Here is a 237286-nt window from a genome sequence, read left to right on the forward strand (position 1 = left end):
CTTTCAAAGCTTAGGCTAGTTTCCTCTCACATGTTGCCCCATGGGCTTGTTGCATATAGATCCCCACAAATTTAAAGGAGACATTTTCAACAGCTTGTAACTTGAAATATTTTTTGTCCCTTCTGTCTCTTCCCCTCTACCCTCCAGTCCATCTAAAAGGAATTTCTAAAGTTTTCAACAGAGGACAAAAGACAGAACCCAACTGGACAAGGGCCCCATCCCCACGGGCTCCTGCTTCTTTCTCAACAAAGACCATTGACGCACTGCAGATCTTGCCCCAGACCGGGCAGCAGCACCACAGACCACAGTCAGGTTTATAAAATCATGAGGGGCATGGATAGGATTATTAGACAAAGTCTTTTCGCTGGGGTGGGGAAATCAAGAACTAGAAGGCAAAGGTTTAGGGTGAGAGTAGAAAGATATAAAAGGGATCTAAGGGGCAACCTTTTCAGAGGGTGGTGCGTGTATCGAATGAGCTGCCAGAGGAAGTGGTGAAGGATGGTACAATTACAGCATTTAAGAGGCATTTGGATGGGTATATGAATAGGAAGGGTTTGGAGGGATATGGGCCGGGTGCTGGCAGGTGGGACTAGATGGGGTTGGGATGTCTGTTCAACATGGATGGGTTGAACCAAAGGGTCTGTTTCTGTGCTGTACATCTCTATGTCTCTATGTACTGCATACTCAGACAGCTCAAAAACATAACATTTGTAGGAGGAACCCAATCCCCACCCCCGCCTCCAACCTCCCTGCCCCCATCATAATTCCAAATTATATTACTGATTCTCTTTCACAATGAGAAATATAGCCTGCTTATGCTGATCCCTCTACTATGTACTTAGTTAACTCACTCTTCTGCTGTACCCTGCCTGGTCCTCTCATTTAGATTATATTAGATTCTCTACAGTGCGGAAACAGGCCCTTCGGCCCAACAAGTCCACACTTACCCTCCGAAGGGTAACCCATCCAGACCCATTCACCTACTCCCTACTAATGCATCTATCACTATGGGCTCAGTGAGTTTTGCCACACTATGGGAATGAAAACCCACATTTGAGAGAGAACAAAGTCCAGAACGGTATTCTGCAATCCTGCCAGGAAATGTGTTGCAGAGGTGAGGGCAGATGCCGCTGGATTAGTCCCTCCCTTGTATATCCACCTCCAGAGACCCCTCACTCCTATAGCCACTGAATACCCAAAGCCACTGCAGGAGTCACCAGTCTGGCATGATGCCAGAGACAGCTGTAACCAGCACAGCCTGATCCCAGTGATCCACACAGAATTCTACACATCATACTCGAGAAATCTTCCATGAACCACAAGAATCAAACCCCCACCAAGTCAGACTCCACCAAGATAGACACTGGAGTCAATAACACCTGCCCTCCTCTCTGAGGACTCAGAAACTTCATCTTCAGATTTAGATATATATAAAACATACAAACTCTAACAATTATACACTGAACATTACCATGCTGCTTTATTGTTGTTGTTTTTGTTGGCACTTGGGATCAGGCCAATCTTCAAGTGTTAAAATCGGATTTAATTGGAGCATAGTTTGGGAAGTAGTTTAAACAGAGTAAATAAGGAGAACCTGCTGTCAGAGACAGGAGAGTTGGAAAACAGGGAACACAGAGTTAAGATACAATAATTGACAAAAAATCAGGGAGAGCTTCAGAGATTATTTGAGGCATTAAATTGTTATGATCCAGAATGCATTACCTGGGAGTAGATTCAATTATAATAGAATCTCAACAGTGTGGAAGCAGGCAATTCAGCCCATCAAATCCGTACCACCCCTCTGAAGAACATCTCACTCAGACCCAGCCTCCAATCCTATCCCTGCAACACCCACACCTGCCAGGGCCAATCCACGAACCTGCCCATTTTTGGACTGTGGGAAGAAGCCAGAACAAATCCACACAGACACAGGGAGAATGTGGAAACTCCACACAGGAACCAGAGGCTGGAATCAAGCCCAGGTCCCTGTCGCTGTGGTACAGCAGCGCCACCATAATGTTTGTTGTTCATGATTCTGAAAGTTCTGTGAAGGTTAATATTTGATTTCATACCATGCTGCACACAATCACTACTATTTGGCAGTCTTTAAAAAACTTCAACCAATGTCCACTGCCCCTAGCAATCCTCCAAAGCATGGGGAATTCTCCATTACAGCTGCAAAATATGAGAACCCCTCGATGATCATTCTCGCTCTGAGAGGCAGTAGGACCTCCATTACAATGTGGGAACATTTTCCATTACAGTAATGATGTGCAGGGAATGTCATACTGCAGAATAAAAATATCTAAGGAAGGTAAAATATCTATTCACAAATAGAAAGTTAAGGCATTAGAAATAGTGTTAACAAGAAGACTGAATATCAGAGACCGGCCGCATGGAACATCAAAAATTGTCTTCTGCAGGGTGTCCAATTTAAAGGGTATAGCAACTTCTAAACTAGATAGAAAGACAGAATATGAATAAATAAGGACACTTCTGTTCATAATGATCAGCACAATCAAGACCGAAAATGATGGTATTGGGTTAAATGGAATATCAGTTAAATTCATTGATGTTTTGAAGGATAATTATTTCAGCCTCAGAACTAATAAAATTCTGGAAAGGACAATGTTCAATGGAAGAGTGCAGCATTCAGTTGAATCCTTAGGTAATTTCATGAATAATCTCTAAGGGCTAGAGTAGGGATGTAACAACGGGTGACTTAAAGTCAGGATTCATTAAAAATCAGATTATTGCAGGCATTGGGGAAGAATCTTTGTCAGATTTAGAACCATAGAACCATAGAAATGATACAACACAGAAGGGGCCATTCAGCCCATCTTGTCCATGCCTATCCAAAGACACCCAGGTGCCCTTTCTAATCTCATCTGCCTGCACAAGGACCGTAGTCCTGCAGTTATAGCACTTGAGGTGCAGATCCAGGTACTTTTTAAAAGAGTTTATGGTCTCTGCCTCCACAACCACCTCCAAATTCCAAACACCCACCACCCTCTGCGTAAATAAACTTTTTCCCCACATCCCCTTTAATCCTATTGGTACTTCACTTGAATCTATGACCCCTGGGTTTTGAACTCTCTAGGCAAACGTGAGTACTGCAGAGGCTGGAGATTAAAGTCAAGATTAGAGTGGTGCTGGAAAAGCACAGCAGGTCAGGCAGCATCCGAGGTGCAGGAAAATCGACGTTTTGGGCAGGAGCCCTTCATCAGGAATGAAGGGCTTTTGAACTTTCTGCTAAGGGAAACAGGTTCCTCCTGTCTAATCTATCTCTACCCCTCACAATGTTGTATCCATCAGTCATGTCACCCTTTCCTGTTCCAAGGAAAACAAGCCCAACCTCTCCAATCTCTCCTCAGAGCTACAATTCTCCAGCCCTGGCTACATTCTGCTAAATCTTCTCTGCACTCTCTCCAATTACATCCTTCCTGTAATGTGGTGACCAGAACTGCACACAATACTCCAATTGTGGCCTCACCAATGTATTCTCTGGTTTCATCATTATATCCCTAGTTTTGTATTGTACACCTCTACCAAAGGAGAGTATTCCATATGCCTTCTTTACAACCTTAGCTACCTGTACTGCTATCTTTAGGGATCTGTGCAGTTGCACAGCAAGATCTCAATTCATCAAACCCCTCTCAGAATATTCCCATTTATTGTGCATTCCCTTTTACTGTTTCACCTCCCTAAATACATTACATCATACTTCGCAGAGTTGAACTCCATCTGCCACTTCACTGCCCACCACCAAACACATCTATTATCATTATGGAGCTTACAGCTGTACTCTATATTATCCACTATCCACATTTATTGAGGTTCAAAAAAAGACCTAACTCTCGTGAAACACTTTTCAATAACAATTGAGCTGAAGCAAAGGAGGTCAACTCTAAAAGGAGGAGACAAGTCTTGACACAGGAGATCTACCATAGTTGTACTAATCTCTTAATTTACATCAGTATAAATAGCACATTAGGTAAGGCAATCCAATAGGTGGAAAAGATACCAGACACAAACATATTGTGGAGTAAAGACACCTGGCACATGCAAACAGTGCCCAGTTTTTATTGTAAGCAAGTTGGTCACTTTGGTGGGCTCAGTTGGCTGGATAGCTGCTTTCTTTGTGACTGGTGTGGTTTCAATTGGGGTTGAGTTGAAGCTTGTCTCTTTGTGGATAACTTGCCTTTTGGACAGGGTGTGTTGGACTGCCTTTGGATAAAGAACAGAAAAATAAATGTTGCAGGACTACGGGGAAAGAGTAGGATCAAAAAGGCAAATTTGTCAAAGAGGATAAATCACCAGCTGAACTGTCACTTTGGGAGTTGCGAAGACTCTCTGAGGTTTGAGATATCTGTTGCCACCTGCTGGAGGGAGTGTTAACAGCAGGCTTATCATTTTCTTTTCTATAGGATCTCCACATTCCCTTCTGAAGCTTCCTGAAGGGTGCTGTCTGGACCGCAGCTGTGAATGGAGGGTAGGTAGTTCCTTGCCTTTTGCCAATAGGCTGGGAGTAGGCGAAGGGGTGAATGAGGGTCACACATGGTGCAACTTCTCACTGATTTCTTTTCCCATCTTCCATTGGTTGACCAGCTCAGTTCTGTGCTTATGAATCCATGGACCAGGAACGTCAGCTCAGCACCTGGAGTCAGGCTATGTGTGAATGGGTAGCCAGAGTTAGAGATTGGTGGGTGTGAGTATGTTTGTCATTAGCTGGGAATGTAATTAAACAATCTTAAGGGGTTGGGAATCCCTCACACGGACAATGGCTACTTGGCTAAGGCAGCAGTGGGTGATTAGCTTCTGGTCACACTCCTCGAACAGGACTAGGGAAGGTAAGCAGAGGTGGAGATCAGGACCAGTCTGCAGGCCCCAGGAGAGGGGAACACATACCTTGTTAATCACTGGAACCTATGGCTTCAGAGGGATGTGGGATCGAACAGCGCTGCCCCTCTATCAATGGTCGCAAACTCGCACACAGTGGATGCTCTTGGACAAGGTTCTACCTGTTGAGATCCAATTCTCCTGGAGTGAGTGCCCAGAACCTGCAGCCATTGTTCTGACAATCAGGAAGTGTCCTGGGTAATGTCCACCGTTGGCTATGCACAGGAGCCGGCCACTGAGAAGGACAGAGGTAACATGGAAAATAAGAGCTGGGGTAGGCCATTTGGCCCTGCTAAGCCATTCATTCTGATCATGGCTGATCTATGCTGTCCCCTTGTTCTCCCTAAATAGTTTAGCCCTAAGAATTCATGGGCGGCACGGTGGCACAGTGGTTAGCACTGCTGCCTCACAGCGTCAGAGACCAGGGTTCATTTCCCACCTCAGGCGACTGACTGTGTGGAGTTTGCACGTTCTCCCCGTGTCTGCGTGGGTTTCCTCCGGGTGCTCCAGTTTCCTCCCACAGTCCAAAGATGTGCAGGTCAGGTGAATTGGCCATGCTAAATTGCCCGTAGTGTTAGGTAAGGGGTAGATGTAGATGTAGGAGTATGGGTGGGTTATGCTTCGGCGGGGTGGTGTGGACTTGTTGGGCCGAAGGGCCTGTTTCCACACTGTAAGTAATCTAATCTAATCTAATTCTTCTAACTCCTTCTTGAAAACATTCAATACTTTGGCTTGACCTCTCTCTGCGGCAGCTAATTCCAGAGGCTCAACACTCTCTTGGTGAAGAAATTTCACCGCAACTCGATCCTAAATAGTCTATACTGTATCCTTAAGCTGTGACCCTTGGTTCTGGGATCTCGGTCATCGGGTGCATCCTAGTTGTGTTTACCTTCCTGCGTCTAATCCTTTCAGACTGTTAAACTGTATCTAACCTATGATGTATCTGACATGGGAATGCCTAGTGACAATGAGTAGCTAAAATGGCCAAGTGTCCTATGTCCAACATTGGAATTCATCCAATGCTGAGGAGGCCAAGTGGTTTGTTACTTTGTTATCATTTGGTATTTCTTCTCAATTTACACTTCCTTTGTTACCTGACTATTATAGGCCCTCTTGTGGAGCAGTCATAGTATCCGTACCCCTAGACTGGGAGGCTTGGGTTCAAGTCCCACTTCCTCCAGAGGTGTGTAATAACATCTCTGAACAGATTGATTAATAAAATAGGTTAATAAAACATATTCCAGGAGGCAGTGGCAATGACCTCAGAACTCAGACCCTTGGTCCTAGCCATCCCAGTCATCAGGAACGTCCTTCCTATGCCTAGAGTTATAGAATCATACCAGTACGGAAATAGGCCTTTGGCCCAACTCATCCATCCTGAACCAAACTAGTCCCATTTACCTGCATTTGACCCATATCCCTCTAAACTGTATCTAAATGTCTTTTAAATGTTGTAATTGTACCCGGCTCTACCTCTTCCTCTGGCAGCTCATTCCATACACTCACCACCCTCTGTGTGAAAAAGTTAGCCCTCAGGTCCCTTTTAAATCTTTCCCGGCTCACCTTAAACCTATCCCCTCTAGTTTCAAACTCTCCCACCTTAGGGAGAAGACCTTATCTAGAATCATGGAATCATAGAATCCCTACAGTGTGGAAACAGGACCTCCAGCCCAACAAGTTCACACTGACTCTCCAAAGAGTTAACCCACCCAGGCCATTCTCCCCTATTATCCGATATTTACCCCTGACTAATGCACCTAACCTGCACATCCCTGAACACTACGGGCAATTTAGCATGGCCAATTCATCTAACCTGCACATCTTTGGACTATGGGAGGAAACCGGAGCACCCGGAGGAAAGCCCTCACAGACATGGGGAGAATGTGCAAACTTCACGCAGACAGTTGCCCAAGGCCGGAATCAAACCTGGGCCCCTGGTGCTGTGAGGCCGCAGTGCTAACCTCCATGCCCCTCATGACTTTATAACCCCAATAAGGTCACCCTGCAGCTTCATATGCTCCAGTGGAAAAAAAAACCCCTGCCTATCCAGCCTATTGTTTAGTCCTATTAGAATTTTATAGGTTTCTCCTAGATCTCCCCGCATTCTTCTAAACCCCAGAGAATATAATCCCAACCAATCCAGTCTCCCTTTGTGTGTCAGTCTAGCCATCCCAGGGATCAGTCTGGGAAACCTTTGTGGCACTTTGTCAGAACATCCTTCCTCAGTTCCTCAGGTAAGCAGATGCAAAACTGCACAGAATCCTTGAGGTGTTGAACACACTCAAGGCCCCAGTGTAGGGCCAGAAAAATTCATGATGAAAAATCACTGCTCTAACAGGGGAACAGCCACTCCTGCAATTCGAGGCTGCTTTGCTTCATTACTTTTTGCTGATTAAAAGAACCCACGGTTGTTGAAATAGTGAACAGTTTGAAAAGTGGGTCACTGGGGGAGTCTGATACGGGAAACTTTGAGCCTGGAGTCTTTTACCTGAAGCCAGGGCCAAGAAAGGGCTGAGGGTTTTTCTGAAGGCTGGGTCGAGGGCCAGGACTGGGAAAGAATTGTCTCTTGCTAGGTCTGGGAGACAGTGACTTTGCCCAGCATCGGGTCGGGGTGGTGCTGGAGAGAGAGAGAGAGAGAGAGAGAGAGAGAGAGAGAGAGAGAGAGAGAGAGAGAGAGAGAGAGAGAGAGAGAGAGAGAGAGAGAGAGAGCTTTTATAGCAATGACCACGATGACAATTTTAAAAATTAAGTTTGATATGCAGTTTAAAAGTGTAGTAACTACCTTTAAAAATCTTACAGCTTTTTAAAATTCACTTCTGGGACATGGGTGTCATTGCCCGGCCCTGCATTTTATTGCCCGTCTCTAGTTGCCTGTTGAGAAGGTAGTGGTGAGCTGCAGTCCGTGTGCTGTTGGTTGCCCCACAAAGCCATTATGAAGGGAATTCCAGGATTTTGACCCAGTGACACTGAAGGAACGGCGATATATTTCCAAGTCAGGATGCTGAGTGGCTTGGAGAGGCACTTGCAGGGGGTGGGTGTTCCCAAATATCTGTTGCTCATGTTCTAGATGGAACTGGCCGTGGGTTTGGAAAGTACTGTCTCAATAGCTTTTGTGAATTTCTGCAGTGCATCTTGTAGATAGTACACACTGCTGCTACTGAGCATTGGTGGTCGAGAGAATTGATGCTTCTGGATGTGGTGCCAATCAAGAGGGCTGCTTTGTCCTGGATGGTGTCAAGCTTTTTGAGCTGCTGGAGCTGCACCCATCCTTGACAAATGGGGGGTATTCCATCACACTGCTGAATTGTATCCTGTGGACAGGCACTGGGAGGTCAGGAGTTGAGTTACTTACTGCAGTATTCCTATACCCTGGCCTGCTCTTATAGCCATTGCATATTATGGCTAGTACAGTTGAGTTTCTGATCAATGTTAACCCCCAAGATGTTGATATGCTTTGTGCATGGATGGATACACATTAGATGTGACCTTAGCAGTCTATGGACAGTGATGGCTTTCTGTGTGCAGAAGTTCATGTTACTTATTTTGATAAAATATTCTGTTCCTAACTTGTGCCTCTTTTTTATGCCCACTTAAACACTGTGGTGTCTAAGAAATTAACACATTCCTTGTGTATTGTGGCTTTGAATTGAATGGAAGCTGGATAATTATTATGAATAATGCTGAATCATTCAAATTCTGCAATTGTCTGAGTCCAATCACCCCATACACCAACACAAATAACAAGGTAATGTTACAACATGACTGCATCCCCTCATAAAGGAGCTAGTGAGAATGAGAAGGAAGTTCCTGAAAATCAAAAGGTAGCCCTTCAGAAAATCTCAAGAGGAGCCCTTGGGGAAAAGAAATTGGCCTCTTTCTCACATCTACAATGTTTTCCTTTCATATTGTTTGCTTCATCCTAGGCTTTTGTAAGTGTTGTTGGTGTTAATTTAAAAGGAAAAAGTATTTTATCACTCAGTTGCAAAATGTTTATTTTGTTATCAAAGCCAACTTATTCAGAAATAGCACATTGTTGCAGGTGAATTGGTACTAATTTATTGTGTCTTTAATTTTGCATTTTTAAATATAGAAACAAAACCATGAGTCATGCAACAATAGGATATTGTTCTGAAGAAGGGTCACTGGAACTGAAACATTAACACTGATTTCTCTCTATAGATGTTGCCAGACCTGCTGAGCTTTTCCAGCAGTTTGTTTTTGTTCGTGAATAGAATATGACTTATTATTTTACAGTATTATCATTTGTATTTAGGATGTTGTTGCAGTGTTTGTCAGGTGGTTTGTGTCTTCTGGATGTTAAAGCTGTTCAGATATCCAAAGGACCAAGACATGTTGCAAAATACGAATGTCCAAATTGTGTATAATTATCTGATAGAACTATGGCTGTAAAGTGTGTCATACTGAAACTTCCAATTGACTTTCTAAATTAATGCATAGATTATGAAAACTAAGACCTACAGCTAAAGCTGCATGAAAAATGTTCAATCCCACTGGGGTTACTGTTCTCGGTTTGGGTATCTGATGGTTATGAAGGGGAGGGTTAAATTGCAGAGGAGAGTGGAATAACCCTGTGGGTTCTAGTTCGCCTGTACCATGTGAAGAACAGTGACTGGTCTTGCAAAATGATTTACAAAATACCATTCTTTCTTTTTTAAAAACATCTCAGCATTGAAATGTTTGCAAAACGTGGTGAAAATAATATCTCTTGTAATTAAAGTATTACATCATCCTGTAGCCTCGACATATCAGTTTACCAGGTTAAAACAATGACTGCAGATGCTGGAAACCAGATTCTGGATTAGTGGTGCTGGAAGAGCACAGCAGTTCAGGCAGCATCCAAGTAGCTTCGAAATCGACGTTTCGGGCAAAAGCCCTTCATCAGCAATCAGATATCAGTTTACCTTTTTCACTCATCCTCCGAAGAAACATCCCCTCTCTTTCTGAAGAGTGTTGACAATAGTAACCGTTTTTCATACTTGATATAATTCAGAGCTTCGCATTATTAGTGCTTGTTTTCTTGGAAAGTACAGTACACCTAATATGGAATGTGGTTGCCATCTGCCGGATTCTTCAAGAACTGCTGTTAACCTTCCACTTGAATGTTACATCGTTGTGGACTGGAGAGTTCTCATGATCACGCACTACACCCCCACCATGAATGACTCATCAAATCTCTCTGCTTAAATAGCAAGGGGGGAAGTGTAAAGGAAGGTCATCAGAGTTGAAGCACAGTTTTTGTTTTGACCAGACTCCGGGCTGAATTCCTGTGTTCTCAATGAGTTTAGTGTTCCAAATTTAAAGTTTTCAAAATAAGCAAAATAATTCCAAATAAAATTCTAACCGTCATTCTTTCCACATTTATACATTTAGTTTTGTTTTACTAAAGGTGACCAGATTGGTTTCTGAAACCAGAAAACTGACTTTAATCATTCAAGCTCCTGCTTTGTGCAGTACTTTTATAGATTTTAAGATTAGGATCATTTTCTTAGATGGAAACCAGATTCTTTTCAGGGTGACCTGGAGGAGGAGGAGGAGGAGAAAAATGTTTTGCATTACTCTCCAATTCTTATTGTTTTGTAAATTATTGAAAACAGTGAAATTCCCATATTAGGAGACAGAGAAGTTCAATGGAAATAAACATTGAAACCAAAAAGAGGACATTAGCCTGTTGAAAGATTTCTTAACTTTCTACCCAAAACTGATCAGGCACACTCCTAATTTTCCATTGTCAGGTTATTAGATTCTTTCTTAGGCCCTTAATAATCACCCCTTGGCGCTTAGTCTTTGCTGAATTTGAAAAGGTTTCTGCGTCGTCTTGAGGTGGTTACTACCTGGTAATACTTCATTTCCTCTTCACTCCAGGCAGTGTTTAGTTTGTATTGGGGCATCTGCATCAGTTACACCGTTGAAGTTAAAAATCACACAACACCAGAATTTGTGTCTCTGATGATCCTGCCCCACTATTTACCTGAAGGAGCAGTGCTCTGAAAGCTAGTACTTCCAAATAAACCTGTTGGACTATAACTTGGTGTTGTGCAATTTTTACTGTTGTCCACCCCAGTCCAACACCAGCACATCCACATCGCTGTTTAAGAAGAACATGTTCCCTTTATGATGGTAACAAATTTGCAAACGTGTGACAGCATGGGAGCATAAAATAAGTAGAATGGTAGTTAGTGCTAATGCTTCTTGCTCACCCGCCTCTGTTGGTATTTTACTGGTGTCCAGTTATCAGGTGCCCTGTACCCAATGCAGGAAAGCTCTTTGGCAGAATCCTTGTTTGAACACCCTCCCTCCTAGAATTATGACCACTCCTTTTGCCTGGGTCTGTCTGCAGGACTTACTTCTACATTCAGCCTTCTGCAAGGCTCCAGGTTGGGGCTGACTGTAGTCCCACTAGTTCCTGGTGTTCCCAGTACAACTGCTGAGATGAGAACCTCCAACTATCTAAATGGCCAGCCACTCTTGGAGGCATGACATGCTACAATAAGAGGAGTGTGAAAAACATAACCTTGGCCAAACAATCAGTTGACAATTGTGAAGTACGGCATCTCCCAGGATTCTAAGGTGTTACTGGATGCTTACCCCAACCCCTGAGTTTTCAGTGGGCAGGCCCTCTGCCTCCATGTAAAGTCCAGCTCATCGTATGTTTGTTCGTGTGTGTTTGTGGTGTCAATAGCACAAACCCCAAACTTTGTCAGAGAATTCCTACAGTGCAAATAAGAGGCTATTCTGTCCATCAAATTTGTATCAACACTTTGAAGAGCATCCCACCCAGACCCACCCCAGCCCATCTTCATAACCCTACATTTATAATGGCTAATCCACTTAGCCTACACACCCCAGGACACACAATTTACCATGGCCAATTCACCTAACCTACACATCTTTGGATTGTGGGAGGAAACATGAGCAGAGATGGGGAGAATGTGCAACACACACAGACAGTTGCCTGAGAATGGAATCGAACTTGGGTCCCTAACACAGAGGCAGCAATACTAATTACTGTGCCTTCTGAACAGTCTTGAGGGTTGCTGGACTGGAAACATTAACTTTGCTTTCTCTCCACAGATGCTGCCAGATCTCTTGAGTTTCTCCAGCAATTTGTTATTATTTCAAATCTTTAGCATCCACAATTATTTGTTTACTTTATTTTAAATTAAATAATGGATCTGGTAATCAGCTATTTAATGAAACTCAGATTGTTTTTCTCGTTGCTGTTTATGAAAATTTACTCAGTAGAAATTCGCAAACATCATTAGTCTATGTAATAGCGAGAGCAGTTCAAGAATTAGCTGCAATTGCTCTGAAAAGGTGTTGCTGGATACTAATGATGGAGGTGCCGGTGTTGGACTGGAATGGACAAAGTTAGAAATCACACAGCATAGATTATAGTCCAACAGGTTTACTTGGAGCTACTAGCTTTTATGGGCAGCATGGTGGCACAGTGGTTAGCACTGCTGCCTCACAGCGCCTGAGACCTGGGTTCAATTCCCGCCTCAGGCGACTGACTGTGTGGAGTTTGCACGTTCTCCCCGTGTCTGCGTGGGTTTCCTCCGGGTGCTCCGGTTTCCTCCCACAGTCCAAAGATGTGCAGGTCAGGTGAATTGGCCATGCTAAATTGCCCGTAGTGTTAGGTAAGGGGTAAATGTAGAGGTATGGGTGGGTGTGGACTTGTTGGGCTGAAGGGCCTGTTTCCACACTGTAATGTAATCTAATCTTTTAGAGTGCCGCTCCTTCTTCATCAGGTACTTCCAAATAAACCTGTAGAACTATAAACTGTTGTTGTGTGATTTTTAGCTGGATACCAAGAGGTTCTTCAGAATCAGATTTTTGTTCAGGTCAAATCCAATTGTGCAATAGACAGTAAAATAATGCGAGACAATAATTTATTTCATACAACATTACATTCAAAAGTACATATTGTAACACAAAAGGAAATGCAAAAATAAATAACGCATCACAAAGTTTAAGGTGCAGTACATGTACAACATAATATAGGTACCAAGTGAACGAGAGTTGCACACATTGATTCACTGCTGAGAGAGTTTATCATCCCAACCACAATTCAAAGGCAGTGCAAGCTTCAGATATATTTGTAACATTCGTGTTTTGGTTGAGGTTGGGGGAAGAAATGATCGCTAAGAAATTACACGGTGTGTACATCAGCGTACAAAATTCATCCCTTTCATACAAGTGCTCACATTTCCAATGCCCTCATCAAAATAGCAAACAAATATGATGCAATTTTATGTAAGGTTCATACAGCAATATTATACACTGTCATTCCCAGGCTTATCAAACAAACTTAGCATCTATTTCATTTAGGAAGCTAAGGCAAATTATGCCCTTTGGAAAATTATTGGTGCTGTGAACCATAGCTCTAGTTTCTCCCCTTGCCAAGTCCTGCAGTGCAGAACATTTGTCATTAAATGTAAACCATCATAACTATCATATGATTAATCTGCTATAAGGAGGGGTAATTATGAAATGGCTTAAAGAAAAAAGCTTTTATTAATAAAAATACTCCAATTCTAGTTCTAAAATACTCCCGACACGGGGAGGATGCTATTAGAGGATTTTGCCAAAAGTTTCATATATGTTTGAAAGAGAAGTCCTTAGTAATTTGTACTGACAAGTGCAGATTGTGTGAAACACAACTACTTCATCAGCATTTTTGAAAGTTATCAGAAAAAGTTTGATTGCATTGTCTCACACAGATAGCTGCAAAGTCCTGGAGTGAACTGTATCAGATAATTCATCTTTAAAGATGATAACAACAATTCTAAGTCCCTGTTGCTGAATGTTCAATATCTACTGGAGAAGCCAACTAGGATTGATTATAAATTTAGTGGCATGGTTTTCTTGACCACACCACCCTCTGCTCAACATTTTCCTCTTTCATCCCAAAGATGCTAATTAGGGTTGCCATTCCACAAGGCCAAACTGTCCATCACCACTCTGACCATGTAGTCATGTACAGGCCTTAATCAGTGGCAACTTCACTCACCCTCCTTATCCAGGACTCTGCAAAGTGGAGTTTATTGTCAGAAAGCATTAACCAATGCAACAGAATATGGGCTGGACTTCGAAACAGTTTCACCATTTGGAATGTAGTAAAGTGTAGAATTATGCCTCAGAGGCTTATTCCTTAATTTGAAATAAAAAGGCTCTTTTGAGGGAGAAAGCAAGTGCGTACATGTTCTAACTCTGCTTAGTTGACAGCCACAAGTTGAAAGAAATGCTTAATAACTTTAGAACAGTCAGCTGTTTGCAGCAGAACACAAACAGAATCCAATAAATAGAGCAGATTAACACTGACATTTTACAAGTTAAATATGTACAGTACCTACAACAGAATCTTACATGAAATTTAATCATAGAACACAATCATTGGTTCAACAAGGTTTAAAGCAGAAGCCAAGCATTTATATATTTCATAAGCTGTAAAGGTTTGAAGGTACAGGGTGAAATTTCTTAATGATAAGCAAGAAGACACTTGTGCTTTCCTCTTACCTTGACAACGTTTCTTACTAAGTGAAAGGTGCTATGTAATTCTAAGTTGTTGGGCTAACTGACTCACCAAATAAAACCATTCTCAGACATCACACGCCTCAAGGCTTCAGATTCCTACATTTTAAATTCTGGATTTGGTGAAGAAGAAATGAACTATTGTTCATTTAATAAAATAATTTACAGCCCATTGTGTGATGTATTTTGAGAGAAAGTTTTTTTTAAAAATAGTGACTTATATTTAGCATCTGAATATAAACCTGCTTATTAAGAGATGGGTATATTACATTAGAATTGGCCGTTCAAGTTTTCCAGTCTGTATCACCATTCAGCACCTCAATGGCATTTACCCACCTTTGCTCCATGACACTCGTCGCCTGACAAAACACTGTCTTAATATTGTCAGATATCAGCAGCCCAATATATTACAACTTTCAGATATTCTCCAAAGCTATATAGAAACTATTTCAGATATTGTCAATTTTAGAATTTCTTACTATATAATGTGGAATGTTTAATTATGGAGCATAAAATTCCAGGGGAAATAGAATGTAGGAGTCTGCATTTTACATCAAACTGCCTTCAAATCTAACTCCATCTTTGCCAGGTCACAAAACTCCTGGCCTCCTTCATTTCTTCTATTCAGTCTACAAATCACAGGCTCTCAAACTAACTTTGTATAAGTTAAAGGATTTTCATCTTTGCTCCTGTGCCTTTTGATTATGGTGATGTGCCTAATTTGACCACTTCACCAGTGAATTTCTCAATAAACAATCAGCAGCAATGGGATAAAAAAAAAAGTTTGAAAAGCACTTTTCAAAGACTGCTGCTTCTATATCTTTGGCTGAGCATCAGTTTGATTCTACTCCAGTCCTCACTGGAAAAGTTGATCAAGACAGACAAGTTTACACCCTCCCCTCATCCGAAACATTAACGTAGAACTCCCTACATAGAAAGTTGTTATACAAACCAGCACCTTTATCCAGTTTCTGCCTTCAGCTGAATTCTGCAAGAGGCCTGGGAAATTATCCTGATCTCCATAAATATGTATTCATAATAAATGTTCCTACTCGCAGGATGCAAATGAACAGCTACAAGGGTTCTCACAGTGTGCTACGACATGCAAGGAAATTAGTGCACTGTAATGCTTTAATTAATCAATGTTCCAAATTCAGAATATTATCAAACAACCTGCAGAAACAGGCGTCTATACTTAATTTCTAAAGCTGATTTTCTGCAGAAGTTATACTGGTAGGCTAACAAATTGCTTTTTAAGAAAGGAGACACGGGGAGAAAGAAAATTCTCCACACTTCAAAAGCCAGGTAGCAATGTAAGATAGGAGCTTTCTGTTTTTAAATATAGCCATGCCTGAGCAAGAAAGGGAACATTTAAGTAGATTGAAGAGGAGAAAAGAATACACATTCTCTGAGAGTGTGAATGCTGACAGATTGAAAAAAGTGCTTCGTTTACAGCAAGGAATTTATCACAATCACAACTAGCTGAGGTAGATTTTAGAGTCAGAGGCTAATTCAAGCTGAAAACACACTGCGTGTCTAAATGAGTGTGATAAAAAAATTATACCTGGCATTTAGTTTTGAGAAAATACAACAGATTTTATTTACTCTCCTCTCAAATGTATCAATATAAAAGTCACATGTCTATCATGTAGCCTCTCAAAGTCCTTGGCAAATTTGACCCGATTACTAAAAACTTAGATAATTCTCTCTGGGCAGGCTCTCAAAATTATTTTTCCAAATATTTTAAATGGCCATGTCACATCCATTCCACCCCCTGCATGGACGTAGCCTCTAACTTATTGTAAACGAAGACAATGAATGGTAAAAAAATTAGTACATGACATATGTCAGCCATGAAATCGAAAAGGCCTCACACTTGCATTACAGGGAACTGTGAGTCACTGAAACAGGTTATTTATATACCAGTTCAGAGCCTCCCCCCTTTTCCGTGATCTGTAATACTGAACATTAAAAAAACAAGATGCTCAATACAGAGAGAAAATCTTTTATATTATGTATGTCAATCTTTGATTTTCAAAATGTTTTAATTGAAAGACTAAATTACCAAGTATTAATTTTGGCACAGCGTCTTGCCCAAAGAATGAGCAGTGCAGAAAGGTGGGGACGTGAGACTTATTGCACATTCCAAATAAAACAGAACAAGCGGCAAGGGAAGGAAAAGAGACAATTTAGAGGAAAAGTGGGAAACTGCAATCCCTGGCCATTCTTTCTGTTGGTCATCTCAGACTGTAGCTTTGCACCAATCCTGCAGTTATTTGCAGTTTCATTCAAACTGATGATATAACAAATTACAAGACATGCACACTGTCTCTCATAACTGCACATTTTGTCAATGTTTTGCTGCAATCCATTTACCTTTAATGGTTTATGATTACTACAATGAGACACCAGATGGCAATTGATACCTGCATAGTAATTGGTGATAGTTTCTATTTGGTTGCTTGGTCCCAGTTTAATACTCTATTAGTATGCAGTTACCAATTGAGCCATGGTAGAGTGTGGGTCTCTCTGTGTGACGCTGAGAGTTAAGGAGAGAAAAATGATGCAAGGTTTTCTTCTCCTGTTCAGTATAAGAGGTTTCAAATTGTGTTGCAAGTAGACTGTCAATGCAATGGATTGCCATTTTTTATTAATGGGTGGATCAGAGAGTTCATCAAAGGAATGGTTTGCCTTTCTAGATCAGGAAAGTCCACACTATTCCTGATTTATGCTCAATGTGCTGATGGAGATCGGGATGCTGCATTCTCAGGTTAGGAACAGGTAGAAACATTGGCTGTCCCTGATCCCTCCTGTGACTAATGCAGCCATGAATGAATATCATGTCAAGGCAAGATTCGATCAGGCTGAGACAGTCCCTACACAACCCCAACACTAAATAATTGGCAACTTTTTAGGTTTCACATATGAATAATAGACAAGGAGAGGTACTCAACAGAGAGTCAGAATCTTTGAAACCATGTGAATAAAGAGATAGTGTCTTCAGGAATGAAGTAAAAGGGAGAACAAAATGGCAAGGAGAAAAGTATCTCAGAAAAGCAGAGATGAAAATATACACTACACACTTCTGATTCTTGCAGGTTCATTAACAATTTATCTGGCCTGGTAATCCAGGGCCTTCCTTTTGATTATTTTTTGATAACTGTAAAGTCTTTAAGTTAGGATTACATGGTATCCTGCCATTTTAACAGGTTGGACCACTGCAAAGCACTTCACATGAAGATGCAGCACTTCAATGCGACAGGAAGGAGATGACAAACCCCAGTGACAAGCAGTAAAATTAGGGTTGTCACGGGTGGCTGAGGTCTATAGCTTAGATTTACAACGGTGATCCAAACCATTGCAAAATATTACATGGACACAATTAACTGGGGGCTTGGAGAGAAATGACAGGCTAACATGGCCTTTGCTGGCTCTGAAATAGTTTGGTTACCTACAAACACAAAAGCTGATTGCACTCAATCCAGATTCTCTGATGGATGTACGAAGAGTGAATCAAGAAATGCCCTTGAGAAGAGAGATTGCAGATACTGTATGACACATGGAAATTATTTCCCAATATATTGGGAACATTCAGAATTACACAAACACACAGAACCATAGAACATCGAATCATTGGCAACATTCTTCATAAAATTAAAATATCAATAAATCTTATTTTGGTGTAAACATGCTAAAATAGTCCATAAGATTGGATTGATCTGAATTGAAGAGTATTCCAAATATACACCAGTCCATCCAAATCCAATCAATCAATCTGCAGAAGTTAAAAAACACTGTGAATTCACAAATGCAAAATCTGGGGGAAAATCCCCACTTATTCCCAGGTTAGTGTTTAAGATATACCCGTCTGTCAGTCTAAGGGTACAGGAATATAATGTGGATGGTGAAAGGGTTTTTTTTTGCCACAAATTTAATATTTAGGCACTCACTGAGTTTGGAAAATAAATAAGTGAATGAGGAAATTAAACAGACTCACAATGAAGAGTGGGCAGAGTCGGAAAGGAACGTAAAGGAAAATGTGATTTTATCCACCATGTTAAAGGATCTCTAAGATGTGACTGATGATTAGTGAACCTGGTTAGGGATAAAATTGCAACTTTTTTGGCAAATTCCTGGCCTCCATTTGCATTTTCAATTCAGTGCATGACATCCTCTGAAGTAGAGAAGATGTGGCCAACTCATTTTGCTGAACCATCATTTTTCTAATGTAGGGAAACTGGAGCTGGTGCAGGGGGAGAGGAGGTGGGAAGTTGGGGTAAAGGTTGGTGCTGGGTGGTGGAGGAAGATTCCCCACTCGAGCTTGCTAGGAGAAAGCTGAGTATCCGCATCTATTTCCTGCTGGCTTAGTTCTATCACTTGTTCTCTATCAACGTCTGCACCTTGTAGACCAGCTCACGTGCAATCCTCAGGATCTGCTGGGCGTCATGACGCTCTGCCATTTCTGAAGGAAAAATTAAGCATTAAACTTGTTTCCTCTTCAAGTATTTATATTAATCCATTTTGAAAAATACTATTGAGCATGCTTCCACCACTGGTTCAGAAAAAGCATTGCAAACCTAAACCATTCATTGCATAACAAAGTCCTTTCTCACATGCCATCTGGTTAGAACATAGAACTGCAGCACATGAAAGGGCCCTTTGGCCCACAATGTTGTCCCTTAAACACCCCTAATATGTCTGCCTCAACCCCTGGCTGGCACATTCCAGACTCCTACCTCTTTATAAAAATCTTGTGCCTCACATCTCCTTTGAACTTTTCCCCTCTCACCTTAAATGCATGCCCCCTAGTGTTAAGTTCCTCTGACTACCCGCTGAAATTTTGGCCATCAAGTCTTCTGTCATAGAAGATAGAACATAGAACAATACAGTGCAGAACAGGCCCTTCAGCCCTCAATGTTGCGTCAACTTGTGAACTATTCTCAGCTTGTCCCCCTACACTATCCCATCATCATCCATGTGCTTATCTAAGGATTGTTTAAATCCCCCTAATGTGGCTGAGTTAACTACATTGGGAGGTCGGGCATTCCACACCCTTACCACTCTCTGTGTAAATAACCTGCCTCTGGCATCTGTCTTAAATCTATCACCCCTCAATTTGTAGTTATGCCCCCTTGTACAAGCCGACATCAACATCCAAGGAAAAAGACTTTCATTGTCTACCCTATCTAATCCTCCGATCATCTTATATGTCTCTATCAAATCCCTTCCTTCTTTGCAATGATATCAGACTCAAGTGTCTCAGCCTTTCTTCATAAAACCTTCCCTCCAGACCAGGCAACGTCCTGGTAAATCTCCTCTGCACCTTTTCCAATGCTTCCACATCCTTCCTGTAATGGGGCAACCAGAACTGTACACAATATTCCAAGTAAGGTCGTCCTAGTGATTTGTATAGATGCAACATGATAATGTGGCTCTGGAATTCAATCCCTCTACCAATAAAACCTAACACACTATATGTCTTCTTAATAGCACTATCAACCTGGGTGGCAACTTTCAGGGATCTACGTACATGGACACCAAGATACCTCTGCACATCCAAACTACCAAGAATCTTTCCATTGACCCAGTATTCTGCATTCCTGTTATTTTTCCCCAAAGTGAATCACCTCACATTTATCTCCATTTGCCACCTCTCAGCCCAATTCTGCAGTTTATCCAAGTCCCCCTGCAACATTCTTCCTAACTGTCCATCACTCAACCAACTTTAGTGTCATCTGCAAATTCACTAACCCATCCACCTATATCTAAGTCATTTACAAAAATGACAAACAGCAGTGGTCCCAAAACAGATCCTTGTGGCCCATCACGAGTAACCCCACTCCAGGCTGAATATTTTCCATCACCCACCACTCGCTGCCTTCTTTCAGAAAGCCAGTTTTTAATCCAAACTGTTTTAGCAAAATCTCCCTGCTTTTATACCCCATCCCTTTACTCTATTTAAAACTGTTAAGTCTCATCCATGAAACTGCAATCTCTCATCCTTGGAACAAGCCTGTGTTTACAATGCATCATATCTAACTAGAGAGGAATGGCACATTTTGACTGAGGCTCATGAACAGGGGTAGTAAATGGTACGACACTGAACCCATGCCAAAAGAGAAGCTTCCAAATGTGATCCTCAATCTTCCTTGAATGAGTTGACTTTAGCCAGAGAAACAGTTAAACCAGTCTCATTGCCCCCCAGGCTGTTTTTGCCAAAATAAACATCTGCCAGACTCCCTTTCCCTGTTTACTATTTAGTGCTGAAAAATGAAAGATCAAAGTAGGTCTGAGACTAGCAGTGATGAGATCCCCATTGCTTGTGATCTGCTGAGAAAGTGGGATGAGACAGCAACTTTACTACTGTCGTCACCAGGACACTTTACTTTGGAATTTAACTTTTATTCATTTCCTCCCTAAGTCTTTCTGTGCTAATTACCTCTCCTGGCCCCAAGGACGTGAGAACAGTATAGCTTACCACCTGCCACTTCAAATTTGAGCCTATGACTCAGAGTAGCGACAGAAAAATTTGGGATTACCAGCCAGATGTTCAGATAAAGGGGAAGGAAAAACACCAGAAAACTTTCATGCATATCCTCTGAAAAAACAGTGAGAAAGTCATATGTACTTTTGAAAGTGCCTGAACTCACCATTGAAAAACTTTATAATGTCTGTGAAGTCCATGTTGTTATCACGTATGATTTCACGGTAAACCTCCACCAGAGCCAAGGCAATGAAAAGGACAAAGTGCTCTGAAGAGATAAATTTAGCTGCCCAGATAACCTCCCACACTGCAAAGACATCTTCATACAAGAGTTCTGTGCCAAAAGATAGTCATTTTAAGTGATATGCTTCATGACACACTTACTTTGAAGGTGACTTGATTATACACACAAGAAATAATGATAAATAACACATGAACAGCTTAATTAATAGACTCAACTAAAGATCTTATTTTTGACAGGAGGCTAGCTTCTTGCTGGGGCATTGGTTCAGCAGCTGCCACCCATTGGCTTGCACTTTGTTCAAGTCTTCACATGTATGTCAATTTTTGCATGTCTGCAGGAACTATAGTTGTAATCGTCCACACTCAAATCTTCTCATATAATCCAGCTAGGGCAGCAGCCAACTACACTCTTTCACTAGTTCAACACTGCCAAGACCACTTGTAGCATCCTTTGCTCACAGGGTCAGCTTGATAACAACAATGGTGGAGAAAGTTAGGTCTGCAGATACTGGCGATCAGAATTGAAAGGTGCGGTGTTGGAAAAGCACAGCAGAGGAGGCAGCATCCGAGGAGCAGGAGAATCTATGTTCCGGGCATAAGGCCTTCATCAGGCTTACGCCCGAAACGTCAATCCTACTGCACTTCGGATGTTGCCTGACCTGCTGTGCTTTTCCAGTGCTGCACTTTTCAACTTTGATGATATGGTATCAGGCTTGGCTCAGTGTTTTACACAGTTACCTCTGAGTCAGAAGATTTGAGCTCAATTCCCACTTCAGAGACCTGTAGGACGATACAGCACAGAAGAGGACATGCAGTCCAATCAATCATTGCAGATGGATACAGAATCTCAGAATTGCTTCCGCCAGCAGGAAACTACATGTCCCACTGTATCTGAGCAGCATCTCTCCAAATGAGGAATGTTGGTAAACACTAGGAGTGGAGGTGTGCTGCACAGTTTGAAGTGCAATCATCTGCCAATTCATTAAAACAAAACCTTGAATGGAAAACAAGGGAATTCTAATATTCACCCCTCACTCCGACCTGAAACAGATGGTCTGTCCATTTCTCTTACCACAGTTTATTGCAGCTTGCAGTGCATAAAAATCGCTGCTGCGTTATGACAGTGGCTACATTTTAGATTTACTTAGTGGTGTGAGAAGGTTTGAGGCTTTCAAAAGCATTTAAAAATACAGGTCAGTCTCTTTTTTTAAACTCAGCACAAGAGGAGGACAGAACTTAAGATCTTTGAGATCATTCAGTTGCACCGGGCCGTGAATTAACCAAAACGTTGACCAGAGCATAATCTAGCAACTGGAGATATTGCGAAAGGGTGATAAAGATGGGTGAGGATGGAATGGTTACTTGCTGGACAAAAAAAGACTTGCATTTATATAATGGCTGTGTGGGACCTACAGATGCCCTAATGTACTGAAAGCCGCTTTTTGAAGTGTAGCTATTGTTGTAATTTAGGCAATACAGTCACAAACGTGTGCAGAAACAACAAAGCAACAACATAATGACCATATAATCTGTTTCAGTATGGATTAAGAGATAAATATTGACCAGTGCATAACATCAAGGATATCTTTCAGTTGCCTTTCAGGTAAATGCAACATGAGCCATACTTTTTGGGTGGAGGTATTGAAGGGATATGTATTTTTTTAAAAATGTTGCTGAACAATCTGGGTGAAAATTAACATAGCAAGCCCTAAAGGTACAGATGACACTTGATAGATAATGCAGTTGTCATAGAAACAGTTGGAACCTAGCAACATTATGCTGAACTCCATTTCCAGGGCTTTCCTTTGCTAATAATGTGCTTCAGACTAGTCTTTTAGATAAAGTATGACAGCACACAGCATCCACAATGACAAAAGGCTACTTGGTAAATACAATCGAATCTTCTAACAGTCATTAAAGAATTAAGCTCCTCATTTTGAAAATAATTCAAACATTTATCATCTGTCAAGCAAAAGAGACATTTCTTTTTAGAAAAGGATGATTTAAGATGATTTATCCCCTATTTCTAGCTGACTTGAGAAGTATTATCCATTTCATTTTTATATTTTAAACTCCTATGCTCTAATTTAAAGAGAGAACTGCCTATGGGCGGCACGGTGGCACAGTGGTTAGCACTGCTGCCTCACAGCGCCAGAGAACCCGGGTTCAATTCCCGCCTCAGGCGACTGACTGTGTGGAGTTTGCACGTTCTCCCTGTGCCTGTGTGGGTTTCCTCCGGGTGCTCCGGTTTCCTCCCACAGTCCAAAGATGTGCAGGTCAGGTGAATTGGCCATGCTAAATTGCCCGTAGTGTTAGGTAAGGGGTAGATGTATGGGTGGGTTACGCTTCGGCGGGGCGGTGTGGACTTGTTGGGCCGAAGGGCCTGTTTCCACACTGTAAGTAATCTAATCTAATCTAATCTAATCTAATGTGAACTTTATATGCTGTAATAAAACACTCACAACCAGTGGGATGTAATTACAAATTTGCATAATCAATATGATCACAGGAATTTATAATAGTAAAGATTGACAAGAAATTAATTTGGATATAATGTCATTAAAATGTCAAAAGATGATCTCTATTTTTACTACCATGTAAAACATTCTAGAGTCATAGAGATGTACAGCATGGAAACAGACCCTTCGGTCCAACCCGTCCATGCCGACCAGATATCCCAACCCAATCTAGTCCCACCTGCCAGCACCCAGCCCATATCCCTCCAAACTCTTTCTATTCATATACCCATCCAGATGCCTCTAAAATGTTGCAATTGTACCAGCCTCTACCACATCCTCTGGCAGCTCATTCCATACACGTACCACCCTCTGGGGGAAAATGTTGCCCCTTAGGTCCCTTTTATATCTTTCCCCTCTCACTCTAAACCTATGACCTCTAGTTCTGGACTCCCCGACCCCAGGGAAAGACTTTGCCTATTTATCCTATCCATGCCCCTCAATTTTATAAACCTCTATAAGGTCACCCCTCAGCCTCCAATGCTCCAGGGAAAACAGCGCCAGCCTGTTCAGCCTCTCCCTGTAGCTCAGATCCTCCAACCCTGGCAACATTCTTGTAAATTTTTTCTGAACCTTTTCAAGTTTCACAACATCTTTCTGATAGGAAAGAGACCAGAATTGCAAGCAATATTCCAACAGTGGCCTAACCAATGTCCTGTACAGCCGCAACATGACCTCCCAACTCCTGTACTCTGCCCAATAAAGGAAAGCATATCAAACACCTCCTTCACAATCCATCTACCTGTGACTCCACTTTCAAGGAGCTATGAACCTGCACTCCAAGGTCTCTTTGTTCAGCAACACTCCCTAGGACCTTACCATTAAGTGTATAAGTCCTGCTAAGATTTGCTTTTCCAGAATGCAGCATCTTGCATTTATCTGAATTAAACTCCATCTGCCACTTCTTAGCCCATTGGCCCATCTGATCCAGATCCTTTTTTAAGCTGAGGTAATCCTCTTCACTGTCCACTACACCTCCAATTTTGGTGTCATCTGCAAACTTACTAACTGTACCTCTTATGCTTGCATCCATTTATGTAAATGACAAAAAGTAGAGGGCCCAGCACCGATCCTTGTGGCACTCCACTGGTCACAGGCCTCCAATCTGAAAAACAACCGTCCACCACCACCCTCTGTCTTCTACCTTTGAGCCAGTTCTGTATCCAAATGGCTAGTTCTCCCTGTATTCCATGAGATCTAACCTTGCTAATCAGTCTCCCATGGGGAACTTTGTCAAACGCCTTACTGAAGTCCATATAGATCACATTTACTGCTCTTCCCTCATCAATCTTCTTTGTTACTTCTTCAAAAAACTCAACCAAGCCTGTGAGACATGATTTCCCAAGCACAAAGCCATGTTGACTATCCCGAATCAGTCCTTGCCTTTCCAAATACATGTACATCCTGTCCCTCAGGATTCCCTCCAACAACTTGCCCACAACCGAGGTTAGGCTCACCGGTATATTGTTCCCTGGCTTGTCTTTACCGCCCTTCTTAAACAGTAGCACCATGTTGGCCAACCTCCAGTCTTCTGGCACCTCACCTGTGACTATTGATGATACAAATATCTCAGCAAGGGGCCCAGCAATCACTTCTCTAGCTTCCCACAGAGTTCTCGGGTCCACCTGATCAGGTCCAATTAGGTTCACGCTTGGCTATCATTATTAAAATTTGTCATTGTTCTACTTGGGATCAGTCATGCGCCACTCTTAATGCATCCTCTGCAGTGTTTAAACATACTTTGACATGGAAGAGATCATGTGTCTGACAAGTGTTTCTCACCGGTCAGTGTGAAAGTGGAACCATTGAAAGGATAACAAGCAACGACCCAGCTAAACCATCACTTCAGAGTTTCCCTTCAACCCACTACCATAACATCACTATGTTAACTTGCTTAACTCCATTGTCACTGGCCCCATGGAAGTGTACTCACAAGGAACGCAGAAGATAGCTCACTATTATCTTCTCAGGGCAACTAAGGACACACAATGCATATGACCTTATCAAGTCAACCAAATCCACACAGCAATATTTTCAATTAATTTGAAGTGGAGAAGTCTGCAGCATGATCTATGACAATCTCCTGGATGGTTGCAGTACACAGTATGAATTGCTACCTGTGGGAAGTGGGTAAACCAATATAATTGGATGGGGAAGAGAGACAAGGTCTTTTCCCTGGAGTGGAGAGTCCAGAACTAGAGGGCATAGGGTGAGAGGGGAAAAGATTTAAAAGGGATCTAAGGTGCAACTTTTTCACACAGAAGTTGGTGCGTGTATGGAATGAGCTGCCTGAGGGAGTGGAGGAGGCCGGTACAATTATAACATTTAAAAGGCATCTGGATGGGTATATGAATAGGAAGGGTTTAGAGGGATATGGGCAAAGTGCTGGCAAATGAGACTAGATTAATTTAGGATATCTGATTAGCGTGGATGAGTTGGACCTAAGGGTCTGTTTCCGTGCTGTACACCTCGATGACAATGTGATTATTAAACAATTCTGTGTAAAAGCACTGGAACTCTCATTCCCACCTCTTTTGAAATCCAGCAGGAACCAACGATAGCAGAAGTAGAAGTGGGTATAATCTCCATTCTGATGCATTAACTCAAAGAGCTCAGAATCCAAAATCTGAAAAAGGGTTTAAGATAGTATTATGGTTCAGTATGATGACCGGTATCAACTTTGTGTAACATGCATCAAATCCTATGTACTGATTGTAAAAATCAAGATATGGCAACTCAGTTGTTTTATGCCACAGTATTTCTATTAATGTCAACAGTTCCCTAACACAAAAGGATTTTGCAATGCTGCTTATAGAGAGCTGGGGGGAGTAGGTGAAGAGAGGTTCCATCAGCAACTACAATTTTGAAAATGAAAATCCCATTTTCTCAGCTGGCAGTTAATATTATCTTTAGCTATGAATCCACTAAACTTCTGTACAGGCCCCGTATACAACCTACCTAACACAGACAGATAGTCAAAGTCACAATCATGCTTTTTAAACAACAAATATGCACAGCTGCTTTTCTACACCATCTGACACATTGTACAACTTGTACACTTTCAAGCCTAACACTTCATGAGTAAAAGTTGGATTGAAATACAAAGAGAGGGGAACATTAGATGACTTCAAAAAGCAAAATAACTTGGATTATTTAAATCTTTAAAAAGCAAATAACTTACATTCAACTAAATTGACAGCAATAGGGATAGATAGAGTTTACAAAACCAGACAGATGGTTTCAACTGCTTCACCCATCTGGTATTTCCATTTACTGAAACCTTATTTATTGAAGGGAGCTATTGTCAATGTTGATTTTCACCCCTGCTTTGCTAATGGCATTGGCTCCATACCTCACCTAAATGGCCATTAGTCATATAGGTGCTTTCCCTTATTTTAAAAATGGCGAAGTGATTTTTTTGGAGCCCATTCCCAGTTGCCCTGACAAGTTGGCAGTGTGCCTACTAGAACCGCTGTAGTCCTTGTGGTGATGGTGTTAAGGAAAAAACTCCAGAATAACAATCCAGCCAAATGAAGGATGGTAAATGCCCATTTGAAGATGCTGTGTTACTTATGGGGGAGCCACAACCTGCTGCTTTTATCCTTCTCAGAATCAAGAGATGATATTGGAGTAAACTTGGTAAATTGCTGCAGTTTGGCCTGCAGGTTCTGTATCCTGCAACTTCAGTCCTCTTCTGGTGAATATTGAAATAAACTTGGACCACGGTTAATATTACAGCTGGGGGAGATTCTGTGCTGACTCAGCAAGCTGCATGTTACCACATACTAACAAATCCACCTGGCAGGATTGTTTGTCTTCAATTCCTTTCCTACCTCTGCCAGCTTGTTAGCTCTCCTGCCTCACAGTAATTCAGCCCTATAACCATATATATTAAATAACAGCAGAGATCGTGGACTAGAAACAACATATAGACTTCCAGCATTGCTAAGGGATATGGTTTTCCTAAGAACAGTTTATACAGGCTGGCACTTGAAGTTTGGGTCCTTCCTGATCTGAGAGATTAAACTGCTCAGTTGATAAACTACTAGAGGTGGTGATGTCTTACTTATTGATTAACATACCAGTTAATATTTTATCTAACTAAATAAGAGAACAACGAGCATTGGTGTTTGGGAAGGCACTATGAAAACTTTACTTAAAATTTCATTCATGGGATGCGGGTGTCATTGGCAACATCAGCATTTATTGCCCATCTATAATGCTCAAGAAAGTGGTGGTGAGTAGCCTTCTTTATACTTGAATGACTTGTTAGTCATTTAAAAGTCAACAACATTGCTATCAAATTGCAGGATTCATTCCTCAAATCGAATCTATGAAACAGATGGATTTTTATAACAATTTATTAGTTACATTGTAACTATTGCTGGCAGTGGTCCCTGTGTTTTACTTTTTATTTCAGGTTCATTAACTGACTTTAAATTCCCCAGCTGTCATAGTGGAATATTGGCACTCATATTTCATGTTGGTCTGCCCATTCATAAAAACATTGTTGACTCTAATCCTAGTGTCCCATTACCTGTATTAATGATCTCATGTTGGCAAAGTGAGTATCCATGGCACCACCATTTGGGAAGTTCTGATTCATTCTCTTCATTAGCTGAGTAAAGCAGCTGTATGCAATGGGCTCTAAACAAGAAGAAAAAAAGGACACAATAACACTCCTGTCAGAAGTTGGATGACTCTACTGTGACATACTTAATGGTCAGGGTTGTCCAAGTGCACCAATTTCAGCTCCAATCCATTCTTTTTTCAAGATACTGAAACTAAAATAGCTTTTGATGATTCAAGGTCCAGCATTATTTTGGATATTTCTGTATCAGTTAAAGAAAGAAGAAATATGCATTTATATAGCCACTTTCACAACTCAGGGTTTGGCCACCGATAAATTACTTTTGGAATGTAGCCATTTTTGTCATGACAGAAGTACAGCAGCCAATTTCTCCACAGCAAGGTCCCATGAGCATCACTGAGAAATATGGTTGGGCAACTTGATTGAGTGACGTTGGTTTCAGGATGAGTATTGGCTAATGCATCATATCTCCCCTGCTTTTCTTTGAACAGCACATTAATATTAATCAAGAATGCAGACACGGCCTCACAATTTGACATCTCAGCTCATAGTGGGTATCTCCTGTAGTGTAAGTCAAAAAGGGTGGTGCTGAAAAAGCACAAGTGGTCAGGCAGCCACTGAGGAGCAGGAGAGTCAATGTTTTGGGCATAAACCCTTCATCATGAATTTCCTGCAGTGCAGGAAACCCTTCAGTTTTGCACTAAAAGTATCAGTCTAAACCATATGCTCAAATTCTGTATAAATCATTTCCTAAAGTGATCAAACCTAACTCCAGAATATCTGTGCAACCTACATCTTAATTATCATCTCCAGATTAGTCATCCTTCACATGTAGTGCTGTGATACAAACTTTATCACAGCCATCTTTGTAAAGAATCACCAAGAGTTCAGAAATTAAAGCGTTCTGAGAGGTTCATTTTCTGTCTCTATTAATCTTTATAATCATCATTGCTGTCTTTTATAAGAGGTACAAGAGCTTAAATCTCTCTTCAAGGTACATATTTCCACCGAGACATGTACAATGATACCTTAAGATTGCGATATACAATTGTGGCATTTATTCAAGTGCAGTTGCTTATCCATTAAGTAGTGCTTACCACTGTCCAGAATCACCATTAATGGTGCCAAGAGATCACACATTCCCTGAACATAGCCCACATCCAAGTGTTCCCATACATAACTGTAAGGCAAAGAGAGAACAACAATCAGAAATGTGATAGAAGCAAAAAAAAAGAACATATTGAACATCTGTCCAACAGATAGTAGCGAAAACCATACCTGCACATTACAGTCTTCAGTCTTTCTAGGTTGATTGCAGTAAAATACCAGTAATTTCTATCACAACGTTGTACATCCTTATCAATCCGATGCCAATTTAATGATACAGCATCCATCAGTTCTGTCTAAGAGACAAGGAATATTCAAATTGTATTAGTAATTAGAGATAAGTGATTTGATAAATGTATCCTGAACTAAAACACTGAATTCTAATACACCATTCTCCACTGCCTTGGTATGTCACTCCTAATCACAGTTTAATCAGTTATGTTACCCATTTCTTTGGATTCAATGACAGTACTTCAACTGTGTCGTTTCAGTTGTGACTCTCCAGTAGATTGGCAGGTGAGCACTAGATGAGTAACCCAAAGCTCAGGAGTTCAAATCATGAAATACTTTGAAGGCACCAGAACAAAATAATCATAATAGCCAGCAGATTGTTATAAAAGCTCAGATGACTCACATTACCACCCTTCAGGGAATATGGCACTCATACCCAATCTAAATCCAGTCTCACTATGTGGTTTGCTGTTAATTTCCCTGAAGTGAGCCATGCAAGTCATTCATAAATACAGCTTTGCTTTCATTACAGGACCAAAGACAAAAAAAATTAATTGGTACCCTAGTAAATTGATTCAAATCATTGTAATTATTTAAAATTGTGGTAATCAAAGTGACTGAATCACTTCCTGTGGCACAACATAACCTCTGTTTCTTCAATGTTGTCACTTTGCTGGACAACTGGGCCAGTTAAATTTCCAAGAGTAGGTGGAATACATCAATATCTCAAAACAGTCCTAATGGCCTTGGAGAAATATGGATAATTTGCACATCAATCTTAAACTGAGGATCAAATCTCTGATCACACTTGAATAAGGAAGTAAAATGTGGCCCAACAAAAACAGAGACAATGTTAACTTTAACAGATTTAAGATGAGGAATCAAGCGACTTGAAGTAGTCAGAGTAAAACATGGAGGACGGCTGAATAAATGGCTTTGGTGCAAGGTTAAGAACGTAATGGTTCAGCTAATATGGAAAAGGATAATTTCTGATTAAAATCATCAATGAAATAATTAAGTCTTGACAAGAAGAAAATGAGAGGAGATTAGACTGAGTAGTCGACATAAGAATATAATAAATAGTAGCTGGAGTAAACATTTTCACTTTTCAAATCTGCTTTTGTTGTTCAGTAAGATTGTGGGAGATCTTCTATCTTAACCCCATTTTCCTGCATTAGCTGCACACCCCTTGATTTATCCAATAATTTCTCAATCTCTGCCTTAAATATACCCAATGATTGAGCATCGTCAATAGAGAATTGTAAAAATTCCTTTTGAAATATTTCTCCAAGGTAATCAAACATAACCCCAGAATATCTGCTCAGACAACACCTCCAATATCAACCCCAGACTGAATGTCTTTCACCCATGTAGTGCTGCAATAGATACTGACAGTTTATTATGTTCATCTTTGTAATGAATCACCAAGAGCTCATAAATCATTATTTTGTAATGTTTCATTGTCAGTCTATACTAATCTTTGAAGCCTTCAATCCTATTTGTTAAAGGATGTAAAAATACAGTTTTTGATTGAATAAATGACTCGTGGTCTCAGTCCTAAATTGCTGGCCTTTTACTGAGGTTGTGAACCCCAGCCAAATGAAAGCATCATCCCAGCATCTGTGAAGCCCCTTAAAAATTCTGTATATCTCAATGAGATCCAATATCATTCTTCCAAAATGTAGGGAATCCCTCTTCTCATAGGATAGTCTGTTCATCCCAGAAATGAATCGAGTGAACTTTTGTTATACTCTGCTGAAGGCAAGTAAAGCGTTCTTTTGGTGCGTAACAAATGTGACTCTATATTGTTGTAGTAAGGTGTCTACTCAAGCTCCAATCCATTTGTAATAATGGATAACACATCATTTGCTTGCCTAATTATTTGCTGCACAGTGGTCCTCACTTATAGTTGCATTTCTGAAAATCATGACTTTAAACGAATTACTGGCTCCTTGCAAATGTCAACATTTGGTTTCTATGTTTTCTATTTTTAAACAGCAAAACAAATTGCTTCATACTTTTCTGCATATTTCATCTGTAACGTTCTTTGAGTTCTCACTTAACCTGTCCCAATCACCTCTTCACTTATTGTCTCTTCAGAATAGAATCAAAGCCTACTGACCGTGTACGTTGTAGATGGGAAAGATGCGCTGTTTTCCTCGCTCATTATCAAGTCTAACTGAGTGCACAGCTGTTCCTCTGACAATGAGTCCTGAGTTTCAGCATTTTGCAGGTCACTTTTTCTTCTGGAATCAGATTCACTAATACTAGGTGCCTGTTCTTCGACCTTGTGTAAGTCAGTGTTATCTTCTTCCTCTAACACACCTTCTTCCATGCACAAACTTTGATCATCAGTACTTGAAAGGATTCGGGAATGTCCTGATGTGACAGAATAATTCCTTGATGAAGGCAGTCCAGAATCAGGAGAGTCAAACTCCATTGATGGTCTCTCTTCAACTGCTGCAGTTGGGGTGTCAATGTTTACTACTGTTGTCATTACATCATCCACCAATTTAAAGGCTTTCTCTCCCTGGTCCACTTCATCAACAGAAATGAAGACCTAAACAGGATATTAAAAGGAATGACATTGTAAAACTAAGTTTCCATGTGAATAATGAAGCGAAGCAGAGAAATCTCTCTAGGGGCAGAATGCCTTAAAATTAAAATCAAAAATGTATGTAAAACTCCCCACTGCCAATCTAGTTAGGGATACCATATGTACGAGGAGATTATTTTAAAAATATTATCTGCAGTTGGAGGAAGAACCTAAAATCAAAATTGCAACTTGCATTTTAGATAATGATGGTGGACTTGTGCATTTCCAACTTTTTGTTTACTTGTTAGATTTCAAGCATTTGCAGTATTTATTCTTTATATCATCTGGAACCAAGGAGGAAAATCCTTGCCACCAACTACAGTCCTCCTGCCATCAACTAAGCGATGTGCTTATAATTTCATCATTAACGGCATTCTAGCATATTGTCTGACTGATTCCATAAGGAATACATGATAAGGGATCAGCTCAGTCTCAGGCTTGTTGGGCTGAGAACAAGTCACTCCCAAAGTTGACTTTATTACATTTCCTTTCTTTCATCAGGGAGAACAGTCAGCTTTTGCATACTTGAGAAACACACTTTAGAATTGGAAATGTTATGAAATCAGAAATCATGGAAGGTTGTCAAATGCATAGTTTGAGGAAGGCTATGGAGAATGGGGAAGGGCCATGCATTGGAGAGGCACAAAGGGCTTCTGCCAGGATACTCAGGAAGGTCTGTGGAGGAAAGAGTGAACACATGCTATTCTGCTCTCCAACACTGCTTAATAGATTTTAGGCTTTTTATTCATTCTTGGCATGTGGGCATCGCTGGCAAACCCAGCATTTATTTGGTGCAGGAATATCTGCACTGCTGTTTCATGAGGCCTGGGTTCATGCCCCACCTGGTCCAGAGGTGTGCAATAATATCTCTGAATAGGCTGGTCAGAAAATATCTCCACACAGCTGTTAGGAAAGGGTTCTAGGATTTTGACCCAACTGATAGAAAAGGAATGGTGATTTAGCTCCAAGTCAAGATGACGTACAACTTGGAGGGAATTTGCAGGTGGTGCTGTTCATGTGTCAACTGCACATGGCCTTGTAGGGAGAAAGGATCACATGCTTGTAAAGTGCCTTGGTGAGTTGCTTCAAAGGCTGAGTACGAGAGAAAGCTAGTTAGTAATGTAAAACAGATAGTGAGAGTTCCTATAAGTATTCCAATAAGAAAAGAGTAACTAAGACCAGAGACAGAGACACAGTTCTCTGGAAGGACATTCAAATTAAAACAAACACTGCAGTTGCCAAAGATTTAAAATAAAAGCAGAAATTGCTGAAAAACCCAGCTGGTCTGGTAGCATCTGTGGATAGAGAAACAGATTTAATGCTTTGAGTTCAATATGACTTTTTATTTACACAAAGTGTTTGGAGAAATGGTCATGGAAAACAAATAAATCATGGAGCCTTTAAACAGTTTTGTTTTTGTTTGCCTTCATGGTAGAAGACTTAGAAAATGTCCCAAATGAAAAGGTGACCGTAAAGGATGAACTTAAAACAATCACCATCATCAGGGAAAAAGTGCTAGGAAAAATCTTGTACCTAAAGGCTGAAATGGCCCCAGGACAGGATGGTCTGCACCATAGGGTTGTAAAAAGAGTAGCAGCACCGGCACAAACTCAGGGCTACCCAATTAAATCAGTTTGTAGTGTCCTAACATCGAGCTGCACAATGAGCATTTATTAAGAAGTATGGTTATTGTTATACACTATCTTCCTCCTTTAGATTTATGGTTTTTATTTACGAATACTGAAATGTTGTGATTAAGTGATTGTCCACAAACATCTTACCATATCAACTTCTGATGTTCAAAATCTACCAATTTGCAGGCTTGTGCCAATACATAATCTAGGACTGCCAAACTGTCTTAAAATCCAACTGGTTTCATAATGCTCTCTGGGAGGAGAGAATGCCAATCCTGACGTGTCTGGCCTCCATTTAATTCTATCTTGCAGGACATGATTTAATTACTTCTGAAGCTATTAATTTGTCAAAATAATCATTACAAGGGAGGACAACTGCCACATTCTTATGGCAAATATGGGTGAAAAATAAACATGGCCTTTCCAGAGTCACCCACAAAACAAGACTGAAGAGCTCACTGATACCAATGGTTAACACAATCAACAAATGTGATACACAAAATACTTTACGTCATTGCTGATGCTGGAATCTTGATGAATCAGACGTTGCACATGACTATCTATGCTGCTACCCGATGAAAATTTGGCCAAGATTGCTGAATGAGTTTCCCGGTCTCTTCGCTTGACGACCAACTCACAGGCCTTCCACTCTGCCATTACACTTCTGTACTTGGCAGCGATATCTTCATCCACCTGTGGGACAAGCCCAGGAATCAATGCAATTAATCAGAGACTGAGATACATCTATGCACATATTCTGCTATTAGTGTTTTTGAAACAACCAACTGCTTTTAACAAAAGGTGGAGTTCTGGAGTTCTGTCTTCATCAATGACACTATCTTACAGCATCTCATAAGGATTGTTGGGACATGATGTACACATATCTTTAAGACTATGCATTTTAAAGTGCTGTCAATCATTATCTACCTCAACAGGAAATGATGCATTACTCCCATGCCTTGTTAGTTTGTCTGAAGCAGCAGTGATAGAGATATATTCTGCATGATTCCGATTGATCATTACTTATATACGGTTTAAATCTTCAACTAAGTAACTCATACTACGGTTTCACCAATCCTTATTTACAATTTATGTCTAAAAAAAGGATGTATTACCAATCATGTAGCTTAACATGCAATTTCCAAAAATCTTGAAAGGTCCATTTAAATTCTCTTTTCTAATGATCAACGACAGCTTCTTCAAGCACATTATCCATTTAGAGGGTTTTTAAAAAATTTAGGTGCGGGCAAAGCCTCTATTTCAGCCAATATAGCCTCATCAGTCTTGTGTACTCCTCACTAAAGCAATTTATTGTCACAGATTGCTACATTTCCACTGCCTTTTGGAACTTTATGTGGAATTACAATATTTGAGTAGCAAAGGAAATGTAAATTTACAGGAAATATCAAAAGATAAAGCAACAAACCACCTAACCTGTTCAGTATCGGAGGAATTCTAATGTTGGATACAGAACTCTTAGCTGAAAATGTGTTGCTGGAAAAGCACAGCAAGTCAGGCAGCACCCAAGGAACAGGAGAATCGACGTTTCGGGCATGAGCCCTTCTTCCTGAAGAAGGGCTCATGCCCGAAACGTCGATTCTCCTGCTCCTTGGATGCTGCCTGACCTGCTGTGCTTTTCCAGCAACACATTTTCAGCTCTGATCTCCAGCATCTGCAGTCCTCACTTTCTCCTAAAGAAATCTTAACCCATTTCAGCTACTCATTGTCAGCAAGCATTTCTAAGTCAGCTCCATCATAGATTAGTTACAGTGTATAGTCTGACAGGATTAGATACAAGAAGGTAAACACAAGAAGGCTATTCCCCAATGACCAGAATCCCAGAACCAGGGGTCACAGATTAAGGATATGGGCTTCTGATTTAGGATTATGATGAGGAGAACTTTCTTCACCAGAGAGTCGTGGACCTGTGGAATTCCCTGCCACAGAAAGCAACTGAGACCAAAACACAGAATGTTCCCAAAACAGAGTTAGACACACGTTTTTTAGGGGTAAAGAGATCAAAGAGTATGAGGAGAAAGTGGAAACAGGGTATTGAGATGGACAACCAGCCATGATCATATTGAATGACACAACAGTTTGGAAGGACTGAATGGCCTACTCCTGCTCCTATTTTCTATGGTTCTAATGTTTCTTTAAACTCAGTCTCCACTATGCTTTGATTTCCAACTATGAGAAGAGCAGCCCCTGGAACGGCACATGGTATTTTCAGCTTTTTGACTCATTCAAGTCCAATTGATTTATACAGTGAAGTGTTGATTACATACCTGGTCCATGTCCTGTTTACTCATACCAAACTTGTAGTGTCCCAGGAGGAAGGGCCAAACATCTTTCCTTATTTCATGCTGGACTCCTCCATAATAAACTAGTCTCAGCAGCTCCAATTTTTTGTAGTTCTAAGAATAAAAATATCAAACTGTGATTTTTCTATGACTTTATGATTCTATTTTTACTTTAATTATTAAAATTACTTGTAGTAGAATTTTTGTGGAACCATACATGTCTGGCTTTCAGATATATTTCTCGGTAAAGCCAAAATGTTAAGTCTCATTTTTTACAATTTCTTTTCTTTCTCTTACTTTCGATTGCCCTTTATTATGCTCAAATCTTTATGCCTGTGGTCAGCTCATTGTCTTAACTGTTTTCAAATGGCTATGCTACTTGGTTAAATAAGTCCACCTGCAACTAAGATGGCTACCAGGCAGAAACCACCTATGCTTATGAACAGCAATGTATATTCTTTCAGTGTTTACTAATTAAGTCATCTTCTAGTCCAGACAAGACACAAAAGGTTAGATCTCCAAGTTGGTGGTCTCAGACAGGCAAGCAGCTAAAACATTACAATTTGCTAGGATTGCTGAGTTGGGAAGGAAAGGAAAGTATAATGGTTCCGACTCTTGATCGCCAGCACAGCAACACCTACGGTCAATAGATGTATGTGAAAATTACATATGTGCAATATTGGGCTGTCTACTGCTTCCTTTTTCCCAGGTTCTTGTGTTGTAAGGAGATCAAAGATTACAGGGAGAAGACAGGAAAATGGAGTTGAGAAACATGTCAGCCATGATTGGCTGGAGCAGGCTTGATGGGCCAAATGGCCTAATTCTGCTTCTATATAACAGGATTGTTTTCAACCATAAGAGAAATAATCAGGACCAATTACCAAACAGTAGATGGCAAGCCAAGAAGGAGTGTGTCTTCAGAAGAGGAGAGAAGAATATTAAGGGGAGGAAAATAACTTCAAAAATGAAATATTCTTCTACTCATAATTGTTCTTCACAAAAAAAAATGTTCTGATTGTGTTTGGAAGTGGTGGTGATGGACCCTGAAGCACATGTCACATAGCCCACTGGCTATTTGGACTGGAACAACCATTTCTCCACACCTTACACAGGGAGCACCCTAGCCTCAGAGGAATAAACAGACTGTTTATGCTAATACATTCTTTACTCAACTCATTTGATCCTGCCATGCACATACTTCAAGAATGATAATTAATTAATTACAGATCAGAAGGAGGAATTCTGGTTAATTTGTTGCCTTCTCAGCTGTCCTACCTTCCTATCTTTCTCATACTTATTCCAAACTTCTCCAGTCAGTCCGCCTGTAGCTTCACATGGCTTGTCAGGAGGAATAATGGTATGATTCACAAGGGCTGATAGATGTGTACGGACTGTAGAGAGGTGTCGGCAGTAAGCAAGCCCTGGGTGCAGAATCACAAAAGTCTTAATGTTTATCTTCCTTAGAACAAAAGAACAGTAATGCACTATCACATTCACATAAAGGCATCCACCAGACCATACACACCTATAACTAAAGCAAGTGATAAAAAGCAGTAAGGGATAAACTCATAAACCATCAGAGCTTCAGCAATAACTTTTAGCATCTAAGCTTCTCAATTAAATTACAGAGTATTAGAGCAGAATTTACATATTAGCATTCATTGTTAGCCAAGTATAATTCTAGCTATACCATTTGGTTAATAACATCAACAGTGATGCTAATTAACCAGTCATAATGATATTAATGAATGCTACACAATCTATATTAGCTGATACATCATGCAAATTTGGATTTAAAATAACTTCTAAATATCTTACACTACCTTCCACAGCATCTGTCACTCACTACTGAATATTCTTACTGTGTACTTACATCCATAAAATGCCCTTGAAACAATTTGCCTCTTCATGTTCTCACAGAGCATCTTTAAGGGAGTCCTAAGATAGAAGAATCAAAATATTTGCAAGAGGATTTAATCTTGTGAGATCATTCCTATTTGTGCATTAACACCAGGGGCTGAAGATGTTTATTCTCCACATCCTAGACAGAAATTATAAGGGCTATCTAAGAGAAACGTTTCTTATCATATGCAAATTTTGTTGACATACAGCATATAGTCTATTGTTCTATCCACTATGCTGCCTTCTCTCCCACGCATATGTTAATTCATTCAAAAGCCAGTTGAAGTAGGAAACTGGACAGCAATCTTTTACATAGTGTATTTACAGAATGCAATGTTACAAATGTCTCCTTCTTCTTTAACCACTATTCAGTGTTTCAGAAATGTCTCTTTATAATTACTTTAATCAACCTGTTCAGAAATGTTCTGACACATATCTGGGACAGGTGTAACTTGAATCTGCACTTTCTGGCTCAGAGGTAGGGACTCTACCATTGTGTCACAAGAGCCCTGTTCCTTAAGCCCAGTTCCTCAACAACGCAATCAACATAGTACTAAGACTCTAGCTCAACATGGTCAATCTTCACTGATTCAGAAGTAAGCAGCATCCAGAAAAAGTATAATCAGAAGGCTGCACTCTTGGCCAATATTTGAGTATGTTGACAAAAATATTTGTCATAGTCAGATGCAACTATAATTAGACTAAAATCACAATGTCAATTTGTACTTCCTTTAAATAAAACAGTCAATCCAATAAATTTTGTGCCAGCAACAAGTCTAGTCGATGATTTGTTTGAATTACTGATCCACATTGGATCCACATAGGGGTGGTACAGTGGCTCAGTGGTTAGCACTGCAGCCTCACAGCACCAGGGACCTGGGTTCGATTCCTGCCTCAGGCGACTGTGTGGAGTTTGCACATTCTCCCAGTATCTGCATGGGTTTCCTCTGGGTGCTCCGGTTTCTCCCACATTCCAAAGATGTGCAGGTTAGGTGAATTGGCCATGCTAATTTACCAAGTACTCTTCAGAGGGTCGGTGTGGACTTGCTGGGCTGAAGGGCCTGTTTCCATACTGTAGGGATTCTAATCTAATCTAGACATTGAAAACCCTACTTCAGAGCAGCAAGTGGTGCTACTATTTACTTCAGTATCACTGGGCCAGAAAAAGACAGCAAAGCCAAGGTTGTTGAGTAGTAAACAACTCCCTTTTCATTGTATGAACTGACTACAAAGATAGACATTTTGCCTTTTCTTGTCCAGTAATTTCTATGTTCCTGCTCTCAATCATTTCCAGTGAATCATGCTAGAAAATGCACACATTTGAATATTAAGAGCGAGCAATGGATAGGACATGAGTCCTGAGGTCATGCTGCAGTTGTATAAGACTCTGGTGCGGCCGCATCTGGAATATTGTGTGCAGTTTTGGTCGCCATACTATAGGAAGGATGTGGAGGCACTGGAACGGGTGCAGAGGAAGTTTACCAGGATGTTGCCTGGTATGGTAGGAAAATCCTATGAGGAAAGGCTGAGGCACTTGGGGTTGTTTTCTTTGGAGAAAAGAAGGTTTAGGGGTGATTTGATAGAGGTGTACAAGATGATTAGGGGGTTAGATAGGGTTGACAGTGAGAACCTTTTTCCACGTATGGAGTCAGCTATTACAAGGGGGCATAGCTTTAAATTAAGGGGGGGTAGATATAGGACTGATGTTAGGGGTAGGTTCTTCACTCAGCGAGTCGTAGGATCATGGAATGCCCTGCCAGTAGCAGTAGTGGACTCTCCCTCTTTATGGGTATTTAAGCGGGCATTGGATAGGTATATGGAGGATAGTGGGTTAGTGTAGGTTAGGTGGGCTTTGATCGGCGCAACATCGAGGGCCGAAGGGCCTGTACTGCGCTGTATTGTTCTATGTTCTATGTTCTATGACTCAACATGGTTGGTTCATCTGCTGGTCAGCTGTGAAAAATGAACATCTGACAGAGGCAGAGATCTACTAGTACCCTCAATATTTTTCCTGATAGGAGTCGGGTTCTTCAGGAAAGCTTTGTAATTGCATCTCATCCAATTTTCCACTTCCCGAGCTCTTACGTCTATGTACCTGTTTCTAAGGTCTCGGATTGCATGACTCAATTCATAGCCAGAAAACAAATTGATTCCAAAGCTTCCACAGTCCTTTCCCAAAGATAAATAACCAGGAGTTATGGAATTACCTTCATTTGTTGTACAAGAACTCTGTCACCAATACAGATGATAGATTCTATCATGATGGAGCCTGAGAGCTCAAAGCAAGATCAAGACAACCAGGTACATTCAACAGAATAATCACAGAGGAACTCCCCCTGTGCCCTGGCCAACATTCTGCCATCAACCAAAAACATTAAAAAATCCATTGCTATTTGGGAAGATTGGTGGTGGATGCACTGGTCAACATCATGATAAGTCATTATAACTCAAAGTAATTAATTGGTTGCACATCCTTCTATTCTAACTTACTATCTATGAAAAATTTTCCTTATGTTCTAATAAGTCACATAGGTAATGCTGGAATTAAGGTTAATTTATTATTTTGCAAAACCCGTGCATGTAATTGAAAGTTGTTCCTCTCAGGAAAGCTCTAATGAAATATTGTCCTGTTTTCTTTACCTGTCATTTCCACAGCTACAACAGTTGGGTATGTCAAAGGGAGAACCACTGGTCGAGCAGGATAAACAAGAAGAACCTTGGCTACACAGATCTCCCAGTTGCCAAGGAAACTGATTTGTGCTGTATCCATGTATTTCCAACAATTCATTAGGATCTGAAAAAGAAAATAAAATTTGGCATGCATTTTAGAGGAACTTTCATTCCCCCACCCTCCCACCTCACTTCAAAAATAACGCAGAGTAACACTAGCTATTTTAGATCAAAAGTTACAGAACAACTTTGGTGATAAGGTTAATTGAAAAACTGTATTTTACAGTTGCACTTTAGTTTAAAAATAACTAATGAAGATAAAATTCTCTAAACAAGTAGTTTTAGTGTTTGGACGTGCAATCTCTCTCAATTTTGATGACTCTCTAAACCTTTCAATGTTATTAAAATCCAAATCTTTTGTGCTTTCCTTTAGAATTCTATGTTCAGGGACTAACTTCTTGCAGGAATCAAGAGATTTATTTCTGGAGTTTATCTTGGTATTATGCTTGGGCTCATTATGTAGGTTAGTGGGTACAATCATCTGAGGTGGCAGGAATCACAGCTGCGAACTGGAGACCCTACTTCCTCTTTCAGGGATGGCTCACTGAACGACAAAGTCTTACATAAGAAATCCACTTGTAAAATGAAGTTAGAGACCAAAAAAAAATTGCAGATGCTGGAAACCAAAGTAGACAGCCAGGAGGCTGGAAGAACACAACAAACCAGGCAACATCAGGAGATGTAGGAGTCAACGTTTCGGGTATAATCCTTCTTCAGGATCTGAAGGGTTATGCCGGAAATGTTGACTTCTCCACCTCCTGGTGCTGCCTGGCTTGCTGTGTTCTTCCAGCCTCATGCCAGTCTACATTAAAATGAAAGCACATGGGATTGTAGGTAGTGTATTGAGATAGATAGAAAATTGGATGGCAGAAAGGAAGCTAAGAATGGGAATAAATGGGACTTTCTTCAAATGTAGGCAGTGACTGGAGGGGTACCATAGGGATCAGTGCTAAGTTCCCAGTTATTCACAACGTATATTCATGATTTGGATGAGTGAACTAAACTTAATATCTCTAAATTTGCAGATGACACAAACTGGATGGGTGGACAAGCTGTGAGGAGGATGCTGAGATGCTTCATTGTGAATTCAACAAGTCCATCGAGTGGGTAGATACATGGCAGATGAAGTACAATAAAGTCATACCGCATGGAAACAGACCCTTTGGTCCAACCAGTCCATGCCAACTATGTTCCCAAACCAAACTAGTCCCACCTGCCTGCGCTTGGCCCATATCCCTCCAAACCTTTCCTATTCCTGTATTTATCCAAATGTCTGCATCCACCACTTTCTGTGTCAGTTCATTATACACACTAACCACTCTCTGTCTAAAATATTTGTCCCTCATGTCCTTTTTAAATCTTTCTACTCTCACCTTAAAAATATGCCATCTAGTTTTAAACTCCCCCAACCTAGGGAAAAACCCCTTGTCTTTCACCTTGTCTTCCCTCATGATTTTATAAACCTCAATAACGTCATCCCTCAACCTCTACACTCCAGTGAAAAAAGTCCCTTTCCAGTCTATTTTTTATATCTCAAACCCTCCATTTCTGACAACATCCTGGTAAATCTTTTCTAACACTCTTCAGTTTAATAATAACTACAGGGATGGCTCACTGAACGACAAAGTCTTACATAAGAAATCCACATGTAAAATGAAGTTAGAGACCAAAAAAAAACTGTAGATGCTGGAAACCAAAGTAGACAGCCAGGAGGCTGGAAGAACACAACAAACCAGGCAACATCAGGAGATGGAGGAGTCAACGTTTCGGGTATAATCCTTCTTCAGGATCTGAAGGAGGGTTATACCGGAAACGTTGACTTCTCCACCTCCTGATGCTGCCTGGCTTGCTGTGTTCTTCCAGCCTCCTGCTGGTCTACATTAAAATGAAAGCACATGGGATTGTAGGGCGAGTAGAACTACACACAGCATTCCAAAAGAGGCCCTCCAACATCTTGCACAATCTCAACATGACGTCCAAACTCCTATACTCAAAGGTCTGAGCAATGAAGGCAAGTGTGCTAAATATCTTCTTAACCACTCTATTGATCGATAATGCAAATTTCAAAGAATTACGTACCTGAACCCGTAGGTCTCTCTCTCTCTCTCCAAAACTATCCAGGGTTCTACCATCAACTGTATAAGTCTTGTCCTTGTTTGGATTTTCAAAAAAAACAATACCTCATATTTATCCAAATTAAACTCCATCTGCTACTTCTCAGCTCATTGACCCAATTGATCAAGATCTCTATAATCTTAGATAACCTTCTTCACTGTCCACTATACCACAAATTTTAGTGTCATCTGCAAACTTTAATAACCGTGCCTCTGAAATAAATGATTTGAATGAGAACATAGATGACAACCAAAACTGGACTCAGTACCAATCCCTGTAGAACAGCACTGCTCAGAGGCCTCCAGTCTGAAAAACAACCCTCCACTACCACCCACTGTCTCCTTCCATGAAGCCAATTTTGTATCCAATTAGCAAGCAAACCCTGAACTCCATGTGGTCTAACTTTATTAATTAGTCTACCATGTGGAACCTTGTCAAAGGCTTTATTAAAGTCCAAGTAAAAAATGTCTGCTGCTCTGCCATCAATCTTTTTGGTTACTTCAATAAAAAAGACTCAATCCAGTTTGTGAGACATGATTTTCCTACTAAGTGGATACAGGTGAGGTAATCCACATTGAGAGCAAAAGCAAGAAGGTGGATTATCTGAATGGTTACAAATTGAGAAAGGGGAATGTGCATTGAGACCTGGGTGTCCTCGTACACAAGTCGTTGAAAGTAAGCATGTGGTGCAACAGGCACTATGTTGGTCTTCATAGAGAGAAGATTCCAGTACAGGAACAGGGATGTCTTGATGCAACTTTACAGGGCTTGATGAAATGATACCTGGAAAATTGTGCAGTTTTGATCTTATTTGAGGAAGGGTGGATGTTCTAGCTATTCAGAGAGTGCAGGTCAGGATTACCAGACTGACTCCCGAAACAGCAGGACAGATGTACAAAAGAGGTTGAATCAGTTAGGGTTATATTCACCGGAGTTCTGAAGAATAAAGGGTATCTCATAGAAAGCTATGAAATTCTAACAGGACTAGACACAGTAGATGCAGGAAGGGTGTTCCTGATAACGGGGGAGTCCAGAACCAGGGGTAGCAATCTAATGACAGGGAGTAAGTCATTTAAGACTGAGATAAGGCGAGATTTCTTCCCACCAGAAGTTGGCAAGCCTGTAAAATTGTGTATCACAGAATGCAGCCAAGGACAAAACATTGTACGATTTCAAGAAAGAGTTGGATAAAGTACTTGGGGCTAAAGGGCCAAAGGATATGGGGAGAAGGCAGGAACAAGTTATGAAGTTAGATAGTCATCCATGATCATAATAAATGGTGGAGCAGGCTCAATGGGCCAAATGGACTGCTCCTGCTTTTATTTCCTATGTTCCTGTGTCACATACCAAGCATGCATTCATGAAGCTATGAGTGAGTCTTCTTCTCTGGAATCAAGACTCTGTAAATGGAAATCCTTTCCAACAATCTCTGTTGGCTGATTAGAGGCCAGCAGTTCTTGCGCTCAGCACTGTTACGGAGGTAGTCTTCATCGGTTACAAAACAGTTCTAGGATCACCGACGATCCAGTGAACAGATATAAAGAACGGCACAGTGGCTCAATGGTTAGCACTGCTGCCTAACAGTGCCAGGGACTCCGTTTAGATTCCATCCTCAGGCGACTGTCTGTGTGGAGTTTGCACATTTGCCCCATGTCTGTGTGGGTTTCCACCTGGTGCTCTGGTTTCCTCCCACAATCCAAAGATGTGAAGGTTAGGTGGATTAGCCATGCTCAATAGCCCATAGTGTCCAGGGATGTGCAGGCTAGGAGGATTAGCCATGGGAAATGCAGGGTTACAGGGATAGGGCAGGAGGGTGGGTTGATCTATAGAGGATTGGTGGGGACTCAATGGGCCTGTTTCCACACTAAGGATTTTATGATCCTAAATAAAATAAGGGGGTGGGGGGTGGGGCTGGGGGGTGGGGGGTAAGTTCTTACGTTGAGAGGTCATGGAGAAAGGAAGTTGGGAGGTTGCATTTCAGAAGAAATGACAACACTGTGCAGGTTAGTAGCTATTAGGAATGGTGCATGGTTACACACACACTGGCAGCTGGGTTAATCCTACAGGCAGCAGGCTTAAGCTTTAGTGGTTTGTAATTGGTCACCGAAAGACTCAATTGGTGACATGATAGAAGAGTTGACATGCCTTCCTGCCAAAACAATTCTGGTGAAGACAGGAAAGTAGTGAGGTTTGGGTATACCGCTACCCTGTCCTCATAAATTACCTTTCCCAATCCAAGTTTGCTATCTTTGGAAGCAGACAATTCCACCCAGTTTCTCAGTGAGGGGCTATTTGTATTAGTCCTTCTTTTTCGAATCCCGTTATGGTCCTCACGTGCCAGTCAGATTGCACCCTTCCTTGTGTCCCTTATCAGGTAAGGGGTGAGTTGTTCAGTTCACTCAGCATCACTTCTATAATCAGAGGATGAAGTGCGGGATCTTAATGAGGGATTTGTGCCAGATTTCTGCTCAACTAGAATTAAATCTGCAAGGTGCTCTATCTGGGAACTTGTTAGCTGCCCACAAAGAAATTGGAAGACAAGATTGTCAGATAACATGGAAGAAAAGGCTCAAGTTAGATTCTTGGTGTGCCAGTTTGTGAATCTTCACTCTAGCAGCATCTTTAGTGACAGAGTTAATCTCAGTGGTCCTAGTCTGAATTGGAGGAGACACTAAAATAAGACACAGTTTCTTCTAGCTCTGATTCTGGTCCAGTCACCATTGCCAGATACCATGCACACTGGAACTCTTCAGTGAGCAAGTCATTCCTCAAAGTCTTTCCACCACCTACAACGCACAAGTCAGGAGTACAATAGAAATAATCCCCACTTGTCTGGATGAGTGCAGCTCCAACAATACTCAAGGAGTTTGATACCATTCAGCACAAAGGAGTATTTACTGCAACTCCATGTAACATCTTAAGCACAGCTTCCCCTGGCACCATTGCAGAGTGGCAACAGTATGCATCATCTACAAGATGTGCTGCAGCAAATGGTCAAGACAATACTCCAAACCATGACCTCTACTATCTACGTGCATGAGAACATCATCATCTGCAATATCTCCATACACTATCCTGATTTGGAACCATCTCACCACACCTTCACTATCACTGGGTTAAATCTTGGAACTCCCTTCCTAATAGCACTGTGGGTGTACCTACATCAGATAGATTATTTGAAGAACAGACTCAGGGTATTAGGGATGGGCAACAAAATGCTGACGTCTACATCCCTTTGCCATAAAACAATAAGAAATTGTGTTGGGAAATTCTGGAGTTCAGTAGTGTTGCTTTTTCTCTCCCAGATGTGCTCCATTGTTTATGCTGAAAACATTGTTTGCATTGGAAGAACAGTATGATTGCACTGACGGCCAGCACCTTTTAGCATCTGTTCAAAGCATATAAAGTAAAAGCTGGCAAGCTTACACCTAGGTGGGGAAACATTTGTTATTCCAGGGGTGTGCTCAATAGTGATCAGGAGTGGGAATGATATCTGATTTTTCCCATACCTATCTGACAGAGACTAGAGCCTAGATAGCTTAACTAGCTAAAATCAATTAAATCACCCTGGAGCATTACAAATTGGTTGCCAGAACTCATTTGACAGAAGAGTTCATGTATAAGCTATAAGAGAAAGGGATTTCTTCTCTTTATGTCTGGATTCCCGATTTGAAAACAGCATATTATCTAGCCCCAGTAAATAAAACAAAATTCTGCTGCTTTTATACTTATTTAAACTCACTTTGTTTGATTCTGAAAATCCTGTGTATTTTCCATCACCTCCCACATGTAAATGTGGAAACTCAGCTCCTTAGCCTAGCCACAGAATTCCAAAGCCAAGTTTCTTGTGCACCTACAATTCTACGGCCAAGTTTTGTTTTTAATGGAATCAGGGTTTTTGGCTCTTGGATGCCAGTCTGAGGTAAACAAGCTCAAGCACAAAAGTAAACACAGCAAATACTGGAACCCCACACTTGGTTAGAGAACTTCTAAACAGGGAGGAAATTAGGACGAAATTTGACCTGAAACGTTAACCCTTGCCTTCCCCTAAATGCAGAAGCTGCCCAACTAGTGAATGTTTCCAGTACTTTTTTTGGTGTTATTCAGATTTACAGCATCTGCATTGCTTTGTGTTTTCTAGCATAAAATTGAGTCATCGATTGCAGCCCCTGCTTTAATTTAAATACTATATGTCACATCCATCATAATGACAGAACTTTACTAAGAGTCTATGGGCGTTCTGTTGGGAAGATGGAATTAGGAAAGCTGCCCACTCCTGATTGCTGTCTGGTCATCTCTGTTAGATGTGCAAGTGCAGCTATTGGACCAGGACAGGATCTGGACCAGCTGATGACCTCCATTGTTGAAAAGCTTGAAACTGTCAAATGTCTCAGGTTGCACATAGCTCTTGCACCAGCGATCTGGCTGCAAGTTTGGAAACGTGGCCCAGCATGAGTCAATATGTATAGGCAAAGGAGGAGTTGGAAAAATCTTTCAATAAATGAGATGACTAGTACCTTACAATCCAGACACTAGAAGACCATGAAAATATCAGAAATGGCTAAATTGCTGAAATTGTCATGAGACAGTGCACAGAGCTAAACTGCATATCGCAGAATTGCATTCTTTTTAAATTTGCAATATCTAAATGGGACTGGATGGAGTCAGAGCTTAAGAGCCTGTACTAATCACATTTCCGCAGGCATTTTACAGATGCAATTATTTATGATGCTGAAACCAAAAAGAAAAGGTTAAAAAAAATTATAGCAATGACGTGTTTTTGCTGCATTTTTAAAGCGTAAAGCTTTTAACCTGTTGTACATAGAACATGCGTTAGTGACACTAATTCAAAGCAGCTAGATTCATCATTGACATGAAGTAAAATTGGAGTCTTTCCATATTCTTGTCCAAAACATATACAGGACATAGAATTTTATGGTAATCAACTCCAATATGATTAAACTTGTATTGACAACATAACATCCATGGATTTTTAGTGAGAATTTCATCATGCATCGACAATATTGAGCGTACTTGACAAATAAAAACATACAGACCAGAATTTGAGTTAAAACGATCCCGTCACATTTACAATATATATTAAAAGTAAACAAACATCTTGGAGTGATTACAAGGGGATATTTTAATTTCAGGAGTTCAGAGGGCAGTTATAACATGCTTGTGGTCCACACTCACTGGGATGCCATCTGAACTCTTTATTAGATGACTGCCTTGGGACCACTCTTGAATATTTGCTGTTTTCCCCCCACATAAAAGGAGAGCACACAAGTGTAAAATTCCACGTGCAACCAGGTAACTAAATCTAGCAGCAAAGGATAAATAAACCATAAATTAAAGAGGGTTGAAACAAGCAGAATGGAAGGGAAGTGATCAATGCAACACCAGCTGTGATTACAAGAGCATCATACAACCACAGTCAAAACAACCAAAAACAGCACAGTCCCCTGTAGCAAGGCAATGCAGCCAGACTGGGTGCTCAGCAAATCAAATAAAAACTATAAATAATTTAAAAATAAAATCATAACTAAAAGAAATGCTCTTCACCTTAATTCTTCAGGAAGCAGTTGGCCGACGTATCATTTACTGCAGCTTTTCATTTGTTGAGTTACAAAAAATTTCAGTGTATATTGCATCAGAATTTAAAGGATTTTAATTTTTTTGTTTTTTTTTGTTTGTGGAAGGTGTCATAAGAACCTGGTGAAATCAGAACCTCACAGAACCTAAAGACAAAACTGAAACCCGATGAAAGGTTGCCTGATAAATTGAGAAACCAAAATTAATCGAAAAATCACTTGGTGAAGAATTACAGTGAACAGCATTAGTTATTGAGGACTTTTGTTTAGTGGCCACATGCACAGTTCAAGCATGTTGCAAAAAATTAAAAGCAACGGCGAGCAAATGGGAAACAACAGTGTTGTCATTACCTTCAAACCGTCAACAGTGTATCTAAGAATGTAGTGATCTTTCTTTAAGAGATTTGTAGCTCTTAGTACACCAGCACCTGTAAATGAGTTAGCCATTCCTTCCCTCTATCACCCACCTCCACCTTCCTCCTTCAAAACTATATCAGTGGAATACTGATAAAATAAAGTCACATTGTGCTGGTGCTTACGTAAAATTCATCTGTGTCCTATTTGAAAGAGGGTATTAAGAAATGTGGATTCATGCATGTGTTACACATATCGGGCATCAGTTCAGAAGAATTCAGCCCTTTGTTTTGTGCACAAATGAAGGTGTCTGAGGTCAATGTAGAATTTGTAAAGAAGGTTGTGGGGAAAGAAACACAGGAATATTAACAATTAAATTCACATCCATTTCTGAAACTATAACGGCTTAGAACATCCTAATGATTTAGTTACATTCAAACATAAGTGTGATTAAATGGCACTAGTGAGTGGTTAAAAAAAATGAGTACTGAATAATAAAACTAGACTGATTGAACGTTTTATAAGTTACTGACTGTAGAATATAGTTATGCTCTCTGGCTTTAAATTAGCATTTTTTAAAATATTGAAGTGTAATATTTCAGTCAACATCATGTGAAAATGAACTTCTTTCTTTTTCTTTGATGATTCGCTCCTCTCTCAAAGATATTGATCTCTTGGTTGGGTAGTAATTCGACAAAGTCAACCCCTGTTTGTTCTTTCACCCATTTGCAGCCTCAAGCACCTGAGGCTAGACACTGAACATGACTTCCAGGGAATCAACAGATCCTCCATGGTGCTGTCCTCACTATTCTGACCAAGCCTTTAGTCACTTGTCCTTATGCTGTCCCATGTAAAATTTGATCTGTTCACACTTCAGTGAAGGACCTTGGGACATTTCGACAAGGGAAAGATACTACAAAAATACAAGCTGTTGTCTGTAGTTCTATCAAAGGTCACTAGATAGCAATTAGGGAACAATTGTTCGACCCTTGAAGCAAATAATGCAGAAAGGCCAGGGGCAGGAACACTACAAATGCTCAGCTAACTCTGAACCATCAGAGCTTTTGATTTTCTTAGTCTATATATTTCTTCTGGTCAATGGTTAAACTCTGAATCATTAGTGGAGCCCATTAATCTACAGGGAAATGAAAATGAGCTTTAGGAGAAAAAAGTAAAAAAAAAGCAGTGTACTAAAGGCTCAAATGGATCAAAAGAATTTCAATAGTTTTAACATCGGTAATGCCAACACTGTTGAACCTTGAGATGAGACTCTGTACGGTGCACTGCATTATCTTGCATATCACTTCAAGTGTGATTAGGCCAAACTGCATAAAAACCTTTCATCATTTTAGGAGCTGTGAGGTTCCGTGAGCAGATCATAGAAATCATTTCATGTAGCCTATCCTCGTCTTCCTCATCATCCTCGACAGAGACCGATCGGCTGGCAGCTAAGTGGTGGTAGTTAATAGTTACTGCTCAAAGAAAAGATTGAAAGTGCTGATGAGGAGCATACCTTCACTGTACAGTTCACTTACACACTGCTCCCGACAGCTAAAAACAGGCCAAAAATTGTGCTGTAACTTTTACAACTCGCATTAATGCTGCATTGACCTGATTTAATTAATATATTCTTGCACCTTAAAATTTGTAATGCATTGCAGTTAGAAAATGCATTTCTATCCAATTTTGGCAACATATTTAGAAGGGATCAATCTCAACACACAAGTATGAACACATTCATAAGACATTTTCCTTCCCAAAGTAGAGCTTATAAAGATGAACTTGCACCTCAGTAAGACCACATTTAATATTCACACATCATTCCAAAATGTTGGTCTCACTCAAGGTAGCTTTACAACCGTCCTCAATGGCTGTTTTAAGCAAGCTAAAATAATTCCTCTGATTGACACATGGTAATTCTGACTGGAATGAAGCCTCTGTGAATATTACCAGCTTGGTTGTGATACCTTCCACAGTTGGATAACACACACAATCAAGTCTTACATCATAAGGCCGCAAAGTGGATGGAGGCGATTAGGTCTTGATTTTGGACATTTGTTGAGAAAAGTCTATCACCACAATAAAAGGAAGATTTGGAGAAACTATTATGGAACAAAAAAAAAAGTCTGGGATGGACCATATACAAATACACTCCCTTTCTTGAGCTAGAAATATGACTGCTCACTAAAAATTGCAAGAATTAGCTGTGGAAAGTTTTGCTTCATCATGTGTGGACCACAGGAGATGGGGTGGGGGAGATAATAAATGAGTATTTTGCATCAGTGTTTACTGTGAAGAAGGATAGAGTACATGGGGAAATAAATAGCGACATCTTGAAAAAATGTCCATATTACAGAGGTGGTGGTGCTGGATGTCTTAAAATGCATAAAGGTGGATAAATCCATAGGACCTGAGCAGGTGTACCCTAGAACTCTGTGGGAAAAGCTAAGGAAGTGTTTGCTGGGACCTTGCTGAGATATTTGTATCATCGATAGCCACAGGTGAGGTACCAACCAGGGAACTATAGATCGGTGAGCCTGACATCAGTGGTGGACAAGTTGTTGGAGGAAATCCTGAGGGACAGGATTTACATGTATCTGCATAGGCAATAACTGACTAGGGATAGTCAACATAACTTTGTGCATGGTAAATCATGTCTCATTAACTTGATTAAGTTTTTTTGAAGAAATAACAAAGAGGATTGATGAAGGTAAAGTAGAGGATGTGATCTAGATGGACTTCAGTAAGGCGTTCAAGATTTATCCATCTTTATGCATTTTAAGATGTCCAACACCATCTCCTCTGCAATGCGGAGATTTTTCAAGATGTCACTATTTATTTCCTCACATTCTCTATCCTTCACAGTAAACTCTGATGCAAAATACTCATTTAGTATCTCCATCTTCTGTGGTTCCACACATGGGTGGACTTTATCATAGGTGGTAGATTGGTTAGCAAGGTTAGATCACACAGAATAGCGGAAGAACTAGCTATTTGGATACAGAACTGTTTCAAAGATAGAAGACAGAGGGTGGTGGTGGAGGGTTGCTTTTCAGACTGGATGCCTGTGACCAGTGGTGTGCCATAAAGATCAGTGCTAGGTCCACTGCATTTCATCATTTATTTAAATGACGTGGATGTAAACATAGGAGATATGGTTAGTGAGTTTGCAGGTAACACCAAAATTGGAGGTGTAGTGGATATCGAAGGAGGTTACCTCAGAATACAAAGGGATCTTGATCAATGGGCCAAGGAGTAGCAGATGGAGTTCAAATTTTGATAAACATGAGGTGCTACATCTTGGAAAGGAAAGTCAGGCAGGACTTATACACTTATTGGTAAGGTCTAGGGGCGTGTGGCTAAACAAAAAGAGTCCTTCAAGCACAGGTTCATAGTTCCTTGAAAGTGGAGTCACAGGTAGATACGATAGTGAAGGAGGCATTTGGTATGCTTGTCTTTATTGGTCAATGCATTGAATACAGGAGATGGGAGGTCATGGTGCAGCTGTACAAGACATTAGTTTGGCTGCTGTTAGAACACTGCGTGCAATTCTGGTCTTCCTGCGAATGGGACTAGATTTATTTAGAATGCCTGGTCGGCATGAACGAGTTGGACCGAAGGGTCTGTTTCTGTGACTATTGATACAAGAAGAGTCAAAAATTGAGGTTTCTACCTTGCTTTTGCATATTAATTGTGCACCTGTCCAATTTTGCAAGAGGTACACAGATGGGAGCTTGGCTGACAGTGATGTAATTTAAAAGAAGTCATTTCACTTTTACTGGGAGGTGTAACTTGCAAGTGTTGCAATGTATCAAACATGAAGCCTAAAACAAGGAAGATCCATCTTAGGGTGGTATTTACAAGGGAATTTTATAAGGCTTCCATAATTCTCAGAAGTCATGGAGGAGGAGATCAGCATGGAAAATTAGACCAGTTTGAGCTAAGCTTTTAGCAACATTCAGATGGTCTTGTGGCACAATGGTAGTGCCGCTTCTTTTGGGCCAGAACATATCTGAATAGATGGATTTTAAAAATACACCATTGATCAGAGGTGACTGAGCAGGTGAATGCAAATTGTGTGGTATCTAGTATCTGGCTCCCACGCTTAACAAGCCAATGATATGATCATAGTGGTTAAAGCCAATCTACTGCTTATAACTCTGTCACTCTCTGCATAGCCCTACATCTCCTGAAAGCCCACCACTCTTACATTGTCCTTTCCTATTTCCCTTCTACTTGCAAGCATTGGAGTTACCTACTGCCCTTCAGTTACCTCCCTCATTTGGCCACACCCATTGTAAATTTCACACACCATCCTCACTATTTTTCTTTATAACAGGCATCTTCACAATCCTTCCAAGAGCAACAGAGTGAGATACAATCTTGCGTGTTGCAAGATCAGGCAATAAAGAGAAGATGCAATCAGGAGAAGGGTCGTTATCATTTCAAAGATTGCTACTGTTGGGAGTGACCATTAATGAGACAGTGTGTTCTACCCCAGTAAGCTAAGATGGTGAAGGATAGAAGAATAGAGCCTGAAGCCTAATCTTTATGCACTATGCTTTTCTTTAGATAAGCCCACAATACAAATGACCCTGACCCAATACAAATGGTTTCAGTCCAATTCTAGAATGATATTTTCAATTAACTTCTTCAGATACGTTTTTACACATCTCTGTAGCAGCTGGGAGTTGAACCCAGCTTCCTGATCCTGAGGTAGGGACGCTACCACTGCACCACTAGAACTCTCCTTGGTCTTGATATAGAGGCCTATCTGACTCTCCATAACCTCAAAGTTAAACACTCAACTAAGGTAGTGGGGAGAGAAAAAGCCACAGGCATTGCAACTGTCATAAGTGGAGAATACATTCTGTGGGTTTACCTTTTTTATCCCTTCTCATTGATTTCTCTCCTTCACATGTTCTATTTGGTACCCTTCAGATGTTATGTGCTGCCAGTCATGTACTTTTGTTTACTCTTTGGTGGTCACTCCTTTTTCTAGATTGACTATTCAAGTGGCAGTGTTGCCAGTGGAGAGGCACATACAGCACTCTTGTGGACAACAGATGCTTGCTTCCCCATTAAGCCTTAACTTTGATGCTTAATAGCTGACTCATGAATTCATCAATCAACCCATTTGCCTTGAAGAGGAATGAATCGGTGACTTGCTTGTTGCAGTTATTCCCTGCAAATTAAATGCATTGTTTCTGGGTTTAAGTCACTCTTTGACACCTCAAATGGCACCCCAAGCCACAAAAATGTAGTTTTGAGAGAGACCTGGTGCTTAACTACAGTTGATGCTCGATCAGTGACGTGCTGCTGGTGCAACCCCCTCTGATAAAAAGGAACCATCAGAAATAATGTCTATGATTTAGTTGGAAGCAAGGTGTTGTGATTCCATAAAGATACATGAGGTAAAGGGAGGTTGTATGTACACTTCCCTGCCCCATCTCATCCTTTGTCCTACCTCCTGGTTATCTCTTTAATCTGACTGATTGCTCATGCCTCAGTCACAATGGCAGACCAAGCATACCCATGTTGCAAGAGGAAGTTTGTGCTGAAGACCTGGGAAGATATTATACTCTTGTTTTCAAAACTAAACTAACGCAAAACTGAAGGTTGAGGGGTGAATTCCCCACTGTCAATGCTAACTCCTTGGGACCAAGATTAATCAAAGGAATCAACAGATTATTACTTTTCAAAATTTGAAACTTATGCTCTCAAGGTTTTCCACGGGAGTTAATTATCCCTACACAGGGTATATTAATTCCAAATAAACTATTGCAGGGCTAGTGAACTAGATCAGGGAGATAGGTTTCAGCAGGGTAGTTCTTTATTGATTAACACGATGGGCCAAATGGCCTCATTTTGTGTTACAAATTTTCCATGATTTCTATAACACTTACCTCAATACTCTCCATTGAAATGCTGAAACTTCTTTTAAAAGGAGACATTTAGAACCTTTTCAATCCATATTCTAGCTTCCATCTCTCCACTTCTTCTCAGGCCTTACAAAGGCACATTACATACATACTACAGCTTCTGCTCATCCCAAACAATAACTTAAAATCTAAAGAAGTGTAAGACGGCTTTAATTCTTCTTATGGTCAATAGTTTTGGCTGAACCTCCACCAAAACATGTACACAAGTGTAAAATCTATCAAAGAAATCACCCACTAATTCAGTCCAAATGAGATTTGTCTCCAATTGGTAAAATGGCCACAGGTTGCCTGCCTTGTGTCTACAAGATAGAAAATCCAACAAAATGCACAGTGCAAATGGCAAGTTAAAGCTGCCTGGGCACATGAACTCAACTGGCACAGTTCCTGGGAGATTTCACCTGGTTCTCTTTCTCATTCAAATTGAACACAAACTTGTTGGTGAGAGATCCCGTGTCCCTTACTGTCCAGTAATTCCAGATTAAGGCAACAATAAATCAGCAAATGAACGTCTACCAAAAGTCGGGAAATATCTGCACTTTAATGAACGAGGAATGTCAAGAACAGAGCAATAATATTAAACTTCAGAAATCATCTGAGAATCAGCAGATAACAGAACAGCAACAATGAACATAAACTCACCATAGTCATTCTTCTGTCCGGGATAAATTATTCTGAATACATAATCTGTAGCTATTTCTTCCTCCATCTGTTCTTCTGGGTCCATGGATTTGGCTCTGCTGTTTCTTTTCCGTAGTTTTGGAAATACCTTGCCCTTAGTGTTTGGGAATTTCAGCAGTTAGTTGTGTTGCTAACTACGAAGTTTGCCTAAGCATCACACTACTCATGAATCAGTTGAAAAGCAATAAGACAGACTTGTACTTATATACCCCCATTCACAACGCTGGGTGTTTCAAAAGTGTTTTATGGACAATTCAGGACTTTACAAAAGTGTGGTCACTCTTGTAATGGAGGAAACACAGCAGTCAATGTACTCTCAACTCTCCAGGACTGTTATGTGCAACACTCAGGCTCTGCCCACTATTTTAAATGAGAAATGATAGTTTAGAGAGATCTGGTGACATACTGTAACAAAGTCAAGAGGCCAATGAGAGCTTATATGTAAGACCCTAAGAAAAAGCAGAAGCAGGTAATTCAGCCAATTGAGTCAACTCTGCCATTCAATGTGATCATGATGATGTGATAATCCCAGAATCTATTTTCCTGTCTTCTCCACTGATTGACCATCTCAGCCTATTTAATGGCTCTATTAACTCCTTAGTGAAGAATTCCACAGATTCACTGCAGAGAGAAGAAATTACTCCTCATCTCTGTCTGAAATACGTGACACCCTTATTCCAAGATTATACCCTCTGGCCCTAGACTTCCAACAAGGTAAAACAATCTTGCTGCATCTACCATGCCAATTTTCCTAAGAATTCTTCATGTTTCAAATAAGGTCGCCTCTCATTTCTCTATATTCCAACTTACTCAAACTTTTTTGCATAAGATAGTGCCTCCATAACTGGTATCAGCCTAATGAACCTTCCCTGGACTGCCTCCAATGCCCAGTATATCTTCCGTTAGATAAGAGGCCCAAAACCATTCATAGTATTCCAGCTGTGGTCTGACTAGTGCTTATAGAGTCTTAGCAAAACCTCACTTTTTTTTAAATAAAGGACAGCATTCCATTTGCTTTCACTATTTAACCACTGAACTTGAATGCTTGATTTTTGGGATTCATGGACTAGGACTCCCAAATTCCTTTGTTCCATGCATTCGCTCTGCAGTTTTTCTCCATTTAAATAATATTCAGCTCCTCTATTCTTCCTGCCAAAGTGCAAACCTCATATTTCCCCATAGTATATTCCATCTGCCAAGTTAACGGGAACTTATCAAAATGAAACCAAATATCATTGCCAGGGAAAGTGATGCTCCCAGCCAGTGATCAGACTGTTGTCATACTCTTCTGAACTTGAAATCAATTAAATTAGAAAGGTTCTCCTAATATGTGTTTCAAAAGTCAGCCTAATTGGATATGGTACAGCACACCTCCATAGCCATTACATCTGAGATTTGAACTTGGATGTTACGGAAGATAGGTAGAGAAGCTTACAAGACCTTAATATGTTAGTTTTTACATTTGATCTGGTTGGTTTAATTAGAATTCATAATAATATAAAGAAATATTGTCCTGAGCACTCTCGAGTCCTTATGCAACCAATGGAAACCACACCATGAGCTTGTTGAATGGCAGAGGGAGGCTTGAGGGCTGAATGCTCCTATTTGTTTTGTTACAGGGTCAGGAGGGCATTATCTCCTCCGAACATGGTACTATATTTTAAATGTGTTCAGTTTCCTTTGGAATTTGGATTATTTAAATATTATACACCTTTAGGGGCTGTCAAATGGTTAACTGAGTTAACTTGATCTTTCAGATGTATGCCAATTGGAAGGCTTAAAGTCTTCCATGACCAGTGAGTACTCCAGGGACAGGAGTGCATAATCTTCCTCATGAATGATATTTTGATTTAACTATCATAAGATTCCTTGAACGATTTGATTTTTGTTAGGGAACCCCCTTCAGGGGTTATCATTGGTCAAGTTTGTTCAAGTAATTTGTTTTGGATTGGTTTGAAAGTGCTGGGACACTGGGTTAGTGTGTGTGATGCTGCACTCTGTGAATAAATCTGTCATCGAGGAAAGGATCTGTGTCTAGCTTCAGGCTTCAGTATTATTCACTTACCTTTCCTCGCTGTGACCAAAGAGGGGGATCAAGCTGCCCGCGTGGTAACAGCCCATTCTCAAGGCACGAGAGAAAGGCTAACAAGTGACCACCCTGGGGGAAGTGAAGTGGAGGTCTTTGGATTCCATCCTGACTGACCAACACGAGAGTTCCTCCACTGTCAGCTGAAAACAATGACAATTTTGCTTTCATAAGATAACCCACTTGTAACAATATGTATGCAGCAATCACTGAGAAATTAACCCTTTGGCCATTTGGGAGTACTACATCTTTGGATGATAAAGTTACCCCCATATACATCATTATAAGCCACTCATTGATTTGTAGATATAACATGCAACACATATACGAAGTTTAAACATAACTATTGCCCTGCCTAAAGTAATTTAGATTTAACGTTCCCTTGGAGTTTGTGTTACTACATGTTTTGTACCTATTTAACCAGATATTCACAAAAGTTGCAATTTTGTTAGTTTTTTTTATTCTGTCAAGGAATGTGGGAATCTCAGGGAAGGCCTGCATTTGCAGTCTATCCCTAACTACCCTGAAGTGAGTAGCTTGTTAAAGCATTTCAAAGAGAAGTTGAGAGTCAACAATATTAGTGGGTTAGGAGTCACATGGAGATCAGGGAAGGTCAGTGGATTTTTTTAAGTTCAGTTGCGGGATGTGGGCATCGCTGGCTGGGCCAGCGGTTATTGTCCATCCCTAGTTGCCATTGAGGTGGTGAGTTGCATTCCTTCATGTACTATGGAGGTTGACCCACAATGACATTAGGGAGGGAATTCCAGGATTTTGACCCAGCAACACTGAAGGAACAACAATAAATTACAAGACAGGATGGTGAATGACTTGGAGGGGAACTTGCTGGTGGTGGTGTTCCCATGTATCTGTTGCCCTTGTCCTTCTAGATGAAAGTGTTTGTGGGTCTGGAAGGTGCTGTTTGACGAGCTTTGGTGAATCTCTGCAATGTACCTTGTAGATAATATACACTGCTGCTACTGAGTGTTGGTGGTTGAGGGAGTGGATGCTTGTGGATGTAGTGCCAATCAAGTGGCTGCTTTGTCCTGGATGGTATCAAGCCTCTTTAGTGTTGTTGGATTTGCATCCATTCATGCAAGTGGGGGTATTCCATCGCACACCTGACTTGTGCCCTGTAGATAGGCTTTTGGGAGTCAGCAAGCAAGTTACTCACTTTGCATTTTTCGCCTCTGACCTGGTTTTATAGCCACTGTGTTTATGTGGTGAGTTCCTGGTCAATGGTAACTCCCAGGATGTTGATAGTGGGAGATTCAATAAGGGTAACAACATTGAATATCAAGGGGTAGTGGTTAGGTTGTCTCTTTTTGGAGATGGACATTGCTTGGCATTTGTGTGACATGCATGTTACTTGCCACTTGCCAGCCCAAGCCTGGATCTTGTCCAGATCTTGATGGATTTGAACATGGACTGCTGCAGTATCTGAGGAGTTGCAAATGGTGCTGAATTATCAGTGAACATCCCCACTCCTGACCTTACGATGGAGGGAAGGTCACAGATGAAGCAGCTGAAGATAGTTAAGCCTAGAACACTACCCTGAGGAACTCTTGCAGAAATATTCTGGAGCTGCAATGACTGACCTCCAACAACCATAACCATCATCTTCTGTGCCAGGTGTGGCTCCAACCAGAGGAGAGTTTACCCTATATACCCATTGATCCCAGTTTTTCTCAGGCTTCTTAATGTCACACTTGATATCAGATGTGGTCTTGACGTCAAGGGCTGTCACTCTCACCTCACCTCTGGAATTCAGCTCTTTTGTCTATGGTTCAACCAAGGCTTTAATGAGATCAGGAGCTGAGTAGTCCTGGCTGAACCCAAACTGATCACCACTGAGTAGGTGCCGCTGAATATCATGGCTGATTACACTTTCCATCACTTTACTGATGATCGTTTGTAGACAGATGGGACGGTAATTAGCCAGGTTGGATTTGTCTAGCTTTTTGTGTACAGGACATATCTGGGCAATTTTTCACTTTGTCAGGCAGATGCCAGTGCTATAATTGGCTAGGGGAGCATCAAGCTCTGGAGCACATGTCTTCAGTACTATTGCCAGCATGTTGTCAGGGCCCATTGTCTTGGCACTGTTTTTCAATTTACTCAACATAATATTGAGTTGACTGAAGACTGGTATTTGTGAAGCTGGGAACCACTAGAGGAAGCTGAGATAGATCATTCGCTCCACACTTCTGGCTGGAAATTGTTGTGAATGCTTTGGCCTCATCTTTTGCACTAAAGCACCAGGTTCTTCCACAATTGAGGATGGGGATATTTGTGAAGCCTCCTCCTCCACTGAGTTATTTAATTTATGACTGGATATGGTAGAACTGCACAGCTTAGATTTGTCTACCACTTTCCACTTATGTTGAGGGCATGCAAGTAGTCCTGTTTGGTAGCCTCACCAGGTTGATATCTCATTTTTAGGTATGCTAGTGCTGTTAATGGTATGTCCTCCTACATTCTTGACTGAACCCAAGGTTGATCCCTTGGCTTGATAGTAATGCTTGAGTAGGGGACATGCCAGGCCACGAGGTTGCACATTGAACTCAAATTCCACAGTACCTCATGAATGCCCGGTCTTAAGATACTAGATATGTTCGAAATTTGTCCCATTTAGTATTGTGATGTTGCCACACAACATGGAGGGTATACTCAAATGTGAAGGTAGGACTTCACCTCCACACTGACTGTGTGGTGGTCACTCTAGCTGGTGTTGTCATAGACAGATGTATCTGCAGTCGGTAGGTTGGTAAGGATGAGGTCAAATATCTTTTTCCCTCAGCACCAGCCACAGACCCAGCCCAACAGTTCAGTCCTTCAGGACCCAACCAGCCCAATCAGTAGTACTGCTGCCGAACCACTTTTGGTGGTGGACATTGAAATCCTCACCCAGATTGCATTTTTCCGCCCTTGCCACTCTCAGTGCTTCCTCCAAGTGTTGTTCTCCATGGAGGAGTACTGATTCATCAACCAAGGGAGGATCATTCATGGTAATTTGCAGGAGCTTTCCTTGCCCATGCTTAACCTGAAGCCATGAGACTTCATGGGGTCCGGAGTGAATGCTGAGCATTCTCAGGATACTCTTCGGAGAGTTGGTGTGGACTTGTTGGGCCAAATGGCCTACCTTCACACTGTAGGGATTCTAAGAAATATGAAATTCTTTGAATTCCCTCTTGACTGTCGACCATTGTGGTGTCTGCTGGGTCAGTCCTTCTGGTGGAATATATGCAGGGATGGTCATGGCAGCATCTAGGACATTGTAAGATGTGATTCAGTAAGTATGACTGTGCCAGGCTGTTGCTTGACTAGTCTGCGAGACAGCTCTCCCAGTTCTAGTGTTAGCCCCCAGATGTTAGTAAGGAGGACTTTGCAAGGACAGCAGAGCTGTTTCTGCTCTCTTTTCTAGTGCCAGGTCTGGTTTCATTACTTTGTTGAGACTTCATAGCGATTGATAACACCTAGGTGGGTTGCTAGGCCATTTCAGATGGCAGTTGAGAGTCAACCACATTGTTACGGATCTGGGGTCACATGTAGGCCACACTACATGGGGACAGCAGATTTCCTTCCCTGAAGGATATTAGTGAAAATTAGGATTTTCCTTTTCCGAAGAGAATTCGTGAAGCAGATAGAATTTTTACTGTTTTATTGTTATTCAGTTTTATTGATTGTTATCAACAATAATTGGTGATAGTTTCACAGTCACCAGTACTGAGACTAGCTTTCAATGCCAGAATTGTGTTTTTTTTATTATTGAATTTAAATTGCACAAGCTGCCATGAACATAAGAAATAGGAGCAGGAGTAGGCCATCTGGCCCATTGAGCCTGCTCCACCATTTAAAAAAATCATGGCTGATTTTTTCATGCTCTCAGTTCCATTTACCCACCCACTCACTGTAACCCTTAACTCCCTTCCTCTTCAAGAATCTATTTTTGCCTTAAGAACATTCAGTGAGGTAGCTTCACTGGGACTTCCAGATACACAACTCTTTGGGTGAAGAAGTTCCTCCTGAACTCAGTCCTCAATCTGCCCCCCCTTATTTTGAGGCTATGCCCCCTAATTCATTGTGGGATATGAACCCTTGTCCCCACAGCATTTAAGTCATATTTGCTGCTCACTCATGTAAGGGAATCATAGGTCACTAGCAATCAAAACATGTTTACATCCTGACTATTACAACATAGGCACTCAAGAAAAGACCATGCAAAAGAATAAAGTGAAAAAACACTTACGCTGTTGGTGGCAATGGATGCAGACTATCTGACTTAATGGTACAGTTAAGGCATAATCCCAATAGACACTGAAAATGAGCAAAAAAATTATTTTAACATTTTTGACACTTGGAACTTTATAGTTGCAACTATTATAGTTGCAAATATCAATTTCAGAATTCCTTTGTGATCAACTGAAGATTTTTCTTTAGTAATAACAATATTTTAATCATATAATCATGTAGCAAAGACATGCAACAGGAATTCCTTGGTGACTGGAACAGTGACTCAGCAAGATGAATGGGAAAATCCCAAAGAAAATTCTCAGGAATGGGAAAGCACCAAAAAGTTGTTTTAGTTGCTGTGACACTGGCTGTTGACATAAATTGACCAAGTTAAAAAAAAGCAAAATACCACAGATGTTGGAATTCTGAATAAAGAGAGATTTTCTGGAAACATAGGGAATAAACATCCTGCACAAAAATAAACATCCTGCACCTAAGAACCTTCAGGAAATGAAAAATGCATTTTACCTCTTTTCAAGCTCTGAATCTCCCAGAGTCCCATTCATAAGCTGGTTTGGGGTCCACTTCAGAGTTAAATGTTCTGCAGATTGATGAAGTGAGAGGTATCCTGGAATAGTCTCCACGTCCTCCTTCTGTTGAAGGAAACAGAAACATTGAGTTTACTGCTGCTTTACCAGGAAATGGTATTGCACACAAGGCAAGTATTTATTCCCCAAACCTGGGCTCCCTTTGAGCAAAGAACGGTGAGTTACCTTCTTGAAATGTTGCAATATGTCTGCTAGAAGAACGCCGCACTGCTATTAGTGAGGGAGATCTTGGAGCATGCATCGTTCAGGATTTCTACCCCTCCCATCATGCAAGCCAGCTAGCCCCTCTGAACAGATGCGACCAAACCAGTTAAGATGTTAGAGAAGCACTTGGTTGGCATCTGGTTCTGCTAGGACTTTGCTTTAGGTGGACATGCTGCCAGCAATCCTCCTTCTAGATATTTTCAAATCAACCTGTTCAGAGATGTAATTACACAGCTCTGGAGCAGGTGGGACTTGAACTCAAGTCTCTTGGCTCAAAGGTATAATTCTTCTTATAACACTCATCTAAGATACTTAGTATCATGAGTGGTTAATCCTTCACCACAAGTCTTCAGCAGAAGAGGCATACACTTGAGTAACAAGAAGTAGTTTATTACAAGCTAGTTATGATAGGAGGTTACATTGCTTTAAGACTGGTCAATTATATCATACTTTGCAAGAGAAACTGGCAACAGGTAAAGCTAAGTCCCCGTGTCTGTCAACAGTACTGACCAGACCAAAACAATTACTAGATAATTAGACAACTAGAACTAATCAGCTCCTCCCATAGACTGCCCTATATCTCTCATTGGCTGGAGATATACAAATATTTCAGAGTTAACCCTTACAGGCCAGCTGCCTTATACAACACATCTCCAGCAATTTTTTTAAGCTTTAGATTCAGATTACAAGCATGCATAATTGTTTTCTTATTTCCCCTTCTCCACAAATGTTGCCTGGCCCACAGTGTGTTTTCTTGCATTTTCTGTTGTCATTGTGAGCAGTGCTTCAGTTGGTGTCTGAGTCAGGCAGTTGTGGGTTCAAGTACCACTTCAGAACAGCATTCCGGAGGACATTTCGATACAGTACTGAGTGAATGCTGCATTGACAGGAGTGCTTTCCTTATGAAGAAGTGTTAAACCAAGGTTCCATCTTGTGGATATAAAAGATAGATGTTAATCTTTTGAAGAGGAGTTGGTGTTTACTTTCACTGGTATGCCCAGGCCATTATTCATCTTCCAAACAGCCCAACTAAAAACAGATTATTTGGTAATCATCTCATTGCTGTTTGTGGGTGCTTACAATGTGCAAAATGGCTGCTTCAGTTTCGATATTACAACAACAATTATACTTCAAAAGCACTTTATTTGTTGTAAAGCACTTTGGGTAATCTGAAGGTTATGAATGGTGCTACATAATTGCAAGCTGTGGGCTCTTGTTGCCCCCTGCCCCTGGACAAGGATGCCTGTGTTTAAGTCTCACCTGCTCCAGAGGTGTGAGACAACGCCATTGATTAAAAATGTCTCTCGACACAATAGAGAGGATCTTCCTTTCTGTTGTCCATTCTCAACCCAGCCACCAGATGGAGCAACACCCTGGTGGTGAGGCCATGGCAGAGGGAAGATTCCTGAGAATCAAACCTGAACATGACTGGATTCCAAAATAAAGGGCTAAAACTGGAAAAACATTCCCCCCTTGCCTGCGCCCACAATCCCCCTGCTGCTAAGCACAAAAACACCAAGGAAGAAAGAGATCTTAAAATTTAAACGAATTCTGCCAAATTAAAGAGATACATTCTCTGCTCATAGATTCAGATGTCATTTTGTAAACCAAACCAACATTTCATCTTGCCTCAGAATACTTCAAAGAAATGATTATCTACACTGTTGCACAGTTTAAAACCTCAACAATTCTTCCAAGCCTGCGCTAATATGTTCAAATAGACTACATTGAAACAAAGTTTCCTGGATAGCACTGGACAGCTTCAAAGAAAATTGCCCGAACTTCCCAAATACACCATACTGTATCATTATTTATTCATTGCTTTTGGATGACAATGTTAAGATTTTGATGCTGATCATTGTTAGTGCTAGTGAAGATGAAGAATATACAAAATAGAAACAGAAGTAGGATTCTACTCTTTTTATTCATTCATAGGATGCGGGCGATGTTAGCTGGGCCAGCAGTTATTACCCATTCCTAGTTACCCTTGAGAAGGTGGTACAGAGCTATCTTCATGAACACTGTACTCCATATAGAACATTAATGCATTAGGGAGGGAGTTCCAGGGTTTTGGCCCAGTGAAAGTGTTTCCAAGTTTTTTCCAAGTCAGGATGGTGAGCAGCTTGGAGGGGAATGTCCAGGTGTTCCCATGTACCTGCTGTCCTTGTCCTTCTAAATGATAGTGGTTGTGGATTTGGAAGTTGATGTTTAAGGAGCCTTGGGGAATTTCTGCAGTGCAGGTTATAGATGTACACACTGTTGCTGCTGTTTGCCGGTGTTGAATGGAGTGAACATTTGTGGATGTGGTGCTAATCAACTGTGCTTTGTGCTGGGTGGTTTGAAGCTTCTAAAGTGTTGTTTGTCCCCTTGAGACTGTTCCATCATTCAGTAAGATTATCGATTATTTCAAGGGTAGGCAAAGAAAGAAAGCTAATTCATTATCCAGTGACCTGCTGCAAAGTCCGTGCATGAGCATTACTCACAAGTTCCATTCACACCATCAAACACCACATTAGCTATAATCATCCAGGTTGTAAGATGGAACATGCATACCTGGACAAAATAACAGACTGTGGCTGTCTGACTGATGCCCCAGCAGAGAGTTAAGTGCTACAGGCAAAGAAAGGAGAAAAATTGTGAGGGTGTTGGAAAATGCATTGTTCCAAGCCAATTTAGCAAGTGGCTCTTGCTGATCGCACAAGTTAATGCATAAGCAGTGACTGAGTGCTGTTTACATCAAATCACTTGTTTCATTCTTTCTGATTGACTGGTAATCCTTGCTATCGATTGTGCCATAGCTTACTTCAGTGGGTTTTGATTTATTATAAATAAAAAAATGGCTGTCAGTGGAAAGCAAATTAAAATAGATCAGACTGTCAGGTCTCAAGACAATTTTGCTCAAAAAATACAGACAACTTATTGCTAAATTTTTTTTAAAGGTTTATTAAAATTCCAATTCATACTGCACTGACAAGACCATATTCTTTGCTTCCTGACAGAAGCTATTGCTGGCATAAACTGTCAGAGATCATTTACAGAACTCTGGTTAAAGTTTGCAAAACAGCCATAGATTATCCAAACTGAAGTTGTAATGACTGGGGTCCAAAGTTCTGTGTTTGGAACAGGAGCATACTCATTTCATTGGGAGGGTTTGAACTCAGCAGAATCCTCTGACAGTATCTGATCTAATCACTACGTTAGGGGAATTGTCTGAAGGGAAATGAATTCATGATGGCTAATGTATGTGCATAAAACTCCTTTTCTTGTTATTTTATGAAGGCATGGCAAGCAGACACATGCAAAAACAGGAAGTGCTAGAGCAAGGGAACAGGTCTGGCACATCGGTGGAGAGAAAGCAGAGTTTCAGGTCCAGTAACCCTTCTTCAGGACAGTAGCTAAGTGACAGTGCTGCTGAGGCAACAATCCAAAAGCAGAGTGTTTAAGCAGAGACAAAAAAAAAAGCTCTCCCAACAAACACCAGACAACACCAACTTCATCAGCAAAGATAATGTTGTCAAGCTAGTGGACCTGTGCCTCACCACCCAATTCACATTCAATAACAAGACCTACAAACAAACCAATGGAACACCCATGGGATCACCAATATCAGGGTTTCTTGCAGAAGCAGTTATGCAGAGACTCGAAAAAATAGCTCTCCCAACCATCTGACCCAAACTTTGGGTCTGCTATGTGGATGACACCTTCGTCATTACTAAACGAACCAAATTAGAGGAAACCTACAACAGCATCAATAATATCCTGACTGGGATAAAATTCACAAAAGAGGAGGAGAACAACAACAAACTGCCATTCCTAGATGTCACAGTAGAGCGAACACTCAATGGGGAACTTCAAACCCGCGATTATGGGAAAGCACCACACACGGACCAAATACTTAACTATAGAAGCAATCATCCCAGCACCCACAAATGAAACTGCATTAGGACATATTTCAATGAGCCACCACACACTGCAGCACTGAGGAAATACAAACAGCAGAAGAGAAATACCTGTACAGCGTATTCAAGAAGAACCCAATAAACACAGTCTGCCAATTCCTCAGCAACAAGCCCAAACAAGCAGACACAATGTGCTCAGAAACCCTAGCCACTTTATCCTACATCAAAGACATCTCTGAAATGACGTCCAGACTACTCAGACCTCTTGGCATCAATGTAACCCACAAACCTACCAACAAACTTAAACAGCAGCTAATGAACTTAAAAAGACCCTACACAAATAACAAGCAAAACAAATGTCCTTTACAAAATACCCTGCAAGAACTATAACAAACACTACATTGGGCAAACAGGCAGAAAATTAGCCACCATGATAAATGAACATCAACTAGCCACAAAAAGACATGACCCACTATCATTCGTATCCTTACATACAGACAAAGGAGGACACCACTTTGACTGGGACAAGCCAAACAGAGACATACACAAGAATTCCTTGAAGCATGGCTTTCTAACTGGAACTCGATCAATAAACACATTGATTTGGACCCCATCTTCCACCCTCTGAGAAAAAGAACTGAAAATGACATCATCCACCCAAAGAAACCTAAACACATAAATAGAAAGTGCTTCACCGGAGGCTCACCAATGTTACCTAGCATGGTGACGAAACGTCTGACAACACACCTTCCAGCTTAGCAAGCAAATGTACATTCAGAACCTTGATTTGAGCTATAAATCTTTTCAAAAATCGCTAACTAGAAATATTGACTATGGCAAAAGAGAGAAAGAGTTTTTTTATACTGCCTTTCACAAATACTTTCACAACTGTTTTCAAGAAGGAGTTAGAAATAGTTCTTGAAGTTAAAAGGATCAATGTGTATGGGGCAAAAGCAGGAAAAGGAAACGGAGTAGGAAAATTGATCATTTCGAAAGATGGAGCAGGCTCGGAGAGCAGAATGGCCTCTTCTTGGTCCTATTTTCTATGTTTCTACTGGTGGTCCAAAGCCACTTTACAGACAAGGCACTTTTGAAGCAAAGTTAGTGCAGACAAGACAGGCAATCGACACTCAACATCAGCCCACAGACAGCAAAGTGATAATGATTAAATAATCCGCTTTTATGGATGCCCAATAAGAGATAAATATTGGCCAGGACACCAGGCAGTGTGCACCTGCTCGTAATCATCCAAGAGGACAGGTAAGGCCTTGATTTAACATCTTCTCAAACAATGGCACCAGTGAGAGTGCTGCACTTCCATTAACATGGTGTTGGAGTGTCAACCTCAATCTCTTTGTGCTCAACCCTGAAGTGGGAGTGACACAGCACTCCTCCAAGTCAAAAGGGAAGTTACCAGCTGTACATAGCTGGCATATGATTACAAACTGCCATTAAAGACCTAGTTTACCAATGTCCTTTCATGCTGTCCTTACCTGTCGGGCCTGACTCCATTTCCACATGATACAGTGGATGAAACAGAATAAAAGTTTGTGCTGACGAAAAACTTGAGGAGGAAAGGAAAACAAAGGAAATCCATATTTTTTTGTAAACTCACTTGATATCTACTTGAAATTTCTGTTGCAATTTCCTGACCTTTTTTCAAATATTCTGTTTAAAAAAACCTCACTGTGGTCATGACAAGGTTTTGATATTAAGTCGTGTGAGCAGCACTATCCAGCTGTTTCTTTCACCCCACCACCAGGGATCACTATACATGACTTACTGGCTGGACCAGTACATTATTTTTTCCATACAGCAAATGTGTTCTGGAATTTTGATGTAATGACTCCACGTATTCTCGCGCTGAAGCTGCAAATTTATCTTCTGACATACTTCCGCTGGAGTGTCGCTTTCTTATCTGTAAAAGAAAGTTCACCTTATTAACAGCAGAACTAAACATGAACTGCTCCATTCATTCATCAATCCAAACTCTGTTATTTCATCCATATGGGGATTAGACATTTGTAAAGCTTGGCCCTGAGCATCAGCAAAGCCTATCGGGCTGAGAGGCTAATCTAAGTGGAGACTGATCCTTATCTGATGTCCACATGCATCAAATTCCTGTGGTAACTGCAATGGATTGAACGAATCAATAAAGATAAACTGTAAGACATGGAAAGAATAAGTAATAACACTGTCTAGAATAAACTATTAAAGGACAAGGACAAACCTATACAGGAATTGAAAGCAATTAGCTACATCTGGGAGTGGAGGCTACATAAACACAACTGTGTTGATAGCTGCCTGATAAACTGGATACTTATTGCCACAAGGATAACTGATTGCCTTGCAGAAGAATTTAAGGAGTTAATCACAGAAAAGTTGTGCCTTTGTACAGACACTTAAGGCCAAACGTAACAAGAAACAAAGAAGCTGCTTTTGGTAAGGAAGCCAGATCGACCTGCAGTAACTCTACAAAAGGACGCAAAATAAGTCATCCACATTGCACCTCAGAGACCAAAGGATGAAAATCTGAATAAGGATTGAACACAGAGCAAGTCAAGAGCAGAACAAGGTGGACTGAACCTTGGAGACTCGTCCCAGCAGCAAATTACTATTGGTTGAAGTCCTGGCCAGATTGCAACATTAATTAGGTAATAGCTAAGTTGGGTAGCAGGCTTATAATTGCTTACTTGAGGGTTGCTTCATGCAATAACGTTTGAATTATTGTTTCGGTACTTGATTGCCTCTGAGATTTCTTAAAGTAGCTGATTAAAGGTAACTGTGGTGAGTTTACCCAAAACAATACTAAGCCATTAATGGAGGACAAAGTAGATAACTATAAAGAGAACAGTACCCTCTTGCTTTGGATATTCAGAAGTACAGTTTATATTTGTTTTCCCTATCCTTTTGACTATCTTCATAGAATCCTAGAATCCATACAGAGTGGAAGCAGGCTATTCGGCCCTTCAGGGTCCACCAACCCTCCAAAGAACATTCAACCAGGCCCTCAAGCCCTACAGTATCCTCTTAATCCTGCATTTTCCATGGCTATTCTACCTAGACTGTACATACCAGGACACTATGGGAAATTCAGCATGGTCAATCCACCTAACCTGCACATCTTTGGATTGTGGGAGGAAACCAGAGCACCTGGAACAAACCCAGGCAGACACAGGGAGAATATGCAAACTCCACACAGACAGTCACCCAACAGTGAAATTAAACCTGGGTGCCTGGCGCTGTGAGGCAGCAGTGTTAACCACTGAACCACCATGCCGCCCTTGCGTATGTCTAGAAAATTCTTCAGCAGTTTTCAGTTACTCATTAAGGCTGTGATCCTCAGAATCGATCCTTCCAATATAGGTGGAATTGGCTTGCTCAACTGATACCCCTTGATCCACAGAGGGAAAGAAAAATCAGAAACAAAAAAAACCTACTGTAACTTGACTATGACTCTATGGACCTCTATCTCAAATAATTAGCAAAGTAATGCAGATTTCCAAGCCCATAATATTTTTTTGATTGAACTGGCTGTGGTCCCACTAATATAACAGGTTAATAGTTATACAGATTTCTGATTATATTGATTCTTACACCAAGTGCAGGACGTTTAGATGGAGAATCCTGGTGTCCATGGGCTCCATGAATACGATGTCTTTGCACCAGTTCATCTGCTGATGGATCAGTCCAGTAATGGTCAGCAGTTTTAAGTTTTGTGTACTCTAATGCACAGGGACCAACTGTAACACGAAGCAGAAAATTAAATGAATTTTCTTTTTCACTGAAGCAGAACAAGATCAAATTGTAATCAGAATGCAAATATAAATTGCACTACTATGAAGTATGGCATTTGACACGCTTGAGTAAGGCTTTAATTCTGTCTAAAGGAAATTATGCTTATCTCTGCATTTCTCAGACCTGCTCCAACCTAGTTTTGAGCCTCACTCAACACACATTACAAAACTTCCATTCACGCTCCTACAATACAAGCTGCAAGGTGTTGGGATATTGCAGGATTGGCACCGAGGGGGGCTTGGGATTAGTCATTGGTGACTGTTTTGGTTGACAAATAGCAAAGGAGAAAAAAAAGCTTAAAAAAGAAAATGTCTCCGATAGTGAAATAATATAAGTTATGCACACGACAGTGATTCACTAATTCGCAAGACCAATTAACAATGTACATCACATTCCCAGGCAAAGTGCCATTAGGTACACAGAGTTCAGCAGCAGGTCATCTCCTGTACAGTGATTGACTTGTATAAGTGACACCTATAGCTCACTCCCACCATTATGGTTCATACGCCACAAAACAAAAACTGCTGATACTCACTATCAGCAATCTGTTTGTTAAGTCATCATTTGGAAACTGGAAAATACTATCCATGTTCTGAATTAAGTCATATTGCACTTGGAACATTGACACTGTTTATCTCTCCCTAGTTGCTGCCCGCTGAATTTCTCGAGCACCTTCTGAATTTTATTCTGTTCCCTTTGGAGCATATGGGCTGTTAGCACAGATAGATTCATTTAAAACAGCTTACTTTTCAATGGTTGAGTGAGATTTTTCAGTAAGTGCACTGATTCATACATAACAGGAAGATTGAGGTTGGTCATTATAGAGTTATTGGTCTGAGCCAGGCAATTGTAAGGAAACTACAACTTACTTTCTCCTGTTTCAAGTTGTTTTGAAAACATCTACGAGTACCTTGACAATTCTTCTCTTGGGGTATTAAGCTTGTTGACCATCAATGACTGCGATGGGCACTTTCTACTGCAAGCTATTATATCAAGAACATGTACTCTGGCTAATTTCTTTTCCTTGCCTCTGCCACCTCTAGGATAGTGAAGTCAGTTGTAGCACTTAAACCACAAATCCCTACCACCAATCCCTAGGACAGTGAATCCAGTTGTAGCTTCTAAACAACTAATCCACACCCACAAAATCCTTGGAGAGTGCAGCAAATTGTAGCACTTAAACACTAACCCATACCCTCCCAAACCCTAGGACAGTGAAGCAAATTGTAGCTCCTAAGCACTAACCCATAGTCCCAAACCAGAAACCAGCTAAATTGTAACAAATCTTCCCATTCAGTATTGCTCAGTTACCACAGAGTGACAGAACTGCACCATTGGTTATTGAAGAAGCAACTGGTAGGAATTTTTAAATTACACATAGATTTCTTGCTTACAAAATAAAAACAACCACTCCCCCCACCCCGGTTTGCATGTTTGTTAATGATGAGAATATTAATTCAGAACCCTTACCCAGCAGAGAAGCTAGAATCGGTCCACAGACTGGATCAGACATTAGGGCTTGCTTTTCATAGTATTTGCTGAAAGGAATAAAATGATAAAGTATTTATATCTGAGAAATTCAAGCAGTGTTGCATACAAGAGAGAAAGGCCTAGAAATAAACTGGAGACCATGTCCAGTGGAACAGACATTGTGAGCATCTAATGATACCAATGGCAAGACCACAACAAATGGCATGGAACGAGCAAACTGCATGGACATGTAATTGTACCGGAGACAGTTCATTGGCTGCAGAAAGAAAACAGTTAAGCTAGTTGATTGGAACATTCAGTCAAGCAGCTCAGAATCAGGGCTGAAGAGTGCTCCCCTTGGCTCAATATTCAATTAAATAAAACTTTTTAAACTTATCTATAGTATCATGACCTTGTTGGGAAGTGAGGGGGGGGGGGGGCGGGAAGGAGCATATTTAAGAATAGCTGGTTTGACAACAGTCAACAAATTTTTCAAACTGTCCAATGAAACAGGCACGAGGATTCAATTAGTACATGTAACTGGCTCAATACCATCCTTAAGTAGGTCAATACTGGAGTGCCCTACCTAGTATATCATTTCTGACACAGGTTTTGTGGGCACTATCCAACAAAGGTAATGCAATAGACATTCTAAGCTAAAATGTTCAAAATCATAAGTAAATGAGGTGAAGAATAACAGCATAGATGGAAATGACTGGCTGGCCACACACTGAAATCCAAATCTCTGCATTATAAACTTTAATGGTTTACTGTATTGGGTCATGGCATCAAGGATGTAGGTTTGTGGTTTCAAATTCAACCCCAGATTCTTGTTCGTTGCTCAAAGTAAAGATACCCATGTTCATTACCTGAAGTGTTTGATAGGGTTCGAGTTGAAACACAGGTGATTTGTAGAGGCTGAACAAGTTCTACCTCAAGTAGGATATAAGACCACAGTTGATTGCATGATTTACTATCTTGAGACTCCCTCTCATTACATTCTCTCCCTCTGTCTCGAGGGTGCTTGCTTATGAGAGATGTGCAATGTTTTTCAGTTGGCCATTCTAGGTACAGCCAATCCTGCATGAGCTTCATCCAGGAATTGGAGTCAATATTAAAATTCTAAAGTTAAGTCTTTTGAGTTATTGTGGAGCTTCTTTTAATTTCCATGTCCCTCAGTTTCAAGCTCTCTTCAAGTTTCACTTTGGTTTTTGCTCTAGCAAGTGTCAGGCATGCTGACCACAATTCACTTGGGACAGTCTCAGTATGGTGTAGGTGCTTGGTGCACCAGCTCAGGTGAACACCTCAGTGGCTATCCTGTCACCTGATGTTCAGAAGCTTCCAGAAGTAGATTAATTCAAAATGATTCGGTTTGTTGGCAAGATGCTGGTATGCTGTTCAAACCTGACATATATACAGTAGAGGTAAAAACAATGACTGCAAATGCTGGAAACCAGATTCTGGATTAGTGGTGCTGGAAGAGCACAGCAATTCAGGCAGCATCCAAGTAGCTTCGAAATCGACGTTTCGGGCAAAAGCCCTTCATCAGGAAGCCCTTCACATTCCTGATGAAGGGCTTTTGCCCGAAACGTCGATTTCGAAGCTACTTGGATGCTGCCTGAACTGCTGTGCTCTTCCAGCATCACTAATCCAGAATATATACAGTAGAGTGGACAGAATTATGGCACTCAAATCAGTTTGGTAGGCAGATCCCCTCCTCTCCAACTCCCAAACCAACGTTAGAATTCTGAAGGCTACACTCATTTTGACAATTCTTCTATGTGTTGCATAAACAATGTAAGCAGCTTGAGCGAATCAGCTGCCAAGTATACTTATGCACGGTTTCCAGGTTCTGGTCATCAACTGGAAACTTGGGCTTCAGGCAGGACTCTCCTGGAACAACTGCTACATTATTTCCATTTTCTTTATGCTTCTTAAAATCAATGTTCTGCATGGATGAGACATCAGGTCCTGTCACATTTGCTTGTCCAGCTCTGAACCAGCAGATATGGACATTGGAAAACAGAAAATCACCAAGAATGTCTTTGGAGAAGTCATATTTTTCCTGGAACCCTCTTGGATTGGGCAGTAAAACTAGATTTGGATTTGAATGCCAGGATCCCCACCATCTAAGGCATTGATAAAAATAAACAAAAGCGTGTGAAGAGTGTTAAAGATCTTGGTCAGGTTAACAAACACCATTCACATCAGTGATCCTTCAGTCGTTTCTGAAACCACATTGATTCTGTGGCAGCTGATCCTGGCCAAGATGTTGGACTACATGGTTCAGAAGGATTCTGCTGAAAATTTCAGTGATGGATGGTAGTGATATTCTTCTGATTCTCACAAGATTAGACTAAGTGGAAGCATCTTTGTAGGATGGGCTCCTTGTTCCCAAATAGACAAAGTGGTCACTGAGTTTCTTAACTTGGCACTGATCTCCAGCCATTTTTTCCACATGCAATCCAGCTGTGTTGTGAAGAGGGAGAGACTAGGCACATTACTTGGGCAACTAATCCAAATTGCTTGATCCATCTTTCCAAGGCTGGTACCACCAGTATTGGTGAGTAACTGGAGCAGCTAGTTGGCTAGTCTAATGACCTGGGACACAGTGGGAAGGAGTCAACCCAAGATGGGCACAAAAGAAGCAAGAAAGATCAAAATGACTGCAGGTTATTAGCACATAATTTGGTCAGTCTCAACCTTCAGGCACAAAAGAAATCCTGTGCTGGATGATTGTGTATGGTGGCCTGACTGGGCTATCAATCTTTACAAACAGATCACACGGGATAAATGACCTTTCTTGCACCCTTATGGAAAAGGGAGAAATATTACAAAAGAAACCTGGTGGGATGAGATGGAGATGGTCAAATATATTTCTGCAAGAACTGTCTGGGAACTAGGCTAGAATTACATTGTTTTGAGAACAGATGGCAGGCTAACATGAAGTAGTGCAGAGGTCACCATCAAGGTCCCACCTTCTCAACCTCATCCCTTGCCTGAGCTGTGGTGACCCTCAGGTTAAACCAATCATCTCGCTCTATGAGAAGGCTGTTCTTTGATCCTCTGGAACCATAGCAACTTTATTTTTACTTCTTGTAGATAGATAAGTATTAATGGAAAAAAATGTATTTGACTCATCAAATCAGAATCACAAAAATACCAAATTTTTCTCTCAATTTATGCTTGTGTTCTCAAGAATTTTTGAGGGTGAAGCTGGGGGATGGGGAAGAATTAGGGTTCATGTCCAGCTCTATCCACATGCTGGCTTCCTGATCTTATTTGCGCTTTTGCAAGGAGGCATCAAGGTAAACACAAGGTTTTCCCAATGGGAGGCAGGGAATATCAACGCACATACAACTCATGCCACTCTTCAAATCCACCCCCAGGCTTACCACAGATGGTGAAAGGTGTGGAATACCCATCACAAAAACACAACACAAAATGAATAGGTTTTCACCTAACATGGGTAAAGAGGCCCAAAGCCGATCTACAAATACAAAAATCAATTCACACACTTATAAACAAAGAAACATTTTATCAATATTTCGGACCAATCCAGTTAACTTTTGGCAAGTTTACTTTTTAAAAACGTTTTACCTTCAGAAAATGCTTTTCTTTTAATTAAATCCAGTTCTTTTGTCTTTAACACTCTCAAAAATGCAATAATTTGGTGATGATTCAACATGGACGAATGTGGAACCTTGACTAGAGAATGAAAGGTTTCTCTGGATATTTGGAGATTCCACCTCCTATTTAGACTATATAGATTATGACTTCAGCCTATAAAAATAAGGATGGCACGCAGCATTGTGGATAGCACTGCTGCCTCACAGCGCCAGGGAGTGGGTCAATCCCAGCCTTGGGTGACCGTCTATGTGAAGCTTGGATGTTCTCCCGTATCTGCATGGGTTTGGTCTGGGTGCTCTAGTTTTCTTCCATAGTCCAAAGATGTGTAGGTTAGGTGAGTTAGCCATGGGGAAAATGTTGTTACGGGAACAGGATGGGACAGTGGGTCTGGTTGGAATGCTCTTCAGAGAGTTGGTGCAAATGATCCGGGAAGTAACATAACCTTGAAATTAATTGCTGACATCACAACCTACCCACTTCCAATACCCTCACAACCTTTTAGTCTGAAGCTAAATGCATGAAATGCATGGTTAATCAAAGCCAGTTAGCAATTTAATCTGATGGATCAGGAATATTGTGTTTGCAAAAATCAGTTAACACTTAATTAAACTTTAGCTGGCTGATGCAAAGAAAATCAATGCTCAATTCTCATGAAAATTTGTGAGACTAATCACAATTTCATTTGTATCTAATCAAATTTAATTATCAAATCTTATGTATAGTGAGGTTCAAAAAATATTCAAACAGTTTTAAAAGACTCAAAAGGTGAATAAATGCGACTGATGCACAGTTTTAAGGTGAAAATATTCCTGTGGCTGAATGGCCTCCTCCTGTTCCCAAACTAACACTGTTTCAGGGACAAGATTTTCTGCATCAGCTTCACTGTGATGGTTAGAACAATAGTCACTCTGAAATGAACAAATACGTTGAACACCTTGCTATGGACCAGGCCAGACTCACTCAAAACATTTCAAGAAAGTAGCCCACACCAGAACTTTGCTAGTTGTTTTAAGCAGGTATAAAGTGGACATTCTAGGAGAGATGCAGCTGGTCCAACCATTTAGGTTTAAACTAACTATAATTTATTTACAAGATCATCGAACAAAACACAAACAAATGAGAACAGAATATCAAATAACTCAACCTACCCAAAAACCCAACAGACTATCCCCACTTAATGATGCTGTTTCAAATACTTACAACAATCTCCATAAATACTTCCTTGGCACAAAAGGAAAAAATCAAACACAGGGTCTTACAGGAGAGAGAGAGAGAGAGAGAGAGAGAGAGAGCTAGCAGCATGGAACACCTCCTTCAAGGTAGCTGTTTCTTGGACCAGCAACCTTAAACTGAACTGACTGCTTTCAGTGTATAGTCAGACTGCTAAAACACCAACCAAACCAGAGAAAAGCTGAGCTGGGAGAACTAGCCACTCCCCTTTCATAGTACAATTTTTTTTTAAAAAAACTTGGAAGCATTTTGCCTGAGGCTATAATCAAATTGGCCCTAAAACCCATCCAAGCCAGACATTTTGGAATCGCTACTTTTACTACTGAAAAAAAAAGCCAAGGACAGCATAACCTTGTTAAAGGAGTAGCATCATCCCACCTGCCCCCTTTAAAAAAAAACCATCAAAATTTAAAGTCAGCATAATTTTAAAACCCCTTAATCTTAAACGGTTAGTACTCTATAACACACATGTACATTACATTGACTACAGTCATACAAACATGCACTGCTCTATTTCATTTCAATCTGTTTTACTGCTGCCACCAAATGCATCCATTTCTCTTTCAAGTCTTGACAATGCATCGACTATCATGTTTTCCTGTCCTGCTACACGTACACTTTCAAATTGAATGGCTGTAACTAGCTCCATCTAAAGAGTCTGGCATTTTTGCCCTTAAATTTCTCCACAAATGTCAATGGGTTATGATCAGTGTGAATGATTGTCTCAGATACATTACTGGTAACATAAAGCTCAAAGTCTCTGTCTCTACTATCAAATATTTCTGCTGATGAATGTTCAACTTCCCTGAGAAATACCCAGGTGGTCTTTCTATCTTCTCGTCATCTTCCTGTAAGAGCACAGCACTGACAGCCACATCACTCGCATCAATAGCCACCTTGAATGGCTTGGTGTAATTAGGTGTGGCTAATACCAGGGCAGTGGTTAACACACAGTTTTCAGGCTGTCAAATGCCTTCTGACAGTCCACTGAAACTTCTTGCCTTTTGTTAGCAATTCAGTGAGTGGAGCAGCCACACTGCTAAAATTTGGTATGAATTTTTGATAAAACCCATTCAATCGCAGGAATCATAGTACTGCTCTTTTTGTCGATGGTATGGGAAACTCCCCAGTTACCTTCATTTTTGCACGCTGTGGGGCCACTTGTCCATGTCCAATCAATCACATAGCCCACAATGGTGACTTGGGCTTTGGCAAATTCACTCTTAGCCAGGTTTATCATCAAGCCAGCCTTCCAAAGTCCATCAAACAAGTCTGATAAATGCTGCAAATGTTCCTTCCATGTGTGACGAAAAGTCACCAAGTCATCAATAGATACAACACAATTGGGTAATCCAGAGATGACCCATTGGCTGGCGCATTGTTCATGTCAAATGACATGACTTTAAACTGATACAGTCCATTCGGCATTACGAAAACAGAAATTCCCTTCACTCTTTGGGACAAAAGGTACCCTCTGAGCAAGTCCAACTTAGAAATATAAGTTGCCAGTCCCACTTTGCTAATGCAGTCTTCCAAACAAGGAATTGGATATGCATCAGTCTTGCATTATCTTGTAACTGCATTGACTTTGCGATAGTCCACACGTAACCATTGGGTATTGGTACCATTACTATGGGTGAGCTCCAGTCACTGTAACTTACTGATTATTACATATATGATTTGGATGCGAGCATAAGAGGTACAGTTAGTAAGTTTGCAGATGACACCGAAAGTGGACAGCGAAGAGGGTTACCTCAGATTTACAACAGAATTTGCACCAGATTGGCCAAAGGGCTAAGAAGTGGCAGATGGAGCTTAATTCAGATAAATGCAAGCTGCTGCATTTTGGAAAAGCAAATCTTAGCAGGATTTATACACTTAATGGTAAGGTCCTGGGGAGTGTTGCTGAACAAAGAGACCTTGGAGTGCAGATTCATAGCTCCTTGAAAGTGGAGTGACAGGTAGATAGGATAGTGAAGAAGGTGTTTGATATGCTTTCCTTTATTGGTCAGAGTATTGAGTACAGGAGTTGGGAGGTCATGTTGCGGCTGTATAGGACATTGGTTTGGTCACTGTTGGAATATTGCATGCAATTCTGGTCTCCTTCATAATAGAAAGAGGTTGTGAAACTTGAAAGGATTCAAAAAATATTTACAAGGATGTTGCCAGGGTTGGAGGACTTGAGCTACAGGGAGAGGCTGAACAGGATGGGGCTGTTTTCCCCTGAAGCTTCGGAGGCTGAGGGATGACCTAATAGAGGTTTACAAAATTATGAGGGGCATGGATAGGATAAATAGACAAAGTCTTTTCCCTGGGGTCAGGGAGTCCAGAACTAGAGGGCATAGGTTTAGGGTGAGAGGGGAAAGATATAAAAGACACCCAAGGGGCAACTTTTTCACGCAGAGGGTGGTACATGTATGGAATGAGCTGCCAGAGGATGTGGTGGAGGCTGGTACAATTGCAACATTTAAGAGGCATTTGGATGGGTATATGAATAGGAAGGGTTTGGAGGGATATGGGCCGGGTGCTGGCAGGTGAGTCTAGATTGGGTTGGGATATCTGGTCAGCATGGATAGGTTGGACTGAAGGGTCTGTTTCAATGCTGTACATCTCTATGACTCTATATCACCTTGAAGCATGCGTTCAATCTCCTTTTTGAATCTGTGCCAACTTTAGTGGGTTATGCCTATAAGGATGTTGCTTAATTGGAACAGCATCTCCTATATCTACAACATGGATAATTAGGTTAACACCTCCCAACTTATTTCCACATATCTCCTCATGTGATAGTAATAACTCCTTTAGATCATTTTGATTTTCCTCTGGAAGGTAACTTTATAATTTATCCCATTTTTTGGCAACTTCCTCATTGTCCAATTTAATTTGAGGAATGTCCAGTTCAGAATCCTATGAACTTAGTTCTTCACTCTGTGTTGTAACTAGTGATACATTCTCCTTTTGCTTTCTTTCCCTGTCAAACTACCTTTTGAGCATACTCACTTGACACAGATTTCTTTCTGTCTGGAGTCCTTATCAAATAGCTCACCTCACTCAATTTCTTTTCAACTTGATAAGGTCCACTAAACCTTGTTTTTAAAGATTCACCTCTCACTGGAACTAACACTAACATAAGCCCCGATAGCAAAATTGAGAGTTTTTGCTTTCTTGTTGCTTCCTATTTCATTGTATGCTGTGATACCTATAAATGCTACCTAGCCAACTCACTTGCTCTATTTAATTGTTTTTGAAAATGTGACACATAGTCTAAATACATGGTCTCTGAATTCTGACTCACCAATTTCTCCTTAATCAATTTCCTCTCACTTCATGGCCAAAAACTAATTCAAATGGACTGAATTTGGTTGATTCATTTGGTGCATCACTAATCACAAAAAGTACAAACTAATCACCTGGAATATCTTGACTATAAGCCCTCATCATGGTCTTTAACGTCTGATGTCACCTTTCTAGCACTCTCTGTGACTTGAACTGTTTTATTCCTAAACTGTCCATAACTTCCTTGAATAATTTTGATGTAAAGTTTGACCTTTGATCTGATTGTATCTCTGTGGGTAGTCCTTACCTAGTGAAACATTTGAGTAACTCCTCTACAATCCTTTGAGTTGTGATATTGTGTAATGGAACAATCTCTGGAAGTCTAGTGGACACATCCATCATTGTTAACAAATACTGATTCCCATTTTTTATTTTAGGTAGAGGTCCCATGCAATCAATTCAGACGTTTTGCAAAAGGTTCCTCAATTGCAGGAATAGGCATTAAAGGTGTGGGCTTTAGTATTGCCTGTGGTTTTCGAATTACTTGACACACACGTCAAGTGTAGATCACACGCTACTTGCAACATCTCCTTTTTATAACCCACTTCTGCCCATTTCTCATCTGCCTGATGATATGATGATCTCCATTTTCTCATTAAGACATCATTTTAAAAATAATAGCATTCAGGGATACATTCAGATTTTTTAAATGTGTTTTAAATTTTAATCTTTCTGCTGTAACTCAGTTAATTTATCTGAACTAAATATGTCTTGCTGTGTCATCTGAGAGTTCCTGGTTTGTGTCAACCATCTGATCAAACAGGGTCTCTGCTAATCCACTTCAACTTTCTTATCTGTACTCTTTGATCTCTCCTGTTTCAACTGGTGACTTTGTGACCTCATTACCACACAGTCAGGAAAAATCCCAGGACATGTGGCCTGCAATAGTTCATTTGTTGGAGTTTCCACTGGCCTTTCAACTACAGTCAGCAGCACACCTATCCGTGAACCAACTATATCATTAGCAAGGACAAATTGTATTCCTGGAGCTGAGAGTTTGTTCACTACTCCCACCATGACTTCTCCACTCTTCTCTGGACACTTTAACCTTGCTTTACATTACTGAGCACTTCTTGTCTCACCGTGAATTCCCGTTACTAATACTATTTCTACCAATAGTCCTTCAGAGGTGCATATCTCCTCATCTTTCAACATCACAGATTGAGAGGATCCCATATCTCATAATATTGTAACCGCTTTACCTGCTGCTCCTAGCCTATGTGAGTAATGTTTACCCTCACAGGTATATGGTTTAAAGAACCTCTGACCAGATTGGACATTCTGGTGCAGCTTTCTAGCCTCCACTGTACTTTCTATTACCACTCCAACAAAATTCACTGGCTTATCTTGTTTTCCTACATCTGGTTTCCCAATGCTTTTCCTAACCCACCAACACTGATTTCATGTGGCCTACTTTATTGCCATGAAAACACCAGAGCTTTTTAACTTCTCTCTGCCTTTCAAGGGTTTCCTTTTTACCCTGTGGTAAGTTATCCTTATGATCTTCACCAAGATGTACCTTTCCCTTTCCACTTGAGGATTCCTCTTTTCCCCCAATTCCTATACCTTATGGGATTGAAATTGACTTTGGAAGCTAAACTTAGATTTGTGGGCCAACTCATAGCCACCAGCCATTTCAGCTGCTAAGCTTGCCATCTTAATTCTTTGCCCTTCCACACGAGGTCTCACTAATTCAGGAAATGAATTTTTTTAACTCCTCCAAAATAATTGTCTCTAAGAGTGTCATAGGTTCGCCCTATTTTTAATGCCCTTATCTACCTATCAAAATTATTTTGTTTGATCTTTTCAAACTCAATGTAGGTTTGACCAGGGTCCCTTCTTAGATTCTGTAAGCTTCTGGCACAAGCTTGTAAGCACTTAAGATGGCTTTCTTCACCTCCTCATATGCCGCAGATACCTTCTCTGATAGTGATGTGAATACCTCATGAGCTAACAAGTATTGCTTGGATCAACAAAATCCACATGGTCACTAGCCACTTTTTTGAAATGAGCTGAAAAAGGCTTCCAAATCCATCTCAAATTTAGGCAATGCTTGAATATATTTAAACAGTTGCTCCCCAGGCTTTTGGCTACCATGGGTTTGCTCATCCTCACTGAGCTTACCTTCAGCCTTCACCTCCATAAATATAAGCTGAATTTGCAGTCTAAGTGTAAATTCTGAAGTTCAACCTCTTTTTCTTTCCCCTTTCCTCTCTTCTGTTTTTAATCATAATTCAAATTGTTTCATTTGTTGCCCTTTCTTTTGCCTCTAACTCAAGCTGCTTCATTTTCAACAGAGAGAGAGAGAAAGAGAACGAGAGAGAGAGAGAAAGAGAACGAGAGAGAGAGAGAGAACGAGAGAGAGAGAGAGAGAGAAAACGAGAGAGAGAGAGAGAAAACGAGAGAGAGAGAGAGAGAGAGAGAGAGAATGAGAGAGAGAGAGAGAGAGAGAGAGAGAGAGAACGAGAGAGAGAACGAGAGAGAACGAGAGAGAGAGAGAGAGAACACGAGAACGAACCCAAGGCAGCATCACCTTGTTAAAAGAGCAGCATCATCACAACCTGCACTTTTACTGCATGCTGCCCGTCGGAACCTTACCTGGAGTTATCAACAATGTATTGAACGATTTTATCCAAGACCTTCTCAAACAAGGCTGTGCGCACCCAGATGTGTTTGATAGCTTGAGGTGTAAGAATTGGGCTTTTGGATATTGATCCCTGCCTCTTTAGAGGCTCCTGTCCATTTGACTGGGTTTTCCTGCCAATACATATGCATGTGTAAGACTTTGAAAGGAATCATTCAGTATATTTACTAAAAACAAATTGCTCTGAGTATTACTACACATTTTGAATATATTACAATGTGTGGGGGGCTTAGGTACATATGTAGATCAGTCAAAACTGCATCCTATTTATGTGAAGCTAATCTTATACAATGATCTTGCTCTTGATAGGAGTACCTCATTTCAAATCTTATAGTTTGTCAACATTTGTCACTTATTTATTTAGCAAATGTACATTCCTGAAGCCAAGTGATAGTTTCATCCTCTATCCCTCCCACAACTCCCACACTCCCCACCCCCCCAACCACCACCACTCTTATTTGCTGTGATTAATGCGATTAGTCCACCACTTACTCTGTCGAGGGAACATTCCTCAGTAATGTAAAACATCGTATGCTGTAAGTGCATGAGGAATTTGTACTGATGGTCTCTGAGCTGGATGTTGGTTCTATCTATTTAACAAGGAGCACTCTCACCATGATAATTTAAAACCCACCATTTGATAAGTGCAGTTAGCCATAATGTTTCTACTCTGACACATTGACAGATTCAAACTCTTTTTATGGGGAAGTGAGTCCGACAAACCAGAAATACCTGGTGTACCCAATCCCCAATGTAAGTGATTAACCATTCTCAGTTGGGTTTGATTAACCATTCTCAGTTGGGTTAGAAGTAAGCAAGTTATAATTTGAGGTTTGTGGTTATGGTTGATGTAAGAAGAATTCCAAGGTATAACAGAACAATTAGAAAGGCTAATGGAATAATTGTCTTTACAATGCAAATTAGACTATAAAGGGGAGGAAATTTTCCTACAGCTTTACAACTATACATTGGTAATACTATGTATAGTCCAAGGCATTGTAACTCAAGAAATTGCATTGGCCTTGGCTGGAGTGTAGCACAAATTCACCAGAATGTTACCAGAGCTATAAGGAGTGGATTGAAGGGCAAGATTACAAAAACTGAGCTTGAAATGTTTGGAACGCAGAAAGCAAAAAGGGTGACTTAACTGGAGTTTTAAGATTTTGCAGTGAACTAATGGAAGACAAATGTTCCATTTGTGTGGGACCCTATAGGACATGGGAGATAACCTTCAAATTAGAGCTAAACCCTTCTAGAAAAAGATTAGGAAGATCAGCTTCATGTAAAGGGTGACAGAGGCATGGAACTTGCTCCCTAAAATTCAGTAAGTGCAAGCTCAATGAATAATTTTCAGTGTGCTATTAATAGGTTTTTGCTAGACAAGTGTATAAAAGGATATGAAACTAAAGCAGGTGGATGGAGTTAATAAACAGATCTCATTGAATGGTGGAACAGGCTTGAGGGGCTGAATGGTCTAGTCCTGTTCTTATGTTCTATTCCTTATTGCTGACAAGTGTTTCCTGATGGACATTGTATGTGTGGACTTCACATGCAAGCAGGGACAAGTCCTGCTGAGATGTTCTCCGTGGGGAGCGATGGACAGACAGTGGTTACTGTCTATGCTTACACAAAGATTCATGTGGAATTAATGAGTCATACTTTAACATTTTTGCTTTGATAAGAGCAAAAATTAAAACGCTTATTCCATCCAGCTATATTATGAGAATTATGCAATATACTGACCAATATCATAAAACTGAACAAAAATATTCCAGAACAACAATCTAATGTTTAATATTTAAAACTTAAACTGATTTAAATATGCTTGTTATTTGCAAAATTGGCATCATAACCTTTTAGCTATTAAGTCATAATTAGGTAACAAATGAATAAAGTGAGGGGTAGTATTTTTGTGCATATTGTGTAGGAATACTACAGTAAGATGGATAAAGCCAAGGCTACAATCAAAGTGACTGTGGTCAATGTTCATTCCAATTGGCAATGTTCTTTACAACACTGACCTGCATTACCTTTAGATGGTCTTTACTCATCGCACTGTAGCAATGTAAACCAATATAACATACTACATTCCTATTTCCCCCATCTGATTTATTCATGTTTGGATAATTCAATTCGTGAAAGTAAACTGGACTTTGACAAAATACCTTTCCTGCAGCCCCTCCTTGGAATCCAAACTGAGATGAATCTGAGTTTGCACTTAATCATACAGATCCACTTACTTGTTATCCACCTGTTGCAGTAATTCTTGAACTTTCTTGCACAGATCTCCCGCCACTTGATAGACCTTGCCAATCTTTGTAAAAAGTGCAGCTACTTTGTCACTCCGCAGAAAGCCAGCAGCTCGGCGCTTCAGCATGTAGAGCAGACAGGCCTCCACGACAGCTAGAAGAGAAAGAAAGGGAGCGGATGTAGTTCATCGAAACTTTTAAATTCATAATCAAATAGGTCACCTCAACTAGAAAGAGAAGAGTATTTTCTTTCTTTTGTTTGCCTTAAATTAACCATATTTCCAGAAACTTCCAGCTTACGGGAAATGCCCTGGAAGCCAGTCATTCTTTGAAGGTCTTTACTTCAATTCAACAAACCCAGGTCATTGTTACAGCATGTAAGGTCTCGCATAGTGTCGTTCCTGTGAGACAAATGGAACACCATTTCGTATGGACAATGTACCACATTAGTACATATATAGTTCTGCTGCAAAAACATAGTGGTGTTCTATAAAATCAAACTATTTGTTGGCGTGATGATAATGCAATTGCTCTTCAAACTGTGACCTATCTCTGGAGTTGGAATGGGGAGATATGTAATTATAGGATGCAAGAAGAAAGAGTGAGTGGAAATGTTCTGACTCATGCATCAATTTCCACTCCAAGTAACAAGCCATTTTCTTTCCTTTTCAAGCCTTTCACTGATTCTGACTTTTAAGTCTCTTGCCAGGTCAAGGAGAATCTGCTGTCAGTTGCCAACAGTCATGACCTTTAACCAGGATAAGCAGCCAAATCACATTGCCGCTTTCTAGTGATATCAAGCCAGGGAGTAAAATGCACTAAATCTTTCACTTGTAATTAAAATTGAATTGAAAGCAAAATAAATGAATGGGACATTCAAACAGAATTAAAGTATAAGCTGAAATCTCAAGCAAATTTTAAAAAGATAACTCATTACAATCATAATGGAGAAATTTGACATTTCACACACACAATAGTAGTTTACCGAGCCTTTAAGGGGTAATTACCAATAATTATGAATATAGTATACTACTGAAAACTCAGCCCACAGTTCATTAAATGCAGTCAAACTTTTTGAAGGTTTTTTGCAGTGATGCCTATTGCCTCAAAGAAACAGGTCTTTATTCTCTATGGGGAAAAGTAGGATCACCAGTAGCTCATGCAGGTGGTGACAGGTCTGGTAGCAAGGAGAGAGAAATAAAATTAATACTCTGAACCCAGTATAACTCTTCTTCAGAATGGAATGAGTCATATTGGAAATGAAGTGCTTATTCTATGACTCTTTATCAGATGCTATTGGACGTACTGAGCTTTTCCACCACTTTCTGTTTTTATTTCAAGTCCAATTTCTAGTTTAAAAAAAAGCAACAGAATTGCGGATGCAGTAAATCACAGACAAAGGTAGAGATTGCTGGAAAAGCTCAGCAGGTCTGGCAGCATCTGTGGAGAGGAATCAGAACTCAGTTCTGAGAAAGGATTGCTCGACCCGAAACATTAACTCTGATCTCTCTCCACAGTTGCTGTCAGACCTGCTGAGCTTTTCCAGCAGTCTTTACTTTTGACCAATTTCTAGTTTTGCTATCATTTACTCCTCGGGAATCTCACAATGGAAATTCAAGCATTCATTCAGAAAAGGTCCTACGTATGATCAAGGCATGGGTAATAAATATATTCTTCACAAATCTCTCCTTTTTCACAAATGGAAGGAAGGAATTAATTCTAGAGAATTTGCAAATAGAGCACTTTTAACTATTCTGCTCACTTGTTGAAGTGTTTCTCAATATCATTAAGAAATGTGGACTGTAGAAAACACTGTGCAATTATCTTAATGATACTACATTAAAAAAACATCTTCAAGCTTCCCTATGCTTTTCACACTCCAGAATGATTCTTTCTGGAAAAGCATTTAGAAACAGAGCCAAGTTCTTCATATTGTTTGATGTTCGGAATGTCAAAGGAGCAATTGAGATATGCTTGGTGTTTCCTTGATGCCAAGATCACGATGCTGTGTTATTTTATGAGGTATTGTTCTCAAAAAGTTTCATTGGAAAGATAATTATATTTAATATTAAAAGGACTCTGCTGATTTACCCATAATTTCCTCTGGGTACATGGAATATTGATCTGGTTCTTTGTGTGCAGTAATAGACATGAACAGCAACATTCTATTGCCTTGAATACTTCACAGTACAGTCCCAGAGGTTTGAAGGAGTGGCCAATTACTGGTGAATGGAGTCAATGTTATTTCAACACATGTCAGAAACATCTCTTTGTTTAGTCATTATAGAAAGGCTGGGGAGAGTGTTGGTGGTGAAGTGGTAGTGTGCATACCTTCTGTCCCACCTGCTCCAAAGGTATATGATAACATCTCTGAATATATTAATAGTAAATACATAAAGCGGGGGGGGAGGGGGGACATAAAACTTAGTACTCATGAAAGAAAAAAAAATTATAAGGATAACTTTTTTGGGATATCTTGAGATAACCATTAAAAGATATGCTTGTGGCTTCCTGGTATAGTTTCAAAAAGAAAATAATTTATTTACATGAATTAAATAACAGAATAAATCCTGGAAGTAAACTATTCAGCCCATCCAATCTACACCAGTTCTTCTGTACATTAACCCCATAGGTCCCATTGATCAACTCTTTCCTTGCATCCTAGCAAGTTTTCCTTCTGATATAAAACTCCCCCTTTGAAGACCATTGCTGAATTTATATTCACAGTTTATCAAATGTTGCATTCCAAATCCTAATTACTTACGTAAAATACGAGTTTCCTCATGTTACTTCTGTACCTCATGGTCAACCACTGGCTTAGTTGCTCTCTGCTTCCTCTCTTTCACACCATTATTAAATCTCCTCTTAGACTTCCCCATTTTAAAGCAAGTAACTCCAATTTCATCAATGTATCCACATGTCATCCTTCAAGTCTTTCCAGTAAACTTCTTTCATAACCTCTCCAAAGCCTTCCAGGATGGCTAATCTTGATGATACTAACATCCTGTCCAACATGTTCACTCAAAAACTGACTTATGAAGAGAGAATGGATGTCTTCCTGAAGGTGCATTGGTGTGGTGGGGGTGGGGGAGGGTAAAGTTGTTATGATATTGCTGGACTAGTAACCCAAATTTTGGTATTTCTAATCTTCAGAGATGTTATTTACATACCTCTAGAGCAGGTGGGACTTCAACCCATGTCTCCTGGCTCAGAGGTAGGGGCAGTACCATGACACCATAAGAGTCCCCAAAAGTCTAGACTAATAATTTGAGTTCAAATCATTACATTTGGTGAAATTTAAACACTAGTAAATAAAATCTAGATTGAAAGCTACTTTAATGATGACCCTCCCACCACCGTTATATTCTCATCCACCCTCTTCCATCGGGAAGATACAAAAGTTTGAAAACACACAATACCAACAGATTTAAGAACAGTTTCTTCCCTGCTGTTATCAAACTTATGAGTGGATCTCTCATATATTAGAGTTGATCTTACTCTGCATCTTCTCTGGAGCTGTAACACTAGATTCTGCATATTGTTCTATTACCCAGATGTACTTATGCAAGGTATGATCTGTCTGGTTGGCACGCAAAACAATACTTTTCACTGCATCTCAGTACATGTGACAATGATAAGCCAAATCAAATGAAACTATCAACTGTTGCAAAGATCTATCTTATATGTCCTTTCGGAAAGGAAATCTATCTTTACCTAATCCGATCTGAACATTATTTCAGACAACAACAATGTGGTTGACAAGTGTGCCCTCCGAAATGGCCTAGCAAGCTACTCGGTTCAAGGTAATTGGGAATGGGCAAAAAATTCTGGCTTCACCAGTAATGTCCACATCCCATGAAAAAAGAGAGATAAAAAAAGTGAATTCCCCATTTCATTTCAGAACACAAATATCAACATTAGAGGATTACACAGAACAGCGCAGTATGAGGTCCTTTGGCCTGTTGTGTCTGTGCCGATCATAATGCTGTGCTAAACTGATCCCATCTGCTTGCACATGTTCCATATCTGTTTATTCTCTGTTTGTTCATGTGCCTGTCTAAATGCCTCTTAAACTTTGCTATCATATCTGCTTCTACCACCTTCCCTAACAGTGCTTTCCAGGCACCTACTACCCTCTGTGTAAAAAAACTTTCCTCTAGAAATTTTCTCCACTCATCTTAAACTTATGCTCCCTAATATTTGACATTTCCACCCTGGGAAAGAGACTTAACTAGCCACCCTATCTATGTCTCTCATAATTTTACATACTTCTATCAGGTCAGCCCTCAGCCTCCGATGCTCTAGTGAGTACAAGATAATTATAGATAAAGGATAACGCTTGGCTGATGTCAATCCATCCATCCAGTAATATCCTTTTCCTAGTCTCACACCTGTATAATAAGATGATTCTGGATTTAATAATTTCACATCCTTAACCCACCATGTCAGATGCTATCACTCCAATAACACATTGTTTTTACAAATCTTTAGCATCTAAAACATTCCAATTGTACCCCCCAGAGTGCAGTTGCCACAGTTTTGATTCCCAATTCAGATCTCCATCTCTAGAGATCCAGTTTACAGCTCCTTCACAATGCTGCCTTTAATTTTTCAATTCTAAAAAAGAATTACCAGAAGCAGCCTGAAGAAAATTACAGAATTTTCTCCACTTGCCAGTATCATGGGAGGATCTCAATTTTGGGCAACTAGTGCTGAAAGGTACAAGTCTCCAGGTATAATTGAGTGAACACCAATCTCTTGCTCTGTGCTGAAGTGCTTCAACGGTTGGGTTTTACCAGCACTCTAGGAATGCCACGAGTTTAACGCATTGTTTCAAGCAAACAAACTGCACACATTCAAAGAAACAGACTGCACGTTTTAATTCTTCTCTCATTTACTCTATGTCTCGAGCTTAACGCTTACATTCAATGAAACAAAATGCTTTCGTACAATCTCTGGGAGGCCAAGGGAGGAAGTGACCATAAAACAGCAAGTGAAGGTTGGAGGTGGGTGGGCAGGGGCTGGAGTGGCTGCGGTCTTCCCATTACCATGACATTTTACCAGTGGCTCCTGCCGGTGAACCTTGGTGACCTCCTGTGGGTCACAATATGCCCAGAGAGGTCTCCAGGAGACCACAACCACATTCATGTCAAGGTATTCATCTTGCCTCATTAACACGCCCTCCCAAGGCCTGCCTGACTGGTAGCCCCAATGAGAATTACCTGCTCAAGAGGTCTATTCCCACGGCATTCTCTCTGATTGGTGCAGATACAGGTGTGGCCACCGTTCCCGCACGTAACTCAGCCTCTGGGCTTCTGGTGTTGACAAAACTCAGTGTAAATCCCAGTGTGTGACAAATGTAAATGATGCTTTTAGCAGTGCTAGACTTGAATCACAACATAAGCACAAAGTACAATTGTGCTTGAGAGACAAAAATGAAGCTATGACCTGCTTGCGGTTAGTAACACCCACAGTAGGAACAAATAAACTATTAGTTCTTGAGCTCCAACTTCATGGACATTACTGAAAAGAATCAATGCGTGTAATAACAGAACATTTTGTCACAGCATGTTGCACCACAGCCAAATTGTTTCCCCTATTTTTACTGACATATTCTAACACCACGAATTGTTTTACACAATAAGACATTGGCTGGTGGTCTGTTGTCTGACAATATTTAATGAATGGGAAATGGCCCATGGTATCAATATTGGCTTATAAGAAATAAATACAGTACAGCAGGAATAAGCCATAGGGCTTCATGAGCTTGCTTTGCAATTCAATTACATCATTATTGACCTGCACATGAACTCCACTTTTCCAATGCATCCTAGTTATTAGAACTTGGATAACCAGGTAGTGAATAATAGAACACCAGAGCCTAGCCTTAAGAAAAACCTGCAAGTTTTTATTTTCAGAGATACAGGGCATGCTTTTTCTCTCCTTCAATGTGATGAATCTGAGAAAGAATGGGGCAGGTTGGCCCATGAGACAAACTCACTCATTTCTAGCCAACTCGGTAATGAAGTACTGGCTGATAAACTCCATTGGGGAACCTCTTTGATTCGCTAGCAATTAAGGCCTTTAAGTAACCAATTATGGTCATGTAAGAGCCTTAACTCAACCATGTTCTCAATCACTTACCTTCCACTGTTCAGTCACGTGTGAAATCATTCTGTTTATAAACAGAGTGAGAAGAATCATAGAGTCATAGAGATGTACACCATGGAAACAGACCCTTCTGTCCAACCCGTCCATGCTGACCAGATATCCCAACCCAGAAGATAATTTCCTGTTTGGCATACCAAGATTACTTGCGTGTCACGTTTGGGAGGGGGGCTTCAACTGCCCCAGACTGAGGGCAATTGGAGGTTTGGGTGGCCTCTAAAAGCCTATTTCCTGCCCTTGCTTCTGACACCCCCCACTCAAGACCCTCATTCTGGGAAGAGAAGCTAAAAACTACTTATTGTCTTGAATCTTTGAGGTGTACAGCACAACCGGCAGACTTTAGGTCCCAGAAGCTAACAGTCTCCTGGCGACCCAGACTACCGGTGCTGACGTAAGATACCAGCCACACTTGCTTGACAATTCAATGGGATCATTGGGGCGCAATATGATGAGTTATCTCACCAGTACAGATGGTCTGTTTGTTCTTGTCTTACACACCAGGAGTTAGGAAAAAATACTTGGAACATTCCACTTGTACTTTGTACATTGTGTACCTCTGATCAAGAGCCTTCCTTCAGTCTGATCCTAACATGATCAGTGTTGAATTAATATCCACCACTTGAATACAATTAGCACTCAAATTAATAGTAATTAATAGTAATATCACCAAAGGAGCTCATCCCAGGAATTAATCTCGTAAATCTTTGTTGAATCTTCTCCGCGGCCAGTATATGCTGCCTTGGGTAAGAAGAAAACTCTGCTGAAGGTGTGAAAAGCTCTTTATAAATTGTCACAAGACAATATCACCCTTATACTCAAACCCTTGCAACAAAGGCCAACATGCCACGTGCCTTCCTAATTGCCAATCAGGCAAGCTCCAGGCTCATGGTGAGAGCGCGCTACTGAGGTGCATTGTCATAGGGAGCTCCACTGTTAGCTAAAAGTAGAAGCACCAAGACCTACCTTGAAGAGCCTGCTGGCTGGTGGTGTGTAGGTTTCACTGAAACGGTCTTCCCTAAAAGTGGCAGATGAACCCCTCCAACTTATGCAGGAAGCAGCCCTTAATTGAGCACTGAAGTAGCCTCAACTGAGCTCCCCAAAATGCCGATTTTCCTGCTCCTCAGATGCTGCCTGACCTGCTGTGCTTTTCCAGCACCACTCTAATCTTGACTCCAGGCAGACAACCAATCTGCTAGCTTTCCTGCTTCTCAGTCTACTGCTAACAAGGTAAGATATAGGGTTGTTACTCATTGCCCAGATCCTTCTTTAATTCACTCATTACCATCTTCAGTTGTCTAGATTTCCTAAAATTTGCAGTCTGTTGAAACCCAAACTTCCTTTCATTCATCAAATCTCATGTGATCTTTCCAAAGATTTTCATGATTCAATATTAAGTAAAATATGAAATGGTGATAATGAAAGTGATCTTGCTTTGAAACCATCCCAGATGTCATCCACTGAAGAGTCAGACATTAACTTAGGATGCTGAGATAATCACATATTTAATATTTAAAGAGTCAAATGAAAGAACCAAATGAATTCCTCTCAATCAAATATTCATTGTGTCATGCAGTGAAAGTGACAGATTACATGAAAAGTAATGAGTGGGTGAAATTGGCTGTGCGGAAACACAATTTTTAAAAATCACGACACCAGGGATCTAGGTTCGATTCCAGCCTTGGGTGACTGTCTGAGTGCAATGTGCACATTTTTGCATTCACTTCCTGATGCTCCGGTTTCCTCCCACAGTCCAAGACATGCAGGTTAGGTGATTTGGCAACAGTAAATTGCTCCATGAAGTCCAGGGATGTGTTGTCTAGGTAGGTTAGCCATGGTAAATGCAGAGTTATGTGAACAGGGTTAGGGGAACTGGGCCTGAGTGGGATACTCTTCGGAAGGTCGGTGCAGACTCGATGGGCCAAATGGCCTCTTTCTGCACTGTAGGGATTCTATGATTCTAACCTCTGCTGAGATTTTGCTTTTGCAAGTATGGAGTCTCACTCCTTTTGATTTCATTTTCTGTTGGAAATTTTATTTTTAAATTTATCTTTCCATCTCTCTTAATCACATCTTTCTTTCCCTGTTTTACTTTCTGTACTGAAACTTGCATTGTATTAAATATTCACATCCTACTTACCAAAACTAGATTCTTCAACTAGATCATTTGAAAAGACCTGCTCCCACGGGCCCCAGAGTTTACTTTGATTCAAGTTGAAAAGTGTGCTGCTGGAAAAGCACATCAAGTCAGGCAGCATCTAAGAAGCAGGTGAGTCAACGTTTCGGGCATAAGCCCTTCATCAGGAATGATGGGGTAGGTGGTGGTGGTGTTAGAGTTGGTTACACTGAATTGAGTAAAATCTATTTGCTTTCTAATTCTGGCTCCTCAGGTAGCCTAAAATTTTCTTCCCGCCATTGAGGCCCATGCCTTCAGGTGCAAAGTCCATACAGTCAGAAATTGTCTACGCTGAATGATTCCCTGATCAGAATCTCAATCATTATAGTATGCATTTGATGCTAGAATTATGTCAAGATGAGAATCTTATTGTCTATTAGAGAAAGTTCAAGCAATTCTTATTCATGAAGCAGACATTACTTTAGACTGGCAAGTTTCACAATAACTGCATGGTTGTACCACAAACGGCAAAAGGATGTATTCAATCAGCAGTGTCGTTTGTATTGAATGTACTCTTTCTTTGGGACCGTTCATGCATATGTAATTGGACTGCAGTGGCTCAAGAAAGCAGTTTACCACCACCTTGTCAAAGGCAACTAGGGATGGAGAATAAATACTGGCCCAGCCAGCAATGCTTACATCCTATGCCTGAATTTTAAAAAATTCAACAAGAAGCAAGTCTTTGATACACAGCGATATTACACGGGGTGGCACAGTGGCTCAGTGGTTAGCGCTGCTGCCTCACAGCACCAGGGTCTCAGGTTCAATACCAGCCTTGGGCAACTGTCTGTGTGGAGTTTGCACATTCTCCCCGTGTCTGTGTGGGTTTCCTCCGGGTGTTCTGGTTTCCTCCCACAGTCCAAAGTCGTGCAGGTCAGGTGAATTGGCCATGCTAAATTGCCCATAGTGTTGGGTGCATCGGTCGGAGGAAAGCGGGTCTGGGTGGGTTACTTTTCGGAGGGTCGGTGTGGACTGGTTGGGTCAGGGGGAGTGCCTATTTCCATGCTGCAGGGAATCTATCGCCAACCCTTGGTCTCTCTACTCCTTTAAGATGTGCCTTTGAAAACCTACCTCATCATCTATCTTAAAACTTCATGTGAGTCACCGTCAAATTTTGTTTGATAATCTCCTTTTGAAGCACTTGGGGACACTTTATCATGTTAAAGGTGCGACAGAAATGCAAATCCTTCTTTTCCTAAAACAATACTTCCTTGCCAAGAAAATCAACTGGATACCACAGGGTTAATTTCTGAACCATGTACTGCTCACTTCAAAAAAAAATCACATCAGGCAACAGAGTAAGAAATATTCCTCCCACCCCAGACAGGTTGGATGGAGCTCAATTTCAGAGAATTCACATGGCAGGAAACAAGGAACATGGAGCCAGCTATCTTTTTAAAACAAAATTTATGAGCTGCACCTTCCATTATCAGGAGAGTTGATTTGAAATAATCCCCTTGCTCCTTTTTGTAAATTCAAAACTGAACAATTCTCATTCTACCCTGCCTGTCACTTTGCCTGGAGCAACCTAATCAAAAGAACATGATCTAGGACTTTTGTCTGCTATTTATGGAAAATCAAATGAAGGATGACTTTAGATACCATTCATTCGATTAATGTCCCATTTCCACTGGCAGCAAATCTCCCAGTTATGTACTTAAAATCTGGTTGTGGATGCATCTTTAATCTTCATCAAATTGACTATGAAAATCACTTAGTGATTGGGATTAATTCATTCCAAGACAAGTGCATCCAGAATTTGAAGAACAACTTAGCGTTTACCAATAACTTTATCCAATCTGCCAGTGTAACAGCCACTGTCTCCTTTCCAATTCCTCACACTGTATCTCTGTGACTGTACCCACCTCATGCTCTACCACTCTCACTATTGCCTGCCTTCATAAGTGAACAATGCGAGGCAGGGATGCTGTGAGCATCCACATAGTGAGTGAGTGCTATGACAGTGAGAAGAGCCTGGAGATGCAGCCTGGTCCAGTCCAGGCACTGAATGCATGTCCCTGAGTGCACACTGTCCTTTTTTTTTATTTCAAAAATATACTTTATTCATAAAATGATTTGATGGTCTGTACATTGGATCATGCCATACATATGTCCACATTTACAAACACAGATTCGACTTTATCCTTGTCCTTTACAATCCTGTGCATTTTTCAATCTTGTACATATACATATATTTGGCTGAGGCATCAGCAGAGCCCAAAAAAAACGTCTGTATGGGCCCCCTGTTCTTCTTTACGCAGGCCGATCTTACACGGTGGTCTTTCCCCACCGCGCCTTGGCGGCAGCTGCCCCAAGCTTCAGCGCGTCCCTCAACACGTAGTCTTGGACCTTGGAATGTGCCAGTCTGCAGCACTCGGTCGGGGTCAACTCCTTCAGCTGGAAGATCAACAGGTTTCGGACCGCCCAGAGAGCGTCCTTCACCGAGTTGATGATCCTCCAGGCGCAGTTAACGTTCGTCTCGGTGTGAGTCCCGGGGAACAGGCCGTAGAGCACGGAGTCCCGCGTCACGGCGCAGCTCGGGACGAACCTCGACAAGCACCACTGCATTCCTCTCCAGACTTCCTCTGCGTAGGCACATTCCAGAAGGAGGTGTGTGACAGTCTCGTCCCCCCCGCAGCCACTTCGAGGGCAGCATGCGGTGCGGCAGAGAGTCCGGGCGTGCATAAAGGATCTCACGGGCAGAGCCCTTCTCACCACCAGCCAAGCCACGTCTTGGTGCTTGTTGAGCAAGGACAGTGCACACTGTCCTTGCTCCAACATAGTTGGCTTTGTAACACTGATGCATCCTGAGTTTCAAAGATGTGCCTTGAGGGCTCTGAGTGTCTAGCACTTTCTGGTTGGATGCCATTGTTCATGAGCATGAGGTGTGCATGGCTAGTGGCCGTGGAAAGTGCCAAGATGTTGGTGATTCATGTCCAGCGATGAGATGAAGTCGCCAGGTAGTCGCTCTGACTTCCATGTCAGGAATTCTTGATGTCTGACTCATTTGCATGTTCGAAGTAGGAGGAAGCTGGTATTAATGAGGCAAGTTGCAGCATTAATAAGGCAAAGTCACCATAGATTGACCAGACCATAGGGCTGTTCCCTCATTAAGGAAACTGGTGGTTGATCCTTAACTGCCCTCAGGACTATTAGCAATGGGCAATAAATGCTGGCCTCATCAGTGATGCCTTCATTCTGAGTATGAATTTTTAAAAAACTCTTGCTTTGTTTTGAGAGTAGCACACTCAACTGGTGCAATGTTATGAAAAAAATGTCATTTAGTTTTCTGTTCTGAATTATGTTACAGCTCATATTTCCACAGGGAAATAAAAAGATAAACTAAATCAGATCATAGGCAAAGAGAACTTGGGTCTCTTTCAGGTGTCTGTTGTTTCTCTGAATGAAATCTTACTCGGGCCTGAGTGTTATGGGCTATGGCAAGATCAATCGGAAAGTCCAATTCCATCTCAACATCGGGAGCATTTCATTCCAAGTTTTATGCTTTTCACAAGCGGTGCAGAGATTAATTTAAATTATGGGGTATAATTGCTTGTCACTTTGTTGATGGCCCTACTTGCTTCATTGAGCTTTTTACCTTACAACATGTACTAAACAACAGAGACATAGAGAAAACTTGGTACAGGAACCAGCATGGGTACCTGGTGGGTTTTACTCACTGCCTGGTGCAAAGGACCTCTATGTTTCATATGACCAAAGTGGAAGGGAACATTTTGCACGTGGGGATAGGCAAACAGCTCATGGAATGGATCAGGGTGTATCTCAGCGTGCTCATTAGCTTTCTTAGTGATCACTCACTTAGCACCTACTTCCATACTTACACCATTCATACCTAGCCATGCCACACAATTAGCAGGTCAGCAATCCTCAGCCAAGCGGATGGACATCTTGCTGTGTAGCAATGTGCTGCATCAAATACACAATAAACCACTAGAACATGGTGCCATAGGCAAACATACTACACATGCAGTAAGCAGACAGCCATGTCTCAAAGTCTTCAATGAGGAATAGACCCTTCAGGTGTTGGAGGTACCAGCAGGTCTGTTGTGTGGGGGCGGGGGGGAGCTGGCACAGCACGTCAAGGGCAGCCTGTGATACCAGTCTAAAGGATTGGCTATGGTCAGGCCTATAGTCAGGGTGATTAGAGTCAGGAGGTCTGTGCCTTTAGCCAGGGAGTGGGTCACAGTCCTGACCAAAGTCTCTGTCTCAGATTTGCTGCAGTGCTCCTGTGATGCTCAGTGCAAGCTGGAAGAACAGCATCTCATTTTCCATTTGGGAACCCTGCAGCTTTCTGGACTTACTATTTGGAGCGGGGGGGGGGGGGGGGGGGGTGGAGAGCAGGTGGGCCTTCACTGACATCTTAAGTGGAAGCTGAGGAGCGTCCACTGTCTCTATCACTTTGAAAAACAGCAGCACATTAGGAAAGAAATGGATGGGAGAACACTCAGAATGGACAGGGTTAGTAACTTGACCTGAAGGGGAGTGGGCTGCAGCACCCACCGATGTTAGAGCTTTGAAAGAACATTAAACATAGACCCATGCACCGTACAGGACACTGACCCATGGGTTCTCTCATCATGGCTATCACATTGCCCCTCTCTTTGTGTTGCATTGCCCTGCTACAGAAACTGTTAAACAACTCATTCATATCAAGGGGACAGCCTATGATACCAGTCGAGAGGATTGGCTATGGTCAGACATACAGTCAGGGTGATCTGAGTCACGGGGTCTGTGCCTCTGTAGCCAGGGAGTGGGTCACACTCCTGGCCAACATCTCTGTCTTAGGCTTGTTGCAGTGCTCCAGTGAAGCTCAGTACAAGCTGGAAGAACAGCAACTCATTTTCCATTCGACACAGAGGCCACAAAAGAATAGGGATATTTATGATGAGGGCCAGTAGCTGACATGTATGGGTGAACAGTGGTCTTTTAAAGACGATATGGACACAAAGAATGATTGTCTATCGGTGGACATCTGCTGAAGTGGTGAATTATTCTGGAATGTGGTAACGTGGGGCCAGAATCGAATGTGAAGAATGTAACAGGGACAGGGTGGGTCATTATTGTGGGAGTTTGGTGAGATAACTCAGACTTGGCCAGAAAATATAAAGATTCAGCCCTCTGCTCCAAACTGTATTGGCGCAAGAGAACGTTAGAAAGGCAGGAAGGACCAAGATTGTGGACTGACTTTAAAGCAGGAATGAGAATTCTAAATTGCCAGATTTGTGCCCACCACCAGTCCACTCTGCCTTCCATATTCTAATAAAGTAAATCTTTTCCACGTATATGAAATTGTTTCTAGTAGTCAGAAGCTTGCACACAGACAGAGGTGAGCTAAAGTACTCATGGCAATGGAATCATTAAAAATGCAGTTATAAATTCCAGTAAGTCAGGTAGCTCTGTATTAATTTCATAGCACTAGAACTCAGTGTATAACCAGCACTATAAAACACTGCAAAAAAGGCAACTGACTCATTTCAGAAGAATGCACAAAAAGGTCTTATTGTCTTTCAGGGATAAATGTGTCACGATTTGTTCCATCACTAATTACCCTTGAGAAAGTGGTAGTAAGCTGTCTCCTTGAACAGCTGGTGTGGTGTGGATATCCTTATGGTGCCATTCAGGAGGAAGTTCTAGGTTTTTGACCCAGTGAAGGTGATGCTCAAAGGGACCATGTGTCATCAGCATCTTATTATCCTGCAAGCCCTGTCTCAAAGCAACCCCACAAATTAGTCTTTTGTTTCTAAACTAAATACGCCAAAATATGGAAAATAGCAGTTACACAATGTTAACTTAATTCACAAAAAAAAGACTGCTAACAAATGATATTTCAATGCCAGGCTGACAGCTAGACAAAACCAATTGTAGTACGTGCCAAGGTACAGAATTAGTTTATGATGCTTTCATCAGAGATTCTGAATCTTGATCATATCGCTGGCAGTGGGTCAGACAAAATCTGGTACAGCCTTCAAGGCTATGAAAGATAAATTGTGAATGCCATCAGGGATCATCCAAAATTTCTTTTGATTAGCTCATTAGGGTTTTATGAAATTGAAACGCCGATCTTAATGAACAGCTCAGGGGGAGGAGGGAATCCTCACGGAAAGCTCAGTAAGAATACTAACCTCTTTACACTACTGGGTCTCATTTAGGAACATGGGTAATAGGAGCAGGACTAGGCCATTTGGCTCATTGAGCCTGTTCCACCATTCAACTAGATCACAGCTGATCTCTTACAGTACTTCAATGTTGTTCTCCTACACTATCCCCAAAACCAAGTGATATCTTTAATGTGTAGAAATCTATCAAGCTCTGTCTTAACAACACTCATTGGAATTTTCAACCCCAAAGGGTATGGAGATTCAGTTAAAGGATCACCACCCTCAGAGATCGTCCTCACATCAGTTCTAATGGGATTACCTTTTTTGAGATCATGTCGCCCAATTCAACATCCCCATACCAGGGGTAATATATCCCCCCTGCTGAGCCCTGTAAGAATTTATAATTATTCTATGAGATCACCTCTCATTCTTCCTAATGTTAGAGAATATAGGTCCAGTCTGTCCAATCTCTCTTATGACAATCCCACCATCCCACGATGAATTCAAGTCAACCTGCATTATGTCTCATTGATGTTACCCCATATCCTCTTTTAGGTGAGGGGACCAAACGGTGCTCAGTACCCCAGATGAAGAACTTTGTTCTGAAGCAATCATACAGGACTTGAAATGTTAACTCTTTCTCTCTCCATAGATCCTGCCAGACCTGCTGAGTTTCTCCAGCATTCCATTTGCTTCAGATTTACAGCATCCGCAGTATTTTATTTTTATTGCAAAATTTAATTCAATGCAACTTCTTTTCCAGGTATGCCCAACTTGAAGAAGTTCTGCACCTTTATCCCACATGATGTCTATTTTAATCTTTTGACTTGTGCACTGTGTTTTTCTCTCCACAGATGCTGTCAGATCTGCTGAGTTTCTCCAACATTCTCTGTGTATGTTCTCTGTTTTGAGATTCATTCCATTTGAAAGGTTAACATTCCCCATTATCTGTTGAATTTGTATGTTAACATTTTGTGCAGTATTACAACAACCCCCAAATCCTTTTGTACTGTATTTTTCTGCAGTCTTTCACTATTTAAATAATCTTCAGCACGTCTATTTTTCCTGCCAAAGTGCATACCTCACATTTTCCCACATTATATTCCATTTGCCAAGATTCTGTCCACTCACTCACCCTGTCTATATCCCTCTGTGTACTTGTGGTGTCATCCTCACCACTTACTTCCCCACCCTTTTTTTTGTGTCATCTGCAAACTTGGCCATAGTACATTCACATTCCCCAGTCAAGTCATTAAAAAGAAATTGTAAATTATGTTCCAGCACTGATTCCTATGACATACTACTAGTTACAGGCAGTCACCCTGATTATGCACTTCCTTAACTCCTTGTCATGTATTAGTTAGCCAATCCTAATTTACACCAACACACAATTTCCAACACCACGGGCTCTTACTTTATTAAGTAATCAAATATGTGGTACATTATCAAATTCCTTGTGGGAATCCAAACATATTATATCTACTTCTTGCTCTTTTTCTATCCTGCTAGATACCTCCTCAAACAATTGCAGTAAACCAGTCAGGAATGATTTCCCCTTCATGAAGCCATGCTGACTCTGTTTGATTACACAAAATATTTCTAAATAGGCTGCTATTACATCCTTTATAATAATCAAACATTTTCCCAATAACAAATATTAAGCTGACTGGCCTATATTTAACTAATTTTTGGTCTCCAAGAATGTTTTAATAGTAGCGTTACATTAATGGTTTTGCAATCATCTGGCACTTTGTAAGATTGCTACCAGTGCATACACTCTGTTGCCACTACTTTTAATAGTTTAGGATGCATTTCATCAGATCCTCAGGATTTATCAGTCTTTAGCCCCATGAGATTCCTATGCATCTTTTCTCTAATAATAATTATTGTATTTATTTCCCCTTCCCCTTTTGCCCATTGATTATGTTTGGAATGTTATTAGTGTCTTCTACTGTGAAGATTGATTCTGTCCACTCACTTACCCTGTCTATATCCCTCTGTGTACTCGTGGTGTCATCCTCACCACTTACTTCTCCACCCATTTTTTTTGTGTCATCTGCAATTCCTCTGCCATTTCCTTGTTCCATATTATTATTTCCCCAGCCTCATTCTCGAACGGGTTGGAACTTATTGTCTAACTGTTCAAATTCTTTCAGCAGAACTTCCATTCTAGACTGATCAACGTCAGAAGTACAAACGTGGATTATAACAATTGGATATCCCCCCCCCTCCTCTCCCACTCCTTCTCCAGCCCTGAGGTGTCCTCAACCCTGGCACCAGGCAGGCAGCATAGCCTTACAACTTCTACTCATGACCACAGAGAACAGTGTCTATCCCCTAATTATACAGTCTGACTACCGCCACGACATTCATATTTCCTGCCCTACTTGAATGCCTCCCTGTACCAATGATATGGTCAGTTAGCTCATCCTTCCTGCAGTCCCAACTCTCATCTGTACAGCTTGCAAGAACCTGGTAACTGTTGGAAAAATGCAGGGAATGAGGTCCTGGCTCCCCAGAGCTGCCTCACCTGTAGCCAAACCTTCCTGTTCCTGATCTCACTTATTCCCAGTCCAAATTTGAATGACCTCATCTGAGGTGCATGACTGCTCTCTGGAGCAAAAATACCCCTCCCTGATATGTTGTAATGTCTGCAGCCTGGGTAGGGGCGGGGGTGGGGGGTGCGATTTCAGCTCCTCAACTCAGATCTGAAATTCCTTGAACTGCAAGCACTTGTGTACGTGCTCCAAATCACCTTGCTGTCCAGCAGCTTCCACATACTGGAGCAGCAACATAACACGCATCCTGCCATCGCTATTGTATTTGATTTAATTCATAAATTAATTACTCTATTTCCTGCTGTTCACACTTTACTGTAATGATATTTTCTTATACTTAACCTGCTATTTTTGTTCCTACACAATTGTATTCTTTACTCAATGTTTATTTAATGAGTGCCATGCTGCCAGAAAGTAAAGATAAAATGAGAAGGAGGAAAGGGAAGGAAGAGACATGTTTCTTCAGAAATTTTCATGGCTTTAGGAAGTCCAAAGGTGCTGTTCAGCCAATGAAGTACTTTTAAAGTGCAGTAATCACTGTTGTCAAGTAATAACTCCAGCAGAGAATTTGTGAACAGCAAGTTCCTAGTTGAGTGATAAAATTTGGCCAGGACAATTGGTTCTCAAAACAGAACAGAGAAATTCTCCTATAGTGTCCAGGGATCCAAGAGGACCCATATGGTAACTACTGACCCAATTCCAACTCTGGAACAATGCTTGACCTCCAAACCTACCCCCAAAACCCCCACCTCGGTTTATTTGATAAACATTTTAAAGGTGCTCCATAAATGTTATTTTTGAATTTAGTGCTGCTTGGGAGAGGGGTTTTTCACAACAGATGCTGGCACTGGGATAGACAAGTCCATGCCTAGGGAGCCTCATGAATGCTTGCAGTGTATGAAGAAATACCTCAGGTGTTCTTGGTCCTCAAAGGTTCCATGGAAAAATAAAACCAAACTAAAATTGCATGTTCTGATTATACAAAATACCATAAAAATACAAGCACATAATTCCAAAGAAAAACTGCCTCAGCAAAGAGGGATTAAAATGAAGGATTCTCATCAGTTCACTTACACAAGCAGTTCAAATTTACCTTGGTGGAGGAGGAATAATATTATAATATTACCACTGTCAAGTTGTAATTGCAGCGTGACAAATTTACATAGGTAGTTTTATTATAGATACAGGCATGGGAATTTATAGCACAAAAACTGGATAGTATTGGTTTGCAAACACACAATCTTTTCACCAGATACTTCAGGCATATGTGACTGTTCCTGATCTTTTTCTATCAGGGAAGTCTCATATACTATATACACAGTTGACTTGTATGTGCTTCCCTGTAACAACAGGCAATTCTCATCTTTGTCAAACATTATTTGGTTTATAAAACAGAAATGTACTCAAACAGTTTATGCCTTCCAGGTATTTACACCTTGTATTGCTTTTTTTTTGCCAATGAGGTCATTAGAAGCACAGTGGCAAAGCTTTGAGTAGAAATTGTACTTCCAAGCACTAGAGATGTCACCACACACAAGGCTTCAAGTGAACAAACACTGCGATTGTGTGATAATGCTTTAAGATGTGTCACACTTTCGCTATATTGTCTTCAACACCAACCCCACCGCCCCGTGGCTGAACACTTCAACTCCCCTTCCCACTCCATCAAGGACATGCCGGTCCTGGGCCTCCTCCACCTGACGCCTGGAGGAGGAACTCCTCACATTCTGCCTTGGGACCCTGCAATCACACGGGATAAATGTGGATTTCAACAGCTTCCTCATTTGCTCTCCTCCCACATTATTCCAGTCCCAAGCCTCCACCTCAGCACCACCCTCCATCACCCCAACCCCGAGCTATCACCTTCTCCCTCACCTTCATCTAACTAATCGCTTTCTCAGCTACCTTTCCCCAAACCCATCCCCCATAAAACTCTCCTCCCCCGACCCACAAGCCTCATTCCTGATGAAGGGCTTATGCCAGAAATGTCAATTCTCCTGCTCCTCAAATGCTGCCTGACCTGCTGTGCTTTTCCAGCACCATATTCTTGACTCGGTTCTCCAGCATCTGCAGTCCTCACTCTCTCCTCTCTGATACAGCAACTTGTTCAGTCCTTAATTAATACATTCAAGATATTCATTGTAAGAATTTCCATTAGGATCATATTTACAGCCGCAGGAACAGCTGGGTTGAAATTGGTTCACACGAGCAGTGAAATGGGGTTATAGTGTTTATACTGCCCAATTCTTTTTCCATTTAAGTCCATTTATGTGCCAGGATTCAAAATAGGGTGGGGATTCCCATTGCAATTTCACAGAAATGTTGCCATTTATTCTTGAAATTAAAAATATTTAATTCTCACTGATTTTGAAATGCCTTAGTTTCATATTGAGGAATGTGGTTAGCACTGATGTCTCACGGTGCCAGGGATCTGAGTTCAATTCCACCTTTGGGCAAGTGTGGAGTTTGAACATTCTCCCCTCGTCTGCCTGAGTTTCCTCCCACAAAAGAACGATGTGCAGGTTAGGTGGATTGGCCGTGCTGAATTGCCCAGAGTGTCCAGGGATGTGCAGGCTTAGTGGGATAACCATGGGAAATGCAGGATTACAAGGATAGGATAGTGGAGGGGGTCCTTGTGGGATGCTCTTCAGAGGGTTAGTGTGGGCTTGATGGGTCAAATGGCCTGCTTCCACAGTGTAGGGATCCTGTTTTTCTATACAAATCTGTTCTGGTCCACTTCTTTTCTTATTTCCTCTTTTCCAAATGTTAATTGACATACCTATATTCACTCCTGGCTAAGCACATTTACACTTTTATTCTTGTATTCAAGTCCCTCTGTGGCCTTGTCCTCTCCTATCTACAGCATCTCCAGAGCCTTACAATCTTAAAAGATGGCTTATTTTGCCAATGTGAAACATTAATGCTGTATTTCTCTCCACAGATACTGCCAGGCCTGCTGAATTTCTCCAGCATTCTGTGTATTGGTTTCAGATATTCAGCATCCACAGAATACACTGTGCTTTTCTTCAAGTGTAACTAGGACTGAGTTGCTTTGGGTTTGAAGGTCAAATTGGCGGAGCTCAAGGGCAGCTTGTAGGTGTTTGGTACCCTTATTGGTAAAACATGTAGGAGTTGGGAGGTCATGTTGCGGCTGTACAGGACATTGGTTAGGCCACTTTTGGAATACTGCATTCAATTCTGGTCTCCCTGCTATAGGAAGGATGTTGTGAAACTTGAAAAAGTGCAGAAAAGATTTACAAGGGGGTTGCTGGGGTCGGAGAGTTTGAGTTATAGGGAGGGTCTGAATAAGTTAGGGCCATTTTCTCTGGAGCGAAGGCCAAGGGGTGACGTTATAGATGTTTATTAAATCATGAGAAGCATGGATATGGTGAATAGCCGAGGTCTTTTTTCCCAGGGTTGGGGATTCCAAACCTGGAGGGCACAGGTTTAAGGCGAGAGGGGAAAGATTTAAAGGGGACCTAAGCGGCAAATCTTTCACTCAGAGGGTGGTGTGTGTATGGAATGAACTGCCAGAGGAAGTGGTGGAGGCTAGTACAATTACAAAATATAAAAGGCATTTGGATGGGTGCATGATTAGGAAGGATTTAGAGGGGATATGGGCCAAATGCTGGCAAATGGGACTAGATTAATTTAGGATAGCTGATCGGCGTGGATGAGTTGGACCAAAGTTTTTGTTTCCATGCCGTACAACTCTGAGACACCTCGGCTGCATGTACAGTACATTCTTGCTTTAGTGTTCAAGATATTGTTCACTTTATTGCTGGTTTAACTGGTAACCTGTTCCACATTTCTCCCAATATGTTGCTTTCAAATCTACAATGTGTCAATTCAATGCCGTGTGGACCCATATGTAACTCAGTTCCATTGTGGACAACAACAGCTTTCTTGAGCTGGTTTAACACTGGTCTTCCCTGTCACCCATCGTCAGGTATGAGAGCTAGCTTGAGTTTTAATGATGTTTTCTGTGCTACCTTCAATGACCACAGGGCATCAAATTGCCTTACAGTCAATGACATGTTTTTGAAGTGTAGTCACTAGTGTAATGAGGGAAAATTGCAGCCAATTTGCGTACAGCAAGATCCCATACGCAGCAATGTGATCATCTATTTTTTTGATTGATTAAAGAATAAATGTTATCCAGGATATCTCCTCTACTGTTTTTTGAAATTGCAACAGGGTTTCTTTCAAGCAGACCCAAGAAAGCAGCATGGGGCCTCAGTTTAACATTATACCCAAAAGAATGTGCTCAAGTTTCAGGAGTTGAACCCATAGTCTTCTGTCTCAAGGATGAGGGAAACCCACTAAGCCACAAATAATATTTATCAAAAATGCTTTTGTACATTCAGACAAATATTGCTGGGCTACTCACACACACGTGCACAGTAGATTGTGAACCAATATAGGCTAGCTATCCTGAAGACCAGTATAAAAGACAAATATTGGACCATAAATTAAAACTGATCAGTTCAGTGGATGCTGAACTTCTAACATGAGGTTGAACTGGACTTCAGGAAAAGATAAGGCCTTCAGGAAGTTAAGAAAAAAACTGTGGGCTAGTGGGGAGGAGAGAGAGAGAGAGAGAGAGAGAGAGATGCAAATTAAATCTTATTTGGTTGACTATGACGACAACAAATATGAAGGTAGTTCTGTAAAGGAAAGCATACTTTTTGCAAAATAAAAAGTATTGTTAATGTTTAGAATTGTTGCTATGTAACAATATTTTAATAAGCTACTTTCATATTTTGCCAAAGGTTTTTAAAACCCATTAGAGTTATTTTAATCTCAAGTGCATAACAGTTTATTGAATCACTGACTTAAAACCAGAAGCTCATGCCGTAAACTGATTTTTAGAAGCGTTTCTACATCTAAACCTTGACAGCAACAGAATAAAAAGGAAAAGTAAGGACACTAATTTTTTGACTTAGTACTTAAGTCTTTCAAATCGCTAATGTTTATTTAGCTCATGATGCAAAGAAGCAGACGCATATTAGCATAGCCAAATGCTGTAAATCACTTAAAAAACAAAACTGCGAATGCTGAAGCTGAAAAAAAGGGAGATATTTCTGTTTTTGTTTAAAACACTTTTCAGCCAACAACGAGGATGCGGTAAGCACTGACAGGACAATTAAATTGCAAGCCATTTGCCCACTTCACTCCCAGGACGGGGTGGGGAGGATACATTTGAGCTCAATAACAGGTGTCTGGGACCCCATGTGTGTAGGGTCAGTGGCCCAGGCCAGAAACAGCACGAGGACCCAGGTTTTCGCTCCCTGGCTATGCCATGCTTACAAATAATCAATACACATCAGCAAATAATTAATTTGTGAAATCTTTTGATGTACAAGGTACAATTCTAAATATTTGATTTCAAAATTAAAATTTCCTTTTGAAAATTACGCCAATCCCTGGCCACAAGCATTATTCTATCTTTGACTGGAGACAGCCATTTTGCCACTTTCATGACCTTATTGGTCAGAAGCACGCCTTTATTGTGGTATAACAAGAATATATTCTAATTGCATAAAACACTGCAATATGTAACATGCTATGGAGACGCTCAGGGAGAATGGAATAACAAGTACTGGAGAGCTTTATTAAAAAAAGGATCAGCATTATTGTATGTATAATAGTGCGCAAATAGAAGTCTTTGCTGGAAGCCAAGCACTCTTAAGTAAGGCAGAGACATATTAAAAGTAAAGACAGTACAGTCTATGGCAGCACTCTGTCAACAATGCAGGAGAAATTCCCAATCCTTTCCAAGTCTCAAATCTCAAGGCAGCCTAACCTATAAGGGTGGATCAGTTAAAGGTTGCACCAGTAAAACTAGATCAAAAATTGTCAGATGATTCCAGACACTCATTTTCACAGATTTGGTTTGACTTAGTCCTTTGCAACTTATGCACCCAATCAGATATAGATTTTTAAAAAATGAAACCATTTTATAAGTTGCTAAGCATCATGGCACTAATGGGACAAGCGTGGCTGCCTGGCAGCTTTGGTTACAGCAACAGAGAGAGATTGCTTTAAAAGTAATGCATGTCTTATTTTTAAAGAGAGCGCTTACTATTTAGTGATTTACAATAATTTGCACTTTTGTTGCACCTTGGACACAGTAAAACATTGCGTGTTGCACCATTGTGGTGTTAGCAATCAGACATTGCCATTAAACTGCAAAAGATTATAAAACATACACAAAAACACTGAAGAGGATGCCATTAAGATTTACAATGATATAAGGATTGCAAGGCCACATCAATAAAGGAAAAGATGATTTCTAACAAATAGCAGTCTGATGGGTGATCAAGAGATCTTAAATATTATGGGAGATTTTCATAAAGGTAGGCACACAATGTATGCTTCCACTTATGGGAATAACAAGAGGCCAGAAACGTAGGTTAACCTCAAAGAAATCAAGTGAGAAATTCAGCGTTCAATCCCACAGCTGGTGAAGGATACAATTAAAACCTAATTTTTTTACAAACTTTTATCCATAGAAAAATAGAGTACAAAAATATATTGCCTAACCTATCAATGTTTCCTGTTAGTTATCCAATCCTCTATCCATGCTAAATGTTACCTCCTACACCATGTGCTCTCATTTTGTGCAGCAGCCTTTGATATGCGTCTTGTCAAAGCCTGTTGGAAATCCAAGTATCTCACATCTACAAGTTTCCCTTTATCCAAGTTGCTTATTCCTTCCTCAAATAATTCATATAATTTAGGCAAACATAATTTCCCTTCACAGAGATGTGCGAGTCTTCAAAGCCAAATTTGACTTGTTGATAACTGAAATTAAAAGTGGAGCACTTGTGGACCTTTGAGCAATATCACTGCACCATGCTCCATTTGCACAGAAAAATCCAGAATCATAGAAATGTTTCTCATAAGAACATTGGGGGAAAATCCTGAATACCATATAGTTAACAAAAATTAATTTAACTTCTTTTGAACAAACCATTGGCTATATCGGATCACATGACAGCCTCCCTGTGTTCTAAAACCACATTTTCAAACTCTGCATGACTTGTATGGAGAATTTTTTAAAAAATGCTCTGCAAGAACCCCCTTTTAGGAGACCCAGAATAGTGACAGTGTGGAACTTGTTATAGTTGGGTATAGTTCAGCTGAATAGTATTGATGCAATTTGAGAGAAGCTGCATAAGAGCGAAAAAGAAGGGAACAGAGGGTTATGCAAATTGAGTCAGATGAGAATGGATGGTAAGTGGAGTATGAACAGACAAGTTTACTGAATAACTTGTCTCAGTGCTGTAAATCCTTTACAATTAGCACTAGTGACCAAAACCTTGACCAAAGAGGTAGGTTCTGAGGAATATCTTAATTGAAGAGAGAAGTGGAGATGTTCAGGGAGAAATTTCCAGAGTTCAGGTGGCTAATGGTGCAGCAAACTATATCAGAGATGCCCAAAAAGACAAGATTGGAGGAGAGCAGAGAACTTGACTGTTCATAGGACTGGAGGTGGTCAGAGTCATCAGACAGGGCAAGCTGCAGAGAACTATCACTTTAAAATCATGGTGCTAGTGTACCAGAAGCTAAGGTAGGTCCATGTGTTCAGGCTTAATATGTGATTAGGTGTTGGTGAAAATGGCAACTTTCGGTAAGTTTTGAGATTGGACTATACAAGATGTGAGGCCAGCAAAACGTACTATGTAGCATTCCTGTAAAATGTCTAGTGGTTTAGCTACAGTTTTGCCTTCATGATGACAAATGATCAGATCAATTCCTGGCACTGTAGCAAAAATATGTCAAATATCTGCCAGCTTGATAGAAAGGAGAAGAAAAATCCATGAACTGGTGGTTTGTGGAGCCTTGTGAATGATTAGAATTGGTATTATCTTCACAATTACTCAGGTTTTAGTGCCTTCAAAACTGCTAACGAGGGCCCAGTCTACATTGATCTGCCAAGTCAATACAGGCAGGCTATAAAAGCTGATCGTAGAATCCCTACAGTGAGGAAACAGGCCCTTCAGCCCAACAAGTCCACACCGACCCTCCAAAGGGTATCCAACCCAGACCCACTCCCCTACCCAATTACTCTACATTTACTGCTGAACAATGTGCCTAAGCTACACCTCCCTGAACACTATGGGCAATTTAGCATGGCCATTTCATCTAACCTGTATATATTTAAATTGTGTTCCCTTCGGAGCACTGGAGGAAACACATGCATGACACGGGGAAAGTGTGCAAACCCCACACAGACAGTTGCCCAAGACTGGATTTGAACTCGGGTCCATGGCGCTGTGAGGTTGCAGTGCTAACTCCTGAGCCATTGTGCTGCCCCAATGATGAAAAGTCATCCCTTTAACAAATTCCCTCTCTTTCAGATGTTTAATGACCTGCTGCTCTCTTCTAGCATTTTACTTTTTTCTCCTGAGTAAAATTGCCTCCACTGACAGGTTTTCTTTATCTCTGCCAACCTGCTTTTGGATTTGGATTGGCTCAGGCTTGGAGGGCCGAAGGGCCTGTTCCTGGGCTGTAAATTTGTTCTTTGCTGCATTTGACGCTTTGTGCACAGTAAAAGGCTGACAGCTTTGACAGTACACTAGTCATCATCCCACAATGTATTAAACCATACTAGAATGCTTTTAATATGGTTTTCTCTTACTGGTAAGAATTAAATTATGAGTCTGAATCATTGAACATTTTGTATGGCACACCGCTATTTTAAACAAAAAATGAGTGAGTGGAGAATGTGACGGTAAGCCTATCAAATGCTTGTGCATAAAAATTACACTGGAATCCAAGAGAATCAAATAATTCAGCAATATTATCAACTTCAAACATGCTCATGGTTCAATGCAACATTTTATAAAGTGTGTTACTTTGTAGCCTAAGTTTCTATGGAGGAGGAATTATCGTGCTCCTGGGTTTAAATATTGCTTTAGTATGGTAAAAAGTCATTGCTGGATGCTGCTGAAAAGTTCAATATAGTCATCCACTGAGAGCTCAGTCTGAAGCTGTAAAGTTGGTTTTCCAAAGACATTGACTTCTCCAATGTTCAACAATGGTATAAAATGTGGTAGATTCTTTACACACAGTATGGCAATATTTATTAGCTTGCTACTGCAGCCTGAATTGAGGGATACAGATAGCATGTGCTTGAGTTTGAAGAAAACTTGAATGATTAAAGCCAGGTTTTATTGGCAACTAAGAGAAAATAACAACAACACAAACAGGTAACATGAAAAGAAAACAGTAGGAAAAGTATATTTTGTTTATTCTGAAGTGAAGACACTTAGAAACAGTATAGTCAAATGACATAGCCACATACAATTATTTGAAAGCTCTCTGATGGGGATTAACAAGTGATTAAATGGTAAAAGTGATAATCATAAATTTTGTCTTTGGATTTTCTCTTCCCTCATCTGTTTTCAAGTCTTTATGGTGGGGGTATGTCAGTTTACCCAGGCAGTCTGACATGGTAACAAATTTTTATGTCTATGTTGTGGTTTGGAGCAATGCAGCTATGGTGTCTGGAGACTCCAACTTTATTTCCATCTCATGGCTGATCAAGAATCTCTCCTGGTTTCACTGCTACCATTGACATGTGCTGAAAGGTTTTATAGATTGATCATCAACTTATTTGGCCACATTATGAATACTCTTTCCTTAAAGGGCATCAGCAAACCAGATGAGTTTTTAAACAATTGATAATAATTTCAATTGTTAAAAATCACATAACACCAGGTTATAACTTTGTACACCTCAGTCCAACACCAGCATCTCCAAATCATAATAATTTCATGGTAACCATTATCAAGAGTTATAGATTTTATGGAACTAACTTAAATTCCATCCACTGCCATAGTGGGGCTCAAACCTGTGCCACCAGAACTCTAGCTTTGACTTCTGGATTACTAATCCAGTGACATTACCACAATATCACCATCTCCCCCACTTAATGCCTTGACAGATGCAAAAGTAAACACTCAGAATTTATTAATGCACCAAGTGAATTTTTGCCTCATTTAGTAGATTTATAGGAGAAGTATGTGCATGACAAACATTGCATAATACCTATTTTAAATGATGAGGTTTTGTGATTAATTGCTTTTCTGAGAACATAGCGCGCGAACATCAATCACACTGCACAAATATGAAATGGATGTTTTGGAATGGTTAATTATCACAGTATATTTTATCTTTATCTCAATGTTCTCCATGAGGCAACTTGGATTAAGGTTTACTGGTATTCAAGTACAAGGATGATTTCTGATAGTGGCTCACAGCAAGTTCAGTTGTACTTGGTTATTCGTAAAATATGTCTGGCTAAAAATAACACAATTGATATTTGCACCTCTGACAATAAGTATTCCCAAGTTGCAGGCAAGCTGAAATATAATAATGCTCATTAAGCCAAATTCTCAATCGTGTTCAAAGTTGAGGGGGCAACATGTGATACAATCTATTTCACATTGGTTGCAAAAGCTATTTACACATCGTTGAGTCCCTGTGGTAAATGAGTGTATACTCATGGTGGGGCAGTTGGTGAACCAAGACATCAGTCAGGATAAATCAGGCCACACCAGCCCTTCCACTCAGTCAGAAGGATAATGCTGAGGAACACCGTTTACCCCTTGTGTTCTTTATTCTGATTTTTGGATGAGAATGTTCTAAAAGGAGGGATTGAGTGAATAGGCCTATATTCTATCAAATTTAAAGTAATGAGGCAATCACATTCAACCGAATAAAACCCTTACTTATTGTGACAGGACAGAAGAAGAGAGGTTGTTTTCTTTTGATGCAGAACTGAAAATAGGGCTTTTAGGTGTGCTTAAGGGTTCAGTCATTCAGGACAGATATAAGAACATGCAAACTACAAAAGTAGACCATTTGGCCCCTTAAGCCTGTTACATCATTTGATAAGATCATAGTTGATCTTACTGCAGTCTCTACTGTCCCTCGTATCCCCCATACCATTTGACTTCTTTGTACAGTTAAAACTCTATCCAACTTTGCCTTAAAAATATTCAATGACCCGAACTGCTCCATCTTCTCCCCGGGAAGAGAATCCATAGATTAATCACCTTCACAGAAAAAAATAATTCTCATCTCTTTTAAATAGAAGCCCCCCTATTTCTGGCATGTTCTTAGTTCTAATCTCTCCTACAAGGGGAAAAGTCCACCCTAGCAATTCCATCTTAGGATCTCATGTTTCAATGAGATCATTTCTCATTCTTCTAAAAGCCCACTGATGAAGACCAACCTGTCTAACCTTTCATCATATGACCACCCCTTCAACTCAGATGAGGAGAAATTTCTTCACCTAGAGGGCTGTGAATTTTTGGAATTCTTAGAGGGCTTTTTTGGTCACTTCGCAATTTCCATACTATCAATTGATTTTTGATACTAAGGGAATTTATAGGAATAAAACAAAAGAAGTGCATGTGGATGAGGGTAGAGCAGTGGATGTAGTGTACATGGATTTTAGTAAGGCATTTGATAAGTTTTCCCATGGTAGGCTTATGCGGAAAGTCAGGAGGCATGGGATAGAGGGAAATTTGGCCAATTGGATAGAAAACTGGCTAACCGGTCGAAGTCAGAGAGTGGTAGTAGATGGTAAATATTCAGCATGGAGTCCAGTTACAAGTGGAGTTCCGCAGGGATCAGTTCTGGGTCCTCTGCTGTTTGTAATTTTTATTAATGACTTAGATGAGGGAGTCGAAGGGTGGGTCAGTAAATTTGCAGATGATACAAAGATAGGTGGAGTTGTGGACAGTGAGGAGGGCTGTTGTCGGCTGCAGAGGGACTTAGATATGATGCAGAGCTGGGCTGAGGAGTGGCAGATGGAGTTCAACCCTGCCAAGTGTGAAGTTGTCCATTTTGGAAGAACAAATAAGAATGCGGAATACAGGGTTAATGGTAGGGTTCTTGGTCAGGTGGAGGAACAGAGGGATCTTGGGGTCTATGTACATAGATCTTTGAAGGTTGCCACTCAGGTGGATAGAGTTTGTAAGAAGGCCTATGGAGTATTATCGTTCATTAGCAGAGGGATTGAATTCAAGAGTCGTGAGGTGATGTTGCAGCTGTACAGGACTTTGGTTAGGCCACATTTGGAGTACTGTGTGCAGTTCTGGTCGCCTCACTTTAGGAAAGATGTGGAAGCTTTGGAGAGGGTGCAGAGAAGATTTACCAGGATGTTGCCTGGAATGGAGAGTAGGTCGTACGAGGATAGGTTGAGAGTTCTCGGCCTTTTCTCGTTGGAACGGCGAAGGATGAGGGGTGACTTGATAGAGGTTTATAAGATGATCAGAGGAATAGATAGAGTAGACAGTCAGAAACTTTTTCCCCGGGTACAACAGAGTGTTACAAGGGGACATAAATTTAAGGTGAAGGGTGGAAGGTATAGGGGAGATGTCAGGGGTGGGTTCTTCACCCAGAGAGTGGTGGGGGCATGGAATGCGCTGCCCGTGGGAGTGGTAGAGTCAGATTCATTGGCGACCTTTAAGCGGCATTTGGATAGGTACATGGATGGGTGCTTAATCTAGGATAGAAGTTCGGCACAACATCGTGGGCCGAAGGGCCTGTTCTGTGCTGTATTGTTCTATGTTCTATGTTCTATGTTCTAGAAGATCACCACAGAAAAATTACAGCACAGAGAGCAGCCATTCACTCTATCGTGCTTATGCTGGCTGAATAAGATAGCCAAGATATTATTGATGAACCTGCTCAGATGTGATTTACACATCACCGGAGTGGGTGGGACTTAAAGGAATGTCTCCTAGCTCAGGGGCAGGGACACTTCCATCATGCCACAAGAACCCCAAAAAATTAGCCAGCTATTCTATTTTCTAGCACCTGATCGTTTTAAACAGCAGAACAGGATTGACTAGTTATTGGGTCAACTCTTGCCCTTTTTCCCTCTGCAATTATATCCGAATACTCTCCTCCCCTTCTCTGCAGCCAATATGGGAATTAAGTAACAAATCTAATTGTGTATATACAGATACGTTGTCTTCTGCTTCATTTTGTGGTGACAGTTAAATAAAAGGGTCTGTTTGTCATTAATCACAATCTTCTGATACTCCTAAGTTCCAGTGACATTAACCTCCTCAGTTGCCAACTGCAGAGCAAGCACTCAGTTTGTCGTCTCCTATCTTTTTGTCCGATGCTGATTAACAGTTTCATTTTCACTGCTTCATTGCAAACATTGAGGCAATTTTTATTGCACTGCCACTAGGCTGTTTTCTATCATTGATATCATTACTCTTCAGCTTTAGATGCTGTCTATTGATACATGGTTTTCATTAGTTTCTTCAGCAGATGTATTCATGCATCATTTTGCAGTTGTTTTGCTGAATTCAGCCTTACTTATTGATTCATGCTTGTATTAATCTTCTTTATAGACTTAGTCAGAACTCTACTTTAATTCATCATATCAAATACCAAACCAGTTTACATGCCCTTCATTAAGTTGGATTCAAAAAACAAACTATTTTGTTGAATGCTCATTCTTTTTATTTAGAGAACCTATTCAAATATAACCAAAAAGTGGAATATTTGTAATGAAAGACCCACTGCCAATGAAAATGTTTGCTAGTGTAGAGATTGATCCCTTGTAATATTACAGGAAGGACAATGCAATTTTACCACCAGACAGCTTGTTTATATCAGCACATAAATTAGGATGAGTAGGCCATTTGGCCCTTTGAGCCCAACTGCTGTTCATTAAGATTATAGTAAAATAATCTGCAGATGCTGCAATCCAAGGTAGACAAGCAGGAAGCTGGAAGAACATAGTAAGCCAGGCAGCATCACGGGGTAGAGATGTTGAGGTTTCAAGTGTAACCCTTCAGTCCTGAACGGTCACACCTGAAACGTCAACTTCTGATGCTGCCTGACTTGCTGAGTTCTTCCATGCCTCCTGCTTGTTCATTACAATTATGGCTGAACTGATTGTGGCCTCAACTTTACATTCCTTTCTACCCCCAAGAGATTCTTGACTAACAAGGGAGTCAGAAAGTTATTTGCCTTTGCCTTAAAAAATATTCAATGCATCTGCCTCCTACAGTCTAGGGGAAAAAAATCAGAGTCATACAGCATGGAAACAAACCCTTGGTCAAACCCAGATGCCAACCAAGTTTCCCAAAACTAAATTAGCCCCATTTTCTTGCATTTGGCCTATAGCCCCTGAAAGCTTTGCTATTGTGTACCTTGCAGAGAAATAAAATCTTCATATCCATCATTAATTTTAAACACTTTCTTCCTTTGTTCTAGTGGTTTATAAAGGAATACAACTGGCACCCCATGACCCAAAATTCAGGCCATTAAGTTGAAAGGGTAAGACATAAAACAATGAGAAGTTAGGCTTGCAATGGATTATTTTTACATTAATTTATTGGATAAAGGCAGCAGTCAACATGTAGACAGCAGATCCCACAAGCAATAAATCAGCTGATTGAAATGCCAATTGAAGGATGAATGTTGACCAGAACACCAGAAGCACACGTTCTTTTCTTTGACAAAATACTATTGAACATTTTCTGCTCATCAAATAGGGGCATTCTTGTGCACATATCTTGTGTACAATAATCTTTGCTGACAACATGATTTGGCATTATATTGCCTGACCACAGCAAGCAGGGGAACTGGCAATCCTGCAGCACCATGAACTTTTCTTACAATGCTGGAGGTAAGTGGCAGTGCCTCAGGATTTGCTTGACCCTGTACAAGATCAAGGGTGACCATAGCCATTGTAACTACTATTGACCATCACTTGTTGAGCACTGTGGGAAAAACACTTGTTTGCTATGCCCTGGTCAAACTGCAGATAGTGGTCAAACATGTCTACCCTGAATGCCAGTAGTTTCAGAACTAGAAGATCATTAATTGACATGATTTTCTCATTCATGAAGTTGAAAGAGATATGACATGAGCAAAGGAGACCAACTATATATTGCCTTGAGCAGAGACAGTCTATTGATGATGGAAAAAAAAAGTTGCAGATGAAGCTCCTCAGTAGGATGCTCCTCTGTTTTACAAAACGGCGGGGAGGATACACAGCCGGTCAATATCACTGGGAGAGCAGACTTGTGTGAGAAGGGCAGTGGCAATGGGTAATACAAGCCAGTGGCAGATGGTCCCTTTAACCTCTCCCCACTTGTCAGAGGTGAAGTACAACACCACAGGAAAATAGATAGGTGATTTGTGGGTATTTCTTCTGAGTCTCGATTGGCTAAGCAGCTTAAATCAGAAGATGCTATTACAAATGAAGATGACAGTTAGGAAATTCACTTTTGAATTAGGGATGAACAATAAATGGTGGCCTAGCCAGTGATGCCCTCAACTATGAATGAATTGTTAAAATTCCAAGCAGCTGGAGGTTAAATTGAAAAGCACAAAGATAATAATCTCAGAATTACTACCTGAGACACGTGCAAATTGGCAAAGGGACAATAAGATAAGAGAGCTAAATATGTGGCAAAGATTAGTGTGGGAGAAATGGGTTTTGATTCATGGGCACTAAGTAAAGGGATGGGCTTCATTTGAATCAGGCCAAGCCCAGTGTCCTGGTGAATCATATAACCAGGAATGTGAGGTGTTGGAGGCTTCAATTGAAGTTTAAAAAATCAAAGTGTCAAAAGAGCAGAGGTAGTGAAGAGGTGAGCAATAATCAAAGTGCAACAGAAAAAGAAGAAAATAAGTAGAAGAATGCAGCAGAAATTAGAGCCAGGATAAGCAATATTGATAAAGTCAAAACTTAAGGCTCTTAAGCAACATTTGTAATGAGTTGACAGCACAAACAGAAATAAATGAGGAATTGAAATTAAACTTATTGGCTTGATAGCCGTTACAGAAATGTGGCTGCAGGGGGACTAGGAATGGGAGCTCAATATTCAAGAGCATTCACTGTTTTAGAAAAACAGGCAAAAAGGTAAAGGAGGTGGGTAACATTGTTAATATAGGTAGTTATCAGTGCTACGATGAGTGCACTGATTGGTGCACTATATTGGTGCAGATTGTGGAATCATTTTGGGTTGAAATGAGTAATCATAAGGGAAAGAAATCACAGCTGGGAAATTTCTAAGGGCCTCCAAAAAGTAGCCTCAATCTAGGACAAGGTACAAATCAGGAAATAATGGAGGCATGTAAGAAGGGAACTACAATTGTGATAAGTGATTTTAATTTGCATATTGACTAAATAAATCAGATGGGCAGGTGTAATTATTTGTTTGTTGGCCAAACTACCCAGGAACAGGCAGTTTTAGATTTCATCCATTGTAATGAAACAGGATTAATAAGAGATCTCTTGGTTAATAAAGAGGGAGAAAAATGATTTAAAGAAGTAAACTGGCAAGAAATATAAAAACAAACAAAAACTTCCTTGGGTGTATAAAAAGGAAGGCAGTAACTAAAAAAGGGGTAGGAACTTGGAAGGACGCGACAGAGGAATGGAGTATGGGGAACAGTAAAATGGCAGATAATGTAAACTAATATTTTGCATTCATTTTCATGGTGTAGGAGACTATAAGCATCCTAAAGATATCAGATAAGCAAAGCGCTAATGGGAAGAAAGGTCTTGTCATAGTCTTGATCATGAGAGACAAAACTTTAGACAAACTAACTACATCAAACAAAGTGGCCACAGAGATAGTGGAGGCATTGCGAAAACATTCCAGAACTCACTAGATTCTGGAAAGACCCCAATAGATTTTAAAACCACTAATATACCACCTCTATTCAACACCTCTTGAAGGAGGAGAGAGAAAGCAGGAAATTACAGGCCAGTGTTATGGACTAGGCCAGACCACTCAAAATATTCTTAAGCAGGCATCCCAGACCATAACTTTGTAATTTGTTTTGGCAAGTGTACAGTGAAAATTACTCAGTGTAAGTTACCTAGGTTGACTACTAGGTTTTAACACAGACAAAAATTTATTTACAAAATTACACAATGAAACACAAAGAACAGAATAAACAACTCCTACAGATCTCAGTCTATCCAAATTAGACTTAATTATGCTGTTCCGAATATACACAACAGGCCCAATAAGCAAACCTCCTTAAACCACAGTTAAAAAAAAGGAACAAATGCTTACAGGTTGAAGTTAGAAGGTCAGAAAGAGAGAGTGAGCTTTGCAACCTGTTTCCACACAGCTGAATGACTTACTAGTTCTGGACTGAACTGCTCAACTAGAGAGCTGACCACTCCCCTTTCATTATACAGGTCACTTTTAAAACATGACCACTTTGACCTGAAGTGACATCTGTTTACATATAAACAAAACCCTTTAATCTCTGTACCAAACCAGTCTAATCAGCACCAGGAGCTGGTTTATGACCCCTCTGAAAAAAAAAACTCAAGGACACAATATCCTTGAGAAAAGGAACAGCTTTTCGAAAAAAGGGACCAGCTTTGTGACACCAATAAACTGAGTATCAGTTGTTGGGAACAGCTACAGTCCATTAATAAGGAAGAAATAGGACATTTAAAAAAGCTCAACAATTGAACAAAGTCAATATAGTTTTGTGAACGGGAAATCATGTTTAAAAAATTTGGTAATGTGCTTTGAGGATATCTCAAGGAGAGATGATAAAGGACAACTGGTAGATGCATTGTATTTGAATTTCTTATGGGCATTTGATGATGAGTCACATAAAAGGTTATTAAACAAAATAAGAGCAAACGAGGTAATATGCTAGCATGAATGGAAGACTCGTTAATGGACTGGTTGGGATTAATGTGCCTTTTTCAGGTTGGAAAGGTATAAACAGTAGAGTTCCAAAAGGGTCAGTTCTAGGCAGTCAAATATTTAGTATTTATACGAACTAGTTGGAAAAAGATGAAGAGTGTAAAGTCAGATGGAAGGGCATATTGTGATGAAAATGCAAGTAACCTGAAAGGGGATACAAACAGGTTGAGAGTGTGGACAAAAAAACCTGGCAATGGAGTTTAATGTAAGAAAGTTGAAGTCATGCACCTTGGTAGGAAGTAAATAAAATTTAAATAAAAATTCCAAAAATGTGCAGGAGGATGATCTGGGTGTTTTATGGATGAAGCAGTCAAGGTTAATATGCAGGTACAGTGAATAATTGAGGAGGCAAATAGGATTTTGGCCTTTCTTACTAGGGGCTAGAATTTAAATATAGACAAGTCTTGTCAAAACCAGACAAAAAACCATAGCCTTATCACTCTCTGGGTGAAGACATTTCTCTGCATCCCAATTCAAAATGGCCTACGTCAAATCCTTAAACTGTGACTCCTGATTCTGGATTCCTGGTCATCAGGAAAATCCTTCCTGCATTTATCCTTTCTAGTCCTGTTAGAATTTTATAGGTTTCTATGAGGTCCCACCACATTTTTTAAAATTCCAGTGCATATAGAGTCATAGTCATACAGCATGGAAACAAACCCTTTCGGTCCAACCAGTCCATGCCAAACATAATCCCAAACTAAACTAGTGCTACCTGCCCACTCCTAGCCCATTTCCCTCCAAACATTTCTAAATTTATGCTGTTATCCAAATGTCTTTTAAACATTGTAATTGTATCCACATTTACCACTTCCTCAGGAAGTTCATTCCACACACAAACCACCCTCTATAAAAATAATCGTCCCTCATGCCTTTTTAAAATCTTTCTCCTCTCACCTTAAAAAGGTGATCCCTAGTCTTGAAATCCCCCATCCTAGGGAAAAGACAACTATCATTAACTCTATCTATACTCATTATTTTACAAAACTTCTATACAGTCTCCTCTCAACCTCGTAATGCTCCAGTGAAAAAATCCCAACCTCTCTTTATAACTGAACATTTTCATACACGGCAACATCCTGATAAATTCCTTCCAGCTCAGAAGAGGCCTCAATGTCCTGCACAACCTTAACATGACTTCACAACTCCTATACTCAAAGGACTGAACAATGAAGGCAAGCATGCTAAACACCGTTTTAACCATCCTATCTATATATGACACATGCAGTACCCGAGCCCCTAGGTCCCTCTGTCCTACAAAACTATTCAAGGCTCTGCCATTAATTGTATAAGCCTACCCTTGTTTGTGTACAGAAATGCAATACGTCGCATTTATCCAGACTGAACTCCAACTGCCATTTTTCAGCCCATTGACCCATTTGATCAAGATCCCTCTGTAATCTTAGAAAGCCTTCTTCACTGTCTACTATGCCACCAATTTTGGTGTCATCGGCAAACTTACTAACCATGCCTTATATATTTTCATCAAAATCATTTATATGACAAGCAAAAGAGGAACACTGTGGAACCTGCTGGTGACAATCTGAAAAGCAACCCTTCACCATCACTCTGTCTCCTGCCATTAAGCCATTTGGCAAGGTTGCCCTGAATCCGATATGACCTAACCTTACTAATTAGCCTGAGTTGAGTGTGTGTTGCTAGAAAAGCACAGCAGGTCAGGCGGAATCAGAGGAGCAGGAAACTCGACGTTTCAGGCAAAACCCTTCATCAGGAATGAGGCCTCATTCCTGAAGAAGGGCTCCGGCCCAAAACGTCAATTTTCCTGCTCCACGGATGCTGCCTGATCTACTGTGCTTTTCCAACAACACACTCTCAACTCTGATCTCCAGCATCTGCAGACCTCACTGTCTCCTTACTAGTTAGTTTACCACGTGGAACCTTGTTGAAGACTTTACTAAAATCCAAGTAAACCTTTCTGGTAACTTTCTCAAGAAAATCAAGTTTGAGGCGCACAATTTTCCTTGCACAAAACCATGCTGACTATTCCTAATCAATTTTTCCCTCTCTAAATGTCCATAAATCCTATCTTTTAAAAAAAAAACCTCCAACAATTTACCCACAACTGAAGTCAGACTCTCAGGTCTATCGTTCCCCAGTTTCTTCTTACAGCCCCTTTTAAACAACATTAGCCACTGTCCAATCATCAGACACCTCACCCTTAGTTATAGATGATGCAAACATCTCTGCAAGGGGACTCACAGTTTCTTCCCTTACTTCCCACAACATTCTGGGATACATTAGATCAGGTCCTGGTGATTTATCACTCTTTATATATTCTCTAATAACTTCCTATTCTGTAATGTGAACGATTTTTAAAACATTATAATTTATTTGTGTTCTCTAGCCTCCATTTATTTCTCCACAGTAAAAACTGACAAAATATTCACTTCGCATCTCTCCCATCTCTTGAGATTCAACACAAAGATGACCTCCTTGATCTTTAAGGGGTCCTACCTCCTTTCAAGTTACCCTTTTGCTCTTAACGTATTTGTAGAATCTCTTTGGATTATCCTTAACATTATCTGCCAACACTATCTCATATCCTCTCTTCGTCTTCCTGATTTGTTTCTTAAGAATGCACTTGCAGTCTTTATATTGATTAAAAGAATCATTTGAACCAAGTTGTCTGTATTTAAAATAAGATTCTTTTATTCTTGACTAGAACCTCAATATCTTTATTCATTCATTGTTCCTTAATCTTACCAGCCTTACCCTTCACTCTAACAGGAATATAATGCCTCTGAACTCTAGTCATTACATTTTTCAAAGGATGTCCAACAAGTGGGAGGCTTTCATCTGCGAACAGTCTTCTCCAATCAACTTTTGAAAGTTTTGTCTCATACCATTAAGATTTGCCTTACTCTAATTAAAAACTTTAACTTTTGTGGAAGGCTTATCCTTTGCCATAACCATTTTGAAACTAATATAATTATGTTCACTAGTTGAAACCAATTCACGTCTGGTATGATGATGGCAACACAACAATTTAACATCCAATGCAGCATGGTCACGATTATAATGGGGAAAACATTAATTTGCAGAAGACAATCTTTCTTTGTTAATTTGTTTAAGTAATATTGATTGAGACACAAAGGATAATGTCTCTAAACTACTTTTAAAAAGTACAACGATATCTCTTTATTTACTCAAGAAAGCAGATGAAACCTCAACTTAACAGATGGTACCTCTGATATCATGGCACTCCCTTGTACAGCACCAGAGTGTCACGCTGGATTTTTATGTCCAAGTTCTGGACTTAGGTTTGAACCCACAATGTTCTGCCTGAGAGGTAAGAGTGCTATGGCATTTTTGTCCCCCTTTTTTCTCAGTCTTCAGGTAATTACTTGATAGTGAAACAACATGTGCCAATCTGGTGTTGTGTTGTCTTTGGTGCATCATGCAATTATTGGTTTCATGATGTGATGATGCGTTTTGCCTCATTGTGTCATAAAGTTTAGTAAATTGTTGTAAGAAATACTTTTACCGATTTCAAATTCTTGAAAAGTGAGCTTCTGAGTTGGTCAGAGAATCTTAGAATCCCTACAGTGCGGAAACAGACCATTAAGCACATCCAATCCACTCTGAACAGCATCCCACTCAGACCCACCCCCTTGCCTATCCCTGGAGCCCTGCTTTTCCCATGGCTAATTCACCTAGTCTGCACAAATCTAGACACTATGGGCAATTTAGAATGGTCAATCCACCTAAACTGCACATCTTTGAACTGTAGAAGGAAATTGGAGCATCTGGGAGGAAACCCATGCAGATGTGGGGAGAATGTGCAAACTCCACAGAGACAGTGGCCCAAGGGAGAAATCGATCCTTGGCACTGTGAGGCAGCAGTGCTAACCACTGAGCCACCATGCCACTCTGGGGGTTAGATCAAAAAGAATCCAAACCTAGGCTCAGTGAAAAAATATCACTTTTGTCACTGGGTAAAACACTCAAGATTCTGGATAAGAAAAGAAAGTCTTATTTTCTACTCCTGGTGATCCTTTATGTTCCATGCTGGATGAGCACCTGTTGGTGTTGAATGAGAATGAAATTAGGTTCAGCCAGGACATTGAGCATATTACAACTCAACCTTATTATTTTACAGTTGGGATTAAGTGACAAAAATAAATTCCATAATTTTAAACAGAGAATTTAGGAAGTAGAGATAAAATTGATTAGTTTAACCCAAGTAAGCTGCAAGCCTTAACTCTGTTGCTTATTTATTTTGCACAAGGGAAATTGCCAGCCAGTGACCTTATTAGGACAGAATATTATCACTTAGAATGTGGCAAATCTGCTTGTTTAAAATCAGAAAAAGCATTAGCTTTTACACAGAAGCCCTTCAATGCTTAATTAAAGGCAATGCAATTCTGCGCTGTGGACATTCATCTGCCAAATTTGTTGATCCTAAAAATTGAAGCAGCCGTTGCATCATGCAATGATTGGTTTCATGATGTGAAAAGCGAATGCAGGTCATTTGAGGTAACAGTTTGTTGCATCTGATAAAGCAATAAATATCTGGCTGAAAATAACAAAATACTTATTGCTTCATCAAAGATCAACTGAGGATACAATTACATTAGTTGGTAAGGGAGACATTGGATTTATGGACCCTAATTTGGCAAACTTTTGATCATGTACCGTCTAGAAAATTACAGGAAAGGAAGACTTTAAGTTTCTTTCCTTTTAAGTTCTTTTGAAAACTCTATGAGGAATATTGCTAAAATTTAATTTCTGTTTTGCTGTTTTGATTTGTTCACTTGCAGACAGCACAAATTAAGTGCTTTGGCTGCATTTACAGGCCAGAGGCTGCACATTCATAGGCCTGAGTTAGAAGTGTTGATATCATCAGAAAAATTTGTAGATGCTGTGTTGACCTTTTAAGTAACTACTATTTTGAAACTGTACAATTTAAACACAATTTGAGTTTAGCATTGTGGGAGTCATAACCAAGTCTCCTTCTGGGATAAGGGAAAGCAGTTACCAATAAAAAAAAGTTTTGCATTGCAGGAAGGCAACGGTATATGACCCATCTCTGTGGTTAAATGGAGCCATTAACTCTTCTTACAGGAATTAAGTGACTTAGAATTCTTTCATATTGAGATGTTTACTAAAGACAATCTGTAACCGTGGCACTTTAAAACACAACAATTACCACTCCAGAACAGTTAAGGAGATCTAGGAGATGTTAAATATCCAGTTAATTTTGGTATCTGAAAATATTTCTAGAAGGAATGTTGCTAAGTCCAGTCACATGATTATAAAAACCATCTTTATTTGGCTGTTTCATGCATTTTTAATACAGATACTAAATAAATATGAATGGGCATTAAAATTAGTTTTTAATCTATTCTTGACAAATGGACTAGTCGTTGATGAATCCAAGACATGCTGTCCTTCTTGGGTAACCTTCTGTCTCAGGAGACGATAGTTTGCACCTTGGTGGTCAACTCTGCAAAGTGTCACCTGGTGTAGCTCAGGAGCCCCACGCTGGCATTGCAGTCTTTACACTGGCTGCAGCTGAGGCAGGGAACTGAGAACATACAGGATTCTCTGCCCTCTGTTTTCTCTAGCCCTGCTCGACATCTCAAGTTTGTTTCTCTTCACCCCCCACCCCACCCCTCCACTTCCTTCTAATCTCCCTCCAATCAGTCAATCTCGAGGTCTCAGATGTTGGCAAATGTTTCCCAATTGTCTGGGTCAATGTCTGCCATCTTCATAGCTTACAAGTACTTGCTATACAATGTGGGAAAGTGAGAGGTTATGCACTTTAGTAGGAAGAACAGACACATAGACTATTTTTTCTAAAAGGGGAAAGACTTTGGATATCTGAAGCATAAAAGGAGTTGGCAGTCCCAGTTCAGGATTCTCTTAAGGTAAACATGCAGGTTCAGTTGGCAGTCAGGAAGGTGAATGCAATGTTAGCATTCATTTCAAGAGGGCTAGAATAGAAGAGCAGAGATATACTGCTGAGGCTCCAGCCAGATCACATTTAAAATATTGTGAGCAGATTTGCATCCTGTATCCAAGGATGGAGGTGCTGGCATTGGAGGGGGGTCCAAAGGAGGTTTACAAGAATGATGAAAAACCAAAAGAAACCACAGATGCTGTAAATCAGAGACAAAAACAGAAATTGCTGGAGAAGCTCAGCAGGTCTGGTGACATCTGTGGACAGAAATCAGAGTTAACATTTTGGGTTGAATGACACTTCCTCAGAACTGATGGCAGCTAGGAAAATGTTGGGTTATATGCAGAAGATAGGGTGGGGGAGGGGGTAAAGAGTACATGATAAGTTAGGATATAGCCTAAAGTGAGAAACAGTTGGGCAGACAAAGGAGTGGATAATTATCTGCTTGGGAGGGTGAACAGCTGTTAGTGAATATTATTAGTGGCGAACAATGGATAGTGTGTAATAGCAGACTGTGTGATAACAGGACCTGGGGGGTGAGGTGGGGTCATGGGAGAGCTTAAGCCCTGAAGTTGCTGAACTTGACATTGAGCCAGAAGGTTGCAGGGTCCTCAAGCGGAAAATGAGGTGCTGTCCTTCCAGCTTGCGCTGAGCTTCACTGGAGCACTGCAGCATTGTGTACTCGATGGAGAGGGGTGCGGGAATCTTGGTTGAAACTTACAGAATAGTGAAATGCCTGGATAGTGTGGATATGGAGAAGATGTGCCCACTAGTAGGAAAAACTAAGACTTGACAGCACAGCCTCAGAGTGAAAGGATGATCCTTTAGAACTGAGATGAAGAGGATATTATCCGTGGAATTCACTGCCACAGAAGGCTATGGAAGCCAAGCCATTGGGTGTATTTAAGACCGACATAGATTCTTGATTAGTAAGGGGATCAAGGGTTACGGGGAGAAAGCAGGGGAATGGGTTGAAAAAAATAATAGCCATGGTGGATAGTGGAGAAGACTCGATGAGCAGGATGGTTTAATTCTGCTCCTACATTTTATCATCTACTTGGCACATGCTGCGGTCAGGAAAATCATCATATAAAATAGAGGCTGACTTCATGCAGAATGTTGGAAGAAGTATCTCTGAATGTTCTTGCATGCCTTCAACATTAGTCTATGGTTGCAAATGGAAAACAGGAGTAGGCCATTCGGCCCTTTGCACCTGGTCTACCATTCAGTAGGATAATGGCTGATCATCCTATTCAGTAGCCTGTTCCCGCTTTCCCTTTAATCCCAAGAACTATACCTATATCTGTTTTGAAAGTGTTCAATGTTTTGATCTCAACACTTTCCTGTGGCAGAGGATTCCACAGACTCATCACTCAATGAGGAAACTCTTCCTCAGCTCTGTCCTATAAGACCTAACCCATTACCCTTACAGAATAGATGAATACTCTATCAGAGGAGCAGCACAGAATGTGTGAATCTTTTGAGATTGTCCCAGCTGAATCTCATTATATTTTCTCATTCAGCACCAACACGTGAGGAGGGCTGTTGTGGTACAGTAGTAGTGTCCCTGCCTCTGAGTCAGAAGGCTCTGGTTCAATTTTATTTCATAACATCCTTGAATGGGTTGATTAGAAAACTTTTAAAAACGAACATCAACATGTATATATCCAGCATGGATGGTGGCATATAGATCAATGGTCTGTGGGAGGAGCACCACTGAAAATTTTGGAAATGGCAGAAGTGGCAATGTAGAAAAGAGAAGATAATTCTAATTCAAAAATTGGCACCTTAAATCATTACATTCCCTGCTGGCTAATCCTTCTAGAACTGCAGAGTTAAATCTGTAGCCTAATAAATGACACAATCCCTAATACTCAGTGTTGTCTGACCACAATTAATTGATGGAGATATATTGTAGTAAGATAGTAATGTTATTTTAATAGTATCTCTAGCAGCAGACAGATGGATACGGTAGACTTGCTTTACTGATCATTCTGCTTGATGCAGCAAGGCGACTGCAGAACCCAAAACAAGTCAATAACAAGATAGAGGAAAATGGAAAGACTGAACCACAATTCTAACTCTGTCTCTTGAGTGTGTCATTAAAATCATACCAACTGCAGTTCTCACCAATATTCTGGAGGGGCATGAATAGCAATTATTGATTCAAACATTAAGGATACCCTAATCCAGAATATCAATGAACACCAAGATAGTAGTTTAAAAAAAATCTAACCATACTTGGTATGTGAGTAACACTGATATGCCTGTTCCTAATTGCCCGGTGAGCTGCTGACCATCCTTTTTTTCAATTAGTGGCTGATCAATCACTTCAAAGAATCATGCAGTATGGATGTATAGGTCACACTTGAAGTTGAGGGGGATGGGGAGACATACTGAGAGAAACCAGTGTTGTATGGAAAGATTTACTCCTGCTTACCTTGAAACCTGACTTGAAAAAATAAATTAGCTCATGAGTACAGTAAAATATCAACCAGGGGAACATGACATAAACATATGCTGAAATACAAAGTAATGGGTGCTAGGCACCTAAGTTTGGAGCACTCAGACAAGAGGTTAAGGGACTGAAGTCCACTCTAGGACTTGAGTGCAACAACTGAGGCTGATACTCCATTATAATACAAAAAGGGTGCTGCACTGTTAGAAATGTTTGATTCAAATGAGATGTTAAACCAAGGAAAATGGATGCAAAAGATTCCAAAGTGTGACTTTGAAAAAAGGACGGAGGAGTCATCCTTGACTTTTAACCACTAAAACAAAACAAAAAAAAAAATCAGATTATTATGTATTATTGTTTGTGGGACCTTGCTGTGTACAAATTGGATGGCATTTTTCCTGCATTTAATAATGATTAACTGTCAAAAGCACTTAATTTAACATAAAATGCTTTGGGAAATCCTATGGTCATGAAAGTCGCTATACAAATGCAAGCTCTTAAAAAATGTTATCTAGGCTGCTGAGTACAACATTCCTGCAAATTCTTGTTGTGTTTTTGAAGATCAAATATATCCAATAATAAAACTGAGGTGGACTTAAGGAAGGGCTGGTTTCATCTTTATTGAAGGATTGCTAATGATGCAGCTCCTTTAATAGCTAAAAATAAAATCTTGTCAATCACTAAATGACTCAGGCATACTTTACACTAAAGAATGAGCATAACTGGCCTGGAAACTCAGAAGCCTGTAAAAGTATACAAGTGCAGTGTACACATAAATCAACTGTAATGTAATTGCTCTGAGGGAATAATGTTGGCGTCAAACAGCTTATGTGGCAAAGCATCAAAATGTCTGGTATCTCCTGTACCATCAGTTAACTGAATTCATAAAAATGGTGCCTTTTTTCACTTTCTCAATATTTAGTTATAGACACAACATGAAGTGACCAAATAACTTTAAACACAATCCCAAATCTTTGGGCTTTGAATCTACCAGAGTATGTTATGAATGGCTGACACCTGGAGGTGTCACTGCTTTCTTGTTGCCAAGGTAACCTTTTCTTTTTAGTGCTTGCTTTAATTCATGCCACATTTGTCAGAATCATTGGCAACCTTTAAGCGGCATTTGGATAGGTACATGGATGGGTGCTTAATCTAGGATAGAAGTTCGGCACAACATCGTGGGCCGAAGGGCCTGTTCTGTGCTGTATTGTTCTATGTTTACCAATCCCATTGTTCAATCTATATTACAGTTTAGAGTTTATAATGAAGTGTCATTCTCTCATTATTTGCTAAAGCAGCTAAATGTAAAAAAAAGTTATCCTTGAATCAGAATCCAGATGAAACTCTTGGGAAATTAGTGCTTTAGTCTCTATCTCATAATTTATTCAACAAGTCAAAGCAAAAACCAAATATTTTGGCACAATTTTTGGATTCTTAAAAAAGTCAATATAACATTCATCTAAGAATCTGCTGCTCTGAGTGAAGATTTACTGGGTTTATGACATGAAGTAATAAAAAAAAGCCTTGATCAGCATTTGGAGGTGAAATCTTATATAGAAATCAAATGATTGGTCTTACACTTAAAATTCCACATTTGATTCAACTGCTTAACATCAAGCTAATGTTTTCACAGTGTCTGTAGCACAAAAACTCTGTGCCTGTGACAGTTCTTTGACAAGAGTTTTCTAATTAGCTTCATTCCTCTGCTCTTTCTACACCAAAAGTTTTCTCCTCTTCAATAACTTTGTTTTAAAAACTGTTGAATCTGCTTGTACTGCCCATAAGCAGCGCTTTTCAGATCAAAGTATAGTTAGATAAATTAGCCTTTGGTCTGCATAGGTATCTCCTTCCATTAAAGAGAGACATTTGATTATACATAGTTCAAGGTTTACTACTCAGCAAGCGCGGGGAAAAATATTACGGTAGGCTTCCATGAACTCTCAGTCAGTACAGTACGTGGAGTGAATTTGCACTTCTCTGGTGTCATTCTGCATCACACTACAGCCAACCCAAATAACTGAACTACTCAGATCACAACAACAAGCTGTGTAAAATATATACATGCATCCCATCTCATGCTGTCTGACCAATAAACTTAATACTGCTGCTGTTGTATCACCATAGTCTTTCCAGACCGTAGGGCAGCTCTCTCATTAGACAGAGATGACTGGTGGTGATTCAACATATCTCAGGTGAGGAGAGGTTGAGAAAGAGAATCCTTCATGGGAACCTCAGCCAGTGATGGGAATTGAACCTGAATATTGGTATTACACTGCTTTGCAAACCATCCCTCCAGTCAACTGAGCTAAACTGACCCCTAATCTTAGCGAGTCTTCTGCTGACTAAACCTACGAAGTGTGGCAAGGCTTTTTTCTTTTATTTACTCCTCCAAAATCCTTTGTAATTTGACAACTATGAAACCACATCTTACCTCTTACTGTTTTGAGAACAATTCCAGCTTCCCAAATCGTCCCATTCAATTGAAGTCCTTCATCACCACCACCATCCCAGTAAAGTTCCTCTGCACCTATAGATGCTGAATTCAGAGAATGCAGTGCAGTCACCGCCCTAACCCCCCCTCCCCACCACCAACTCCCCCCACCCTGCCCCCCCCCCCCCCCCCCCCCGCCACCCCACCACCCCACCGCAAGGCTTTCAATAAGTCACATAATAGGTGCCATGGAGCTAGAGTCTAGATTGCTTTATTTTTCTCCCACTTTAATGGCAGATTGAATGTGGGAACAGAGCCCACATCATGGGAAGGGAAAGAAAAAATAGCAGGAAACCCTATTCTTGATAATTTAGCCCACCTGAGTTAATTAGCATTTAAAATGCTAAGAGGATTCTAGAAGAGAGATGCAAAAAAAAAAGTTTCCTCTGGATTGGGGTAAGAAAGGAAAATCAACTGTGTCTTTTGGGAGGGAAATAAGCTTTCCTCTAAAAGCCTCTGAAACTTCAATTGTCCCAACATTCAAAGACCAAGTTTGTGGTCAGAATGCAAGCTATGGTCAAAGGTGGAATGGTAAAGAGGGAGGGAGAAAGAGCAAGAGAAAGGAAAGTAGGATGAGATCATTTGGTGGGAGAAAGTGAGGACTGCAGATGCTGGCGAGCAGAGTCGAGTGTGAAATGCTAGAAACATTGATTTTTGGGCGAAACATAGATTCTCCTGCTCCCTGAATGCTTCCTGACCAGCTGTGCTTTTCCAGCACCAGACTCTCAACTGAGATCATTTGGTGACCTTATTAATTTTGGCAAAATCATAAGTGCTTATATATTAAGAAATTATTCAATTACATTGCGAAAGTAACAGAAATATATGTCTTTTATTGTCGAGGCTCTCAAATAAGAGAGTTCTACAGCACAGAAACTGACCCTTCAGTCCAACTTGTCCTAGATATCCTAAACTGATCTAGTCCCATTTGCCGGTATTTGGCCCATATCCTAATGCCTTTTAACTGTTGTAATTTTACCTACCTCCACCACGTCCTTGCGCGGCTCATTTCATACACGCATCATCTGTGCATGAAAACATTGCCCCTCGGATCCTTTAAAAATCTTTTCCCTCTCATCTTAAACCCATGCCCTCCAGTTTTGGATTCCCCTACCCCGGAAAAAATACCTTGGCTATTCATCTTATCCATGTCCCTCATGAATTTATAGACCTCTATTTTCCCCTCAGCATCTGTTGGGGAAAATAGCCCCAACCTATTCAGCCTTGTCCTATAGCTCGAACCCTCCAACCCTAGCAAAATCCTGGTAAATATTTTCTGAACCCTTTCAAGTTTCACAACATCCTTCCGATAGCAGGGAGACCAGAAGTGAATGCAGTATCCCAAAAGTGGCTCACCAATGTCCTGTAGAGCTGCAGCATTACCTCCCAATTCCTACACTCAATACACTGATCAATGAAGATCAGCATACGAAATGCCTTCTTCACAAACCTGTCTACCTGCGACTCCACTTTAAAGGTACCTGCACCTCTGAGTCTCTTTGTTCAGCAACATTCCCATGTTTTAAAATGGACAGGAGGAATACTGCTTATTATGAAACAGTCACCATTAGGAGGAGAAAACCAGGAGATTCTTTTCAAACAGAAACTACTACACAAGTTTATCTTTCTAAAGCAAAGGATGTAAAGGCAGTATGAATTGAGTGAGCAGTGCTGGGCAATGTTTCTTTTAAACATTAATGGAGCAAAGGAGGTAAACTGATTTAATTTGTTTTCACTGTGAGGTGCAATGTGCCCTGGAGCAATGGAGTGGGATTTAAGCCTGACATCGCTTAGCAATTTATTCCTTTTTCAATCACTTGAATTTTCATTTCAGTCCTCTCTATCTTTCTTTACGAGATGCAAGGAAAAAGGTTGATCGCCTGATATTGATCCTTCTCGTATTTGTAGCCTCCAGCCTAGTTCCACTCCAAGCTCTAGTTTATCAAGAAAAGATGGTTATTTGATGTTTTGAACTGTTTGCTTGGCTGAGTGTTGAAATCAACAGAAGAACTCCTCCACTTATGTCAATTTCCCAGGAAATTAGTTCACATTTGTGCCCATTTAGTGAGCATATTTAATGAGCAAGTGTATAATATCACAGACAGTGCTCTCTAAAATATGTTTTTAGATAACCAGTGTGGGTACTTGAAACGTCTGTTAAGAACCTTTCACTAGGAAATAAATGACAGTGGTATAGTGGTAATTTCACTAGACTAGTAATCTAGAGGCTCAGACTACTGCTCAAACGATATGGGTTCAAATCTTACCTCAACTGCTAGAGCAAGTTTTATCAATAATTCTAGAATTGAAAAATAGTCTCAGTAGTAGTGACCATGAAACTATCAATTATTCTAAAAGCCCAGCTTTCCTTTAAGCAAAAGAAGCTGCCATTTTTACTCAACGCCACAGGACCCCAGATATACAACAATGTGGTCAACTCTCAGTTGTGAAGTGGTTCTGCAATACACTCAGTTCAAGGGCAATTCAGAATGGGCATCAAACGCTGACCTTGTCCTTGTCACCCAGACCCATGAAATTATTTAAAAAAAAATCTTTGGCGCTGAAGTGCCATCATTTATGGAAGATTATGTTCACGTTTCTGTCAGTTCCTTCAGGCATTTATTATCTTGTTTTCCCACTTACTTTAAATGGCTTTGGGTGGGGACCATCACTCAGCTCTATTCTGAACCTTGGCCAGCTCCTTTCCCATGACTGGGGCCTACAGCCTTGCTATTAATTAACAAAAAGTTGGCAGACCAATTTTCTGCAGTCGCATTAGCACCATGTTCTGGCATGATCCAATTTCTAGCCCCTTTATCTGACAGGGGATCAGTACCAAAATAAAACAAAAAATATACCAATACACAGCACATATATGGTGCTTCAGCTGATTATATTAAATAACAAAATATGAATATTCCTGTACTCGGATTAAAGAAACATTACTTGGCCTGAGATGTATTATTGCAATGGCCATCTTGTATCCAAGTTTTTCAGGTTCGGGAGTGTTCCACAGTAGCCAGTAATTATATTTGGTAATCTGTCATGGAAAACTGTTAAATTGACTGCATTTTTTGCCTCCATTGAAGGTAAGTGATCGAGGATAGTGGTACGTGAAGGTTTGCCGAGCCTAATGGTTGACTTTGCCCTTTGCACTTTGTTTACAACTAACAAATTCCAAGGGAATATGATTGATTTTATTGTTACATGTATTTTACAGTGAGAAAAACAGTAAAATATAGTGAAAAACATTTCCATTGTCACCACGATCTGGCACCATTGTGGATACTTTAAGAAGAAAAAGTATTGAAAGATGTAACAAAGAGATTCTGTCAGTCCTGAGCCAACTCATCTGCAACACCTGCGCTTCCCTCCCTCCTCCACTGTTTCACCACCGTCAATATTGGACTCAACCAATACTGAAGTCTCCACTCTCCCGGTGCCATTTTTCACTGCTGGATTGATTCTCTTCTGTCACTGCCTGCACTGGACGCACCAACATCAGAGTCACATCTCACACCACTGGGCCCACTTTGATATCACCGTGATAACTTTCTGCCATCATTTTGCTGCTGCCAGCACCAGACCCAACCAACAAAGTCACCATCTTCTGCTGCTGGGCCTATCTTGCCGACGTCACCTCCACCGATTCCCATACCTAGCCCCATGCTCGCCCTGGAAAAGTAAGTCACGGCTCAGTCGAGTCTGCTCTGGGCTCACTCACTATCACCACAACATCCATGTTGGGTTCCCTCACTGCACCGATGTCATCCGAGCTAAGGACAAGAACCAAGTAAAGAAAAAAAGAAGGGGGAAAAAGAAAAGAAAAGAGAAATACAAAGAAAAAATAAAGGCAGTCAGAGCAGATGAGGCCTGGCTCAGGAGACTACTCTGCTGCCATCTTGATGACATCACTGAATAACTGAAGACAAGTGTCTTTCCAGCAAAGCCAGAAGTTGCACCTCTAGTTTCGCAAGACAGAAACCGAACAAAACTACACCTGCAGAGAAGGCAGCTGTTGGCTCTGCAGCAAAGACAGTGCACTGAAACTCCGTGTCAAACAGGCAGGATTCAAGCCATAGAAACAGCCTATGGTGAACTACTGTTATTCAGTAATAGCCACAGCCAAAATAACGCACAAGAGACTTGGCTGAAATTACTGCACAAGCAGCCTTCATTTAGAAATGAACATCAAGGAAAACATGCCTATGAATGCCTGCTGTGGTCACTTCCATCCCTTGTTAAAATGATTTTGTTTCACGTGCGATGCCTAGCAGGATTACTTTATGCAATAAAGTAGAACCCAATCATAATATAAAAATACATTAAATTTGATATAACTATTTGTTCCATATCCCTCTAAACCCTTCCTATTCATCTACCCATCCAGATGCCTTTTAAATGTTGTAATTGTAACAGCCTCCACCATTTCCTCTGGCAGCTCATTCCATACACGCACTAACCTCTGTGTGAAAGCGTTGCCCCTTAGGACCCTTTTAAATCTTTCCCCTCTCACCCTAAACTGAACTCCTCCACCCAAGGGAAAAAACCTTGTCTATTTACCCTATTCATATTTGAGAGACTAATACTGCAGACAAACATGCTTAAGTGATTGTACACAATCACATTGATGATTGAGTCTCCAGCACAGATATTTTGATTATCTTGTCCTGTTTGTTAGACACTGGTTTTACTCACTATCTGGGAAGCAACTTCTCAGAAATGTGAATCCTCCAATTCTGGCGTGTGAATTTCGAATAGCTGCCAGCTAAGAGTGGAGCTATTCATTAGAACACACAGCAAATCAGCTCTCAAAATCCAACTGTACAGGGCATGGACCAGGTAAAACCTGGAAACCAGACCCTCAAATTGATTACAATATAATTGGTCCAAGGAATGTCAAAGGTCTGCCCAACATGTAAACATAGTCCTCTTAGGATTACTAGGGAATTGGATGCAGACTTGTTACCAACATGTGCAAACTGGTGAGGTGGACTTTAAGCTGTCTGGGAATTGGACTTCTTGGAAGCATTCAACATGATGTTTACAATATGTAGGTGAGTGAAAACAGAGTTAGTCTATGGAATTGTTAGCAAGTTAGTTCGTTCTGAATATTATCAACTCTTCAAAATACTCAATCAAGTTAGTGAGACACGATTTCCCACAAAGCCATGTTGACCACTCTTAATCAGTCTTTGCCTTTCCAAATGCATGGAAATCCTGTCCCTAAGAATCTCCCCTAGCAATGTACCCAATGACATAAAGCTTTTCCTTACAGCCTTTCTTAAATAGTGGCACCAATTTAACCAACCTCCAGTCTACCATCACCTCACCCATGGTTATTGATGAAGCATATATATACAAATACAAGTGGAGTTCAGGGAGGTGATTCAGATTGGGAAGAATACTGGTAGTGTAGATGTGCAGAGATCTTGGTGTTCATATACATAGATCCCGGAAAGTTGCCATCCAGGTTGATAGTGCTGTTAAGAAGGCATACAATATGTTAGGTTTTATTGGTAGAGGGATTGAGTTCTGGAGCCATAATGTCATGCTGCAACTATACAAAATGCTAGGACAGCCTCACTTGGAATATTGTGTACAGTTCTGGTTGCCCCATTACAGGATGGATGTGGAAGCATTGGAAAAGGTGCAGAAGAGATTTACCAGGATGTTGCCTGGTCTGAAGGGAAGGCTGAGAGACTTAGGTCTGTTCTCATTGGAGAGAAGGAGGCTAGGAGGAGATTTAATAACGACACAGAAGATGATCAGAGAATTAGATTCGCTACAGTATGGAAACACTGTGGAAACAGGCTCTTCGGCCCAATACGTCCACACCAACCCTCTGAACAGTAACCCACTCAGACCCATTTCCCGACCCTACATTTATCCCTGACAAATGCACCTAACACTATGGGCAATTTAGCGTGACCAATTCACCTAACCTGCACATCTTTGGATTGTGGGAGGAAACCCATGCAGACAAGGGGAGAATGTGCAAACTCCACACAGACAATTGCCCGAGGCCGGAATCTAACCTGGGTTTCCGACACTGAGAGGCAGCAGTGCTCACCACTGAGCCACTGTGCCATCCTAGATAGGGTGAACAGTGAGGGTCTTTTTCCTAGGATGATGATATCAGCTTGTACAAGTGGACATAGCTGTAAATTGAGGGGTGATAGATTTAAGACAGACGTCATAGGCAGGTTCTTTACTCAGAGTGGTAAGGATGTGGAATGCCCTGCCTGCCAATGTAGTTAACTCAGCCACATTGGAGCAGTTAAACAGTCCTTGAGTAAGCACATGGATGATGATGGGATAGCGTTGGGGATTGGCTTTGATTAGTACACAGGTTGGCGCAACATCAAGGGCTGAAGGGCCTGTTCTGCGCTGTATTGTTCTATGTTCTATGAATATGGAGAGTGACTGATATTTTAAAATGGTCTGCATCCTGCTACAATGTATTTCAGCCTTATGATTTCTAAATATATAATCAATCACCATTGCGGATTGCTCAAGTTGATTATCCATGGGCATTCACAAGCTTCCCATGTTTGTGCAGAAGTAGTCTCAAAGTTGATAGTTTGTAGGCAGTACCCAGATAGATGAAGCTGACAGGGTTTAGTTTACTTTATGTACAGCATTCTTCTGATAAGTTTGATAATACTGAGTGAAAGAGAATAGATGGTAGAGCACAAAATCAAATCAATGGTCCCGAATGATCTTAAAATTCAAGAAAAAAAGCCTTCACACTTGTAATGTGGAGCCACTTATTGGCTCAACGAACAACAATCAGAGAACAGTCACTGCTACAGTTTCAACAATTAAACATAATAGGCTGTGGCTGCAAAGAGTAAACCTTTTCTGCTCAGGGAACTGTGGTATTTTAAAGCTATTGGAGACATCACAGAGCTTAGCTGAGATTAAGCAAAAAACCTGGCACTAATGGATCTCTCTTCACTATCGAGCTTTTTAAAATCCTTTGTGAAATTGTAAATGGTCAACTGTCATTATTATTGTTTTTAGTTTGTCCACCATTATATTAAAAACAATGTCTGAAAGTTCTGAGGTGTTTGATGTTGAAAAGTGGCTCTCCTCAAGAGGAACATTTGAAAATCCTATTTTGTATCTATTGTCACTCAGTTTTGACCAGTCAACTACAGGGAATATTATGTTTCTATTGGTCCTGTATCATTCTTTCATTTTAAACACCTATTATATTGTTCATAGTCTGTACTGGTATGTGTGTTAGTCTCTGGTACCATTTTGGGGAGGGGAACACAATTTTTGAGTTTAGTAGCATAGTGATCTGGAGTACAACCGATTCTTGAAATATGACATTAGTTGGAGACATTAGTGGGGAGGAAGCTTTGGGTAAAAGTATTGTATTTCTTATGATTGGTACTAAGTATCTGCAGGAAGTGACTGTGCTGGCAAAGGTGGCTGTGAATGCAAGACTGCAGCAATGTCTGAACTGTATAGGATTGGATTTCATGTCATTGGGAGTGGAAAACAACAAGCTAAGGGTGGTGCAGGTGGTGAGGACAAAGGTCAGGAAAGGCTGGAGAAGGTCTTCAGAAACTTTAGTGATGACAGGTTTGACCTATTTTAAGGGTGAAGGGGGTCAATGTATGTAAAGTTGTACGGAAAGACCTGGTAGTACTGAGAGAGCCCAGGTGTTTGACACTGTGGGGAACACACTTTGGAAGCCCTGAGAAGTAGAACTCAGAACAACATACGCACCTGCAACTCAAGAGACTAAGTGGAATTGATTTTAAATTGGTTAGTGTGCTTTTACTGTATCTGGCAGGATGGAAAGAGAGGTGGAGAAGGCAGGAGAGAGTTCCCCTTAGCCTGATGCCTTTGTATATCGAGAAAGCTAAGCCAATAATTCAGAGCTTCAAACTTGAAAACTGAAAGAGAAAGCCCATAGATATCCTCCAATTCTTTGGCTCTGTTTATATTGGAGGAGGAATGTTGAGCTGTACACATAGATGCAAACTATATTCAACAAGTACTGACAATGAGCAAATGAATTCAATTTTCTCACATGATAAATCCCCATTGATTATTTTTAAAAGTTTTGAGAAGTCAGAACACTTAGTGCCTATTTAGACTCCATGGCTTCCAGCATGTTTTTCTGCTGTAAATTATGTAGAAATTGGCTGCAGCAAGAACCTAAACACAATACACATGGTTCCCATAACATTGACTTCAGCTTTCAGTAATTCAGTAAAGATAACTTCGGGAATTAAGATGCTGCTTCACCCAATATTAATGTTGTCCGTATTTCTTTTAAAAACATAAAGCTGTCCAGATATTTCAAACAACCCAAGTAATTTTGTTTGAAATGCTTCAGGGAAATATAGGAGACAATTTTTACCTGAACTTCCCTTGGAGATACTGGCAGAATCCAATGTCAGAATTGTTACATCATCCCAACCAAGGGAATCCACATAATGTCAGCTAACTTTATAAAGATGGGGCTCAGTGCTTAATAACACAATAGACTCTGCAACATGTGGCGTCCCAGTGGAAATTCTGCAGAATATCCATTATGCCTTCCTGAAACAGCTAATAGACAGTTATATTTAAAGCCTTCACTATGCATTGATTTCATCATTGGGTTCAAATTGTGGAAATATCAAGACGGAGAAAAAGTAGTACAACAGGTGACAAATGCCACAAGATATTTGTAGCCAGGATCGTCCTAATAATGGGTGTGCTACAAGCATTTTGTTTTGTTTTGTTTTACTAAATTAAGAATTATGACAGATAAATACATTAAAAGATTCTAGTCTATTTTGCATGCTGTATGCTGTGTTTATTAACAGCAACCTGAGTAAAGTGCACACTGTGACAACAGATTTAATTACATTGCTGAAAAGGCTCGACTCTCCACGTTTATTATAATTTCCAATATACTGTGTAATAAATAAACTGACTTAATCAACTTTCCTATCAAAGATGGTCTTGATCTCACTGAATTTACTGATCATGAAGGGCTTCCAGTTGCATAAATATTGCAAAGTTTAGATGTTGACAATTTTCTCTCTCAAAAATGCTGGATATTTTGTTGCTCTAAAATATATTCAGAATTAGCTGTCTTTAATATATGTACAAGGTTTGCGGCTTCTCAAATTCAGATTGAGTGAAAAGTCTATGCTGTATTATCCTCTATATAGAGTAAATTAATTTCTCAAAACAGTATGCTTATTTAACTAGACATGAGCAATCTGAATGATCACATTAGGATTGCTTTCAAGTTTGTATCTAATTCATTCACACAGTCTATGTTATTCTGCAATTTTCAGCTCTCCCCTTCACAGTAGGTACTGGGAGGTGATGGCTTAGTGATATTATCACTGGTCTATTAATTTGGAGACGCAGGTAATGTTCTGGTGGAACAGGGTTTGAATTGCACAATGGCAGTCTGTGGAAAAACTCATCTGGTCCACTAATATCTTTAACAGAAGAAAAACCACCATCTTTACCACATGTGACTCCAGACCCACAGCAATGTGGTCGACTCTTAACTGACCTTTGGGCAATGAGGAGTGGGCAATAAATGCTGGTTTAGCAGGCAACACTCCCATCCAATGAGTGAATTAAAAAAATCACAGTACAATAAATCTCCTATATTCAGTATTATCTGTGAACCTAGAAGTACCTCACTCCTCAGAAGTTTTATTGTTGATTCAATTCATAAGTTTGTATGATTTCATGAAGCAAGCTTGCCTGAGTCAACCATAATTAGAATGGTGATAACACTAAGTGGTCACTTCAAGCTAGCAACTAATATTCAATGACACCTCCCCAGGAAATCAGGGATGTCTGCCTTTGGACTAAAATGAACAGGGGAGCTCACTGAGAACAAGAGCAAGAGGATTCTTCATTTATGATTGAGTCTTATATTTCAGAGTAATATTTAACTCAAAGGTATTTGGGTTTCTGTGCAAGTATGTATCCTGGACTTGGAGGATGAGAAATAGTGTCAACTATGTTGAGAATACGTACAAGATATGTTAACAGCCATTTACTGAGTGTCATCAATTCACAAAAGGGATCCATAAATTACTTTGGTCATGATGTGAATAACGTTAAACTTTTCTGATATACAAAAAATGCTCTTATGTTTTCCCACTAGGGATATTGGTTAAAAAATATCTAGGTATTTTCAATATACCTTTAAATAGTCTGTGTTTGAACCTTCAAATTGAGTCAGAGATGTGCAGCATGGAAACAGACCCTTCGCTCCAACCCGTCCATGCTGACCAGATATCCCAACCCAACCTACCCCCACCTGCCAGCACCCTGCCTATATCCCTCCAAACCCTTCCTATTCATATACCCATCTAAATGCCTTTTAAATGTTGCAATTGTACCAGCCTCCACCACTTCCTCTGGCAGCCCATTCCGTACACGCACCACCCTCTGCGTGAAAAAATTGCCCCTTAGGTGTCTTTTATCTTTCCCCTCTCACCCTAAACCTATGCCCTCTAGTTCTGGACTCCCTGACCCCAGGGAAAAGACTTTGCCTATTTATCCTATCCATGCCCCTCAACTTTACAAACCTCTATAAGGTCACCCCTCAGCCTCTAGCGCTCCAGGGAAAACAACCCCAGCCTGTTCAGCCTCTCCCTATAGCTCAATTCATCCAACCCTGGCAACATCCTTGTAAATCTTTTCTGAACCCTTTCAAGTTTCACAACATCTTTCCGATAGGAAGGAGACCAGAATTGCACGCAATATTCTGACAGTGGCCTAACTAATGTCCCGTACAGCCGCAACACGACCTCCCAACTCCTGTACTCAATACTCTGACCAATAAAGGAAAGCATACCAAACACCTTCTTCACTATCCTATCTACCTGTGACTCCACTTTCAAGAAGGTATGAACCTGCACTCCAAGGTCTCTTTGTTCAGCAACACTCCCTAGGACCTTACCATTAAGTGTATAAGTCCTGCTAAGATTTGCTTTCCCAAAATGCATCACCTCGCATTTATCTGAATTAAACTCCATCTGCCACTTTTCAGCCCATTGGCTCATCTGGTCAAGATCCTGTTGTAGTCTGAGCTAACCCTCTTCACTGTCCACTACATCTCCAATTCTGGTGTCAGCTGCAACCTTACAAACTGTATATCTTATGCTCGCATCCAAATAATTTATGTAAATGACAAAAAGTAGAGGACCCAGCATCGATCCTTGTGACACTCCACTGGTCACAGGCCTCCAGTCTGAATAACAACTCTCCACCACCACCTTCTATGTTAACTCTCAGAAAATGATAATGGCTAGGCCAATGTAAAGAAGGCTGGCAATAACTATATCTCATTCCAAGAACTATTTGTTGACAACAAAACATAATTTAGATCACAGATATGCAAATTTCAATGTTTTATTTTAAACATAGAGAGATATATCAAAATATGTAATAGAGAAAAGAGAACAAAAGTGGATTGTGAGAGTCTTCCACGGTATTCTTGGAACAGATCCAACCAATTTCCAGTGACAATTGACAAGAATTGTTGTTCAGTACCAATTGGAAGTAAGTGAGCTTGGACAGACTACAAGGAAGGCTTGCAATGGGAAGCATCAAAGCTGCCTTTGTATAAGGTGTGATGGTCTTCTGTGGTGCTTCAAATCCTCACCAGTGGCCACAGGAATCATCTAGCATTTTCTTTCCACAAGGAGAAACCCAATGAAACAAAGCACAATATTTTCAGCTTTGAACTCAACAATATCAACAATGATATTTGGGAAAGTATAGATTTAAGTTGCTGGAGATCAAAGGTTTCCATTTCTCCACTCATGAACTATAGTCCAACAAATGTAAGTAAAAATTGGAACCTCTCCTATGTGGACTAGATTTGAACTAAGAACCCAAAGGCCAAAGTAGTTAATTTATCTTTCACTGCAACCACCATCCACCAAACCCCCTTCCCCTAATAAAGGACTGTGACCCTGTCCAAAATGGGAAGTGGGATGAACCCAGAAACCACAGACCAATCAGCTTAATGTCAGTGGTAGGGAAAGAAGGAGACACGGTACTCTGTGACAAAATGTAATATTTCTCAAAAACATGGTCTAATAAATGATAGCCAACATTAATTTATGAAATGCAAATCATGTTAGACTACCTTCCTCATTTTAATGAAGCAACAGGAAAGGTTGTATGAATATAGTCTGAAATGATATTTTATAAAGTGTCACAAATTACAGTTGTGAGCAAATTGAAGCCCAAGGAAATAAAAGGGCAGGGGCTGTCTGGATATAAAACTGGGTAAGAGACAGAAAGCAGAGAATAATGGGCAACACTTGTGGTTTCTCATCTTTAAAGGTGACAGGATGAATTGAGAAACTGAAACTGTAAGGCAGCAGATTGGCTTGTCATAAGTACAAAAGCAAAGATATTTGCTAAACATTTATAAATGACGTTCGGGTCCCAGCTGGGGTATGGGGGCCAACTCTGTACATCGCAGTTGAAGAAGGTTGTCAAGGCCTAAGAGGGATGCAGATGCAGTTTACCAGAATGGCGCCAGGGTTAAGTGATTTTATTATGCGAGGAGACTGAAGAAGCGAGGATTATTTGCTCAGAGAAGGTCAAGGAGAAATTTAATTTTAAAAAAGTGTTCATAAACACAGAGTTTTGCTAGAGCAAATAATGAAAAACTGTTTCCAGGAATGGAATGGTCAGTGATCATAGGACATAGGGTTAACAGTCAAAAGAAGCTGAAGGAGAAATTTTTTAAAATGCAGTGAGTTATGGTGGTGTGGAATATAATGCCTCAATAGCATGATAGAAGCAAATTTAATAGCAACTTTTAGAAGGGAATCAGATGATATTATTGTTAGATGATTCATCCAGAAACACATCTAATGTTCCAGGCACCTGGGTCTGAAACCCACCATGGCAGATGTAAGAATTTGAATTAAATTTTTAAGAATCTAGGATTAAGAATCTATGACAACAATGAAATCATTGTCGATTGTCAAGAAAAGCCTATGTGGCTCACTAATTGCCTTCAGGGAAGGAAATCTGCCATGCTCACCTGGTCTAGGTACATGTGCCTCCAGACTTGCAACAAAGTGGTTGACTCTCAACTGGTCTCTGAAATAGTCTCTCAAGCTACACAGCTCAAGAGCAGCTACGGACAGGCAATAAATGCTAGCCAGCCAGATAGCAACATCCACATCTCACGAGTAAATGCTTTAAAAAATTTTTAAAACCTGCAGAGGCAAATGTTAAGTGAAAAGAACAAGGTAATGGAACTAACTGGACAGTTATTTCAAAGAACAGGCACAAACGCAATGTGCTTCTGTGCAGCGTAAACAGTAGTAGTCCATTATGTATAGGCTACCAATTGTGATATTTCAGTAAGCGAGCTTGCTAGCTACTAATTGTACACTCAGTCCATTATCAAAGAGGGACGGTGCACAGACTTGCCACGGATAACGAATACAGGGCTACCATTTCTATGTTCCACAAAGGATTGAGCAACATTTACTGAGGCAGACCAGATGTAGGACTAGATGAGTCAATGGGGAAAAATTTGAGGTGGGGTCTGGGACTGACCTTGCGAATACATGGATCCGTCAGTGACAAATCATTGGGTAGTGAGGACTGAGTGTAGTTTAACTGGCAGCCAAAAGGGAAAGGGGGATTGCAGATATAGGTCACATCTCCAATTTATAATGTTTCATACTAACATAGCTAATGATTAATGTTGGACAGTTGTGGCAGTTTTTAATCCATAATTAAACTCTAATTAAATCCATTCAACAGAAAGTTCATTTTAGACAAGATATCTTTGTGAATATTTTTTGCCAATTTAAATAATCACTCATATTTGCATAAATTATACTTTAGGCTCTGAGTACTGTTTGGCTTTTTCTAATATTGGTTGAAATTAATTAAATTGTAAGCTTAAGAAAGCTGTCTGAATACAGACAAAATAAACAATGAGCAGATGCTGGAAATCAGAAACAAAAACTGAAATTGCCAGAAAAACTCAGGTCAGGCAGCATCTATGGAGAGAAAGCAGAGTTAACATTTCAGGTCTAGTGACCCTTCTTCAGAATCTCTCAGTAGGTGCTACCAGACTTGCTGAGTTTTTCCAGCAATTTCTCTTTTAGTGTCTGAATATGGAGCTACTCATCAACATTGTGATTTTTTTTTAATACAATTATATTTTGGAGATATAGGGGATAATTTGAGCTTAGGTTCCAATTCCTCAAGCATTAATTTCACTCTAGCATTCATTCCAATGGCTATTTTTTATGTTCTGAATGCCAAATGCTCTCCATCATCTGCAGTTATACCGTACTCACTTTGGGCAACTCCTGTCCCCACCATCCCATCCACAATATTCGTAGTCAACTGTGTTGGCCTGACTGTTGCTGCTGCTAAAACAAAACATACACTTCCCCCTTCAATACACCCAATACAAGTTTCTAAGGCATCATTCATAATGGAAATTTAATAAACTTGTGGTAATTACACCTTTCCGATGTTGATGTAGTTTTGCAGTTTTCCCACCTGCATTAGAGAATCTGTATCTTTCAACCAGCTCTTCACCTTCGTGATAAAAGCATGTTGCGAATTTAGTTATAACTAATGATTTTTAAAAAGTGTTATGTAAAAATCAGAATATAATGCCATGTTTGAAAATGGAGACTGAATTACATCAATTTATTCAAGTATAACTACCTTCACCCACTTAATCCTGCAACCACCCACTTCACCTGAAGACTGATTACTCTTGATTTGAGTCCTGCAGCTGCAATGTTTATGCTGAGAGGAGGCAATGGCCTAGTGGTATTAATGCTGGACTGTTAATCCAGAGACCCAGATAACATTGTGGGGGGTCTGGGTTCAAATCCCGCCATGGCAGATGGTGGAATTTGAATTCAATAAATATGTGGAGTTAAGAATCTAATGTTGACCATGAGTCAATTATCAGGAAAAACCCATCTAATATGCTTTAGGGAAGGAAACTGACATCCTAGTCTGGAATACATGTGACTCCAGCCCCACAACATTGTGGTTGACCGTTGACTGCTCTCTGGGCAATTATGGATGGGCAATAAATGCTGGTACAGCCAGTGATGCCCTCATCTTGTGAATAAAGGAAAAAAACTCACTCACTTTGCACTCACATGAATGTACAGTGCAAGTCTGCCTTGCCTCGTTCAGAATTTGCAGCACCAGCAGAGTTTAGAGTCACTATGGCTGCAGTGCAACAAAGGCGTTGAGAAGGAACAGATGAGCTAGCAAGCTCAGTACCAGAAATAACCTCCAGCGTCAGCTGAACATTCTTGACATGATAATGTTGTAGTTGAAGGTCTGCTCAAGTTGAGGAGGTGGCACAGGAGGGCTAGAACCTATTATCCTCAATGCTATTTCCTCTAGGTGAGCGAGGAGCCTGGTTGAATTAACTTTATTGTCACTTACATTCACAAGTAGAGTGAAAAGTTTACAAGTTGCCATCTAAGGTACAAAGGATAAATACTTAGGGAAACAAAATTAGAAAAATATAGACCGAGGATGTCCCAGGACACCGTCACAGAACTGTGTCACTTGGAGCAGGACCTGTGTCCTGAAGGGATGGGTGGCCATTAATGTGACAACTGCTCGAAATGTTTATGCAAGTGGTTACTTCAAGGATCTATTGGGGATCTGTGCGGGATTTCACAATCCTTAACCCAAAAATATATCAAGGCTGTTACCAATGCCATTTGTGCATGGTCACACCACTTCACCTTGTTAACCAGAGTTGTTAGCTTTGTCAACAGAAGGAAGATAATTGCCTTGTGGTGTTATCACTATTAATCCAGAGACCCAGATAATGTTCTGGGGACATGGGTTCAAATCCCACCATAGCAGGTGGTGGAATTTGAATTCAACAAAAAAGTTCTGAAATTAAGAATCTATGAAACCATTGTTGATTGCTGGGAAAGGTTTCTGGAACTAAGAGACAATTTTTGGAAAAACTCATCTGATTCACTAATGTCCTTACCTGGTCTGGCCTACATGTGACTCCAGACCCACAGCAATGTGGTTGACTCAACTGCTGTCTGGACAATTAGGGATAGGCAACAAATTCCAGCCTGTCCTGTGATGACCATATCCTGTGAATGAATAAAATAAAACTCCGGGTGCAGTGTACTATATATAGATTGTACACACGTCATATCCTAACCGAGCAGAGGTCATTAGAATAGTCTTCATACAATAAACATCAACCTGTGATCATTGGTACTACATCTTAGAGATCGGTGCCAAATCCCCTGGAAACTGCCATGATACCTGTATCTTGATAGCTCTCAGGTTCCTGCTTTCTTTCAAGGGTCAGATGCTTAACAAGAACAGCTGCTAGAAGGTAAAGGCTTCCCTTTGCAAACATGATGGACGACTCTGCCACGTTATTCCCTAACTGAGGCTCAGCGTTGATACAATGCAGGCCATTCTTCCACCTGAATCATGGTGGAGTAGATAATAGGCCTCCAGAAGTTGTGATTCCAATGCCTGGATTGGTCTTTTTGAAAGTGGGGGGGGTAGAACATTGAAATATACTCCAGACAGAATGTACCATGTTCAGTCACGTGGGGCAAATGGTCTTTTTCCTCCGTGGAGTTATAAAAATTTAATGGCACAGAAAGAGGCAATTTAGTCCATTGACTCCATGCTGACTGCTGCAGAGCAATCCAGTTAGTCCCATTCCCTCTACTCTATCCTCACAGTTTGGAGACTTCATTCACCTCTGGTACTCATCTCAATTCATTTTAAAATAATTTATTATTTTCATTCCTATTGCCCTCATAGGCAGCAGGTCATGACCACTCACTAGGTAAGATTATTTCCTCACATTCTCTCACTAACGCTAGCCCAAAATTTTAAACCTACAACCCCTAGTCCTCATACCATCAGTTGAGACCATTTTACTTTGTCTATCTCCATGTGTCATTATCTGGTACACAGTCATCAGATCTCCCCTTAACCTCCTGTACTCCACGGAAAACATGCACAGCTTTCCCAACCTAATCTTGCCTCATCCTTGGAACCATTCAATTAAAGTCTCTTCTGCATCCTCTAAGTGGACCCTCACATCCTAATAGACGGTGACCAGACTGGAGTCAATACTGTAGTTCTAGCCTAACCAGTATTTTATAAGGGTTCAGCATAATTCACTTGCTTTTGTACTCAATACCTTTATTTATGAAGCCCAAAATCCCATGTGCCTTATTAATTATCATTTAAATATGTCCTTCCATCTTCAAGGAGCTCATTCCATCAAATGTACTAAAGCCATGAGTGCAATGCACTGATAGTCATTCAGTATATCGAGAATTGGATATGTTGTTCTTTGATATTTCAAATGACTACATTGTGGCATTAGCCCTGAGCTGCAAGCTTGGAAAAACTTTGTCACATAAAACAAATGCCAAATCAAATCACCATGACAGCCATAGAAGGGACAGTTGCCTGTGGTGAAATGCAAAAGCAAATAGGTTATTAATGGTACAAATTTGGAATGTTTGCACTATAAATAGTAACAAATACAAAAAAAGAGCTTTGAGGAATATTCAAGGCTATAACAAACTCTTGGGCTTGCATTATTGTTTATAATACACTCAAACTTCATTCTCATCATTTGAGAGAGACAAGTGGTGGTGGTTTAACCTGAGGGTCATCATGCCTCAGGTGAGAGGAGAAGCTAAGAAGGAGTGTCTTGCATGGCAACCTCAGCCAGCGCAGGAGATAAGTCCACATTGTTAGCATCACACTGCATCACAAACTAGCCCAACAGCCAACTGAGCTAACCGACCTCCCCCTCCTTCCCCCCCCCCCCCGCCCTAACCCCCACCTTTGTGCTGTCTCAATTTACACAGTTGCCTTTTACTACTGTGATTTCCAACACAATAGACAGTCAATTCGAAAAAGTGGAAAAGGTGATTTAAAAATTGATATAATTTCTTTCCACAAAGCACATGACAGTGGTAGTCATCTAAGGTGGAGGACGTAAAGAAATATTAGAGTTGTTTAATAAACTGTTGGTTAATGTGTTGGGAAAGAGTAAACTGGAAACTTCCTGGTTCACGTGGCTCAAACCTGTGCTAGTTTTCCAGTTGAATACTCCTATTATTTTGTGGCATTGACCACCTCTACCAGTACGTGGTACTGGGTAAGGATTGTTTGAGGTTGCTCACTGCCACCAATCTTCCTTTGTGCTGTGTCTTGGGCTCATCTAGTGATTAAACTAATGCATCCTCTACCACTAGAATATTTTCAGAACAGGCATTGCTCATAGATAACATAGATAACACAATAGCAGTAAATACAACTATATTTGTTTGGGCCTAACAACCATGAACTGTGGCAAGCTGTACACCAATAGGTGGAGTAGCACTCCTGGTGTCCACTCTCAGACTGTGCAACATTAGCAGAATGGTTGAGCCTTTGTTAACATGAATGTTAATTCTTTCAGAAGCAAAGCTCATGCAACAAGCTCCAACTCAGCATTGGAAAAAAGGTGGTTATTTTGACTGACTTCTGGGCAAGAGACTACTAACTTGTCCCACTGCACTGCATTATTCTCCCGGCCTCACCATCTGTCCTCCTCTGGATCCTTCTTCTACTTTTCCATAGCCCCAATCCCACTCCACCTACTGCACCTCTGATTCATCCTTGCTGATCCCAACCCTTCCTTCAAGCTGCCACTTCCCTGCTCCACTCCCTGGTGCCATAGACAGAAACAAGGACAAACACAACTGCACAGAGCTGAATGCAGCAAGTCACCTTTAAATAAAAATGCTCAAGGTGTCACAACATTTCTGTATGAGGTTTGACATGTCATTGGCTTGATTTCCAAATGCTCCATTGGGAAAATTCGAGATTTTGCATCCTGCCTAATTCACTCATCATCCCACGTACCACATTTCCTGCTCTTGCAAGATCCATAAAACACCTACACAATATGGAAGACACCAGTCTGCCATCAAATCTCACCACAAATGTTGCTGATTACAAAATTTAACAACTCACTAAGTTCAGAGTGGGGGGGGGGTCTAAATTAGAATTCGAATCCCAACACAGTTGAAACAGGCCCTTCGGCCCAATCCACATGGATCCTCCGAAGAGTAACCCACCCAGACCCATTCTCCTACCCAATATCTACCCCTGACTAATGCACCTAACCTCTACTTCCCCGAACACTGTGGGCAATTTAGCATGGCCAACTTACCGAACCTGCACGTCTTGGATTTTGGGAGGAAACCAGAGCACCCGAAGGGAACCCACGCAGACATGGGGAGAATGTCTGTGTGGAGTTTGCAGAGTCACCCGAGGCTGGAATCGAACGCGGGTCCCTGGCACTATGAGGCAGCAGTGCTAACCACTATGCCGCCCTTAAGATTAAGATCATTCAAACAGGTTTTTCAAAACTTTATCTACGTGAGATGATGGATTTAATTTGGTTAATGCCATTTAATGAAATTCTAAAATTGATTTAAACCTTTGATCATATCTTCATTGTAAAAGACTGCATCTTTTTTAAGAAGTGAAGAATTGAGGAAAGTGAAGAAAAAGTGAAAAACACAAGGGTTATCAATTGTTTCCTATGTTACTGCAGAACAAGAAAAATAATATTGGATTTGAATAACCTTATGTAGAAAAGGATACTTAAAAGTATACAAACAAATATGGACAGTACACAGATATTTGTCTGTGATGCCAACACAGCTATAGTATTAGCAGATAATCTATGAATAACGTAAAAGTACCCAAGATTACAAGTTTTGGAAATGATCCATAGTTTGGCCTCATCCCACCATGAGCTGGGTGTGGAGTGGGTGGGGGTGGCCCAGAAATTACATTGACACAATAGCAATTGAAAACAGTTAACACTTCAAGGACGTGTTCAAATCTCACCATGGCAGCTGGTATCATTTAAATGTAATTGATTAAACTTGGAATAAAATACTAACCTCATTAATAATGATCATGAAACTACCAGACGGTTGTTAAAAACCCATCTGGTTGACTATTGATCTTTACCTGCCCAGTCTAATGTGACTCCAGATCCACAGCAATGTGGTTAACTGTTAGTTGCCCTCAGAAATAGCTTCTCAAGCAGACGAAGGTGCTGAGAGTTTACCCACACGACACAGACTGCAGCAATTTACAGTGACTTACCACCATCTCATCTTTTCGAAGGCAATTAGAGATGCTAACATCCCAAGAACAAATGTCAAAATTTGTGAAATTAACGTGCCAGTGCAGTTTTCCATCTGAAACCCCAATGTGTGTTAAAATCCACTCCTGTCTACCATTATTTTGTCAATTTATATGCCCACGACATTAACTTCAAACAGACATTATGATTAATCAACAAGAGTCATTCTGACACAATGTTGCCTTCCCTGTAGGACAAGGAATACCAGTAACTTGCCTGTTGCTATTTTTCTGACATCCAAAAGCTTCACACTGAGGAAGAACTTTAACAAAGCAGCACAGCATCAGATTCTAGTTCTTCTTCTGGTAGCTAGAACACCATTAGAGTGAGTAATAACATGCATTGATTTTATAAACGTGAGCTGCCAATGCCATTTACACTCAGGCAAATGTCAAGAAGCAACTCATGCTTAAAAAACCTTTCTTTTAAAAATAAAGTCTATTCCTTAAATCATTTAAAACTATATTTACAACTAAATACACAATTAAAATCATGCTCATAAAGTCCATGATGTATAAATGATGTACATTCTCTATTGCCATTTGATGTAGATCACTTTAATCAACTTCGATGCGCTTTGAGACATCTGAAGCAGGTGGGATTTGAACCTGGACTATCCACTCAGACACAGGCACACGACTACTGTGCTTCAAAAGCCCCCATCATTCAAAATAAACTAATATGAACAAGCCCTTAAGTGATTGGTATGAATCAGGAAGGTCCTAGGTACAAACCTGTATCTCCAACAGGCAGTTCCATGGAAATAGCATCAGCTTTGATGCACTGAAGTTCATAGATGCACAAATCATTGTTGTTGATCCATGCTAGAATGACGATGTGTAAGATATTAAGTGAGGATGAATCAAGGCAAAGTGTCAGCCAAGACTCAGTTGGTGGCACTATGGCCTCTGAATCTTAAGGTTCCAGATTCAAGTCTCACTCCAGGGCATAAGCTTTAACAAGACGAACACTCCCGGGCAGTGCTGAGGGAGTACTTCACTTAAGGAGGTAGATGCAATTTTAAATGAAGGCCCCATCTGCTGAGTTGTAAAAGATTCCTTGGCATTACTTTGAAGAGGAGCAGTGACATTCTTCACAGTGTCTTGACCCAATCCACTCTTTATCCAACATACAGTTCTAAATGATCATAAATTTCTTCCAATTATGTACTGGCAAGACTGAAGCAATTGTTTCAGTCCTCACTCCAAACTCGACACCTAGACTACTGGCTTCATCCGCCATTCGGGTAATTAGCTTAAGATAAAGCCAGTCTATTTGCAAACCATCATGTCATTGTGACCCTGTACTGAGTTTCTGAATTCATATTTGCTCATTAGCTATTTCCAACTCTGTATCGTTCCCTGACATTACTCTGTCTTAGCTCATCTGCTACTAAAACCATCATTTACCAATCAAGAAACTCAACACAGTCCAGGACAGTGTAACCCATTTGAACACCTCATTCACTATCTCAGTCATCTTTGGCATTGGTGTACTATTTATAAGATGCATTGCAGTAACTCACTAAACCTCTGAATAGTACCTTCTAACCTTGTGACCTCTACTATTTAGAAGGACAAGAGGAGCAGATACAAAGTTATAGGATCACCTGCAAGTTCCCTTCCAACCCCGTGGACCATCCTGAACTAAATCATCATCTCTTCACTGTAGCTGGTCAAAAACCAGGACCTCCTGTCCTAACAGTACTCTGAGTGTACGTATAACACATTGACTGCAAAAGTTCACAAAGGTGATTGAGTACCTTAACAAGAGTAATTTTGGATGGGCAAATGTTGACCCTGCCAAGGAACTTCACAATCTATGAGAGAAGTTTTCTTAAAGTACCCCTAGCCTTGATCATGCCAATATATTCCTGGTTGGTTTCTCACATTATACCTTCTTTAAATGGGAGGCACACCAAAACTGCTGAGAGTTTTGTATCTCACACTATTCCATTCTTCTGTCATCTCAGTACTGACTGATCTATATAGGTTGCTGGTCAAAAAACATCTTGATTTTAAAATTCCCATTCTTGTTTTGAAATAACTTCCTGGCCTTGTCCCTCCCCATATCCTTTAGCCCCCTCAAGTCTTTGAAATGTCTGCACACCTCCAATTCTGGCATCTTCTTCATTTCGGATTTTAATTGTTCCAACCTTGGTGCCTGGGCCATCAGTTATCGAGGCCCCAAGCTCAGATATCTTCCCTACACTTCTCTGCCTCTCCACCTCTTGTTTCTGCACTAATATTGCTGTACGTGGTTCAGTTTCATATTTTATAATGCTTTTGTATGGTGCCTTGGAGCATTTTATTATGCTATATAAGTTCTTGTTATTTTATTCTCAAATAAGAAAATAAATAGACAATAAAAATATTGGATGATAATTCAGAGATAAACAAGAGGTGGAGAGGCAGAGAAGTGTAGGGAAGATATCTGAGCTTGGGGCCTAGATAACTGATGGCCCAGGCACCAAGGTTGGAACAATTAAAATCCGAAATGAAGAAGATGCCAGAATTGGAGGTGTGCAGACATTTCAAAGACTTGAGGGGGCTAAAGGATATGGGGAGGGACAAGGCCAGGAAGTTATTTCAAAACAAGATTTGCCATTTGCAAATCTTCCTTTGGCAAATCATCATCTGCTCAAAATCACCTGAGATTATCACTAACTAACATGACATTAAAACAACATAAAGGCTAATGATACAGTCAATGCTTTGAAACATCCTAAAGGTGCTTCACAGGAGCAGTTATAAAATAAAATTTGACCCTCCAGCCACACAGCATCAACATCGATTTCACCAGTTTCCTCATCTCCTGTCCTCCCACCTCATCTCAGATCCAACCCTACAACTTGACACTGGCCTCTTGAACTGCCCTACCTGTCCATTTTCCTTCCCAACTATCAGCTCCATCCCCCCCTCCAACTTATCACCATCACCCCTCACCTCCATCCACCTATTACTATCCCAGCTATCTTTCCCCACCCTCCTATTTAATTCTCAGCCCCCTTCCCCCATCCTACATTTGTAACGAAGGGCTTATGCCCGAAACGTCGACTCTCCTGCTCCTCGGATGCTGCCTGACCTGCTGTGCTTTTCCAGTGCCACACACTGTTCAACCTCTGATCTCCAGCATCTGCAGTCCTCGCTTTCTCACAATTTTATAATGGATGACCAAATACTTGATCAAAGTGATCGAAATTGTTGCAGGCAATATAAATAGCTAGTTAAAAATGGAACAAGACAAATTCAGTCCCACCCAGGTAGAATACTGTGGAGAGGTCGAGGAGGAAGATGTGGTGAACATGTTGTAGGCTGCACATGTCAAGAAGAATGAAGGGGGATTGTCAGTCACAGTCACACATGATGTCATCTGAGACTTTGATAAGAGCCATGTTGATACTTTGGTGGAAACCAGACTAGAAGGATTCAAACAAGCAGTTCTGAGAAAGATGGCAAAGTTAACAACAACAACGTGCTTGAGGACTTTGGAGATTGGAGATTAGGCGGTACTTTACAAGGATGGAATGGATCAAGGGTTTTTTTTTGGGGAAGGCGGCCAATAACGATAGCTTTGAAGGAGAGGGATACAAAACCTGGGGAGAGAGATCATTGACCATATTAGGTAATGAGTGAGGAAGAGAAGCTCTGCTTTGCTAGGCAGCTGCATGCATGAACTATTATTGTGACAACTTAACCCGAATTCCCAGACCAAACTGTCATCCTATTGCCATCAATGCCATACATATAAAACAGAACTAAAAATGCCTCTGATCATGCAGATGCCTCATACAAATGTTTAGCCTTTCAAGCCAGTAATGAATTCTCAAATGATTTTGTAGAGCAATGTTAGGAGCTGGTTATTAGTGTACATGAATCTTTCAATAATTCATGCACTGAGGCCAGAAGCTACATATGCAAAGGCGTTTTCTGTCTGTTGTTGACCCATATTAGCATTGATTCACTGACTGATTAAATCTCCACAGCAATAGATTCCTGAAGCCTTGGGGTTTCCTGTACTCACATATGAAGCTATTGTTAATCAACATATACAATTGTTGACTGCCAGTAGGACCTGCCCCATTGAATAATAAATTTGAATTCTGATCCTGTAGTTGTCTCCATTTGTTACTATTTTAACTCTTGTGTTTGTCCTGTGGAATCTTTTATATGTTGGTTTACTGGCTAGTCTGAGAAATGTCACCACCAACAACATAGCAGCACTTCCATGGCACCACACTGGACTGTCAGCCAACTTTGTGCTCAAGTCTCCAGAGTGGGTCTTGAAGTCACAGTCTTATGACTCCAGGGACAAGAGTGCTGTCATTCAATCATAACTGACAATTAAAATCAACAAACCTCTGAAATGTCATAACTCCCTCATTGAACTCTGAATTGATCTTTGGGAGCCCTCAGGGATGTGAAGCTGAGGCAAATAGGACCAAATAAATATTGGTGCCAGTTCCCTAACCCCACTCCCAGTGCTGAGGATTACAGAAACAGAAAATAAGAGTAGCATGCCATTCAGCCCCTTTACCCTGCTTTTCCATTCAACATTATCATCCAACCCAGTTCCCACCTTGCCACATACTCTCTGATCCCTTTAACAATGTTTGCCAAGATGGAATTCAGGTTGTCAGGGCTATCCATATCAACAAGGTAAAGTAGTCCAGGACTAAAGGAATCTTGACTGAGATTTTCCAGTTGGCATCCAGTTAGTCAAAGCAATGGATTTGGGGTGGGGACAGACAGGGGCAGTTTAACTGAGCCATCTGGTGACAGGCTGAGGAATCAATGCATCCGACAGCCCTGGAGGACCTCTCTACTTGTCTGAAAGTAGCCACAGGTGTCCTGCAAATTCTCATAACAGTTGTAGCATTTGTATCATGCTTTAAACTTAAAGTTTCCCAAATAATAGCATAATACCAGAAATCAACAAGGTAAAAACAATGACTGCAGATGCTGAAAATCAAATACTGGATTAGTGGTGCTGGAAGAGCACAGCAGTTCAGGCAGCATCCAACGAGCAGCGAAATCAACGTTTCGGGCAAAAGCCCTTCATCAGGAATAAAGGTAGTGAGCCTGCAGCATGGAGAGATAAGCTAGAGGAGGGTGGGGGTGGGGAGAGAGTAGCATAGAGTACAATGGGTGAGTGGGGGAGGAGATGAAGGTGATAGGTTAAGGAGGAGAGGGTGGAGTGGATAGGTGGAAAAGAGGATAGGCAGGTCGGAGACATGGAGGTCCTGGGCCTCCTTCACCGCCGCTCCCACACCACCAGACGCCTGGAGGAAGAACGCCTCATCTTCCGCCTCGGAACACTTCAACCCCAGGGCTTCAATGTGGACTTCAACAGCTTCCTCATTTCCCCTTCCCCCACCTCATCCTAGTTTCAAACTTCCAGCTCAGTTACTGACTCCTTGACTTGTCCGACCTGCCTATCCTCTTTTCCATCTATCCACTCCACCCTCTCCTCCTTAACCTATCACCTTCATCTCCTCCCCCACTCACCCATTGTACTCTATGCTACTCTCTCCCCACCCCCACCCTCCTCTAGCTTATCTCTCCATGCTGCAGGCTCACTGCCTTTATTCCTGATGAAGGGCTTTTGCCCGAAACGTTGATTTCGCTGCTCGTTGGATGCTGCCTGAACTGCTGTGCTCTTCCAGCACCACTAATCCAGTAATACCAGAAATGCTTACCCCAGCTCAAAGACTACTGTTGCAAGTGAATTTCTTCAGCAGTGTGCTTTTCTCACCAAGTCACCCTTTATTTAAATGTGGAGAGTCCTTTACACTGATCCAGCTCTCAGAGTGAACAGAACTTCTAACACTCTTGTTCTTACCAGTCAGCCAGGGCTCCCTGATTGGACAAGATTAACAGTCCCAAATAAGGAACGCATTCTATGAGGTCCACCTGACTGACCTTGTTATAATTATTACAAGCACTAAAACCCAGACCCATGATTATTGGAATTCTTGTGCCCAAAAGACAGGCAACAGGATGTTGCTGTGGCAATGGATTTTCATAGCAAACAGATCAGTTGCCCTGTAGGGTAATTGTTACTTCTAGATTATGAAATATAGGATGTGATGAATATAAAATCCAAACCATTAGCATTAAGAATGGTAAATTACTCTGTGAGGTTCAATGTTAAACTTCTCGGCATTCACCACATTTTGAGATAAATTTAGAAGATGAGAGAGCATGACCTTCCTTGTTGATGTGAATAACTCCCTCTGATCAGATTGAGTACAATCCATATAGAAATCAGGTAGATACCAGGGAATAATGCAACAGTGCATGTTGTGCTGATTATCAAGTTATTTCCATGGCAACAGCTGCTATTTCTGCTGACTGCTAGACCCTCTATACTATTCTGATGAATACTTCCCAAAGCACCTTCCCTTGATGTTGAACCTCTTCAAATCAGGTTGCTCAAGGAGTCATACCAAATCACTACCAGGTATCTGGATTTCTCTCTGAAACAGAATCAAGCTCAGAGTTTGGAAATGTTCTCAGATTAGATCTGATCCTAAAAAGAATTGACACTGATGAGGAATCACTCTCCTATCCATCCTGCTGCACCTCACAATATAAAAGTCATACATGACATAAATATTCTATTACAATTGCCTAGTAAGAATTACAAGTTGTATATGAACACAAACACACGCACAAACCCTGCTAATTGCTGCCCAAACGCTGATAATGTTCCCAATAGCAAACAGTAGGATTTAAAGGCATCCATCAGACTCTGTGGGAATTTTCAAAATAAAGTTTTGAATGCGAATCCTCACATTTGAGACCCAAATATGGTCCACGTTGATCTGGCTCTGATTAAACTGGATATCAAATATCTTAGTAAAATTTAAAAGATTTCATCACAGTACAAGATTAGCTCCAAAACGCAATCTGATTTAAGATTATCTTCATTAATGACTCTTTAGATGATAGCTTTCAGGACCAAGAAAAAGATTCAACACATTTATTTCCATTTTTACTGAAATAAACCATTGGATGTTGAAAAGACTTAGGATATACATATATTTACTGATCTGATGTTTCTTATCAGCACTAGACCAGATTATCACTTCACAGTCTGATGAACCATTTCATTACAGAGATATTGCATTAAGTTGTAATCAAATAGATTATGCAGTAAGGTTTAAAAAATAAGTCTTTGTATATGCTGCCACAGCCATCAAACTTCACCATGGTCAGTGAACTATAGACTAAAAGCCTGTGCAGTCCCCTTTTAAATTTGTAATGATTCAAGTTAAAGTAGCCCAGCAATCACTCTTTCATTTAAACAGGTTAAAAGGTCAGTATGTTCCTTGAGGGTGGACAGATAAAGTTATTACAAAGAGATTACAGATATCTGTACTTTTTTTAAAAAATTGGATAAGGCAAAAAGAAACTTATAAATAGCAAGTCATAATAAGTCCTGATAGTACACCATTAGGGCCTATTGTTTGAGTTATGAAACAAAAGAGGCTAACACACAAAGTCAGACCCTGTATCTGCAATGGATCCTGCAGTTGAATAGAGGTTTTCTTTTCTTGAATTGCTCTTTTGCAGAGCAGCAGATTTTGGGAGAATGAAGATTCTTGGCTTCTGCTGCCCAGTTATATTACAACAGACCAGTAACAGTTTTAAGGTGTCTCACATTCCTTCTATTCCTGACTCACTCTTTGCTTGGAGATGGGTATTCTTAGATGGTTGGAGCTACAATAAGTCTTTGTCCAGGCATTTTTAAAAAAAAATCATGCTTAGCTAACAAGATAAAATGGCCATTGTTACCAGAAATGCAAAAGAACAGGAGATGTTCTATACAAGGAATTGAAACTCAAAGATTCCCCATCTTCCACCTGTGATTCTGAGTTGTTGTTCTGATCCAGGTCCAATTTACATTCTTACAATGAGTAGACAAGGAACCAGGTTAATTCTTGGTCAAGAGTATTCACATACCTGACACAAGTTACTCTGTAATCCACATACAGATGGTAGTGCTATTCAGCAGCCATAGTTTGACTTTCTTGCCCTGCGCTGTTCAGAGGACAAGAGGCAACAGCTTTAAACAGTATTGTTTTCCTAAAAATTATTATACAAGAACTCCATAATCGGGACAATGCAATGTATCCTATGTGAAAAGAGGAAAGTAGCTGAAATGCAATATTATATGAAATATGACAAAGCATTGTCCACTTTGTGTAGCTCATACATATCAGCTCTTTACTCAACTAAAGCTCTATGTACCCATCTGATGTTTCTCCCACATATGATTATCTAGTTTCAGTTTAAATGAATTTATTCAGTTCAACTAGTCTCTGTGATAGGAAGTTTCATATTCTCACTATTGTCTGGGTAAAGAGATTCTATAAAATCCCTATTTAATTTCTTGATGATTATTTTATATTAATAGCCCCTAGTTTTGTGTCTCCCAACAAATAAAAACTCTCTTTACCAAATCTTTGATATTTTTAACGGCCTCCATGAGGTCACAGCTTAGTTTTGCCCTTGAATGACCCAACACGGATCTTTTAAAAAAAATCAAATATTTGATAAAAGACAGTTTTCATTTGTCAGGAAACACAAGACTAGAAGTTTTTCAGATAAAAACCCACATTGTTCATCCTTTTCCGATAGTATATCTTGAACATTATATTTGAAAGAGTTGGAGGGTTTTGTTTATTCTTTCATGGGATGTGGGCAAGGCCAGCATTCCTCACTCATTCATTATTTCAGACAGAAGTTAACAGTCAACCACACTGCTGACAGTTCTGATTAGGACAGCAGATTAATGAACTAGATGAATTTTTGTAACAATCAGTGAGAGTTGTTATAGTCATTGCTATTAAATACTTTGTATTCCAGATTTGTTAACTCAATTTAAATTTCAGCAGCTGCAGTGATGGGATTTGAACCCATTTCTCAGACCTGGGTTTCTATGTTACTAGAGCAGTGTCATCTCCATTATACCACCATCTCTTACAGTAATATGACACCAATAACAGCATCAAAATTGTCCTTGCAATTATCACATTTGCTTTTGCCAATTATTACTTTCAAGTATTTACTGCCTTTGTTAAACCATCCATATTTTACTAGTTATTGCAACATTAACAATTGAAATAATATCTATTGTTGCTATTATTTCTAATAAGATGACAAGCCTTGTGCAGAGACACTAGGGACAACAGATTAGGCAATATGTTTCTCCCCCAGAGCTTAGGCGCAACTCCATCTATACGTTTGCTGATGACACCACCTTTGTAGGCCAGACCTCAAACAATGATGAGACAGAATAGAGGAAAGAGGTAGAGTGCTGGATGGTAAGGGTAACAATCTCTCCCTCAATGTCAGCAAAACAACAAAAAAAAAGAGTGGTCATTGACTTCAGGAAGCAAGGTGGAGGATACAACCCTGTTTACTTCAATGGTGCTGAGGTGGAGATGATTGAGATTGTCAAGTTTCTAGGAACAACAATTACCAACAATCTGTCCTGGCCCACTCATCTTGATGTTACAATCAAGAAAGCACATCAATGCCTCTACTTCCTCAGGAGGTTGAGGAAATTTGGTAACTCTGTAAAGTCCTGTACCAACATTGATAGATGCACCATAGAAAGCATTCTATGTGGATGCAACATGGCTTGGTATGGCAACTGCTCCACCCAGGACCATAAGAAACTACAGAAAATTATGAACATAGTCCAGTTCAAATCAACCTTCTGTCTATTGACTCCATCTCCACTTCTCACTCCCTCAGGAAGGTAGCCAACATTAAAGAACCCTCCCATCCTAGTTACAATCTCTTCCAATCCCTTCCTAAGGGAAGATACAAAAGCTTAAACACACGTACCAACAGATTCAATAACAGCTTCTTCCCCGCTGTTATAGACTTCCATTTGGAGCTGTCAAATTTTAAATTTAAATGTTGATTTCTCTTTGTGCACCTTCCCTGCAGTTCTAACATAGTATTCTTCACTCTGTTCTATTAACCAAATGCACTTTATATGGTCCGATCATCCTGTACTGCACACAAAGAAAAATCTTTCACTGTACCTAGGTATGTGACAATAATAAATCAAATCAAAAAATATGGTCATGATTAACAGACTGAAAATTGTGAACACCTTGTGCTCAAATTTGAAATAATTGCTTCTGCCTCACCAAATCATTCACATTCTGGAAAGAAAAAGAAATCTGCCTCCAAGAGTGGGGCAAACATAACTCTTTTGGTAGCGCTCTTTTGGTAGCACTCTTTGCTTCTGGCCAAGTTATCAGTTTAGGCCCCACTCCAGCAAGGCCAATAATTCACTGCAATACTCTGGATTGCTGCACTGTTGGAGGTTCTATTTTTCAGACGAGATATTGCTCTGGAGCACCATTTGTCATGTCAAATGGATGTAAAAGATCCAATGGCATTCTTTAAAAAGTCAAAAGAATTCTCTTGGAGTTCAGACACGACATAAATAAGATGATTATCTGGTCAATTATTCCATCACTGAGAGAGCTAGTTGGTGCAAATTGACTGCTGTGTTTCCTAAGTTACAACAGTGACGGCAAAACATGCTTAATTGGTTGTGAAGCACTTTGGGAAATCCTATGGTCATGTAAGATATTATATAAATACAAACCTTTCTTACACATTCAGAACTGGTTTCTGCTGCATTAAACCTGCTCACTAGGGACCTATTTAAACGTGGTAAATGGGGGAAACATTTGAAGGCCTGTGGGATACAAATTCTGTCCCTTGTGTAAACTACATTGCTAACTCATTTGAGTCATTTTCATGTGGATATCTAGCATACCTTATGGTCTTCATGATATATACAATTACCAAAAAAAAAATTTACTGAGATAACGCAACAAGTAAAATTCATTCGCAAAGGTTGAGCTTAATGTTATTCACTATTCCTTTGTGGAGAAGTTGCATTGCAGCTGCTGTGCTAATTAGATTACCAATATTATCATGTGGGGTTTGAATGTGTATTCATTAAAAAAAACACAAAACTGCAGTAATTATGATGTAATGTGATCTGATCTTGATGCAAATGGCTATATCTTGCAGACTTCCTTTCACATCGGCTGTTAGCCATCAATGAGAGAATGAACCTTTGGCTGGTCTCCAACCCAGTACTCTGGGGATAACAACAACATGTGGTAGTGCATTATCCTGCTGGATTGTCATGATATAGCAGTTACTCTTAATTTTACAACTGCCCCATTCCATCTGCTGCAAGGTAATTAGCTCGCACCTGTCTCTTAAACAAAAAGGACACCTGTATCAGTCATTACTTTTACTGAAGTTCCAACATAGAATCACTAGCACATACGAAGGTCATTGTGTAGATACCTGCTAAGTATAAAGCATTCAATGATTACTGCAAAATTTATGCCAGAGTTCCTGCAATTTCCTCATTATTTCCTAAAGTATCCTCAAATTCTCACATTCACTTGAAACTGAGCACAGCTGTGCAGAAATCATCAACGTTCCAGGAAATAAACACCAACAAAATGCAACCTGTCCTCAATAATTTAACACTTTTAATCGTGAAATGCACAAGGCCTACAATTTATTTTTAAAATATGACAGATGTGATATCCCTGCAAATGGCACCATTATCCATAATTTGCTGTTAATGGTAATTACATTATTATGGGGGAAATGCTTAGTGTAGGGCATCTGTTGCCATGCGGTAAGATGGGGGTGTGGAGTAGAGCCTATGGGAACAGGGCAAATTGGAAGTGCTTTGAAAACATAAGTTGCTGGAAAAAAAATCTAACAACAACTTGAGCAGCATCCATAAAGGAAGAAACAGTTTTGACACTTTAAACAAAAGTCCAACATCAGAAAAACTTATTTTTAGATTTTTTATGGGATGTAGTCACCACTGACTTGGCCAGGATTTGCTACCCATCCTCAACTGCCCTTGAGAAAATGAGTGAGAACTACTTCTTTGAACAGCTGCAGTCCATATGATTTAGGTACACCCACAGATTTTTTCCAGCATTTTCTATTATTGGCTCAGAGGTTTTATTTTTGCTGTTTTTTTTCTTTCAGATCTCACAAGATGTAATGGAATAACTTGGATCAGAGTCAACTATGGCAAGTTTCAGGACAACCAAGGATTTTTCAGGTGGCAGTAGTTATTCCTAAAACTTGGAATATGAAAGCTAATTGTATTAACCATAGCTAATGTTCACCTATCTCAACACAAGCTTGGAATTGAATTTCCATCTATTATTTAAGACTTGACCTTCATGCAGTATACACCATGGCATACAGTCGAAGCTGGAGATCAGACTCATTACTTTCACATGAATACCACTTGCCTTGTGGCCTTGAAATGTCAAAAGACTCACATAAATCTTTTAAAATTCTACGCTCAGATGTCTACGCTCAAGTGTCAAAACTGGAGGAGCGCAGAGATCGCAAAGGGTTTTCAGGTAAAGCGGTTTGCAGAGACAGAGTGCAAACAACATGAATATAACGCCATTGCCAACAAACTTATTCAGAGCATTGCATCCCCCCTGCATCATCACCATCAATCCCCATATATAATTCTCAGGATTGTGGCACTCCCAGAAATATTGCAGAGTTGATGGATTGACCAGTTGTGACAAGCTTCTAGGCTTGCCTACCTTGACTGATATAATTGAAATGAATAAGTTACTTAAAGGAATTGATACAATAGAGAAATGCCCTTTGTTATGGAAGGTCAGTACAAAGGAGCACAAGTTTAAAATTACGAATTATGGCTGAAAGTTCTTTATTGTATGCAAGCCAGGGTATACTTTGGAGGTCTTCTGATACATCGATAGTGTCCCTACCTCTGGGCCAGCAGACTTACATTCAAGTCCCACCTGGTCAGAGGTGCATCTAAACAGGCTGATTAAAAATATCTAAAATTACAACTAAGTGTTTCAGAAGTGATAGCAAGAATCACTTTGCACTTATAAGGGGAGTGAAATCTGGAACTTTCACGTATAAAAATTTTGTTAATTTTTTTTGTTAAGCAAGGATTTGACGGTTACCAAATCGAATTGGATGGATGGAGTTAAAAGACAAATCAGGCACAATCATATCAAATAGTGGTGGGAAAGGCTGAATGGCCTACTTCAGATCCTACCTTCCCAGCAATTGGCAATCAGGCAACTAGACAATAACAATTATGCACAGAACGTCCCACTACATATTCCATCACTGGATAAATGTGCAGCAAAAAGGGGATCTTGCTTGTAACTGCCAAGGGCTACACTTCATCAGTCTGTAAGCAGCATAGAAATTAGCTTTGTGATAATCTGTGGAAAATGAACCTAGTCAAACTGTATTATCTTCCCAGATGCAGGATGAGGAGAAACTTCTTTACCCAGAGAGTGGTGGCTGTGTGGAATGCTCTGGCCCAGTTTCTGGATTCATTTAAGAAAGAGTTGGATAGAGCTCTCAAGGATAGTGGAATCAAGGGTTATGGAGATAAGGCAGGAACAGGATACTGATTAAGGATGATCAGCCATGATCATATTGAATGGTGGTGCAGACTCTGGGCAGAATGGCCCATTCCTGCACCTATTGTCTATTGTCTCTCTTCCTTCTTCTACCCAGTGTGAAAAGCCCTAGTTCACTTAACTTCTCTTCACAAGACAAGCCCTCCAATCCAGGCAGCATCCTGATAAATCTCCTCTGCACCCTCTCTAAAGCATCTATATCCTTCCTATAATAAGGGGACCAGAGCTGGACACAATATTCCAAATATGGTCCATCCAGGGTTTATAGAGCTGCAGCAAAATCTCACAGACTCTTAAACTCAATCCCCCTGTTAATAAAAACCAAAACACCAATCATTTTCTTAACAACCCTATCAACTTGGGTGGCAACTTTGAGGGATCTACGTACATGTGCCTATATTATTGGACTCTTGTCTCTGTAGGAACTGAAGTGAAGAATGATTACCGCAATGTGACTCATCCCATGTCAGATGATACGAGTGATATCAGTGCATTTCTCATTAATGAGCCACAATTGCCATTGTGATAATCAGGCACAGAAGGAGTCTGTTTATCATCATAGGAATTGTGCCTAATCAATTAAAAAAATTATAAGCAGGCACATAAGAACCTATAATCATTATCACCTATCAAATACTTATTTTGAAAAGTGCATTTTTATGATTATTCTTTTGTCACAACCTAAACTAGAATAAATCTAATGTAATGCTCACTCTCATGCAAAGTTGCTTTCACATATTCTTCTAATCCTAATTTTTAATTTCCTGCATTTCCCAAACCCTCACCATTGTGGCAACTTGATCAATAACATTTGCATCACAAAAGTGTTAGGCAATGATCACCTCCAAAAGGAAAAGATCTCATCATCCCTCCTGGACATTTGATGGTATTACCATTGTTCTCTCCCTCATTTTTAACGTCCTTGGGATTACCATTAGTCGGAAACAGAACTGGTCCACTCATATACCTATTGTGACTCCAACAGCAGATTAGTGGCTGGGAATTCAACAAGGAGCAATTCACCTTCTTACTCCCCAGAGCCTATCCACCATCTACAAGGTATATGTCATGTGTCTGATGGATTACTCTCCACTTGGCTGAATGAGTGTGACTCCATCAAGATTCAGGATGCTTGACACAATCCAGGACAAGCAATCCAATTGATCAGCACTTCATCAAACGCAAGTACTCATTGCCTGCACCGTTCACGCACATCGGCAGTAGTGTGTACCATCAACAAGATGCACTACAAATCACCAAAGCTCCTTCTGCAGCACCTTCCATATTCACTATCTCAATTATTAGAAGTACAAGGACAGCAGAGATATAGGAACTTTACCATCTGCAAAACCCTCCAAACCAAACACTGTCTTGAATTGAAATTATATCAACACGTTATTAGAACATATTTTCTCCAGTGGTTATAAACTGCACAAAAGCCTTCTGCTGTTGATATGCTCATCCATGTTCATTGTCCCTTTAGATTTAACTATTCCAAAACTCTCTTGGGCATATCTCCATTTTATCCTTTCTACAAATTTTAATTTATATAAACCTCTGCTGCCCATATTCTCAGCCCTCTCAGGAGCCATGTGTTTTCTGACGTTCACTGGCTCTTGGCCCGCAATGCCTTAATTTTGAATATATTCATTGCTGCACTCTTTCCAATGTCTGTTGATTTGAGTTTTTCTGCAGAGTACTTTAACCAATACAGCAATGCTTATGTTACTGCTCATATCATAAGACACTGGGTGTGGAAGTTGTGGCATTCAAGAATCAAAAACATCAGCTACAGGTAACTATTGTATTCAAACATTCTTAGTGTCTGGACTACTATTAAACTATGAGATTAAAACAGAGCAACATGCTTTCAAATGCATGTCACCCTTCAAGTCATCACCAGTGTAGGGTAGAGCATAAGAACTTTATAGCTCAGATTGATTTGACCTGGTCTTTTAAAAGGTGGGCTGACATACTGATTGTAAGATTCCCATCAAGTTTCAGCTTCCTAAACTATTTTTTCTTCCTTGAAGACCCTCCTTAAAACGTTTACAATACAACACTCGTGGAATACCTTGGAATGTTTTGTCAAATTATAGGTACCATAAAAGTGCAAGCTTTTGTATTTTGCTGCATTATTACATTAGGTAGAACTCAGCTTAACAGCTTAGAGAAGTGTTCAGGGTTTAACACTGGTCTAAAATAAGCTTGCTGGTCTTAGTTTGATGTTGCAGCCTCAAAAGTTAGCTAGGATTATAGAAGTTTATAAAATCATGAGGGGCATGGATATGGTAAATAGACAAGGTCTTTTCCCTGGAGTGGAGAAGTCCAAGACTAGAGGGTATAGGCTTCAGGTGAGAGGAGGGAGATTTAAAGGGGACCCACAAGGGGCAACCTTTTTCATGCAGAGGATGGTGCTTATATGGAACAAGCTGCAATATGAAGTGGGAGGAGGCTGGGACAATTACTACATTTAAAAGGCATCTGGATGGATACATGAATAGGAAAGATTTAGAGGGATGTGGGCCAAATGCTGGCAAATGGGAGGAGATTAATTTAGGATGTCTGGTCAGTGTGGACGAGTTGGACCAAAGTGCCCATTTCCGTGCTGTACATCTCTGTGACTCTATAACTCTATTAGCCAGGGTTCTCATTCCTAGAGGTTCTCAGTAGGGTTGGTGATGATTCGCCACAGCACATTCACCGCCGATGATTAGCCACTGCCAGTTCTCCACCAGCGTTTCTCCACTGGGGTCGTTTGACCTCTGGAGACTATTCACCACCGGAAATATATATATGTACTGATTGTTTTCCCTCCCGCCTGTTCATACTTCTCAGTCCCCCTTTATTTATAAAACTACATAGTACATATTGATTAAAAAGGTGAAATAAATATCATTTTATTGGTTTAATACATAAAAATGAGTTACAAACACTTGCGGTGGCGAAGCGTCCTCAGCAGTGAAAGGGCAGTGACTAATTGGCAGCAGTGAATGGTCCCATCCCGTTCTCAGTAAGAGTGTGTGTAAGCAAGTATCAGCAGGATTTTGTTTTATATGAATGCCTTATGGTCAGATGTTTTTCTAACATTGAGGTTGAGACACATAACCAGGGCAGAATTTGGGAAGTTTTACATAAAGCAATTGCACAAATGAGACTTGGTGATTTAATTGGGAAAATGTTCAATTCACCAGTACTTTGATGAGCACAAAAAAATCAAAAAAAGCAGTAATGTTTTACTGAAATATTTAGACCATTAAGCATGGCATGTGTTCAAGCGACAGAATTCTCTGCTATATCTCTCATCTTTATGCAAAAGATGATTATGATTCAAGGAATTTTGGTACTGTAAATATACGAGGAAAAAATGACAGTAATTGCCAAATTAGAAGAATATGGTATTTTATTATTTTTATATTGTTTACTTGTATACAAGTGTTTTTAAAAAGTATACTAATTAGTCTGCAAAAGCTCAATGACATTCACATTCTGGCTGTTTGGAGTCAAATTTATAAACGTAATGAATTTTCAGCAAATGTTATTATCCACTAAAGTACATTGTTGCTGTTTAAATGATCTCATTTGCACAGCACAGTATAGGCCAACACTATTCATCCTCCAATAGATTAGTGTCCTGTTGAAAATTTCAAAACCTCATCAAGATAGCAAAACATACAAATTACTAGATTTGTGTTGACTGTAAGAATATCCATGCTCACCAATGTGTGAGGTTATTAAAAACATATTAGTATTAATTAGAATTTTATCACACTTCTCAAAAAACATCTCAAGACACTTCACAAACCATGGGTAGAATCTTCCCAGCCCTGGGATGACGTGGGCATTGGTGATTCATTTGGCAAAATATGGCAAGAATGGAAAAATGCAATCCCCCACACTGAGGAAACAAAAGTCTGATTTTCCTTCCAAAGTTTTAGTGGCAAGATGAGAATCTTGTTATTGAGTAGCAACAGGCTTATTTAAATGTATTAATATCTCATGATGACCTAATCTGGGCAGCAGTGACTTGCACTACAGCCTCACAGTGCTAGGGACCCGGGTTCAATTCCACCCTCAGGTGACTGTGTGTGTGTGGAGTTTGTATGTTCTCTCTTTGTCTGCATGGGCTTCCTCCCACAGTCCAAACATGTGCAGGTTAGATGGATTGGCTAAGCTAAATTGCCCAGGGATGTGTAGATTAGGTGGATTAGCCATGGGAAATGCAGAGTTACAGGGATAAGGAAGCGGGGTGATGTTTGGTTGGGATGCTTTTCGGACAGTCAGTGTGGATTTGTTGGGCCGAATAGCCTGCTTCCACACTGTAGGGATTCTATGAATCTATGAATAATCTGGCTTCATTTATGTGCAGTTTCCCAGACTGTTGAGAGAAACTAGATGGTGACAATTCCCAAGAAAAAATGTTTAGGTCAGTACATGTTGGTTCCAACTCACTAGCATCTTCTCTGGATATCAATCTTGCAGTCATTCCCTAATATCTCAGGGCATGTTCCATGGGCAGTAATAATCTACACCTTCTGCCCACAGACATCAGTATCAAACTTAACCAGGCATACCACTTCATTATGACATATTTGGGACTCACTTTTAATCCAGATCAGTATTTCAATACTGCACTTTGGAACTTACTGACACCTTACATTGCAAGGCTGAAGTTAGGCCAACTTGCATACTGGGACAGGAATCTAGCTCATATGTTGGAACAGAGTGCATTTCAGAGTTCTTCGCTTTCTTCCTTAGTACACTCCTCACTCTCTGCCTCCTTAGATGATCACAACATTTGTGTCTTGCCTTCCTCCGCAGATAGGCAAGCAGTTTCTTAAGTTTGGCAGCAATGAACAGTCAAGGGTGGGGGAGTCTATAGTCAGTTTGGAGCTGGCCCTTTGTCAGTCAGGAAAGGTAGAGGGGTGTCCCAGTGAATGAGTAGAAAGTGTACAGGACAGGAAGCGTCAATAAATTGGGGGAATGAGGTGAGTGAAAAGCATTGAAAAGAGCTGCTGCATGTAGTAGTGAGAGAGGTAGATCATGAGCCTTGCTGGGAGGTGGGTACAATGGCAGAGTTGGAGTGAGCGTGAGGTAGTGGAGAGGATGTGCACTTACCCTTGAGGAGCACAGAAGGTCGTTCACTTTCATGCAGCATAGCTGCATGTTCTTCCAGACCACAAACAAAGCACTGACAGTGGTCGATAGACCACACCAGACGAGCAATGCTTGATATAGTTGTGCAGCTGGGGCTGACAAATTCCACCCATGCCATAAATGCCATCAGATCCCACCACTGGTGAGTATTTTGCAGTTTCCAAGTTCAAGAACAGTGCTGTGACAGCATGGTGCATGCTTGCAGCAGAGGTTTTTAAGAGATAACTCACTAGAGCTCATGGAGAGAAGCCCTCCATGTAACTCCCCAAAATCGACACTAAATTGATTTTTTGCTTGGTAAAATTCAGCACAATTAATTACTTGGGAGTGCAGTGACAGGTGTTAAACAAATATTGCAACAACTTTGCATATAACGCCACAAACTGCAAAGAGATGCTGTGGTGGGGGTCAGTGGTTAGCACTGCTGCCTCCCAGTGCCAGGGACCTGGGTCCGATTCACCTCAGGTGACTGTGTGGAGTTTGCACATTATTCCCATGTCTGTGTGGGCTTCTTCAAGGTGCTTCCTCACACAGGCCAAAGATGTGCCGGTTAGGTGGATTGGCCATGGTAATTTGTCCATAGTGTGCAGAGATGTGTAGGTTAGGTGAATTAGTCAAGTGGAATGCAGGGTTGCAGGGATACGATAGGGGGTTGGTCTGGGTGGGATGCTGTTCATAGGGTCGATGTGGACTTGAGCCAAATGGCCTGCTTCCACACTATAAAGATTTCATGAGATGGACAATCAATCAGCTAATTCTATTGTTGGAGTTGGCTGGGAGAGGAACCTGGACGAGAGGATCAGGATAATATCTGGCTCTTCTTTGAGTCTCACTGGGAGATCTTCAAAGTCAACTGAAATCACCAGAACAGGTGTCTTTATGCCTGATCTGAAGCACTGTAAATCTTAGCTTTAGTATTGGTTTTGTGCATTAGATGAGAATATCATGGTTGAAATACATTGCAACGCCCAGTGTCATCAAGAGACCTTTTGCCATACTTTGGTGGAATTTTTCCTCATACTACTTGCTATATTTTCCAACTCTTGGTTCATCTTGCATAGCAGGTTTATGATTGAAAGAGAAAAGTAACAATAATTTGACCTTAAAAAAAGGTGAGAGCTGTATTATAATATTTAAACGAAGGTTGCACAATGTCGCATTAACTGCTACAACTGTAAACTGTGCAATTTTCACAACCCTTATTTAAAGATGACTTGATTTGCAAGTCAATGAACTGCAAACAGATGTAATTTAAAGGGAAAAGTATGATGATTCATTGGTCATTTTTTTTGACATTTCTACAGTTTTTCTTTTGATTTTCTTTTCTGCTGCCACTTAGATTGTAATATTTTAGGAAATGTGATATTGAACTTGAACTGCTGCAGATGAAAAATCAAATTCTCCAAAAAACAGTGTTCATGTCATAATGCTTACTCTGGTTAGGAAGCCTCAAGAGGATGGGTTGGAGACTGTTGTCATTGACAAGACCATATTCCCTTAAAATTAATCACGAGCCAACACTGGAGTGAGTGTAATATTGCTGTGAATCAAGGATTTGTTTTTTGTTGATTTTTTTAAAAAGTCAGGCATAGGATGTAAGCATTGCTGGCTGGGCCAGTATTTATTCTCCATCCCTAGTTGCCTTTGACAAGGTGGCAGTAAGCTGCTTTCTTGAGCCACTGCAGTCCAATTACATATGCATGAACGGTCCCAAAGAAAGAGTACATTCAATACAAATGACACCACATTCACTACAAATGACACCACTGATTGAATACATCCTTTTGCCGTTTGTGGTACAACCATGCAGCTATTGTGAAACTTGCCAGTCTAAAGTAATGTCTACTTCATGAATAAGAATTGCTTGAACTTTCTCTAATAGACAATAAGATTCTCATCTTGACATAATTCTAGCATCAAATGCATACTATAATGATTGAGATTCTGATCAGGGAATCATTCAGCGTAGACTTCTGCCCATCAGGATTCTGTTGGCTCTTTGAAAGAACTATCCAAATTCATCCAACAAGCCCTGCATGACTCACCTTTTCATGTAATATATCCAATTTCCTTTTTGAAAGGCACTATCGAATCCATATCCATCACCTTTTTGGAAACTTGGAAAATATCATAAGAACTGGCTTTCTAAAGGAAAATCCCAACTCCTTTCATTTGGCCATATTCCTTAAACCTTTAACATTTGATGATAGAGATTTAAAGAAAAGTTTCATGATTATTTGAAGAAGAGGAAAGGAAAAGCCAAACCAATGAAAATGTGAACCATCATATCCCAGTATGTAGCATCCTATTTACCCTGATCCCTCCCCCCACCCCCCAACATATACAATTCTCAGAAGTAGCTGTTTGCAGCAGCACTGCAAACAGCTAGTGCTGACATTTCCTACCTTGGCAACCTCAAAAATATATTAAAAACACTTAATCATTGATGACTACAATATCAAAATCACAAAACTGTTCAATGCTGGAACTTGAAGCCACATCTACAATGTGCAAAATTTTATAAATGGACTCTTTCCAAAAACAGATGTTTTTATAATCTAACTTGGTCAGCATCCAATGTAAGGTTCGTATTTGTAACAAAGATTAAAGGCTGCAGGCAGAGATAAGAGAAAGAGGTTAATGCTGCCAACTAAATGGTATTGCACAATTATTGTCAACTCAAAGTCATTTCTGGTCTGACTAATCCGAGCCCTCTTCTGTCTCAGATTTTCCATTAATGGCATTAGGCTGGATTGAGATGTTGATTACAGAGGCTGCATTGGCACCAAATTAGCTGAACATAGAGATTCATGATGTTCAGAATGCACAAGATGTTGCACAGGAAGATCAAAGGAGTATGTCTGATAGTCAAGAAAAAAAAACAGCTGATAGCTTCTTTGGACTACTTTTACCTTTTAAAGATTGAATCAGATTAAAAGGATTATAATAGCACAGTCTTAAAGCAACATTGTTCATTGAGAATTAAGTTTCCTTTTCATCAAACAAAGCAAAATAGCAACTGCTTTAATAGCAGCTTCTTTTTTAAGTATAATGTAGTACCTAAAAGGTAGTCTGGGAGATATGACTTAATATTGCAAATGGATTAACTTCAGTTTTATTTTAGGTCTCCCAATTACAATGCTAAAGGAGATATTGCTTTTACAAGATGAATTGCCATGTTCTTTTGACTGAATAGGAAAGTTATAATTGCCTTGCTTTGCAAAACTACATTTTCATAATTAAGTGCCTCATGTCCATCTTAGGTTGGTTTGTAAGATCAGCTAAAATTTGAAGATGTAGATTTTTATCTCTTCCATCTGGGCATCAAGCATTGAAATCAATGGAAAGAAAATCAGACAGCCTTAGGGAAGGCCATTCAAATTTCCTCTCCCAGATGACACTCATTCCCTGACAAAACACTGAAAGGAAAATCTGGTGGTTATTGTAATAAATGGCCAATTCATGTGCTTGTTCTATATCCAGGGAATGTGGTGAAGATAGACCTGATGCTTCCAATGTTCTCCTGGTCAGTGTTCTACTTTGCATCATCCAAAACTCTGCAGTCTGCATGCCAATTTGTAATAATTCCCACTGTACTTATTAATAGACAGTGGTTCCCATTTGGACATACCTCAAGCTTTAAAATTCTCCTTTTATTTTCTATCACCTCTCAGGATCTCACCCCTCCCCGTTTCAGTGATCATCCTTCAAACCTTTGCACTCCTTTAATTCTAGTCTCTTGTGCAATCCCAACTTTCATCATCCCATCATATGTAGGACCTAAACTCAGGAATTTCCTCCTTATACCTCCCATCCTCTTTTAAAGTGATGCTTAAAACCCAGCTCTATGAGTGAACGTTTGGTTGCCTGTTGCAATATCAAAGAGTTCACTGTCAAATTTTGTTTGATAACCATCCCTACTAACGACCAGGATGTTTTGCTGCAGCAAAGGCAAGTTTGTTGATCTCCCATACTCTCACAATGGTCTTGGCTCATGCAACAGTATATTATATCAATACTGTGGTAAAAACAATGACTGCAGATGCTGAAAATCAAATACTGGATTAGTGGTGCTGGAAGAGCACAGCAGTTCAGGCAGCATCCATGCTCGTTGGATGCTGCCTGAACTGCTGTGCTCTTCCAGCACCACTAATCCAGTATTATATCAATACTGTCTACCCTTCAGTAAGTTGACCAGTGCCTTCTTGTGTGGCAGATAGCAATGTTGAGGGGGTCAGGTAGTCCCAATGTTTAGCTTAATTATGTTACTATTGAAAACAACCTTTTTAGGAGTCAGTAGGTATCGATCAGGACCAGAAACCTTTCATTTTTGAATTCTGCAATCTGAGCCATTGAAGTCAACACCAACTGATGTAATCCCAAATTAGCTAGTTTGCTAAAATTCTATCTATAAGGCTAACTTACGCATTGGGTTTGTACTTACTGTCTGGGTCATTGGGCAAGTGTTTTGTAAATATATCAAAGCGAGGAGATGTATATATGAATCATATAGTTTACGAAATAGAGTTCAGAAAAATGCCATCCCAAATTTACTTCGGAGAGAATTTAGTTTTTTTCAACAGATCAGAGAATGACATGAACACTTGCATAACTGTAACTCTGCATAAAATAATAAATAACACTATTAGCATTTATAATGGTGACAATGTATATGTGGGTTGAAATACTTTGGATAGGAGCTATTATTTTGAGAATAAATGGTGAGGCTTTTTTTTAAAACACAGAGAACATGGGGAAGGGAGGAATTGTTTAGATAACTAAATGCTGTCAGGAACTACTGCACAGATAATGACAAGTGGGACCCACAGCATAAGAAAAGGCAAAGTTAGGAAGTAATATTTGAGAAGGAGGGGTAAGAATTATTACAAAAGATACCTCAAAGGTCTCTGATAATATCATCATGAAAATGGTTCATTACCTTTACCCAGGTCTCAATTTGCACTACTGCTGCATTGCACTGCAGGATATGGAATGGGAATCTTTACATACTTCAGACAGTTAAGTTGTGTTGTCGTTTTCATGGAAGGATTAACTGGAAGCATTCTAATTATAAATTTACCAGCATTGAACCTTCAGTGAATTAAGTCATTTTTTAAAAATCCAAATAATTAGCAACTGATTAGAACATACATCATGAGAAGAGACTCAGAAGAAAAAAAAGAGGTGGAACTATTACAATACAAAGAAAGAGATATATAAGACCATGTATGATTTTCAGTCAACAGAATGAGAAGAGTCTGGGTTCAGTTGCAATGCTTTGCATGGAGAATACCCTGTGGTCTCATTATGTGGAGTCTACGTGAAGAACTGTCAAGTGAGAGAGGTATCAATACGCTGAAAACATACCCCAGTGTGTCTTGACACCTTGCAAAAATTTGCAAAGAAACAATGTTAAAAATCACACAACACCAGGTTATGGTCCAACAGGTTTAATTGGAAGCACACTAGCTTTCGGAGCACCGCTCCTTCGTCAGGTGGTTTTGAAGGAGTGGCGCTCCGAAAGCTAGTGCTTCCAATTAAACCTGTTGGACTATAACCTGGTGTTGAGATTTTTAACTTTGTACACCCCAGTCCAACACCAGTATCTCCACATCAAAGAAACAATGACTTGAAACCAGCAGCAGCTATGTGTGAGCTATCCACGGTGCTGAAATTGAGCGACTGGGAAGATATGGAGCAGAGCTTTCCCTGCCTGGAGGTGGTGAAATAGTGAGACAAGTTGGCCCTAGAGAGAAATTTGCTCCATCTTGCCACATCTGCAATTACATGCTGGACAAGAAGGTCCACTGGCAATTTTTGCAGTCTGATAGCAATAAAGGCCCTCAGTCAATCTGCGGCTATTTAAGGGCTTTAACTTGTCACCTCCCCAATCACCTGCTATCCCAGCATTATTTGCGGCAATTTCTTTATGTTCTGTGTCGATTTAAATGTCCATCTATGGCAGCAGCTTCTGGAAGCAGAAGTCATTCATTAGCACTCTGTTTGTTGAGTGTGAAGTTTCACAGTGGGCAGCTTGGATGGAATGTTGCTCCCATTTTTAAAAAAGTGGCTTCAGGGATCCAAGATGGCAACGATCTAGGAAGATCACGTTGCAGAGCTCTGCACTGTTGTGCAAGCGGAATGAAGTTTTAACCCACCCTACCCAGACCACCGCGATATCCAGACACTCTGGAAAGGTCGCAGAGTCTCAGAAAACTGTCAGAGAGCAACTTACCTTGATTTTCACCTTCTAGGGATGCCAAAGGAAGGAGAAATCTCGCAAGATGTTGGGCAAGCAGATAGAGGAGAAGATGGCTCTGATCTCTATCATGCTGCAGAATCATAACCAGCAGCTGGGAGACTTCAAGAAAAGGACAGATGAGGTAGAACACAGGGTAACCAGTGGTGGAAGCTGATACCGATCCCTCCAAGGATAGAATCCAGGCCCTGGAGACGCAGGTCCGTAATTTGCTTGACCAGGTTGATGATCTCGAGAACAGGGGCAGGAAAAAAGATACTCGGATAGTCAGTCTGCCAAAGATAAGGAAGGTGAGCGACCAGTGGAATTTATGACTAGTCGCCGAAATTCCTTACTTGGAGCCTGGAATGAGAAGCTTGAAGATTGGGGAGGCTCATGACATCATGGCGCGGAGGTCAGGTCTGGACCAATGTCCTTGTCCTATCTTGGTGCGGTTTCATCACTATAGAGTGAAGGAGAGGATCATGGAAGCTTCCAGAATTCAGGGGAAGGAGCTGAAGGCCTTAGTTTATGAGGGATCTAAGATCATGTTCTTCCAAGACTTCTCCGCAGTGGTGATCCAGAAAAGAAAACCCTGTAATGGCATCAAGACTGAGGGAGCTTGGGATCCAGCATGGAGATATCCGGTGCTGCTTCGGATCACCTTAGATGGATCTATACATCTCCGACATATCGGAGAAGGCAAGAGATTTTGTGGACAAATTAACTTAATCTGAACAATTTAGTATGTTCAAATAGTAGTGTTGTTTGGATATGTCTCTACTTTTCTTTAAAAAAAATGAGGTGGTCCAGTTGGGGGCTTTCTTTTCCAATTTTTTATTGGTAACAATCTGGTCTAAACTATGCTTGGGAGCGGTGGGGATGTGTACTTTCAATTTCTAAGTTAAGTTATACCAAAGAATGGGTGGGGTATTTACTTATATTTTTCAAAATTTCTTTGTTCACATTGTTATTTCATGGTGTATTTTCAGAAAATGGTTAGGATGGCTAGATGCCTATTTCCGCCACCTCCAAACAGACCCCACTACCAAGGATAGATTTCCCTCCCCACCACTTTCCGCCTTCCGCAAAGACCACTCCCTCCGCGACTACCTGGTCAGGTCCACACCCCCCTACAACCCACCCTCCAATCCTGGCACTTTCCCCTGCCACCGCAGGAACTGTAAATCCTGCGCCCACACCTCCTCCCTCACCTCTATCCAAGGCCCTAAAGGAGCCTTCCACATCCAAAGTTTTACTTGCACATCCACTAATATCATTTATTGTATCCATTGCTCCCGATGCGGTCTCCTCTATATTGGGGAGACTGGGCGCCTCCTAGCAGAGCGCTTTAGGGAACATCTCCGGGACACCCGCACCAATCAACCACACCGCCCCGTGGCCCAACATTTCAACGCCCCCTCCCACTCTGCCGAGGACATGGAGGTCCTGGGCCTCCTTCACCGCCGCTCCCTCACCACCAGACGCCTGGAGGAAGAACGCCTCATCTTCCGCCTCGGAACACTTCAACCCCAGGGCATCAATGTGGACTTCAACAGTTTCCTCATTTCCCCTTCCCCCACCTTACCCTAGTTCTAAACTTCCAGCTCAGTAACTGTCCCATAACTTGTCCGGACTTGTCCTACCTGCCTATCTTCTTTTCCACCTAACCACTCCACCCTCTCCTCCTTGACCTATCACCTTCATCTCCTCCCCCACTCACCCATTGTACTCTATGCTACTTTCTCCCCACCCCCACCCTCCTCTAGCTTATCTCTCCACGCTTCAGGCTCACTGCCTTTATTCCTGATGAAGGGCTTTTGCCCGAAACGTCGATTTCGAAGCTACTTTGATGCTGCCTGAACTGCTGTGCTGTTCCAGCACCACTAATCCAGAAGCCTATTTACAGACAGTTTATGCTCGGTTCAGGTATTTAACTGCCCTGGTTGCAGTATTGGCAGCGGGGTGGGAAGATGGGTTTTGAGATGTGTTGATGCCCCTTTGGGCAGGGGGTGAGTTCCCCTATTCAGCGTCATTGATGCTTTATATGACGATTTGTTCTTTGGTTTTGTTGGCTTTGTAGGTTTGTTAACTGTAGTGGTTTTAGTTTATGTAGTGTTTACGTTCGATGGATCTTGCAACACTAAGGCTCGACGATTTGTAATTTGAGTTCCTTCTCTCTAGAATCTAAATGTTACTGCAGACGGTTATGGTGAATGATTTGATTAAATGGTGTATGTGGAACATTAAGGGGAGTCACTCATCAATTAAAAGGAAAATGGTACTCTCCAGTATTAAAAAGGAAAAGATAGATATTGCTTTATTACAGGAGATATACTTAGATGATAGACAGCATTTGAAACCACAGCAGAATGACTTTGATCGGGTTTACTTTTCATCTTTTAATATCAGAAGTCGGGGAGTGGCTATGTTGGTTAGGAGGAATCTCCCATTTAAGTTACTAGAATGTGTTAAAGACACACAAGGGATGTTTGTAATCCTCAAAGTCCTGATAAATGGGGAAGAATATGGTGTTTTCAATGTTTACAGCCCTCCGGCCCATCCCCTCAAATTTCTGGTAGATGCATTCTCGAAATTGATCCATCTTGAGCCCCGGCACATCATTATAGGGGGGAGATTTTAATTGTCTTATGGATCTCACGGTAGACAGGTTGCCCAAAGGACCCCCGATATCCTCTGTACAAACTAAACAATTAGTGGATCTGTGTGTGGAGTTAGGGTTGGTGGACAAATGGAGGAATTTCCATCCTACAGGCAGGGATATCCACACAGATGTCACAACAGGATTGATTTTTTTTCTGACCCCCGTGGCAACCCTGGAACTGGTGGCATCTTGTACAATTGGTAATATTACTATCTCCAATCACGCTCTAGTGTACCTGTTGGTTAAGATTAAGGATGCAACAGTGGGCCCGAGGCGCTGGCGAATGGATCCCTTTATCCTTAAGGATAATAAGCTTGTGGGGTATTTCTCTAGAGAGTTTTGGGCTTTCCTAGACATTAACTCAGGCTCGATTAGTAGCTCGTCCGTCTTTGGAAAACTGCCAAAGCCTATGCCAGGGGGTTAGTTATTCCCTACCCTACCAGCAGGAAGAGGCAGAGGGTGAGCAGCAACAGCTCCTCGAAGTACAGTTGAAGGCTGCCAAGAAGGTTTAGTTTGACAGGTCCTCATTGACCAAGCTACAGAGGATCACAGTGCTGTGGTCTGCATTGAATTCCATGCTTACGCAGGCAGCAAAAAAGGAGCTTACTTTCACAAAACAAAGATTATACGAGCATGGTGACAAACCGGGCAAGTACCTAGCGTATCTCACCAGGAAAAGGAGTGCCCCTCAAACCATTTCGCTGATTAGGGAATCTAACATGATTCCAAAAGGATTAACGCAGCATTCCAGAGATTTTACTCTGAATTATACCAATCTGAGAGTTGTGAGGAGGGACTGACCAAGCTGGAGTCCTTTTCAAGGATCTGGAGCTCCGAGGTGGGACCCTCGAATGACAGTCTTTCTCAGTGCTCTGTTATCAGAGCAAGAGATGCAGGAGGCTGTGAAACAGCTTCAGAGTGGAAAGCCACCCCCGCCTGATGGACTTAACAGCAAATATATAAGGCATTTATAACCCAGTGTCTGCGTGGGCTTCCTCTGGGTGCTCCGGTTTCCTCCCACAGTCCAAAAATGTGCAGGTTAGGTGAATTGGCCACGCTAAATTGCCCGTAGTGTTAGATGCAGGGGTAAATGTAGGGGAATGGGTCTGGGTGGGTGCACTTCGGCGGGTCGATGTGGACTTGTTGGGCCGAAGGGCCTGTTTCCACACTGTGCATGGAGGGCAATTCGGCAGAGGGAAGGTAATATTGGCAAAACATCTTCTCTTACACCTATAATGAGTGTACTGGGTTTTGAACCAGGGATGATGGATTCAGAATTCAAACATTGGGCGGCTAGGGATGTGTCATCTGAGGGAGACACAATGATGTCTTTTGATCAGTTAGCACGGAAATACAAGTTATTTAATCTAATCTTATAAGAATGTTGTCAGGCCCGATGCTCAACATGTTCAATGACTCATACAGTCATGATCGTCTCCCACCATCTCTGAGAGAGGCCAATATTTTGCTTATTCTTAAAAAAGGGAGGGTCCCGGAGGACTGTGCTTCGTAAAGGCCCATTTCATTCTTAAACATTGATTTTAAAATCCTCTCTAAGACTCTTGCTTTAAGACTGGAAACTGTGTTACCTTCTATTATTAAGGAGGACCAGACGGCTTCATAAAGGGCCGCAGATCCTCCAATAATGACAGGAACCTGCTTATTGCAATTCAAACAGTCAATACAGGGATTGGTGATTTCTCTAGATGCAGAGAAGGCATTTGACAGAGTTGAGAGGCCACACATTTTTTTATACTCTTTATAAGACGGGTAAAGGTTCTCTAAAGTGGCCTTCTCGCTGTGGTCGTCACCAATGGGGTACATTCAAGCAATTTTAGCATTTTTAGGGGCAGCCGATAGGGCTGTCCCCTTTCACCATTGCTTTTTACATTGGTGGTTGAACCATTGGCGGATGCCATTTGTAGGGATCCCTATATATGAGCTCCAGAAGTGGGGTCAAAATCACATAAGATTTCATTGTACACAGACCACGTCCTTTTTTTTTGTCAAGTCCAGCAGTTCCGGTGTCTCACCTGATACAATGCATCAGCTCGTTTGGCATCTTTTCGGGCTACAAGTCTAAATTTGCCAAATCAGAGGCTATGCCTATGGGTGGTCTTACAAAGGTGCTAGGTCTTGAGGGTGAATCTTGCTTCCCATTTAAATGATCACAGCGGGGTTGTGCGCGCTTGGGTGTATTCATCACTCCATTTCTTGAGTGGTTGTTTAAAGCTAATTTTGTTCAAGCTGACCTTCAAAGATGGGAGGTGCTTCTGGTCTCACAGTTAGGTCAGATAGCTCTTGCTAAGGTGAATATTCTCCCCTGTTTGTTGTACCCTATACAGATGCTTCCCCTGATTTTCGATAAGCAAAGGTTCAGGAGAGTGAACAGCTGGTTCAGCTCTTTTATTTGGCACTGTAAGCGGCCCTTTATTAAATTAGCTAAACTGCAATTGCCTCACAGACTGGGGGGAGTGGATCTCCCAGGCATTACAAACTATCAACTATGCTCACTTTTATCTTATGTGAGTGATCGGGCTTGTGGGGACCTTTTTATCAATATGGTTAGATATAGAAACCTCTCAGGCAAAGTGCTCCCTTACTAGCTTGCTGTTTTGGACAGAATGATCACTGTTAAGGAATATTGCCATAACCCAATAGTTATCAATACTGTTAGAGCATGGAGGGCAATTCGGCAGAGGGAAGGTAATATTGGCAAAACATCTTCTCTTACACCTATAATGAGTGTACTGGGTTTTGAACCAGGGATGATGGATTCAGAATTCAAAAATTGGGCAGCTAGGGATGTGTCATCTGAGGGAGACACAATGATGTCTTTTGATCAGTTAGCACGGAAATACAAGTTATCTAGCAGAGACTTTTTTCATTTTTTTCAAGTTAGGGATTTTATTCAAAAAAGACTACAGTTTTGACTGATCCCTACAAATCCGACATAGAGAGGAGGGTGCTCAGTGCTAAGAGTACACTTTCTGTCAGCACTTTATATCATCAATTGGGAGGCGACTCCTCAAGATGAGTTTGATCGACTCTGCAGGGTATGGGAGAGAGAGAGTAGGCATTGAGGTCTCTTCAGAGGCATGGGAAGATATTTGGGAAAATGCAAGAAAGATATCAATTTGCAATAGGACCCATGCTTTACAGTGGAAGATTCTCCACAGGGTCCACTTGACTCCAGATTGTTTGTCAAAATTTAAACAAGGGGTATCTTCAACATGTCCCAAATGCAAGGTTGGTAAGGGCACTCTTACCCATTGTTGCTGGTCCTGTGGTGAGCTTCAAGCATACTGGAGCGCTGTGGTGGGTGAAATGGAGGGGATTTTGGGTGTAAGGGTGGAGAAGGACCCAATCCCTCTTCTTCTTGGCCTACCCAGTGTATTCCCTGTAGATGTGCATAAGAAAAAACTTTTCAACATCTTCACTTTCTGTGCAAGAAAGAATATCTTGTTAGGTTGGGTGTCTGAAAATCCCCTGGGACTGTTGGGTTGGCGTAAGAATGTTATGGAGCACATCCCTTGGATTTTCTGACAAGTATGGTACACCACAAGACTGAGAACTTCTATAAGACATGGCAGCCCTTTTTGAACTATCTGGACACAGATTTGTCTGCCACACTAATAAGGGCTTTTATATAGCTGTAACAATTGTGTTTTATGAGTGCAAGATCCAGAGAGGGGGATCTGCGAACGTATGAATATGCGAAAAATAATGCTATCAATATTCAGGAGTTAGTGTTTTGTTTTGCGGTATTATCATCATTTATTAGTTTGTTACTAGTTATTATTTAGTTCATTAAGTAGTTGGTCGAGGTCTTTAAAAAATATATTTTTATACATTTATACATTTGTATATGAGGGCAGTTTGGGTTTTTAAAATTTTTTCTGATGTTCTTTCTTTGTATTATTTTGTATTTGTTGTAATATTAAAAATCTATTTTTCAATGAAAAAGTGGCTCCCACAATAGAACACCATGGCAGTCTGTCTGCTAATTTGGGGGACTGATTCAGTTGCTCCAATCAGGGTGATCGGAGGGACAAATGGTATTCAAGGAGTGAACTCTGAAAGCTGAGACCATCCAACCCCAGACTTCAAATCTCTGACCCCAACCTCACCAGAAAATGGGAAAAATACGAAGCACCTTCTCATTGCTGGATTTCCTTAAGTTTAGGCAAACATTTGGATCCAGAAGCAGCTGGCTACTGATTGGCCTTCGATAGCATGAGGCACTCATGTTTTTTCACTTGTCAATTCTTAATGAGATGACTGGGAAGTAATCCACTGAGTCATCTCACCAGGGAGAGTCATGTGTTCCTCATATCTAGTGCACTTGCCCCCACACTTTAAAAATGTTGGAAATTCCACAACAAAATCAGTCAACATCTGCATAGGAACGACAGATTCATGATGATTTGTGTAGCTAACTCTAGAGGATCTAACTCTTGCATCTCTTTAATAGTTCTAATGACCTGAAGTTTGCTCTTTGCACTTCACCTACATATTTCACTTTTAAGATATACAGGAGTTGAAACTTCCTCTGGTTCAAAGTCATCAAAAGCTAAGTGCCCTGTATTTTTAAAATTCTCCAGTAACTGCCTAACACTATCAATCTCCCTACTGCCACTTCAGTCTAAGCATGAGGCCAAAACTCAATAATTTTGGGGGTTATCATTGATCAGAAACTTAATTGGATCTGCTATATACGTACTGTGGTTACAAGAGCAGATCAAAAGCTGGGAATTCTCTGAAAAGTGACTCACTTCCTGACTCCCCATTGTCTACCTACCTTCCAAAAGGCACAGGTTAGTAGTTTGATGAATACTCTCCACTTGCCTGGATGAGTGCAGCTCCATCATCATCCATTTGACAGATAGTCCAAACACCACCTTCATCATACAGTTACTCCCCCATCAGCACAGTGTCAGCAGTGTGTACATATCTACAACATGCGCTGCAGCAACTTGTCAAGGCTCCTTAGACAGTACATTTCAAACCTACAATCTCTGCAACCTAGTCACACAGCAACACCACACCTGCAAGCAGCATCCAAGTTAGAAGGATGAATCAGGCTTTAGGTAGCACCAAGGCTTGTGATTTCTGTCCCCTTGCCTCTGCCTGCAAGCCACCTGCCATCCTATCGTTCCTTCATTTTCACAGGTTTAAACTCCCGGAGTTCCTTTCCTAACAGCATTGTGAAGGCACTTCACATGAACTGAAGTAGTTCAAGAAAGAATTTTCTCAAATGCAATTAGTGTAGGCAATGAATGCTGGCTTTGTCAGTGATTCCCACATCCCACGATTGACCACGAACAAACCACGAGTATATTGATTAAATCCAGAGTTCCCTTCCCAAGCATCCACTCTGCTACGAAGAATATGACCTCCCAGTTGGGTAATATCATGTGTCTTTGATGCCATACCTCCACTTGCACTAAAATCTTAATTCATAACTACATTGGTTTGATTTCTCTTTTATTCTTCTGGTCAGCCTCGCTACTTCCAATAATTGGAAAGCTTTTAGATTAGATTCCCTACAGTGTGGAAACAGGCCCTTTGGCCCAACAAGTCCACACCGACCCTCCGAAGAGCAACCCGCCCAGTCCCATTTCCCTCTGACTAATGCACCTAATACTATGGGCAACTTAGCATGGCCAATTCACCTGGCCTGCACGTTTTTGGACTGTGGGAGGAAACTGGAGTACCCGGAGGAAACCCACACAGACACAGGGAGAATGTGCAAACTCCACACAGATGTGCTCAACTCCAGAGTCTTGCAACCCAGTAGCCTGGTCCTTTACAAAGTTTTATAGTTTCTTCATGCTGCAGTGAATTGATTTCAAAATCCCAGGCCTCTGTGACCTTGCCCGATCCTCTCTCAGGCACCTCTTCTAGTCATATAAGCTCCATGCAAACTTCACTCCACTGCTATCTCATTGCCCTTCATTCTCCTTTTCCTTCCACCTTATGATTGGTAACCAACTTTTCAACCATCATGCACTGCCCTCTGGAACTTATTCCTTAATTCACTCCACTTTGCCTAATGTTTTGCTTGATTTTAAAAGTCCTCTTAAAAAAACACTTCTTTTTTGTCTTCAATGCAGCTATTTGCATGAGCTGCGTTGAGGAAGACTATACAAGTCTGTGCATTTGCAAATCAAATAAACAAACACTTTCTATCTGTGGAAACTGTATTCACTCCTGTTAACTGCTTCACTTCAGCTGTTAATTCCGGTTCTTTGCACATTCGGCTATGTTTACAGATGAAATCACACACATTCGCCTGTGTGGTGACAGATGACTTACTTTGCTTAAAAATACCAAATAAAAAGTAACACTGTATAACATATTGAGTGCGCGCTATTTCTCTGACGCAAATACTGAAATTAAACTCAATGTTCATAGACTCAGACATTTACAGCACAGCAGGAAGCCATTTGGCCATTGTGTCTTTGCTGATCAACAAAGACCTGACTACACTAATCTCATTTTTCAGCACTTGGCCTGGAGCCCTGGAGGCTATGGTAATGCAAGTTAAAATCTAAATACCATTTGCAAATATGTCTGACTCAGTCCCACTTTTACACAACAAGTTCTGAACTCCCATCACCTTCTGAGTAAAAGTAAAATCTCTTCTAAGCTTTTTACCTCAAATCTCTGCCCTGGTTATTGGCCTCTCTACTAATGGAAAAAATGCCTTCTTGTGCACCTTATCTATGCCCCTCAGAATTTTATACATCTCCATCAGGACCCCTACCAACATTCCCTGCTCCAAGGAAAACAACCTCAGCATATTCAATCTTCCCCCAAAGCTCAGACCCTCCATCATCCTGTTAAATAATCTCTTCACCCTCTGTAACAGAATCAAACACTTCCTATAGTTTATGGTGATGAGAACTCCTTGCAGTGCTTTAGTTGCATCCTACCCAACGTTTCAACAGTTCCAGAATAACCTCCCTGATTCTGTATTCTTATAAACGCAAGAATCCCATTTGCTGCTACCTTCAGGAATTCATGGATATGCACAGCAAGATCCCTCTGCTCCTCAGTCCTTGCAGGGGCCCGACTACTTGGTATAATCTCGTTAGGTCTTTCCAAGTACATAACGTCACATTTTCAGGTTGAGCTCTATTTGTCACTGCTCTGCTCACCTCTCCAGTCTGTTGAAATCCTCCTGCATTCAAGTCCAAATTGTTAAAGCACACTGCAAACAAACAGTGAAGGCCTCCCGAAACTAACCCTGTCAGAATTCCAATACCAGCAGACTTCCAGTGATAGTAATATTCTTGTACCATCACTCTTGACTTCTTGCCACTCAGCCATTTTTGGGTCTTACGTGCCACTTTGTCTTGGATCCCATGGGCTCTTACTTTCCTGAGCAGTCTACTGTGAGGGGCTATTTCAAATATCTTGCTAAAGTCCATATAAACCACATCAAATGCACTATCTCATTAACACTCCTGGCTATGCTCCAACAAAACTCATGAAGGTTCAAGCTACCCAGAAGGAAGTAGCCCACTTGATTGGCACAATGTCCACTACCAGTCATAAGGAATTCTTAGCTGCAAGGCAAAGGCTGGAAACAGGTATTACCTTTACTTATCTTTTGTGCCTTTAAGCCTTAAGGGTTTCCACTAACTTTCCACCTTTTCCTGGTTATGGGTGCTACAAACATTCTCCTGGTATCAAATTGTACTGCTCCATTCCCTCCCTGATCTTAGACATAGAACACCTTGAGATGAATTGACAGGGTGGATACAGAAAGAAGATGGGAGGGGTTAGAACTTGGGGATAGTTTAAAAATGCAGGCTCTTCTGTTTAAGATAGAGAGAAAATCACTGATTTTCCCCCTTTCAGAGAGGCGAGAACCTTTGGAAATGTCTTCTCCAGATAGCAATGGAGACAGAATCATTGAACATTCTTTAAAACAGAAGTAGGAAGATTCTTGACTTAACAAAGGAGTGGACTTTTAGGATGGGTAGGTAGAAATTTGGAGCGAAGACTACAATCAGATCAGCCATGATTTTATTTAATGGTGGAACAGGTTTAAGGGTCAAATGCCTACTCCTGCTTCTAATGCATATCTTTGTTATTTATGTCATGTCACTCACTGCATCCAATCCAAAAAGGAAAGACAAAAAAAGGGCATAGTGGAGAAAGGACCCCACAGAAAGATGGAAAAAGATAGAGACATGCAGGATAAAGACAGAGACTGAAGCAAAAAAGCCCACAAAAAAAAACATTCTCCAACTTAATATGCATAGCACCAGAAGAGATTAAGGCACCTCCACAGACCATAGTAACAGGATGACAAATTTACATTGACAGTTCATTACAACATGGACACCAGCATTTCTAAATAAAAATCATTGATAGCAAATGCACACTGACTTATAATTTACACATACACAAGCACACACAAAGAGAATGAATGCAATGGTCTTTTAAAACCCTCAAATTGGAATGCTATTCTATGAACTGCACATTGCATTATTGTTTAAGGTTCTCTGTTATCGCACTGTGTACAGGTATTTTGAAGGAACTGCAACATTAATGTTAACCCTTGCAAACTTGACTTTGCTCTCTTAAAATCTGAGAGATTTACCTTGGTTCTCTCAGGCATTTATTTTTTCAATTGAAAACTGGACAATCGTCACGAATTGTCTCAGGTGAAATGCACAAGACAAGGTTATTTAAGCTGTGGGTGGAGGAAGCCAAGTGTTTGTTCCTTTAAAAAAATTTATAGGTTGTAGGAATTAATATTAACACTGACACTCATTCAACAGGTCTGTATGCTAAATCGAAAGCTTCCCACTCACTCCTTTGTCAAACTGTGTATGTGTACTGTTCTGACATCAATTCCACCTTTGAATGCCGGGGGCTTGGCTGACCTTTTCATCAAGTCTTTGGGTAATGCTTAACTCATCAGCTATTGTCAACTGTATTACATTGATTGTCTTACATATGGCAAATGCAAGCAATTCAAATGCGCATGCAATTGCAATGCGTGTGCATTCATATTATTGTGATGCCAGTTTCTCCCTTTTCCCTTCCTGATGCATTGGCTCCTAATGTGCAGTTTTAAGGGCATGGCTGCCCTCCTGCACTTGCCACTCCTGAGGTGCAAACCATGGATGGCCTGGTTCTCATCCAACCTACAGAGATGCAAAACTCCAACACAGCAGTTAGCTGGAGAGGAAGCTGGTCATTTTTCTCAGAGTCCAGGGGCACCAAGATTAATTGCTGAAACCACTTTGGATTTGCAGATACCATGGGTTGACCTTGTAATTTTGCTCTGGTTATTCAACTCCTTAAATAAGTAATTTCTTAAGTTTCCTCCTCAGTCTCTTAGCCAAACAATACTGCCTCACAAGAATAGGCTGCTCCATAATCTCGGTCATTGTAGCTTTTTATGCAATTATTTCCACGGCAACATGTGTTAGATTAAGAGCTCAGTGAGGACCACTGGGGCTTGTAATCATAAAATATAGCACCTTGAATTTAAAACATCCCAAAGAGTACTACCAGATAAAAGCCTAAAATCATGATGCAGTTTATCATAAGTTTGTGAAACATTTCGGCTTTAAAACATTTCCCGAAAGCTGTAAGAACAGCAGAAGTGAAAAGGTTTTAACAAGACAAATTCCAAAGCCTAGGGTTTACACATTTGAAGGCATGACCTTCTCATGATTGATGAAGGAAATCAGTGATGCAAAACAGGACAGACTTTTGTTTTATTATTCATTCATGGGATGAGGGCATCAATGGCTGGGCCAGCATTTATTGCCCAGACAGCAGTTAAGAGCAAATGACATTGCTGTGGGTCTGGAGTCACATTCAGGCTAGACCAAGGATGGCAATTTTCTTCCCTAAAGGACATTCATGAACTAGATGGGTTTTTCCAACAATTGACAATGGTCACCATTAGACTCTTAATTCCAGGTTTTATTATAAATTAAATTCAAATTTCACCAGCTGTCATGGCAGGAGTCGAGCCTGGGTCTCGAGAACATTATATGGGTCTTTGGATTAATGGTCCAGTAATAATACTAGGCCATCACCTGCCTTTGGGGACTGTGAAGATCAAAGTTCTTGGAGGGTTATATTGCTGGAGAAGATTCTAGCAATAGGGCAAGGGAGGCAAAGGACAATCACAAGTAGTTATGGCCCAGCTCACTAGATTTCTAACATACTAATATGCCATCCTCAAAGCCACATACAATTTTACATTTACAGTTTCCTCGGATATTATGTTATATCTTATTAAATCCAACAGATCAGGTACTTTGGACATGGTAATCTGCAATGAAGCAATTTAATAAATGATCTTACAGTAAAAGATCCCCTGTAAAACAGTGATCATAATAGAGTCAAAGAGGTGTACACCATGGAAACAGACCCTTCGGTCCAACTCGGCCATAACGACTAGATAACCTAAATTCATCTAGTCTCCTTTGCCAGGATTTGGCCTATATCCTTCTAAACTTTTCCTAATGGTTACCAGTTTATTGTACTTTCAGCACATGAAATACTGACTTTTTCCAGCATTGCTCAAGGAAATTGTAAAGTTATTCGGCCAAGTTAATTTTGCAATCTTTCACAAAGAAACAAGTGAAAACAACAAATAGCTGACGTGCAAAAGCAAAACATTGCAGACACTCAATATTTGGAAATCTGTTTCAACTGTGATCTGGAGCCATCTACCAAAAGCAGTTGAAACAGTTTCAAAAGTCACTTTTAAAGGGTAAATAATCAAAGAGAAACCACGATTCAGGGGACAAAGAGTAGAGAAATTACGATAAACAGCTAGCTGTTCCAAAGGGTACAAGATGTGATCTCAGAGATTTATAAAACCATGAGGGGCATGGACAGGATAAATAGACAGGGTCTTTTTCCTGGGCTGGGGAAGTCCAGAACTAGGGGGCATGGCTTTAGGGTGAGCAGGGAAAGATATAAAAGGAATCTAAGGGGCACCTTTTTCACACAGAGGGTGGTGCCTGTGTGGAATGAGCTGCCAGAGGAAGTGGTGGAGGCTATTACCATTATAACGTTTAAAAGGCATCTGGATGGGTACATGAATAGGAGGGTTTGAGAGAGATATGGGCCAAGTGCTAGCAAATGGGACTAGATTAGGTTGGGATATCTGGATGGCATGAATGAGTTGGACCTCTATGAAATGCTCAAAAGGTCAGATAGTACCTATGTGAAGAAACAGTGTTAACCTTTCAGTTCAATGACTTTTCTGTCGCTAAAGTATAATATACAGATAAAGCAGAAACAGAGTAGAATATGGAAGATATGATAAACTGAATGCTAAGCTTTGAGTGAGAGAAACTTGGGCCAGAAACAACTATGCATAACATAAATAAGGGTGCTACAAAGGAATGAGGGTGGTATTAGCTGGAGTTAACAGGAAAAGGGGTTCAACAAGAAAGATGGTTAGGAAAGGTGGCAGACATTTAATAAAATAGTTGCTGACTCGCAACAAATACATATACCAGTGAGAAAGGAGGATTGTAGGAAGGGAATAAGGCCAGCCAACTCTGCTCCTACATCCTATTGGCTGAAGGAAACATATATATTTCAATAGCCACTCAGACAAATTTAATTAGGGCTGAAAGATTTTACACTTGATGATTGTTGTCTGGGATCTAATCCATCAAAAGCTAAAAAGTATAAATATTTGATCAGCGTCCAGAAAGTTAAAATGAGTCTCAGTTAGATTGAAGGAAAACGATTGAAAGCCAACAAGTGAAAAGTCAATGGTTCAAATTAGTCATAAATCAAAGACAGGAACTGTAGCAAACGCTTTCAATCTTACACCATAATGATGGCAGATATCGATGCAAAGGTGCTTCTAGAGCAAGGAAATCTGACTAGTGAACAATTATATGCCTAAGTACGCATCAGTTAAAAGCAGTGGCTGGGCAACAGCAGCTAGAATGATCTGGTAAAGCCAGGACTGAGATGTTCCCAATGCCATTTGAACACCTTAGCCTCAGTCACAATGAGAACACTCAGTTGGGGGATTTGAGATGGAGACTGAACATACATCATTACCCATTGAGAAGACAATTAAAAGTTTAAGGACAGAAGGTTAGACCAAGATACCGAGATACACAGACAAGAGTGAGATATAGCGCACAAGAGAACGCGAGGGCGAGAGAAAGTGAGACAGAGAGACAACGAGTGAGCCAGAAAGTGAGACAAGAGAAAAAGAAACAGGGTTTCAACTTAAAAAATTAGAACTGCAGTTACAAGCTAAAAGTTAAACAGACAGAAACCACGAGGGAAAACTCCACACTCCACGCCCCCCACCCCCCGCCCCCCCCCCCCCCCCCCCCTGCCCCCCCCCCCCCCCCCCCGCCCCCCCAGACCCCAGAATCCAGCCAAAGGGACAGAAAGTTGAAATCCTTACACACCGCCTTTAAAAAGGGCACAGGACAGCTATGACATCCATAAGAAGTGTAGGCACTCATGACTCTGGGCCAGTTAACTGGGAAGCTCAATAACTTTATGCCTTGCTAAGCCCTGGATTTCCAACCAAGGCAAACCCTCAGAAAGCTCTAAGAGTTTTATCCTCACAGGAAATATCCTTGGGCCCCTATCAGAAAGTGAACAAGTCCCTCAAAGAATGTAGGACAAAACAGGGTCATAGAAAGGTCCCAAACCTTGCAGAAAAATTTGAGAGAAGCCGATATCCTGCTGGTTGAACAGAAGATCTGGCAAACCAACACCAACTGGAAGACTTTAGAGGGAGACCAGAGAGCTCTCCAGATTGGCAAACAAATGGTGAAGGAGATACCTCACCTGATGAAAGAGCCACAGTGTAAAACATCAGGAGCTGGATAGCCACCTGAGGGCAGTAGTATCCCATAGGATTTGCTACCAATAGGGGACCAACTTCACACTGGAAACAGAACAAGGGAAGCTCCACTGCACTTGTGACCGCCAAAGGAAAAATTCAAGTGAAGACAACACAGAATCTAACACAGAAACTAGTCAACCACCAAGTGTCTACCAGATCAGTGAACACATTTCTTCTTTTACAAAAACAGAAATGGCTGGAATAGCTCAGCAGGTCTGGCAGTATCTATGGAGAGAGATCAGATTTAAGGTTTTGGTTCGAATGACCCTTCCTCAGAACTGGAAAAGTCACTTGACCAGAAACGTTAATTCTAATTTCTCGCCATGGATATTGTTACATCTTTTCCAGCAATTTCGGTTTTTGTTTCGGATTTACAGCATCCGCAGATATTTCGGTTTTTACATTTTTCTTTCACTGTTTCCATTACAGCACTGTTTCCCCAATCATTTGGTGCTGGTCTACAGCATATCTAATGCTGGAGGATAGTAAGCTTCTACAGAAATACTATGAAACTGGTTAACAGTCAAACAAAAAACTAGATAAATAACTCCCATACATTATTAACCTAACTATTACTTGTGGCTTGTTTTATTATTTGAACTGATGTAGTCTTTGTAAAGAACATACATGTTATATAAAATTCTGTCTTTCTGATTGTGCATTGAAGAAGAAAAAGAACAGTTTTAAAACTAAGGATTGCAGAAGGGATTGTTGCATTTTCAAAAAGCAAGCTATAGCATTTATTGTAGGTGCTGTTTTCACTGTTGCTTGTTCAAGCAGTGGGGACAGGTTACTGCAGATGTACTGGCACCAGGGACTGCATACAAAGTGGGATTTGGCCAGTAATGAGAAGTTGATTGTTCTGTGGAATATTTATCAATGAGAAAGGCTTTCTGTCTGTGAACAACCATATGATTGGCTCCCAGGTAGCTGAACAGCTTGTGGGTGTGAGCAAGCTAGTCAGAAGCTTTTGGACCTATGAAAGGGGAGGGTGTTGTACTCTTCTCTGCAGTAGAAGCAGCCAAAGACCAAAGAAAGCCTCACCAGTTGCTGTAAACTATAGTTTTTAAGCAATAATTCAGACTTTATCAGTTGTGAACTAGTCACCCTGTGGTTCTTGGAAGCAAGTGAAAGTAGTTAGAGAAGCAGGAAGTCTTAGCATGCCAAAACAATCTCCTCAGTGAAGCCAGTGAACAAAGACCATTGAATTACCTTCCCAAGTTCTCCTTCACCCAAAATACCAACATTCTTGTATTTGTCTATAGTGTGGATTCCATACACATAGGAGGAATACAATTTCGTTTGAGAGGGAGCAGAGGAAATTTATCAAGATGTTGCTTGGGCTGAAGAGTTTTAGTTATGAAAAGAAATTGGATAGAATGGGATCATTTTCCTTATGCACCTGTATGGGCAGTTTTCCAAGGTTCTAGGGGGTGGGGGAGGAAGTGGGGAGAAGAGGGAGCAGCGTTGGGGTTAGAGTTGTAACCAGCCATCTTATACATCAATGGCTCATGGTGGTTTACACATAGTTAGAAGCTATTTATTGGTATAAATTACAATCCTTGTTAAGTCCAGAAACCAGTCTGTGTTTTTGGGCATCCTAAATCCAAAAGACAGGAATAAATTGGGAATTTTGTGAATGATTATAAATTCTTTAACTTTTATGACCACTCCAGGAATAGTGAGGCTTGATTTTCAGAATGCTATTCCAATGAGGTGTAACATCTTCTAGATATTTTAATCAACCTGTTTAGACATGTTATGACGCACCTTTGGAGCAGGTGGGATCTTCTTTCTGGCCCAGAGGTTGTGTCACTTTCACCACACCACAGCTTATTCTGGTGTTGACTACCAATTATATTAACATCTATTATATTAAGACCAATTTTTTGCAAGATTTGTAGCTCAGGTTGAGGTTTAAGGCGAATCCAGCAGTCGATCTGATTAAGTGTAGTTTAGTTGCATAGGTCTCTTTTCTAGAGGTTCATTTCCTTTGTGGCCACTGATGGAAATCAGTAGGCAACAAACAAACAGCCATCACTGATATCTATGTGGCATGGCACTTTTAGCAACATGAGATAACTATTTACCTTTGTGTCACACAGGTAGTACAACCTGGTAACAGGCGGCCAGCTTACCTTTCTCCCCCATTGACATTTCTCCTCTTCTTTTAGACGAATAGTCAACTAAATCAATGTAACTTCCCTATCCTCATATCCTTTTATCTCTTCTTTTCCTTCAACTGCCTTTCTAAATTATCACATGGTAAATTGCACTTAAAATAAGCTTTACTCTGTAATCTTCCTTTCAATATAGTCAGACTAAACTGATATTCCATTAAATATTACAATGCACTTTCTGACAGAGGTGACTTCTGATACACGCGCTGTTTATAGCCCTTTATAAATGAAGAATAGTAAACCATCAGTTTGCAACCCCCTCAATAAACCATTTTTACAGCTTCCCAATGGAGGTAAGTTACAATTTATACTATGTCTGCAGTACCACACAGAAAATAATCTGGATTACTGCCAAATATTATTGAAATTGAAGGCTATCAGAGCAGAAGATAATCATTATTTTACATCTTAATTGCCTGCTTTCAAAAATTCCAATCTTGCCTTTATTGTAGAGTCATTTCTGAGCACCCTGATCTATCCAACAATTGTGAAACAATGTGGCAGCACCAACAATCTGCAAAAATCACAAACTCTAATTTAGGACTGGTGCTTTCACCTAGTTACAAAAGCAATGATAATGATTCCATTTAACTCAAACTTTCAGAATTTCATTCCCAATAAGAATTAAAGCGAGAATTCTGCTTGAAAAAAAATCTCTATTATATGCAATACTTTCATTTAGAGTCCGATTTCTTGAAGAGTTAATATGATAATCAATCAGGAACCAAACTCAAAAATCCCTGCTGAACAGTTTTGGTTTCCTAAGTGCCTGTTTGGTGAGATAAAGGGGCAGGAGAGAATGCTCATGTAGAAGCTCCAATGTGTTCCATTTACAAAATTTTTAAATCACGCAGAGGGTGGTACATGTATAGAATGAGATGCCAGGGAAGTAGTGAAGCCTGGTATAATTGCAACATTTAAAAGACATCTGGATGGGTATATGAATAGGAAGGGTTTGGAGGGATATAGGCCAGATGCTGGCAGGTGGGACTAAATTGGGTTGGGATATCTGGTTGACATGAACGGGTTGGACCGAAGGGTCTATTTCCATGCTGTACATCTCTATGACTCTATATAGATGAAACTGAGTTTTTTTAAAACTGGGACTAATACAGTATCTATCACTTTGCCGTGTCCCAAAGGGCAGGAGTAGAGTTGAGGTCTGAGACTTGCTTTGGAAAGCTGAAAATACATCAAAAAACCAAAATAACTGACACTTCCCATCATTAGACACAGTAACAAATGGAAATGAATATTTTTAGTCAAAGTTAAATTAGGTACCAAATATTTAATATAATCTTATGAGCTAAGTCTCCTTTATAAATAGTAAAAGACTGGCATTCAAACTTGCTATGCATCAATATTAATCCACCAGCCATTTCTAGCCTCTAAATTTTTCATGTTCAGTTTAAATCTTGTCAGACTGCCTGCACAAAATCTGAAATTACTTTATCCAAAAGTGGGTGTTCTTGAAGGCTTAGACCAACATATTGTAACTATAGCTAACTTTTCACTGTTTAGGACTATAACTGGAGTCTGCCAGAATGAGTGAGCTGCAATCAACCAGTTCTGCCATTCCAATAGATCATAAGACCATAAGACATAGGAGTGGAAGTAAGGCCATTCGGCCCATCCAGTCCACTCTGCTATTCAATCATGGCTGATGGGCATTTCAACGCCACTTACCTGCATTCTTCCCGTATCCCTTAATTCCTTGCGAAATCAAGGATTTATCAATCTCTGCTTTGAACACATTTAATGTCCCAGCCTCCACTGCGCTCCATGGCAATGAATTCCACAGGCCCACCACTCTCTGGCTGAAGAAATGTCTCATTTCCGTTCTAAATTGATCCCCTCTAATTCTAAGGCTGTGCCCACGGGTCTTAGTCTCCCTGCCTAACGGAAACAAATTCCCAGTGTCCACCTGTTCTAAGCCATGCATTATTTTGTAATAGGTGACGATCTATTTTCAAACATTTGTTCCATATTCTTTAACCTGACAATAAAAACAACCCACTAATTTTGACATCTTCAATTGACACTCCCACCAACCTCAAGAGGTTACCTGCTTTTTGACATCACCAATGAATGAGTTAGGACTTATTTTAAGGTTACAGACTCATTATTCTGGAAAACAGGTTCTCTCAACATCTTTTTGACAAATTCTTTAACCATCTTGAACATCTCACCTTCTATCTTCAAGGGACTGCAAACTTAGCCAATGCATTCCATGATTTAAGTTTCAGCTCCTGTACTATTCTAGTAAATCTGCACTGCTTCCTTACCAAGGATAAGATATCCACCCTTGGGGCTTAAACAGATGGGGTCCAACCAGAGCCCTGTAGAGTACACACGAGCAGGCACAGAAATCACTGGCCTGGTGCTGCTCCTGGCACAGCCCCCTGGCCCCAGCACTGTTGCCCTGCTCCCAACCCAAACCCACTTTCAATGGGCACTCCCGAGATCCCTGGTTCTTGGGCCATGATGTAGCCCCACCCCCATGTCTCCACTATCACTAATTTCAGGACCTGCTGACACATCTGCAACATAATTCCTAACATTTTGTAATCCAGAAAGTTCAGGCCCTTGTTCAGAATTCTTCACTCCAGAGAAAATGCTTTCTCTCTCTCTTGCAAACTCCTTTAATCATTTTTAACACATTTTATTTTGCATGGAGACAGTTGGCCATGGTACAGCAGTTTCCAACTAATTAGTTCTGAGTGCACTGGAGACAACTCCATGATAACAATGCATTAGTGTACATAGCAATTTGTAGCCCTAGGGAGTTACTGGCAAACTCTTGAGGTATAGTGCATACAGCGTGAATTATTAAAAAGACAACTTGCTCTTCAATAGAAAAACATGAACAGTAGGATGCTACATCTGTCTTTTCTAATATTAAAAGGAAGCTTCTGTGGTGTAAGTTTGAAAATTCTTCAGGAATCATTTGATTAAGTAGAAATTGAGCGCTCCCAAACCTGTACCTGAAAAAGCAACCAGGTCTATTTTACATTAGTCTTCAATATTTCTAGTCATAATAGATCAAATTAAAACTATTACTCACTCTGCCAGTGGCCTTGTTGAAGAGCAAGAATCTCACATGGCCAGACTGGTCTGCTCCAACCAGGGATGGTACCTGCTGCTGAGCCCTCAAGACCTCATCTGTTCAGAGTTTTCCAAATTGCTCAACTGAAGCACTCTTAGTGAGAGCTCAGTGATTTTCTCCCTCCCAATCTATGGCCATGGAGGGAACACATGACAGGGGCTCTACAATAGTTAAATGAGCATTAAAGGTCAGGAGCTAATGACTTGCACAAGGGTGATTCTTCATTTCCGCTACTCCTTCTGTTGATTAAAATTCAGCTGTTACATAAATTTACATTTAGTTCTGGACTTGGTGTTGATATTTATATTTGCAGTAAAGTCCGGCAAAAGCTCAAAGTCGGAATAAAGATAATTCGATAATCATGGTGTTAGATGGAGAATAACCATCCTGTAACCTAATGAACAAAGGCAGCCCAGAGAAAAGGGTTAGGATGAAAGTATTATGAATACTGCTGGAACACTGGAACTGTCATTGCTACAAGCTGGATACTGAGAGAATGATAACCCTTACTGTTGAGAAATTACCAAGGCAATGGTGGCTGCATTCTGTGAAGGCTGGGGAAGTATGTAAATCTTTCCCACAATGTAACAAGCTAAATATATATTTTCAGAAATTGTTCCTAGTTGATCAGAAAAACAGGAACTTCAGTCCCACAATAATATGATGATATCTGACACACTTAAAAAAAATGGAAATAGGAATTTTAGAACATATGCTTTAATCAGGTTTGGACTCCAGTGAATTAAGCTGAAAGCACAGTAAAGTGCAATCACAGAGTGGCCAAAGTAATAAGGTTTCACCACTACAAAATGAGCCTCAGGGTTCAGATACACTCTTTCAGCTCCTTTAAGAAGTGGTGACAGTCTGCAACATAAAGTTACATAATTAGGGAAGCGGATGACTGGCATCCAAAGATTTGTTGCATCTATTTGCCAGAAATGTTAGGACCATTGATAGAAGAATAGGCCTCACAATTCAATCCACGCTCACCCCACAATTTTGTTAGTCTTGGCAGTTCTATGCATTTAATTCCCAATCCCCTAAAAGCCTCACTTTGACCACAAGATCGTAAGAAATAGCAAACGAAGTACGGTGCTCAGTCCCACGAACTTGAACCATGGATGATCTGAGATTCTTCACATCCACTTTCCTGGATTTCCTCTGTCACCCTCGATTCCCTGACAATCAAGAATATATTGATCTCAGCCTTAAATATACACAGGGACTCTGCCCCCCATCTCTCTGTGGCAAGCAGTTCCACAGTTCCAATGGCTCTCAACCCTCATGAGAGAAGAAATTCCTCCTCATCTCAGCCTTAAATTGGCATCCTTTTTTCTGAGACTTTACTCTCTGGTCCTAGACACTCATGAAAGGGAAATATTCTCAGCATTTAAAATAAAAACTGAAGCTGCTGGAAAAGTTCAGCACATCTGGCAGCATCTGCAGAGAGAAATCAAAGTTAACATTTCTCTCCACAGATGCTGCCAATCCTGCTGAGCTTTTCCAGCAGCTTTTGTTTTTGTTTCTGATTTACAACATGTGCAGTTCTTTTGGTATTTATTCTCAGCATTTACCCTGTCAAGCCTTTAAGAACCCGGTTTCAATGAGATCATGTTTCATTTTCAAAACTCCAGTGAGTACAGTCCAACCGGTTTAGCCTTTGACCATAGAGGATCCTCCATTCTGGGAATCATCCTAGTGAGCCTCCTCTTCTAAAGCAGCAATCATTTTGTTTAACAGGGCAAAATAATTTAGATTTTTTTTTAGATTTCTTACAGTGTGGAAACATGCCCTTCGGCCCAATCAGTCCACACCGACCGTCCGAAGAGTAACCCACCCAGACCCATTTTCCCTCTGACTAACGCACCTAACACTCAGGGCAATTTTAGCATGGCCAATTCACCTGACCTGCACATCTTTGGATTGTGGGAGGAAACTGGAGCACCCGGAGGAAACCCACGCAGACACGGGGAGAATGTGCAAACTCCACACAGACAGTTGCCAGAGGCTGGAACTGAAGCTGGGACCCTGGTGCTGCGAGGCAGCAGTGCTAACCACTGTGCCACCATGCCGATTGTGTACCCAATAAATCTTCCGACACAAAGCAAAGAAAATGTACCCAAATCCATTGAACAGTTCCACAATTACAAATTAATCTTTTGTGTACTGATACTGAGATCATGTCAACCTTTTCTTAACACAGGTATGATGTCTCAAAGCCAATAAACGTGGGTCTGGTGCATTTGAGATCTTGCCAATTTTTGGGTTGGGTAGTTAAGGCTGGGCTGGGTGATGAAAAATTCAGGAAAAGGCAATCTGATAACTAGTCAATGAACCAGAGCATCAATGCAGCACCCATGCAACAAAGTAGTTAGTTATTTCACTACTCTACTAATTAAAATTCATGCACAGCTACTTTTAAAGTGTCCAATTTATAGATAGTTGGATTTGAGACATGCCTGTATATCTAAACTTATCTAATCATCCATTTTTAATAAGCACTTTCTGACCACAAGCAAGTTGCATTTGAAGTTACTTACTACACAAGGCAATGATATGACTGCTGTCCTCATGCACAAATTTCCTGGTGACAGCTTCCTCCATGATTTGTTTCACCTGAAATAACAAAAAGAAGACGACTTAGACAATACTTCCCTGCATGGTATTTTAAGGAACAAAGTTTGCACTGTTGTATAATAATTCATAAAAGAATCATTTTTTAAAATTTTGGCTCAGGGACAATTTGGGAAGCAAGGTCTAGCTGCATTTTGCTGCAGTGGGAGTCATAATTCAGGCTGCTTTTACATAAGTCTAGATCTGCTGACCACAAACAAGTCTCTGCACAAAAATGTGTGGCAGTTCTGAGCCAGCAGTTCTGGCATCAGCCCACTCCAGACCAACAGAAATCAGCTGAAACTCTAGTCTTTTATTGCATAGAATGGAATCAGTATACAATGCAGCCTTTCCCTGTGATGTATATCACAGAAGTGATGGTTCTGCAGCAGCATTCTTCAATAGGTAACAGTTTATAAAGCACTTTGTGCAACTGTAAAATGTAATAACTGTGGGCATGCACATGATATAAACAAACTGCGGTACACGTGAAAGCATAATTCATACAGTTCTTAACGTTATTACCCTACTGTTAATATTGTGCTCATACGCTGCTCATTTTGTCTCCGATGCTGAAACTAATTAGAATGATAGAAGAAAAGGTGAACTGTGTGTAATCCCTAGCAAAACCACAGTCACTAACCATAAAGACACAAAAGGAGACAGAAACTATGATTTCATGAAAGAAAACAAAAAGGAAAAACTGTGGATGCTGGAAATGAAACATAAACAGAAATTGCTGGTAAACTCCAGCAGGTCTGCCAGCTTTTGTGGACAGAAATCAGAGTTAATGTTTCGGGTCCAATGATCCATCTTTAGAACTGGGCACCTATGTTTCATAAATGTCATTTAAAGCTGGCCTCTATCATGTGCAAGTACAAAATTACTACATTATATTTTAAAGTTGCACAAGGAGTTTATAAACACTTATATTGTCTCAATCAGTTATGAAGAGGCAGTTCTTTGATTTCTCTTTTCCTTTAAATTTACAGCAACAACCACTCCTTCCAAATAGTCCACAGGCAATTGCTTAGACACTTATTTTAAATTATAGTTTGAATCAAGTGGCTTTGTATGCTCTGTTATCCCAGCAATAGGTCTCAGACTATGTTGTAACTCAGAGATATGTTCAGGATAGGAATATAAGCAGCAAATGTACATGGAACTAAAATATGAAGCTCAAGAAAATTACCTTTATAAATATAAAAAGCAGTTGTCACTGTAGATATAGTGAGCATATGTACGGAATGGGAGCAGTAGCCAACCATTTGGTTCCTTGAGCCTGCTCCATTGTTCAATAAGACCTCAAGTTATTTGGTGTGTGTCTAACTTCACATCCCTATCTACTCCTGATAACCTTGATTCCCCTGCCTGACAAGAATCTACCCATGGGTCAAGATTAGAGTGGTGCTGGAAAAGCACAGCAGGTCAGGCAGTATCCGAGGAGCAGGAAAATCGATGTTTCGGGCAAAAGCCCTTCATCAGGAATTCCTGATGCATATAAATCATCCATTAAGTAAGGAGGCAAAAGCTGCACATAGTTTTAGAGTTGCATTCTCACCAATGCCCTGCAATCTGACACATAACAACCTTACTTTTATGTTCAATTTCTCTCACAGTAATGCATAAGATCACAGTAGCCATCTTGATTACTTGCATACTAACTTTTTGTCACGCAGGCATCAGGACATCTAAATCCCTCTACACCCCAGCGTACAGGGCAGAAGCTTAGTTTTAATTTTACTTTACAGAGACACAGGATGGAATCTTCCTGGCCACTAACCGATGTGAGCAATGACGAGAATCACCAGATTGGAAGTGGAGGATTTCCCGATGTCAAGGACAAAAAGTCCCATTTCCAATCAGGTGTTGACCAGAGTCATTTTCCATTGAAATAACACTTCTTTTTTTAGTTCTTCATACCAAGGTGAACAACTTCACATTTTCCCACATTCTCCTACATCGATCTGATTTTTGTTCACACACTCACCTTAGGTATAACTAGCTGCTACTTCCTAATATTAGCTGTTGGCTTACAGCCAAAAGCACTCAGTTTACTGTGGTTGTGAATTGTGTTCTGAGGGGGGAGCTCCATATCTGTCAACGTGCAAGAATGGCCACCCTCTCAAACCCTGGAAAAAGAAATACAGCTCAATTTTATATATAGCACTTAGGGAATCCAACAGACCAAAGGAGAGTTTTTAAAACCTGAGCCTGTACCCCCATACAGCGTCAAGTTCATGAGGAGCAAGGTGACCTCCTTCAGGAGTTCTTGCAGCACCGACGCTTGACTACACAGTAACAGAGTCATTTCTACATGACAACAAAGTGGAAAATCCCTCAGCAACAGAACATTGTGCTTTAAACTCCACCTTAAAATCACTCAACTGCAGCTGTGACCCTCCCTTAAAGCTCTATACAATGTATAACGATGAGTTAAACAATGAACCTTTCAGCCACATATTTGTCCAGACAGTGTTGTAAAAAAAACAGAAAATTAAATCCTCTCTTTGTTAACCAACAGCACAGCATAGCTTGAAAGAGATGAATTTGTTTCCCAGAAAACAAAAGGAAAATCTGTCACTGTCAAGTAATTAAGAATTGCCTCCACTTTTGATTTATTTTTTAATTATGTTGTCAATGTTTTTAAAGCATTGTTGAATTTCTGGTTTTGGGAAAAGGGAAAATGCAATGTATTTTCTTACACGTTAAAGGTATTGGGTTTGAATTTCAGTGTGTTATTCATTATAAAAACAATAAACATGTTTAGGTGGGGGAGCAGGAACAAGGAGAGCACAGGATTTAGTGATACCTAGAGATCTACACAGAGATCTAGATGCCGGCAGATAATAGGGGGCATAGATATGGTTGGAAGGTGGCTTCAATTTTGCTGAAATGAAGCTGGAGAAAGATTTTGGTTCATCCAATTTTTGAGTGTGGGCACACCATTTTAAATTAGATAAGGAAGGGGAGCATTACTCGCATGGATGTGGGTGCTGGCATTCAGATGACCAGGTGTTAATGGATAGTACATTGGAACCTAATCTTTATGCACTCACAAGCTTTGTGTACAGAGACAGAGGGTGGAATCTTCCTAGCCATTGAACAATGGTGAGAAAGTTGGGAGAATTGCATGAGATCAGCTGTAAAGAGATACCCAACGCTAAGAACAAAATGCCCAATTTCCAACTAAGTGTTGAGTGGCGAGATAAGATCCTTGCCAGTGAGTGGAGAGGGACTTATTACCATTATTGAGGATGTTAATGCATGCATCATCTCACCTCCTTGATATGCAGTTTAGAACTTGCACTGTGACAATTCCTGACACAAAAGTCAGAGTGGTAACCTGAAAACTTCAGCCCAACACTTGCTCCTCCAGCCCTTCACTTTGTACACCAGTCACATACATCTCAGGGTACACAGCATGGGCAGTGACCACACACACCACCTGGACATCTAGATCCCCACTGAGTTGGGTGCCAAGTTCCCTCAATCTAGCATGTCTGCAGCAATTAACAGAAACTTTGCAGCACAGTTGTGGACTATCACTGCTAGGTAGAAAGCTTTAAAGATAGTGCTGGTCCCAGGAAATCCCAGCACTGGAAGCCAATACTTCCAACAGCAGTGTGTGTGTGAATATGACAAGTGGAACAACATGAGGGAGTGATGTAGAACTAATTAGGCTAGTCTGGAAGATAGTAGAGAAAACCCTACCAAGGCTTGTAAAGAGAAATCCTGCAAGAAATGCACCAAAAATGACACTTGGCCAATTCCTGCTAAGATTCAGCCTGTGACATATGCATCCATATACAAACATGTTTTCTCAATCAATAGTCAGCACCTGAAAGAATCATAGGATCCCTATAGAGGCCAATCAGGAGAAACTGAGGACTGCAGATGCTGGAGATCAGAGTCAAAAAGTGTGGTGCTGGAAAAGCACAGCCGGTCAGGCAGCATCTGAGGAGCAGGAGAGTTGACGCTGAAAACGTAAGCTCTTCATTCCTGGTGAAGAGGTTATGCTCAAAACGTCGACTCTCCTGCTCCTTGGATGATGCCTGACTGACTGTGCTTTTACAGCTCCACATGTTTTGAGATAGAGGCTATTCAGCCCATCATGGAGTCTGCACTGACTCTCCGAAGAGCATCTCACCCGCTCCTTCACTCTATCCCCATAACCCCACATTTACCGTGGTCAATCTACCTAGCCTGCACATCTTTGGACTGTGGGAGGAAACAGGAGCACCCAGCAGATATAGGAGAAGATGCAAACTCCACACAGACAGTCACCCAAGGCTGGCATCAAACCCAGGTCTCTAACATTGTGACACAGCAGTGTTAATCACTGTGTCATGTCACTCCTTGGGCCACACCTGCAATTAGATTAATTTATACACAATTAAAATGGGAGCTAACCCATGATTTCAGGATATCATAGTGTTTAGCATGAAAAATGTAAAGATGAAGGTGATCTAAGGATAACCTCCTTGTGGCACATTCACACTAACATGCAGACAGAAGAGATACTCTCAAAAGCAAAATAATTACATTGAAACAAAAGGAGCATTACCGTAGAAATAAGTGCTATGGTGATAGACTTGCAGTAGCTTGCAAAAAGGAGAATTTTGTAAATTTATTGAACAATGATGTAGATTCAAGGTTTTGTATGTCTTTAGATTGGCACCTAACTAATCAAAGGAATTTGAAAGCATGACATCTGGCCCGAGGTCCTTTTTGAGAACTACACAATGCAAATTGAGATGATTTCTAAAAACATGCAGGCACTGAATAAAGAGAATTTCTGTGTACTGTCTGAAGAGGAGCAGTTTAAAAAGGTGCTGTCCTCAATATCACAGACTGTTGCTGCCTATAAACTGTTCAGCATCTACCAAGCTGTTCGGCTTAATAAAAGCAAGGTTACAAACACCAGACAATGAAGCTTCAAATAGCAAAAAAATGATAAGTCTTTACAAATATTTGCTTTCGGCACTAACATGCAGGTGCAGGGAGAGCCCCATATTGCTACGCATTGAACACATCCAAGATTTTTTACAGCCCAATTTCACTTGTGCTTTGTAATAATCAAACATTTATGAAAGTTAGAAATATATTTCATTTGCAAAATCTCACACATCTTGATCCATAGTTTGTGATAATTCAATTACAATTCAAACTGCATGTTAGATTATTGCAAAACACAAGTGAAATGTGGGACGGGCAGTGATTCTGTACACACAGTCAAAGTATCATTCAACTGAGTTAATTGAAAAACGCTTTTGACTCCTGAAGGTGACTGCTCAGGTGGTGGCAGTTTTCCATCATTAAGATAGGGGCATACAGGGTATTGGTGTCAATGTTATTGCCACCCTTTGAGACTAGCTATAAATTGTCATGGCATAAAAACCCAGCTGCTCAGCACCTTCAGAGAGTGAAATCAGGACACAGCATCTCAACGGTCAGAGAAACCCTGTCTGGAGAAATTAAAAACAGAGTCACAGAATGGACTTAAGTAAAAGAAACCAGCATAGATCAGTGTGTACACTGCTGCATTAAAAAATTAACTACACAAAGATGGAACCACGTAAAACTACACATTCTGGAAATCTAAAGCAGACCAACATCTGGATTAAAAAAAAAGATGAGTGAATGGTTCAGACGAATGTCTTGTGAGAATGAATTGTAGATTCAAAAGCTAGATACAGCAATGGGTGACTTTGAAATTGTTGCTTCTCAAAAACATCTGTTTCACTAATAAACTTTCTGGACGGTTATCTGTTATCATTACTCAGTTTAGCCTCAAGACTGTATGACCCACAAGAATGGGTCGGCTTATAACTGCCCTTTGAAATGGCCTAAAAAGCTTCTCAGTAAAAGGTAATAAATGCCAGCCTTTCCTGTAACACCAAATTAAATTGAGTGAATAAATGCATGTAGAATTCACACGTGCATGCACAGTGCAAAATGAAAGATGCCCTTGCAGCAAGAGAAAGCTCAGAGCAATTAAGGGATATTAGGGTGATGGTCCACTGATCTCTGAAGGTGGTAGGACAGTTAAGAAAGGGTGGTTAAGAAAGCATATAGGACATTTGCCTTTACCAAAGATTATAGGAATGTGAGGTTATATTGGAGATGTGCAGAACTTTGGTTAGGCAACAGCAGGATTATAGTTTGCAGTTCTGGTCACTGCACTACAAGGAGAATGTGATTGCACTGCAGAGCAGATTCACCAAGATTATTGTCTGGGATGGAACAGATTAGCAATGAAGAGTGGCTGGATAGGCTTGGGTTGTTTTCTTTCGAGCAGAAAAGGCCGGGGGGGGGTTGGTGGTGGTGATGGTACCTAATTGAGGGATATATCATGGAGGGGCCTGGACAGGTTGGATAGAAAGCAGATGTTCCCCTTAGTTGAATGGTCAATAACACAGAGACATAAGATGAAATGCAGGAGGTTTAGGAAGGATTTGAAGAAAAATCTTTTCACCCAGAGTATGGTGAGAATCTGGAATGCAGAGGTGAGAAACCTCACAATCTTCAAGTATTTGGATGAACACTTGAAATATCATAACATTCGAGCTATGGGCCTTGTGTTGGAAAATGGAATTGTTACAGATATGAAGGGCTTCTTTTGTCTTGTATGACTATGATATGAGGAGTTAAAACCAAGGTATGAGGGAACAACACAGCACCACCAACATAATGAATAAAGTTCTTTTTTAAATTCACTCTCAGGAAATGGGCATCACTAAAAAGATCAGCTCCCATGATGATCTGAGAAATTGCTGAGAAATATTTTTTAAACCATACAGGCCATGTAGCAAGATGCTCCAATTCAATACTTCAGAAGGCCTTGAACAGACAGGTGTAGTCCAGATCTGAAAAGGAATCAATGCCATAAAACAACAGACAGGATGCATACAGATATAGAATCCCATTCAAATATTGCTTGGTGGATGCAAGACATGAACACATCTGGACCTTGTTCGGTAATCATGGTCGTGTAGCTTCACTTTTTGTTGCGCTTTCTGTCACTGGGAATGAATGTGTTATTGGTCATAGATGTAAGGCTACTGCCTAGCATAATATCTTCAGTAGCAGAGTCATCATCCTGAGGGATGGGTGGTTGATAGTATGCAGTTTGGATACATCACCTATTTTTCCCACAGAACTTGACCATTGCTCATTACATCATCATATGATCTAGGCTAAACAAAATGAAACAGTATCTTTCCTTGAACTCACGTACTTGTGTGAAAATCTTGAACTATTACACTTTGCCAAGTTGGGTGAACTGTCAGCTTGTTCATTGATCACATTCTTGCTCTATTTTCTCTCTTCTTTCCCACAGTGCATTGTGCAGATATGATTGGGTGGATAGTGGGTAGGAAGTAAAAGCTGTAAGGTTCTCTCTCTCAAACATAAGAGATGCTGGCAAGGATAGACCAGTGCAGAGAAATGTAGCATGTCGTTTTAACACAATTTAGGCAAGGCACTTGATATTTAATGATCGTACATTTTATGGTATGAGCAGTGCAGTCAGTGAGACTGTTTGATTGATAGTAACAAGGACAGGAGGTAATAGGCAAAAGTGGGTACTGCAGATATTGGAGATTAGAGTGGTGCTGGAAAAGCATCCAAGAAGCAGGAAAATCAACATTTTGGGCAAAGGCCCTTCTACAGGAGGCAAAATACTGAATACTAGCATTTCCTGCATACTTTGGAAAGGTGCACTTGTGTACCACTGACCACTGTCAGACAGTGCTTTTGAGGTACACCAAATGTACTGAATATGGCTATCAATGTGTCAACAATCATTGATATAGTGGTATCTCTGATCTGTCACACTAAAGGGAATTTGTTGAAATAGTCGGTAACCAAAGTATAATTGTGGAAATTGAAAATATTAATTGCATTTTTGCGCAACAGCTCAGAAAGAATTTCATGCAAAAAATATGCTCTCTCAATTATTGAAGTTGATAAAATGAATATGTAACACGTAACTTGATTCATTGATTACTGTCCTTATTAATGCCATGTCAATATATTAATTTGCGCTCTAATTTCTTGTTTAATTTTGCATCTATGTAGCCTCCATGTATGTGGTCTGGCACGTCTTAATGTAGAGCTTATGGAAGTATGACAGGTGTGCCTTAGAAAGTTACATTCTAGGAGAGTCCTAGTTAGTATACAAACGACCAGAATGAAACCTGTTGAGTGCATTCAGGCCACCTGGTAATGACTCTTTTGAGCTGTTGTAACTGGTCATCATGTGACAGTTTAGTAAATCTGCTGCACTTGCCTGTAAACAAAGCATATGAGGTCAATGTAGCAATCTGGAATTTCTGCTGTTGCAGTAGGTTTGTTACTTCCATGGATCCAAATATTAGGACAATCTTTTCAACTATGTAAAAGTTTTGGGTATCAACTAATAGCAACTGATGAAAACAGTGCTTACATAGTGAGCACATGGCATCTGGAATGCATTCATGAGCATGTGGTTGAGAATGATTTAATAAAACAAAAGGATAATTATCTGAGGAAAAATATTTTGCAGCACTACAAGGGAAACATTAGGGAATGGGACTAGGTGAGTTGCACACTCCATATGTTGGGATGCAATGTGCTGAATGGTCATAGCACAGAAAGAGGCCATTTTATGGTTGTCCAGGCCTCTAGACTATTTGTACAGTCACAACCACAGCTAGTACATAAGTGCTTTAAGATCATTTGAAAAGCTCTCTACACAAATTTCCTTACTGTAGAGACCAGATTTTATCTAATGGAAACAAAGTTTTTCAACTCTGTACAATTGGTTTGACCTGAAGGTCAGTATTCCATTTTACGCCCAAACATCTAACATTTATTTATCAAGAGATTCAAAGTAATTAATGAATCCTAATTGCTTGAACATGGCTTAGAAGTTACATTTTAAAATCTCATACTGCGTAATCCCTTAAAACATAAACTTTGAAGCACAATACCTCATGGAATCAGGTTATACCCATAGGATTAAGTGCCAAGGGTGCAGGGTCAGAGGTATTCTGTCACTTGCTCAAACAGAGAGTTGTCAATCTTACCCACATTGAGAGAGAAACAACTGGTGGTGGTTTAATCTGAGGGTCACAATGCCTCAGGCAAGGGGGGAGGTTGAGAAGGCAGGACCTTCATGGTTATCTCAGATGGTGTGGGAACTGTTGCTGCCACCCTGTATCACAAACCAGCCACCAGTCAACTGAGCCCACAATAATATAACAAAGTTCTGAATGGAAGGCCAGGAAGATCTTTTACAAGAAAAAAAGAGGGGAAAATTAGAGGTCAGTATGATCAATATGTTGCACACACCTAGTGGTTGGTTTCAATGCAGATGGGGGTTAGGTCCTAGGTCTTCTGATATATTAGATACAATTCTACTCCTTTGCTATAAGCTTTGGTATCAGACATACGGTTAATTGTATGATGTTCTCCAGGCCATTACAATATTATGTTTAAAATTCACGGAAGTGGTGGAGGCTGGTACAATTACAGCATTTAAAAGGCATTTGGATGGGTATATGAATAGGAAGGATCGGAGGGATATGGGCCGGGTGCTGGCAGTTAGGACTAGATTGGGTTGGGATAACTGGTCGGCATGGACAGGTTGGACCAAAGGGTCTGTTTCCATGCTGTACATCTCTATGACTCTATATCACTGTGGTCTTTGCTGAATCAGACTATCCCCCTCAATTTTCCTTTTAAAATAGATGCGAATACTTGTGCCTGTGTTCACAGTTAGAAGGGAACAAATCCTTACTAACAAAGTCAGTATAAGATGTTTAACCTGCCTCAGCAGTTAATAATGACTTGATTATTTACCATCTATAGGAATACAAGATCAAAGCTCATCATTAGCATGGTAACCATCAATTGTTTCAGTCTTTTTGAATGAAGTGAACAAAATTTTCTTTAAAATTCAAAAATTTGAAATATTTATTGTTTTCCAAATACTTTTTAAAAAAAAAATTCAAAAGTCCTGATGTGTGATCGGTGTCCTTCCCGCACCCACCCAAATGTCCCCAACCAGAGGTTAAGAATTTTACAAGAAAATGCAATGTGAAAGTCTCACACCTTAGATTTATTTTTATTCACTCACTGCCTGGCTAAGCATTTATTGCTTGCTCCTAGTTGCCCTTGTGAAGGTGGTGAGCTGCCTTCTTGAACCGTTGCAGTCCATTTGATGTAGATAGACCCAAGGTGCTGTTTATGAGGGAGTTCCAGGGTTCTGATCCAATGACATTGAAGGAATGGAGAAACATTTTCAAGTTTGAATGGCGAGTGGCTTAGAGGGAAACTTGCAGGTCATGTTGTTCCATAAATGTTCTCCATTCTTTTCTAGATGATGGAGGTCATAGGTTTGGAAGGTATTGTCCAAGGCATTTTGATGCATTTCCGCAGCGCATCTTACAAATGCTGCACATTGCTGCAGCTGAGCTTCAGTGGTGGAGGGACTGAACACTTGTAGATGTGGTACCAATCAAGTAGGCTGCTTTGTCCTGGATGATGTCAAGCTTGAGTGTTGTTGGAACCACACTCATCCGGGCATAATCCATCACATTCTTAACTTTGGCCTCACAGATCATGAATAGGCTTTGGGGAGCCAGGAGGTACATCACTCACTGCAAGATTCCTAACTTCTGGCCTGATACACAGTGCATATGCACAACTACCAATCCTCCAAGAACAATGGAGATGCCATGTCACTATTTGAAGAAGTTTAGGGAAGTTGTCCCAGCCTGCAGTCAACATAATTTAGAAAGAACAGATTAGCTGGTCACTTATTTCATTTGTTTGTTGCACCTTGTCGTGCATAAAACCATTCTGTAACTATGACAACATTACAAAAGTACTTGATCAACAGTAAAGTTTTTGTTTTGAATATCCTAGTTCCAAAAAAAAACTCTAAACATACACAAGTTATTTCTTTAACATATTTTACTTCTCCTTCCCAGCATCCTCAATCCTAAAATCCAAACTGTGCCATCTCCAATTCACTGTGTCCATTCATTCCTAGATTTTGCTTTCTTGATTTATTTGATCTCCATGTCTTTTGGTATTCTGGCACAGTATCTCAACCTGGGTGGCATTTTGAAGTAGGAAACTTGACCCATTCAAATCTGTTAAGGAAGGCAAAAAGACTCCTAACGTAATTCCTACCAAAAAAATTCAGTAACTGCTGCATTTTCACCAAACTTTGCTGCAAGTCAAAGACAATGCAGACGTATTTACATGCATTTGTGTGCATTACCCAAGCATAACACAACCATCTTGGCTCCCATTCTACAACTATGACAGCATTACAGCACAAAAATGTTTGACTGTCATTAAGTCAGTTTTTGAATATCCTGTTTCCAAAAAGCCACCAAGATGGTGGCACTGGCAAGGAAGGCAGTGTTTGTGTTCCTGGACCTGTCCAGCCCAGCCCAGGTGGCCACTTCCTTCCTTCTTTCCCTACCCTTTTTGTCTTCTTTCTTTTTCTTCATCATCATCTCATCAACGGTAGTGGAGAAGGTGACATTGCAGAGTGGAGCAGCCAGAGTGGAACTCTTGCTGAGGCAAAAGCCTGACCTGGCAGCAAAGCCAGGGACTCCTGATTATGGTGGGCCCAGAGCGGGGACTCTAGTTATGGTGAGGTGGCAGCGGAGCCAGAGTTTCCTGGTTGTGGGGCCAGCATGGGACCCAGCATTGGCGGCCTGTCAGCGAGGTGGTCCCAGTGATGAATAGACAGCACCTAAAGAGTGACAACTCTGATGTTGGTGGGTCCAGCACAGGTGGCAGTCTGGGTGTTGGTGGTCAGCTAGCTCAGGGCTCATGCTGGAGGCAGCAGAACAATGATGGACTTTCTGTCAGCTTCATCTTTGATCCTTTTTATTCTTAAAATGATCAAATGGTGACAGATTTTGGCAACAGTTGAAGCTTTTCATTGTATTTTATTGTGCTGTTCACTGTGGAGGACAAGTTGACAATAAATTATTCATTTCCAATCCAGCACACCAGAATCCAGGCTGGACACGGAGGGTGAGAACGCGACTTCAGATTTAAAATTTGCTATGTTTATAAAGGTTCCCTGAAAACCTTGTGAATTATCACCACCGTCATCACTGCACCAAGATAAGTTGAAAACAAATAATTCAAAATATTGACACTTTAGTTTTTTGTTTACAATTTTCCAATAGACCACCAATGAGCACAGCAAAGGGGCAGATGTCAAACTTACATACAATGGCACTGCAATATTTAATATTCCCCAATTCCAACATAAATGGCTTATAAATTCCAAATCTCAGAAATTATGTAAAGAACTCCCTAACATACCTCACAACTTGTGTTTTGTATGCCTCATATTGACAGTCAGAGACAGGATTTAAAGTGCATAGACCCGTATATTAGGTAGCGATGTTCCTGGAACGTAAAATAAAAAAACAGGAAAGCTTGCACATCATATCTCAAAATATGCTTAAAGAACTTAACATAAAATAAATTAATTTGAAGTGCAGTGAGCATTGTTAATTGTTAAGGCAAATGCAGCCAATTTACTAGAGATAGGCTTCACATAACACTAACGATATGGATGGCCTGTTCATGGCCTTTAGTGATATTCGTTCAAAGAGAAAGAATGGTGAAAGCGCTTAGAAAAATCATTAATTCACAAATTGCAGCCAAGGAATTGGGATCGCCCACTGAATCACTGAACCATTAGAAAAGATCTTGTTAAGTGCTCTGACTTTACAAAAGTCAAGAACACAAAGATTCATTACAGCAAACGATTGGCATGGAGTACAATGTTGTCTATGTTTAAAAGCAGACCTATTTTTCTTGAAGCAGTGGCTACATGCACTTTGACAAACATATTTAAAACCTGAAATCAAATCAAATTCCTGTCTTTCACATCTATTTCATTTTTCTTCTACAAATATAACTCTTGTAAAGATCTGCATGCTCAATTAACACAAACAGTACTGCAGCATAACAGACTAGATGCATCAAAATGATTTCTCACTAAACCGCTATGTAAAAGTATTCATCAAAAGCAATTTAGCTAAATTAATCTGACATCACTGGCTGACTGAATCAGGTGGTGCTTTACTCATTTTCCTCAAAGGGAAGAGTAACTATATCTTATTACGCTATTGACTTGCATGTACAAAATCCCCATTTACAACTTGCTTAATTCATTCATGGGACATGGGTATTGCTGGCTCGTCAAACAATTATTGCACCAACCTAATTATTATTTTTTTAACTAGATTACTTTCAGTGTGGAAATTGCTCTTCAAAAGACAATGGTCAGCCACCTCTTGAGCCACTGCAGTCCATATGGTGCAGGTATACCCACAGTGATGATAAGTGAAAAACTCCAGAATTTTGACAAGTGACGGTGAAAGAAGAGCAGTTTATTTCAAGAATGACATGTGTTGACTTGGAGAACTAAGACATAGTGGTGCTCCCATGCATCTGCTGCCCCTGTTCTTCCAATGAAAGGCAGCAATGTATCTATACATTAAAATAGCAACATTTCAAAAGATGGTTGCAAAGCACTTTGGGATATCCTGTGTCTTGAGAGGTGCTATATAAAATGCAAGTTCTTTATTTTCCTGACTACTGTAAGGTGTCTGTCTTTCAGATCCTGCCAGTGGGAGTCTAGGTTTATTTTTAAAGGGTCAGACTTCATTACCACAACACCACAGATCTGCAGATGATAAAATTGGCAGCCTGCCAGTTTTGGACCACTACAACATTCCAGGCTGTTGGTGCTTACAGAAGGGGTTTGTTTCTGTTTTTGTTCTTTCGAGGGATATGGGTGTTGCTGGCTAAGCCAGCATTGAATGTCATCCCTTATTGCCCTGGCAAAGATAAAAACTAGAGACAATAGTCAGCTATTTGGCCCTGCAAACCTGCTTCATCATAGAGGATCAGCCATGATCATACTCTATCACAATGCAAGATGCCTCTTGAACCACTGTAGTGGTTCTTGAAGTGTAAGGAAACCCACACAGTGCTTTTAGGAAAGGACTCCTAGGATTTTGATCCAGCAGAAATGAAGCACCACATATATAGTTATGCGGGATGTGGTAGCCTAGTACCATTACCACTAGACTATTCATCCACAGAACTAGGTCAAATTCTACCAAGGAAGATGGTGGAATTTAAATTCAATAAAAATCTGGAATGAAGAATCTAATCTTAACCACGAAACTACTTTTGATTATCAGAAAATTCCACCTGGATTGCTAATGTCCTTTAGGGAAGGAAATGCACAATTCTTACCTGGTCATGCTTACAAGTGGCTCCAGACCCACAGCAAATTGGTTGACTCTTAATTGCCCTCTGAAACAGTCTAGCAATCCATTCAGTTATAACAATTACTAATCTAAAGCATCTGGTGTACACCAGTTCAAAACAGCAGCTCTCCACCACCAAGGGCAACAAATGCTGGTCCAGCCAGCAACACCCAATTCCCATAAATGAATATTTTTAAAAATATAGTTCCCAGTAATGATATTGTGTAAGTTGGAGAGGAACTCGCAGCTGATGGCATTCCCATACATCTGCTGCCTCCTTCTACATGGCAGTGATTGTAGGTTTGGAAGGTGCTGTTGAAAGAGCCTTGGTGAATTATTGCAGAGCATCTTGTAAATTGTACACACTGTTGCCACAGTGCATTGGTCAGGGAGTGAATGTTAAAAGTTGTGGTTGGTGTCCCAATCAAACGGCTTCTTTGTGCTGGATGGTGTTGAGATTCTTGAGTATTGTTGGAGATCTAGTCATTCAATGGTGAGCAGACTATCACACTCCCTGCTTGAGCCTTGTAGATGGTGAACAGGCACTGGGATATCAGAAGGCAGGTTACTCACTACAAAATTTCTAGCTTCTAACCTGTTGTTGTAGCCACAATATTTATATATTTGATCCAGTTCAGTTTCTGATCAAAGATAATCCCCAGATATTGATAGTGGAGGATTCAGTGATAGAAATACCATTGAATGCCAGTGGCTGAAGGTTAGCTTTTTTCCTGTTGGAGATAGTTATTGCCCAATACTTGTGGCACAAATGTCGCTTGCCACTTATCAGTCTAAGCCTAGATGGTGTCCACATCTTGCTACATAGTGACACACAGCAACATCTGAGTCGTCACAAATGGCAGTAGACATTACGTGATGATGATGAGCATCCTAACGTCTGACCTTACAATGGCAGGTTGTTGATGAAGCAGCCGTAGATGGTTCATCCCTGAGGAACTCCTTTATTGATGACCTGGCACTGCAATGATTGACCTCCAACAACTACAATTACCTTTCCTTCTGCTACATACGACTCCAACCAGCAACAAGTACAGGAAGACCGCCATATCTGCGCAGTTGGTTTACCACAACCCCAATATATTACATGGAACATTCCAGAACCAGGAACCAGTGGGCTGCCGGGGAGGTAAAGCTTCCAGTTAAATGATTGGGTTCACTACTATCCAGAGTTTTGGGCTTCCGTGGTAGGTCTTGGAATGTATTCCCCGTGGGTACGAGGGGACTACTGTCTTCCCACTGATTCCCTTTGAATGAAGAATGGGTTCCCATTGCAGAAGAAGCCAAGATTACAAGTTTTATTTTGCTAGGCTGTGAAGTTTGGGAATCTTTAGTCCACATTACCCTGTTATAACAATTACTCACTCCAGTAGTGATTGATTGGCTGTAAAACACTTTAGATCATCACTTGTCATGAAAGGCACTGTATAAATACAAGTCCTTCTTTACCCAATAAAACTGGGTGAAACATGTACGATGCTTTCTCTGCACAGTTGTCCTTAGAATTGCAGCCATGATGTGGAAATGCCAGTGTTGGACTGGGACAGACAAAGTTAATCACACAACACCAAGTTTATTTGAAAGTACAAGGTTTCAGAGCGTTACTCCTTCGTCAGGTAGCTAGTGGGGCACAATCTCAAGGCAGTCAGCCCATGTGACATTTTATAAATTCCTACTTTGGAAATTGAACATTGGACTCAAGATTAGGATGCAGACAGACTCTAACCCCACACCTTTAATGCACTGTCTGAGCTGAGATGTCACTTTTTTTAATACTGATAAAACCTTAAGATTTGTTGGGTCTGTGACTTGAAAAAAGTTCTGAGATTTACATATTAATCAATTAAAACCTTCATCCCAATTCTGAGTGGTTAAAGACTTAACAGCAACCTAGGTTTGTTTATACATCACATCAGTTGTATGACAATTTGATCTTTTGCTATACATTCTGTGTCCTATGATCCTGCCCCACTAGCTAACTGATGAAGGAGCAGTGGCCTGAATACTTGCACGTACAAATAAACCGGTTGGACTATAACCTGTTGTCGTATGATTTTTAAATTAGAATTACAATTAGGCTCAGACCTATATGCATAGGACCCAGATTTGCACATTGAAAGGGTGTAGTTCTTGAAATGGACTGAATACTTCAGTTGGCCAGTGCGCATTCCCCTTGGTGATTGCATGGACTGGAGCGTTGTTGTAAATGGGGCATTATGTCATCATTGACTTACTACTGCCTGATTACACTAAGGCCACCCGAAGTAAAATCTCACCCGTCTTAAATAGAAATGGTGTCAATCTTTCTTTCAGCCTGGCAGGCAAGGATATTCCTCAGAGATGCTCCAAATCGACTGCTGCATTTTTACTGGAATCACTTCAAACTCAGTGGTGTCAAAACGAGTGTAAGCAAGTCTAAGGAATTTCCCTGCTTTAAACAAATGAAAGCCATCCTTATCAAATTTCAGATTTGCAGGTCAAAGACAGGCTGTCTGTAGGAAAGCAGGTCAGATAGTTTGATCTGTAAAATAAGGGGTCTATGCTACAGACAAAATTCAAAAATAGCCATTTTTTAAGACCAAGTGTGGGACACAATGTTTAGTAATATTTCATGCGATTTTCTACACATTGATATTGGTAATTGAAAACATTATCTTCGGAGACTCAGATGAACGTTTTCCCTGTAATCATTAAATGTATCTAGATATCTGAAATCTTTGCTTTAGAATTACCTGTCAATTATCTGCATTATGAAGATCGAAATCCATTAAAAACTGATGTCATTTATCAATTGCTGCAAAAACTACATCTTGGAAAGATATTTAATGCAGACTGATATTATCACATTTATTTATTACTATAGTCTCAGTATTTGAAGTATTTTACTGCTCCACATATAAAACAATATTAAATTTTAGTTTAAAATCATTGGTCTAGTGGTGTATTTTCTGCCTTTGAAAGCAGTAAGGAAAACATTGTGGGCAGTGGGTTATCAATTCAGAAACCTGACCTACTAACCCAGAGAAGGTACTTTCAAATTTAACTATAGCATTTTGCATTCAGTTCAAAATAATCTGGAAATAAAAAAGTTGGAATCAGCAAAAATGTTTATGAAGCTGTTGATTTTCTTTTTTTTTGAGAAGCTCAACTGGTTCACTGATGTCCTTCATGATGGGTACTTGCCACCCAGATCAAGTCTGACCCATATGTGACTCCATTCCCACAGCAAATGTGACTGATAATTAATTGCCCTTTGAGGTGACCTAGTAAAGCATTCAGTTCAAGGGAACTGGGGATGGCAATAAATGCTAGCCTTGCCAGGAATGTTCACATTCCAAGAATGAACAAATAATAGATATTCTGGTTGCATCTGTAGGTGTTAATTCTTTATTCTAATTTTCACAGTTTACAGGCAATTTTATTTAAACTTTTTACTATTGGCAACCATCCACATTTTATTTCGCTCAAAAGACAAACAGATGGTGGTATGGTACACATTAATAATTTACTATCCTGTGTCTACACTATTATTGGGAGGATTCCACTACTCTCTCAGGTAGCATTACAGCTAATATTTCTCCCTTTCATCATGTGCTCATCCAAAATTCTGTTGACTCTATCCCAACTTGCATTACCCATGATTGTGGACCTTGACTTCTATTTCAACACCAGTTCAATTTTAAAATGCTGATCTTGGCATTCAAAACCCCTTCTGGTTGCACTCCTCCGATTATACACCTTCTTGTGCATCTACTTCTTTCTCTCCAAAGTTGGTATAGTATCTTTAGCTGTCCAGGCCCTTAGGTGCTGCAATTCCTTCCCTAATCCATCTCAAGACACCTTCTATTTTATTTATTCCACAAGCAGCAAAATATACAATTAACAATTTAATAGGATTCCTGCTGTTTACAACTGTACTACATGCTCTGTTCTATGCCTTCAAACATTGTTTGCATGCAATGTGCAAGGCAAAGATTAGCCAGATTGCCCTGAAGTCTCCTACTGTAATACAGTTATTGATTTTTCTTCCTGTCTGTAGTTGTGATATGAATCATTAGCCTCTGCCTGTTGGAATAAATGAAGACTTGCATTTATATGGCACCTTTTCTGACCTGCCAGCCCAAAGTGCTCTCCAACCCAATTCAGTATTTTTGAAGTGTATTCACTTTGGTGACATGGGAAACGCAGCAGCCAATTTTCAACGAGCAAACTCTCCACAAACAATAGTGTAATGATGCCCACATAAGTACTTTTTGCAATGTTTTAAGGAATTAATATTGAGTAGGTTTAATAGAAGATGGGACAAGAGGAATAATGCACATGATCTTCCTTGAAGCATTGCCAGGAGATCTTTTATGCCCTTGAGAGGGCAAACAGTGCCTCAGTTTAACAGCTTATCCACAAAATGACACCTGATAGTGCAGCATTCCTTGGGTACTAAACTGAAGCTGCAACTTTATTTTTGCTTCAGTCCTAGAGTGGAACTTGGATCCACAACCATCCGACTCAAAAGCAAGAATATTCCTAACATGTGTGTGTGACATGTCAGAGTTCAATAAGGAAATATGAGTCAATTCAACTCGGCTATAAAGCACAAATGGACAGTTACAGGATGAAGTAATTAGACTGTTTTGGTGATTTTGATCAGAGATGAATGGAGGTCAACAGACTGGCAAAACTTTCCTGTTAATCCTTAAATGTTACCATTGAATTATCTATGCTCCATTAACAAGCAAAGGACCTCCATTTAACTTTTCAACAGAAAAAGGTCACCTCTGGAGATAAAGCACTCCCTCAGTACTACACTGAAATGTCAGCCTAGATTATATGCTTGAGTGGGGCTTGAACCCTCAAATTTCTAACTCAAGAGTTAAGAGTTTCCACAGACCCAAATTGCTCACTGCAGCTGTCACATTACGTGCAACATGCCAGAACCAAACCTATTCCTGTCATTATGGGCTGCAATTGCTTGCAGGGATCACTATACACTACTCAATGGTTACCTTCCCAATTTCCTTTTTGCTAAATTTGAATGCAGTGCACCCATGACAAACCTTGACAAGGTCAATAACTGAAACAGCATAGGGACTTAACCTAGCACCTTTATGTCTGTACAGCTTAGCTACATATTGCCTTTACCTGATGAGTCATTCAGAAAACCCTTTCATGCAGGTCTGGTTAATAATATAACAGTGTGCAAGAACAAAATGCCAAGCTCTCAATATTCAAAAGAAAACGGTAACCAAGAGTCACCACATAGCAATCAGTTACTGAGAGCTTTTATGACTTGTTACATGCTGTCTGGTTCCCAGACCCTTCAACAGAGTTCTGGTCACAAACTGCACATCATTGTATGCTCTGCAAGAAATGTACGTTGAACATGATGGTGATGGATTGCAAAATGAGAATCTTCTAGTTTCAGCCCACCTAATGTCAGTTTGCAGCTTCAATCAAAACAGTTGCAGTGATTCAAGCACAGTGATTACATGTGTCACTGAGCCATCTGTCCTCCATTCTTACTGCTAATGCAACGATAAAATTATAGAAAATTACAATAAAGATGGTCACTCAGTCCATTGTGCCTGTACCAGCTTGTCAGTGGAATACCCAAATAATCATAAATGCCTTCTCCATCCTCAACCTAGCAAAAGATTTCCTCTCTAAGAATTTTATCCAATTCTCGTTTGAAAGTTATTATAGAAGCTGCTTCCACCACCATTGGAGGGAAATGGATTCCCAATTAAGACATGTCACTATATATTAAATGATCTCATTTATGCTATTAAAATTTTTCCATAAATCAAATCCATCCTAAGGACAGCAGCCCCAGCATCTCCAAAATCTCCACATATCTGAAGTACATCACTTCAGTACCTTTGCAGTTAATCCCTACTGCACCCTGTGCAGATCCTCTATTCTTCCTAAAATGTGATGCCCAGAATTAAACAGGATACTCTGTCTCAGGACCACCCACTGTTTTATACAGGTTTAACATAATTTCCTTTCCTTAATACAACATTTCTTTGTAAATAAACCCTGCAGATCCATTTGCTTCTCCTTATTCAGCTGACCCAAATATTTTCATACTTATGTGTATAATTGCATTTGTCTCATGTCAGTCTATGTCCGCTTGAGATCTGGTGCCATTCTACTCAATGTTTATAATACTTTTCAGCTTCATTTAACCTGTAAATTTTGAAAATGTGTTTTAATTTTGCTAATTTGTCTATTATGCAATAATGTGTCAAACACATTTTGAAACTCCATATACACGCATCAACCATGCTACCCTGATCAGAGAACTTCAGCAGGGTACCTCATTCAAGCTATACAAATGCAACTTAGCTTTAACAAGTCACAGTGATTGTCTTTATTGGCCTAAGTATTTCAAATTGTCAACTAAGTTTGTTCTTGTTCTTGCCGTGACAAACATTTCTGACTGATGCTGGTCTGTTGTTAAGTACATCCTGTCCCATTTTTGAGCATGAGTATAGCATTTGTAACAGGCTAGCACTCTATCATCACCTGGGAATCAAGGGTGAATTAGAAGATTGTGGTCAGGGGTTGCTTAACTTTTACCTTTATCTGCCTCAGCAACTCAGCATGTATCCTACCCAGACTCAGTAACCTCTCTACTTTGAAGACTGCCAACTTTTTAGAATTAAAAAACAGATGAACTAAAGATATCTATCTCATTATCACTAACCCTTCCAACAACAATCTTGTATATTGCATCAGTCTTCACTGGAGAAAGCTAAACAGCTGAGATACCATTTAGTGCCTAAGCCATTCCCTCTGCCTCCACTGATGATCTCCTTTATGGTTTCTAATGGACCACATCCTTCTACTATTTGTGTGTATTAGTAGTAGGGGCGTGGAATGCACTGCCTGCAACAGTTGTAGACTCACCAATTGTAAGGCCATTAAAATGGTCATTGGATAGGCATATGGATGAGAATAGAATAGTGTAGGTTAGATGGGCTTCAGATTTTTGCACCGACCTGTGGAACCATTGAAGACTGAAGGGTAATTAAGACATTAATTCCCATTTTTGGAATTCCTTCTACTGGTTGCCTATAACAATATTGCTATCCAGTCTATATTAGGATAATTGAAGTTCTCAATTATAACTACTATATAGTTCTTGCATGTAATTTATACAACTTGCTTATAAATGTTTCTCTTTCTCTATACACTATACTGTGCTGTAAAGTTCTATGTTGGGTTCCATGTTGTACCAGCTCTTAATCTCTTTGTGTTTGGTTTTCCCAACCACCATTGCATTTTTTTTTTTTTTAAGATCTCCTCTGTAATTTCTATATTCATACTTTTTTTTCTGTTGGATCATCATCCTATCAATTGACATATGTCTTGGTTTTAAGCCTTATTTCAATATTTGCTATCCACTTCTACCTTTGGGTGTCCTTCCCACATCCACCAATTCCCTCCAATAGAAAAGTATCTATTTTGTTTCCTCACTGAAGACACTACATTGTGGAATTACTGTTGTGACACCCAATTTTTGATACTAATCGGTCTGTGTCTGGTTCTTTTGCAAGAGGAGGAGGAGGGCTTAGTATTTTTATGTTTGATTGCACCTTGTCCTTTTTAATAATTATCTTAAACCTGAGATTATGATCATTGTTTCCAAAACGCTCTCCCCTTATCCCCTTTCATTCCTAAACTTGGTCCAAGATTTTTTTCTTGCGACATATGGAGACAAAAAGTTCTCTTGTGCACATTTTTGGAATTCCTTCTACTGGTTGCCTATAACAATATTGCTATCCAGTCTATATTAGGATAATTGAAGTTCTCAATTATAACTACTATATAGTTCTTGCATGTAATTTATACAACTTGCTTATAAATGTTTCTCTTTCTCTATACACTATACACTCAGCAATGTATAGCTGTCTATTGTTGATTAGCTCAAACAATATTCTCTGTCTCTGGAGTCTCAACTACATTATCCCTTTGTAATAGTTTCATTGATGAATATTGCTTCCCAATGTCTGCTTTACAGAAAGGAATATGCAAACTATAATCTTACTAAATGAAGTATAGAATTAAGGGACTGAATGGTCTTCTCCTGATTCCATGACATTATAGTTATGTTATTATTAGAAAAGAAACTACAAAACACAATTACTTTAAAACTTTTGCAAGTTAAATTTCCTTCTATTCATTAAGAAAATGTCTTACAACAACTAGTGATAATTTAGTATAGATTGTCAGTGGTATTAATACACATTAAAACCAAGATCAAAGTAAATGATTTTCATTACAAATCATCATTTTTGCAACTAGTTTCAACCAGCTCTCTTAAAATTGGAGAGTACATTTGAAACCATTGTGTGTTGCAAGTTTATAGACAAAGAATAACTGAAAGGAATATTGAATATCTTCAAGATAATTTATACTGTAGTGTGACACAAGTGTCTATCCGCATACATAATTATTGCATAAAATCAAATGTCGTGATCTGTCTGAGTGTCAAGGCAGATAAGTCCTGATTTAATTAGAAACAGATAAGCTGCTGTATAATTAGGAATAAATGTTAATTTGCCTTACAAGAGCATCCAATTTTCACAGAACCTTGAGAAAATCTTCACATCAACCACTAAACTAATTTCAATTCATAAAAAGATCAAATTTAGACTCTGACGAATCACAGAAAACAGTCCAAAATGCATTCTTTATACTTATTGTGTTGGTTTCAACTGTCCTCACAGAAAAATCTGAATCCTTGATACACCAAACGTTTTCCTTCAGGTACTTGATGAGTGTGCATGGACTTCCACCATTAAGATCTTTGAGCAAATAAGTTCTTATTTTGAAATTCCCTGTGAATTGAATGTTTTATTGCAATTCAGGTGGGGAGGGGGGTGTCACAGCATAGCAGTAATCAGGGCGGGGGTGGTGGGAATCCTCCAGTACAATCCAGACAGTATGTGTTGCACCATCCTGGTGCACTGTGTTCTACGTAGAGGGAGCAGACAACGAGGCAATACAACAGATGCAGAGGATCTGGGGGAACAGGAACAGTCATCCAAGGAAGAGGATGACAACGTTGGACTAGAGGAGGCTAATCTTGTGGGTGACAGAGCTCAGCAGCATGAGGCATCACAAGGCAGACAGGATCTGAAAGAAAACTGGCTCCTTTTGGTGCTAATTAGGTGCAAAAGACCATCATGAACTGTCAAGGACAAGCATTCAATTCGCATTGTGGGTGAAAACTGCAGCCTTAATTAATTTCTTTGCGTTCCCCTTTTACTAGCCATCAACAAAATATCATGTTTGAACTCAAACCTGTCCAACTGCTTGCTTAGATGTTATGTTTCCATATGGACAATGACAAGTGGCATCGGTGAAAGAGTAACAGGGATTCAGCGAGGATCCTCCAACATATGCAGCTAAGGAGGCAATGGGTGTGGGCTGCTGAATAAATGACGGTTAAGTTAGAGAATAAGGTTGCACATCAGAGGGAGAATCATCCAAATCAGCTAAGTGTTGTGAGCAATGTGGCTTTCTGGCTGCTGTACTATCATTCTGCCACTGACAATCAATGCCAGAGTGCCACCACTTGTCCAGTGCACTGCACTCTCTCAAAGAACGCATGGATGTCAGGGATGAAGTGGCAAGTTGTTCTGGGAATGGCGTGTAGTAAATTAAGGACAGATGCCATGCAGTTAATGAGATAGGTAATGAGATAAGTTTGGTAAGACAGGGCAAGAAATTTTGCAACACCTCACTTTTAACAAATAAGTAAGCTGTTTAATGTGGCTCCGTAGGAACATCATTAGCTGGATAAGCTGAGCTGTGTTTACCTATGAATAGTTCTTCATAGCATAAAATGCTGTTGATATCCAGTAAATATGCTAATGGGACTATTTCACTTGAGGATGAACATGCATTTAATCTACTGAATATTGCATGGTTTTCATATTCACAAAGTAAATTCAGCAGTACACTTCTATGGATTCAATATTACATTTATTCTCTGTATTAACATTCATTTTGTCTGCCTGATTTCTTCGGATTGGTCAGGTAAAAGATGCATCTTTTGGTGGGTGGAGCCTGGCATATGAGGCACATGACAAACTGGAACACTTGCAAATGGTTAGTAGCAGGTGAAGAATGCGGATTCTGGTAGGAAAACAAAAATCACAAAGCAAGGGAAGCCCAAAGTGTTTTAGAGAGATTGTTTGCATGAGGAATGGGGATGGTATGGGAGAGAAGCTGAAGGTGGTTAGCGCAAGGACACTACACTGAAGAACTCCTGAGGAGATTACCTGGAACTTCAATCATTGACATCCAATATTAACTAGGTGGCGGTGTTGGGAATTTTGAAAGACATTAAGGTAGATAAGTCCCCAGGGCCTGATAGGATTTATACCACCATACTAAAGGAGGCAAAGGACTAGTGGACTGGGGCCTTGACAGAGATCTTTGTATCTTCCTTAGCCAAAAGCTAGATCCCAGAAGGTTGGAGAATAACCAATGCTGCTTTAAGAAGATAATCCAGGAAAATATAGGCCAGTGAGCCTTACATCAGTGGTAGAGAAATTATTGAAGAGAATTTTTACAGACAGGATTTACTCACATTTGGAGAAGAATGGACTTATTAGGGATAAACAGTTTGGCTATATGCAGAGGAGGTCTCATCTCTCAAATTTGATCAAGTTTTTTGTGGAATCAACAAAGATGATTGATGAGGGTATGGTAGCTGAGGTTGTCTACATGGACTCCACCAAAGCAGTTGACAAGGTTGCTCATGATAGGCTGGTCCAGAATATTAAGTCACATTGGGTCCATGGTGAATTGTAAATTAGATAGAAGACAGAGGGTAATTTACCAAGGTGTTGAGGGTTGAATTGTAAGGAGAGGCTGGATAGGCTAGGATCTTATTCACTTGAATGAGAGATGTTTAAAAAGAGGCTTATAAAATCATGATGAGCACAGATAAGGTAAATAGCAAAAGTCTTTTCTATAGGGTGGGGGAGTTCAAAACTAAGAGGCATTTTTCAAGGTGAAAGGAGCAAAATTAAAAAGGGACCTGAAGGGCAACTTTTCACGTACAGGGTGATGCAGATACAGTTAGTTACAGCATTTAAGAGACATTTGGATAGGCACAAATAAGAAAGGTTTAGAGGGATATGGGTCAAACTCAGGCAAACGGGATTAGTTTAGCTTGGGAAACTTAGTCAGCATGGATAAGTTTGACTGAAGGGTCTGATGCTATGCTGTATGACTAATTGTGGAGGGGTGCATTTTGACTGGAGATCTGTGACTAGTGGTGTTCTGCGTGGATCAGTGCTCCAATGTTTGTAATAATAATAAACAATTTGTACAAAAATGTAGGTGGTCTAATTTATAAGTTTTGATTTGATTTGATTTGATTGTAGACAACAAATCTTGGTGGAGTTGTGGATGGTGAGAATGGTTATCAAAGGATATAGCAGAATAAACAGTCAAAGTTGGGATGCAAGTCCATAGCTCCCTGAAAGCAGCACACATGTGGAATAAATTGGTAAAAAAGGTGTATGGCACGAGTATAAAATTTGGCAAGTCACGTTGCAGTTGTATATGATTTTTAGTTAGGTTTGGAGTATTGTATGCAGTTCTAGTCACACATTCAAGGAAGGATGTGGAGAATTTGGAGGGGGTGCAAAAGAAGCTTACTAGATGTTGTAAGACTTGGAATTTAAAGGCAATAAGGAGAGGTTGGACAAACTTGGATTGCCTTTGTCAAAGTCTGACAGCCAACCTGATAGAAATGTATTAAATTATGAAAAGCATGGATAAGGTGGAGTCCTTCTCCCAGAATTGAAATGTCAAACCTAGGGGCAAGGTTTAAGGTGGTCTGGCAAAAGTTTAAAAAACTTGAGAAAGAAGTTTTTTTTTAAACACAGTAGGTAATAGGTACCTGGAATGAGCTGCCAGGGAAGATGGTAAAAGCAGATATAATAACAAAGTTCAGCAGGCATTTAGATAGATACATGAACAGATAGGGAATAGAGAGATACACATGCCATGTGCAGACAGATGGGATTAATTTAGTACAGCATCATAGTCAGCAAACATATGGATGTTAAGGAAGTTTTATTCAGCAGTACCAAAATTGCATTGTTGGCTTGAATAGGTAGTCAAAGAGCTTAAGCATGTCATCGGTTCTCTTTAGGTTTTCTAACAGCAGCTTGGGTATACCAATGTTCTTAAGTGAGTCTTAATATTCCTTAAAGGAAATTTAACATTCTCCTCAAGCTATAACTAAGCACCAAGACATCACAACTAAACAAGAAAATCTCAAAGCATATGATCTGTCCTTTAACAGCAATAACTATCAAAGTTTTGTGTTTATAATTATTGTTTTCCTTTGTTCATTATGACATGATTTGCCATTATCCTAGAGATTTTTTTTAAAAAGTCATGAGCAAGACTGGATGATCTGCTGAACAGTGAATGTGCATGAAACTGTCATCTGTTGATGTAGTACAGTAGAAAAATACTGCACACACAGCTTTGTCTGATAGTGTTAAGTCCTTGGCTGTGCAGAGTTTTATATTTAGAAAGCTTGTATTGTAGATTTATTACAATGGATGACCTAGAGAAAAGATCAGTCAGCATAAAGCTGTATCTTCTATCCTACATTTAACTACGACGTGTTAAAGTATTGTCTCCAGTATGAGAAATGTAGAGTTCAGGCTGGAGACTCTAGTAAATACCTTGGATAGCAGGGGGCAGGGCTTATGGTGAATCATTTTTGTGTTGCAGTATGTTCCCAGCAGGAACCAAATCAATGGAAACTGTCACCACAGAACATGAATGAGCTGCAAGGACACGTATTGCCATACACAAAATGTACAATACAATAATGAAGATTCTTTTTAGTAGAAGTTGAAACAATTTCAGATGAGATGAAATGTGGGATAAGAAAAGATACAGAGACAATAATTAAAGGACATTGGAAAACCACAACATAGAGAATGTGGCATTTAGTTCAGTATATTTCAAACATCCATCTAATTACTCACTCAGTGAATTTGGAAGTCAATGATGATTTCCAGTTCAGTGCTGTAGTTTAGCAAATAAGTGCTTTATAGGTGCAATATGATCAAACACAAAAATGTTTCAAAAATGTTTAACTTTAAAGACAGGATTTCCAGAAAGAATTAAGATCTAAATAATTTATCCAATTCTAGTTGAAAAGAAACTGTAGAATTGTACAGCAAAGACGTAGATCGTCAAATCTAACTCAGTGCCTTTCTCCATTAGCCACATAGTCGAATGGCACTCTAATGTGTACATAGATACCTTGAATTTTTCTGCTTATTATGCTTATTTCCACACTTTGGTGCCAATAGATAACACCACAAAGTAATGTCTAAAGTGTACTTTATAAGAGACAGGTAACTCAAGGGCTGCCTGAAATATCAGCTTCCAAAATGGTCCATTTTATTTTAAAGAGAAAGTGAAATACTACTAATTCTCCAGGACCTCAAACGCAAGTTTTCAGGTCATTTTCAGAATGATGATTTGACAGGATAAGTTCCTTCATACTTTTCTTCTAGTCATTCATGAAGTATGGCAAAGCCAGCATTTCTTGCCCAATACCGAGTTGTCCTGAGAAAGTGGTGCTGAGCTACCATCTTGAATCATCACGTTGCCACAATCTCTTTAGAGACAACAACTAGCTTTTAAAAAATATGAACCTCCAGTTAATAACTGAAAGAATAATAGGACAAGATTTCACCTTGTCAAACTTTTACTTTAATGAGTAACAAAAGCATTACAGACTAAGGCTATTCTCTTTTTGTGGGCAACTTATACAAAAAGTGATGCTCGTATTATATACTTACCCACTCTGTGGAATTCAAGTCCTTGTACCAAATGATACAATGGGTTTGCATTTTCCCATTTCATACAGTATTAATTTTGAATGACCATCAAGGTGTCCCCTACATTTTTGATAAGTTTCTTAAATCTACTACCAGTAGTAAATCCTGTCCCGATAATTCACCTCCTGAGACCATACCAGGACAAATCCTTCAGAATCCTTCAGGGGCAGCAGAATGCATATTTCCCATCACAGACATTCTTCCTGTCACATCCACATAGCTATAATTATAGCTCAAAAGCCCAGGGGCTTCTTCTCTCTCCTGATCACTCAAAACTGATGTTGTCTGTGATATACATTGATTTGAAGAGAAACCTTGTCACCTGATCACAAAAACTGCTTCCTCTTCCATGGCAGGAAACACATTAACCCCACAGTCAGATAGAAATTATGATTCTAGGCCACAACCCTCTTTTATCTTAGAAATAAAAGAACAGCTTATAGCATAACTGCTTATAACACAATACTTTCAACACCTTTCTGGGGCAGCAAACTCAGACCTTTACATGGTTTTCAACCGTAAGTACTTCAAACCATTGTTCCAATAAAGAATATGAGCCTAGCTTTGATATTTAACCACCCCAAGACTCTTATCAAGCCAACTTCAGAATAGGTCATGTTTCCTTCTGTTTTACCTGTTGTAACAGTCTTAGAAACCCAACAACTGTAAAAGTCTGTTGTAGGTACACCCACAGTGTTTTTAGTGAGGATGTTCCAGGATAATAATGCAGCAAAGGTAAAGAAACAGTGATATAGTTCCATGTCAGTATGGCACATAATTTGGAGGGTAACTTGCAGGTGGTGTTGCATGTGCCTGTGATCTTAGTTCTTCTAGGTAAATAGATTGAGGGTTTGAAAGGTATTACTACATAAACTTTGAATTAGATTAGATTAGATTAGATTAGATTACTTACAGTGTGGAAACAGGCCCTTCGGCCCAACAAGTCCACACCGCCCCGCCGAAGCGTAACCCACCCATACCCCTACATCTACATTTACCCCTTACCTAACACTATGGGCAATTTAGCATGGCCAATTCACCTGGCCTGCACATCTTTGGAGTGTGGGAGGAAACCGGAGCACCCGGAGGAAACCCACGCAGACACGGGGAGAACGTGCAAACTCCACACAGTCAGTCGCCTGAGGCGGGAATTGAACCCGGGTCTCAGGCGCTGTGAGGCAGCAGTGCTAACCACTGTGCCACCGTGCCGCCCTGGATGCTCCAGGGCATCTTGTACTCCCCCAGGAAAGTGAAGAACATTCCATTACATCCGAACTTGTAGATGGTGGACTGGCTGTAGAGAGTCAGGTGAGTCACTCCAGAACCCCTAGCCTCCAATCCGCTCTTGTAGCCATACTGTGTGTGTAGCTAGTCCAGTTAAGGTTCTGGTGACCCTCAGATGTTGATGGTTAAAGAGTCAGTGAGGGTAATGTCAATGGGAACAATTGGATCCAGTGTTGTTGGAGATGGTCATTGCTTGACATGTAAGTGACAGGAATGTTACTTGCCACTCATCATACTAAGCCTACAAGCTGCCAATGATAGTTGGTACCCGGGGCCAGTAGTTTGTTTACAATTGACCCTGCTTTATTCTGTAAAAGATGGATGTTTCAAGTGTTTACAGTCAACTTCTGTAAACTCAAATTGGGTCTGCGAAAAAATACTAATAAAAAGAAACTACCCGAATAAAAGCAAATAAATAATAAGGCAGATTAATAAGCTAAATCGAAAGCAGCAAAAAAGCATATTACAAATTTATCAGATTGGCATCAAAATACAGTATTGACAAGAAATAAATTATTAGCGTATCTACGGACGGGAAAATATTCCAGTTGCAAATCACGATTTTAGAAGACTTGAAATCACAAATTTTCATTCATAAACCTATGCCTACAGCCAACCGGGAACTGTCACTGGATTGCATCACATAATTGCATGACTCACACTGGTTCATTCATTCTCCCTCCGGGTACATTATCTACCGCGAAATCCCACGTAGGGTTACAGGCCTGCTTTACAATTCAGTTTAAGGTTCTCGCTTTCCATCCCCTTTCCCTGTTTAGGACTTAGTCTAAGTTATAGAAGGGTTATTGCAGTCTGAACAAACTGCTTAAACTGTGCTAAAACAGAAAAATGTACAAATGGGGTGGTGGCGTTAAACATGTACCTAATTAAGGGCCATATTATTTTAATTGAAAACATTTTATGCGGGATTTCCACTAGAATCGATCAAAGTGCAAATAAATGTCACCCTCCCGAAACTGTTCTTTTTTTATATATCCTCAACCATGTGACTGGATCCAATTGATCTCATCGCAGGTTATTATAGCGTCAATAGTTACATCATAAATAACATTCAGAATTAGAAAAGGATATTGTGAAAACAGAAATCTCGGTGGAGGGGAGGGTTAGGTTTTTACCGTGTGATGGTGACTGGGGGGGCGGGGGACTGAGATTTTAATATTGGAACAATACTTCTGGATGCCCGAGGGATAGTTCGAGAATACACCAGGACTCCTGCTCACCCACTTCCCAGCCCGGGCTCTTGTGTGTGTGCGCGCGTCTCATATTTAAACGCCACTCCCCTGCCATACCTTACAACCCAGCCTCACCCAAACTGAAACCTGCCAGGTGAAAAGAGATGGTGACATTACTCGTTCAGAGCTGAAACCCTTTCGCCTGACTCACTGCGAAAGAGAGAGAAACGAAAAACAAACCCTGATGGTAATAAGACGAGAATGTCGAGGGGGGTTTGGAACTTGTCAGACGCTGCTGGTGCAGAAATGAAATCCCTCCAGCAGCAGCAGCACACGCTGGAAACCAGCAGTAACTGAGGAATCTGCATTTTTAAAGAGCCCAACACAGATTTAATGCTATAAAGACTTAAAAATAAAAGAGTTGTGCCATGGCTGTGGAAAAAGCACACACACACTCACTCAGACAGACAGAGCAACACTAGATGAAGCCTTGTTTCTGCTGCCCGGGTCCAGCTGGACATGGAACTGATACTGTCCCAGTGACTGACAGTCTGAAAGCTAACCCGGAGTAAATGCAGTTGACAATGAATACAGCCTCAGGACAGGCAGCACATGCCGTACATCACAATAACCATGAAGTACATGCCGGTCCAGCGGGGAAAGTGAGTGTGAGCAGCAGGAGCCGCTGATTGAGGTGGGTTCCCCTCCCTCAGTTACCTCTCTCTTCACGTTCCACAGCAGCTTCTGCTTCGCGTCTTCCTCTGAGCAGCCGAGCCCCGACATGTTCCTCTTGTTGTTGTTGGCGGCGGCAGCGGCGGAGACGGACAGAGACACAGGAGGCAGCTCAGGCTGAGCGGTGGGGGGAGGGGAGGGAACACACGGGCACACGCCGCTCGCGCCCGCGGCTCCTTGACGTCACCGGGCGGGAGGCGCGCGTTCACCTGGGCGAGGGACACCAGCCCCAAATTCATTGCCCCACCACCCCACACCAACCCCCATCACTCCCCCGACACCAACCCCTATTAAACCCCACCCCCCGACACCAACCCCCATTAAACCCCACCCCCCGACACCAACCCCCATTCCCCCACCCCCCCACAAACGCCCATCACCATACCAACCCCCCAAAATCCCCCACACCAACCCCCATCATCCCTCACCTCCCCACACCAACCCGCATTCCCATACCAACCCCCATTCCCCCACCCCACACACCAACCCCCATCACCCCACCCCCATACCAACCCCCGTCATCCCCCCCACACCAACCCCCATCACCCCACCCCCATACCAACCCCCGTCATCCCCCCCACACCAACCCCCATCACCCCACCCCCATACCAACCCCCGTCATCCCCCCCACACCAACCCCCATCATCCTCCCCACCTCCCCACACCAACCCCCATTCCCCCACCCCACACACCAACCCCCATCACCCCACCCCCATACCAACCCCCATCATCCCCCCCACACCAACCCCCATCACCCCACCCCCATACCAACCCCCGTCATCCCCCCATACCAACCCCCATCATCACCCCACCTCCTCACACCAACCCGCATTCCCTCACCCCCCACACCAACTCCCATTCCCCCAACCCCCATCACTCCATTCCCATCCCCCCACACCAACCCCCATAACTCCATTTCCATCCCCCCACACCAAACCCCATCATCCCATTCCCATCCCCCCACACCAACCCCCCATCATCCCCACCCCCCCCACACCAACCCCCATCACTCCATTCCCATCCCCCCACACCAACCCCCCCATCATCCCCATCATCGCACCCCCCACACCAACCCCCATAACTCCATTTCCATCCCCCCACACCAAACCCCATCATCCCATTCCCATCCCCCCACACCAACCCCCCATCATCCCCACCCCCCCCACACCAACCCCCATCACTCCATTCCCATCCCCCCACACCAACCCCCCCATCATCCCCATCATCCCACCCCCCACACCAACTCCCATAACTCTATTCCCATCCCCCCACACCAAACCCCATCACCCCATTCCCATCCCCCCACACTAACCTCCCCATCATCCCCACCCACTCACACCAACCCCCATCACCCCATTCCATTCCCATCCCCCCACACCAAACCCTATCACCCCATTTCCATCCCCCCACACCAACTCCCATCACCCCACTCCCTCACACCAATCCCCATCATCCCCACCCCCCACACCAACCCCCATCCCCCCCACACCAACGCACATTACCCCACCTCCCCAAATCAACCCCCATCGCCCCATTCCCATCCCTCCACACCAACCCCATCCCCCCACACCAACCACCCATCATCCCCACCCCCATCATCCCACCCCCCCACACCAACCCTCATCAGCCCACCCCCCACACCAACCCCCATCAGCCCACCCCCCACACCAACCCCCATCAGCCCACCCCCACACCAACCCTCATCACCCCACCCCCCACACCAACCCACATCAGCCCACCCCCCCAACCCAACCCTCATCATCCCACCCCCACACCAACCCCCATCACCCCACCCACCCCACACCAACCCCATCACCCCACCCCCCAACCCAACCCCCATCACCCCACCCCCCACACCAAACCCCATCATCCCCCACACCAACCCCCACCCCAACCCCATCACCCCACCCCTCACACCAACCCCCATCCCCACCCCCCCACAAATGCCCATCACCTCACCCACCACACCAACCCCCAACACCCCCTACTCCCCACACCAACCCCATCACCCCACCCCATCCCCCACACCAACCCCCATCACCCTCCCACACACCCATACAAACCCCCATCACTCCCCTGACACCAACCCCCATCACCCCACCCCCCATACCAACCCCATCACCCCATTCCCATCCCCCCACACCAACCCCCATCACCCCCATCCCCCACACCAACCCTCTATCACCCCACCCCCACACGTCAACCCCATCACCCCATTCCCATCCCCCCAAACCAACACCCCATCATTCCATCCCCCATACCAACTCCCCAATCATCCCCATCTACCACACCTACTCCCCATCATCCCCATCCACCCACACCAATCCCCCAACACCCCAACCTCCCACACCAAACCTCCATCATCCCCATCTCCCCCACACCAACTCCCCCACCATCCACATCCCTTCACACCAACCCCCATAACCCCACCCCCCACACCAACCCCCCATCATCTCTATCCCCCCACACCAACCCCCTGATCATCCCCATCCCATCACACCAACTCCCCATCATCCCCATCCCCCACACCAACCTCTCATCACCCATATTCCCCACACCAACCCCATCAACTCCATTAGCCATACCAACCCCCCATCACCCCCATTCCCCACACCAACCCCCATCACCCTCATTCCACATCCCCCACCACCCATCACCCTCATTCCCCATCCCCCATACCAATCCCCCATCACCCCCATTCCCCATCCCCCACACCAACCCCTCATCACCCCCATTCCCCATCCCCCACACCAACCCCATCACCCCCATCCCCCACACCAATCCTGGGATGACCTGCTGTGTTTTTCCAGCACCACTCTGATCTAAACCCTGATGAAAGGTTCCGACCTGAATCATCGACTCTCCTACCCCTCCGATGTTGTGCTTATTTTTCAGCTCTACGCTTTATCGACTCTGACTTTCCAGCATCTGCAGTGCTCGCCATCTCTACGATTATTTGGATAGAAATAGTGTGCAGAGATATGGGAAAAAGACAAAAGATTGGCACTGGGAGACAGAATATGTGCAGGCACGATGGGCCGAATGGTCTTCTTCTGTGCTGTCACGATTCCCTGATTCAGGATTACCCAGACAGCCTGAGGCCAGGAGTCTTCAGAAGAATAAAACAAGGGACGCTCTCCCAGGAACAGTCTGTGAGGTGGAGGGGCGGGGGTGATTCACAAAGAAAGCAAAATGGACTGTGATACAATGGTCCTGTCAGGGAAATAGCTGAGGCCGGTAGAGAGAGGGAGACAGGCGGGCCTTGGAAAGTACATATTTCACGGAACAGAAATCGAACTCCCGTCAGCCCCAGATAGATGCAGAGGCCTCTAAAAACATGCCAGTCAGTGATTGTGATGAATATATCCTGATAGCCTGCAGAGTTGAATTGTGGATGACACCAATATACGACGAGCTGCAGGAGGAAGACATTGGACCCATTAAAGCCTGCTTCCTCGTTTGACAAGATCATGGTTAATCTTCACAGCTACATTTTCACCTCCCGCTAGACTAAGGTCCATCAATAACCCGTTTGAATTATTAGCCCAGCCCCCGGTATCCTCTGGTCATACCGCAGATTTTCTAAGGGAAACAGAAAGCACTTATCACGGTTTTATATAAGAGACCGCTTAGTTTTAGGTGAGATGTAGAGAGGGGGTCCCACCTCTCTAGTGATCTCTCTGTCTGTGCTGGAGCCATTCTCCATCCTTCCCTGGGACTGCCCCATCATTGTCCACGGTTCCCTCTGAGTACAGGATTCCGGCCCTACACTCCCCCTCAGGGAGTCTCGGAAATATTTCGGGAGAGGTGACTCTGCGGGACAGCGCCTGTGAGCGGGAAACAAGCCTTTGGCAGGCAAGTTTGGAAGTTTAGCAAAGTGCGAGAAGGGGAATTAATGGAGTTAGGAAGGTTGAGAACGGTCTAAGTGAGCAGCAGCCAGTGCATCGGCTCCTGGGGGTCTCGGTTCATGTCCAACGGTGTATTGTGATGATTTTAATGAAGTCGAAGGATACAGTTGGAGGTAAATGCCATGGAAGATACCCACGTCCTTCTAAACCCTTCCGATTCATATATCCATCCAGGTACCTTTTAAATGTTGTAATTGTACCAGCCTCCACCACTTCCTGTGACAGCTCATTCCATACACGTACCACCCTCTGCGCAAATAAGTTGCCCCTTAGCTCCTGTTTAAATCTTTCACCTCCCACCTAACACCTATGCCCTCTAATTTTGAACTCCCCCACCCCGGTGAAAAGGCCTTTGCTATTCACCTTATCCATGCCCCTCATTATTTTATAAACCTCCATAAGGTGACCCCTCACTCTCGGACGCTCCAGGGAAAACAGCCCCAGCCTATTCACCCTCTCCCCATAGCTCAAACCTTCCAACCCTGGCAACATCCTTGTAAATCTTTTCTGAACCCTTTCAAGTTTCACAACGTCCTTCCTATGGGGTGGGGGAACCAGAATTGCATGCTGCCAGGCCTGCTCTACTTTTCCAGCAATTTCTGTTTTTGATATAGAGAAAGGAGACTTTTTGGATCAGTCACAGTTATACTCCATTGACATGAGGAATTTGTTGTGTCAGACACCAAAAACCAATCCAGTGACCTGCAGATGTGAAGATTTCAGATGTGAAGGCATAGTAAACTGTTGACTGAGGATATTTGCAGCTGAAGAGTAGAATTCAACTATTAAGAATGCAATTTTACAGAGCAAAGCTTTCATTTCTCACACTAGTGTCTATATTCTGTATGTAAACCCTTCCCCATTCCATTCTGCCCACTTTGATTTTGAGGTGATGATGTCACAAGAGTAGCAATGCGGAGGCCCAGACTAATACCCTGAGGACGTGCTAAAATGCCACTATGCCACTTGGAGTTCAAATTGAAATTGAATAAAGTAAAATTAGGTAACTCAGTGGTTACAGCACCAGGGTCCCAAATTCAATTCCACTCTCAGGTGACTACCTGTGTGGAGTCTGCACATTCTCCCCATGCCTGTGGGGGTTTCCTCCACAGTTCATACATGTGCACATTAGGTGGATTGACCATGATAAATTGCCCATAGTGTCCAGGAATATGTAGATTAGATGGGCTAGTCATAGGAAATGTAGTGTTACAGGAATAGGGTGGGTGGTTGGGGGGGGGGGGTTGGTGGGAGGGGGGTTTGGGGTTTGAGTAGGTTGCTCTTCGGAGATTCAGTGTATACTTGATATGCCAAGTGGCTTGCTTCCACACTGTAGGGATTCTATGATTCTAAATTAAAACAAATTCTGAGTAGAAATCTAATCTGAAGCAAAGATTGTTATAAAAATCTATCTAGTTCACTAATGTCCTTTAGGGAAGGAAATCTGTCTGTCTTACACGGTCTGACCTACGTGTGATTCCCGACCTACAGAAATGTGGTTGACTCTAAAATAACCGAGCAAGCATTTCAGAGTAAGGACAATTAGGGATGAGTAACAAATGCTGGCCTCGTTAGCAACACCCACATCCCATGAAAGAATTTTTTTTAAAAAACCCACCACTTCCTCTTGGTTCTTAATAAGGTAAATGCCAATAGTATGAAATGTTAATTAGCTATGATGGATTGGGAAATGTTACTGTAAGGAAAGACAATGTATAGATAGTGGCATACATTCAAAGTGCGAGTGGGTAATCTATATAAAAAAATTGTTCCTGTCTGGCTCAACTATGCATGGCGAAGGGTGGATCAGAGTGGTGCTGGAAAAGCACAGCAGTTCAGGCAGCATCCGAGGAGCAGGAAAATCGACATTTCAGGCAAAAGCCCTTCCTCAGGAATAGAGGCCTGGAAGGGCTTTTGCCCGAAAGGTCGATTTTCCTGCTCCTCGGATGCTGCCTGAACTGCTGTGCTTTTCCAGCACCACTCTAATCCAGAATCTGGTTTCCAGCATCTGCAGTCATTGTTTTTACCACGGAGAAGAGTGGCCAAACCATGGGTTATGAGAGAAACTAGAGATAGTATTAGATACAAAAAAGAACCATATTAATTAACAACAAAAAGCAATAGACACGAGCATTAGTAACAGCTTAGAAATCAGCAAAGGAGGACCAAGGGATGGATTAAGGAGGGGAAATAGAGTATAAACGTGAGCTTGCAGGAAACATAAGAACTGATAAGTTTCTATAGGTTTGTAAAGAGAAAAAAAATTGTTGAAAACTAATTGAGGTCCCTTACAATCAGAAAAGAGGAATGTATAATGGAGAACAAAGAAATGGCTGGCAAACTAAATTCATACTTCACTTTCATCTTCACAAATGTGCCAGAAATAAATGGGATCACAGGGTTTAGTGACAGCGACGAACTGAAGCAAACCTGTATTAGTAGAGAAATGGTGTTGGAGAAATTGATGGGATTGAAGGTTGATGAATCCGCATGACCTGATAATCTACATCCCAGAGTATTAAGGAAGTGGCGCTAGAAATAATGGATGCATTGGGTGGTCATCTTCCAATATTCTTCCAATAGTGAGTCTGGCACTGGTAGAAGAGGAGATGCTAGATTACATTTTCAAGGATTTTATACTAGAGCACTTAGAAAACAGTGGCAGATTGGACAGTCAGCATAGACTTTGGGTGGCACAGTGGCTCACTGATTAGCACTGCTGCCTCACAGCGCCAGGGACCCGGGTTCGATTCCTGCCTTAGGTGACTGACTGTGTGGAGTTTACACATTTTCCCTGTATCTGTGTGGGTTTCCTTCGGGTGCTATGGTTTCCTCCCACAATTCAAAGATGTGCAGGTTAGGTGAACTGGCCATGCTAAATT

The 237286-nt window shown here is 40.8% G+C and overlaps 1 protein-coding gene across 2 annotated transcripts; it reads right to left on the bottom strand.

The window, feature by feature from the left end:
* Positions 1 to 12792: 12792 nt before the first annotated feature.
* On the bottom strand, positions 12793 to 230658 carry sgsm2 (small G protein signaling modulator 2). 2 transcript variants are annotated; one of them, XM_072589862.1, is made up of 24 exons: positions 230482 to 230658; positions 198990 to 199065; positions 84844 to 85006; positions 82558 to 82716; positions 71764 to 71831; positions 70093 to 70238; positions 68279 to 68413; positions 62313 to 62437; positions 61801 to 61868; positions 57534 to 57697; positions 55430 to 55562; positions 50186 to 50320; positions 40696 to 40849; positions 38027 to 38091; positions 37429 to 37574; positions 36139 to 36267; positions 34364 to 34546; positions 31746 to 32183; positions 29564 to 29688; positions 29383 to 29465; positions 28232 to 28341; positions 26224 to 26320; positions 21102 to 21269; positions 12793 to 18913 (listed from the first exon to the last, which is right to left on the bottom strand). In XM_072589862.1, the coding sequence occupies exons 1-24, from the start codon at positions 230545 to 230547 to the stop codon at positions 18825 to 18827; spliced, it is 3225 nt and encodes a 1074-aa protein (XP_072445963.1). In that variant the 5' UTR covers positions 230548 to 230658; the 3' UTR covers positions 12793 to 18824. The 2 variants fall into 2 exon arrangements, with proteins under 2 accessions (XP_072445963.1, XP_072445965.1); XM_072589864.1 differs by lacking the exon at positions 50186 to 50320.
* Between the last annotated feature and the right edge of the window lie 6628 nt (positions 230659 to 237286).

This window comes from Chiloscyllium punctatum, chromosome 19 (assembly GCF_047496795.1).
Source record: "Chiloscyllium punctatum isolate Juve2018m chromosome 19, sChiPun1.3, whole genome shotgun sequence".
Taxonomy (NCBI): Eukaryota; Metazoa; Chordata; class Chondrichthyes; order Orectolobiformes; family Hemiscylliidae; genus Chiloscyllium; species Chiloscyllium punctatum.

Coding starts and splice junctions, on each gene's coding strand:
- sgsm2 (XM_072589862.1), bottom strand. CDS start 230,547: ATGTCGGGGCTCGGCTGCTCAGAGGAAGACGCGAAGCAGAAGCTGCTG. Junction 70,239..71,763: donor GATTCTAGCTTCTCTGCTGG/GTAAGGGTTCTG, acceptor TTCGTGTTACAG/TTGGTCCCTGTGCATTAGAG. Junction 28,342..29,382: donor AATGGTGATTCTGGACAGTG/GTAAGCACTACT, acceptor CTTCTTGTTTAG/AGCCCATTGCATACAGCTGC.